This window comes from Mauremys mutica, chromosome 3 (assembly GCF_020497125.1).
Source record: "Mauremys mutica isolate MM-2020 ecotype Southern chromosome 3, ASM2049712v1, whole genome shotgun sequence".
Taxonomy (NCBI): Eukaryota; Metazoa; Chordata; order Testudines; family Geoemydidae; genus Mauremys; species Mauremys mutica.
Window position 1 is genome coordinate 188,000,408 of NC_059074.1, and position 288,358 is coordinate 188,288,765.

The 288,358-nt window shown below is 43.0% G+C and overlaps 2 protein-coding genes and 1 long non-coding RNA gene across 11 annotated transcripts; 2 read left to right on the forward strand and 1 right to left on the reverse strand.

Annotated features, from left to right (window-relative positions):
* Positions 1-46,066: 46,066 nt before the first annotated feature.
* VRK2 (VRK serine/threonine kinase 2) lies at positions 46,067-121,606 on the forward strand. Of its 4 annotated transcripts, none has more exons than XM_045009461.1 (14): positions 46,067-46,323; positions 47,332-47,472; positions 64,503-64,558; positions 65,084-65,153; positions 65,919-66,006; positions 66,161-66,269; positions 69,817-69,909; positions 81,853-81,985; positions 95,247-95,367; positions 99,319-99,377; positions 108,052-108,233; positions 115,608-115,781; positions 116,279-116,449; positions 120,900-121,606. In XM_045009461.1, the coding sequence occupies exons 2-14, from the start codon at positions 47,337-47,339 to the stop codon at positions 121,140-121,142; spliced, it is 1,635 nt and encodes a 544-aa protein (XP_044865396.1). In that variant the 5' UTR covers positions 46,067-46,323; positions 47,332-47,336; the 3' UTR covers positions 121,143-121,606. The 4 variants fall into 4 exon arrangements, with proteins under 4 accessions (XP_044865396.1, XP_044865397.1, XP_044865398.1 ...); XM_045009462.1 differs by having other exon boundaries at positions 46,073-46,218; XM_045009463.1 differs by lacking the exons at positions 46,067-46,323; positions 115,608-115,781.
* On the reverse strand, positions 120,961-194,135 carry FANCL (FA complementation group L). Its single transcript, XM_045009466.1, has 14 exons — positions 193,932-194,135; positions 189,803-189,861; positions 188,866-188,926; positions 187,245-187,301; positions 180,849-180,946; positions 168,836-168,932; positions 153,776-153,844; positions 142,374-142,524; positions 141,334-141,417; positions 140,316-140,361; positions 140,149-140,230; positions 122,366-122,482; positions 121,711-121,782; positions 120,961-121,246 (listed from the first exon to the last, which is right to left on the reverse strand). Exons 1-14 carry the CDS (start codon positions 194,127-194,129, stop codon positions 121,211-121,213), a joined length of 1,227 nt encoding a protein of 408 aa, XP_044865401.1. The 5' UTR covers positions 194,130-194,135; the 3' UTR covers positions 120,961-121,210.
* LOC123366222 lies at positions 129,382-137,926 on the forward strand. 6 transcript variants are annotated; one of them, XR_006577966.1, is made up of 5 exons: positions 129,382-130,422; positions 131,282-131,364; positions 135,585-136,422; positions 136,720-136,806; positions 137,632-137,926. It is a non-coding gene; the product is annotated as an uncharacterized LOC123366222 (long non-coding RNA). The 6 variants fall into 6 exon arrangements; XR_006577969.1 differs by lacking the exon at positions 129,382-130,422 and adding an exon at positions 137,451-137,523 and having other exon boundaries at positions 131,001-131,364; XR_006577970.1 differs by lacking the exon at positions 129,382-130,422 and having other exon boundaries at positions 131,001-131,364; positions 135,585-135,938; positions 136,239-136,422.
* Positions 194,136-288,358: the final 94,223 nt, after the last annotated feature.

Sequence of the window (288,358 nt, forward strand, 5' to 3'; positions counted from 1 at the left end):
TTTTGTTCCAGAACAGTGAAGAGTGCTGGGGTAAACAGGGTAGATACCACTTTCCTTCCATTGGTTCATTACCATTTGTGATCAGTTACAGGTTGTATGGATGAGTAGGCTGGAGTGGATTAACTCAAATTAAAGAGGGCTGGTGAGTGTGTGGGGAGGGGGGATGGGTGTACAGTGCCATACATATTCTACCATAAACTTAAACTTATAGGTGAAGACTCATGGCATTAACTAGGAAACTCTGAATCCATATTCTCACATCCAGAAACATACAAAACAGAATTTATCACATAGGACATACTGAACAGTGCACAGCCTAAGATTATAAAGAACAATGTCAAGTCAGGCAAAGTTCATGAGTCTTTTTTTAAACTCAGTGACAGAATTAGTGCACAAAAGTGGATTTATTTAATATAGCTGGACTTGTAAAGTTTCCATATAATCTTACTAGCAAAATGAATTCACATTTTCTGGGATATAAGGACTGTCAGAGGCAGTGACAGACACTGTCCGAAGGCCTACAGTCGAACAGTAATGATAGGTGGCAGCATATAGGCTGACGGGAGGTATCTTGTGGGGTGCCACAAGGTGCAGTGTAAGGTCTAGTCTCATGTGACATCCATATTAATGATCAGTGAGAGGGGATAAACAATGCTTTGATGATCTATATCAAGGGCCAGATTGTGCCTGACCTCACCCAGGTGTGCAAGTGGGGAGGGTGCCCTGAGCCTCCCTCTCTGTTGAAGAACTTGTGTGCAGGATTTGCACTGGGCTCCCAGGGATAATCCCTTCTCTCCCTAAGAGTGCAAGAGTGGGGCAGGGAATTGGCTAGCCAAAGAGTGTAGCATATGCTACACAATGCTTCCCAGAACTCCCAGTGAGCTAGTGGGCATGGTTCTGAATTGCCCCCATGGGCCTGTTCCTATCAGGCACAATAGATCCCTTAATTAAAATTAAGACATGATGCAAAGCCTGGTAGGGAGAGAGATAATAGGGTTAGAAAAACATGCAGGTAAGAAAAGAAAGTGATTTATCCTGGAAATACACCAGCAAAAATAATCTGAAATACTAATACCCATCCCACGGGAAATACCTAGAAAACAGCAATGTTCTATCTGACGCTGGCTGTCAATGGTGTCAGCAGTCTTTCTAGCAGCTGAGGAACAGCTGTGCAGAGGGGCACCCCGGCGTGTATCCTGAGCAGCCAGGAGCAAGGGGAGGTATAGGAACCACTAGGGCAGCCTTTGGCCACCACAGTTTCCCTTTTAGAGAAATCTTCCACTGCAAAAGTAGGAGCAAAACCAGAATGGGACTAGAGAATCAGGAAAAGTTTTCTAAGAGTAAGATCTGCTACACTGTAGAAAATATTCATAACAAGTTGAGTAATTCCCATTGCCCTGGGATATTTAAAGCCAGAATGAAGAAGACCCAGATCACAATGTAGGCAGTGTCAACTAGGTGATTCACATGTAGTGTCAGGATTTAGTTCAGTAACTTAAACGTTTTGTTTCCAAGTAAAGGACAACTGAACAGGGCTGCGGGAGATCTGATTCTATTCTATTCTGCCACTGACCTCTTATATGACCTCAGGCAAGTCATTTAACCTCTCCCTACCTCCGTTTCCCCTTTCACTAATGGTCTGTTTTGTCTATTTAGACTGTTAGGTCTTTGAGGCAGGAAACGTCTCTTACTATGTGTTTGTAAAGTGTCTCCCACAAATGGGTCCTGATCTCAGTTTGGACCTCTAGGCACTAATGTAATAATAATAAAAAAAATCAGCATTGGGATTAGCTAGAGTCCATGTGAGCTAGAAGTGCCTGGGAATAGTACAAAGTTTTGCAGTTAATTATGTAGCTTGTACAGTACTTGCGTTTAATTAATTAATATGGAGATGGACTGTGCTTGAGCGTTGGTTTCTGGTTGGTTACACTACTCTTTTCATCCATATCGCTCCTTGGAATCATTCTTTTTAAAGATCCAATGTAAGCATTTTGTTAAGGAATTCCAAGCAGAGCCATAGATACTCAACCAGAAGAATTCATAGATACTCAACCAGGAGCTGAGGATATGGCTTGGGTTAGTCAGGAGACTTCCAAAAGGAGTTTCACTCTGAATTGTTCCAAGAAGAATGATAGTTCATTACATCTGCAAAAATAAAATCTCTAAATAGCTTGTCTACATGGTGGCATAATGCCCAATATAGCAGTGTGATTTCCAAAGCGCACTAATGTTTCTAACAACACTATGTTAAAGCACACTAGGGCACTTTTAGTTAGCACCGGCAGGGTCTACATGGATCAGTTAATGAGCATCCCAGTAGCGCGCTTTAGAAATCACACCCCTGAAGTACACATCACTCCACTGTATAGACAAATCCTAATTCTTCTGAAGCACCATTAATTTGGCTGTGTAGTATAGCTTGCAAACTCCATTTTAATACTAGCAAAGAGCTAGAATGCTCCTATAAAATGGGCTGGAAAGTAGTTCCTTACAGTAATGATGTTGCATAGTAAAGACAAATCGAAGGCAGTGGTACAGATTCTCCAGTGTGGTGCAGTCACTTTGTACCACACTGCCTAGGCAATCTGGCTCTGAAGCTAGCATAGTCAGTCCCAGGAGACTCCCTGCAGTGCCAGGGGTGATCATGGGATTCCCTACAGCCTCTTTTGCCCCTGCTTGCTGATGGTTTGCAGGGAAATGGAGCAAGGCTGGGATGGTCCTAGGCTGTGCTGATGCCTGGCTGCATTTTAGACCTCTGGAGGTTATTAACATCTAGCATAAATAAGAGTAACCCATGAGACTGCATCAGCTCAGTGCAGAGGCACACAGTGACAATAGTGTTAGGAGAGTGCAAAGTTGAGCTTTAATGCACTTTTACACACACACACACACACACGCCTGATTTATGCTGTGGGAGTTTTGCCCACAGCAGAGAATGTGATCCATTATTTTTTTACTAGTGAGAGAACGTCAAGTATTGACAAACAGCTAATTTTCAATCTAATCCCAACAGGGGCTCCATTTTTGCATCTACAAAATTGCAGACACGTTTTTCCCATAATACTTTGTGCCTCAAAACTTGCATGACTTTTATATCTAAATCCCTGATTGCCTTAGTCCACAAAATTGTAGTCCAGCTCCTGAAAACTGAACCTTAATGCCACCGTGGAAACTGAATGGAGTTCTTCAGTTCTTGATACTGTGTTTCCAGAACAAACACTATTACAGAATGTTACATACTAAACTTATGAAACCAGCTCTTTATCCATCTACCACCATGGTGTATGAGCTGGACACAGAAACACCCAACAATTTTTTTTAATAAGTGGCAGAAACAGGTCATTTGGGAAAGTGCCTAGATGAAGCTCGGCGAGAGAGATTTGTTTCGGGTGAGTGGAACCTTGAACAATGGTATCGCTGCTGCAAACAGAACATACAAAACACTCAGTGTTAAGTCTTAGTCATAGAAATTGGTTAGATTTTCACAATAATATCACAAAGCGGGCAGCCGTTTGCATTTCATTCATTTAGATTTTAAATAATTCACTCATCTCTGTTCTATCTGCATGTATATGAAAATTGTACAAAATAAACTATTATCAAATCATAAACTCTTCTTATCTGAGCATTAATACCATCATCACAGTAATTGAGCTCACTCACACCTTCAAGCCTAATTACCATCCAATAACCCACTTACTCCCCGCCCTCCTTTCAAACCAATGCTTTTTTAAAGTCTGTGTTGTCAGCTAGGCCTGGTAGCATGCATCAAAAACACAGGTATAAAGTGCTCCCAGCATACGAATGTTGCACTCTCAGGGTGATGTTTAAACAGGAGCACTTTATTAAAACTTTTTCAACAGAATAAGCTCACACAGCCCATTACTGGAGTGTTTGCAAGGAACTCTGCTGAAACCACACTGTATGCCAGAGCTGTGACCTTTTCAGCAAAATCCAAGCTGTAAAGAGACAGTTGGGGAAATGCATTCTGGCCAGTTTTTCATAATAAATCAAATGCTTTTCTCCTCCCCGGACTGGTTTATATTTACATTAAAATGCACATTATTCCTTTTGAGCAGAACGGAAGGAAGTAAGCTGCTAAATTTCTAAATGATCTTCAGGTATAGCTCCATACAGACAACATTGCAGCAATTCAGTCTCAAAGGCATGGCTAGCTGTAGCTGTGTCCACTAAACTCTAAATAAGCATTTAAAAATTCTATGCCATAAAAGAACAGTGCAGCAGTTTGGGGCAACTAGGGCAAACAGTGTCCAAGATGCCTGTCTTGGGAGCATCAGAGTGAATCATTCCTCTGAAGCAGTAGACTCGTGGGATTGTGGCTGTCTGAGACATGCAGTGAGAGCTTGCTAGGGAACCCAGTGTTCACACTGGACACCTCCAAAGGAATTAAAATAAAATAAAATAAAATAAAAGGTGAAACAAAGTGCAAACCCTGCCAAATCCAAGGATGTGGGAAAGATAGCGTTGTAGTTACCATTCACGGGTCAGCAGCATATACTTCAACACAGGAAAATCATTTGTGTCTCTTATATAAACATATTAAATGACTGCGAGTCTACACTGGAGACTAACAGTGAAGGCTGCAATTTCTCTGATTGCATAGAGGCTGTATTAGAAACAGATTCAGCAAAGATTGGAGGAAAATCCCATTAAAATAGAATACAGAGGTAAAGGCTTCATTTAGACCTTGCTATGATAAAAGGGTGAGTCAGGTCTATCATCATTGGACCATAACCTGCTAAAGCACTTAAGTCTAAATAGATCATGGGTAGATAAAGTATCCAGTGTCCTGGAAAACTTATATGAAAAATATGCTGACAATGTTTGCCCCTGGACTGAGTTTGATAAAAAGTTTTCAGGCTGGAATACATGTGACCGCATACATTGTGAAACAATACAAGGGCCTTCCAGAGCCAAAAGAATGTACCATCTCTTCGGGAATCAGAAAGAGAAAACTGTAGGAGAACATTATAGGAGTTGAGTTAGAAAAGCTGGAAAAGACAGCAAGCCATAGCCCTTTGCAAAATGACCACTTTAGGGACATAAGTGTGTGGCTCTGATAAATGTAAAGGACTAGAAAGAAATTCTTGGAAACAACTTCATATCAGATGGCTACCCTGCAGTGGGGAGATAGCAAGGACTAGGTAGTCAAAAGGAAGAGAAGGGGCTGTGTCTGTGTGTTGTTTGTCACAAGAGCTGTGTATTACAGCACAAAAGACGCTATGGAAAACCAATAGAGAACATGGTTAGCTAAAGTGCCTTATTAGCTATGACCTCAAGAAGAGCTGTGTGGAGCTCGAAAGTTTGTCTCGTTTATCAACAAAAGTTGGTCTAAAAGATATAACTTCACCCACCGTGTCTTTCTTATTAGCTATATAATTTTCAACACATGTTGCTTGTCCTCCCAAACTGAAAGATCTTGTCATAGGCTGGCTGTCTCTTTAAGACAAGCAGGGTTCAGCCTTCTCTGCGCCCTAGTAGTCATCATAGAATCATAGAATCTCAGGGTTGGAAGGGACCTCAGGAGGTCATCTAGTCCAACCCCCCTGCTCAAAGCAGGACCAACCTCAACTAAATCATCCCAGCTAGGGCTTTGTCAAGCTGGGCCCTAAAAACCTCTAAGGATGGAAATTCCACCACCTCTCTAGTAACCCATTCCAGTGCCTCAGCCTTACTCATGATCTAGCCACTTAGTGGTAATTAGTGATCCCAGCTGACTCCAGCTGTGGGGACCACTCAGGATATGTCTACTCGGCAAAGAAAAAAACCAGGCTGCCCCATGTTAATTGACTCAAGTTTGTGGAGCTTGGGCTATTTCATTGTTGTGTAGATTTCTGGGCTCAAGCTGGATCCCAGGCTCTGGGACCCTGCGGGTTGGTATACTCCCTGGCATGGGCCAGCTGTGGGTTTTTCTTTGCAGTGTAGACATACCCTTAGAGCTGAACTCAGTCAGAAGGGGAGATTTAGGAGAGAGGAACTAGGAGGGGGTCCATCTCTGGGAAAGGCCCATAGGGAGCAGGTTGGGCTCATTGTGGAGGAAATCCTGAGATAACACTTGAAAGTGGAAGAATATCCCAGATAGACTGCTGGAGTCTCTGGGAAAGGGAGGCAGTGTGGAGAATCCTGCTGAGGAAGAAGCAAACTAGGAGGAACTCTGCAGGACCAGGAGTAGGGACAAAGCAGAGGGTTTTAGCGTGGTCTGAGACGTGAAGAAGAAGTCATGGGTTTAGGGATTTATTGAACCTACAGTTGAACCTTTTGTTACCCTACCAAGTGACTGGACTGATATGGCTTGATGACCAGGCCATGGAAAACCTGGATAGAGATAGGCCATTACAGAGCTAAGGAAGTAGCCACCAGCAAGGTTAGAGATGAAGACTCCCTGCAACATTATGGGTAGGCATGATGCTGTGCCCATAAGGAGAGGTGCACTATGATAGGCCCTTTCTGCAGTTATGGGGACTATAACACAGACAGCTCTCAGCAACTGTTCAACTATGAACCAATATTAAATCCAGAAAGCCTAGGGTCTTTTTCACAGTTAGCAGTGGGGCAAAAGATTATTTAGAAAATTTTCCTGGAGTGTCTGGCACTGCAGCTGTATTTCCTCACATAATGGAATAAACATGACCTGGTTCAAATACAGGAACATATTATATGGAGGATGTGCTCACTATAGGTACAAATTAGGAAGCTCCTTTAGGAAAACAGCAGTCTATTTCAAAGGGTCATTCTCTGGTCAGATTTGCTCCAAAACAGCCTACTTTTACAAAACCCAGAGGCAATATATTTCTGCTGGGTTTTCTTCCTTTTTTTTTTTTTTTAAATTCCAGAGAAACAAGCAACTTCTACATGTTTATTTATGTGCGCGTGTGTGTCTGTGTGTAGCCCCTATGCTGTTTACATGTGGCATCCAACCAGACAAGCGCCACTCATTGGAGTGGTGGTCACACATTAGCCCCTCCTGTCACTTCCCTCATTCCTGCCTAAAGATGTGTCACTGCTAAGCCAGGGCTGTATGCAGCAAGCAAAGTTTCCCCTTCCAGTCTTTTGCTAGCTATTTGAATGTGATCTCAGAAGGCAGCCAAGCTTTCTTCCCATCTCCGTTGCTCCATCTGGCTTCTGAGTGTGATATAGTATGGCTGGAAATGGGAAAAAATAGGGCCTCAGCAGCAGCTGCATTCCCTTTGTAAGTAAGGTAGCCTTGATGTGAAGAAGGCAGGACCCCAGAGAGATTAGAGAGGCAGGACTGAGGTTTATTGCAGGCAAAGGGGGCAAGGGAAAAAAGTGTGGAGAGGAAGGGCCAGGTGGCTGGCAAAGTCACAGCGGTGAGGGGAAAACAGAGATGGCAGAAAGAGTAGGGGAGCTGGGACCACTGCAGGGACATAGATAAAGGAAGGAAGGATGGCTGGTTGCTAATGCAAAGGTCTGGGGATTCCCTTCCTATCATTGCTGCTGACTTGCTCTGTGACATCACTCCTCAGTTCCCCATCTGCAATATGGGATAACGATACTGACCTACCTCACAGGATGGTGAGAGCACCTTAAGCTCCTTGGCTGGAAATAGAACTATTGCAATCAAGTGTCAGAGGGGTAGCCATGTTAGTCTGGATCTGTAAAAAGCGACAAAGAGTCCTGTGGCACCTTATAGACTAACAGATGTATTAGCACATAAGCTTAGGTGAGGTATAGCTCAGTGGTTTGAACTATTGGCCTGCTAAATCCAGGGTTATGAGTTCAATACTTGAGGGGGCCATTTAGGGATCTGAGGCAAAAATCTGTCTGGGGATTAGTCCTGCTTTGAGCAGGGGGTTGGACTAGATGGTCTCCTGAGGTCCCTTCCAACCCTGATATTCTATGATTTCATGGGTGAATACCCATGCCACTGACAAAGTGGGTGTTCACCCACAAAAGCTTATACTCCAATACATCTGTTAGTCTATAAGGTGCCACAGGACTCTTTGTAGCAATCAAGTTACTGTGCTGGCAGTATCTATGCGTGGCCACACAGCCCCTTGAGAATGACAATTGACCTAGGAAGTAAGTAACCCTGAGAGGAAAGTTCAAGAAGGAGAAGCTTTCTGCCCAGGGGTCAGTGAGGAGTTTTTAGAGTCAGCAGCAGGAGGGGAGCTGCCCCCACTTCCAGTCATAAACACAAAAAATTCCAAAGAAGGAGACAATGAGGTCCTGCAACACTATTAATGTATTATCGTTAGATGGCAGAGAAAAGCTGAACAAGACAAAAGCTCACTCACTTCACACCCACATATTCACAAACATGTCACTAGCACAGCTATCTAAAACTTGGCTGCATTGTGCCTGTGTGTCATAACCAGAAAGTGAAACCATCTATAAAATAAAGAAAACATGAAACTGACCCCTCTATTCTCAGGAGTGAAACTGAGAAAATGGCAACAAAGTAAATTAATAAAGAAAGATACCTTCGATTTTGTTGTTAGCACAGCTGAGATTTTTCATTTAACAATGTTGCCAATTCTCACAATTTTATCATGAATCTCTCCATATTTGCTGATTTTCTTAAAATTCTAACTCTTGGGGTCATGTAATTACTTGAGAATCTCAGCTTTCATTTAAAAAACAGTTCCTATCATTCATGGTTGTGAAGAAAAACTGGAAAATGTGAGTCCTAAAAGTTTAAAAACCAGAAGACAAACAAAAAGTTGTAAAATATTTTTATAATCTCCATCTCATGATTTCTGGGGATCTGGATACATGATTCTTGAGCTCTTGCATATATATAATTTTTAACCTGACCATTTCAAAGCTGAATTTTCCTGTTACAAGGAACATACTGAGTTCACAGGATTGGTGGAAGTCTTAAAGCCTCTCCCAGAGGAAAGTGAAGCAGTATCCAAAGTAAACATTCTAAGAACGTCACAAAACTGAGGTGATTTTTAGCTGTAGCTATGTAAAATGGAAGTTTCCAGCTAGCTTGCCAGCAGTCCGACATATATGTAATAAATCCAGTGACAGAGTCCTTAAAGAGGATAGTCTTTGGCTTTGGACTAGCAAATGCAATAAGGTATTTAAATATATCAAGATGCTGCAGATATTTCTGCTATGTACATTTTTATTTAAATCACAGTTGTTAGCCTGTGACAATTCACCTATATGTCAGAGGTGATTTTATATTACATAAAATGTCAATAGGACTGAAAGGCAAATTGTTTTCAGAACTGTAATTTAAAACAATAAATTGGCTCGACTTAAAAAAAGACAAAGAGAGAGACTCCAAACTATCTTATTTGGAATTAGGAAATTCCACGCGTTTCTAAATTGTAGAAATTTTAATGATTACAGATCATAAACCTCTTGTTAATTTTTTTGGACCAAAAATGAGTATAACAGTTGCAGAAGCTGCTAAATTACAAAGACAGGCTCTGATGATAGTATCTTATCACTATGGGTGAGATTCTGCCAGCTTTACCTATGTTGAATAATACCTTACTCTGCAAGTAGTCCTGCAGAAATCAATCAAGTCATTGGGGCTCCATGCAGGTGCAGGGGTTTGCCTGAATGCTTCTCAATGCAGGCTGAAGGCTTACAGTGTTACTCAACATGAGTAAGGCTTGAATATATACGAGAACAGGCTCAAGCCATCTGAAACATACAAAAATGCTGATGCATTCTCCCAGCTGCCATTGCATGTGAAGAATCCACCCTCACCAAATCCAGTTTTCAGAATCTCTTTTTGGGAAGAATTTATCCAATCTTGCCAGAAAAATTACAGCAGAGACTGAAAATAATGCTATTCCCAAAATGATAATCCTTTGTATAGAGGAAAGTTTAGATATGAGCAACTTTAAGCCATAGATATCTGAAGAGGTGAACTCATAACTAGAGAGAGAGACTGAATTTTGGAATGTCTGTGTGTAGTACCAAAAGCCTTGAGGCCCAGACACACTTCGTGGAACCACTTGAAAGCCACACTGGAAGGGTTAAAATGAAAGCTGTCAGCAGAAACTAACTTTGGTGGCCAAATTTATACTAGGTTGTGAATGCACAGAATGATGTGTAGCAACAGGCCTGTAATGTGCCTGTCAGTGCATCCTGCCATCTTTTGAAATGTGTTAAGAACCCAGGCCAGAGAATGACAAGCAAATGTTCCTCATAACTGTATTTAATACAAAAGGTGGCCAAAGATGATGCCTGAAGTCATACCAGCAAAACCACTTGAAGTTCTGAGAAATGGGCTTGTTACATACAGATTTACAGAAGTCTTTTCCGACATTGACCCTCATTTCACTTTACTGAGCAATAGAAAACGGTATATCATTCAGTTGGTAGCAAATGTTATCTTTTCTTACTGTGCTGAACCACAGACAAAAATGCAGAAAAGACCAGCTGAGTAATTTTAGAAACATCATTTTAGAACCAGACTTTCAGTCTCAGGACCTCATATGGCAAAACAATTATAAGAGGAACAAGTAGAAAAATGTGGAAGCAAAAGAGTGACAAACAATCAGGTATTCTCTTCTAAACAATAGAATCCTGGTTCTGTTGACGTCAATGCTAGTTATGCCCTTGACTTCAGTGTGACCACAGTTGCACGCCAGGCATTTCCAGGTAGGAGGAAAAAGGAAGAGGAATGAAATGTAAAGGTACTGTGTCCTGTAACATAAATGGTGAAATGATTGAAAGATATTGAGATAATTTATCTTTTAAATATAAAATATTTTGGAGAACTTGAGAAGCATAGGTTTATTTTATCCTGATTTGATAGACCGATTTGCATCATTGGGCAATGCAGAGGTTCTAGATATTATGCAGTCTATTTTAATGATCAAGTAAATACATTATCTTGTGATCAAGGAAACCAATGTATCTGTGTATAACTGGGAAACTTATTTTTATATGGGTTTGGGTATTAAATACACTTTTTGCATATTCATATATCTTAGTTCAGTAACTAAATGGGTTAATTTTCGAAGGTTATAGACATGCATGAAACTGGAATTCTTCTGGTATGTTTCAGAGTAGCAGCCATGTTAGTTTGTATCCACAAAAAGAACAGGAGTAATTGTGGCACCTAAGAGACTAACAAATTTATTTGAGCATAAGCTTTCGTGGGCTACAGCCCACTTCTTCGGATGCATAGAATGGAACATACAGAGAGCATGAAAAGGTGGGAGTTGCCTTACCAACTCTGAGAGGCCAATTAAGTAAGAGAAAAAACTTTTGAAATGATAATTAAGATAGCCCAGTACAGACAGTTTGATAAGAAGTGTGAGAATACTTACATGGGGAGATAGATTCAATGTTTGTAATGGCTCAGCTATTCCCAGTCTCTATTCAAACCTAAATTGATTGTATCTAGTTTGCATATCAATTCGAGTTCAGCAGTTTCTCATTGGAATCTGTTTTTGAAGCTTTTCTGTTGCAAAATTGCCACCCTCAGGTCTGTTATTAACCAGACAGGTTAAAGTGTTCTCCTACTGGTTTTTTAATGTTATGATTCCTGATGTCAAATTTGTGTCCATTTATTCTTTTGCGTAGAGACTGTCCGGTTTGGCCAATATACATGGCAGAGGGGCATTGCTGGCACCAGTAGGAGAACATTTTAACCTGTCTGGTCACTCAACCTGTTTTTTCTCTTACTTAATTGGCCTCTCAGAATTGGTAAGACAACTTCCACCTTTTCATGCTCTCTGTATGTGTATATATATCTCCTCAGTATATGTTCCATTCTATGAATCTTAAGAAGTGGGCTGTAGCCCACAAAAGCTTATGCTCAAATACATTTGTTAGTCTCTAAGGTGCCACAAGTACTCCTGTTCTTTTTCTGGTATGTTGTGACTGCCTGGAAAAGCTTAGAACAGTATAGATGATATGCTGTTGCAACTAATGTTCTAGTCTACACCCACCTTTACTTAGTTTAGAGACAGCTGTGCTTGAAAACTACTAGAAAAATGTGCTCAATTATAAGTTAGATAGTCTGTTCCTTTGATCTCTAACTCATTGCTTTAATAAAAAATGTGGAGATCATCATGTATCAACAGGTTAATAGACTACACCATAGTTCCATGAGAAGCAAAATATTGATAAATATGGCTTTGTTTTGTTTTCCTTTAGCATCTCAGAATGCTATGTATCCATTAACTGTGCCATTGTACATCCTTTATCCTACCGTCACTGAAGCAATGACTAAGTTATGTTCCAACTTTAACTAAATCCTAGAAACAACTAAAGGGTCTCAGTGCTGTGACCACACTAATAAAGTCCTCCTTTATTGCATGTGCCTGTATTCCACTTTTAACTCCTTCCTACTTCACAACAATAAAAGGTTTTAAACATTTTTACTACATATTCTCAAGCTTATTTTAAACGAAATAGATGTTCTTGTTAAAAGCAGTAGTTTGATGCATAAACTACAAATTATTTGCTATTCCCCCCAAACTTTCTAAAAAAATCCTTGAATGATCTCACATGAGAGCATCATAATATATGTCACATGGGACAATTCATCACATACTAGCTCATATGCACACCGTAAGATATGTTTTATATATAGTTTTTTGTCAAATAACATGAAAGCATGTTGCATGAGTTAATGGAGGCTAGTAAAACAGAACAATAATGCACTGGCTGAAGTTTTGGACTTTTCAACACTTTGTCTACACTTCTGTTTCATATGCTGTGTTTCATGGCTTATTCAAATGTCAGCATGAAAATCACTCTTGTAAACAATGCCCTTTAAGCATTTATATTATTACTGTGCATTTTGAACATGATTGTTGATATTTTCTTTTTACAATCAATAATGAAAAAACACTCTGAACTATAAAAAGGAGATAATGTCAGGATCTGACAGATGCTTTGCATGTGCAGTGCATTTATTGCAATATTTTCACTTGAAAGAGAAGCAGCAAACACATTTTTTTGTCCATCGCTCTCAGTAAATATATTTCCCAAGGTCCTGGGGAAATCAATGAGAAAGCACTCAAAATATTCAAACTAGAATACAATGATTAATCAATTTTTTTAAAAATTGAAAGTCTTTAGCACTGATGCCAAAAGAAGAAAACTAGGTTATTTTTAGTTTTTTGTAAATAAAATTATCTTGAAATCTAGAATGGAGCATGTCTCTTGTGCTTATTCCAATAGTTAGACCTGAATTTCCTCCCTCTCCTCTCTTCTATGGTCCTCGGTGAAAGTATCAGCCCAGCTCTGGGAGTAGCATTTACTTGTTTATAGTCCAAAATTCCAGGCCAACCCAGGATCCTGGAGGACCCCAAAGAGAGAAAAGGTCATTTAAGTGCTGCATCTTAGTAGATGAAGTTGGACTCATTTACACACGTAAGTCAATCCCATGTAGGATCTTAAAAATTCCTATGTTGCCGTGTGATTGAAAAAATGGTGGGAGCAATCCAGCCATGCTTCCCCCTCTGAAACACTTGTAGCTGTGAGGAGGGTAATAAAAATTATAGGGACTTTAAGAATGTCCTCCTAATTCACTTCCCCTTTTCCTTATTCTTGTCTCTGTCTTACTCAACTTCCATAGCAGTTTTCCTCTCCACTTGCTTCTTCCTTCCCCCATATCCTGTTTCTCATGGCCTATTGTTCTACGTCCTCTTCGCTCATTCTCTGGCCTTTACCCTTTACTGATCCTATTAGAGAGTTGAAGGATAGGGCCTCCTGCTTTTGGAAATTAACCTTCTCTTCCCTAACTGGTCTGGTTTGTTCTCTCTGTCTCCCCTCACTCCAGAGTTCATTCTACTACTGCTCCCTATTGATTGCTATAGAGACAGACAGCAGCGCTAGAAGAAGACAGAGGGAGTAATGATCAGGCCATCAGGTTAGAGTGTTACAAGAGAACTGAACTTGACATAACTACAGCCATTTTGTGCACTCAGCCACCACTGACTAGAAGCGAGAAAACCATGTAGTCAGGAATAATTTGGCCTGTGCCTAAGCAGAGAAAATAGCTGCAGTGTTCCTAGTACGGATAGATACAGTGACAGATTCCTGAGAATGGGAGGGAGTGTGAATAGCTGACCTTGGACATGGCTGTCTATGACCAGGAGTTTTTGCTGGGAGTTGCTTTGCTGATAAGTAGAATTATGACATTTTTTTTGCTGATGCTAAGAAAATTGTTAGCTCGCTGAGGGTTATTACGAGTTATGTACTTTGTTTTGAGCAACCTATAAAGAGATTAGTTTGAGTGTGCAATTTGGAGAAGTTCAGAGAGGTTTTCATCAAGCGAGGAGACTGATGTCCAACTCCCCAGTGGTTAGGAGGAAGGCTGGCCACCAGAAACCTGATGTTGACCACTCAACACCATCTCAGATTTTGGGTAACTATATCTGGGATGCTCTAGACTATTGTTATTTTAGCTGTGTGCTTTAGACTCACTAAAAACAGGATTTTTGTGTGGAAGCACTCTTGTGTGTACCAATCATTTATCTGATAGAGAAACTGTGTCCCCATTGATTTATGTCCTGAAACAACCTGGAAAACAAAGACTAGTTACCATAGTTTGGGTTCGGAAAACCCGGGTAATAGGAAAGGCTACTGTGCAAGGTCTAGGGAATCCCAAACAAGCAGAGCGATGGTGTAAGTTTGATTGGGCGACTGAGTGGGAGAGATGCATGGGAAGAGGAAAGCTAAACTTACCTTCCAGCTCCCCTCAACCTTCCTTCCATCTGTCATCTCACATGGAGCTAATAAGAATGACTAGTTCTAAACTTCAGGAAGAAACAGCTGGGTCTGAAGCAATTCCCTAACCTGAGAAGTCTAGTAGGCTAGGCATTGGCTGAGGAGAGGAGCAGGGACAGATCAATTCATCACATATTCCACTCAAAACTGAGCCAAGTGGGCATTCTCCCATGAGAGGAAATATGGGGGAGGGTGCAGGGGGTTATAGCATGTCAGCCTAGTAATGCAAATGTAAATGTGAATATAAAGCCCTGTAAAGGAGATGCATGAACCAGGTCTTCATCTGGTATAAATCAGCATCTCTCCATTGATGTCAATGGAGCTACAGTGATTCATACCAGCTGAGGACTGGTCCATAGTGTGCTGACCAGGACAGCTACATATCTGCCATCAGAAAGATGTAACCTCAACAAGATGTTTCAAGGAAGGTCTTTCAAGGATTACTGCAGTGGTTAAATCTAAGATCATGCCAAAATGTAGGTATGAAAGGAATACATATATTGTGCACTGAGTGATCAATGAGAGGAAAGCAGCATGAGACAACAGTTAGAGGTGATAGATAGTGGTGTTAAAGATACTATGGTAGGTTGTCAGATGCATATTCCTGGGACAGGTGCCTTGTGACAATACATAGTAGCACAGGCCTAATGTTCCCACTGGATATAACAGGACCAAAGAAGTATGTAGAAATTAGACAATAGGAGAAACTGTCATTGCTTCAAAATAAAATATAAAACATTATGAAGAATGCATATGTTCACACTCATCCAAACAAATGTTTCTGAGGAAAAGCAACTTTGAGATTTCCATGTCCATAGTGAATAATTCAAAACTAAATTCAGTTCAGAATAATCTGTTTTCTCTGATGGCCCATCCAAATCTGACAATGAACTTTAACAGCTAGGCTTTTACAGACATGTTTTGTTTTCTTTTGCCTGGTTCCCCTTAGACTGCAAAAGAGATCAGTGAACCAGAGTCAGTGCAACTGATAAACATGACCTGTCTTTTGTTAGGCAACAGCATGTCATGTATAGCTGTAAGAAAAGAATTATACAGGGTAAACATACTTCCCTATGTCAGGTGATTCTCCAGAGGGCTAGACCATTGGCAGAAGCAAAATAAGTAGCACCAATTGCAAGTCTGCAGCAGCATAGTCTGTATTCATCATCAGGCCCATAGACAGAATTTGCAATACTCTCCCATAAACATATATACTCAAAACCACCAGAGATCAACAGGAAGGTGTTGAGAGGAGGTGATTTTGTATTTGCCTTAGTTCAAAAATAACACTTTGTTTAAGTCCCTGTCCCCGTTATAATTTTTTTCACAAGAACAATCCTACCGTTGCCCATCAACTGATCAGAATATACATGCTCTCTTTTCTGTACAAGCAAATATTTCAAACCCAGAGTATTTTTGCACTTTACCTAATGGCTTTGGGCAACATGCCTCAGTCTGGCAGTTGAGAAGAACATCCATCCTTTAACATTTAGACACTTATCTAAATTCTGCTTTGTCTTACTGAGACTTATAATGACTATTTTTTGTCAATCTCTCTCTGACTGCTACATTATAACAACATCGAGCATTGACAACACAGTGTCATCTAGGGCAGCATGGTGCTCAAAATGATAGAGCTCCAAGGAAGAATCTAATTCCTTGGAGGGCTGCAGTTTAGTCCCTAGTGAAACTGATCTGGAATCACAAGTACCGTTGCATTAGGACTGTATGCATAAACAATGGCTGCTCCTGAGAGCAATTGCTCTCTAAAGGAGGTGAGAGAAAACAAGAGAGGAGGAGCGTTTGAGAGGAGCCAGGCTACTTTTCAAGTATGGAATGATACCCGAGATATGGGCAGCACCATTAGGATTTTGTATACATGCCTTTCTCAGAGGGATTGAAAGGCCAGACAGTGCATTAATAGGGAGCCTCCCCTCTTCTTTGTTTGATCAAGATGGCCTGAGATTGCTGGAAGCTACAGCCCAAGCGGTGAAAGACTTGCTCAGTGGGCATTCGTATTTTGTGAAAGGGTGAAAGAAAAGAGTCTTACAGAAAGCATTACAGGGTGGAAGAGAGAGTCAGTGTTCTGAAGCATATCCTTAAAGTTGTGAGGTTCTTGAAGTAAAGCCTCATATTAGCCAAAGAAAGAAACAGAGTACTGAGGAGTCAAGAAATATAGCAGGAATCTCAGGGGGGTGATTCTAGATTGGCTCATGCTTTCTTTGCCAGAATGAAACTTAATTCTCAGAATACTATTTAGGAACTGGAGAAAAGAAATATCCCCAAAGGACTATAATTAGTATCTTCCCTTATGCGTTTAAGTGGTAAGAAAGAGACTTCTAAAGGCACTGTGAAACTGTGCTGCACAACCAAAGGAACATAGCACCATAAGAACTGGAGTATGAGAAGATTCCAGATATCTTTTGGGGAACTCTGAGAACTTAGAAACAGAAAAATGTCAGCATGAAAAGTAAGCATTTCTATTACAACTACTTCTGGTCAATGAGTGCCTTATGCAGGACAGCAGAGGTTTAGAGTCTAAATGTGAGTTATCTGGGTTGCAAAGGTGTGTTGGATTACTGGGCACGATCACTTTTAAACTTGACATATTGTATACATTTGGATAACTATGCTGTATCTGAACTATTAAAATCAGCAGATAATGTACCTGTTTCAAAGTTTAGGAGTAGGAAAAAATAAGCACATGTTTTGAGGCAGGGACTTGTGTTAATTTTAAATAGAACTGTTGTGGTAACCAGGACCAGCTCTAGGCACCAGCAAAGCAAGCACGTGCTTGGGGCGGCACAATTCCAGGGGCGGCATTTTTTTTTTTTTGTCGTAGTTGGTTTTTTTTGCTTGGGCATTTGTGCTCTTGGAGCTTTTTTTTGCTTGGGCAGTTGCACTCTCAGAGCTTGGGGTGGCAAATTTTTTGCTTGGGGTGGCAAAAAACCTAGAGCCGGCCCTGGTGGTAACCTGGGATCCAGACACATCTAGAGAACACACAAAGAGATGACAGATAATATAGCAGAAAGGTCAGCAAGTTTCATGGATTCAGAGAGTTTAAGGCCAGGAAGGCATCCTGAATCTAGTCTGACCTCTTGAATAACAGGATTTGGCACCCAAGAATTTCCAGTTGTCCTTATCTTGAGCCAAAGCTGACAGCAGAGATCCTGTAAATGCTATCATTTTGCCACTGACTTGCTGTGCCTATCATCCATTGGTCTATGTTATAATGTCCTGTAAGTGTACTCCTTCCTGAAATACGGCTAGCCCATTGCAGATTTAACTTCTTTACCAGAATAGTTCACCTTGGCTGGCTTATTGCATTTTTACATAAGTCTTGTTAACAAATTTACAAGGAGCTTCTGTTTGGATTTTCTGCCATCTATGAGAATATGGAGTGTAACTCCATCTTCTTTACGTGTATTGTGTCTCTCATTTGGATTCAGATATCCTTCATTCTTGAACTGGAAGGTCAGCTCTACCTTAACACAGGGGGAGTGCCAGATGGTCCCCCTCCATTGACATAGGATGCTATATCTATATGGTGAAGTCATTGCTTCTACCGCATAGTGTACACCAGGGGTCGGCAACCTTTCAGAAGTGGTGTGCCGAGTCTTCATTTATTCACTCTAATTTAAGGTTTTGCGTGCCAATAATACATGTTAACATTTTTAGAAGGTCTCTTTCTATAAGTCTATAATATAGAACTAAACTATTGTTGTCTATAAAGTAAATAAGGTTTTCAAAATGTTTAAGAAGCTTCATTTAAAATTAAATTAAAATGCAGAGCCCCCCAGACTGGTGGCCAGGACCCAAGCAGTGTGAGTGCCAGTGAAAATCAGCTCACGTGCCACCTTCGGCACGTGTGCCGTAGGTTGCCTACCCCTAGTGTACACACGGATATTATGTGGTCCTCACATTGCTTATGATGGTTTGATGTATTAAATCTAAGTCAAGTCAATGTGATAATGTTATGCTATATAAATAAAGCTACTGTTTTTTTCTGCCAATAACAGGGAATTGTGCCTACCCCCACTGAACTGCAAGTCTACTCCCCACACAGATCTCCCCACCAGAAGGGATAAGATCTCAGCTACTTCCCTGGCACCATTTCCCAAAACTTAAAGAGAGGTTCTACAGGGAGGGGTGGGAAAGGCAGGCTGGGGTGAGTGTGGAGTGTGTGAGGAGGGCTGTACTTCATCCCTCCACTAGCCTCATGGAGCTTAAACAACCACACAAAAATATAATAGAGCCCTGGGTAGTGTGAATTAGGGCAAGGACCAAGAGTGACTGTTGGAACCGACTGACCAACTGATTCATTTGCTGTTGGCATTTAGTGAGGAGAGGTGATAGGGTAAAGAAGAGAGCAAACAGAGACAAGAGCAAGGAGAGGAGGCATCTCCAGGGATAGTCTGGGGTTGGTGTTTGTATAAATAAAGCTGCTGCAGGTCACCAACATTTGTGCAGAACAGTTGTCCCATTATCTGTTAAAAGCAGTAGTATGTGAAGACTGAGTTCCTTAAGTAACAGAAGATAGGCAAAAAGGAAGACATGTCTCTGGATTCCTGCAAGTGATATTTGTATCCTTAAGGAATTTTATGAAATACCCTCCTGTGCCAACCTTTTCCCCACAAAGGCTCAATTTGATGAACTATTCAACTATACTGTGTCAGTGTAGTGATATAATGACAGTGTCAGGGACATACGCACTTACATAAGGCAACAAGATTGTTCTGTCATCTGATGCAAACAGAAAAATTCTAATGAGCTCAGTGGAATTTCCAGTTACTTTCATTACAATGTTTTAATTTTAGACTGATTTTATCACTCTTCTGCAATTTACCAACCGATGTCCCAGCCACTTGCGTATGGGACACTAATTGAGACTGATTCTGGGCAGCTCAGGAAGAGAGGGGCATACGTGGTTTCTACCATGGCCAGAGCAGCCCTCAGCTTAAGTCAAAGGACTCAAAGAGGCTGATCTAACTTACAGAAGACTTCCAGGCTATATAGGAGCTGCAGAAGAGCCCAAAATCTGTAAATTGCACTTCCCTGCATCCTGTCCCAGGCATAACCCCTTTTCACCCTCATCTCCCACCCTTAGGAGCCCCAAACACTGGGGGCTGAAAGGGCGAATTATGTAGGGACATTTACATCAGCTCTCTGCAGCTCCTGTGACAGGGGAAGTCTCCCTCTGCCACTTGTGGTTCTTTATAGGCCCTGTCTGTTGTCAGAGCAGTATCTAGGTGCCCTAGTGGGGGCAGAATTGGCTCAGAGCTCTATATATGCATATTTAAATTTGAGATGCACTGGATCATTTAATACATTGTTTCCATCTCTAAATACTGTGACAGCTTTATAAAATATGGCCCTGATCCTGCAGCACCCGCTCACTCAGAATGTTCAAAATGAAGTCCTGCTTTCCTATTGATTACTACTGTACTGTTCCTTTAAGTAAAACAAGACTAGCGTTGTAAATAGATTATTGTTTCTAGGACAACGTGCAGTTCAACTTTTTACTCTTCAACACAACACATGAAAAGATGTTATTCCATTTTGCTAAGTTTACCAACATTTATAAGAGCAAACATGACCTTCAGCTTGAACACATCTTGCATTTCAGCCATGTCTACACTAGGAGTGCTTTACCAGTATCGCTATGCCAGTATACTGGTGAATCAGTCCTTGTGTGGACACAGCTTATACTGACAAAATTGCACGTTGGCCAGGATAGCATATTCCAGGGCCCCTGGGCAAAAGCACCATTTGCCCATAGAAATGTGTCTGCCCAGCTATGTCGGTCAGGGATCACACCCCTTCACTCTCTTGACCAACAAAGCTACACTGGAAGAAGTTTGTAGTCAACACACAGTTTGTGCCTCTGGCATTAAATTCCACAATCCAGTTGTTAGCTGCATATTGGTCATTATTCCTTAAACAAAATCATACATATAATATCCTGATGATATCCAAAATGCAATAGATTGCATGTGGATGATTCCATAACCTAATGCGGAATATGTTACTTCATATCTGTAGTTAAAATGGCAAAATAATGTCACATGGATTTGAGGGTTTAGATGTGGATATTTATTTTTAGGTACCTGGGACCTCTGTAAGGAGCTCTGGATAGGCTAACTCTTCTGGCGCTCTTTTCAGGATTGCAGCTGAAGTATAGGAATCTTGAGTGTGTTATGGAAAGTGTTCAAATGCCATGCCAATAGGCAGCTAGACCTGAATTAGAATTAGGAGCCCCAGTCTTAAAGCAGGACCCTATTGTGCTACAGGCTGTACAAACAAAACAAAAAGACTATCCCTGCGTCAAAAGAGTTTTGTTTCTTGTGATTATAGATTCTATATGGGATAAGTAACTGGGTACCGAGCAGGTCCCAGCCCTGGTTGGGCCTCTGGCTGCTACCATTATACAGACAATATTTATGTGGAAGGTCAGAATAAGTAGAAATAAATGTAAACTCTAGTACAATCCATCTAGTAGCACCACTCACTTTTGAAAGGCTTTTAAATGGCAGGAAATCATAGTTATCAAAATTAAATACGCTGTTGGGATATTTTATAGCGTGTTAATTAATAGATGCCTAGATGCATATCTAGAGCTTATGTGTCATATGAGCATTTTACAAAAATTCTTGGATCTGAATAATACAATTATTATGTACATACTGGGCTGGTGCCAGCCAACCCCCATAGGTCAGAAATATATTGTAAGATATCTATTCACAATCAGCAAAGACATATTATATCATGATGATTGAGTCATAATTTGCAGATTTTCATGTTCAAAGTGGAGAGATGAGTGTGGTCCAGTGAGCTGTGCACAGGAGGAGACCAAGTTTCTATTCTGGGAGGAGACCAAGTTTCTATTCCTGCCCTCTGCATGCCTCTTATGCTCCCCACTACACTTTTTACTCCCCCTTGTTTCTCCCTGCTGCTGACTCCATAGTCTGTCTCCCTTTTTTGCTTTAAGATGGCTTTGGGGCGGGCCATTGAGATCATTCTTTGCTCTCTCCCTCCTCCCCCCATGCATAATGCACTCACTTTAAATTAAGGAAAAGGGAGAGAGAGACACATTTGGGCCTCTGCTGTGGGAGAAATGGAGCTCAGCTTCTTACGTTGGGAGTCTGTGCCGCAGAAACATTTCCAAGGGACCATTCTGTATGCTAGGGATAAAATCTTGGCTACACTGAAGCAAAGCTCCCACTGACTTCAATGGGACATGATTTCAACCCATAAGTCTAGGGACTCTTAGGCTCCCATCTCTCAGGGGACCTTCAGTGCACTCTGGTGAATTCTAAGTTAATAATGCTTTTACTCTGAAACCTTGCTGTGCTTTACAACCTGGGATCTCAGACATTATTAGAACAAACCTCACAACACACCTGTCAGGTGGGTAAGCATGATCCCATTTTACTGATGATGAAACTGAGGCACAGTGTGTCATAATGACTTGCCCCGGATTACACAGCATGTCCGCGACAGAACTAGGAATAGAATCTTATATTTCGAACTCCTAGTCCCTGCTGTAGCAGCTAGAGCATGATCTCAAAGGTATGTTTACACAGCAATTAAACACCCATGGCTGGGCCGGGTCAGCTGACTCAGGCTTGTGGGGCTCAGGCTGCTGGGCTATAAAATTGCAGTGTAGATGCCTGGGCTCAGGCTAGAGCCAGAGCTCTGGGACCCCAGGAGGGGGAGGGTTCTAGAGCCTAGGCTCCAGCCCGAGCATGAATGTGCTGAGCCTGAGTTAGCTGACCCGGGCCAGCTGTGGCCGTGCCATGGATCTTTTATTCCAGTGTAGACATACCCTCATTTTCTTGCATCAAGTAAGTGAACTGGAAGGTCAGCAGATGACCCAACTCTTCAGCAGGCAACAGGTCAGTGGGCTGGAATGAGCTTAAAATAGCTTTCTCACTTTAGCATAGCAGGATAGTTTTCATACAGCCCGCTGATGCCCTCATTTACAATACTGGGAGGTGGCTGCTGCAAGTCCTCCCAGTTCCCTTCCCCTGGCACCTGCATCCATGATTATACTATTGTGTATACATCATACCTTAAATCCCAGCAATATACTCTCCATTCAGTAGTTAAAGCGTCTATGTAGCGTACTGTAGTAAAACAAACAGCTGTACCCTACCCAGAATAATTCAAACCTCAGAATGAAATACTAAAATGAATCTCTATAGTGAGTCTAGCTTTATTGCACAGAGAGATGACTCCAGGAAGACTGTACAAACAAAAGCATTATTTTTTGATGGAAGCATAATACTTAGATTTCAGGAAGCAGTAGTGGTTGGTTTTCTGTGCTCTACTTATAGGCTACAATAACGTGTACCCAGCTGTCCCTTTTACACAGCTTTATGTATCACCATATGTATTATTTATACCTGGAAAGGAGAGAGCAGCACAAAAGTCAGAACTCAGTTACATATTGTTTATGAAGTGAGTTATCAGTGCTACTGTGTCAAAAAAATTAGTTTCGTTAGTGGGCTTCTCTGTAATCCAAGGATAACAAAATCAGACCTTCAATTAATAGTGTTGAGATATCTCCCTTCCCAAACATATTAGAATTTTTATTGATTTAATGGGCTGTTACTTTTAAAGTGACTGTTTTTAAAGAGTTGTACATAGTTGTCTTTATTACTACAAAAGAACTGCCAAGTGTGGAAGTATGGAATTATTGTACTTACATTAAAGAAAATTAAGGCAGAATGCCCATCTTTTTAACTTTATGTTCCTTTAATAGGCATTCATTCTTCATATTTTCCTTTCAAATATAAGAATGTTTGAAAGGCATAAAACAGGTTCATTTTAATAAGAGAAAATAAGACTGCCATATAGAAAATGACTAAATTATGCTCAGTTTAGGGGTTTCACTTCTCTTTTTTGCCTCAGGCTTTTTGGGACATTAAGGCCATGTTATAAATCCTGGTCAGTGCTTTTTCTAAAGAGCAGAAATGAGAGTTTATTAGCATCACAGTGGTTGCCTCAATAATGACAAAACAGTTGCTCATTACTGCTCATTAGATTCATATTAGATTCATTTGCAATAGCAATACATCTTCCATTCATAGTCGATTGCAAAACAAGAGATATGATTTGACACCTGCTGTAGTACAGAATTCATTACAAAGTAATAATACAAATAGGAATTCAAGGATGGACTTACACTTGCCTCTCTGATGGTTCTAAAATGTATGTCATTTAATGTAGAATTTGTATAGGATAAATAAACACAGCAGGCAATCAATTTTTTCAAGCACTATATACATTCTCATAAAATATTACACAGCTATACATATTTGTGTATGTAGGTAAGTGTGAAAGGCAGATGAACAGATGAAAATTATTAGTACTACATGCAGCATATTGTGTATACGCACGCGTGCACACACACAGACACTTCAGTGATTGAAGTAATGTTCCACGCTGGTAGTATTTCCAATATACAAATTAAAATATCTATTAATTTAGAGATTCACAATGAAAAACAAAAATTAAAAAGCATGTTTTCTTTAAAATATCAGGTTAAATAAACAAAGGCTAAACTTTCCCCCGGTTATCTTAAGCAACCCCCACCCCCGCCCAAGGTAGAATCTAACCCCAGGAATTTACTTAAACTGTTCTTCTTAAATGCGATTACATTCATTTACTTGAACACTATATTGCTGCTACTGTATGTTCATACTTTAATTGCATCAAAATTGACTTACTGATTGTGATGTTATTGGGCTGAACTATCCCCTTCCTGTGTAAAAGACCCACAGGAAAGGGGGAAAAGTGATCCAGAGCATCGTGCGTTCTTGCCTATTTCACCCCTCAGCGAGGAGGGGGTTTATGGCTCCTGTGAGATAGCTGGAGGTCTTGACACCCTGCAGAGCCTAGGAATTCAGGAGCAGGTGGCTTCCAAGTCTCATCCTTGCATATCCTCAGACAGTGCATATGAAGTTGCCCTGGATCCTGCTGCTCCCAGCAGCATAATTTATTCAGGTGCTGTCACAAATGCATTTTCCCTCCTTGCCCCCAAGAAGCAGAAAGACGAGAGCAACATTAATTTCCATCATTTTTTCTTACTCCATTTGTCCATGCATACAAAGGAGCAGGCCATGTAGAGCAGTTCTGTCTTCCCAGCCACCCTCACACACACTAAAACCATAAACCCCTCAAATGTTCACACTTCCTATGAAGGGGCTTCCAGAATGTCAAGGGACACCCTACAAAGTTAAAGTAGCTCCATTACTCCACCTCTAGGAATAAGAATTCTCCTCCACATCTTCTTTTAAGCCAATATCTTACATGTGTCAGTTCCCAGTTATTGATTTGTAGAAGGGCTATACAGGATACTTTTTTTCTGGTTGTTGTTTGAGATCTGTTACCAGATTTTCCTGTTACTTTGGGGTATACTCATTTATTCAGGTTACTCTTCTGGGGGCAGGGGGTTCTGTAATTCTACCAGTGTACTGCTTGTGTTACGTGTGTTTTCATGTGGAGCTCTACTTCTCCCGTCTGCAAGTCTCCTCCCAATGGAGTTATCCTGCAGGACCTAGGTTCCCTAGGGCTCGGTTTCTCCAGCCCCAGAACCGGATGAACACACCCACACCCACACATACATTAACAGAGCAAGTCTGAGTGGCCCGAGTCAATCAGCACTTTCAAGGTGACCCCTTCTATGTCTCTGGACTCACTGGGCTGGATGAAGCAGCACTTTTAAGCTGCCTCCCCTTATATGCCCCTGGGCTCCATGGACTGGGTCAAGCAGCACTTTCAAGCTGTCACCCTTATGCGTCCCAGATTCAGCATGTCCCTATCCCCACTCTCACATCACAATTGTACCAGCAGTAACCTACTTGATGAGCAAACCCCACAGTATTTTGGGCATTGCAGGGATCTTTAGCTTAGGTAAAAGAAGTGTTGCTCTAGAATAAATGGGGGAAGCTAAGAACAAAAAAGAGTAAAGTTCACCAAGAGAGAGAAGCAACCAGCTTAACCATACAAGTTATTTATTGAATAAATAATAGTGATCACTACACAAGGAGGGCTAAACCGACATAACATAAATAATTAAAGATTAATACCTAAGGCAGAGAGGAAAACAGAGAGAGAGAAAGAAGGGGATCTCACCGCTCCCTGAAGCTTGAACTGGTCGGGATTCCCCGGTGATGGTGGTAGCTCAGGGTCCTGAGGGCAGGAGACAGGCAGAGCCCCCAGCAGATCAGTCAGGAGATAGAGTCCCAGTGGAACTGATGCAGAGCTTGGGTCTATGAATCAGAACCCTTACTGGAGGGTGAGTAGGGATTTTTGTAGAGAAAATACAATGGTTCAAGGGAGAACACTAGATTTGTTTATAAGTAAACTGATGACTCAAGGGTTTTCTTTAGGCTAGACGATAGGAGCTGATCACTCTTGGCTATGGGTGGTCTTTTCTTCCAGGGAGCTCACAATGCAACTAGGCTGCTTCAGTATTTTGGATATCAGTCAAGGATTCCTTAATAGAATTGGTCTGATAACTGCTGAACTGGGTGTAGGCAGGCATAGGTTCATTAACATCTGGGGCAGAGATTCCCATGATGCAATGCTTCCCTGCTTTTTCTGGTCCCAGAGTTCAGTGCAGTTCTCTGTTCTCCATTCTGTATGCAAATTAAGATCTCTCTCTGTCCCATCTTTCATGCAGATGAGGCGAGGGGAGTTGTCTCTGTTCTTCATTCTGTATGCTAATGCAGATGTCTTAATTTTGCCATCCTTGTCAGGAGAGGTCTAGGTGTGTCTCTCATCCGCCCTTCATTGCTCTCTGCAAGTCTTTTCTTTGATGGGTTTCGGTTTAAGCAGAGGCTGGTTGGGGGGTATCTTTCATGAGTCAGACAGGCTGGATACTGTGCCCTGGTTCCCCAAGAACACAGAGCTCACTGGTAACAGAACCACTTTGATTTTGTCCCCTACTTTGTTCAGTTTTAGGGGCCTTTTCTATCCCTTGACCACTGTGCAGCAGAGGGGTACAATTATTTAGACTCACTCCATTTTGATAAGCTAACTGAGCTTGCCACAGCAGAATTGGATAAAAGCATCCAACGCTACCTAAATTGTTTTAGATGTGAAATCAATTGTCAAGTCCATCATCACATACTTATGAATTCCTACTGGAAGATTACCAAAAACTTAATTCCAGGATTCCATAATAAAGGTAGAATTTAAATAAAATAGTGACTGAGATAAAGACATAAATTGGGTCAGTCTTTATAGAGTGTTCTCAGATTCTGGTCTGTAAATTTTTACAAATGTTTTGGTTTAATTTGCATCTCCATTACTGGTGTACATAGGCAACACTGGGGGTTTGGCAATTTCTTCATTCTTAAACGTTTGGTAAGAATGGGGCAACTAGGCCAATGTTTTCAAACCTGGGTGCCTTGTTAAGAACCTAAAACCATATTCAGGCACCTGCTCAAAAGTGGTCTTTATTTTCAGAGGTGCTGAGCAATCTCTATTATCAATGGGAGCTGCACTTTACAGGGCTGCCAAGTGGCAGACATCTTGCAGCCCCGTCATGTATCCCCACAGACTGGCTTTGGGCTGCTGGAATGGCCTAGAGGTGCTGCTTCTGGCTACTGATGGACGCTGTTAGAGACTTGTCTACAGCCAGCCAGGCTGCCTCCTGTCTCGCTGCTCCCCTGCTGGATTTGAATGGGGATTTGGGGAATGACCAGCCAGCAGTGGTAGGGGCAGAAAGTGAGGAGTATCTGGTACTAGCCACAGGCTCTCCGAGCCATCCTGCCCCAGTTATCCCCAAGTTCTCCACCTCCCAACAGCACCATCCAGCTTCTCCTTCAACTACCCCAGATACCTCCTAAAGAGACCATTCCATAGACCCTTACCAGCGCCCTTCCAATCAATGCCCTATACCCTCCAGCACCAACAAACACATTCCCACCCCCCACCGAGCCCAGCTACTGCTATCAAGTTTTGTACAGCTCCATATCCTACCTCCTCCCACTGCTGGGGTCAGGGTGTGCAGTTTATAGCTATGTGCTACTTACTTGAAAAATACGCAAATTAACTCATTAAATAATTTGCATGAAATTTCATACATAGAGCTGCTCAAAACCTGGTGACTATCTGGAAATTCTGTAGTAAACTCAGCTAACCCTGTGTGCTAACTTTTGCCAAATGCCACTTTTTTTTTATGGTGATCATGAGTGTATTATGACAGAGACCTTTACTTGAGAAGTGGTAAGCAGATGAGGTAATTTCTTCTTCATTTAACCAAGTTTACTCCATCACTTTCTTGCTGTTTGCAGTTTTTCTTCTGTCAGTGGGAGTCCTTTTGCACTAACAGCACCATCTACTGAATGACCCCCAGGAGCACTCTAATTAATTGTGTTCTTGAAAAGGAGGCTGCTTTCTTCACTCTCACCTCCTGACACAATGCACTAACAATATATGTAAAAAAAAATGTGCCATATGTAAAACTACATTTCTAAAAGGCAAACAAGCATTCATTCTCTTTTAAAGTGGGCACTTTATTATCTCAGGACCTTTGGTTACTGTACAGTATTATTTAAATACTGCCTCAGATTTGTGACTCCTATGTCCCTGCCTGTCATAGGGACATGGTATTCAGCTACTGCTGGAGGGACATTTAAAAACAGACCGATCTTGGTGTCATCAGTCACTGGAACTGCAGCTTTAAAACTTGGTTTCCAAGATTCCCTATATTAGAAAAATCACATGATGTCCTAGCAGAGAGTGGTGTGACAGTCAATTGAGTAAATTAGTGTTTTTAAAATAAATTATTAAGGATACTATCAATAATGAATTACTAAAGAAAGCAAAGTATCAGCTACTATTAGCCTTAATACACACCAAAACTCTTCATTATCCTTCTTTACATAACTGTGGCTGCTCTTCTACTGACTCCATGTGGGTGCACTGCCCTACACAGTCAGTTGCAGGATTGGGGCCTAAATTATCAACTTGTGCACTGCATTCATGTGCACTCTGGAAACCAGAACACTGCATACTGGACATATTATACAGGCTATTTACCACTGTATGGCTAATTTTTAAATGTTCACCAAAATGAAAGTGGCCTGAATTTTCATTAACATGCAGGAGTTTCCTAATTTCTCCTGGGAGAAGAGGAGATGGAGTCCACCTTCTTTCCTTCTGGACGAGATCTGAGAAATAACAATGCAAATATATTAATATTGCATGATCAGGGCTACTTTTTATTAATATGCTATTAATATAATGACCTTTGCACTACATTTAATGATCATGAAGATCAATATTTATTCTGAGGTCAGGGGAAAAAAATCAATCCTGCAATAAAATGAGTCATATTTAATAGATCCCATCACAATAATTAAGTTTATGTATAAAAAGTAGCATTGATATGCGAACAATGAATGCTATGACAGATGGGTTTTGTCTCTCAAATAGATGGATAATATGGGAAATGAAAAGACCTCAGTGAATGCACATTCCTTTCTTTCTGAGCACTTTGACAAATTCTTCCTCGTGACCCTAAAACTCTTTGCTAGCAATAGTACTATATAGGAAAATTGGAAGCCATTGCTTCTTGTAGACTCAGAACAGCAGTGTGCTATCACTGCTACTCTTGCTGTTTCTTCCTTTCCTTTCTTGGCTGCCCTTTGAAATGACTGTTATGGCAGATATTGCTTGGACATCGTGGAAGCTTAGCAATGTGACTCTTGCTTTCCAGTAATTTATATTTTATTTAGTTTTACTCCTAGTTTATAATGTGCAATGGATGCCAATGAGGAACATACTTTTTAACTGCTTACATGGGAAACTAGTTCTAATTCATCAAACATTTCATTATAAAGTAACGGATAATACCAGCCAATCAGATCATAGCAGTAGTAATAAGCCTTACATACTACCTCTCATCTGAGGATCTCTAAGTGCTTTAAAACAAGTCTTGTCATTCCCCATGAGATGGATAAAATGAGATAGCTAAGAAGTGACTTGTATAAAGTCACAGTTAGTCAGTGGAAAAACCTGAATTAGGATTCCCAGAATTATTCCCACAGGGAAAATAACTCCCAATCCCAAGGCTGTTGCTCTAACCACTAGACAACGTCCCCTCCCTGCAGATGCAATAAAAGATGCCCTGCCCAATGGCAACAATAGCTCTGTGTTATAATTTTGAACATTTTTGAAAGTAGATGAATGAGAAAAAAAATGTTTTTCCATGCCGATATGTAATTATTATATACATGTATGTACACTGGAAAACTACATGTGCAAATACACACAAAATAGAGTGTACACTAAATGCCTGATTCTCCTCTGTTACAATAATGTAAATCAGGAGTAATGTAATGCAAATGAAGTTACACAGATTGTGATGGGTTGGATCACAGAAACCCTCTTGGGAGCTGCCACCTGATGTGCCAAGGCTACTTCTACCCCTGCTTTCCCTGCCAACTCGGGACCCCAGCACCCTGTCTTGCTGAGCCAGACATGCCCATCTGCTCCAACACAGACCCAGGGTCTGAATTACTTGCCCCAAAGCTGCAGACTTAACTGAAAGAAGCTTACAGAAGTGTTCCTGCCTTTAACACTCAGGCCTGGTCTACACTAGGACTTTAATTCGAATTTAGCAGCGTTAATTCGAACTAACCGCTCAACCGTCCACACCAGGAAGCCATTTAATTCGAACTAGAGGGCTCTTTAGTTCGAATTCGGTACTCCACCCCGACAGGTGGAGTAACGCTAAATTCTACATGGCTAGCTCGAATTAGGCTAGGTGTGGATGCAAATCGAACTTAGTAGCTCCGGGAGCTATCCCACAGTGCACCACTCTGTTGACGCTCTGGGCAGCAGTCGGAGCTTGGATTCTCTGACCAGCCACACAGGAAATGACCCGGGAAAATTTGAATTCATTTTCCTGTCTGGGCACTTTGAATCTGACGTCCTGGCTGGACATCGGGGCGAGCTCCGCAGCACCTGCAACGATGCAGAGCTCTCCAGCAGAGGAGTTCATGTTATCTGTGAATAGAAAGAGGGACCCAGCATAGACTGACTGGTAACTCTTCGATCTGATCGGTGTGTGGGGCGAGGAGTCTGTGCTTTCGGAGCTGCGCTCCAAAACACGGAATGCGAAGACCTACGAGAAGGTCTCCAAAGCCATGAGAGACAGAGGATACAGGCGGGATGCAACGCAGCGCCGCGTGAAAATCAAGGACCCCAGACAAGGCTACCAAAAAATCAAAGCGGCAAATGGACGCTACGGAGCCTGCCACCACTGCCCCACCAGTGACCGTGGACTCTGACGATGGGACAGTGTCGACGGCCAGTTCCTCGGTGATGTTCGCGGACGGGGAAGATGAGGAAGGGTTTGAGGAGGACGAGGCAGGCGAGAGCGCTTACAACGCTGGTTTCCCCGACAGCCAGGATCTATTCATCACCGTCACGGAGATCCCCCAACAACCCTCCCCGGCCATTAACCCGGACCCTGAATCAGGGGAAGGAGCAGTCGGTAAGTGCTTTAACCATGTTAACTTTTATTCTTAATATAACAGGAATCTTAACTGTGTGAAAAGGAGGTCTGTCTAGATATGGGGATAGAACAGAAATCATCCTTGGAGATCTCCACGAAGCTCTCCTTGCGTTAATCGAAAAGCATCAGCAGGAGGTTCCTGGGGAGAGCTGCCTTATTGGGTGCTCCGTGGTAGCACAGTTTTCCACACAAGGCTTTCATGAGGTACTCAGGGAGCACTGCCTCCCCGAGCACGGCTGCATCGGGCCCTGGTTCGTGCTAGCTTTCACGCAGCATGCGCTCTCTATCTCCTTCAGTGACCCTCCTCAGGGTGATCTCGCTCGGAGACTCCTGCATCTAATTAGGGTAATTACTGTAATTTTACGCCTGGTCCAAAGTATTTTTAAAAAATCTACGGACAGACGGCATAGCACAGACTCAGCACGCAGCTGCGTGACGAGCGTAACGGAAAGCCAAAGAATATAATGGACGCTCATGGAGAGAGGGGGGAATGAGGACGCAAGGTATCCCACAGTTCCTGCTGTCTCCGAAAAGTATTTGCATTCTTGGATGAGCTCCAAATGCTTCTAGGGTCAAACACAGTGTCTGCGGTGGGTCAGGGCATAGTTCGGCAATTTGCGCACACACCCCACCCACCACCAGAAGTGAAAACAATCCTCTGTTGACTCTTTTACATGTCACCCTATCTTTACTGAATGCTGCAGATAGACGCGATGGTGCAGCACTCAACACCAACATCCTTGCTCCCCCCACGCTATGGATGGCTGATGGTACAAAAAGATGGGTATCCGTCCTCAACATCAGCCTATTGGCACATGGGGCAGTGCAAAAGGACTGGTAACCATGCGTACTAGCATCTGTGAGGTTGATCAAGGGCGCCTGGCCCTAATTTTTCATGGTAGATGGTGCAGTATGGCTGTTAACCGTCCTCATCATTGCAACAGGGGGCTGAGCTCCATCAGCCCCCACCCTTCCTGTGTAAAGAAAAGATTGAATTGCCCCTGGACTAGCAGAGGGATGATGGGCTCCTTCATCCACAGTAATTAATGTCCTGCCTGGACTATCATTGCAGCTGGAGGCTTCCTTCCACTCATTTCTCACAAACAAGTCACTGTGTCTTATTCCTGCATTCTTTATTACTTCATCACACAAGTGGTGGGACAATGGTATGGTAGCCCAGGAAGGCTGTGGGAAGGCCGAAATGAACAGGTGGTGTTGTTGCAGGAGCACCTCTTTGTGAATAGCATACAGCTCCAAATTTATGCAGGATCGGACACAGAGCAGCTGTGCTCTCTGGTTCTATGATACAGTGGTTCTCTAGTACACTTGCCCATAATCTAGGCAGGACTGATTCTATTTTTAGATACCAAAAAGGAGGGATTGACTCAGGGAGTCATTCCCAATTTTTGCTTTTGCGCCCCTGGCTGCTCGGCCAGGGGCACTTATGACAGCACCAAATGGTGCAGTGCAAAAGGACAGGTAACCATGCCCATCTTATTACCATCTTATTACCAATTTATGGTATGGTAGATGGTACAATATGGCTGGTAACCATCTCAGCTGTCATGCAAAAGCAAAAGCATGCTGCTGTGTAGCGCTGCTGGCCCGCCTCTGTCAGCGGCATCTAGTACACATACGGTGACATACACAAAAGGCAAAACAGTGTCCATGGTTGCCACGCTATGGCGTATGCCAGGGCAATTCTGGGAAAACGGGCTTGAAATGATTGTCTGCCGTTGCTTTCCCGGAGGAAGTAATGACTGGCAACATTTACCCAGAATCCACCGCGAAAATGATTTGTGCCCCAGCAGGCACAGGGGTCTCAACCCAGAATTCACAGAGACAGCCTAGACTCAGTTAATTGTTCACAAAAATGTATCTTTGCAAGGAATTCACTCCCTGTTTCCCATCTCACAGCTTCCACTGTCTCCAGACCTGCCACAGCATCCCCCTCGCAGAGGCTGGCAAAGATTAGGCGGCGAAAGAAAAAGACAAGGGACAAGATGTTCGAGGAACGTATGGGCTGCTACCTAGCAGAGGCGGACCAGCAGAGCCAGTGGAGGGAGACCGTCTCTCTGTGCCAGCGCTCACACAGCGAACGGGAGGAGAGGTGGCGTGAGGAAGACAAGCAGGCGACTGAAACGCTGCTTGGACTAGTGAGGGAGCAAACGGACACGCTCAGGCGCCTTGTGGATGTTCTGCAGGACCGCAGGCAGGAGGTGAGAGCCCCCCTGCACTGTATCTGCAACCGCACTCCCCCGCCACAAAGTCCCATACCCCCCTCACCGAAAATAATCAGGAGGAGGGGCGGCCGGGGACGTGAATACTGTCACTGCACCACAGCACAGTGCTCAAGTACCCAAAAGCTCTCATACCCTACATTTGCCGAAGTCCTTCACTTCCAGACTCACAGTAGTCCCAATCCCAGTCCCATCCCCTAACTGTCTACTTAATTAATAAAAATGCTTTGCTGTTAATTACTGTTTCCGTTATGTTTTTTCAAAGAAGACTGTGTTTGAATGGGGGGCGTGGGGTAGGGGGTGGTTAATTGCATAGGACAGTCACCTTTCCCAGGGTACAGACACGGGGGCAGGATCAGCAGCGGGTCACACACATGGTGCAGTCAGTAGGCACCCTGGTCGGTATGGGAGGTGTTTTCCAGGATCTGTGTGGGCGGGGGAGATGTGACTTTGCAGCGGGGGAGGGCGGTTACAGATCTTATACAGCGGTCCTTGTCCTGGACCGCTGAGTCACGCAGCTGAGGAATCTGTATCCGTCCTCCTCCACCACAAGGTCACATATCCGCCCGCACACAGAATTCCATAAAGAGGGATGGCAGGCTCCGTTGAAAGAAGCATTCCGGCATTGTGGACCGCTCTAGGAGCAGGAGCCTGTCATTCCTTGAGTTTAGAGGCGGTCTTTACATCACCGCACACCCTACCCAGCACAGTCTGCGTCCCAGTTTCAACCCTTTCACGAAAAGTCATGAATAAAGAAACCTTTGTTAAGTAATAATGGGACATGTATTTTATTTTTACACGTGTGCTGGAAGTGGGGGTAACGGGGTGAACGGGATATGTAACCGAAGAGGAGAGTCAACAGTAACTGGGTAAAGAAACAGGGGCAGGTTCAGCTTCTCTGTAAAGAAACTGAACAGTCACAGGTCACGCTGCTCGCTGCTCGCTGGTATTTGAAGAGTTCCTTGTCGCTGTCCCAGGCGCCTGTATAGGGCTTCATGAGCAAGTGCATTAGCGGGCAGGCTGGGTCCCCGAGGATGACTATAGGCATCTGCACATCCACAACAGTTATTTCGTGGTCCGGGAAGAAACTACCTTCCTGCAGGCGTCTGAGCAGCCCACAGTTCCTGAAAACACACGCATCATGAACCTTGCCCGGCCACCCGACGTTGATGTTTGTAAAACGTCCCCTATGGTCCCCCAGTGCTTGCAGCACCATTGAAAAGTAGCCCAATTTCTCATCAGCTGACTGTGGAAGAGGTGGACGATAAAGTGCGAGGAGGAGAAAACGGCGATGATCGCAGCGGGCTCCATGCTTGCAGTGCTGTGGCGTCCGCGCTGTCACTGACCAGAAAAGTGCACGAACAGATTGCCCGCAGGCGCTTTCAAGGAGGGAGGGAGGGAGGTTGTGATTGACGGTTCAATGACGACACTTACCCAAAACCACCCTCGACACATTTCTCCCCCCAGCAGGCATTGGGGGCTCTACCCAGCATTCCAATGGGCAGCGGGGACTGCGGGAACTGTGGGATAGCTTCCCACAGTGCACCGCTTCCAAAGTCGACGCTGGCCCCGTGAATGTGGACTCAGAAATTCGAATTAGTGTATTTAGTATGGATACACAAATTCGACTTCATAAGGTCGAATCCACAAATTCGAACTAAGTTGATTCGAAATAGTCTTGTAGTGTAGACAAGGCCTCAGATGCCCAACTCCCAATGGGGTCTAAACCCAAATGAATCCGTTTTACCCTGTATAATCCTTATACAGGGTAAACTCATAAATTGTTCACCCTCTATAACACTGATAGAGAGAGATGCACAGCTGTTTGACTCCCCCCAGTTATGAATACATACTCAGGGTTAATTAATAAGTAAAAAGTTATTTTATTAAATACAGAAAGTAGGATTTAAGTGGTTCCAAGTAGTAACAGACAGGACAAAGTAAGTCACCAAGCAAAATAAAATAAAATACGCAAATCTATGTCTAATCAAACTGAATACAGATAATCTCATCCTTAGCGATGTTTCAGTACGTTTTTTCCTCACACTGGACACCTTCCAGGCCTGGGCACAATTCTTTCCCTGGTACAGCTCTTGTTCCAGCTCAGGTGGTAGCTAGGCGATTCCTCATGATGGCTTTCTCCCCTTTGTTCTGTTCCACCCATTTATATAGCTGTTGCATAAGGCGGGAATCATTTGTCCCTCTCTGGGTTCCCACCCCGACTTCTCAATGGAAAGACACCAGGTTAAAGATGGATTCCAGTTCAGGTGACATGATCACATGTCACTGCAAGACTTCATTGCCCATTTGCCAGCACACACAACTACAGGAAGACTTACAGGTAAAACAGAGCCATCTGCAGTCAGTTGTCCTGTTTAATGGGAATCATCAAGATTCCAAACCACCATTAATGTCCCACACTTTGCATAATTACAATAGGCCCTCAGAGTTATATATCTTATATCTAGTTTCAGATACAAGAGTGGTACATTTATACAAATAGGATGATCACACTCAGTAGATTATAAGCTTTCTAATGATACCTTACATGGAAATTGGGAAGTACACACTTCTCAGAAGATACTTTTAAAACAGTTCCATAGGTGAGCTAGCTGGCACTACACCCTTCTTGATAGGGCTCTGTAGAGGGGCTGGCTGGGGTTCGTCCCTCTCCAGGATGGCGGGGGACCACACCGCCTCACTGCTTCCTTCCAGTTGTTGACGGGGAATTAGCCTGGCAGCAGGAATCTCTCGCCGCAGCAGCAGTAGAGGCAAACACAGACAGTTATTCACGCCAGCCTTTGGTCGGCGGGCAATAGTGAGTCAAAGGATCAGGTCCTCAGGCAGGGGCTGAGCAAAGGCAGGTAAACATCAAGCCCAGGCCCTCGGCTCAGAGGGGCTTGGGAGAGGGGAAGACTGCCACAGGGCTACTTCCGAACTGCCCGTCTGGAGGTAGCTAGGTCCAGACGGTGTCCTCGGGGGGGGAGGGGTCATGCACCATGGGGTCCTCTGGGTAACTGGTGAGGGGCAGGCTGGGCAGCTCCTCTGGGCTCTGGTCGGTGTTGGGCACTGACAGGTCAGGCCAGTCCTCTGTCTGCCGTAGGTCGCCGGGGTGTCCCAACTGGGAGCTGGGTCGGAGATAACTGCCGCCTAAGTAAGCTCTGGGGTTGGGCTTTTATACTTCCTGTCCTGTGCCTTGACCTCTGGGGGGCAGGCACCCACTCTGGTGTTGGGAGGGACTCATCCCTCTCTGGGGCAGCAGGGGACCACACCGCCTCGCTACAGGCTCCTTTGCTGCTCTGGCAAATGGCAGTCCAATAGTCATTCAGTCAGTCAGGCTGCTCACAGCTAATGAGAAGTACATATGCTGCTGTTGCCAACTCTTGCATTTTAATAGAGCTTTAAAACCAATTCATTTGCAGTTATCGTTAAGAAGATGAAAGCCCTGAGATACCCAATTTTTATATTTTGTTTAAAGAGAGGCCTGCTTTCTTGTCTGTCTTTTAGCAATCTCAGCTGCCTTCTTCTGCTTTGTTTAACATATAAAAGCCTTTAATACTTTGAACACATTGCGAGTTGCAAAATGCTAAAATTGTCTACTTGAAAAACCTTAATCAGTCAGAAAGTTGGTCAATTATACCTTCATGCCATCCTTATTGAGTATCCATTACTCCTGGACATAGCACATTAACTGACTCATTAGCTATTTCAAACCATATGGACTTTGGTTTGGGTGGGTCAGTTTGATAATATCCTGAGGTGAGCTTCCTAATTATTGTAATTATGTGATCTCAATCAAGGGGCCAGTCACACAGAGTAATGTCAGAACCTTTAAAATGGGTGTCAATGCACCCAGACAATGACTGAGATGAGTGACATGCCCCTGAATGTTGCATGTCCCTTGATACCCCAAAAAGTAATTACCTGAGAAGTTCTGAGAACCTGGCAAGAGAGCGCAGTGACAACTGAGTAAGCTCACAGCAGTGCATGAAATGCTATCGCTGTGCACGAACAAGAATAAATTTCTCAGCAGAAACTGAGAAACTTGATACCTTGTTGCTGATATTCTTTATACAGAGATGGCTCTAGTGTAAATCTAGCCATGATATTTTAAGCAGGAGGAGCAGTGGGGAGAAGGGGGAGGAAGGCAGAATTAAAAGAGGAAGTGCTAAAATGTCAGTGTTAAATACCACAAAGGTGTCACAATGCAACAGTGTGAGAAGTTATAAATTGTTCACAGACTGCAGTAAATTTAAGGGGCTTTGTGTGTGAAACTGAAAGATTTCAGATAATTGACTGAAATCTTTTATTCTCAGCTTAGGTTTGAGCAAGTATTTTAAGAAAGAAAGGATTAAAATAAATGGAAAATTGATCTAAGTTGTAATGTACAGTACTTTAAAACAAAGTGAGAAACAAATATAGAAGCAGGGCAGGGGTGTTACATTTATATATAGCACTTGCTCCCTGAGAATGTCAAAGCACTTTATAAATGTAACCCATGCAAACATAAATGTGGCTCTTTGTCACCTGTGAGTAGGTACACCATGAATGGAGGTTTCTGGGGATACTACTGCCGCTAAACTAAAGGATCAGGCATAAAATTTCGAAAGTTTGTAAGTGACTTATGAGCCTAAGTCACATTTTCAAAAGTGCCTAGCCACCTAACTCCCATGGGAGTTTGAAAGTCAATGGGATTAGGCTCATAAGTTACTTAGGTGACTTTCAGAAAGTTTACCCGGGTCCTTTCGTTCATTTGGAAAAGGTTCATACCAGCAGTCCAGTTCTGTGTTTTCACTTTGCAGACAAGGGAGTTGTTACATAAACATTAATAAACATTAATTACTGAATGTTCTGTGAGGTGGATATTAGCATTCTTGTTTTACAGAAGGGAAAATGAGCCACAGAAAAATTAAGTGACTTGCCCAAGGTCAACTGTGACAGAGTAACAAATAGAAAATATTTTTTTGACTCACGGTCCTGTCCTTTTTACAAGACTCTAGGGTTTATTCGCCTTCCTCTACAGCATGGGGTATGGGCCGCTTGCAGGTTAAAACTAGTATAAATGGTGGATTCTTTGTAACTTGGATTATTTAAATCATGTTTTGAAGACTTCAGTAACACGGCCAGAGATTATGGAACTATTTCAGGAGTGGGTGGGTGGGGTTCTGTGGCCTGCAAGGTGCAGGAGGTCAGACTAGATGATCATGATTGTCCCTTCTCGCCTCAAAGTCTATGAGTCTAAGATCATCATTTCCTTTCTCTGGTGATACAAAAGAGATTATCCCAGCTGTGGCCCTACAGAGGAGCTGGTGAGAGCCACTCACCCTTGCAGCAGATGGGCAGATAGGCCTAAAGAGGGCAAAGTGGGGTGGGGATTGTTGAATGATACCCATATTTGGGGTTTGAATATACTAGGACTCCCAAAAGCAAATATCCAAACGTTGGTCTGATTAATCATCCCTAACATGCCACACAGATGGAAAATGCCACAATGGACAATTTAAGACACATAATAAAACCTTTTGTCAGGAGTTTTGATCTGTGCAAAGGTCTACTAGGGCATCACCAACATTTCTATGCCCATGGTCTAACAATACTTTCTAATTCAGGTCTCAATTCTGACATCCTTTCTCAGAGAATCATACAAATATAGGGCTGGAAGGGACCTCAGAAGGTCATCTAGTCAATGCTCCTGCATCAAGACACCTAGATAGTATACCTAGATCATCCCTGATGTTAATCTCTTCTTAAAAACCAATGACATGGATTACCACATGTTCAGCAGTAATTTACTCTGTAAGTAGTCTCACTGGAATCAATTGCAGAGATATACCAAGCCCAGGACCCATCTCACTGGGACTCTTTGAAATGAATGGGTATTATTTGAAGAATAGGGAAACTACAGAATCGGGTCTTCAGTGGGACGTCCTAAGTACTTAACCTGTAAATATTTAGCCAAAAGTGGTGCACTCTAGATAAGTAAACTAAAAAGCACCACATGATGCTTCCTGCCTCTACATGTGTGGGGCAGAAGAGAGCGACATTTCTAAAAAGTGCAGATTTACAAAAACTCTAGGTAATCAATAACCTCAGCAACAATACGTAGAAAATAGGTGAAGGTATACAGCAAATAGACAATAGCCTATCCTTCTCCCCACCTCTATCCACCCCACCCCATATTCAGTTAGAGCCTCAGTATCTCACTCCAGCTGGATGTTAAATGTATGTGTAGCAGGGTGGACCCCTGCTCCTGCCCTGAAGGGGTTAAAAACAGCCCTGAGAAGGGGCTGTGGCTGGAGAAATCAGCCTTTAGGCTGGGGCAAGAAGCCTGGGCTGATTGGGGAAAGTAGGCTCAGCTGTGGCCATGCTCCAATCAGGCCCAGCTGGCCCCTATAAGAGGCTGTGAGCCAGAAGCCAAGACAGCCTCTCTTGTTAGCTATAGAGGGAGATGGGCCTGGCTGCAGGGAGCTGGATGTAAGGTACCTGAGGGGAGCAGGGCTGGGAAAAGGCAGAGTAGCTGGGGAGCTCTAGCCTGGAAAGCCCCAGGCTGCGGCCTAGCATTGGGCTAACAGGTACTGGGGTTTGCAGAGGGCAGCCCTGGGTAGCCCAAGGCAGCAGGTCCAAAACCTCCTTGACAGTGATGAGTAGGCTGATACTACAGTCTGCCCCAGGGTGTGGGGCTAGACAATGACTGGCAGTAGCCATATACTGAGGCAAGGTGGGGATAGAGGGTGGGGGTTCCCTGGGGAGGGGAGACCCTGAGAGAAAGGGGTTACTGCCAGGGGGCAGCACCCCATGTAAAAGGGCACTGGGTCCAGGGAGGGACACAGGGGCCAAGAGGACAGGCAGATCACTGGCCTGCAGAGGGTGCTCTAGAGCTGAATTGAGCTAATTCCCAGAAGTCACCAGCAGGAGGCGCCGCAGGGGTGAGTCCGCTCCTCTACAGTATGCAACTAAAGCAAAGGGGAAAGTCACACCACAACAGATAGCACTGTTGGTACATTGCATGACTGACAGGTCTAGCATAAGGAACTTCCAGTTATAGTGCAGCTGCTGCTGTAAATTGAATCCTAAAATGGATGGTTGCTCCCCTACCTCCAACTAATACCGGTAAAACATGAAAAGCAAATATTTGTGATAGACTCATAAACTCATAGAACCATAGAAGGGACCACAAGAGTCATCTAGTCTAACTCCATGACAAGATGCAGGATTTGTTGTGTCTAAAACATCCAAGACTGATGGCTATCCAGTCTCTTTTTGAAAATCTCCAGGGAAGGAACGTCCACAACTTCCCTAAGCAGTTTTGTTCCATTGTCCTACTGTTTTTCGTTAGGAAGCTTTTTCTGAGATTTAGTCTAAATCTGCTATGCTGTAGTTTGAACCCATTGCCGCTTGTCCTGCCCTCCATGGCAAGACAAAATATTTTTTTCTCCATCTTTTTATGGCAGCCTTTCAAGTATTTGAAAATGGCTATCATGTCCCCTCTTAAATCTCTTCTTTTCCAAACTAAACATACCCAGTTCCTTCAGCCTTTGCTCACATGACTTGCATTCCATCCCTTTGATCATCTTTGTCACTTGCCTCTAGAGCCTTTCCAGTTTCTCTATATCCTTTCTATACAGCAGTGACCAAAACAGGACACAGCTGATACTCTAAGTAGAGCAGCAATATTGCCTCATGTCACTTGCATGTTATGCCTCTGTTAATGCATCCCAAAATTCCATTTATTATTTTTTTGCAACAACATTGCATTGTTGACTCATGTTGAGGTTGTGCACCCCCAGATCTTTCTCAGCAGTGGTGCTGCCAAACCAATAATCCTCCATTCTGTATTTGTACATTTGGTTTTTCTTCCCTAAGTGTTGCACCTGACATTTATCTTTCTTGAATTTCATTTTCTTGTCTATAGCCCAGTTCCCCAATTTATCAAGATCCCTTTGAATTTTAGCTTTATCCTCAAAAGTATTTGCAACTCCCCCTAGCTTTGTGTCATCTGCAAAGTTGATCAGTATGCTCTCTAGTCCTACATCCAAGCAGGGCTGGCGCAAGGATATTTTGCGCCCTAGGCGAAACTTCCACCTTGTGCCCTCCCCTTTCTCTCCCCTCATCCTGGAGCATTGCTTATTATAAACTTTCAAAGATGAATGCTGCATAATGTGGCATTGTTCATTAGAATTAATGCAAGGGGGTCAGAGGAGATTATCACAACAGTCCCTTCTGGCCCAGAGGAACCTATGAGCAAGGAGGAGGCTGAGAATACCCCCAGCTTGCAGGGTCTCTAAATTTTCCCAGGCTCTGAGTACTTCACCCTCTGGTGGGGGGTACCCAGGGACAAGGAGGGCAGAGCCAGGCTCTCCCAGGGAGCAGGTGAGGATCTCCCTGGGGATCAGGGCCGGCTCCCTGCATTGGCACAGTGCCACTGGGGGGGTCAGTGTTTGGAAGCGGCACCTGCACCAGCCCTTTCCCCTCCGTCATGCTGCTGGGTTTAGTTTCACTTGCCCTCGCCCCGGGGAGGCAGCTGTGCCTGGCCCCAGGTGCGGCGCGCTGGAGGGCAAACCTCACCTGAGCTCAGGACCACATCCTGCTTCTCCCAACAGCTCTGTCCCTTAGCCGCACTGGTCACCGCACCTGGCCAGCTGTCTCCTCCTTGCTCCACCACTGACCGTCCTGCGTGGCGCCCCTCACTGTGGGGACAAGTTTGTTATGGAGGCCTTGCTCCCTGCCCTGCCCCACTCAGCTGACTCCTGTAAAGCTGGACACCACTTTTTGGCACCCCCAAATCTTGGCGCCCCTAGTCGGCCGCCTAGTTCACCTAGTGGTTACAACGGTCCTGTATCCAAGTCATTAATAAATATGTTAAATAACACTGGACCCAAAACAGATCCAACCCCACTTGCGACCTTCTTTCAATCTGACATTCCATTAATAATTACGCTTTTTGGTTGTTTAACCAATTATGTATCCACTTAATCGTAATTCTACTAAGCCCACATTTCTCCAGCTGACGTATGAGAATGTCATGTGGGACTATGTCAAAAGCCTTGCTTAAGTCCAGGTATATTATGTCCACCGCATTTCCCCCATCCACCAAACCAGTTACCTGTCAAAGAAGCTGGCTTGGGATAATTTGTTCTTAGTAAATTCTGATTATAAGAGAAAATCCAAGCAGCATATATTTTCACTCTCTCACCGGTGCACACCTCTTCTCCTGCAGGGACACTCTTTCATGGTAGCCTCTCTGCCTCAGCTCTCTTGAGAGGGAAGCAGATTCCTTCATAATTAGCTTTCCCTGAAGAAACATGTCTAGGATAACATCAGACCTCTACTTTGAACAGCTGGCCACTGTCTCTCTGCGGCAGCAGCTTAGAGGAAAAGGGGTAGATACCCTTGACTTGACTGTTGGGGGATCAAGTTTCTTAGGAGACAGGATAATACCAGGGTGGGAGCTTGCTAATAGGATCATGAGCTGTCTCCAGTCTAGTGTAGCCAGGGAAGAACTTTTTCTTTGCGTCCTCTTTCCACATAGTAGAGCAAAGAACCACTTACTGGGTGTGTAGCCTTACATTAGCTTCCCATTTGAGCAGAGCTACCACTAGATAAAATCCTATTTTTATTTCTTCAGTTGTCTGTTTATAAACAGACATATGCTTATTTTTAGTCTTTCCACCTTTTCTCCCTATCAAGCAAACATGTTTGTGAAATCCCTCATTCTTTGGAGGAGCACCACGGAATGCACTTCTTTAAGACCCCAATATTATGGTGCAATATGGCAATAGCTATTCAATCATGGGTGAATCTGAAATGAACATAGTAAGGTTAACCCCTTTGAGGAATAAGCTCGTATGTCCAGGAACTAGGGTGACCAAGTGTCCGGTTTTCAACCGGAATACCCTGTTGAAAAGGGACACTGGCAGCTGTGTTGAGCACCGCTGACTGGGCCATTAAAGGTCCTGTCAGAGGTGCTGCAGTGCTAAGGTGGGCTAGTCCCTACCTGTCCTGGCACTGTGCTGTGCCCTGGAAATGGTGGGGAGCCACTGGGCTCTGTGCACTGCCACCTGCTTGGTCGGGGGGGCGGTGCCTGTGGTCAAGAGCAGCATGAGGAGCCTCCTGCCCTGCCCTGCCCCGCCCCATTGCCTACTAGCACCGGACCTCATAGACTTTAAGGTCAGAAGGGACCATTATGATCATCTAGTCTGACATCCTGCTGGCCACTTCCAGGGCACGCGCAACGTGGTGTCAGGACAGGCAGGAAGCCTGCCTTAGCCCTGCTGCGCCACTGACCGGGAGCCGCCCGAGGTAAGCCCACACCCCAACCCCGAGCCCCAACCCCCTGCCCCAGCCCTGAGCTCCCCCCAAACCTGGAACACCCTCCTGCACCCCAAAGCCCTCATCCCCAGCTGCTGCCCCAGCCCAGAGCCCATCCCCCCACCAGAGACCTCACCCCTCCACACCCCAACCCTCTGCCCCAGCCCTGAGCCCCCTCCCACATTCTGAACCCCTAGCCCCACCCCCCAGTGTGGAGCCCCCTCCTGCATCCCAAAGCCCTACCCCAGAGCCTGCATCCCCAGCTGGAGCCCTTACCCCCTCCCGCACCCTAACCCCCTGCCCCAGCCCTGGGAAAGTGAGTGAGGACTGGGGAGAGGATTCAGGGGTCTCGGGCATAGCAATTTTGGGGGCCCCTTCCATAAAAAAAAAGTTGCAATACTATAGAATACTATAGTCTTGTGGGGCCTGGGGCAAATTGCCCCACTTGCCTCCCCCCCCCCCCCCCGGGCTGCCCTGAAAAATTCAGTCTTGCTGTAGTGAATGGACTATTTTAGCAGTCAAAAGATAAACACATAAAAACTTGCTTAAAATTTGGTCCTGTTCCCTATTTAAAATCAACTTCAGCCATATGTCTCATTTAAAACCAAATTCAGCCCTATTCCCTGTTTAAAAAGAGATATTCTATCCTTTTTTATACTTCACTGTAATCTTAAATTGTACAAGTCAAATGTTTACATGATACCAAAACTGGGAGTGATTTCAATGATCTTGGCTTTGGACGGAGTTGTATCCATAAATCTGCAGTTTCTTTTAGTTATATAAGAAAATTATATGGCAAGCTTTTCATTTGAAACCAGTGAAGACCCTAAACCTCAGCTATATATGCAGCTATGCAAGCCTCTACGTGGCTAAATGAGTCACTTCAAGAGTCTATGCAGTCTGACTTGAATACAGTATACAAAAATAGGTGAAGGCTGCATATGCAGTCTTCATTAGCAATGAGTAAGATCCTTGTGTCTTTACTTGTAGTTTCACTTTTGCTTTTGGTTTCCAACAACTATTTTAAATATAGCTCTTCTTTTGCAGAACCTGTTTTCATTTTGTGACATTATCCTTGTTCATCATGAGTCAAAAGCTCAAGAGAGTTTACAGATAGTTTTGGAGTTCAGAGTTTTACATTAAACCCCAACTTTCCACGAATTCGCTGATTTCACAATGCTCATAAAACTGTCCTTATTTCCAAGGAAGTGAATTAAAATCACCCCCAATTCTCATTTTTTTCATAAGAGGAAAAAATCAGCAACACAATCAGAAGTTTTGTTTTTTGGGAAAACATATCATTTCTCCGTATTAAGATTTAACAAGATTTTTTTCATGTAGTTTCTTGCTAATTTTACTCTTTGGTTTCTATAAGGATCCTTCTCCTGCTCCCTTCAAAAAATACTTGTAGTATGTGCCACACCTTACACCTCCTTATACAGTCACCACTGAGGTAAGAATTCGTTACAATGGAGTCCTAGTTACCAACTACGACACTTCTAGAAAGTGTGTGCATTGATGACAGAAGCATCACTCAAAGCTTCTTCCTCTCACCCTGGCTTCCATGGGCTGGGAACATGTGGCCCCAAAACACTTTATTTCATTCTTTAATATTGGTTTAATACTTGGACTATCAAGCTGAAGCGGGGCATGTTCAGAGTGCGTCCGTCAGGGGCGGCTCTAGCAATTTCGCCGCCCCAATCACGGCGGCACGCCGCAGGGGGGCGCTCTGGTGGTCACCGGTCCTGCAGCTCCGGTGGACCTCCTGCAGACGTGCCTGCGGAGGGTCCGCTGGTCGGGGGACGCCTGCGGGAGGTCCACCGGAGCCGCCTGGCTACAGGCAGAGCGCCCCCCCCGCGGCAAGCCGCCCCAAGCACGCGCTTGGCGTGCTGGGGCCGGGAGCCAGCCCTGGTGTCTGTCCAATCTGAGGTATGACACCCATAGGGTGACCAGCCAGCAAGTGTGAAAAATCGGGGCAGGGGTGGGGGGGTGGGGGTAAGAGGAGCCTATATAAGAAAAAGACCCAAACATCGGGACTGTCCTTATAAAATCGGGACATCTGGTCACCCTAGACACCCATTATTTGGCAATCAAGCCCCTTGAACGCCCCTCTCGGGCGGGCGGGCACCTCGCAGTCTCCTGGGCGGAGCTGAGCCTGAGTCTCTCCCGCTGAAACGCGGCTTCTCGCTCACATGCACTTCCCCTGCCTGCCGTCGCCGGGCACCGGGGCGATCCCACAGGAAGCCGAGCCCGCTCCTCCGAGCCACACCCAGCGCGGCCCGCCCGCCCGCCGGCTGCTGCCATTCACCGCCCTGTGACTGCCGGGCCGCGGGCTGCCACGCGCGCCAGCTCCTGGGCGCCTCCGGCCGCTGCTCCTTGGCGCCGCGGCCCCGGGGAGGGCGAGAGGCGCCGGGCTCGGGGCGGGAGCCTGGGCCGGTTAGTCTCTCGGGGAGCTGGTGGGGCTGCGCGGATCGGACCGGCCTGGGAAGAGTCCGCGGCTGCTGCGGCGCCCCGGAGAAGAAGCCCGCGAGGGCTCCCCCAGTAGGTGCAGGGATCGGGAGGGGGGAGAACAGGAGCAACCCTCCGAAACGAGGTGGGGGAGCCGGGGTGGGGGGGCAGGTTGTCGGGGGGCGCCTGGGGCGGCCTGAGCAAGGCTGCAGGGGGAGGGAAGCTGGGGGAGTTGTCGGGAAATCGCCTGGAGTAGGAGCTCCTGGGCAGCCGTTCCCAGTCTGCTGCCATCTCCTTTAGCCGATCTGTTCTGCCTCGGCAGCTGTTAGTCTCCCCGGCTGCGCTCGCCATCCCGTGCGGCTGTGGGGGTGGGCTAAGTGAACCACTCAGGCCAAAGGGGCAAGAGACCTAGCACCAGCCACCTGCGTAAAGTGCTTTGAGAGTGATGTCTGAAAAATCCCCCTTCCAGCAGGAACTAGGTACTGTAAACACTCGGGGCTTGTGTGAAAGTCCCACTTTGCTGTAAATTGCACCGATCCCAATTTATCTAGCTCAAAAGGATAAAGGGCTCCCGCTCAGTCAGGCCTGCCAGTCTTTGAACACCTGGTTCCAGAGTGGGGTCTTGGTATTTCAAACCAGATGTTTAGACCCCCCAAAGCCACCCCTGCTGTTGTATCTCAACTCACTGAGCTTAATAAAGAATGGAGTGCAGAGTCAGGTGGTTGTTCTGGAGTCCATTGATTATTTTTATAATGGTGCATATTCCTAAACTACCAATGCATTGTTTAAAGATTGTACTGTGGACTCATGCCAGGTTGCATGGTTGTAGATTCTTTCAGTGCAACTTTTCTTCCGTCCCTCTGCCTTAGCCGCTCACCGAGTAATAATGTTGCTTGAATGGGACTGTCCCCCTCGTTGTCTAGGCCTTGACTCCACTTGAAGTGGAATAAAACACTACCATTCTCATTTGGTAGCATTTTAATCCTTCTTTGCACAGGGAGAAGGTATTACCCAGGTGCCAGGCTGTGGCGGACTTAACTATGATATTCGTTTTGGAACAAGGGAATTGTAAGATTTCATTTTCTTTTCTTTTCTTTCAAGGTGTGATGCCACCTAAAGGGCGTGGAAAAAGCAAGCTCCCTGTTCCCCTTCCCAAAGGAATGATAATGAAAGACACTGAAGGAAAAGAGTGGAGGTTGGGCAATATAATTGGCCAGGGAGGATTTGGATTGATCTATTTAGGTAAAGCATGAGTGTTAATTACTAGAGTATTTCTGTGAGTGTCTGAACTACTTTATCCTTTAAAACAAAATGGTTAAAAGAAAAAGAAACAAGAGGTGCCAGAATGTGTTTCACTGTCTTAAACAGCACTCAGCTGAATGCTCAGGTTATTGGGAAGTTTTGCTGAAGGAACTGCATGATTCTTTCCTAGATTGTATACTGTTTGTATAACCTGCAGAGTGAAGCATATACCTTGGGCACATGCGAGGCAATACTTGAGTAGAAGATTGCCAGAAAGCACCAATAGTAAGTGCTGTAGGACATGGTGATTCAGTATGTGGCAGTAACTTGAGTCAAAGCAGCAAAGAGTCCTGTGGCACCTTATAGACTCTTTGCTGCTTTTACAGATCCAGACTAACACAGCTACCCCTCTGTCTGTTGAGTCAGTACTGATCAGTGCTCCAAAGTGCTGTTGGGGGCATTGGCTGTTGAAGGTGCCATCTTTCAGCTGAGACATACAATCAAGATGCAGAGCTTTTGGTCATTATATAACTAAGACATTTTATAGCAGCTGAAAATGGTATTCTTCACTTGTCCAAAATTGCATAATATAGCTGCATGCTCTTCAACAGATTTTATCCAGAGGTAGCTGCTTTTCAGTGGGGAATAAGTGAGTCTGATAAATAGTTTGTAAAACACTTTGGGATCATTTTATATATACACGTGTAAATTGCTAACGTTGGTCTCTATAAAAAGAGAAAAATCTGTTTACAAGGCAGCATGATGGACTTTTCCTGTACCCCACACATGCAGAATAAATATGGGAACTAGTCTACAATGAAAATCTGTCAGGAACTACATTGAGCTTGTACCGAGACAGCAGTGAAGAATTAGTCCTGAATAGCAACACTAGTACAACCCATCATCCCAAAAGGCAAACCTGCTCTTCTTAAGTTAGATAGTGGTATGTTAACTAGTGTTTCCAGACTTGGGGTATTAATATTCAGAACCTGCTTATCAAGCCACTTCAATACACGGATTGAATGTGCATTGCACATAAAAAGATCTGTTGTATCTTTTTAATTTTCTCCATTTATTTTGTCATGGAAAGTGTAATTGTTTTTTTTTGTTTGTTTTGTTGGGTTTTTTTTGGCATCCATACTTTGTGCCACTTTATTTTCTTTTTTCCACTCTTTCTGTTTATGTGCTATGATGTTTAGCTAATACAAATTGCTTTGTCAGAAGACGATATGCTAATACGTTTGGGGACAGCACAAGCTTTCCTTGTTGCATGGTTTCTAGACCACTGGAACAAGTCAGTTTTTCATGAGAACAAGCACCATATACAAAATGACTTATTTCTCAGTTCTTTTGTCTTTTTAACTGCAATTTCTTCTGCATGGGTGGATCCTCTCTGCCCATGCAGAGCTGCACTGGAAGCAGAAGCACAGAAGTTTACCCACATGGAGAAAATTGCAGGCTTGGAGCCTTGATGAATGTGGAACAAGTTTTTACTTTCTGTAGGACTTATGGGTGTTTGTTACATCCTATTCAGTCATAAATATAGGCATTTGTATGTGCCACTGTTTTCTTGATAGATGCAGTAGTGTCTCTTGCATTTTTCCTGTTCTATCTGACAGGCAATGTCCTTGTTCCAGATATTTCTTTTGCTGCTCAGGAACAGCAGGGACTGAGCTGAATTCCTCCATATTTTGTCCTTGTGTTTGGTGTGGCGAAGCACAGAGCTGAATAGTGACTGTGCACAGTCGTGAAAACCCATATTTTACTTCTTGGAGACTGGTTCTACCGATGACTGGTATGTTAGTGCTCTAAATAAAATGGATGCCTTAAAACCTTACTGTACCATCAGCAATGGTGGTTGTAAATTATAGCAAAAATCATCCATCTGATCTGCACACTCTGATATCTACAATTTCAGTCACAAGAAACTGAAAAGAAAAACTATGAACAAGACTGCCATTAACCAAGATGTCCTGCTTTCTAGAATGGAAAAGAGGATGGCATCCATTCCACTGTATGGCTGCACAGGGGAGAGGAGGAGAGAGAGAGAGGATTTCATTAGCAACCTAAAAACCACTGCTTCTAATTGCTCTCCATACATTCAGTCCTGTACTACTTGCCAATTCTTTAAGCATACAGAGACAAACTAATATGTGCTTGACACTTCTCCAAAAGATGCCCAGTTTAATCCACATTAAGACATATTTCACCCCAGTCCTTTGCTTCCCTGTATATTCCATTAGTAAAAGAAGAAGCAGACAAACTCTGCTTTAATCCACCACTGTCCAATAATATTCTCTCTTAATATTAATCTTTCTTAATACACTCTTTTGGGAGGTGCTTGATCAGCATCTGTTGCTCAAGGCCAAGAAAAGAAAAAAAAATCCTAGTTGTCATCTCTCTGTCTCTTTCCATTCTATAGAATTCTATTCATAGCCTTCCTAGGGTGAGATCAATAACCAAGGCCCCTCAGAAATGTGCAGTCACAGAAGAGGTGAGGGACAGAGCAGTTTTGATATTTACATTTTTCTTTTGATGTACGTGATATCTTTTATGACCTTCTCTTAAACATCAATCAGTTGCCTTGGAGAGATCCTATGTCTTGAGCAGGGGTAGGCAACCTATGGCACCTGTGCCAAAGGCGGCACACAAGTCGATTTTCAGTGGCATTCACACTGCCCGAGTCCTGGCCACCGGTCCGGGGGGCTCTGCATTTTAATTTAATTTTAAATGAAGCTTCTTAAACATTTAAAAAACCTTATTTACTTTACAATAGTTTAGTTATATATTATAGGCTCATAGAAAGAGACCTTCTAAAAACGTTAAAATGTATTACTGGCACGCAAAACCTTAAATTAGAGTGAATAAATGAAGACTCAGCACACCACTTCTGAAAGGTTGCCGACCCCTGGTCTAGAGCATATACAGGAAGCATTACCATAAGAAAATATACCCCAGCATGAGCAATTGGAATGAAGTCAAGGTGCCTCCTGAAATTGCTAGTCAAGAATTATTTGTTGGGAGGGGGAAAAAGAAAGTAATGGAAGGGGAGGGAAATGGAAACTTACAAAGGTTCCCACAGAGAAGTGAGACTGATTCCTGGTACTCTGATGTAGTGATGAGGGGAAACTGAAGTGAGAATGTGGTTTTGTTTGTTTTACAACACTTTTCTCTGGTGGAACCCAGATTATTCTCGGAGGGCACATGTTTAGAACATCTGGTGCAACAGTGAACAAGGAATAATTCAGTGTAAGTAATTCTCAGTCTAAAGCAAAAAAACATTAATTGTGTACCAAATCTACTAGGGTATTTCCTATTACAGGAAAACCATAAAAGACCTTGTAAATGGTATAGTGTATGCAGATTGGTACATGTTTCATGCAGATTTTACTGGATTTCTTTCTGACCACACGGACCACAGATGACTTCAACTATTGTGGTGTATTGTTGTTTGAATCCCACCATGCTGAGGCAGAGAGCAGCCAGAAGAGTGATATGGAATGATACTAGGGCCCTTGTATATTTTGGTTTTGTGTTCCTAATGAGTATAGCAGAAATAGCCGGAAAAAATACAGCTGTTTGTTAGAATCTTTGCAAAAGTCGTTGTTTGCCTCTGCTTTCTCTCAGAACGGAGACCTGGTACTGGATATGGCACTAAGTTAGAGGCTTGGTTCCCCTTGGAACACAGAAATTAGAAAGAGGAACATAGCAGATTGATTCAGCAGTGCATAAGTCAGCTGAAATAGGAACTGGATCAGATTGACTCTGTGCTGTAAAGAAAGGTCCAAAACAAGGAAGCTTATTTCTCATATTCATTATAACTAGGCCCCTATCAAATTCACGGCCATGAAAAACGTGCTGTGGACTGTGAAATCTGTCTTTTGTGTGCTTTTACCCTATACCGGGGTCCCCAACGCGGTGCCTGTGAGCACCATGGCGCCCGCCAGGGCGTCTAAGTGTGCCCACGTACTGGCCGGCAGACGAGCATCCGCCGAAATGCCGCCGACAAGCAGCGTCATCCATTGATGTCGCTGCCGAAATGCGCCATTTTCGGCGGCATTTTGGTGGCAACATCTCTGGATGACGCTGCTTGTCGGCGGTATTTCGGCGGCGACGTCATTGACATTGCCGCTTCTCAGCAGCATTTCAGCAGATGCTTTTCCGCTGCCACGGTCCTCCATGGCTCATCGTCTGGCACCCGCCGGATGAAAAAGGTTGGGGACCACTGTCCTATACTATACAGATTTCACGGGGGAGACCAGTGTTACTCAAATTGGGGGTCCTGACCCAAAAGGGAGTTGCGGGGGGGGCTAGGGGGCATAAGGTTATTTTAGGGGCTTGCAGTATTGCCACCCTTACTTCTGCGCTGCCTTCAGAGCTGGGTAGTTGGAGAGCGGCCGCTGTTGGCTGGGCACCCAGCTCTGAAGGCAGCGCCTTGCCAGCAGCAGCACAGAATTAAGAGTGGCAATACTATACTATGCCACCCTTCTGTGTTGCTGCCTTCAGAGCTGGGCAGCCAGAGTGTGGTGACTGCTGACTGAGGGCCAAGCTCTGCAGGCAGCAGCGCAGCAGTAAGGGGGGGCAATATCATACCATGCCATCCTGACTTCTGCGCTGCTGCTGGTGGTGGTGGGGGCTCTGCCTTGAGAGCTGGGCTCCTGGCCAGCAGCCGCCGCTCTCTGGCTGCCCAGCTCTGAAGGCAGCGCCGCTGCCAGAAGCAGCACAGAAGTAAGGGTAGCCGTACTACAACCCCCCTTACAATAACCTTGCAAACCCCCCCCCCCCCACACAACTCCTTTTTGGATCAGGACCCTACAATTACAACACTGTGAAATTTCAGATTTAAATAGTTGAAATCATGAAATTTGTGATTTTTAAAATCCTATGACTGGATGACCAAAATGAAGTGTGGCTTTGGTAGGGCCCTAGCTATGACAGGCATTCTGTCTGAAAGAACACCAGCCAGCTGCTCAGTTTGGGCCTGATTCTGCAAAGATTTGAGCACTCTTTAATCCCATTGTCTTTAGTGGTGTTCAAGAGTTCTGAGCACTTCACATGGCCAGTTCCTTAGAAGGACATACTAATGAATAAGTACTAGGTCTCGTTTAGGTAGTCCTGTGTCTGAGAGATGTCTTTTTCACCCCTTTCTTGAGAGGAGTAGAGTTCTGTATGTTGCGGAGTGACTATTAAACTTGAAATGAGGAGCTAATCCAGAGGAAATTCTAGAGAACTGAACAAAATGGGCCACTCAGTGGGATATGCTAGGTTTGAATGTCTGCGAAATGTGAACAGCACAGCTATTTTATAAAAATGAAGGTTAATTTTGCTGGCTGTATCTTTTAATAAGTAGTTTTACAGCAGTAGTATAAAGTTTTTGATGTGCATTGTTACAGCTTAATTCCCCATTAAGTGTACGCCATACTCCATTAAGCTTTAACAATGTACTTGAAAAATTTTATACTACTTCTGCAACATATATTTACCAAAGATGCATTTCCTGGAAGGCTTTGTTCACTAAATCAAAGCTGTGGAAAGCTATTTACTGTCCCTGAGCTCTTGGATTCGATGATGCACTTGGATTCAGCCGTTTAGGAATATGACACCTAATCTTTTCTAAGTAGAAAAGTGCCAGTGTTTGCCCTTTATGCTCTCCTTTTCAGATATTTCTGCCTTCACTTTTAAGTGTCCTGTTTGCTCTGCAACTTCTTTTCCTTCATTGTCTTGCTTCTTCCTCTTAATTTTCACATCTCTCTAGAAGCCCCCTTAACAGCAGAAGTCTTACCAGCAATGTGGTTCCTCCCTATGCTTCTGGAGAGCAGAGCTTCCCTCCATTGCTGGAAGCAATTTGAAACTGTCTAGAAGTGTTCTTCTGAATCAGTTTTAAGCTACTGCTTATGCCAAGGGAGAGTGCTATGGTTCACGAGCCTGTCCTACCTAGGCTGCTCCATATTAGAGTTTTCCTTCTGTTACCTACACTCTACCAATGGCTTACTATGATAGAGCTCAGACAGAATATTCCTGTTCATTTGACGGGAGGGAGAAAAGCAAAGCAAACAGGGAACAATACAGCATTTCCGTGATACAATGCCCAGTTTAAAGTCCTTTAGGGAATAGTGGCAGTACGTGGGAGAATTAAACGAGTTTAGAAGGGTGCAAGTGAGAGAGAATACCAGATACTCATTTATCTTCCTTATCATGGCTAGTGATTGATGCTGGTCTTTACATAAATCATTCTTGATTTCCAATGGCAATGAGTCCTTTATTACACAGTTAGGGCTGAAAATTTAAATGCAGAAACATCACACAATACTCAGTTAAGGTTCCAATATCATTGTTAAGTATGCTTTGCATTTCACCATCCATGTACAAGCTGGAAATTTCCTTCCTCACCTCTGCCAATGCTCATACTTCCTTTGCACATATTCATTAGATGGTTACATCATAAAATAAGTCTTCACTCCCAAGATGAGAGGTGAAGGCATAGCGATTTCTGGTCCATTTCTAGATGGTAGTTAGGAGTAGGGAGGTCGGATGTTACTGTAAGTATAGCTTTTTTTGTATGTGTTAAGATATGGGTAGAAAAGAGGTCCAGCTATAGGCTACTTCCCACATGATTTCCTAAAGGTATAATACTCTACTATTGAGATTCTTATGATAGAGATTGCCAAGGATATGTTGAGTTTGTAGCAAATCATGAGAAAGATATATACAAAGTAAGGAGAAGGAGGAGAATCAGCAGAAATGCGTTCTTTGATGGCCATGAGCATTTACAGATGCAATGTGATATCATGCCATGAAACATGTGTCCCTAATTTGGCATTACATGATAACAGGAGGAAGTTCTGCCCTAAGATATGGCATTTGCTGCAATATGCAGGCTGCCCCTCTAAAACCATTTTTGATTGGCACCTATGCCCTATTGAAACTGGCATAGTACCTTCTGAGTGGTCACAGTGTCAGGCTTGCAGATGAGCAGGAGTGCAGTCATTCTGTAAACCAATGCGTGCATCAAGTTTAAGAGTTAAGGGCCTGGATTCCCATTCAAGAATGCTGAAATGGCTTTTGTTCCTGAGGTTAAAGGATATGTCGTATCTACTCCAGCTCAGAGCTAGATTATCTTTGAAAGTCAGACAGTGTCTTCCATAGCTCTGGAAGGCAAAATTTTGGCTCTGGTGAATTAGGATTAAAGTTTCATGAAAAAATGACAGAAATTATAATAAAATTTTCACCAGAACTGTGTTGTACTGGAAGCATTTGCAGATGCCCCACTAAATAATTTTGCAGTGGAGCTCAGTTTTCTGCTGAATAGCTTAGCCAGGTGCCATGGAATCCAAATCCACAAGATTCTACTTTAAATGCCTGTGTATCTGCTTAATAGAACCCCAAATTCAGAAAGGAAGACTTGAGAGAGACCATTTCCAAAGGCTTCTCAGAAATTAGTCTATCCAGAAAATGGTAGAGCATGGGATAAAATCATGATCACCGAACAGAGAAGTCCTTCCTCAGGAAACTTAGACTGTAAGGACTTGAAGAACTGAAATGATCAATTCCATGAGATATTGAAAGAAAACAAAAGGGGAAAAATACAAAGGGCTCTATTAAAACTAGATGTTTCTGCATGGCATTCTGATATGTAATAACACAATAATTTAACAACTGTAGATGGTAAATATTTAATCTTTTTAATGATTGCCACCATTGATTGCTTTTATTTATTATCAAGCCAGTGTTCTGAAAATGATTCTTTAGGATGTTTATATAAATTAAAACTTTCTTTACATTAAATACAGTGAGTGAAATCCTGGCCCTGTTGAAGTAAATGGCTAAATTCTCATTTACTTCAATGGGGCCAGGATTTCACTAGTCTTTTCATTACTTTAACATAAACTAATTTGCAGTTCTTAGCCCTAGCTTTTGAGTACCATGTTAATTTTTGAATAATAGGTTTTGTTTTATTCCTGCATAAACAGAGCTGAGAGGACAATACCACTACACATTTTCATATCCTCTGGAAAACTAGGCAAAAGATAATAAAAAGGTTTCTTGAGCTAATTCATGCTTCCAAAATGAGCTTTTATCTCCCAAATATCCAGCAGCAGCATAGAGACCAGCTGTGGACAGGAACAGGGATATTTTTTCTAACTGCCAAATACACTGCTTTTCTTTTCCACTGTGTAAACTTTATCTACAAACTGATTTTATGAGAACCATTGTGAATACTTCACAATATTCTGAACATGACTACCACAAATTAAACTGCTAAAACTAAAGCTGGCACATTTGAACTGGCAAATGAAACTGGCATGTTTCTTTGTCACACTGAATTCAGTTGTGCTATGCAGTCCTAGGGAATTGCAGTTCATCCAGAAATTCTGTTGTTACCTTGTCATATTTAAACACAGAAAGACTGATTAATTAAGATTGTGGTGCAAGCCAACAAACTTTATGAATTCATAGTTAAGGCTGATGTTGAGATCTTAGCCCAGCCTGCTGTCGCTGGGCAAAGCTAGGAAATTCTGGACATGAGTTAATTCTGCATTGCCTAAACACAGTAATTGGAAATTGTGGTGAAGAATGTAGACTTTATTTCAACTTGTATAATATATATATTTTTAAATTTAGCTTCTCTTTCCCTCATAGACTTTAAGGCCAGAAGGGACCATCATGATCATCTATTCTGACCACCTGCAAGTTGCAGGCCACAGAACTTCGCTCACCCATTCCTGTAATAGGCCCATAAACTTTGGCTGAGTTACTGAAGTCCTCAAATCTTGATTTAAAGACTTCAAGTTACAGAGATAGGGCCGCCCAGAGGATTCCGGGGGCCTGGGGTCTTTGGCTGTGGGGGGCCCTTCCGTTCCGGGACCCGCCGCCGAAGTGCCCCGAAGACCCGTGGCGGGGGCCCCCCCGCCACCGAATTACCGCTGAAGCGGGACCCGCTGCCGAAGTGCAGCCCGGTCTTCGGCGGTAATTCGGCGGCGGGGGGGCCCCCACCGCGGGTCTTCGGGGCACTTCGGTGGCGGGTCCCGGAACGGAAGGGCCCCCCGCCGCCGAATTACTGCCGAAGACCGAGCTGAACCGGAGCGGAAGGACCCCCCGCCGGCGAAGACCGGGAGCGGAAGAAGCTCCTGGGCCCGGCCCCGCAGGAGTTTTCCGGGCCCCCCGGAGCGAGTGAAGGACCCCGCTCCAGGGCCCCTGAAAAACTCTCGTGGGGGCCCCTGTGGGGCCCGGGGCAAATTGCCCCTCTTGCCCCTCCCCTCCCCCCGGGCGGCCCTGTACAGAGAATCCACCGTTTACCCTAGTTCAAGCGAGCAAGTGACTTGTGCACCATGCTGCAGAGGAAAGTGAAAAAACCCTGGGGTCTCTGACAGTCTGACCTGGGGAAAAATTCCTTCCTGCCCCCAGGTATAGTGAGCATAAGAAAAAAAGAATAGCCATACTGGGTCAGACCAAAGGTCCATCTAGCCAGTATCCTATCTTCCAATAGGGACTGGCGCCAGGTGCTTCAGAGAGAGTGAAGATAAGAGGGCAATTTATTGAGTGATCTATCCCCTGTCATCCAGTCCCAGCATCTAGCAGTCAGATGTTTAGGGACACCCAGAGCATGGATTGTATCCCTGACCATCTTGGCTAATAGCAATTGATGGAACGATGTGTCAATGTGGATAAATCTTGCATTTGGGGGAGATCTTCCCTGGGACACCTGGGAAAGAATTCGCTTCAGTAACTCAGAGTCCTCCCCCTTTGGTTTACCATCTCCGGCCACTGGAGATATCTGCTAATAGCAGTTGTGGATAGGCCATATGCCATTTTAGGCAATCTCAACATACTATCTCCTCCATAAATTTATGAAGATCAATTTTAAAACAAAATAGGTTTTTTACCCTCTCCTCCTGATGTGGCCCTGTATGCTTCAGTGACATCCAAGGGAACAGAGTTCTCTCGGAGTCAGAAAAAAATAGACTCCTATTGTGCAAAGGGATTCTGTTTTGTAGCCTGTGATTGGCAAATGTGTTCAGTTAGTGTTTTGAATTTTCTTGCACTAAGAGGCACAATCACTGGTCTCCCCTTTGTATGAGTTATAACTGCACTCTCCACAACTCAGATCAGTGACTAAATAAATAATTCCAGGGTGGCAATGAAGGCTCATGGGCCAGATTAAATTGAAATAGGGAAAGCAGACAACCCCTTCTGGCAGCATGACATAGGGCATAACTACTAGAGTCTCTTTATCATGACAGCAGATTGACAGGAAGCATACATAGAGACCCAACTGACTTGAATGATTTAGGAAAGAGAAAACAGATTAGTCTATTTTAATGTAACATAGTTTCACCAAAGTTTGGTGTGTGTGTGTTAGAGGTGCTCTAGTGGCTCTGTAGTTAAAATTGGGTTGACACATTCCACTGAAAGTACAGTAGAACCTCAGAGTTACAGACACAGGAATGAAGGTTCTTCTTCGAGTGATTGCTCCTATGCATTCCAGTTAGGTGTGTGCGCGCCGCGTGCACGTTCGTCGGAAGATTTTTATCCTAGCAACACTCGGTGGGTCGGCTGGGCGCCCCCTGGAGTGGCGCCGCTATGGCGCAGGATATATACCCCTGCCGACCCATCCGCCCCTCAGTTCCTTCTTACCGCCCGTGTCAGTCGTTGGAACAGTGGAGCGCGGCTTAGCTGACCTCCACTTCCCTAGCTACTCGTAGTTTCTCTCGTTAAGTATATAGTTCAGATGTTTATAGTTGTAGTTAACTTTATTTGTTTGTAGTATAGTATAGTGTATTTATTTCACAGGGGTTCGGGGTTTATCCCCTTCCCCTCACCCGGTGCCGGGTCCGATGCCCGGTCCACAGGGTTTTATAATGCTCGGCCGGCCACAAGCCGATGCCGACGAGATCCTCTCCTAAGTGCCTCGAGGGATCTCACCTCACAGATAAGTGCCGCATTTGTGAGGCCTTTAATCCGAGAACAAAGGGGAGCGGGACTTTCGTCTCAAACAGCTCCTGAGGGAGGCAGCTCTTGCTCCTCTGCTCTCGGCGCCGAGCGCTGGTTAGTCTTCAAGGAGCGCTCCCTCGGCACCGGATCGCTGGTACCGCCAAGGCCTCTCGGCACCGGCCGTCGCTGGCTTCCACTCGGCATGGATCCCTCTCCTGGAGGATGAAGAGGCACAATATCCTTGCTGCGTCCGAGCCGCCTGCTCCGCAGCCGAGCGCTATGCTCAGTCGGATCGCCCGGCACCGATGTCCGCCATGGCACCGACAATATCCGCACCATTAACTCCGGCCAGGCAAGAGCCGTCGAGTCCGGTGCTGGAAAGCTCCCCGTAAGGACCGTGGTCGAGCTCGCTATGAAGCTGCGTCCGAGCCGCCTGCTCCGCAGCCGAGCGCTATGCTCAGTCGGATCGCCCGGCACCGATGTCTGCCGCGGCACCGACAATATCCGCACCATTAACTCCGGCCAGGCAAGAGCCGTCGAGTCCGGTGCTGGAAAGCTCCCCGTAAGGACCGTGGTCGAGCTCGCTATGAAGCTGCGTCCGAGCCGCCTGCTCCGCAGCCGAGCGCTATGCTCAGTCGGATCGCCCGGCACTGATGTCTGCCGCGGCACCGACAATATCCGCACCATTAACTCCGGCCAGGCAAGAGCCGTCGAGTCCGGTGCTGGAAAGCTCCCGGGTACGGACCGTGGTCGAGCTCGCTATTAAGCTGCGTCAGAGCTGCCTGCTCCGCAGCCCGAGCGCTCTACTACGTCGCACTGCCCGGCACCGGTACCTGCTGCGGCACCGACATTATCAGCACCGTAGACTCCGGCCACGCAAGAGCCGTCGAGTCCAGCACCTGAACGCTCCCCGGTACGAGCTGTGGTCGAGCTCCCTATTCCCTCCACGCCGGAAACATTTCCACAGCGAGGGAGTTGATGGCAAGGGCAGAGCCTGCGCAGCTTTAACCCCCGGCACCGCCGGTGTGGGTTATATTGTCTATCGGCAAGCCTGTCTTGCTCACGCCACCCGGCGTCGGCACCGCATAGCGGCACCGTTCACGATCGCGGTCCCGCAGACGTTCTCGGTCCCGTCACCGATCGAGGTCCCGACGCCGCTCGCAGTCTCGGCACCGTTCTCCATTTCGGTACCAGTAGTACTCGCAGCACCGGTCAGCGTCCCGTTCGCCGGCCCGGTACACTCAGCACCGATCCAGCTCCCGGCACCGCCCCAGGCACCGGGACACCCGTAGCCACTCCTGATCATCGAGCCTCGCGTTCTCGGTCGACCGCCCGGCACAGCTCCGGTGGCAGGTCCCGTTCTCAGTACCGGTATGTCTCCCGGTACCGATCCCCGGTGCCGCGTCGAGCGACGTCAGTTAGAGAGGGAGACTCTACCAAGGGCTTTTCAGCTCCTCCAGGGCCATCCAGCCACGCATCAGTGTTGCCCCGTGCGGACACTTCATATGCGCAGTACTCGGTTTTCTGATGTGCCCTCCAGAGTCTTCCAGGAGACCTATCAGTGGTCATTCTAGTCACCTTGGGCGTACTACCACGCCAGAGGCATACCGGTGGTCCCATCTCGCTCCGTTCCGTCGGAGCTCTGGGTGCCAGAGGCAACAATTAGCCGTTCCCCTCCGACCGGTACAGAGCTAGCCCCGGTTCAGCCACCGGGCTCCCAGATCCCAACGGATCAGGTGGTCGTCCAGGAGCGCGAGCTCACACAGGACCCGCTTGTACCTGGCCTTTCTTCTTCCTCCTCCCCAGATGAGGCGGGGGCAGGAACATACCGGTACTCCTCGGGCCCTCCTCTGATCGAAATGCAAGTACATGGTATCCTCCAGGGGGTACGAGTACCTATATGTACATCTCCCCCCCCGCTCCCTTGTCGTCCAGTCCCTCAATGGGACGGAACGCCATGGCCAGCAGGCACCAGCCCCTAAATACAAGGAGGCTAGGCGAATGGTCTTACTGGGCCGTAAGATGTACTCGGCGGGAGCCCTGCAACTTTGTGTAGCAAACTACCAAGCCCTGCTTAGCCGCTACTATGGGTGGCGGTGGGCAAATTTACAGTGTCGGTTCTTCAGAACTCCCGTCAAAAGTTCGATGCCCTGGAACAAAGGAAGAAGTTGGCGAGGGCTTCCCTCCAGGCCTCGTTGGATGCAGCTGACTCCGCTGCCACGACTCTGGCCTCGGGTGTTGCCACGAGGCGCATTTCATGACTCCAGTTATCGAGCCTTCCCTCGCAGCTGCTGCACACTATACAGGACTTGCCCTTCAATGGCAAAGGCCTGTTCTCTGAAAAAACTGGCCCTAGGCTGCAAAGCCTAAAGGGCAGCAGGGTCACTTTGCGCTCTCTCTCGGCATGCACACGCCGGTGCTTCAGCGCCGACCTTTCCGTCCCCAGCCTCACCGCTCTTACCCTGCGACTAGACAAAGACAGGACTTTGCCAGCAGGCGTCGCTTATGCGGTCGTAGGCGTCAATCAGGACCTCAAAGGAGCCAAAATTGCGCTCCTTCTAACCACCAATGGGACAAAAGCCTACCCATCCTCATCCCTCTTAGGGACCCCTCTCACGAGCGATTCCTCTTGCAAGAGGTGCGGACGCTCCTCTTCATCGGAGCTATACAGGAGGTATCTAAGGACGAAACCTAATCCCCTAGGCGAAGGGAGGTCTCAGACCTATCCTAGACCTGCGGGACCCCAATAAGTTCACGATGCAGATAATTTCCGCATGGTACCCAATGGGGACCGTCATCCCATCCTTGGGTCCCGAAGACTGGTATGCCGCCCTCGATATGAAGGGCGCGTATTTTCATGTCGCCATTTCTCTTCCACACAGAAGGTACCCCTGGTTTGGGGCCTACTGTCGTTTCCAGTATACGGCCCTCCCGGTTGGCCTCTATACAGCCCAAGTGTATTCAAAGTGCAGGGCTGTAGTCGCCGCCTCTCTTCGCCACCATCGGATACACGTTCTCCGTATCTAGACGATCGGCTCATTCGAGGGACCACCGGGCCCAAGTTACCAGTCATGTGGGCATCGACACGGACCTATTCCTGTGTCTAGGCCTGATGATCAATAGAATAATCCACTCTGATTCCCACACAGGGAATAGAATTCATTGGGGCCATCCTGGACTCCAGTCTCGCCAGAGCCCTCTTACCTCAGCCTCGGTTTCAGGCGATGGTAACAATTGTACAAGGTCTACGGACCTTCCCGACAACTTTGGCTCGCACTTGCCTAGTTTCCTGAGTCACATGGCTGTCTGCACGTTTGTTTCCAAACATGCCAGGCTTCGCTTCCGTCCACTTCAATCGTGGCTCACCTTGGTGTACCACCCGGGCAGAGATACCATACTCATGGTCGTCTCGTTCCCCCTGAGCATCCTAGGCTCCCTCGACCGGGAGTCAGCGCCCTCCCTGGTGTATCCAGGGATGCTGTTCCATTCACCCCTCGTTTTCCCTCGTGACAGACACCCCATCTCTCGGCTGGGTGCTCACCTGGGTCAGTTTCGCACTCATGGCCTTCGGTCGGCTCAAGAGCTGGCCTTGCACATCAATGTCCGAGAGCTGAGAGCAGTCTGCCTTGTATACCAGGCGTTTCAGCTGGCGGATCGCCTCAGCAGATCCTTCCTGTCTCACAAGTGGTCGTTTCCTCCGGACATTATCCATTCCGTTTTTCGGAAGTGGGACTTTCCCCGCATAGCCCTCTTCGCTCTTGCGAGAACGAAAAGAGAGAGAAGTTCTCTTCATTCCAAGGCCTCTCCCCAGGCTCGATCTTGGAGGTGTTTTCTGATGCCGTGGATGAGCCATCGGCTGTACGTTTTTCCACTGTTCCAGCTGGTTCACAGGGTCCTGCTGAAACTCCGCAGGGACAGAGCGCACCTGCTCATGATCGCTCCAGCGTGGCCCAGGCAGCACTGGTACACCAGGTTGCTACCCCTTTCGGTAGCCAACCCTATTTCCCTGCCTCTTTGCCCAGACCCCATAGCGCGGGATCACAGCAAGCTTCACCACCCAGACTTGTAATCCCTGCACCTCACAGCATGGCTGCTGCGTGGCTGAACCGATCCGAGTTACATTGTTCTGCCTCGGTTCTACAGGATTCTCCTGGGTGGTAGGAAATCTTCCACTCGGTTAACGTATCTGGCAGAGTGGAAGCGTTTCTCCTGCTGCTATGTAACGCACAATGTTTCTCCCGCCGAGGTCCCGATCCATTCCATCTTGGTCTACCTCTGGTCTCTCAAACAGCAGCACCAGGCGCGGTCCTCCTTAAGGGTACACTTGGCAGCCATCTCTCCCTTCCACCCAGCGGAGAGTGGCCACTCCGTATTCTTACACCTTGTGGTTTATAGGTTCCTCAAGGGCTTGGAGCGTTATACCCCCCCCCCCCCAGTTGGCCCCCGCCAAAACCTGGGTCTTCAACCTGGTTCTAACCAGTTTTATGACTGCCCCATTCGAGCCACTGACAACATGCTCGCTGACACCTGTCCTGGAAGACAGTTTTCCTTGTAGCCTTTCTATCGGCCAGAGGAGTCTCCGAGCTTCAGGCTCTCACGATGGACCCACGGTATACTGTGTTCCTCAAGGACAAGGGCAGTTGTTACCACATCCAACCTTCCTCCCTAAGGTGGTGTCGGCCTCTCATATCAACCAGGACATCTTCCTTCCGGTCTTCTTTCCGAAGCCACACTCATCGCAAGGAGAGCAACAATTGCCCTCCCTAGACGTCCATAGGGCGTCCGCAATCTATATCGAGCGGACAAAGCCCTTTTGTAACGCCCCCAAACCTTCATCGTACCGGCATACCGGACGAAGGGCATACCTGTCTCCTCCTAGAGGATTTCATCTTCAATGACGTTGTGCATCCGCACCTCCTGTGTTTTGGCCCATGTTCCATAGAACCAGCTTACTGCACATTCCACCAGAGCTCAGGCTTCTCTGCTGCCTTCCTGGCTCACATACCCTTTCAGGGGATGTGTCGTGCAACTACCTGGTCCTCGGTCCACACCTTTGCCTCATTGGTCCAAGAGTCCAGAGCTGATGCAGCCTTTGGCTCAGCAGTTTTGCATTCTGCAACATCTAACTCCGACCCCACCGCCTACGTAAGGCTTGGGAATCACCTAACTGGAATGCATAGGAGCAATCACTCGAAGAAGAAAAGACGGTTACTCACCGTTGTAACTGTTGTTCTTCGAGATGTGTTGCTCCTATCCATTCCAGACCCGCCCTCCTTCCCCACTGTCGGAGTAGCCGGCAAGAAGGAACTGAGGGGCGGATGGGTCGGCAGGGGTATATATCCTGCGCCATAGCGGCGCCACTCCAGGGGGCGCCCAGCCGACCCACCGAGTGTTGCTAGGATAAAAATCTTCCGACGAACGTGCACGCGGCGCGCACACACCTAACTGGAATGGATAGGAGCAACACATCTCGAAGAACAACAGTTACAACGGTGAGTAACCGTCTTTTATTTGTCACTCTGAAATGTTTGTAACTCTGAACAAAACTTTATGGTTCTTTCCAAAGTTTACAACTGAACATTGACTTAATACAGCTTTGAAACTTTACTATGCTGAAGAAAAATGCTGCTTTTAACTATCTTAATTTAAACGAAATAAGCACAGAAACAGTTTCCTTGTCAATCTTTTATTCAAACTTTCCCTTTCTTTTGGTCATGTACGTTTAACACAGTACTATGCTATATTTGTCCTTTTTTTGGTCTCTGCTGCTGCCTGATTGCATACGTCTGGTTCCAAATGAGGTGTGTGGTTGACTGGTCAGTTTGTAACTCTGGTGTTCGTAACTCTGAGGTTCTCCTGTAGGATTAATACATACAAGTATTATTAAAATAGGTTGAAGTTTTTTTAATTTTGAAATTTGGACAAAATTTCAAAAAGAAAACATTTCTAACAGTTTTGAGAAAATGTCCCCTTCCCCTCTCCTCTCACTCCCTCCCCCCCCTTTTTTTTGTTTTGACTAAGGCTACATGTTTTGCTCTTTAGTTGCAATTATATTTACTGTAGGGGGAAGTTTCATCACCATCTCTCTGATTTTACAGCTTCCTCTCATGTTCATATTCCTGTAGAAGATGATGCTGTGCATGTAATTAAAGTGGTAATGTTCATATCTCACTTCTAAATTATTTAAAGTACTAGCATTTTCTCTTGCATTTTCTATTTATTCTTATTTTGAGCATTGAGTTGCATTGCATGTTTTTTGTGTGCCATTCTTCCATCATCGCAAAATTTGTTTGCTGGAGGAATGTTCTGTGCTTCCATTACTAACCATGGACATTAGAAAGAGGGGGGAAAAATCAGACTACATATTTAAGAATATACAGTGATTGAAGTTAAAATGTATTAATTAAATTTCCTGAATAGTACTTGCGTTAGTCTGTATTACATGTTTTCTTTTGGGTATTTGCAGTGAACAGCTTGTTTTGCCAACAAAAGTTATTGGTTTTTAAAACAATATACTGGCTATATTTTATGTAAAATAACTTTTGTCAAATGTCATACTGTATTTTTTTTTTTTAAAGTAGATTTTAACCCAATTGGAACTTCCAATCTGTTATTTAGGAACTTTTTTTTTCCTCCTCCAACTCACTTTATCACACCAAATTTATTTGTTCCTTTATAGGAATATCTTGAGAATGGGCCTTTGTTTTCTGAATTAAAGTTTTACCAGAGAGCTGCAAAACAGGAGCACAGTAAGTAATATCAGCAAAACGTAATAAAATGAAAAGGTAATTTTTTCCAATTAGATCAATTGATATCTTGAAGCTTTTATATCAAGCATAATTCAGACAGTGGAACTGATTCTGATCTGGTTTACACTAGTTTTATTCGCACGGGTGTAAGTGAAAATAGAATCAGGACTAGTAGGGTGACAAACCTGAGGGAGAACTAGCCTCTCTCCATAGTCCATATTTTAGGATATGGACAGCAACATTGCAAGGACTACTTAGTAAGGCTAGTACTGCCAATAACTGTTCCAGGAATGAAGTTACTCACATGCTTAAGTGTTTGCAAGATTTAGTAGTAATTTAGGAACTGAACCTGCAAGCTCTTTACTCATAATAGCAGTCCCAATGATTTCAAATGAGCAAAAATTACACATGTACTTAAGTATTCTGCTTGATTGAGGCCTAATTACATATTTTGTTGATCCACTGTTTATTCAAGAAGGTAAATTCAAAAAGTAAAGTTTTTAAAGGATCTAGTTTTTCTCAGCTACTGATTGGATTCCTATTGTGTTGTTATGACGCAGAGAAGCATATATTAAAGGAACATGGAGCTTTACTTTTGCAGAAAGTTACTTGCTGAACTTTTTAATTGGGCTGTTAGGTAAAATAGTTACCTGTATGTGTTTTCATTTTAACAACAAAGATTCTAATGATAGTTTAATTACAAAAGTTAAACTGTAGATTTTCAAACTACCTTAAATTCTGGCTTATCTATTATTATTTTGACAGTCAAAAAGTGGATGACGCTCAGACAAATAGGATTTTTAGGAATTCCGATGTTCTGGGGAACAGGCTTGGCTGAATACAATGGAAAAAGGTAATAACAAGGTGAATTGGAGTCAACACTGCTGGGTTCATAGTTGCCCGAAGATCTATTTTCAATTAAATGAAGGATGTTTTGAGCTTGTTGATATAAAGCTGTCTGTGTCCCTGCTCTTACTAAGTTTCCTCACTTGTGCATTTTCTAATAGGTATAGATTCATGGTCATGGAAAGATTAGGGGTAGACCTGCAAAGAATCTTAGACAATGATGGACACCGGTTTAAAAAAGAAACAGTTCTGCAACTTGGGGCCCGAATGGTAAGTGCAGAGGGGAAGGAAATGGGCCTATTTTTAATGTATCGAACTCTCCTAATGTATCTGCTCTTTGTGAAATGCTGAGATCTATTTTGGTCGCAAGTCAGCATGAAGTTGCATAGATACTTAAGTATCATCCTGAATCAGGGTCCTAATTTTCCTCTTCAAATTATATTTTTATGAAACAGAGTGTTAATGATTAGGAATGGAAACTAGATCCTCTTTACGCTAGATCTCTGTGGGCCTGAGCCAGAGCTCATTGAAGTGAATAGAAAAACTTCTATTGACTTCAGTGGGCTTTGGATCAGGCTCAGTAACAGGACATAAGACAAAATGTTCAAATATGGATGCCTAAAGTTAGGCACCTACACCCGTATTTGGACATGCCAGCTAAGTGGTCTTATTTTCAGAGATTTTGAAGGTGCGTAATGTTCATAGAATCATAGAATATCAGGGTTGGAAGGAGCCTCAGGAGGTCATCTTAGTCAAACCCCTGCTCAAAGCAGGACCAATCCTCAATTAAAACATCCCAGCCAGGGCTTTGTCAAGCCTGACCTTAAAAACCTCTAAGGAAAGAGATTCCACCACCTCCCTAGGTAACCCATTCCAGTGGTTCACCACCCTCCTAGTGAAATTTTTTTTCCTAATATCCAACTTAATCCTCTCCCACTGCAACTTGAGACCATTACTCTTTGTTCTGTTATCTGGTACCACTGAGAACAGTCTAGATCCATCCTCTTTGGAACCCCCTTTCAGGTAGTTGAAAGCAGCTATCAAATCCCCCCTCATTCTTCTCTTCTGCTGACTAAATAATTCCAGTTCCCTCAGCCTCTCCTCATAAGTCATGTGCTGCAGCCTCCTAATCATTTTTGTTGCCGTCTGCTGGACTCTTTCCAATTTTTCCACATCCTTCTTGTAGTGTGGGGCCCATAACTGGACACAGCACTCCAGATGAGGCCTCACCAATGCCACATAGAGGGGAATGATCACATCCCTTGTTCTGCTGGCAGTGTTCCTACTTATACAGCCCAAAATGCTGTTAGCCTTCTTGGCAACAAGGGCACACTGTTGACTCATATCCAGCTTCTTGTCCACTGTAACCCCTAGGTCCTTTTCTGCAGAACTGCTGCCTAGCCACTGGATCCCTAGTTTGTAACAGTGCATGGGATTCTTTTGTCCTAAGTGCAGCACTCTGCACTTGTCCTTGTTGAACCTCATCAGATTTCTTTTGGCCCAATCCTCTAATTTGTCTAGGTATTCTATCCCTACCCTCCAGCGTATCAACCACTCCTCCCAGTTTTAGTATCATTTGCAAACTTGTTGAGGGTGCAATCCATGCCAGCATCCAGATTATTAATGAAGATATTGAACAAAACCGGCCCCAGGACTGACCCTTGGGGCACTCTGCTTGATACCGGCTGCCAACTAGACACGGGGCCATTGATCACTACCCTTTGAGCCTGACGATCTAGCCAGCTTTCTGTCCACCTTATAGTCCATTCATCCAGCCCATGGTTCTTTAACTTGCTGGCAAGAATACTGTGGGAGACCGTATCAAAAGATTTGCTAAAGTCAAGGACTAACACGTCCACTGCTTTCCCCTCATCCACAGAGCGAGCTATCTCGTCATAGAAGGCAATTAGGTTAGTCAGGCATTACTTGCCCTTAGTGAATCCATGCTGACTGTTCCTGATCCCTTCCTCTCCTCTAAGTGCTTCAAAATTGATTCCTTGAGGACCTGCTCCATGATTTTTCCAATTACTGAGATGAGGCTGACTGGCCTGTAGTTCCTGGCATCCTCCGCCTTCCGTTTTTTAAAGATGGGCACTCCATTAGCCTTTTTCTGGTCATCCGGGACCTCCCCCGATAGCCATGATTTTTTAAAGATAATGGCCAATGGCTCTGCAATCACATCTGCTAACTCCTTTAGCACCCTTAGATGGAGGGCATCCGGCCCCATGGACTTGTGCTCGTCCAGCTTTTCTAAATAGTCCTGAACCACTTCTTTCTCCACAGAGGGCTGGTCACCTCCTCCCCATGCTGAGCTGCCCAGTGAAGCAGTCTGGGAGCTGACCTTGTTCGTGAAGACAGGGGCAAAAAAAGCATTGAGTACAGTAGCGTTTTCCACATCCTCTGTCATTAGGTTGCCTCCCCCATTCAGTAAGGGGCCCACACTTTCCCTGACCACCTTCCTGTTGCTAACATACCTGACATAACCATTCTTGTTACTCTTAACATCCCTTGCTAGCTGCAACTCCAAGTGTGATTTGGCCTTCCTGATTTCACTCCTGCATGCCTGAGCAATATTTTTATACTCCTCCCTGGTCATTTGTCCAATCTTCCACTTCTTGTAAGCTTCCTTTTTGTGTTTAAGATCAGCAAGGATTTCACGGTTAAGCCAAGCTGGTTGCCTGCCATATTTACTATTCTTTCTACACACCGGGATGGTTTGTTCCTGCAACCTCAATAAGGATTCTTTAAAATACAGCCAGCTCTCATGGATTCCTTGTCCCCTCATGTTACTCTCCCAGGGGATCCTGCCCATCAGTTCCCTGATGGAGTCAAAGTCTGCTTTTCTGAAGTCCAGGGTCCGTATTCTGCTGCTCTCCTTTCTTCCCTGTGTCAGGATCCTGAACTCGACCATCTCATAGTCACTGCCTCCCAGGTTCCCATCCACTTTTGCTTCCCCTACTAATGCTTCCCTGTTTGTGAGCAGCAGGTCAAGAAGAGCTCTGCCCCTAGTTGATTCATCCAGCACTTGCACAAGGAAATTGTCCCCTACGCTTTCCAAAATTTCCTGGATTGTTACATTGCTATATTGCTCTCCTAGCAGTTATGGGGGTGATTGAACTTCTCCATGAGAACCAGGGCCTGTGATCTAGTAACTTCTGTTAGTTTCCTGATTAAAGCCCCGTCCACCTCATCCCCCCGGTCTGGTGCTCTATAGCAGACTCCCACCACGACATCTTGTTGTTCACACTTCTAAACTTAATCCAGAGACTCTCTCAGGTTTTTCTGAAGTTTCATACCAGAACTCTGAACAATCATACTGCTCTCTTACATACAATGCAACTCCCCCACCTTTTCTGCCCTGCCTGTCCTTCCTGAACAGTTTATAAAGTATTGGTTTCATTAATGGATCATGAGAGAAAAGACCTTAAAATCACATTTAAAGAGATTTTAGAAATTTCAAAGATGTATAGGGTTAAAATGTGGCCCAGTGGCACACCCTTACATCCCTGCATCAGCTACCTGCATTATAGCAGTGGAGGGAAGTGGATAGAATGAGGCAGGAAATGGCCAGAGTCTTGGCTTTGCTTTCCTTCCCTATGCATCTGGCAGCGTACACAGGGATGGGCATAGACCCAGAACAATATAATCTATCCCTTGTCCCAGGGGAACCAGGAGGGCTTCAGCTAATGTAGGGCAGATCATTACTTCACATTCTAGCCCATAATGTGGCAGTTGAGCTCATTGAATGAGTGAAGCACATTTAGGTGATAATGAGAATAATGATTAATAAACATTCCCTTTCGGACTTCTTTCCTAGTTGGATGCCTTGGAATATATGCATGAAAACGAGTATGTTCATGGTGACATTAAAGCAGCAAATCTACTTCTGGGCTACACAAATCCACATGAGGTAAACGCAGTATCTTTTACACTTACTGTGTACTGTTTCCGTAACACTTTCACTGTTGATGTTCATTCTGTCCTATGCAGTTTTTGCATTGAGTCCACGTATTAAAGGAAGAGAACTTATGGTATGGGTACCATCTTATCAAGTGTGAATCATTGAGCTCGATCCTCAGCTCTATTAAGCTTATGCTCAGTGTGGCTAAGGAGAGAAGCAAGGAAAGGCATTGGTAAACCACCTTTTAGGTCCCCTGATCCTGTGGCTGCCAGGGGTCAAAATGACCCATAGAGTAACTTAGAGAAGCCTAATGGTTCTTCTGTATTATGCCATCTGGACTGGTGCAAAGGGACTTCACAAGGGTTAAGGATCTGGCCCATTGTATTCAGTTTCTCAAGATATTCCTGGCTTTCTGGTTTTGTTATAAGCACTGTGGCTGTGTGGCTTTTACTTTACCTCTCTACAATGCAAGAACAGGATAGTGGGTAAGTAAGATGAAGACTACTGTATGCTTTTAGCATACAGCAGATTGTGAAGTGCTTTGAGATCTACTGATGAAAGAGCTAGGTGGTGCTATTACTAAGGCACAAGAGTGGCCATAAAGTGAAAACCCATTTTCAAGAAACATATTGAAATTTTTGAAGTTGTTTTAATTTCATAATGTTTGAAATTGATCCATTTTTGTTTTTCACACTTTTCATTTTTAAATAAAAACAATTTTGGTTATGTCTTATATAACAAAATTGAAAAACTTACCAAAAGAGCTTGGGGAAATTTTTTGACAATGTTGACTGTTTTGGACAAAATTTCATTTTTGAATGAAGGCCATTTTTATGTGAGTTTTTCCCTTGAAAAATTTCAGCCAGCTCTAATGGACAATTTGATTTTCTTCCAACTTCTATGACATTCTCTGTGACAGACAGATGTTGCCAAAGTGTTGTTTCACTTTGTTTGGAGATGTTTACCATTGAACGACTCAAGAACCACTCCAAAAGCTTACTTTATTTCCCAGTTTCCTTTCTGTATTTCAGCATTAAAAAATATTAGGCTCATATGACTGTTTAACATTATTTTTTTCTGCTTTCTTTAAACATATGTCTTAAAAGTTATCATGGTTGTTTGAAACAACTTCTTGTAGACTTCTGTAACAGTCCATTGTCAGTTTATAGTGTTTACCAGACAAATGAGTCTGGCAGACAATTTTGGAGAAACAAGTTAATTGCTACCTAAGCTTATTAACACAACACAGATTGTTTTCCATCTTAGCTTTCCATGTTTTATTACGATTATGCTAAAATGCAGTGATTTTTCATGTTGCAATCACTTTGTGCTGTTGAGTCAGTTTAGTGATTGCAAAAGGTTTTGAGTCGCTTAATAGACTTTGATTAGTTACTTATATGTTAGCCAGTTTGTGATTCGTGCCTCATGCTGCTTGGTATTAATTCTTCACTTTCACGAGTATTAAATTCACTCAAATTGAAAACAAGGTGACTGGGTCAGTGGACAGAGGTTGGCTATATAACTCAGGATGTATGATGTGTATGTTCATTGCTGACTGATCTAGTTGCATTGAATGACTTTTTTTTTTTCCTGTAGAAGCACTCAAATATTTTTCTATAGATAACTTAAAATGTAACTTTCATTTTAGAAAGGTGAGGGAGGGGAGCAACTTACAATACCTGCCTATACTAGATAGGGGTAGAATGGGGATTGAACTTTATTTGTGGATTCCCAGGCAAATGAAGAGGCATCGAGTGCTTGTGATAAAATAAGGAGTTCAAAAAGAATCAAATTTTATGAGTCATGGTGTCTGATCCTCAATTGGTGTACGTTGACTTCAGTGGAACTACTGCAGTAATTTGGTGTAATAATTTACACCAGCCAAGGATCTGACGCACAACATCCCAAAAATCTCTGGGTATGTGTGTAGTGATTGGATCTTATAAACACATTTTAAGATATTTACTATACCTAGCATATGGCAGATGGCCCAGTACCTGTGCTAACCATGGGACTATTGTTCACTAGAATGTAAAGGAAATCTTCCATAGGTAGTTTCCTGTATATCTTAAAAATATTTATACAGTGCTGTTTGCGGTGTGTGGGAAACGGAGAGTAACATCTAGACAGCGTTGTATCTAATATTTTCAAATGAGCAGCTGTACATACACTGCATAACTGAATAATTCTTCACCTGGAATCATCACCAGCGGTCTGATCCTGAAAGCTGTCTGCTTCCTCAACTTGAACTGATGTCAGTAAGAGTTCAGTGCTTGGGGACCTTACAGGATCAGGCCTTGTTTCACACAGTAGTTTATTGCTTCTTGCACTAACAATAGCATCAGTGAGTTCTGGGCCTAATTAAGTCAGCTTTCTAATATGCTGGTGATCCACATTTATTATCCAACTTAACAAAGCAATATATCATGAAATTTTATGTGGCAGCTCCATTGACAAACAAGGAAGACAGTGATATTTCACGTCGCATGTTTTGTAACACCGTTAGTTGTACTGTTTTATTCTTAATTTGATAATCCCACATGAATCTCCCAGCATTGTTCATGTGAAACTTGACTCTAGCTCTTTCGTGCTGAGGATGGAATTTCATCCAACTTTCGCAGTGTATTAAAAGGTAGGTGACGTCATCCCTGTTTTTAAATTGACGGAACTGAAACACAGGGTTAAGTGCTTGACTAATGGCAAGTCAGGAGTAGGCAGTCAGGAATAGAACTCGTATTGACTGACTTCTAGCTCCATGCTCGAAGCATGTGGGAGGCTTTGCTGCCAAATAATTACTGTGTGGGATTTGTTTTTGTTATGGAAGGGGGGGTTAATGTGTCATAATTTTAAGGTTAAAGTATTTTTTAAAAGTCCAGATTAATCTAGTTTTATCAATATCAGTCAAGATGCATTGTCACTTACATGTAAAACAAATTTGTTTAAAAATCACAGGCAGGCCAATAAATACAGTAATGTTAGGAGACATATCAGTTTTAAAAAAGTTTTTCTTATTCCATGTTACATTTCAGAGACATAGACAAATCTAGACTTTCAGAACTATGTATGTACATTTACACCCATTATTTACATTTGTCGTTGAACATGCAATTATTAGGATTTGTGCATGCATATTTGGCATGCATATCTGCTTACACAGTTCCAAAAATGTATCATTTATCTTATGACCGTATTATAGAACCTTTTAAATGTATAACTTTGTACTTAGAAAACCTAGTCTGATTCTTTCTCATTCCCCAAATTCCATTTTGGAAAGTTCTGCTGTTCTGCATTATAGTACTTTTAGTGGGAATCTTTCCTGTTTTTATTTTACAGGGGTCATTACAGTAGATCTTGCATTTCTGAAATGCTTTTCTTCTAAAGCACCCTTGTAAAATACAAACTAGCACTCTGACCAACAGAATTCATAATCCCCTTTTTAAAATGAACAATAAGACAAATAACTTTTAAAATTCATATTCATGTCTCTTAGCTGTTCTAGCAAGGCAGAGAAACAAATAAAGCACAGGTTCTATCACTCTGTGACCTCCAAATGATGTTTAGAGATGGCCAGAAAATCAGAATCCACTGACCCAAGAGCAACTTGCTGCAGACCCATTCAATAGGAGGGAGCAAGGCCATACAATGAGTTAGAGGTCAAAAGAGCAATTCTGTAGTCTGTTTTTCTTAACATGGAGCCCGCATAATGATTGACAGAGCGGGAGTGATGTGCTGGGAGAAGAACTTAGCCCATAGAACCAGGAGAGGCATGCAAGCAGATTTGCAGTTATCAGTCCTATAAATTCAAAGAGAGAACAACCCACTATTTCAGTATTGTGCAGGGTCTAAAGACAATTCACTACATGGCAATAGCTTTTTAGATGGTAATGCAGAGTGAGTATTATTAATATAGACCCCGAATGACAAAACTGAATCAATTAACCTCCTCAAATCCTGGTGCTATTAAAAGAGACAGCTGATTGACTGCCATTAAACAAACGCTTTAAAATCAGAGAGAGATTGATTTAAGTAAAACAAGCCTTGGGAGGGTGTCTGTTTAAAACACTTTACTTTTATCTTTATTTTTATGGATTACGGGGGCAGGCATCCATACATTTCACATCTGCAGCTTTGCCAACTCTCAAGATTGTACTGCAAGTCTCGCAATATTTGTTTTTTTCTTAAAGCCCCATCTGCTGGAATGAGGTTTTTACTTGAAGCAGCAAAGAGTCTTGTGGCACCTTATAGACTAACAGACGTTTGGGAGCATGAGCTTTCGTGGGTGAATACCCACTTCGTCGGATGCATGACTAACACGGCTACCCCTCTGATACGTTTTTACTTGAGAATCTTTGCTTTCATTTAAAAAAAGTTTAGCCTAGGTGGCTGCTGAAGAAACCTTGCAAACATGATCCTTACATATTCTAACACAAGATGGCAAATAAAGAGAACCCCAAACATGCTTTTTAAAATCTCATTATTTTTAAGCCAATCAGGACTTCTGGTTCCTGACTTATGGTTTTTGAATGCTTAGAGTTGGCAATACTCTTCAGAGCCCTCCCTAATAAACTTTTTCTCCAAAATACTTCCCCTCTCTGGTAATGATAGTTTGTGGCTTAAAAGTATTACTAGAACCCTCACGTTACTGTTACAATATTGAAAAGTTAACTGTAGATTGTGTTACAGCCAGTGGTGAGCTGGAGCCAGTTCGTACTGGTTCACAGGAACCGGTGGTTAAATTTAGCAGGCCTTTTAGAACCGGTTGTTCCGGGACAACCGGTTCTATAAGGGCTTTATTTAACAAAAGCTCCAGCAGCTGTCCACTCCGCCCCGGCCCCAGCTCACTTCCCCCTCCTCCCCTGAATGCTCTGCCCCCCTTCTCCTCCCCCTCCTCTGCTTCCCGCAAATCGGATGTTCGCGGGAAGCCTGAAACAAGCAGCAGGCACGCAGGTAAGCTGGGGCGCGGGGGAAGGGGAGGCCCGGCCGAGTGGCTCCCTCCAGCCCAGCTCCTGGTCCTGGCCGAGCGGCTCCCTCTGGCCTGGCACCCCTGGCCGAGTACCCCCAGCTCCGGCCCCGCCTCTCCGGCTCAGCCCCTGTGGCGCCGGTGCTGGTGCTGGTCCCGGCCCCGCGGCTGCAGCTCCGGCCTGGCTCGGGCCCCGCAGCGCCAGTACTGGTGCTGGTCCTGTCCGAGTGGCTCCAGGCAGTGCAGTAAGGGAGCAAGGAGGGGGTGTTGGAAGAGGGCAGGGGAGTTTGGGCGGTTGTGGGGGGGTGGATAGGAGTGGGGCGGGCAGAGGCCAGGGAACGGGGATTGAATGGGGGCAAGGGTCCTGGGGGGGCAGTCAGGAAGGAGCAGGGGTTGGATGGGGTGGTGAGGGGCAGTCAGGGGCAGGGATTCCAGGGACGGTCAGGGGACAGAGAGAAGAGGTGGTTGGATGGGGCAGGGTCCCGGGGGGCCATCAGGAATGAAAGGAGGGGTTGGATGGGGCGGCAGGAGGCAGTCAGGGGACAGGGAAGGGGGGTGGATGGGGCAGGGGTCCCGGCGGGGCATCAAGGAACATGGGAGGTTGGATGGGGCAGGAGTCCCGGGGTGGGGGGCGGCCACGACCCCCTTGTGGGGTGAGGAGGAGGGAACCCCTGTTGTTACTGGTTACGGCCTGCGTTCCCTCGGCAGCCACGGTACAGAAATCTTCTCACATGCTGATTAAGTGCACAGCAATTAACAGAAAAGTTAAAATATTTGGATTTCCAAAGTTAAGTGGTGGTTGATTCTGGGAAAGTTCCCTTTCCTTTCATTTACAGTGAATAAAATCTTTCAGATTTTTGGTATTGGCACGCTATGGTGCAATCTCTGTAGGAGGGGAAGAAAAATCAATCCACTGCTGGATTTTGACTTGGCAGTTAAGATTACTCCTGCTCTTTAGGCAAACACAACAAACTCACACAACAGATGACAGAATAAGGAAATCTCTGTGTCTGCTTCCTTCATCCCATGTGTTACAGGCAAGATACAGTGCACAGACAGGTTAGCTGCAAAAATTTGAGCTTTAACCTTTGAACTTTCACTTGCTTCCCTGATCTGGGGTGACCTGAAGTTGGCATGATTCCTTTCACCAGTCTTCTCAGCACACTGGGGCAAGGCTCTGTGCACTGTCTTGGTCTGTCTTGCTGATTATAGTTTTGATGTCATGGAGTTCAGTTAATTTCAAATGTTAATTGGAATTGATTATGCAGAAGCCAAGAGGAAAGAGATAGGAAATAGAATGGGGATGAAGTGACACACAAGGAAGGGGAGCAGGGAATTTAAACCTCATATCCCAAAAATTGCTTCAGACTCAGCTGATCTTATAGCAATGGCTTGACATTTTTACTGGTCTATCTGTGTCCTGGATGTATCAAAGATTTCCCCCTTGATGAGACCAGGTCATCTCTTAGTGCAGGGACTTCCAGAACATCTAGGATAATGAAGATGCTAATGGTTCTACTGTGCTCCTCTCTGAATGGCCAGAGGAATGGTCAGCCAACACGGCCCTTATCAGTTTGTTCAAGCTAAAGCAGTGTCTGATGCCCAGATAGAGCCATTTCTCTCTGTTTCTTTGTATTCCTAGTTCACTGTTAAGTACACCAGTGACCTCATGAGTACTTGGGGGTCATTACACTCTAATGAAACTCAGTCCAGCTGACACTTGGCTGTTTATATAAAGATTTATACAAGTTGAGATGATGTTTTTGTCTTTTTACCCACTACAGTTCAGAAAGACTCAAAGTTTAGCAAACCATGTATCTTCCCCTCCCCCGTCAAAATTATATGCTGCAACACAACACTTCCCCTGTACTCTTACCACTTCTCAGCCTCGTCCTTTCTGATCTCTTCCAGCTCTCCTTACTCAAGCCTCTTGCTGCCAAGATTACCTTCCTGACCTACTGTTCTGACCGTTTCCCTCCTTCCCATTCTTTGATCTCTCTCTAATGGTTTCTCTTTTCTTAATATTCATCATCCCCTCTGCCCCACTGTTCAAGGCTCTCTGCAGCTCTGTCCCAACCTACATCTCTACCCTTGTGCCTTGTTATACTCCTTTTCCCCCAGCTCCGTTCTGAATTTTCATCTGGGCTTTCTTTTTGACTTCTAACCCACGCCCCCTTAGTATATAATCCCACACCATTCCAGCTACACAAAGCATCCTCACAGGCACTGTACCCAGGTGTTGAAGTAAGGGGCAGAAGTGGGGAGCACAGCTCCTACTGCTAAAAGCAGAGGAAGAGCATCCCCTCTTTTCTTTGGCTTGAGTAGGCCCTTCTGGCCAGCTGCTCCACCCTTCACCTTGGCTGCTGTGAGAGCTCCATCTCCAGTCTCCATGGTTTAACCAGTGACTGTACACCAAGCCTCTTCTATAAAGTAAATAAACTCATGCCCTCATATTGATCGCCTTTCACCTTTGGGACAGCTCCCTTACTAATACAGTACCATGTACGTGTATGGTGCTAATAAATAGTAATTATTCACAGGGCCAAATGGAAAACAAACCAGAAAATCTGGGCACCATCATCAGCTCAATAACCATCACCAGATGTGTGCATCTAAAAATATAATAATACCATGTAGTATTGTAAGCATGTGACTTACTAGCAGGTGTACACTCTGGTGGCTGGGTGTGGTTTGGCAGGCTCTCCTATAGCACCTCCTACTGACAGCCACCCAGGCCCAGTGGCAGTCTGCTTCTTCTTGCAACTCAGCCCTTTGGCCAGGACACACACAGTTCCACTCCTTCAAGGGTAAACCAATAGTCCAACAACTACCAGCCCTTCAACTTAGTCCAAGTCCAGGCTTACTAGTCCATATCCCAGCTATCGGGGGTTTCAGTAGTCCTTACGTCTTGTCAGGAAGTGTTTCCACTCCACCTTCCTTGATGGGTGGTAGGGAAATCCTGGTCCTCCCTCTCCACTGGGTTCTAGTCCAGGGATCCTTTAATAAGCAGTCAAGTGCTGGCTGTGCCAACCCTTTACTGCCTTCCTGGCCCACTTCCTACCTTACACTGTCTTGGGCCTTTCCTACAGCCTCTTCCTGGGCTCAGAAGGTTTCAGCTCCTCCCTCTCCAAGCCTCTGCCCCAGGCTCACTGCAGAGCTTCTTAGCACTTTCTGCCACCCAGGTGGTTACAGGAGTCTGGTTGCTCCTTGCAAGCCCACCTTCCTTCGGGTAGACTCTGTCCGATCAGCAGTTCTACTCTGCTCCCTGGCTCCAGCCAGAGTTCTCTCACTGAGTGAAAGCCAGTGAGCTGCTCTCCTTCCTGGTCAGCTCCCAGCTGGCCCAGGTTTAGCCCTTTTAACTCTTCCCTCCAGGCTTGACCCCTTTATTAGGTGTAGCAGGGCAAGGCCATTCTAGCCCAGAGTGGGGTTGGTACACCCCATCACAAGTCTAAAAGAGAGCGCTGTGGAATATCCTGAATAAGTGGTCTAGGGTAGCATACGTCTCCTGTTTAGTTTGTTGTTTAACATCTGTTTAAAGGACTTATATTTAAGCACTATGATCAAGTGTTCATGGATACAAATGAGCACCTATGTCTGTTGGGTACATAACTGGCCTTATCTGTGCATGCATATCTGGTATTTGCGTGTGTGATAGGCACACTTATGCATGAAATTAAGTGTGCCAGACTTGGAAAATCTGGCCCATAATCCATAACAGGCATTGCTAAGAACTGCTGGGTCCAGTGCATAATTACATGAAAAACAAAACAAAAACTAAACCAAACCAACCAAGTTCAACCCCTTGCCAAGCAAGCAGATTGGCTGTCTAGGGACAACTTCTGAGCTTTCCATGGTATTTCTTCAGTCTGACATACTGTCCTACATATTCTCTTGTTCTCGTTTCCTATGGCTTGTTCCTGGTTTTCTTTGTTTCTTGCAATGTAAAGCAGTGAACAGATGTAAATTGTTATTTTATGACATGGTGAGTATGGGCTAATGTTGTACTTAACTTTTGTATTTATTTTACTTTCTTTGTTACAGTCAGTGGCTTTTTCTCCCCTTCCTATAATGAAAAGCATTTAATTAAAAACCCCAATAATGTAGTGAGTTAAAAGGACACCCTGATCTGCAATATCAAAAGCTGAAAACCAGGTTGGAAGAGGAGTTATTTAGCATGGGGAAAGGGGTGTAATTGCAACTAATGAGATGAAATTAAGAAAAGGATCATTTAGACTCGTTGAAGTTGGTGATGAAGCTTCCAGGGTGGAATCCTGTCTCCATTGCAATCAAAGGGAGTTTTGCTGTTTGAGTTCACTGGTATGGGCTCAATCCAATCTTTATGGAGAAACCTGCTGGAAATGGCGCTTCCTGATTATCACTACAAAAGTGTTTTTTCTCCTGCTGATAATAGCCCACCTTAATTGATTAATCTCATTATAGTTAGTATGGCAACACCCATTTTTTCATGTCCTCTGTGTATATATCTCTTCCTACTGTATTTTCCACTGCATACATCTGATGAATTGGGTTTTAGCCTATGAAAGCTTATGCTCAAATAAATTTGGAGGGTTCCAGAGCCTTGGCTGCAGCCTAAGCCTGATCCTGTGCACCACAGTTTTACAGCCCTGCATCCTGAGCCCTGAAGCCAGAGTCAGCGGACACCAGCCATCCATGTGTTTAATTGCAATGTACACGTATCCTGTGGTTCCAGCAGGGCAGGAAGTGTGGAGATGTCTTGATGTCCTTCACTCACACTGCTCTATTGTTTCTCTAACATGCCAAAAACCAGTTAAATTTAATATAAAAGTTGGCCATGCTTTTTAGGGTCTGGTTCAGTTTGGTGTCATTTTATCTATCCCTGCCAAAGACTTACAGTCAGGCAAAATCCAAATGCTGCTACTTAACCAAGGAAGAACAGACCTTACAGCATCTTTCCACCACAGCCCACACCATATGTGGAAGGCTCCCCTCCACATCACTAAGCTTGACGATATGGTAGTTTAAATCAGTTCTCTGCCACTCTGACTCAGTGCATTATTGACTTCAGGTTCAATTAGGGCGGGTACCAGAGCATCTAGAATACACTGGTGAACACGGGAGAAAATCATTGGGTCAACCCAGCAAAGCTTGTGCCTTGTCCCAGATTTCCTAATAGCGCCTACAGTCTTTAATCTTGTATCACAGTTTGTACAGTCCGTCAGGTGAAAAACATAATCAGTCATCTTAAACACCTCACCCTGCAGGAAGAGAGTGCTGCATCCCAGCTTACACGCTCCAAATAAGCACAGATCCTGCAGTAGAAACCGTAAAACCATGATGCCAACAACCCAAAATGTGAAGCTGCCTGGAGCACAAACAGGAATCAGTCATTTAACAGTATGTGTTACAAAACAGTGGTGGTGTTTTTTTCCTGGGAAGGAGTGAAACCCACCAACAGCGATATAATTAAATTAAAAGCACAGAAAACTCTTGTTATCAGATAAACTTTTTCCCATTAAAACTAAAGGGAAAACAAAAGTTATTAAAGATTATAGTAAGAAAACTAGTTTCTTATATTCTTACATTATAATACCTATTTAGAGAGTCTGTGCATTGACTTCAGTGGGTTTTGGATCTGGCCTGTACTACCTTTCTTCTGTGAACTTGCAGCATATTACATGGTAAGAAGCACTATGAATATTTACACAACATGATTTAGGTTGACCAGTTCTAGTAATAAGTGAAGGGCAAAGGTCAGGCAAGCATGCAAAAATGATGTACCACAAAACCAACCTTAGTCTAAGGTATATAAGTGATAGAATAGACATTTTCTGCAGTTTTACCTGCATTGAACAGATGGGGAAACTGAGGCACAGTGAGGTCAAATTACTTGCTGAGGGTGACACTGACTAGCAGAGTTGAGAACAGAACACAGTTCTCCTGACTTTCTGCTGATCTAACTATTAAACAATACTGCTTATAGAGAGTGCTTTAAAATGTGAGGCTTGCTGCAGTACTTCTGTCTTCAGTCTGCTCTATTATTAATATTCATTCACATGGATAAGCGTTCAGAACATTTTTTTAAAAGTACATGTCAGGTATAGTATTCAACCTCTTGGGGGTATGTGCTCTCTTTGGGTACTTGGGTGCATATGGCCACAAATCTTAAAGAATGTGCTAGCCTTGTATTTGAAGATAAATGTATCATGATAAATGAACTCTTCCTGGAATTCACAGTGGGGGCCAAAATCTGTCCTTTGGTATAACCAATGCAACTCTGTTGAACCCCATTGAGTCTGCCCCAGTGTAACTCTGAATACAGTTTGATTCTCTGCTTGAAAAACTTTTTAAAAAATTTTCAACATAAATGTTTCAACATAACGGAGGAACATTTTTTTCTGATTGCTTTCTGTCTTTTTCTTAAATTTTCTATGTTCTGTTAACAAAAACTGTTTCCAGTACTGAGTTACCAGCTGTGATGATGATAATGATGTAGCTACTACCGGTCTAATGACTGGCAATACCATGGGTAAGTTCTATATGCAAACTGGGATTTTGTGTTTTAGAGAAACTAGGTGACTTTCACTCTTTTTCTACACTTTTATAGTCCTCGCCATTATGAACTTGTATAATAAATCTTAATTGTTGAAAGATTTGATCCAGTGTGTGTGTTTTTAGGAAGGAGAGGAAGGGGTCCCATAAGCTGCATGAGGACATGGTTTATGATGTTTAGATCCCCACCTGGAGAGAAGAGCGCTTAAGAACAAAATAAAAAGATGGAAATTCTATTCGACTCTGAAATAAGAGAAGAGCATGGTAGAAGGAGGATTTAAATGGGGGAGGGCAGCTGTTACAGCACCCAGTTGTACATATTTTATCCTGAGACACCATTTGGTTTAATAAAATGTAGATCTAAGACTGTCCTTAACCTATCAGTTTCTTAAGACTTAATTATAAAGGTTATACTTTCAAAGGACAAAAGCATTATTCATTTGTCTGTTCATGTCTTCCAGGTTTATCTTGCAGATTATGGACTTTCCTACAGATATTGTCCCAATGGGAACCACAAACAGTATAAGGAAAATCCTAAAAAGGGCCATAATGGGACAATAGAGTTTACCAGCGTAGATGCCCACAAGGGAGTAGGTAGGTTTCTTCTTTTATTTCAGAAGTGTGATTACAGAATAAGTAATCAGGCTATGTGAACTGGTGTACGTTACGGAGCAGTGGTGGGTATTGGTGATGGTTGATCAGAAGAAGTTCTTATGTGGTGACCTGTCACACCAGGAAATGTTGCTTCAGGTGCAAGGGAAAGGGGAATGTGTTGACGCTTAAAGAATAATGGGTGCGGTGGGCTGGAAGATGGAGGAAGACGTTACAAAAGAAACTTGCCTTTAAACTTGGTCGTTGGTTTATATTGATAATACTATCGTGCAGTGGTTTGTTTTGTTAATGCTCTAGAACAGCGGTTCTAAAACTGGGGTCTCAATCCCATTTTAAGGGTTGGCGTTAAACTTGCTGGGGCCTGGGGCTGAAGCCGTAGTCTGAGCCCCACTGCCCAGGGCCAAGGGCCAAAGTCCAAGGACTTCAGGTTACAGGCCCCCCACCTGGGGCTGAATCCCTTGGGCTTCAGCTTTGATGCTCCCCTCCCCCCGCCTGGTGTGGCAGGGCTCGGGCTTCGGCTTTGTAGTAGTAATTTTTGTTGTCAGAACTGGGTCGCAGTGCAATGAAGTTTGAGAATCCCTGCACTAGAACATAGAGGTGGGGGAGATGTTTGGCAGTTTCACATTACCTAAGAAGAATTTTGGTGGCCTGATAAATATGCCTTTATGCAGATCTACACCTGTTTTTCAGTCTGTGTGTCAGACCATTTCAAGACATCCTCCTACAGAGAGAGAATCCTTTTTTAAAGCTACAAAGTGTTAACTTTTTGAAATCTTTTCCAGTAGCCTTTCATATATCTTACTTATTTAAACTCAATTTGATGGTATTGGAAACACATTTGCAGGTAAATTACATACATAGTCCTTTTATTGGATATTGATTGTACTGCCTTGCATTCCAAGGCAGACTTAATTCAACAATTCCCTAATTAGTTAAAGTCATAACCTATGTCTTGTATTCATTTACCATTAATTAAACTGTAGCTGTTTATTACACTGCAGTCCAAATTCAATAGCAGACCCACAGAGCCATGGAAAAAGGGAGTGGGAGGTCAATATTGAAAATATATGTTGCAAAGTCCCACTGATGGCTGCATTGTTCACAATCAATATGGTCAATGCAACACAACTTTCTTAGTTGCTATGTCAGCAAGACAAAAAGTCAATTCTAATGTTATGCTAGTGAAAAATAGTGATTATTGAAAAACTTTGACTCTTGCTGCAAAACAATATTTTTGTGAAGTATTTCCACCCCCTCAAATGTTCTAAACCTGAAAGAATGGACTGGCTTTCTGTTGCTAGCTATGCTAGGACCACAGTGTCACAAATGATAACTGTAGAAATTTGTGCTTGTTAATAGCTGCTGAACTGTTACCTTAAACTAATACTTTCTAATGAGTTTTAGTTGGCACAAACAACTGTATATTATTGCTTTTTCTATTAAAAGGACCATTGACCATGTAATGTAGAGGGTCTTGATAATTTGCCAGCGCTGTTAAAACCTGCAGTCGTTTAACGCTGGTCATTAGGAAAAATGAAATAAGACTGTCAAGTATATGCTGCTCAGACAATTGCACAGCTTCACCTGCTGATAACATTCTGTGGTGAAGAGGGCATCTGCTCCAGTCCCTTCCCGACCCACCCAGCACAGAAAGATCTTACTCTGTTACTTCCATAGACAGTGTGAGCTGTGTGACTAGAGGCATGAGCACCACTCTGAAAACTGTCCCTTGGAGATCTGTCTGAATGTTGTTGAAGGGAGAAACTGGAGGTTGGGGCAGTTGGGCAAGGGCAGTTGGGACTGAGCACCTGGGCAGACATAGCAGTTGGTTTAGTTTTCTGGCGAACAGGAGGCAGTTGAGAGTCTTGGTACTAGGGAGGGGATGCATCTTTTATTTCCCTCCACCTTTTGAACAGGGCGGTCATAGTTGGGTGTAGGTGAGTGAATTCTTCGTTCCTCACCCCAGCAAAATCAGTGGTCAGATCATCCCTTTCTGTGGTAAAATCAAAAGCCACGGTGGTGATAGGGAGGGCTGTGGAAAAGGAACTCTCCACAAAGATCCCTTTGCTGCTGTTTCGTCTCATTGTCGTTTGTGAGGGGCAGGGTTTGCCCCGAGAGAAAAGTCTACAGGGCCTGACACCAGACAGTATAAGGATAGGGAGCCAGACCCTGAGCTGCTATTAAAAAATGAAGATTTACACCAGTTGAGAATTCACTTGCGGCAGCTAGTTGTGAAGGATTTGGACTTTTCCACTTCCAACTGCATGTTCTAAGAAAAGACCCTTATGGCAACTTCCATCTCTTGTAGAACCCGCAGAGCACATGCTGCAGGTCTGGGTTCCACGTGGGGAAGGGAGCAGAGTCCAGGCAACATGAGAGAGCAATCTCCTCTCCAACCCTATGCATTTCCCATGGGACTGTGTTATCGTTTCCAAGGGGGTTGTGAAGGCACCCGCTGCTAAGGGGAGTCTCTAATGTGATTGCATCAATGGATCTGGGCAGCCATTGAGCTGGGGGAGGGGGAGTGTGCCAGGTCAGTGTGAACAATCCTGGCCTCCCCTGAGGAGCTGGCCTATTGTCATTATAGCTGACGGTGAGATAAGGCTCTCTCTCTATATATACACACACGTATTACATTAAAAATAAAACAACAACCAAAAAGCCCACGTTAAAAACATTAAGGTTTCAAAATCAAACACTTGAAAGATAGGAACTGCCAGCTTTATGGTGGTCTGTGCAACCTTAATTCGGCTCTCTTGTGCATTTGTGTCATGACAGTCTTTAATTACATGATCAAATACTATTTTTTTTCCACACAACCCCAAGCCTCATTCAGTGCATAGGATGGATGGTGCTCACTGAATGGGCAGCTGTGTAATATTTCTTTTTATCTTCATTGTTCAGTGTGTGCTTCCATGCCATATATACTGCACACTTTTCAAACCCTGCTCTGAATACAGAAGTATTACACTCCTTAGAATGAGTGATTCACAAACATTAAAGAAATGAAAGTATTATCCTGTTTTAAAATCAGAAGCTGAAGCAGAGAGAGATTAAGGCCAGAATTTGCAGATGTCCATGGATTTTGGGTGCCCAACTTGAGACAACGGGAGCTTGATTTTTTTCAGGGAGTTTAGCATTCCGTAACATTTTATAACACATTCTGTGCACAGCTTTCATTGACTTGAGCTGCAGTTGTCAGCATGTCTGCAAATCTGATCCCCAGTGTCTCAAATAGGGCACCTGGAAAATGAGTAACACAAAATTAGTGGCCCCTGTGAAAAGCTTAGTTTAAGTGGCTTGCCCAGAATCATAAGAAGTACATGGCAAAGGCAGAGATGGAATCCTGTTATCTATGCTGGCATTCAACTATCTTAAGCATGACACCATCCTTACTCTTCCTGCAGTCCTCTATCCCATTTGCAACAAAACTTCCAGCTTCAGAAACAAATGGGGCATAGGGCCTACAGACAACATCCTCATTCATTCATTCCTGGAGCACACACTGTCCAGTGCAGGGAATGAGGCAGGGCTCTTGTGGAAAAAGCAATATGGTGAGTATCATAGAATATCAAGGTTGGAAGGGACCTCAGGAGGTCATCTAGTCTAACCCCCTGCACAAAGCAGGACTAATCCCCAGACAGATTTTTACCCCAGTTCTCTAAATGGCCCCCCTCAAGGATTGAACTTGCAACCCTAGGTTTACCAAGCTAATACTCAAACCACTGAGCTATCCCTCCCCCCAGACTATCACAATGGGTATGCACAGGCAACCACGATTCTGGCTTTTCTTAACTTTTGAGTGCTTGATGTGCAGCCTTAATGATGTTCTTTGAACATAGTTGATTTAAAAAAAAATTATTTATATGTATATATGATTTTTTCCAAAGGGCTTTTCTGACTATATGTACCATACTGAAGTATTTTAAATGCCAAATATTTCAACAACAAAAATATTTATCAAGGGTTTTTTATGTGCTTGTTTTCAAAAGGCCTGAGGGGTAGAACTTGTTATATTGAGTTAGACAGATGGAAACCTTCAAACTTCCACTTATTCTTATTTATGAATTAGCTATACAAAAGTGTGCAGTGGTTTGATTGAGATGTCTGGCGTAGACTTCCAAAAAATATGAATTTGTGGCTTTTGAAAGTGCCTCTTGACAGTCCTTGAAACTGATTGCCCCTTTCCACAAAGCAAGTACCACACAGTTTCATTGCAAGCTTCCCAGTAACTTAAATGAACATTGCTATCACAGGTCGGATAGAGAGAGCAATCCAGCCTCATGCACATTCATTCCCTGTACTCTTTGCTAAGCTTCCTAGTTATGGTGGCTGTTGTGGTGATATTCACTGGGAATCACACTGAGATCCTGGACATTATTTAGCTTTGGACACCAAACAACCATTCCATGGTATCAGTTTCCATTACTAGTCTGCATTTTTGTGACGGTCTTTTTGCCCTCCCCACCAATCTCATTCAGTATGGAACATGAATTGCTCTGTGCTTAATTTTCATTTGAGCTTCTGGGCTAGTTTCTAAACTAACTTGACAAACTTTGGTCCTCTTGGCTACTTGTTTGCTCTGGTGTTGTAAGAAAGAGAGGTTATAGGATAGCTTTTTTTAATTGGAGATTATTCCCCAAATTAAATCCCCTATCGTTTTTCAAAGGCACGGTCTACAAGACTGCAGTATTTCTTAGTTCTTGCATAGAATTTTAGTGAACCATATTGAACATAGTCGTGCATTCATTTTGAAAGTCCGTGCTGTATAAATAGTATTACATTTTTGTTACTTGATAATTAAAGTGAATTATATTTGCATCAAATGTATGTTTTAAAAATTTGTTACATAGTTAGAATTGTTAAAAAGTAACATTTGGATCAATGCATCATATGGATTTTTGTAGATTTTCTACTCACTGAGGCATGCAGTCAATACCTAATTTCTCTGGAGATATACTGCGCTTAACATATCGAGCTTTTTTTAAATACTCCAGACCCGTGCATTGAGTGTGTAAGACCAGTTTTAATTTGCTATCATAGATGAACAGAAGAGTATGAACTGTCTAAGTTAAATTCCCTCCAATGTATATTTGTGTGTGCAGTGAATTTCAGGATCATTCTCCTGTTTGTTTTCCTTTTCCAAGCCAACACTTTACATAATTAATATTAATTACTTTCCCTTTTTGTTTCAGTGGCAGAGTGACACCTCTAAATATATTATTAGTTTAACAAAGCTTTTCTTTAACGTATCTTCACTCAAGCACCTAGATTGATTAAAAACATATGAAATAGGAAGGATGTTGCAGACAGAGATGATGTTGTGCTAGGTTCAGGGTACCCAGAGCCTACAGCAAAAGGTGGTGCCTGTCCCCAATTATACCCAGTTGTCAAATTTTTGCAGTTTCTCAGTGCTTTTTACTTCTGGATTCTTATATGGCATCACTGCCAAGTGTCTTGTGTAGTCTGTCTCTGGTATGGCAGCTGCAACTATCTCTAATGTGGGCCTTGCCAGAGTTACCCATGCCATTGTATCCTCCAGATTGGGTTAATGCAATTCATCCTGCTTCAAGTCAGTTAGCATGTGTGCTCCCTAAGTTAGCATATTAGGGAGCTGGCACTGTGTTGTTCTTAGTGAATGGCCCTTGGGGCTACTTGCTTTCTCCACTGGTCTGACAGAGACCGTGTCTTTGAACCTGTAGGGAGTAGTGCAATAGTCATCTCAGGCTTTTTGCTTGAGGAAGTTGACTCTGTATAGGAATTTAGTTTATTTGAGGTCTGTGCATGGCTGGTTAGTGGTGAGCATTATTTTTATTAATGCTGGTCAATGAATTGTAGTAATTTGTGTGTGTTCCTAGGGATTACATAATGGGTGCATTCTAAACCTAAAAATACAGTAAATAAAAACATACTCTTCAGGGGTTTTGTCAAGTTTATAGAAGAATTAGATCCTCTACTAGTTTGGAGAATCAAAAGATAAAACCTGTTTCATTGAAAGTGTTAAGGTAACAATACATGGCAACAAGTTATCAGCATGCAGTGTTTACCCTGCCACAAGCCAAATAACATGCTGTTAATTATTTCTACTTTTAGACATACCGGATTGTACAGCACTCCATACGCAACACATGTGGGGTCAAGTTCCCGCCCACGGCCCCCTGCGCAAAATTCTGCTTGGCCTGCTGGGCTGGGGGAGGAGAGGGGGAGGCTCCCTTCTCCCCCTGCACTTGCCCCCCGGCATGCTCAGTCTCTGTCCCCGGCAGCCGGGCCCAGGCAGGGAGTGGAAGGGGCAGGGCCACCCCGGGTCTCTGCTCTGTGCAGTGTGGCAGCTGCCTGTGAGAGCCCAGCTGGGGAGATGCCAGCGGCTCGCCCCCTCTGCTCCCCACCTGGGCCCGGCTGCTGCGGATAGGGGCCAAGCGAGCCAGAGGCCCCTCTACCCCCCCAGCATGTTTCCAGTTTACTCAGCCCCTGTCCCTGGCAGTTGGGCCCAGAAGGGGAGCGGAGGGGTGAGTTGCTGCCATCTCCCCAGCCGAGCTCTCAGGCAGCCGCTGCGCTGCACAGAACAGTGACCCGGAGCAGCCTGCTTCAGCCAGCATGAGAAGCGGCTCCCTCTCGCTCCCCAGCTGCCAGGGTGAGTGGCCGAACGTGCGGGGGGAAGGGGCCCAGTGGAGAAGAACAGGAGGCCCCCGCCCCCAGGCAACTGTGGTGAGGCAGGGAAAGCACAGGCGGGGTGCAGGGTGGGGGGTGCTGGGGAAGGTGCTGAGAGCAGGTTCCCTGGCATCTGCTTAGCCGAAGATAGGGGCATTGCCTGTGCCTCCTCTACTGAGGTGTCCGCAAACTCCAGGGAGACACTGGTGCTGTGAGTCTCCCTAGGCTAGGGCTGGCCTCAGCTGGGCCCAGAGACACGTGCTCCCCACTCCTCTGGCCCAGGAGCTGGCAGGATTAGTTGCGATCACGTGTCCTCCTCTTTACATAGTGTGTGTCCCCCTCCCCCCACACCCCAGTACCAGGAGGCATGAGTCGTTTATGCTGCACTCCATCATAAGTGAGATGATATTCATGTCATCAGACTATTGATGGGCAGTGGGGAAATTTACATGCTATCCACAAAACCTGGGGCCAACACTGTAGGTTTCACTACTGCTTTCACTAAAAATTCTGGCACTTCTGACCACCTTCCTTGTTGTGTACTTTTTCTAGCAGTTTTTGTGTTTGTTGTTGTGGTGTTTTGTTTTTATTAATAAACCTGCATAAGTGCTATCAAAGTTACAGTGCCTTATGTGTATACATACATATATAATTCTATATGCTGTGTGCATGTGTTTGGCACTATAACTTTGGATAGTGCTTATGTAGTTTAACAAAAACACATGTGGTGTGTATATAATATAAATAATCACTATAGTTTTGGATAGCACTTAAGAGATTAAAAGACATAAACATATGGCCCCTGCCTCAAAGGGTTTTCATTTTCAATAAGACAAATATAAGAATGTGAAACAGGGTGTTGGGGGAAGGGGGAGTAAGGTTAAAATAAAAAATGTGGGGCATTGTATAGCAAGTGAATCAAGTAAAGTCTAATATTCGTAAGGAGAGATTGAGCAATAGCAGGCAGCCCAGGAGTGAATGTCCGGGGTAGATTTCAAGGAGGGACTTGCAGTGTAAAAGTGAATGTGCTAGGCACAGAAGAATGTCATAATAGGTATAGAGAATACTAGGAAAAGAGATGTGCAGCCAAGTGTGGGAGGAGGAGTCAAAGGGAGAAACAAGGTGAAATGACTGGGCAGTGTAAGGGGGTGAGATGAGGGGTAAACAAGACAGAGCTTTACGGGAGAGTACAAGTAATTCTGAGCTACCGAACATTGGATAGATGGGAGAGGAACATCAGGGAGGCCGGGGAGCAGGAAGTCAGAGTAGTGTAAGTGAGAGAGAACTGGAATTAACTGTGGCTATGGCAGGCAGGAGGAAAAGGAAAGGGCGGAAGAGGAGGAGGCCTGAAGTTGGCATTTCTAATTAGACTAACACCTTCCTTTGAAGGACCAATAGGCCCACAAAGGCAAAGGCACTACAACTCCCTTAAGCTTCATGCCTAGGGGAAATCATTCATTACCAAAACCCCAAGCCAAATTCTCTGGATTCTCTTCTCTTTTCTTGTTACACTCTCATCCTCCTGTTCTGGTCTATTAACATTGGATTTGCCATACTCAACCTGATGATCCTGCAATTATTGGCTCCGTTAATGGGGGAATATTGAATAGGAGTAGAGAGGTTATTTTACTTCTGTATTTGGCACTGGTGTAACCGATGCTGAAATACTGTGTCCAGTTCTTGTGCCCACGATCTTGTTCATGAACGATCTAGATAAATTGGAGAGGGTGCAGAGCCATGAGATCAGAAAGGATTAGAAAACATGTCTTATAGTGATAGATGCAGGGAGCTCAGTCTTTTTAGTTGAACAAAAAGAAGGTTAAGGAGCGACTTGAACAAAGTACCTACATGGGGAACAAGGTCGAATGGCTGGAAGCGGAGGTTAGGCAAATTTAGACTGGAAATAAGGCCTAATTTTCTTAATAGTGAAAGTGGTTAACCAATGGAACAATTTACCAAGGGTTGCGGTAGATTCTCCATCACTGGCAATTTTGAAATGAAGATGGGGTGTTCTTTTGAAAGATGTTGTCTAGTTCAAAAGGAAGTATTTTGGAATCTATGAACTGTTGCTCTGTCAGTTCAAGTACCACCCCTTTCCTTACACCCATGTCTATTGGTTAGGGCACTTGGTTGGGATGTGGGTGCCTAAGGTTCAAATCCCTGTGCTGGATCAGGGACTTGAACTTAGGTTCTCCCCTGCCTGGTTAGTGCCCTGAACACCAGGCTGTAGGATACACTGGCTGGGGTGGGGTCTCTCTCTGTCTCTTATTTGGCAGCTGTTCCACTTTGTATAAATAATTATTCATTGGAACATGGGCTGCAGCCGGTGCTCTAACCTCTGGGCTGTTGGTACAAGGGGGATCTCCACCACCCTGATTTTGCAAATCTAGCCATTTGTTTTCAAATGTCCTCTGCTTTTATTTTAAAAAAAAAAGGGTTAAAATGCCCTAAATTGAAACTGTTTTATTTTTGTTCTATCCAAATCAATTACTACTTGATTTGCTGATAATTTTGAAAATTTTCAGTGTCAGCTTGACCGGGAATGCTTCTCCTTCCCTCTCCCCTCCAGAACTGCTAGCAAGCTGAAAAATCTGATCTTCACACAGTTCTGTGTATAACCCTCGGCTAAATTTGCGTACGCTGCCTACAAGTGTTGCTTAAAACTATCCAGCCTTCTTTTTAAAAACAATGCCCCATATTTGACTCTGCCCTCCTGCTGCAGTAAATTCCTCAGGCTGACCAGACCCTCAGTGAGGCAGTACTTCATTATGTTTCTTGGAAATATGTCAGCCATTAATTTTATCGAGTCTCATATTTCAGTCCCGTTTATCTTCTTTGTCTTATTCTCAACCCCAAGCTGAACTGTTCTGTTACTTTATAGTGCCCTACAGATGACAACACTCATCTCATAAGATATAACTCCATAGGGTAATATATTTTTAAAATTATATTTCTAACTCCACAGTCAGTTTGACACACTTTTTTTCTTTATAGGCTTTATGTGTTATGAAAAAACACTATTATTATTTATATTATGGTAGCCCCTAGAAGCCCGAGCTAGGGTTGGTAGTCCCATGTGTAAGACACTACAAACTTATAAAACAATCCTTGCCTTGAAGAGCTTACAATCCAAATAAAGACTAATGATGAAATTATAACGCGATAGTAGTAGTGAAAATGTCATAGAAAAACACATTATCTCTGTCATTGATCAGCCTTCTAGCTCACTCTGAGTGGCAGGAGAAATAGTTAGCAAAATAAGGGCCCTAGTGGAAAACTCCCATTTTATATTGCTGGAGAGTTCCACACATGAATTCTGGTTAGCAGATGTCTTTAACATGAATTCTTGGGAACACTGGAAGTTCAAGACCATAAAAGTGGCTGGTATGATATAATTTACTTTCTGTTCTGAAATAGTAATCTGAATTCATATTAGATCTCAACTAACTTCAAAATGTGGTACATACACAGAAGCATAATACATTCTTATCTCAGTGTGAGTTGCTTCAGTTATGCTACTCTGTGTTAGAGTGAATTTTCGAGCGCTATCCCTATATGTTGAGTTGAGAATATATTCTAAGGGCCTGACTCTGATTTCACTGCTGGGGGTATTACTCCAGTGACTTCAGTGGAGTATCTTCTGATTTATCTTGGTACAGGTGAGTACAGAATCAGGCCTTAAATATTCAAGTGAAAAAGTTAAACTCTGAAGTATTGTGGAATATAATATTACTACTGAAATGTTTTAATCAGATAGCATTTAATATTGGGCTAAAAACTGTAACACCATAGTATTGTAGTTGCTAATGGAAAATCAAATTTCAAATGTCTATTTAAAAAGAAGAATAGAAATTCTTAGTCTACAGAGAAATCAAATGTAATTTGTTTTAAAATAAGGATTCTTTTTAAAATATAATCTTGCAAAAATGACAAATTATCAAGCAGAATTGCTGTATTTTAAAAGTCAAAATTTTATGAATTTTCACTTGTTTTATTACATCTTAAAATAAAGCAGGCTTTGAAGTTCTTTAAACCCAGATTTATTTTTTAAATCATCAAGGACTCTAGTAATCTCATTTTAGATTTTATTAGCAGACTTATTTTTCTGGTTAAAAATATAGTTGAAATATAAATTGGGATTATTTAGAAAATAGAGTTTACATTTGTAATGAATTCAGCTGGTTACTACCATAAACCACACCATTGTTTCACTAAAGAGTAGAGTGATTATTAGCCAAATAAATGTATTAAAATATTAAAGATCATGGTGATATAAATATAATCATTTCAAGACGTTAAGATCTCTAATAATGAACTGATGAGAGAGTAGGGAGAGAGGATAGAACAATACACAATCAAGTAGATGATGAAATGTTGATACTTTTGAATTAATCTCGAAAAAGATATGTGTAAATCTACTTGTGTTTTAACACTGATTTGCAAACATGTAGATAAATAAACAGCTTTTGTAATTCATCATCTCTTTGTAATACTTTTCACTTTCTTTTTAATTGTTGCAGCATTTAGTTTAATTACATATATTTAGGGTTTATTCTGTGGGACAGCACAGCTTTCTTAACACATTGGTAGAACTCTTATACACACGCTGCCTACTCACAACATGACTTTGCTGTACAAATGAAGTACCAGATCAAGAAATGGGTGAAAGATCTAAAATGTGAATTCAAAGGTAATTAGACATGGCCAAACTACAACAATGGAATAAATTTTACTCTCTGAGGACTATTTAATCTGAAGAGCAGTTATGTTAGGTTAGCTTCTGAAATCTAAATGACTTGCCATTACTTACAGCTTCATATCAATTACTCCCTCAGTGAAAAAAGTACTCCATTGTAATTCTGACAATTTTTCTCAAAGGGCTGGTTGTATGTAGCCTGTGTCACACAAACAGGTGCCAGAATAGCGTTTTGTGAAAATTAGAGGCTCTGCCATCAAAAGTGCTGGTTTATATGGTTGTAATCTGGAATTGCCATAATGGAAAAAGGAGTTGTGAACACATGTGTATGAATGGAATCATTCCACAGTTAACAGGAGATTTATGACTGAAGAAATCGCTACAGAACAGCAAGTGGTATAGATTGTTTTTATTTTAATACGAGAGCCAAGTCTTGCATTAGGACATTGTTGAATCTAGTGTAGAAAATAAATGACACCCAAGGGATAGCGTAGCATTCTGTTAGATTGAAGGGCCTTTAATAATCTGATAGTCTAATAGTGGTAAAGATAGAGAATATGTAAGAACTAATCTTGTCTTCTGCTTTTAAAACAACTATGTATGGTAACAAGAAACAGTTATGAAGTGTAGGCACTGTAGCTTTTAGTAGATAACTTTTTAAATGAAAAAATAGTTTGCTGAGTAACTTTTTGGAATTTATTTAATGAAAGCTCACAAAATATATCTGTTTACAGATGGATTAACAGCCACATACTTGTGTCGGTCTCTCTACTTTAGATGTGGGATACTGGTCTCCCATAGTTTTTATGCAGGTTTCAAATAAATTTGGGAAAATGTGTAATTTATTTTCAAAAGGACTTGCTATTTTTCTACCCAATAATTGTAGTTGATTAACAGTTTGTTAGTGTACTTCAGCCTACCCTGTTACATTGTGAACTATAGGATATGCTTCAGCTTCATACAAAGAAATGAGGAATCTGCCCCTGCTTGTTTAACCTTTTTTAAAAAAAAATATGTTACTTAAAATAGCAATCAACAATGTTAGTTCTTAATCTATGTAATCACATTGCAGTGGGTTTCTTTCCTGGGAACAGTCAATCTTTGTATGAATTCAAGTACCGTCTGTCTCCCTGTGTATAAGATGTTTGTTTTTTGTCACCAGTAATGAAGAAACAAAATTAGTATGTGTTTTCATTTTAAAGTCAGCTTTTTCATTTGGGGTTGGGGGGTTTTGGTGTTTGTGAAATAACTCGGTGCTTTTCTTATTGGCAAGCAAAATTGTGATAAATGTATGAATGATTTACTAAAGAGCCAACGTATTTTAGCCTGTGCGACAACTCTCTCTTTAAACAGTTTGTGGAACTTATAAGCAGACCGATTTGGTGTGTAAATGTACACTAGATGGCAGTTTTGTCATATCTTCCAACTTCAAATAGTTCTGTGGTAGAACAGGAAAGGCCATCAGTATTTAGTCTGCACTGAAAGGGTCTCTGCATGACCAATGTGGACCCCATGGACTTCCTGGAACATGTGTTAGCAATTTAGCAGCAGACATTTATTTCTTTGTTTTACTGCTTGGCTCTTTGAGAAAGTGTTGGTACTGGGTTTGGGGCTGTCTGGATCATGTCAGAGGCCATGGGGATCAAGTTCATGTGACAGGCCAGACTAAGGAAGGATGAAGTTGGAGGAGGTGAGGAAACTGACCCTTACTTTCAGCAGCAACAAGTCACTGCCTGTCTGTGGACTGAGGCCAAAATCCTGGGCGTTTTAGTTCTAATACAGCTGAACAAACAAAACACTTTGCCCATTTGGCTTTTTCATATTTCATCAACAGTAGTTCAGTCAAAGCTTTTCTATTTCTTATGGGTCTTATTCTTCATCTCTCTCTCTCCCCTTTAGCCCCATCCAGAAGAGGTGACCTTGAAATCCTTGGCTACTGCATGCTACAGTGGTTATGTGGGAAACTACCCTGGGAACAGAACCTGAAGGACCCTGTATCTGTGCAGACTGCTAAAATAAAGTAAATAATAATAATAATTTCAAATACTCCACCATTTACCAAAACAGATCTGAAAGTGAACTTCAAAGGGAGCTCACATCCTGTAGAATATTGCCTTACCTGAAAGTTAAAAATTTTCCCCTTAATTAAAGGTGTGTTAGAAGCATTTAAAAGATGTGAACTCTGGGAGATGTATGCACACTCCTGCATACATTTATGTGCATGCAGCTGTGGAGATTTAATGTACACAAATGTGTGATGCAGAACGATTTCTCAGATTTTTGAATTCTGTTAATTTTTTAAGAAGTTGCATTTGCAAATCCTGTGTGCCAGTATGCTTGCTGCACATTCAGAATGATTATGGAGAATGAACTATGTTACTGCTTCACAGAGAGAGAGGAAAATTTAAGCAAGCTATCCTTATTTTTCATGTGTTGTTTCATTCTATTTCTTTTGTTTTCAGTTATGTAGATTTTTTTTTTAAAAGAATTAAATCTTTTGGTTGAGGGTTTCAATGTTATATAAACATTTAAAATACCAAGTAAAACACTTTATCTGTTAGAATCTCTCCTCCCCTCCTTCTCTTGCCCCCTCCACCCCCACCCCCACCCCCAGCCATGGCTCATTAGATAATATTAAAGCAACAGAGTTTATTACCATTTTTTCAGTGCTCTCACTGTTGGGACTTGAGAGAGTTAATTGCATGTGGTACAATATAGCCTGTTCTTCAGTACAAGGATATGCTGAACAGTAGTTTTCCATAGATGTAGCATCACAATTGGAGAAGGCCGCAAACTTTTAAGTAGGGCAAGTCACAACAGAGGTACACAATAGGGATAGCTGAGCCACAGAAATCAATCTGCAAATTCAGTGTGACATCGGCTCTCAGCAGAGAAAAAGGTTAGCCTGCAGACTGCGGATAATACGGATTGCATCTGTAAATGTTGACATCATATGTTATGTTTAATATTTCTGCTTTAGAAGTTCTGATCGGTACAGAAACCAAACTAACACTTACACAATTCTGCTAAATCAATTTAATCGATCAAGCTGCTTCACTAATTCTTCACTTACAGTTAACCCTTCAAGCACTGGTATTTTCCAGACTGGCAGCCAAAACATTTCTTAGGAGGAAATACATAAAATATGGTACAACTCCATTTAGCAAAAAATCCCTCTTATTTGAATGACTGTTTTGTCCCTTGGTATGAAACATTTATAGAGGTAGGTCCCTTAATTGTCTGAATGTTTTTGATGCCCCTGTAATGTTGTGGAAGACCAGAGGAGATGGGTGTATGTACATGTCGATATTCAGTTACATGGGTATGTAACAGTTGATGGGTATGTGATGGACAAATCCAGCCCCCTTCTCTGCTCAGAGCCCCTTTGCAGTGGAATCAATGTGGTTCTGCTGAGAGCAGAGCTTGGGGACCTGGACATGGGAGTGCAGTTGAAGTAGTACAAGACACAGAGGCAGGGCTTGGGACTCTGCTGCTGCACAGATAATCTCATTCTCTTCCCTTCGCCTCGTTTCTCTTGTCATTTAGGAAGAATCTAATGCTAGCCCTAGTGCAGGGAAGTAGGGGTGGCTGAGTTATGGTTGTGAAGGTGTGGGGGAGAAGTGCTTCATCTTGTATACTCCAGTCCAGTAACTGAGGTGACTTCTGCAGGGCTGCTCTGCAGCCTTGCTGTTTCCTGGGGGAAAGGATTTCTCCTCCCCAGCACCTGTCTCCACTGTTTAGGCCAGGTGCTGATTTGCTGCTGTGTGCCCACTTAAGTAGGTAAGGGAGATGATGCAGTGTGCTCTCTCACTTGTTGAGCTTCCCTTTTCCTCTACCGGTGTCACTCAGCCTCGGCATGGCTTGTGCTTTTCACCAAACTATGAACTTTTAAAAACTAAACTGGCCTTGAGTTATCAGATCACAAATAAAAGCATCTGAAAACTTCAAAAAGGAAAACTCCAGTGTAATATAAAAATCTTCTAATCATTACCTCTAATTACAAAAAAAGAGTGAAATACTAAGCGACTGAAATAAAAGAATAATTAACAATCAAATGTAAACTGGTGCCATGGCAGCCTCCTGGGGGAAATTATGCTGAGGGAATTCAGCTAGAAATCATAGAATTTCCAAGTGTACGTTTTGGGAAATTAATGACATTAAACATACACACACACACAGAATTTTCCTTAATTTAGTTCTGGAATTCTGATTTCTCATGCTTTCTAGTCAGACCTGAATTCTCCTCTTTTAATGAGCCATAGGGTAGGTGCCACCCATTGAAACTGCTCCTGCGTCCATTACATGGTGAGAGTGAAACAATGATGGATGCTGTTTGGAAAATTCATTTCTTTAAACATGTGCTGTTTTGTAAAGAGATGGCTAAGAAAATCCCACCTTCCATTGCCTCTAAATGTGATGGCAGCTACTGACAGCCTTAAAGTACAGGCCCCATGGGGACCTTCCCATCTGCATGCTGTGGAAGTGTCTGCAGTGTCTGTCTCTACTGGTGTGGAGGGAAGCTTGGGGCATGATGTAGCCAGTTCATCCACTGCTTCACAGATTCACATGCCTATCCCACGGTTGTACAGGGATCATAGCAGAACGCTAGCTTTGGTTATGGCTCATGTGAAGCCACGCCATACAAAACCACCCGGTTGGATGAGGACCTGATGGGTTTATCCTCTTTTAGATTCTCTGAGCAAAGCCCTTGTACTCTACCTTTATGAATTTAAGGGCAAATCCTGCACCTGAAGCTCTGGCAGGTCCCTTGTGGTTTCTCCGAACAAAGGAGATTCAGGATTTTGAGGTAGAAGGGCAATTTCAGGTGGGACATGCACCTGTTCCACAAGGCTCAACTCTGCGGTAACTCCCTGGACAATAGTCTGCTGCAGTGCAGATAATCCCGTCTTTTCCCCTGTGAGTGCACTATGACTGTAGATGCTGTAGTAATAGTGACTATGCAGCTACACTGATGAGATCCCCCTCCATCTATCACCACAAACCAGTTATTGGGGCTTGGTGCTATGGCCCCTAAGAATTAACTGAAAGTGTTTTGTTTTGTTTTTTAAAAAGAGAACTGGGCCCCCGCAGGAATATAGGGTTTTTTACCTGCGGCTAGACTGAGCTGTTGGCTCACCCAGAGCAAGGAGCAATGCATAGCAGCACCACCCCAGGAGGAGCAGTGGGGAGAAATTGACTCAGGCTTGGTCTACAGTAGAAAATTAGATTGGTTTAAACTATGTTGGTTGGGTGTGAAAAATTCACACCCCTCAATGGTGTAGTTAAGCCAACCTAAATTCCTTGTAGCAGGGCCAGCAGTAGGGGTTAGCAAGCAAGGCAGTTGCCAAGGGCCCCACAAAGCTAAATTACATCGTATCTAGAGTCACTGTGGAGAAATGTAATCTGAGTCTTACAGTAATTTAATCTCTAAAAGTGAAAATGAATCACTCTAAAGCGGAGGTTTTCAAACTGTGGGGTGCACCCCCCTGAGAGGGCACAGAGGGGCAAGCAGTGACACTAGGTGGCTCGGGCTTCGGCTTGGGCCCTGGGAAGCAGGGTGGAGGCCCACTTCTTAAACGGATCTGGTGCTAAATGATTAGAGAAAGCCAGACAAAACTGTTCCCAACTTTCAAAACACAAAAATTAATCTTTGGGGTGAGAGCAAAGTGAGAAATTTCATCCCAAGGTATATTTATTTACTCCCAGCACATGTATAAGCCCCTGCAAAGAGGCTTGACGTGAAGATGCTTCCCCGGTTATAACTGGTTTTGCTTAAATCTCCAGTCTTTAGGTGGTTAAAAATAGGTATCTGGTAGGTAGAGATTTTGTTTGAAGAGGAGTCTTTTTAAGTGTTAGTTATCCTTGAGATCTCCTCCTTTTGCAATTGAGTTTTACTGTATCCAGAATTTCAAGTGAAGGATCACTTCCTAAAAATTCACATTTCACCTGTTGCATTCTTGTTTTGTTTCAGACTGATGGACGAGCTCCCAGATTCAGTGATGAAGTGGGGTCCGGCTGGAAGCAGTTGCTGTAAGCATGATTAGAGCATATACTGTGTATTTTATCATTCCGCCTTAGTCTGTTTGTTAGAATAAAGCTTTTAAATATTTTTATAACTTTTGGGCAAAAAGACAATAAGAACAAAGTAAACAAAAGGAACCCTGAAATTTAATATTTTAAATTAAATTACCAATTCCACTCCCCCTAAGGCAAGCATGATTTAATGCAGCATTATCCCCTTATGGCCCTGATCCTGCAAATTGTAGTGTGTGGGCCCAGCAGTCCACCTGTGTGGTACCTCTTTGAAATTATACCCACATACTAAACTTTGCAGGACTGGGGCCTTCAGCATAAATATTTGACCAAAGATCAGAATGAGCTTGAGTTTGACCATCAAGATCAGACTGGTAAGTAAGAGCAGACCAGGCAGTATCTTCTGAGTAGCTCACAGCTGTCATACACCCCTCAATTTAGTGTGTGTGTGTACATCCATTCACCCGTGTTCTCCCCCACCAAGCCAGCCACTCAGAAGATACTTTTTTTTAAAGTTTTCCCATAGTTGCCATTAATGTTCCCAGTCTTTCATGACTTAGATTAAATTTCATGAAAAACTTCCTAACTGTAAAAACAGCAGGGCAATGGAACAGACTGCCTCAGGAGGTTGTGGAAGCTTCTTCAGTGGAGGTTTTCAAAAAGGAGGCTGGAACTGAGTTGGATGGTTTAGACCAGGGGTAGGCAACCCATGGCACGTGTGCCGAAGGTGGCACTCGAGCTGATTTTCAGTGGCACTCACGCTCCCGGGTCCAAGCCACCGGTCCTGGGGGCTCTGCATTTTAATTTAATTTTAAATGAAGCTTCTTAAACATTTTAAAAATGTTATTTACTTTACATATAACAATAGTTTAGTTATATATTATAGACTTATAGAAAGAAACCTTCTAAAAATGTTAAAATGTATTACCGGCACGCAAAACCTTACATTGGAGTGAATAAATGAAGACTCGGCACACCACTTCTGAAAGGTTGCCGACCCCTGGTTTAGACACAACAAATCCTGCATCTTGGCAGGGGGTTAGACTAGATGGACCCTTGTGATCCTACTTCCCCCTGCATTTCCTTGTCATGTTTCACATATACTTTTTTCCGTCGCACTCTACTCTTTCAATCTCTCCATTCTGCTCTTCCCCACCTCTCAATTTCTTGTTCATCCTCAATTTTTGTTTCCTCCTTTCCCTTATTAGTTCTCTCTCTACTCATCACTCTTTTCCCTTTTCCCCCCACCCGCTACCTCCATTGTCTCCCCTCCCCTTTCTTTCCCTCTCCCCACCTGAAATTCCCTATAATTCTCCCTTTCCTCTGCCCTACTGCAAATCTCCCTACCTCCAACCATATGAAACCAAAACAGACACGGGCTGGCCCCTTCCATGGAATGCAAGGCTGGCTGCCATTTCTTCACTCCTAGTGCATGCTAAGTTGTCCATACCTAGAGACCTAGGAGGTGAAGCAGCCAGGTAACAGGTGCTGTTCTGTTCCCTTTGCAAGAGGCCAAAGAAGGGATGCCTCCCATGATGCAGTGCTTGCCAGATGTGTGAAGAATTTCATCCCTTTTAAGATGGCAAGAGCAGGGTCCACTTCAAATTACATTTTATGCTAATGTTAACGCTGTATTTGACAGGTAGATGCTACAATGATTGACACCCTAATAATACTTTAGTTCGGCTGCCTAGAGATATGAAAATGCTATGGACAGCAGCTCCTACTGTCTTGTACTCCCCCCGAGCTCGAATGGAGGAGCTTCCATTCAGACACAGAGAGGGGATGATACAGTGGCATTGGTGCTAGACCCTTCCGCACCTCCCAGCTTAGGGTCCCCGTTGCTTACAGAGCAAAAATGTCCAGGGCCTTCATGCCAGTACTAAAAATGTTTTTTGGTAGCAGAAGGTAAAAAAAAAAAAAATCTCACCCTTGTATAGCCCCCATCACTGAGCAGCATGGAGCACCTCACAATCTTTAATGTATCCTCACAGCAGCCCTGTGAGGTAAGGATGTGCTATTATCCCCATTTTTACAAATGGGTGTGATCTGCAAAGGTACCTAGGCTTCTAAAAATGGGACTTAGATTCCATCTCAGATGAATGTCTTAACCACTAGGCTATGGAATATTCTGCTGTGGGGCTCTCTCAATTCTTCTAGTGAAGTTGTTCTACTTTAATTAAATAGTTGAATAAATATTTTTGGTCAGAGAATTAGAATAATTCTGTAGCCTAGTGGCCGGGGCACTCATTTGAATGGCGGCAGATCCCTGTTGAAATCCCTTCTTCATAAGAAGGGGGGACTTGAACTGGGAGTTTCCCACATTCTGGGTGAGTACCTAGCTGCTGGGTTATAAGGGAAGTCTGTCCCCAGCTGTGTGAGCTTGCCTGGGGGCCCTGAAACACACCTACTTGATTGGGACCCACATGTCACTTAGATGGAAGAACTTCTCTCTTCCATCAATTAGTGGATTGCTCAGAAGAGATAGGCACCTCCCTGCAGCCCAGACTTAAATGCTAAATTCTGTGAGGTGGCAGAGCTTAGCACATTCCTCTTTCGTCTACACCTCCCATTGGCTAGTTGAGCTGGCTCTCTGCCTAGTGTGCTGGCTTTGTGCATTGCATTCCAAGGCACCTGTCTGTCCCCATTTATTGTATAGTAGCCGAGGTGCCTGACTCAGGCTTTCTGGATCTCAATGATGCTCCTGTGATTTTCCAGGGATTTAGAAGTTAGATGCTGTGTCAGTCAGCACTGCAACATCTAAGTCCTTCTGTGGATCTGGGCCCAAGAGACAGAGGCCAAGATCCACAAAGGTATTTAGTGTAATGAGTTATCTATGGGTTTCTGATGAGTGCTCTTTGAGTCTGAGAAGTGCTGCTGAGCCATCCCTTAGCCTGATTACCTGAGGGCTCCATGTTAATCAACCAGGATTCAGCCAATCCACAGGCACATTTCTAACCAGATGACCCCAAGACTCGGGATATAAGCTCCCAGTGAGAGTAGCTACTACAGTCTGCTCAGCATTGCTACCTCACTGGGAGTATCCCCTGCCACTGCCACTTGGTAGTTCTGACAGACTGCACCAGCTCCTTGGAGTTGAGTTCTCCAACGAGGCCCCCTCTTCTGCCCACATGTAGCCTGGCAGCCTCAGACTGTTGTCTGCTACACCTAGAGCGTCCCAACTGTACATGAGGCGAACTACACCCAGCTTGTGTGAGTGGATTGTGTTGCCACTAGCAATTTAATGGATGCTGAATTTGCTAAAGTTCCAGTGCACAGGAAGCGCACCCCCGATCTAGTGTAAATGGTCAATGGTAGCATGCTGTCCTGTGAAATCATGCCCCTCCAGGTTGAAATCCAAGATTTTCTAGAGACTCTGCAGTCAGCAAACTTTCTGATCATGCTTGGTATTCCCTGGCTGTCAAGGCATGATCCACACATCTTATGGAAGATGCTTGAGGTACAATTTGAGTTGTTCTACTACCAACAGTTGTGTCTAGTTAAATCAGGGGCCAAGGAAACAAGGACCAGCACTGAGGAGTTCACTGCGTTTTGTGCCCAGCAGATTATTAATCTCTGCAAAATATCAAGAATTTGCTGATATTTTACACCTGCATAGACCCAACAATTGCTCCATTGGTCTCAAACTAAGAACTAAAATTCCATTTGGTTAGATTTACTCCTCATCAGACTCAGAACTCAGAGCCCTACAAGAATGCCTTGATGATAGTCTTGCAGAGATATCCATCCCCATCTCCCACTAGGACCCAATTTTGTTTGTGTGCCTTGAACAGAACCTTGTATGTTTTGCCTTTTGATCAATGAGCTGTTGGAAAGGATCAGTTCTGCCAAGGTATTTACCAGACTTGATCTTCACGGGGTTTACAGTTAGCCCATATTTGGGACAAAAACCGCATTTTGCAGTCCATATTGCCATTTTGAATATCTGGTTATGCCTGTTGTTCTCTCCACTACCCCAGTCACATTCCAGCACTTTGTCGATGACATTTTCAGGGATGTTTTAGACTAGTTCATGGCAATCCACCGAGATGTGTCCTCATCTCAAGCCAAAACCTTTCTGATTGTCTGATATTTGAGCGCCTCCAAGCAAGTGGCCTGTATGGAAAACCTGTGAAGTGTGAGTTTGATCACCCTTCTGATGAAATAGATATGGACCCCCAGAGATTGTCCATGATTGTAGACTGGACAGCCCCAAGGAATGACCACAATGTCCAGTGCTTCCTGGGGTTTGACAGTTTTTAACTGAAGATTAATTCAAGGACTTTTTGAAGGTGGTGAACCCAATTACCTAACTGCTCTGGAAGAACACCACGTTTACTTGGATGCAGGAAGCCTAACCTGCCTTTGATCTATTAAAGGAAGCATTTACATCGGCACTTCGGTGTTGGCCACTTCATTGTCAAAGTAGATGCCTCTGATTATGCGATCAGAGCAGTGTTGTCACAGCAGCATGGTCTCCAATACATGCTCCAACCTTGTGCATTTTATTCTCGGCAACCGATGCCCATAGAACAAAACTATGAAATCTGTGACAAAGAACTACTCTTCTAACCCTATGATTCCATGCAGATCCTGGATGCCAAAATTCTCCAAGGAAAGTTCATGTACCTTGTTGATTGGGAGGGTTATGGTCCAGCTGATCATTTGTGGGAGCCAGCTGAAAAAATACATGCACCCAGTCAGCTTAGAGAATTCCATCAGTTGCACACCGATAAGCCTGGTCAGATCATCTCTGGTAGGCATCTTTTTGGGTAGGGGGAGTAATGTAATCAATAATCTCTGGGCCTGATAAGTCATTCCTGAGCCTGATATTACTTGAGGGTTCCATGTCAATCAACCAGAGCTCAGCCAGTCCACAGGCACAGGTCTAATCACGTGACCTCAAAGCCAGGTATATAGGCTCCCACTGAGAGCAGCCACTACACTTGCTCAATGTCACTATTTCACCAGGAGTATCCCTTCATGCTTAGTAGTTCTGATAGACTGTTTCAGCCCCAGCCTGTGCCTGCTCCAGCCTCGTTCCAACCCCATTCTTCATTCCTGCCCTGACCTATTCCTGAAATAAATGGAAGTTAGGAGCTTAAACATCTTTGTGGATCTGGGCCTAAATGACTTGTCTGAAGTCGCACACAAGTCTCTGGCAGAACAGGGAATTAAACCCAGGTATTTGAAGTCCTAGGCTAGTGCTTTAACCACTAGAACATCCTGAACTATGCACTTAGCCAAAATTCAGGGTATGTATATTGTTTCCATTAGGGGGAGAAATTGATTAGAGACAATTATTTCTTTGATGTTATTCCTGTTTTACAAGAATCTACATAGTTTTGTTTCCTGGAACACAGGAGGACTCAAACAGGGTATATTTTCTGTGTTCACAGTTTCAAGCCTCTTTCACCAGCACTTAACCCCAAAGCTCTCTTCTTTTCTTAGCTTTTTCTGAGGGTAATGCTACCAGTGCTTCTGTTGCAATGTCTGGTACTTATTTGCTTTCTCACTCCACTTCTCTGGCCCTTTCTTTAAAGGTTTTGAAACCAAACATGTTTGAAGTTCAAAGTATATGCATTTATTCATGTTTCTTTTGCATCTACATTTCTTAATGTTTCGTTGTAAGTATAACATTTTGTCTAGAGAGAAATTTAGGATTTGTGCTCTTAGCAAACTTTCCCCTGCATGCTCTTTGCAGTTACTGCAGTAAAAGTACAGAAAACCCATATTACTCAGAGTGTAATGTGCTTTATTTAATATATAAATAATAGCAGGGCCGCCCAGAGGGGGGGGGCAAAGGGGGCAATTTGCCCCGGGCCCCGGGCTCCGCAGGGGCCCCCAAGAGAAGAGCGGAGGCTCCCGCCTCCGCCCCTCTCCTGGAGCCTCAGCGCATCAAGCGCCGAGTCTCCGGCCGAGCCCCTGAGCCCCGCCCCGCTCAGAGCCGCGTGGTGAGGGGCGGGGCTGCGAGCTCCAACGGGGCCTGAGCCCCGCCCTGCTCAGAGCGGCGTGGGGAGGGGGCGGGGCAGCTGCGTCCGCTCGGCGTGGAGCTCACAGCCCCGCCCCCTCACCACGCGGCTCTGAGCGGGACGGAGCTCAGGCCTCGCCGGAGACGCGCTCGGGTAAGAGGCTGGGGGGGGGGAGCGGGACCCGCCGCCGCCGCAGCGCAGCCCGGTCTTCGGCGGCGTGGGGCCCTTCCGTTCCGGGACCCGCCGCCAAAGTGCCCCGAAGGCCCGCGGCGGGGACCCCCCCCCGCCACCAAATTACCGCCGAAGACCGGGCTGCGCTTCGGCGGCGGGTCCCACTTCGGCGGTAATTCGGCGGCGGGGGGCTCCCGCCGCGGGGCTCCCGCCGCGGGTCTTCGGGGCACTTTGGCGGCGGGTCCCGGAACGGAAGGGCCCCCCGCCGCCGAAGACCCCGGGCCCCCGGAATCCTCTGGGCGGCCCTGAATAATAGTACAATTAGAGCTAAAAATGCACGTGCTTGGTAAATGTAGTGGAGTTGCGTGCATTGAGGCTGATTTTCCTCTCCCTGGTGTCAGTATAACTCTAATAGTTCAGCAGAATTACTCTTGCTGTACAGCGGTATGACTGAAAGAAGAATCAGACCCACTACATTTCAAGGTGCATCTATTCTAGGGTTTTGATTCTTTAGTTGGTAACAATTAGTATTAAACAATTGTCTTATTTCTTTGCAATTCTCTGTATTCTAGTGTATACTGTACTAATTTAGGATATTCTCCAACATCCATTGAATTCAACCTTAATGCGAGATCAGGTCCTTACTTTACAGATAATCCTGTAAAAATTGTAGCTTGCAGGTTTGCTTTTGCAAAAAGTGAGATAGTGAGGAGAAGTTGTACTGCATTTGTGCACTCCTACCGGACAATCCTAGAATTATGACCAAGTCAGCCTCTAGCGTTGTTGTAGATGTCCTGCTTCGACAGGAAGATTTTCTTGCTTTATGTTAACGTGATAGAAGTATAAGACTAAAACATAGCTTTATAAATGATGGAATGGTTTAAAATATGTTCCCGTTTCCTTCCCTCATTATCCATAAAACAAAAATCAAGGGCTGAAAATCAAGCCCTTATTATCTATGTCCTGCCATTTTTTGGGTGCACCTGGTAACACAGAGACCTAGATCTAACTCCTTTGCAATGCAAGCCAGGTAGGTATGCATCTGAGTGCTACCAATTCCACCTGGAACTTACTGATGCACAATCCATTGTAGTCGCAAAATTGTAGGCCACATTGAGTCCCAGCTACAAATCAGGCCATTAGACCTGTTGAGTTCAACATGAAATCTTTTGTTTAGGCTAAAAAGACAAATATCTCTGATTGTCAAAGCTATTCTAACCGCTACGAGAATTGTGCAAAAGCCAACTGCTAGCACTAGGTCCTCCTGGAACCAGTTTCTTCGTGTAAATGCGATGAACTTAATTTTTTGACTTTAATAAAGGAAATTACCAAATAGGAATTCTGTCCCTGCATGACAGACTTGTGCCTAGTAATTGCCTGTGACATTTTAGCCACAGGTTGTTAGGAAGCAGTGAATGTGTTAAGGAATATGGGTGCTGTTAGTATGGAAATGTAAGCAGCAGGTCTACAAAAGGTTTTATTGCTTAGCATTTTATGAGTTTGAAGCAGCTAATGAATGTGTGGCTTGGCTAGTTCTGTATTTTCTTCACAGAAACAGTGTAAAGGTAACCCAAACAGGAAGCTCTCGGTATAGGGCAAACAGTGGCCTATGTGGGGCATGGTAGGGTGGGGTGGTCATGAGGCATTTGCTCATACAGTTCTTTTTCCCACAGAATTCCCAAACTTAATGTGTATTATATGACATTGGAATTGTGGAGTATAAAATACTTCACTTTAAAACTTAGCTTCCCCTTTTCCTCCTCCTACAGTGTTGTACACACTCAGTGGATCTGTTTTAACATCTTTTACCTTGAGGATCAATGAATGTCAATACATACTGCAGTTTAGTTTTAGGATTATACTAAAATAATTGCAAGAAAAGTTTTTTATACATACCCAACTGTAGTATTCTGACACTCCTGAAGGCATCTTAACACCTCCAAAGATATTAGCTGGTGATGGTGGTAAAATGATGTTATTGCTGGGTTGCATTATTAAGACCTATTTCCAACAAAACCAACCACTGTCTAGTGACTTATAGGATATTTGCATAATGCAGGGATTGTCAAGACCCTGTAAATCAAAGCATTTTGCTTTCCCAGTAGGTGTTCAAATTATAAAATGTCTGCAAATTAGCATTCAGTATACATAGCAACAGCATTTTAAAGGTCCTGTTATGATCCAGATATCAAGAAAATCCTTCTAGTTGCCAAATTATCAGCATCTTTGGACTAAAAAGAGACACTTTAGGAGTAGTTTTTAATGCTAGTTAGTGTGGTTTTGTGCAACAGTCGTAACATAATGAACAGCATAGGGGATGGCAAATTTATCAAAGTCTATTCTTTCCTTTTCCCATCTCAAGAAGAAAAACTCTTTGTATTTCGATAGTTCTTTGTTGTGGCTATTGCCTTTTGGTTCTGTTGTATCTTGGTTGTCATTCCCATGATTTTTGTCATCTTGGATTTAAAACTTTTTCAAAGTTGTAGGTCCACATCAAATAAAATTCACTTTTAAAATATACTCCACAGGTGAAATAGCTAAGTTTTTGGCATGTGTTTATGGTTTAACTTATGAGGAAAAGCCAAAGTATCAAGTGCTAAAGAAAATCCTGGTGGATGGACTGAAATCAAGTGGAACTTTTTACGATGGCCCTCTGGAATTTTCCGCTGCTGGATGTGCACTAAATCTGTGTGCTTCTAAAGATCTGAAAGTAAGTAACACAATCCCTTGCAGTTCAGCGATTATTTTGTGAAACCTGTTTGATGATTGTTTTTTTTTTCTTTTGCACGAGATGAAGTAGTTTAAGCTCTAAAAATGAGACTGACACAGCAATTGTTTTGCTTTAAATACATCACATTTGTTAATTCCTGTTTCCCCTGGCTTTGCTAAAAAGTGGGATGTCAACCCTTAAGGAGGAAAAACTGTCATGAGTCCTTTTGACCTACAGCCTCTCACTTCAAAGTAGTATGTCTGTGGAGAATCATTTACTTTCAGGATAATGGGGAAGTCAAGGACTTTGTTCACTAACATCTTTAAGACAAGCTTGAATGCCAGGTTTTTCTTTCTGGCCAGATTAAAAGCAAAGTTGTCTTGATCAGTGAAAGCATTTAATTCATTTTCTGTCTTTCAATTTTTTTTTGTCCTTTGTCATTGCATTCCTACAGCTACCAAACTGAAGGGGATATTTCATCCTTGGATTTAAGTAGTTTATTTGTACGTGGTGCTGCATAGTGCTTTTTAGCACACAGATTTAAAGTTGACAGCTATCATGTTATATATTTCCCACCCTGTATTTTAAGTCTGAAACTATACAGTTAATAAAACCTTTAAGTTTTAATAAATTTAGATTGATGTAATTAGAAGCCTTACTGGACCTGATATGAAATGTCAGCCCCATGATATCTCTGCCTTGAAACTACCCATATGCAAAAGCCCTATTTCTTCTCTGATGTGTGTGCAAATAAGGCAGGGTCAGGGTATCATTCATTTTTAATATTTCTTGTGAACTTTGGACCATCAGAAGTGTACATGAGCCAAGAATGCAGGATGCAAACTAATGTGACTGATAGGCTGCTAGATGAATGGTGATTCAAGTATCAGTGCACAGATGGTTCTGATTTGCTGAGTTTTGTAGCTGCTGCAACTGAAGACATAAAATATCCTTCTAGTCATAAATTAGCTCTTTGGAAGCAAAACCTTGGCACCAGAGCTTTACAACCTTCAATTAGCAGGGAAAGAAGTATTTGAATGACTGTGGTATTGACATCTGTAGGCCTGCATAGTAATCATTCCTAATAGACGAGAATATCTGTTTGAGGGGGTTTTGCATGGCTAATTAACTACCAGTGAGAATATGTAATTTTTTCATGATCTCCTGATTGTCACCTTTCTCTCATGATACAATTACATTTTATTGTAGCAAGTGGCTCACAAACCAATTGTCAGCACTATTTACGTATTGCAGAAGGCAGAACAAAAGTTCATGTTTAATAAAAAGCCACTGTATTTTGATCTTGGTAATTACAGAGACTTATTTTAGCAGTTTTATTGACTTTTGTGTTTTTATCATTTTTACAACAAAACAAAGCTATTTCGGTGACAGTATTTCCTGTGCAATAATGGTCACCAATTAATCTACACTAATTTGAGTAGCTTATTTCATTTTTGTAGTTGGTGTAGTTTTCTAAACTTAATTGAAATATAAAACAATAGTTTTTTAAAAAAGGCATCTCCTTTCCTGATCTGTGTTTAGATCTCTGCTTCACCAGAATCTTACATTTTTACATATTAGACATTGACTAGTAAAGCCAAACTATGGTTCTTGATGCGTTCTTTTCATATGTGTACACAGCAAAATGCAGACCCCTTCTCTTCATAGAATGGAAGCTGGACCAATGATGTGAAGCTTACACTTTGTCCTGTCAGCTTTAAGCAGACATTCAGTAATTAATTGCAATAGGAAGAATAGTGGGTCAGAGGAAAATCAGATGTATAAAGATCAAAAAATATTATCTTAGTGAAAACTTGTATATGATGTGAAACCAAAGTAACATCAGATTCAAGACGGAAAGCATTCTGAGAAAGATACTTTAATGTGTTATTTCTCAAGTTTTTGTTCCCCGTGTTCCTAATTCAGTTTACGTTATAAATCAGCAGTTTTTCTGTAAATGTAAGTTTGTGTTACTGTAAAAAAAACTGAACAGCCAGATGCTAGATGCATGAAGATTTGCTTTGCAAATCAAAGCAACTGGCCTGCGTAAGGGGTTTTCAGGTTTTGTTTAACTTTTTCCTTCAGCTGAAAGTACAAAATCTATTATTCAGTTTTATACTTAGCCTAAAACTTTGATACTAAAGTAGAATGAAAGATGTTGCTGAACTTGTTCTGATTATGAGATTGAAGAGTTGCTACAGCATTTGCTATTTGCAAGTACACAACCCCATTACAAGTCCATAAGTGAGAAGTGTCAATTATCAGTGCTGCTGTTCCTTGGACACAGGCAGAATTCTTTGAATGGTCAATAACAAGGTCAGAGACAGGGTTGTGCTGTTTGCCGATGATTTGATCTTAGTACCTATCATCACTTAAATTTTCAGAGGGACATCACATTTCTCCTGCCTTGCCTCTTTGAAAAATATGCATGCTTGTGCCACCTCAAATTAGAGCTCTTCTTTCCTCAAGGGTATTTCTCTAGCAAGAAATACCCTTGAGGAAAGGGCAAATATATATATATAATGTAATCTAATTTACTGAAAAATGGACATAAAACAGATTTATTTTCTGAATGGTTAAAAGGAGGTTTATGGTATTCCCCATGAAGTTTAAGAAATGTGTTAGTTTACCAAATCTAAGTTACCATTTGTGTGAGAACAGAGAATACAAGCAGAGGACGTAAGATTTTCAGAAAACTAGGTTTTAACCTACAGTTGCTGGGGCTGACTGGTTGTATTGTATCTTGGGGGGGAGAGGAGGAGATAAGAGAGAGACATCCCATTTGGGGAAGATTAGGAGATTTTGGGGTGCGTGTTCCTGGAGGGGCCAGGGCTGATTCTGGCTACACTGCTGACAGTGGAATGCCTTAAAAAGCAATGTACTGCTCACTGCCCTCAGCCCATCTATCTCCTCCTTCCTTTCAACTCCTGCAATCTTACCTCCTCTGCATTTTCAGCTCTTTTACACTTCTACTCTTACTTGCCACACACCTCTCTCCTCCCATTAAAAACATAAAACGTACTACTAATTGGAGTAATTCAATAACTATAAAGCATATACAACCTCTCAGTGTAACAACCTTCTCTGAGGATTGTCAGTAACGCTTCATTCTTGAGAATTTTCCTGCATGCTCCACACCAAATCCAGAATTCTCTAGAAACCTGTTTTGGGGTCACACGGAACCTGCCTTGAGCCATGCAGTGTTCCACGTGAGCCTGTATAAGTAGAAGTGACCCTTCACTTCCTTCCAGCTGGTACTTCCTGAGGTCCGTTATGATAGCTCCATAGCCATTTTCTCTTACTCCCAATTCAAGATAGCTGTTGGAAGCAGCTGTTTTTTTTTTTTTAGCATTAGGTAATTTTTAGTCTTATTTGGAAATGTGAAGTGCCTAGTTGGTGCTTGGTGAAATGTATGTGACTGAATCAGTATTGCCTGGAGGCCCTGAGAACATCCTGGGTAGACCAAGAGCCAGAACCTGTTCCAGTTTCTTTACACCATACTGACTCTAGAGGTCTTGAAGTCTAAAGCCAAAGAACTTGTTACTTTTGTTCTATGCTATTCTTTTTCAATAGCCAGGGACAGAGAGGAAGCATGACCATGCCATAAATTATTATTCCTGCTTGCTCGTACTATATTCGGAGAAAAAAAAATCTAGAGGTAATGGTGCTGTTCCAGGGAGTCCTTGTCACTGACAAGAATCATATCCCTGGTGCCAAAGGTTAAATGGCTGACTTGGCTGCTGAGGTGTGCCATAGGGCTGCTGTAAAGTCAACTGGCTACAGCAGATCAGTAGTGACAAAATTTGGAGAAAGGAAAAATTGACTTGTAACTGGATTTCATAAGGGACGACTAAATACAGATCCACAACCTCCATCGCCCCTTCTTGGGAATGTATATTAGATTGTGATATGTGGAAGAAACTGAGGATGTAATGAGCCACAGCCCCAACTTTACTTGGAGAATTCTTTGACACAGTCCCCAGCAGTCAGAGCTTTCTAGACAGTTCCGGATAGGGTCCAGCCACATGGATCTATAGTGAAGCTACTCAAACTCCTGTTACAGTTGAATAGCTTGTCATTTTTCATTAAGATAGACACCTATCCAAGACTCTGCATGCCCTAACATTACAAGATTAATGCTAGTGAGATTTTATTTATCATTGAACAGAAACTCAGCCATCCAGGCACCTACAGAATCTCTTTCATTCATTATGGGAAGTTATACCCTCAGCCCTTCCTGGAAAAAAAACAAAACAAAACACTTTACAGATGGCTTTTGCAAAATGTCCACATGGTCACCAAATTCTGTTATTTCAGACAAGTTGGGGAGCAGTTCAAGAGTCTTGAGCATACAAAGAGAACATGCTGGCAGCTCTACTCTCTCAGGCAGGTGACCCAACTAAGGTGTCCTTTCTGATTGCAGCGGTGGCGATATGATACAGGGAGGGGATGCCATTGAGGGCTTTATAGGTGTGACATACCAGCGTATAGTCCAGACCAGTGGGGTCTGTGTCACCCATGCCTTACAATGCCTTGCTGAAGTAGCTCCCATCTGGGTTGGTCACAAACAGCTTTCCAGCATGCAAACCACACCCTGAGTGTCTCTGTGTAACTGCAGCCTGCCAGCCACATTTGTGTTACACTCCGGCTCTCACTAGCCTTGGTTATATTGCAGTCCCCAGTCCCAGATGTCCCCCAGAAATATATGTCCTGTTACTGCCCAGTCCTCTCCTAGACAGTTCAAATATTTTAAGTTTGTCATTCCTTTCAAGGAATAATATGCCAGTTTAAATTGAAGTGTCTGAATAACTATTTGAGATAAACACATTGGATTAGATAAAACAGTAAAACAAGTTGTTTAACTACAAAGATTTTAAGGGAGTACAAATAATGAGGCATTAAAGTCAGAAATGGTTACAAGAAAAATAACCACATGCTCCAGTAGATTACTGACCAAACTCTCAGGTCAGGACTCCTCCCTTAAGTCCAATGAATCCTTCCTTTGTCTCTTCAGATGCAGTGAATGTGATGGGCAGGGGGAGAAAGAGAAGGGTCCCGTGGGGTGTTCCTCCTTTTTATAGTTTCAGTACCCCTCTTGCAAAAACGTTTCCAGCTGTGCATTAGGAGACAAAAAGTCCATTTGGAAGGATGTTCCCTGCTGGCTTTTTCTTAGTTGTTTTAGCTTCCTTTGTCCTCCGGTTTGAGCATTGGCCTGCTAAACCTAGGGTTGTGAGTTCAATCCTTGAGGAGGCCACTTAGGGATCTGGGGCAAAAAATTGGTCCTGCTGGTGAAGGCAGGGGGCTGGACTCGATGACCTTTCGAGGTCCCTTCCAGTTCTAGGAGATTGGTATATCTCCCTTCCTGCTTGGTGACTCTGTTTACTGCTTAAATGCAAATTAAGCAAAGCACACACTCCTTTGTTTAGGGCAGACCTGTTTGCCAACTTCAGTTCAGGCAGGGCTGTGGGGTTTGGAACATGTTATAATAACATAGAGGGGAATCTTATAACTTCACATGCAGTGTTGCCACAAGTTTTACCAGGACAATACTGACCAGCAAATTATGAGTTTAAGTGATACCTTAATGAGGCATACTTTGTACAAAGATTATTGCAATAGACTATAGGGTTAATACAGGGGTGTATTCTGTCACAATAGGTCATAACCAACAACTTAAACTCTCCCTAGAGATCCATAGGCAGCCAGTGCAGAGACCAGAGCACTGGTGTCATGAGCTCCCAGCAACGTGTCCCATTCTCAATAAGTGAACAGCTGTATTCTGCACCCGCTGTAGTCTCTGAATACTTTTAAGGGAGAGCACATTTCAGTAGACTAATCTTGAGGTAACAAGCATGGATAACTGTGGCACTGTTTGCAACTAAACGATCACACTCTCTTACCCAGATGCAGCTGGTGGTAAGATGATTGGGTTACTGCTGTAAAGACTGTCAAAGGTAGGGAGGGATCTAAAGTCACCCCTGACTTGAAATCTCTAGTAACTAATGGTGGATGTACATGCTCAAAGGAACTGATATTGTATCTGCCATCTCCAGCTGCTTGCTCCACACCACCCTCACCTCAATCTTGTCTGGGCTGAGCTTCAGCCAGCTTGTTCTCATCTATACACTGGCTGAAGCACTGAACCACCTTGTCCAAGTCAGATGAGACCGACATACAGTGTCATCAGCTGACTGAGAATACTGCACTCCATGCCTCCTTACTCTTATTAATGTTAACCTTGTCCTCCCTTTTCCTTCCATCTCTATCATCTTAGAATGGATAATTGGGATAGAAGCCATGTCTATTTGCTTTCTATATTTCTGGGCATCAGATAAATATTTTTAGCTCTCCCAGATCTACCTGGGATGCTAGGGTTATGGCTGAATAGCCCAAGTATAATCAGAGGTCCTATCTGATAGATTTAAGGTAATATACTACTTTATTTATTTATTTAGACATGCACAAAACCATGATACACTTCGTTTAGGTGGGGAGAGAAAACAGGTGTGGGGTAAAGTTTTTCAGAAATTAAGTCCCATTTGAAAAGTGGATTGGGCACTTGGGAGCTGAACTCCTAGTGAACTTCAGAGAGAGAATCTAAGCGTCAGATTTTAAAAAGTATTTAGATAATTATCTTTGAAAAAAATCACACTAGGTGCCTATCTGCATCTTTCGGTACCTAACCACCTTTCAAAAACTGGACTGTAGGCACTTTTGAAAATTATACTTTGTAAACTTCTTGGGATTAGACCTGCAATAGTTAGAGGTTTTGTGTTTCAGCTCTTGCTTGGTGGCTGATGGAGTAGCTCTCCTATAATCCACATTGGTACAATACTCTCCTTTATTATTTCTTTGTGTAATTCCCATTCTTGAACTACTTAATCAGATTTAATTTGTAACTGCTATATCCAGGAAGAACTGCTGTGGAGAGGGCCACATGTGACTATTACTACTGCAGAATTGTTTAGTGTGCCAGAAGTGCTGAAGGGCAGCACGTGGCCTACAGGCTGTGTTTTGGCTATATTTACCTTAAGAGTTACAAATGCCAAAACCAGACATCCTTTTGACATTTAGAGTGGATATAAGATGGAAAAAAATTGCATGAACTCCTGAGTATAGCTCCCTGCCTAAGTTCCCTCTAAGCTGTGTGGCTGTGCAGCAGCCTATCAAGAGCTATGTTGGGGAGATAATCTCCCCTAGCTTGGGAGCTGCCATGGCAGGGAGAGATGCTCTCCCCCAGCCCTGGAGCTTCTGCAGCCGGGGAGAGGGGCCACTCACCCCCAGCCCAGCACGCTTAGTACTGTATTTAAGCACTTTTCTTTCTGAATTGTTGAATGTTTTCATTCTATCATGTTATTAACTCTGTGTTAACAGGCTGATTTACCAAAGCCTACACCAAAACAGTGTAAACAAAAAGAAAGCAAGCTGGATGATAAAGAACATAACTATCTAAGAAAAGCTGGTATTCAGGTAACACACAGACAATTACAAGAACAGGAGAAACCAGCTGGATTGAACAAGATGCATCAGCATAATAAACCACTGCTGGTGAGATTTTTGACATTATGGTAGAACATACATAGTATATGTGAAACCCTGAAAAAAGTTCTGCTTGAATAGTTCTGGGTTTCTTTCTACTGAAAAATTGACACAATAGACTTGTGCAAACAGCAGGCTAGATATTAGTCACAGTAACACTAGAATTTGGTATATGCTTAGACACCATTGGATAACATTATTCCAAAAATATAAGTTTCCATTCCCAGTAAGGGTTAAGTGTATATAATAATAATAAAATAATAATAATATTCCATAAAAATGCCTTTCAGTAACGTAGCAGCTAATGACAGCATAACAGTAGCACTAGTCTTGTCCTGTTTGTAGGAAAGATTTTTTGACAACTATTTTTTATATACTTTTAGTATCCTCTGACTTTCTTTTTGAAGTTTGCCTTTGTTTGTATTCTTAGTACTGTATTTAAGCACTTTTCTTTCTGAATTGTTGAATGTTTTCATTCTATCATGTTATTAACTCTATGTTAACAGGCTGATTTACCAAACCCTACACCAAAACAGTTTAAACAAAAAGAAAGCAAGCTGGATGATAAAGAACATAATTGTCTGAGAAAAGCTAGTATTCAGGTAACACAGAGACAATTACAAGAACAAGAGAAACCAGTTGGATTGAATGTGTGTCAGCATAATGAACCACTGCTGGTGAGTTTTTTGATGTTACGGTAGAACATACATGGTATATGTGAAACCCTGAAATAAGTTCTGCTTTAATAGCTCTGTGTTTCTTTCTACTGAAAGATTGGCATAATAGATGTATGCAAACAGCAGGCTAGATATTAGTCATGGTAACACCAGAATTTGGTATATGCTTAGACGCCATTAGATAACATTATTCCAAAAATATTATGAAGTTCAAAAAATGTTCTGTCATCATTGTGCATTAGGTGCAAAAATAGTGCTGCACCTCCAGTAGTACCTTTAACATTAGCTCTACAGTCACAGGTATTAAGAATGGTATCCATGACAACATTTTTGTGTAGTGGTTGTCATTAAACATTTGCAAGTCAATAATCGTTTCCTCTTCTAATTTACAGCAGGGAAACTGCTCTGATAGCACTGTTTGGTAATAGCTGGGTCTTCAATAACTGCATTTAATATTAACCAATAATCTTGGTTTCAGGCCTTGAAGAGTCAGTATTTAACTGATCAAAGCTCAATAGCATTAGCTACTCTATTATATAAAAGGTTTGAATGCCCTCATTAACTTCAACTTGTATACTTTGTATGCCAAAGTGGATCTGTACTGCTCAGCGTCACACTTCTAGGGTGCAAAGAATCATTCTGTAAAGGCTTCAGTGCTATTTGTGAGTAAGAATATTTCAGAATAGAAGGCATCTTAGGGGGGAAAATAACCCTCTCTCCCCCCCTCCCCTTTGGTCAGGGGCAGCTCTAGTAATTTGGCCGCCCCAAGCAGGGCGGCATGCCACAGGCGGCGCACTGCCGGTCCCACGGCTCCGCGGGACCTCTTGCAGGCGCGCCTGCGGAGGGTGCGCTGGGAGGGCGGCAGGCGGCTCCGGTGGACCTTTCGCAGTCATGCCTGCGGGAGGTCCACCCGAGCCGCGGGAGCAGCGAACCCTCCGCAGTTATGCCTGCGGGAGGTCCGCTGGTCCCGCGCCTCCGGTGGACCTCCCGCAGGCATGACTGCGGAAGGTCCGCCGGAGCCGCCTGCCACCCTGCCGGCAAAATGCCGCCCCAAGCGCGCGCTGGGGTCTGGAGCCGGCCCTGCCTTTGGTTTTAAGTTAATTTAACAATAACTATTTACTCAGTTTGTGCCCTTCTTACTGGATAAGGAAATCACTCATTTATGAAGCACAAGAACAAGACTTTAAAAGCAGCTTTATTAAAAAATCTTTGCTTCAAGCAGTCTGCTGCATGGAGACTCCAGTACAAGGCATCAAAGTGAAGAAGAAACAGCAAAACTGCCCCAGGGCTTCAGTCATGCAAGTGGTGAGCAGAACAATTCGGATAGAGGGCCTTAGCTAACAGGAAAAGGGTTAGACTAAAAAAGGCTCCTGAGTCCTGCCGAAACAGCCCTGAATTTTTTACATCACCTTCCCTGTTAAGGAGGGAATGCAGAGAAGGAGTTGGAAGTAGCAATTAAGATGCTATTTTTATGCAGAAATTCTGTTTTGGATGCTAGAATATAAATAGCCAATTGGACCATCCCCAACCTGCTTCCCTCCAAATCCCTCTTCTCCCACAGATCCTCAACCCCCTGTGTACCTGCCTCTTACCTGAAAGCAGCAGCTTTTGGTTCTCCACCCAGGTAGTCTATCACCTGGGTTGTGAATGATAGAGACTGGTCCCTGACATTGATCATGTGTATTAGTGGAAACTGCCAATGACAGCGGTGCCATCTTCACTGTAAATCATGTTGTGAAGGAGTATGGGGATTTGTGCTCCTTTTTCCCCTGCTTTGTGGTGATATCAGAAGCTGCACTTAGCTGGAAGGCAAGGGTACATTTAGTACAGCTGGAGGGGAGGAGTTGTGGAATATGTGTTCCTGGGTGACTGAAAGAAGGAACAAGCAATAGAAGCAGCAACCCGTGAGAAGGATCTGGTATCAAGAACAATAATGGTCAAAACAAGCCTTTTGCATATTTGGTTGCCATTAGTATTTTTTGAGTTATTTTTCCCTAGGAGGAAAAAGTAATTGGGAAATATGTCTATTTATCTGGCTATTCCACTATAGTTGTTCCTTAGTACTCACGACACATTATCACTAACAAGAGAATCAAGTTAAATATGGATGTCAGCATGTTAAAACATTCAGATGAAGAATTAAGGGGAGGGAAGTTGGAGAAAGGATATACAAAATGAAGCCATGGGAATATGTTTGGATGGTATGCTTCCTACGAATTGCTTTTATTTAACTGATTTGGAAAGTTGGTGTAGGAGAGTAATATTGGGATTACAGAAGTGATTTTGGGTGTATTTGAGAGAGAGAGAGAGAGAGAGGTTGTGATGTACAAAATTAGGAAGGATATTTCAGGCATAGATAAAAAGAAACAAAGGCTGCATGGTCCAAGCAAAAGAATTTTGGAAAGGCAAGATTTTATATACCTTTATTCTAGTCTAGGCATAGCCATGATGATGAGGAAGCTGAATATGATGAAGAGTCAGAACAGACTTAGTATATGACATGGTTATAACAGCAGGAAAGGAAGATGAGTTTGATGTGGCATTTTGAATGGACTGGAAGATGGAAGCCGGGTTTGACAGATCAAAGGAGTTTGCAAGAGTCTAGTCATCAACTTATTAAGGCAAGAGAAGAGTTGTATTTATGGAGAGAAAGTGACATATACTGGAAAACATTGAAATTGTTACAGAATTCAGTAGCAGCCTAATTGTGAGAGGTGAAGTCATTTATGACACTGCAACCCCAAGGCTGAGATGTCGAATAAGTAGGGAGAGATCTGTTTTTTGCCATTTAGATTTTTGGAGGCAATACATCAGGAAATTGCCATGTCTCTATGCCACTGATCAGGGGTGGAAATAGAAGAATTGGGAGTGGTATGTGTAATTTGGTAGCCGTGAATGCAGATATGACCTTAACCTCAGGAAGAGGAGGAAGAAAAGGGGAACAAGAATCAGAGTGGAGGGAAGTAGAACAGTTGAAGGAGACTATAGTAGTAGAGGGTATAAAAGGATGGTGTGGTCAGCAGTGTAACAGACTGTTGAATGAGGATGGAGAAGAGATGCAAGAAAGGTGTCATTAGTCACTTGGAAAATAGTGAATAGATTGGAGAAGAGTCAAGGAGAGTGAACTGACAAGAAAACCAGAGTTCAGAGCTTGCTCAAGGACTTGGAAGTGAAATGGGTGATAGCTGGAGAGGCAGAAGGGCTTTTGGGGTACAGGAAATAGTGGTATGTGTGAAGGCAGAGAAAAAAAAAACACCAGCTGGGGAAGGAAGAGCATGAGAGAAGGCATGAAGGCAAATGACAGAGGATCAGAGTAGAACACCACCTGTATTGGAGACTATAGAGAAAAATAGTTCATGAGGTAGTTATCTTTTTGTGGCGAAAACTGGACTGAGATGAAGTGTCAAAGAACGACTTCTATATCTAATTAGGAAGGAGAATCAGTTGGCAAGCCTAATGGAAGATAATTCAGGGTCCATGTTGACTTTCTCCACTACACATTTTTCATCCAAAGGACTACAATGCCAGGATAGAGGATAAGTGGGATGGATTTAGCAAAAGAAACTAGTGTGGATGAGAGTGGGATGGAATATGAAAACTATAGTCCGAACAGGCATCAGGAAAGAGAGGAGGAAATTCGAAGTCAAAAGAGGATATTTACGGACAGGAGTCTGCAGAAGGAATGTGGGATGGGAAGGTAGCAACATTAAAGGAAGAAATGATTGTCAAAAGAAACTTCAGGACTAAAATACAAGAAACACAACTGTGCGTTGAAGAAAGTTTTGCGATAAGGGTTGTGGGTGCAGGAGTCAGTTCAGAGGTGAAGATCAAAGCAGCCATAAAGTTGATGCTTCTGGAAATTAAAAACCACCTACACCTTTGAGGAATCATGACAAGTTTTGCTGTACTGTGGAGATATAAAATGAAATCTAAATAAATAGGAACAGCACATTTGACAATCAGATGTTTAGAATGTGTATATAATAGCTTTATTAGCAAGAATATTGTAAATGTTACAGATTTTCACAATTTTGAGGACAAAGATAAAGGTATTAGAGCCCTTTAGATGTTGCTTTAAAAAATGGAATTCTAAATATTTTTTTGCAAAGCATTTAGTCTACATGTTATAAAACCAAACCCCACATTAATTTGTAGATATGAACACTGCTGTATTTGTGCATTTATAAAGCTTTAAATGCTAGCTGCATCTGACAGAATGTTCACAAAATCTAGAGGGGTTAAATCTCTACTCCTAGTAGCTCAGCAAACGTTACTAGCAAATCTTGCTAAAAGCTTGTCAGAATTTGTTCTTTCACTGTAGTTCTTTGATATTTGCATATAAGTTTCCCCCAGAAAGCAATGTAACAGAATATTTTAATCTTTGTTCTTCTGATTCAGATTTCCACTCTGTTTAATGCTGGAAACATTTAAATTTTTTTCTCTCTTGCAGGAAAACACCATAAGACAACTACACAGGCACTATCCCCAAACAGTTTTCTGGGAAGTTAAAAAGAAACCACACCAAAACAGCATTACATATTCTCCAGTATCTTTGCAAGAACCCAATAGAGATTTTACTTGTCCTTCTGTATCCAATATTTTTAAGCTTGCATTTACTGAAGAGAGGTACCAATACACCATGACCATACTTGTACTTCTGATATTAATATTCCTTGTGTTGTATTTTCTTTGATATCACCATTTAAAATGTCTTGAGTTTATGTGCAGTGTCATTCACCCAGAGCTGTACAAGTTATTTTTTCAAAGTTTCTTCATAGACATTTTCACCGAGATTGGCTTGAAAAAGATTTGTAAAGTAACATACTGTAAATAGATACCCTTTAACCTCTACGGTGTACAAGGCTACATGTGTGTTACACTATTTTTATTTGGTTGTTTCTATTCTGAACATTAGGCATGCTTCCCAGAACTAGCCCTTTCATAGGGTAATACTAAAAATTGTAGAAGAATTAAATCTCCTGTGTCTTTCATGATAAAGGACTCTGGTATATGTTTGATATATAGACATTGTTACATCTTACTTTTACTCTTGCTTCAACAAATAGTTTTAAATACTTGTGCATGTAATTAGTAACATCATGCTATAATTTTTACAGTGGAATAAAATATAAAATCCACAAGTGTTTATCAAATTAACATTAACTGTCTGCTGCTCTTATTTTTTCCACTTTTCCTAAGCTCTATTACTGTACTTTATTCAATTTTACATTCCCATTAGCCTTCCTAAAAGATTTCCTTACCTTGTTACAATATGGACATTCACCAAAGATGACATTAAAACTTTGTCTGCTAGAAGGAAGACCTTGTAACCACTGCAAGATAAGATAATGAAAACTTAATATTTATTTTATGCCTAATTTAGGAATGAGTCTAAAGTTCTTATAAACAGTGCTCTTCACCATAGTAGTTGATAAATCCCTGATTTGTAGTGTTTTCACAGTGGATTAGGAGCATGCAATTTCGCTGGATTAGTTTTCTGTACAATCTACCTATAATGATTAACTGGTTTCACTTACTGAAAGTACTCTAAAGTGATCCTCTCTGACTTCCCCCACACTCCCTTCTGAGGTTTTCAGAGCAGTATTATTAAATTGTTCTACTTTTGTAGCACCTAGAAGCGCCTGTCTGGATTAGACTTTTGCCTGTACACACACAGTAAGGCAGGTTCCTTGCCCCCCGAAGAGCTTATAAGACATAAGTGAGTGATGGGAGAGAACACTAGGGAAGCAGCAATAAGAACATGTAATTAAGAAAGCTTCTGCTTCATTGCTGATAAAGTTCTCTCTCACCAGTCCTTTACCCGTCACTTAACTAGCTATTTCTACTGCTTCCATAATATTCTCATACAGAAGGAATTGGAGCCAAGTGGATTTGTTACATTAATAAAAATTTTACCTCAAACAAGCAAGCCTGATGGAAAGGTTGTCCACATCGGGAATCACCACACACCTGGTCTGGAATAGCACCATCAAGTCGGTAAGCATAACAGATACCACAGTCCATAGTGAAATCCTTAAAAATACAAAACAAAGTATTTCAGACAAGTTAACTTTTTTGTACATTAACATATCTCAGGGTGGAAATTAGGAAGAAATAAAGTACACCGCTTTCTAATTATTGTGTATTTCTTCCTTTAAAGGTCCATTTCATCTGTTCCAAGATTGGAACTAGTTCTATTTACAGTCAATATATATGATCATCTTCTCCCCACCCTACACCCCGTCATGATGTTGTACAAGCATCCATCATCTTTGTCTGTCCAAAGCAAAATTAAGGTCCACCTGCATACCATCTTTGATGCAATCCATGTATTGCTTCCTCAGGATCTCTTTCCTACCATATTCTCCATGCTATCTTCACCAGGTCCTCTTTGTTCATCCTCTGTATGTGTCCAAACCAGCAAAGTTGCGCTTCCTGGATTTTGTCAGCCACATCACAAACTGACTTCCATCTTAATGCTTTCATTTCACTATCTGTCCCTTTGGGTAATCCTTTATTGTACAAAGACATCTTATTTCAAACACCTGTAGGCACTGACCTTGAGTCTCTACCACCCAGGCTTCTGCACTATATCACACTGTGGAGTGTGTCACGCTGTTTGGAGTGGCTAACAACAGAGTGCCTACTTCAGGGAGGACTATCAGAAAACAAGGGATGATACCCCAAACTGGTGCTATGTTCTATAATTAGATTTCACCATGCCAGCAACAAATGTGAACGCCTGGATCACTGTATCAGGCTTACCATGGAATCCCCTTAGAGTCTCCAGCCTGTCTTGCCACCCAGACAAACTGGATTTTGTGATAATGGTCATTTAAACCCAAAATCACAGCACATCAGGTTTCACTTACGCCAGATCAATTGGTATTCCAGATCTTATGCCAAAGACAACACTGGCAGCCATTTCTATAGTAAACTAACTAAAGGTTTATTAGCAAAGAAATAAGAGTTATTGAGAGGTTAAAGCAGGTAAAAAAATATTAACAGGTACGTCACAGTTTGTAGCAGTAATCTAATAAACTGCCAGCTTCACAGAAGTTTTTCAGGTATCCAGATTGTCTCTGAGGAACTCCGCTTTGCATCTGGTATACTTTCTTGCAAGAGTCATAGAAGATTAGGGTTGGACGAGACCTCAGGAGGTCATCTAGTCCAACCCCCTGCTCAAACCAGAACCAACCCCAACTAAATCATCCCAGCCAGGGCTTTGTCAAGCCAGGCCTTAATAATCTCTAAGGATGGAGGTTCTGCCACCGCACTAGGTTCTACTAGGTTCTACCACCGCACTAGCATTGCAGTGCTTCACCCTCCTAGTGAAATAGTTTTTCCTAATATCCAACCTAGACCTCCCCCACTGCAACTTGAGACCATTGCTCCTTGTTCTGTCATCTGCCACCACTGAGAACAGCCTAGCTCCATCCTCTTTGGAAACCCCTTTCAGAGTAGTTGAAGGCTGCTATCAAATCCCCCCTCACTCTTCTCCTCTGCAGACTAAATAAGCCAACTTTCCTCAGCGTCTCCTTAAGTCATGTGCTCTAGGCCCCTAATCATTTTCATTGCCCTCTGCTGGACTCTCTCCAATTTGTCCACATCCTTTCCGTAGTGGGGGGCCCAAAACTGGACACAATACTCCAGATGTGGCCTCACCAGTGCCGAATAGAGGGAAATAATCACTTCCCTCGATCTGCTGGCAATGCTCCTACTACTGCAGCCCAATAGGCTGTTAGCCTTCTTGGATACAAGGGCACACGGTTGACTCATATCCAGATTCTCATCCACTGTAATCCCCAGGTCCTTTTCTGCAGAACTGCCGCTTAGCCAGTCAGTCCTCAGCCTGTAGCAATGCATGGGATTCTTCCATCCTAAATGCAGTACTCCACACTTGTCCCTGTTGGACCTCAGATTTTTTTTGACCTAGACAAATCCTCCAATTTGTCTAGGTCACTCTGGACCTTATCCCTACCCTCCAGCATATCTACCTCTCCCCCCAGTTTAGTGTCATCCACCAACTTGCTGAGGGTGCAATCCATCCCATCATCCTGATCACCTTCCTCTCCTCCAAGTGCTTCAAAATGGAATCTTTGAAGACCTTCTTCATGATTTTTCTGGGGACTGAGGTGAGGCTAAACAGTTCAGAAATGAAGGATTTTTCTGAGAATCCATATTTATATTTTTCTTGTGACAGAAAGCAAGCTGACAGTCTTTCTACCCACATGGGCTTTTCCTTTGTCAGTGAGTGAGGAATGCACTTAGCCTTTTGATGTCTGACCATCATACATAATAGCCACTTGCTTTGAAATTAGCATTTTCTGTTAAAGTCCTTTATTAGCATTTCACAAGATTTCTTTGATGGGTTATTTAGTTACAGGGTTATGCACAATGTAAATGTTTGCTATTACATTATAACAGAAACTGATAAGTGAAAACAATACAAGTAACATTACACTAGTTATCATGAAGATTAAATTCCTGAATACACCCTTACATTTATACTAATTTTGATCTATACGAATACACAGGTGAATACATTCTAGCCCACTGGTCTGCCAGCGTTATAGTGTGTACCATTGTTCTATATAATTGGGCTTTCAGTCTCAGTGGCATACACTTCTGATGTGCAACACCTGGGATGTTATTCCTCACACTTCTAGCACTCAAATCTAGCTTTTGGCTCATGTTCAAACACAGCCTTCTGTAATCCAGCTATTCAGGTAATTGAACCAGTCAGTCTGGTTTAGTTGTACTCTATTCATCTCTATACCCAGTGTAGCCTGATTTAGGGTGTGTTAATAATATTAATTTGGATAGTATGGGTTTTAGGCTTGCCACTCTGTTTGATTAGAAGATAAAAGTTTTTGTCCCGAATTAGGATTCACAGAATTTACGAAGGACCCTCGGGGGTGTGACAGGAATCATAGAATATCAGGGTTGGAAGGGACCTCAGGAGGTCATCTAGTCCAACCCCCTGCTCAAAGCAGGACCAATTCCCAACTAAATCATCCCAGCCAGGGCTTTGTCAAGCCTGACCTTAAAAACCTCTAAGGAAGGAGATTCCACCACCTCCCTAGGTAACCCATTCCAGTGCTTCACCACTCTCTGAGTGAAAAAGTTTTTCCTAATATCCAACTTAAACCTCCCCCACTGCAACTTGAGACCATTACTCCTTGTTCTGTCATCTGCTACCACTGGGAACAGTTTAGATCCATCCTCTTTGGAACCCCCTTTCAGGTAGTTGAAAGCAGCTATCAAATCCCCCCTCATTCTTCTCTTCTGCAGACTAAATAATCCCAGTTCCCTTAGCCTCTCCTCATAAGTCATGTGCTCCAGCCCCCTAATCATTTTTGTTGCCCTCCGCTGGACTTTTTCCACATCCTTCTTGTAGTGTGGGGCCCAAAACTGGACACAGTACTCCAGATGAGGCCTTACCAATGTCAAATAGAGGGGAATGATCACATCCCTCGATCTGCTTGCAATGCCCCTACTTATACAGCCCAAAATGCTGTTAGCCTTCTTGGCAACAAGGGCACACTGTTGACTCATATCCAGCTTCTCGTCCACTGTAACCCCTAGGTCCTTTTCTGCAGAACTGCTGCCTAGCCACTCGGTCCCTAGTCTGTAACAGTGAATGGGATTCTTCCGTCCTAAGTGCAGGACTCTGCACTTGTCCTTGTTGAACCTCATCAGGTTTCTTTTGGCCCAGTCCTCTAATTATTTGTCTAGGTCTCTCTGTATCCTATCCCTACCCTCCAGCGTATCTACCACTCCTCCCAGTTTAGGAAGCTCACATTGAGACAGATACAGCCATAAAGACTTATTAAAATTAATAAAATAGTAATTAAATGGTAAAATAATTAGAGTTACAAAGTTACAATTGTATTACTGCTATTTAAGAGATACATATGGTAATACAGTATTATATGCTACAAAGCTTTGGTTAATATACTTACACCCTTTCTTGATAACCTGGTGGTAAAAGACCTCACCTCTGGCAGTTTTTCAATTCTTGAGTGAGAGGTGCAGAGCTTAGAGGAAGCTAATGCTAAGAACTATTGAAGCTAACTTAGAGTTTACTTAACTAAAGTTAAAATTAAAACCTAATAAAACTAAGAACAAAAGTTTAGGGAAACCAAACTTAGCCTAGTCCCATTAGAACTTAAAGTTTGAAAAGAAAATGAGTATGGCCTACTAATAGTTAGTAGTTGTCATAGATAGATAGCATATGCTAGTGAGGTGGGTCACCTCTTTTATAGGGCAAAAGTGCCAGAAAATCCTCTCTCCTATGCCAAATTTCATTTCTCACTCACAGTAATGTTAGGGTACACTTACCCCATAGACTAGTATGTTTGTGTGTATTGATGACATGAACATATACACATAAGTTTCCTTATGGTGTACCTGTTAAGTCTGTAGGTACAAAATTGAAAAAAAAACCAATTCCATTCTTCCATTGTCTGTTGCTTTAGATAAGAGGTCTTAGACATATGTGTGGGTGCTTATCTATTTAGGTAACAGGTCTTAATATGTAGGTTAACTTTGCTATCTGGGTAAAAGGTTGTAATATAGATATACTAACTTTGCCTTAGCTTAACATACAGGTTTTGGCCTGTAGGTCCCTTGCATTATAGCCTAACTCAGGGGTAGGCAACCTATGGCATGCGTGCCAAAGGCAGCACATGAGCTGATTTTCAGTGGCACTCACGGTGCCCGGGTCCTGGCCACCGGTCCAGGGGGCTCTGCATTTTAATTTAATTTTAAATGAAATTTCTTAAACATTTTAAAAACCTCATTTACTTTACATACAACAATAGTTTAGTTCTATATCACAGACTTATAGAAAGAGACCTTCTAAAAATGTTAAGATGTATTACTGGCACGCGAAACCTTAAATTAGAGTGAATAAATGAAGACTCAGCACATCACTTCTGAAAGGTTGCCGACCCCTGGCCTAACTTATTTTCAATATAAATCTATAAACCTATTACAATAAATCAAATACTTAAACTTATAAGAAAAGATATCTATGCAAGCAAGCAGATTAATCCTTTAGGCTACACCAGTTTCCCTGTGGCACCTCTACTGTGCCATGTGACCTCTGTCTTAGTCCTGTTCATTGTCATCCCATGGTTGCTTAGCTGGTCATACCATTGGTTTACTATTTTCTACAAGTCGTCTTCTGAGGATGCCCTTATTGCTATTTCATCTCTATATTGCAGGTTCTGACGTTTTCCCATTGTGATCGTCCAGCTGACGTAGTCTGTAAATATGATAAACAGCAATGGACTGAGGGCCAACCCCTGGTGCAATCTCATTTCTAATCCCAAGGGGCTTGCTGTTCCAAAACACATTCAGATCACTGTTTTAGATCTATATACTGCATTCTCCATAGTTATTAAATTCTCAGATAATATTTCAGTACTGGTGTGAGCATCCTTCTGTTCATTTTAAAATAGACTCTTTTTAGGGTCTATGACAGCCCAGAAGCTATCCTGTTGATATTCTAGCTGCTTCTGTCACTTGCCGAATTACAAACATAGAATCTGTGGTTGCTTGGCTTTTCCTAAAGCAGAACTGTTCTTGTTCACTTGCCTGTCCACCTTTCTCCCAATCCTAGCATCCAATATGTGTTCTGGTAACTTTATCCCTTGATAGTGTCTGCATTCATGGATGCTTCCCTGTATTGATGCCAAAATAGACTCTCATCAGTCTTCAGGAATTCTCTTGATTCACTCTATGGCTTTAACTACTCTGCTCATCCACTTTAAACCTCTCTTGCCCAGGATTTTCACCAGGTCTGCCGTCATTTGATCAGGTCCCACTGCCTTACCATTCTTCATTTTCTGGACTACATTTTCTCACCTTATCCTCCATTATGTCAGACCCAGATCTGACAGACTCACATGTTGGCAACTCTGCCAAAAAGGCCATTTTGCCCCTCAAACTACTGTTTCCGCCTCTCCTTTGCTTGTTCATGTATTACTAATAGCCTCCCCTGGTCATTCTTTACAAATGATGTTGCAATACCATCCTCCTTTCCTTTGAATCTCAATGTCCAGCTATATTGGAAGGACAGGAGAAACTGCATGTGGTTTAATTAAGCTACCATTTTATTAACTACCTGGGAGCTCCCCACAGATAAAAGTGTATAGTGCTGGTAATGGCATTATCATTTCAATATATACCGGGGGCTTCCATCAGCCAACCCTCTTTCCCATCCTAGTCCCCAGCCCACCTATTGCTGGGACCTTCCATCTTCCCCATGTGGGTTAAGGTGGGCTCTAAGAAGGGCAGTTGGCTCCCTGCCATGTCAGACATAGGAGTCCTGAACTTCCCAGTTTCCAGTCCTTTAATAAATACCTCCTTTGAATTCTTTACCAATCCATTTATCTGATCACTGTATCCCTTCCATACAGAAGCTTCTGAGCTATGCCTAAAATTTGCTCCCCTTCTGTTACTAAATGCCAGCTTTTCCCTCTGTGTGTGGGGGGGGAAGCATTCCTACCCCTTCCCCTGCTCTCACTATCATGCTACCACATGGCACCATGGAGACTGCAGAGCTTGAGTCCTTGCTGTTCTGCCTGGTCCACGTAAAAGAGGCCTTTTCCTGCTTGGCATAATCTCTCCTCTCTTCCAGTCACCTAGGGGGATGGGTCAGCATCCCCATGTTGACCTGCTCTGCCATTGCTGCAACCTCACTCCTTGCCTCTCTGTCCTTTAAAGAGGTACACACCTTCCTCCAGCCAGACAACAGTCCATTCCCCCCCCCCACACACACACGCTTAATGTGTGGTGTGGCCATTTTTGCCATGCTGTAGACTTTTTTTGCCAGTGGTTCCTCCAGCAAGCCACAAACAATCCCTCTCTCCCCCGACACTTAATGTGGAGTTGGTCATTTTTGCCAAGCTATAGATCTTTTTGCCAGCCTGTTGTGGATGGTTTACAAGCTTGTCATACAGGTCATGTATGGCATTCTTTTTGCCTTCTTCATTGCTTGCTTGGCAGCTCACTTTCCTTTGTTCTATTCACTTTCATTTATACTCAATGTATTTCTTTTTTTCATTAGGCTCCATTTTCTTGTTTTAGGTAACTACCTGCACTTCAGTCTATCACCACTCTTCTCTTTCCCTCTGTTTTCCCTATCTGCATCAGCCACAAATCTCTTCTGCTGCTGCAATCCATGTTTTTTTGAGGTAGTTCCATTCTTCAGCCAATATCAAATTTATTTCCACTACTGATGTACGTGTCCAAATCACTCACCATCTTTTGGAACCATGGACTGGCTATCATCCATTGATTGACATTACATATGGTTTAGTAATAGTTTCCCTTCCTCATTCCGTAGTGCCTAGACTGGAATTTCCTAAGCACGTTATATTACCCCTTCTGTTTTTGCCCGTCTCTTCCATATCTCAAGTCATCCAACATCTCCTCTGGCATGGCTCTGTCCGCTAGTGCTTTCAAATCTTGGAGGAAACTCTGCTTCATTGCATCTTTCGTGAGGTGCATATGCTGATATCACAAACAGAACATGCTCCTTAATTTGGCCCCATCCAGACATCAGTCAGTCACTTACTCTAATAATTTCAATTATTGTTCTTTCTCAGCTCTCCTCTCACTACCATCCTGACTCCATTACATCTGCTTTTGTTACCATAGAAGAGTTTACAATCTAAGCCCAGCTCCCTCACTGTGTTCCCCATTCACCGTGTTTTCTGCAGGTATAGAACACAAATACCTCTCCATACCTTCATATCAGCTACTTCCACACCTTTGTCAGTCAAATGGGGTACATTCAATATTACTATTTATATGGGAATTCTTTGGCTGTGCAGGTGGTTGCGATTCATCTGACTCTTCATTCTAACTGACTCTTCATTCTACCCTGAATCTCTACAGGACTGTTCAGACGCTGACTGCCAGAAATCCCCAGCTCAGATGCTGGGGCTGCCAGGCTTGAGGTGGGTGAACTTCTGGCGTAAAGCTAAGATGCCCTCTCACCATTAGCATTATCCATTGCTAATATCTACTACTGCCCTTTGGTAACTCACCAAAAAGAAAAACATTGCTTGCACCAACTAGTCACCTTGTGCCAGAAACTATAGTGTATTAATTGGTGTCCCTGACATACACTGCAGTGAGAGGGCCTTTCCCCAGTTGAACTAAGTACATGCCCAAACTCTCCCCATCTTGTTGCTATAGACTAGATGGACCAATAAGAGGCAGTACTGCTGTTGCTGCTGCCCAACACCATGCTTTATTTAACCCATAGATGAGGGTTTCAGATCAGAGTTTTCCTTCTCTTAAATAAGCTACCCCTCCAGACCGAGGAGCCCTATCTGTCCTGAAGAGATTTGATGATAATTCAGCAAAAAGGCTCATTTTTGTCCTAGTATGATTTCATGCACCTAAAAACAATGTCCAGTCTTGATTGACATGCAGTTTAACTTCATTATTTCATACAGTCTTCATGCTTTTAACTACAGTGAACTTTCACTGTATTAGACAGAAGGCCTCAGTCAGATTAGTTTTTAATTTAAGAACTTTAAAATTTCATATATGAGCCACACCCAATTCTGTGTTATAGTATTGTGAAAAAGTTAATTCCAATAAAGAAAGTACTCCCCTTGTGCAGTAATGTTGGTTCCTTGAGATGCGTACCCCTATGGATGCTCCACTGCAGGTTGTCTATGTCCCTGTGCTGCTGATCAGAGAGCTTTGGTAGCAGTCTATCCCACTTGCACATGCATTGCTCCCTGCCTGCCACTAAGCTAGCCAGCAGGCACGGGCAATCCCTCCTCAGTTACTTTTCTACCGCAGAGTCAACTACCAGGACTCCAAAGTAGAGAGGAGAAGGGTGGGTCATGGAGTTCCCATCGGGACACACATCATTATTGCTCAAGGTGAGTAACTTCTTCAAGTGGTGTCCATATGGGTGGCTCCACTGTAGATAACTCCTGAGCTGTGCCTAGGAGATTGTGACTTTGGAGTCAAGTCTGATATGGATGATAGTACTCTGGCATCAAATTTGGAGTCTGAAGCTAAATCCCCAGGGTGCCATAGTGTTCTGTAAAGATGTGTGCAGATGCCCAGGTAACTACTCTGCAGATTTCTGATATAGGGATACCCTAGGCGAAGGATGAGGAGACCAACCTCGTAGAACGTGTGCATATTGAAGATGGGTGGGGGTTACGTTACGCAATTGTTAACAGAATTTAATACGGCCCAACACCCAGTTAGAGAGACAGTGAGATGAAATCACTGTGCCTTTTGACCTATCTGCAATGGAGAGGAGGAGTTTTGAAGATTTTCTGAAGGCTTTTCTCACGCCGAGCAAATAGAGGATAGCTTCCCTATTTTCCTGATGAAGTTTGGGATAAAAGGCTGGAAACTGAATAAGCTAATTTATGTGAAAAGCAGAAGTCATGTTGGGAATGAATTTCAGATGTGATCTAAGAGTGACCTTGTCAGGGAAGAACCCAGTGAAAGGGGAATGCGCCATCGGAGCTCCTATTTCCCCAATCCTTCTTGCAGAGGTGATGACTATGAGAAACAGCAAAGAATCCTGTGGCACCTTATAGACTAACAGACGTTTTGCAGCATGAGCTTTCGTGGGTGAATACCCATTTCTTCGGATGCAAGTAGTGGAAATTTCCAGGGGCAGGTTTATATATGCAAGCAAGAAGCAAGCTAGAGATAACGAGGTTAGTTCAATCAGGGAGGATGGAAAACCAAGGGAGGAGAAACTGGTTCTGTAGTTGGCAAGCCATTCACAGTCTTTGTTTAATCCTGAGCTGATGGTGTCAAATTTGCAGATGAACTGGAGCTCAGCAGTTTCTCTTTGAAGTCTGGTCCTGAAGATTTTTTGCTGCAGGATGGCCACCTTAAGATCTGCTATTGTGTGGCCAGGGAGGTTGAAGTGTTCTCCTACAGGTTTTTGTATATTGCCATTCCTAATATCTGATTTGTGTCCATTTATCCTTTTCCTTAGAGACTGTCCAGTTTGGCCGATGTACATAGCAGAGGGGCATTGCTGGCATATGATGGCATATATTACATTGGTGGACGTGCAGGTGAATGAACCGGTGATGGTGTGGCTGATCTGGTTAGGTCCTGTGATGGTGTCGCTGGTGTAGATATGTGGGCAGAGTCGGCATCGAGGTTTGTTGCATGGATTGGTTCCTGAGTTAGAGTTACTATGGTGCGGTGTGCAGTTACTGGTGAGAATATGCTTCAGGTTGGCAGGTTGTCTGTGGGCGAGGACTGGCCTGCCACCCAAGGCCTGTGAAAGTGTGGGATCATTGTCCAGGATGGGTTGTAGATCCCTGATGATGCGCTGGAGGGGTTTTAGCTGGGGACTGTATGTGATGGCCAGTGGAGTCCTGTTGGTTTCTTTCTTGGGTTTGTCTTGCAGTAGGAGGCTTCTGGGTACACGTCTGGCTCTGTTGATCTGTTTCCTTATTTCCTCGTGCGGGTACTGTAGTTTTGAGAATGCTTGGTGGAGATTTTGTAGGTGTTGGTCTCTGTCTGTGGGGTTAGAGCAGATGCGGTTGTACCTCAGTGCTTGGCTGTAGACAATGGATCTTGTGGTGTGCCCAGGATGGAAGCTGGAGGCATGAAGGTAGGCATAGCGGTCGGTAGGTTTTCGGTATAGGGTGGTGTTAATGTGACCATCAATTATTTGCACCGTAGTGTCTAGGAAGTGGACCCCCGTGTAGATTGGTCCAGGCTGAGGTTGATGGTGGGGTGGAAGCTGTTGAAATCGTGGTGGAATTTTTCCAGAGTCTCCTTCCCATGGGTCCAGATGATGAAGATGTCATCAATGTAGCATAGGTAGAGAAGGGGCGTGAGTGGACGGGAGCTGAGGAAGCGTTGTTCCAGGTCAGCCATAAAAATATTGGCATACTGTGGGGCCATGCGGGTGCCCATAGCGGTGCCTCTGATCTGGAGATATATATTGTCATCAAATTTGAAATAGTTGTGTGTGAGGATAAAGGCACAGAGCTCAGCAACCAGTTGTGCTGTGGCATCATCAGGGATACTGTTCCTGACAGCTTGTATTCCATCAGCGTGTGGGATGTTTGTGTAGAGAGCCTCTACATCCATGGTAGCCAGGATGGTGTTTTCTGGAAGGTCACCAAGCTGTCAGGAACAGTATCCCTGATGATGCCACAGCACAACTGGTTGCTGAGCTCTGTGCCTTTATCCTCACACACAACTATTTCAAATTTGATGACAATATATATCTCCAGATCAGTGGCACCGCTATGGGCACCCGCATGGCCCCACAGTATGCCAATATTTTTATGGCTGACCTGGAACAACGCTTCCTCAGCTCCCGTCCACTCACGCCCCTTCTCTACCTATGCTACATTGATGACATCTTCATCATCTGGACCCATGGGAAGGAGACTCTGGAAAAATTCCACCACGATTTCAACAGCTTCCACCCCACCATCAACCTCAGCCTGGACCAATCTACACGGGAGGTCCACTTCCTAGACACTACGGTGCAAATAATTGATGGTCACATTAACACCACCCTATACCGAAAACCTACCGACCGCTATGCCTACCTTCATGCCTCCAGCTTCCATCCCGGGCACACCACAAGATCCATTGTCTACAGCCAAGCACTGAGGTACAACCGCATCTGCTCTAACCCCACAGACAGAGACCAACACCTACAAAATCTCCACCAAGCATTCTGAAAACTACAGTACCCGCACGAGGAAATAAGGAAACAGATCAACAGAGCCAGACGTGTACCCAGAAGCCTCCTACTGCAAGACAAACCCAAGAAAGAAACCAACAGGACTCCACTGGCCATCACATACAGTCCCCAGCTAAAACCCCTCCAGCGCATCATCAGGGATCTACAACCCATCCTGGACAATGATCCCACACTTTCACAGGCCTTGGATGGCAGGCCAGTCCTCGCCCACAGACAACCTGCCAACCTGAAGCATATTCTCACCAGTAACTGCACACCGCACCATAGTAACTCTAACTCAGGAACCAATCCATGCAACAAACCTTGATGCCGACTCTGCCCACATATCTACACCAGCGACACCATCACAGGACCTAACCAGATCAGCCACACCATCACCGGTTCATTCACCTGCACGTCCACCAATGTAATATATGCCATCATATGCCAGCAATGCCCCTCTGCTATGTACATCGGCCAAACTGGACAGTCTCTAAGGAAAAGGATAAATGGACACAAATCAGATATTAGGAATGGCAATATACAAAAACCTGTAGGAGAACACTTCAACCTCCCTGGCCACACAATAGCAGATCTTAAGGTGGCCATCCTGCAGCAAAAAATCTTCAGGACCAGACTTCAAAGAGAAACTGCTGAGCTCCAGTTCATCTGCAAATTTGACACCATCAGCTCAGGATTAAACAAAGACTGTGAATGGCTTGCCAACTACAGAACCAGTTTCTCCTCCCTTGGTTTTCACTCAACTGCTAGAACAGGGCCTCATCCTCCCTGATTGAACTAACCTCGTTATCTCTAGCTTGCTTCTTGCTTGCATATATAAACCTGCCCCTGGAAATTTCCACTACTTGCATCCGAAGAAGTGGGTATTCACCCACGAAAGCTCATGCTGCAAAACGTCTGTTAGTCTATAAGGTGCCACAGGATTCTTTGCTGCTTCTACAGAACCAGACTAACACAGCTACCCCTCTGATACTTGACTATGAGAAACACCATCTTTATGGTAATGTGAGTTAACGAACAAGTGGCCACAGGTTCAAATGGTGGCCTAGTCAGACCTTTTAATAGTAGGTTGCGATCCTGTTGAGGAATGGGAAGTCTGGGTTGTGGGAAAAAGTTTGCTATGCATTTTAAAAACTTCATAGTCGGATGGGAGAAGATTGAATATCCTTCTGTCTGCTGAGGGAAGGTTGCAATTGCTGCTAGGTGAAACAATAGAGAGTCCTGATTTCTTGAGAGTCAACAAGTAGTCTAGGATCACTGGTAGGGCAGATGTATTAGGGATGACACTTTTGGGATGGCACCAGATCTGGAATCTTTTTCATTTTTATAGATAGGTACGGCAAGTAGCTCCTTTCCTACTGTGCAATAACACGTCCCATACTTCCTCAGAGCAAGATGTCTCTATGTGCTGGAACCATGAAGGAGCCAGACTTTGAGACACAGAATCCACAGGTTGGGATGGAGAGTGCGTCTCTCTTTCAGCAACAGAAGATAAGAAGTGATTGGAAGAGTCATCGGTGGACACATTGCCAGCTGTGACAGGTAAGGGTACTATGTCTGTCTGGGCCAGGTGGGAGAAATCAGTATGTTTGCTCTCTTCACTTTCAACAGGCCTTTCAATATTAGAGGGAATGGGGGAAAAACATAAAGAAGGCCTTTGTCCCATGGAAGGAGGAGGGCATTTCCCATGGAATGTTGTCTGATCCCCAGTCTAGAGCTGTACTGTGGACACTGCTTGTTCTGGTAAGTAGTGAATAGGTCTATTACCGGTATCCCCCATTGTCAGAATATGTTGTGGAGTACCATCGAATCTATCTCCCATTCATGGTCATGTGGGAATTTGTGGATGAGACTGTCTGCTGTCATGTTGTGTATTCCTGGTAAGTATGCAGCTGATATTAAGATACTGTGGGAGATGCACCAGTTCCATAGTTTTAGAGCTTTTATGTACACAGAATGAGACCTGGTGCCTCCATGATGGTTTGTGTAATACATGCAGGCCATATTATCCGTCATGACCTTTTTGTGCATGTCTTTGATCAGCAGGAGGAAGCAAAGTGCACGTATTGATGTGGAGGCACCTCTCACCTGGAGACCATTTGTCCTGTATTGTGCGACCATTGAGATCCGTGCAGTTAGAAGTAGAGATGGGGAAGACTGAACAAACAGGATTCCCATATAGACATTTACTGGGTCCTTCCACCAATCAGAGGATCGCTTGACCCTGGTGGGCACGAATACTAGTTTGCTTATGTTGTCTTTGTTTGGCCTCTAAACTGAACCAAAAGCATGCTTGGAGACATCTCAAGCATAGTCTGGAATGAGCAATAATCGATGCACCCATCTCCATGTGGCCCAGGAGCTGGAGGCAATGTTTGGCCAAAATTTGGGGGCTGGATTGTACTGTCTCTATTAACAAAGAGACTGAGAAATCTGATGTGGGAAGAATGGAGTCGAGGTCAGCTCCTATGAATTCTAGTCTCTATACCGGTGTTAATGTCGATTTTTGTTTATCTATCTATAGGCCCAGATTCTGAAACAGGTCCAGCGTGGTCTGAGTGACTTGCTGGGACTCTGCAAAGGACCATACCCTGAGAAGGCAGTCGTCCAGGTGAGGATAAATCATGTTGCCTTAAGAGCGTAAGTGGGCCGCCACTATCAAAAGGACCTTGAAGAATACTCTGGGGGCCGATAGGGAGTACTCCATATTGGTAGTGGTCTTGACTTAGCACGAACCTGAAGTAATGTCTGTGGCTCGATATGATCAAGATCTGAAAATAAGTATCTTCGAGGTTAAGGACCAAGAACCAGTCTCCTTTTTCTAATGATAATAAATGATAATAGATAACATGACCATCTTGAACTTTTGAGCCTTGATAAACTTTTTGAGCGCTCTGAGGTCCAGTATGGGTCTCCAGGAAGTAAAAAATTAGAAGCCTCTGCCCCTTATGTGTGGATACTTGCAATATGGCTGCTACACTGGAGGTGATACTTTATCTCCTGACATAGCAAGCTCTCATGAGAAGAGTCCCTGAAGAGGGATGGGGAGGGGTGTTTGGGAGGTGGAGAGGGAGAAGAAATGGGTGGAGTAGCCATCTCGGATGATCTCCAACACCCATTTGTTGGAGGTTATCCGTTCCCAGGTTCTGTGGAACGGGGCGAGATGATCTCCGAAGGGATGGGTGTTTTCCATCATGAAATGAGGTCAGTGTTCTACAGGCACCTTGATCAACCCGTCAAAACTATTTCTTCAAGGTGGAGGCCTGAGAGGAAGTTTGCTGAGATCCCAACATCTTCCATCTGGAGAACCTGGGCTTCTTCCTCTGAGGTTCATACAATCTCTGTGTATATTGAGATGGATATTGTGACTATTGAGATGAGTATTGTGAGAAAAGCTTGAATGGTGGCTGAGGGCTGTACTTTCTTTTGTACCCAGGTGTATAGATCCCAAGGGATCGAAGAGTGACCCTCAAATCTTTTAACATATGGAGGGAGGCATCTGCATTTTCAGCAAATAATTTTGTCCCCCCAAAAGAGGTAGTCTTCCACCGTCATTTGGACCTCCTTGAGGAAGTCAGAGAGATGAAGCCACGAGGCCTGTCTCATCACAACGCTGTCAAAATAGAATGTGCCGCCATCAAATGCACACTGGAGCGACTTTTTGCCACCAACTGGCCCTCATTGGTCCTTGTGAGAATGGGGGAGCTGCTCAATAAAAGAACTAAATTTCACATAGTTCTGAGAGTCATATTTAGGCCACAAGGCTTGATAGTTCACCACTTTGAATTGAAGGGTGGCTTAGGAGTAGGCCTTACTGCCAAACAGGTCCAGGTGCTCCCAGTCCCAGTTATAAGGGGTGGACTTAAAGTGGTGTTGGCAGCCTTTAGAGTTAACTGCGTCCACAATGATCGAATTGGGAGGCAGGTGGGAGAACAGGAATTCTGTGTCCTTTGCTGGCACATGATATTTCTTGTCCGCCCTCTTGCAAGTTGGTGGGATGGATGCAGAGGCCTGCCATATCACCTTGGCAGAATTCATTAGCTTCATTAATAGGGAGGAGACACTCTGGAGGAGCTGGAGGAATGTAGAATGTCCACCACCTAGTGGTGCAACTCAGACACTGCTTGTAATGGCCTCTGCCACCTTCTGTGCCAAGTCCTGGAACAGCTTACAGTCATCTGCCATAGATGGTGGAGGGGGCATCACAGTCTCATCTGGTGATAATGATGAGAAGTGGGCTGGAGGAATAACTTCCTCTTGGACTTTGGCCTCTGGTTCCTCCCTAGCCTGCTTGGGGAGTTCAGAGGCCCTTGAGGCAGCAGCTGAAGGAGGGTACTTCCTCAGCTGTTGGTATGCTATACTAGCAGTGATGGAGGCCTGTTGCCTTTTGGCCTGCCAGGGTCCCAGTATGGCCACTGTGATGGGAAGGGGCACAGTGGTTGGTACCATGGTTGCCCATACCAGGGATGTTGTGGGTCAGAAGGGTGGTATGCCCAGTGTCCATAGTGAAACTGGGCTCTGTATGGTGGGTGAGAAGGTGTTGGGAAGCTAGGTCCTCTTGCTCACTTTTTGATTCAGACAATGAAAAGGGCGGTGTGTGTGGCCGGAGGTCATCTGTGAGCCCAGGACTCTGGGTGAACTCGGTATTGTGGCAGTACAGAGGTTGATGACTGTACTGACGGAGCCTTCCCTTCTATGTTTCTCATGCCCCCATGGTACCGATGCTTCTTTGCCTGCACCCACTGAGTCTCTAGGCATTCAAAGTTGCCCTGTCAGTTCAGTACCACGCATGCTGTGGGTACCAGATTTAGACAGGTTTGGTGCCATCGGTACTGATACTGACCGAGACAGGGATCATTTCTGGCTCGATCGATACTCGCTATGGGGAATCTCTGACCTTTTCTAAGAGGCCTTACATGAGTGGCTCACAGGCATCTCTCTGAGCTCACCCCCCTTCAAAGCAGAGGGTTGCAGTGAGGGTTCCCACCAAGACTCCAGAGGTTAAAGAACTAACTCCATGAATAGGAGTTTGAGCCTCAGTTCTCTGTCCTTCCTGGATCTGGGATTCAGTTGCTGCACACTTCTGTGGAATGTGTTTCTCTCCCAAGACAACAAACACACTGTGAGTGTCCATCGTTAACTGGGATCTATCCCTTGTAACTGAGGCACTTTTTGAAGCCCAGAGAACAAGGCTTGTCCAGCCCCGCCCCCCCCCCCCCCCCCCGACTAGGGGTCAACAGAAGACAATGTCCTTTTCTTTTCTTCTAGGCAATGGCCAAAATAAAATGTAATGAAGCAAAGAAAGAAAAAGGGCTTCAAAATAAGTTAAAATTAGCAATTCTAAGAGAGAGAACAATCCATGAACGGACAGCTCTAGTTCTGTCTTTAGCCAAGGACGACTGAGAAGGAACTGAGGAGGCATGCTGGCTAGCCGTGTGGCAGGTGGGGAGCAGCACATGCGCAAGTGAAACTGACTACTACCAAAGTTCTCTGATCAGCAGCACAGGGACACAAGCACACCAACAGAGAAGCACCCACAGGGACACTACTGGAAGTTGCAGCACCATTATTTGCATGGCCTCTTGTCCCCTTCTAAGCAGATCTACCTACATAATTAGAGTTCTAAATTATCAATATCCATAACAATGTTTGGATTTTCCACCTTATTAGTACTATGGAACTTCCTCTTCCCCTTTTAATGTTGATGCCTGTAATTAATCACCTTAATGCTGTGGAGACCATAGGAAAGTGTGCACTTATAACTATTTGTTAATAAGCTAACAATTGTTGCTTGATGTTCAGAAGCCTTTTTTTTTTTTTACGAATTATTAATCCAATTACATCCTTTCTGACTCTTATTTTTGCTGGCAGTTATAATGTGACAATTTCATTTTCATCAGTCTGTAGTATTCAGAAACAAAGACTGAGCATCAACAAAAAAAGCAACACTTACAGTCTTTTCCAGCACAGCACGAGAAGGAAAATCAGTTTCTAAAACTTCTTTCAAATTTTGTAGTAGGGTGATATCTGGATCCCTGCAAGTAGAAGAAAATAGACTTCAACACACGGAACTACAAAATGCAGATTTTAAATGAAAATTGTATTAGTGAAAACACTTACCACAAGTGCATGTTGTTGTTCAGCTTAGTTCTCAGAGGATTTATCACTACAAAGTTATACATAGATATTTATATTACTCACAGGAAGAGACTTCCCCCCACATTCCAGCATTTACAACTAGAGATTTTTTAAAGGTATTTAGACACCTAAATATGCATATAGGTGCCTATGCATTTGAAATCCCACTAGACATCTTAAGACATTTACAAATCTGGCCCCCAGTTATCATATTTGAAAAGCCATATAGAATGATAATTTCACTAAGTTTTGGGACATTGTACACCAAAGGTATGATCTCCCCTCAAGACATGGCAAGGAGCTATAGAAAATAGAGGGAAAGACATTACGAAATTTGCAGTGGATTATTTATGACAAACAAAAAAAAACAGGCAAAATAATCATAGATGTGGTCAGATAATTATCTTTAGGAATAATTTTCTACAGGACACAGGGCATCTACTGAATTGCGATTCTGCTGGAAAAGGACTAAACAAAATAGTGTAGAGTTCCATCTTTCTCTCAGTAATTTACAGAACAAATTTGCCCAATCAACACTTAAAAGAATTAGGTGTTTTGTGTTTTTGTTATCCCTGCAAACTCAGCCTGGCATCTGATAGTCAAGCTGTTTTTTTCCCCCAGCTTTCTAGCTACTCTCCTACAGCTGCATGATATCTACAGGGCCTACAGGAGTAAAATAAGTTGTCAATAGTTAGTCATTTTTCTCATAACTGTATTTTTAAAGTATTCTTCCATTTATGGTATCTTAATTTGCCAGACTTTAACACATTAACAGTGCGCAATAGCATGCTGTGAATTCACTCTTGTATTGTTTTGTGTAAGTCTATGCAAGAGATACTGCATTTTATACTTTGCTTAAATAGAAGGCGGAGCCTGAAACCACTAAATAAAGTTTACCTTAAAAGCTTATAAGCAGTTACTGTTGCAAGACACCACAGACCCAGCTTCTAAGACTGAGAAATGAGTTTGTATATGAAATTCTGTATATGAAAGACCTTACCATGGTCTGCTCCAAGAAAGTAACACTCAGGAAGCATAGCTGGATGCCTGGGATCTACCTCTAAGTTTATGGAAACATTGTTTCCTGAAATGAGAAAGAATGCATGTAAATGAATGGTATAAAGCTTTCCTTTATAATCGCAAATATAGAAAGTACTTATGTTTTTAAAATGAGTTGTTTTGAGCACACCTGTAGTTTTATGAACATTGTTACAGCTTTTAGATGGGTAAAGTAAGCTATTTGGCTTAGAATTCTGAACTGATGGTGTTCATGACTAGAAATTTCAGTTCAGTATGAACAAGTTTTATCTAGGCAGTGAGTTAAAGTCCTCTGATAAACTGCAAGTGGGGAGGGTGCCAGAGTCCCAGCTCCAGCCAGAGCCCAAACATTTACACTGCAGTTTTATAGCCCTGAAGCCCAAGTCAGTTGACACAGGACAGCTGCAGATGTTTTATTGCAGCATAGACGTACCCTCAGGAATCAAGAAAAGGCAGGGGAAAGGGCCCAACTGGACTGCATTTCCAGTTCTTTCATCCTTCCAAAAACAGTTTCATACTAAAAAAATATTTACAGTATAACTTAAAATGTATTACAAAAGTTAGTTTTCTGACAGAGGTTTCTCATTACAATTAGTAGTGAATAATTTTTGAAAATTAAACTTGTTTTTCTTCTATTCTATAATAGATATCCATTTCATACACAATCTATTTAAAAATCTTATACTGAAATACTTCTGATATAGGATTATCACAAATGTGTCCTCAGTTTTGAATTAATTAATGCTTGTGTTTGTAATTTATAAATATTTATATCAGAACTTTAAATGTAAAACTAAAAATACAAAATTATACTTTCTCTCAAATTCAATATTCTGCCTCAGGTTAGTTTTGTACAATAACGAACAAGTAATAGTTTGTGGGTTTTTTTTTTTAAAGTGTAACCTTTATTTTCCTATTCCTTGTTCTTTATTAAGTAAAGCAAAACAATCAACTTCACTTCTGTTTAAAAAAAATACTTTATTCCTTCTCCTGTTTTCCTACCTATTGCAATTCTTCTCATTGTGGCACTCCGTGTGGGGTTTTCTGGCTCAAGTACCCAAGTCTTCTCATCAATTTCATCCATAGCATTCCAGAATTCTTTCAGTGATTCTAATGCTGCCAAGAACTGGTTATAAATGTCTACTAAGGAGCTCTAAGAAACGAGGAAATTTTAAAAAGTTACATGGCACTCTACCAATAGCAATATAGAATGATTTAAAAACAAAAAAACAAAAAAAACTACAGCATTTCAAAGTTTTTTTAAATCTAGCACACATCCCGCTGTAAAATATACTGCAGTGTGCTAGGGTCAACATTTTTCCTGTTAGGACTCAAACCACTTCTTTTGATTTGTTAATGGACCACACAAATATTAACTACAAATAACTGTAATGTTCTCAAAAAGTACAGCTAAATTTTCTAACACATTTTTGTTATATTCTGATGTATCTAAAGTACAGTATTCTTGAAGTTGGTAGCCACTCTCAAACCTAATAATTTCAGAAATCAATGTTACGACCTGGAAGTATTTTTATTACATATTCATAACAAATGCATTCTAAGTAAGCAGTGAGTAAAATTCAGCATAATCTGCTGTTAGTTTATGAGTTTGCCTTCTTGACTCCTATGCAGCAATTCCCACTCCAAACTAAACTTTTCAAAAGATTTTATTCACAGTCAAATAGTAGTCAGAGTCTTTTGTAGATGGATTTAATATAAAAGGCATCCTCTGCATCTCAAAAACAATTGTGTGGCCAGAAAATTGCTTATTTTAATTCCAGAATGTGATTTCTAGAGGGAATTATTTACTTTTTAAAAAGTCTGACCTGCTAGTATGGTTTCAGGACTCAATTCTCCACTGTCTGTGTCTGTGAGAAAGGGAGTGATGCTTAGTTATCTAGTCCTGAGTAAATTAAAGTTGCAGAAGAGGTATAGCAGATTCAATTTCCACTCCTTAACAGACTAGAGAATTCAGCCCTCAACCCCTTCAATGAGAATGTAAATGTTTAAATATTTAATTTCAAGAGATTGGTAAATTAAATGTACAGATCTGAGTTTGTAATTCCACTTGATTTTAAGAGAATTACACCCTTAAACTCTATTATACAACTGCATTTCGAACATAGCATATGCATTTTAAACACACTTTTTTTTAATATTTCATTGTTTCAGTCAAATAGATATTGCTATACTAGTTTGGTCCTAGACAACTTTATAAAAATAAATTTGGCTCTGAAAAGAACTATTTCTTCATAAGGATTTTATAATGTTGATCAACAGTCCATTAGGGAAAAAAACCTTTGTAGATTATTTAGCAGATTTTAATTAAATAGTTTAAAAGAATGGCTCTTCTACTTCCAGTCTGGGTATGATTTCAGACACAAAATGCAGAATTTTTTTTTAAACATTTCGAAGTGCAATCATTCTAATGAAAGTATTTATCTTGCAAAATTATATACAACGCACACTAGATAAATGCAAAAGCTGGTCTTTGTATCTCCACTTTGGCTGACCCACTAAGATGACAGGGATGTAATACAAAGAGGGAAGAAGAGAAAGAGGGGGAAAGATAGGCAAGTCAGAGAGCAAAAGGTTACAAAAGTCCATATGAGAGAATCAAGGCATGGATAAAAATTTTGGAGTAGCGATCGAGAGTAAGAGATGTATTTTGCCTATATTAAAAGAGCAAGCAAAGAAACACAGATGGTGACTGGATATGGAAAAAGGGGGTGGGGAAGAGTCAAAGATGATAATGAGCATGCAAGCTTAGGAGACAGGAAAAATAGCAAAAGTTGCCAAAGAAATTAGAGAGAGACTATTGGAAATTAATCAGGTGGAAAGATATAGGGTATGTCTACACAGCAAAGAAAAACCTGTGATTGGCCCGTGCCAGCAGACTTGGGCTCATGGGCCTTGGGCTGTTAGCTACACATTGCTGTGTAGACTTCCAAGCTCGGGCTTGAGGCCAGGCTCTACGAACCTGCAGGGTGGGGTGATCCCAGAGCCCAGACTCCAGCCAAAGTCGGAAGTCTACACAGCAATGAAACAGCCGAGCCCCGTGAGCCCGAGTCAGCCGGCACAGGCCAGCCACAGGTTTTCTTTGCTGTGTAGAGATACCCATAGAGCTCAATTTTAGAGACTTGCTTCTCTGGGATACCCTGCTGCCATTTCAAATTTAGAGAGGCAGTGGCACTTTTGAGACTGAAGAGAGGGGAATAGTTTGGAGGTAGATTTGGGAATCATCTGGATGGGGTGATTATTGAAACAATAGAAGTGGATTGGGGAAACAAGAGAAGGAAGAGGAGTAAATGGAGAAAAGAACAGTGATGCTAAAGGTGTCCCTAGATGGAAGAAGAGGAGCCATTATGTGTTCTGGAAGACAATAATATGTTAAAAAAGGCCACATGATTTTAAATCTCACATATCATTTTGGCCTGGAAGTTCTTGGGTTCTCACAGAAAAAAATCAAATTAACAAATAAATAGTGATAACTATTTACAAAAGTATTCCTTTTAGGAATATATTATATAGAAAATCTGTTTATTGTAACTTTTATCTACCATTTTTTTCTCTGTGTCAACTGGACAAAATGAAGCAAAATGATAGGGGTTGCTGAACTTTTTCTTGGAGCATGATATTTCATTGTTTTTTGTATCTGAGAAAATATTGTAAAAAGAAAAGGTATAGGTTGGAAATAAAAAGTTGGAGTTTTTCCGCTGTTATTAAATTATACTAAAGTAGGAAAGCACTTAAGCAGAAAAGTATGAATACTGCCAATCTCAAAATGGAACGCTTATTATCTTTAAAAGCATTTTGTTACTTTTATAATACCTGAAGTGATATAATAATGTCAGTCACTTAACCAGATCTTAGAGTATAATATCTTCATCTTAAGTACTATTATTTCTAGTATTTTAATAATTTTCATACAGTCCTGGAATGTGATCTTTTGTGCCCTGATGACACTTAAATTAATAGCATAATTTTCTGGTACTTGCAACAGTTGCTTTCCTTTTTTTTTTTTTTTTTTTTTTTTTACATTTTCCTACATCATACACAGATAAATCCTCTAATAATCATTGCTATCTTTATCTTTGGGGAATTCAAACGATTTCAATAGAAAAAAGAAACATCAAGAGACTACAACCCACAGATAAATTTTAAAATCCAATTAATTTTAATACTAATTGTAATTTTTCAATGATGTTCCTTAAAATTCCTCCCCTTTGGTTTTTTTTTTAATGCTCTGTTCATTTGATCTTATTTGCATGCTTCATTGATGTTGCCAACTGTCTTTTTCTGTATGCCTATCTACATCTATATCTATTTAAATCCATCATACTACTTTATCATGCAACCATGAAAAATGTATCATTCCTTTATACTTCATTAACCAGTTAATTTTTGACCACTGCTGACCACTGTTCTTTTAAAACAGTGCTATTGATACTGTTTTGGGCTGTGCCAACAAGGTACTTGCTCATCTGGTCAAATAAAAGACGGTTACCTTCCATAACTACTGTTCTTCGAGATGTGTTGTTCATGTCCATTCCATTGTTGGTGTGCGTGCTCGTCAAATGCAGAAGTTTTTCCCTCAGTGGTATCTGTAGGGGACTGGCTCTGGCGCCCTCTGGAGTGGCGCACGTATGCACCAGTATAAGGGGCGCTGTCGGCTCCCCACTCCCTCTGTTCCTTCTTGCCGGATCTCCAACAGAAGGGAAGGAGGGCTGGTCATGGAATGGACATGAGCAACACATCTCGAAGAACAGTTATGGAAGGTAACCGACTTTTCTTCTTTGAGTGCTTGCTCATGTCCATTACATAGTAGGTGGCTCCCAAGCAGTACCACTGGAGACAAGTAGGAGTTCATGGAAGTGTTGATAGCAACACAACTCTGCCGAAGCCAGCGTCATCTCTGGCCTACTGACTGATGGCATAATGAGACGTGAACATGTGCACTGAGGACCATGTTGCAGCCCGGCATATGTCCTGGACTGGGACTTGCAGCAGGAAAGCAGCCCTTCTCAAATGAGCCTTCACTATCGGAGGAGGCACAGTCTGCGAGATCTCGTTACAGATGCACGTGGTGATCCAGATAGAAATCCTCTGTGAGGACACCAGGAGACCCTTCATCCTGTCAGCTATCACAATAAGGAGCTTAGTCGATCTGCGGAAAGGCTTGGTGCGCTTTAAGTAGAAAGCCACTGCAATGCCTGACATCTAGAGTATGCAGACACCTCTCCTCGCTGGTCGAGTGAGGCTTTGGACAGAATACCAGAAGAAAAATATCCTGGTTGACGTGGAAGTGAGATACCACATTTGGCAGAAAGGTAGGGTGGAGCTGTAGCTGAACCTTGTCCTCGTAGAACATGGTGTACAGGGTTCTGAAGTAAGAGCTCTAATCTCGGACATTCGTCTCATTGAGATAACAGCTACAAGGAATGCGACCTTCCACAACATGTGGTAAAGGTAACAAGAAGCCAAATGCTCAAAGGGCAGGCCCGTGAGCTGGAGAGGACCAGGTTGAGGTCCCATTGGGGGACTGGGTCCCCGACCACCTGAAAGAGTCTTTCAAGGCCTTTCAGGCACCTAATAGTCATGTCATGAGAGAATATTGATCTACCCTGGAGATGAAGGTGAAAGGCTGATTTAGCCGCCAGGTAAACCTTGATCGAAGAGAAGGCAAGGCCCTGGTGCTTTAAGTGAAGCAGGTAATCCAGAATAGACTGCAGAGACGACCGGTTTGCGGAGATACCCTGCTCCGTTGTCCAGCAGGAGAAATGCTTCCACTTTGCCAGGTAAGTTGCTCTGGTGGAGGGCTTCCTGCTCTCCAAGAGACCCTGCTATACCTGACTAGAGCAGGCTTGCTCCTCTGGATTCAACCATGCAGCATCCAAGCTGTAAGGTGGAGTGAGGTTTGGTTTGTGTGCAGCAGCTGACCATGATCCTGCGAGAGCAGCCCACGTCCATGAGCATGCCAAACCAATGCTAGCGAGGCCAAGCTGGGGCAAGTCAATGCCCCATGCCTTGTTCCTCTTGATTTTTAAGAGGACTTTGCTGATGAGTAGGATTGGCAGGAAGGCATACATCAGGTCTCCTGGCCGAGGCCTTGCAGGGAGCAGAACTGATGACACTTTCTATTATGTCTGGTGGTGAACAGGTCCACTCGGGGAGTTCTCCACTTCTGGAAGAGCATCCTGATAACCTCCGAGTGGAGGGACCACTCATGGTGAGAGAAGGACCTACTGAGGCGATCCGCTAGCGTGTTCTGGATGCCAGGGAGGTGCAAGGCTTCCAGATGGATCACATCAGATGCAGAAGTCCCACAAGCAAAGGGTTTCCTGGCACAGAGCTGACGAACGAGCCTCCCCTCCCCACCCCCCGACCTGTTGACATAGAACACGGAGGCCATGTTATCTGTCAATACCTGCACTACCCAATGGGGTAAGTGGGGAAAGAACACCACACAAGCTAGACAGAGGGGTCTGAGCTCCTTGACATTTAAATTGTGAGCTCCTCTCTTGACCATAGCCCCTGCATTCGCAGTGTACCGAGATGTGCTCTTCCTTCAGGGTCAGATGCATCTGATATCAGGGAGACCTGATGGTGAACGGGTTGGCAGTGATGCTGGCAATCAGATCTGACATTGCCCTGAACCTGACCTCTGGCAGGAAGGCTCTGGCTCAGGTAGTCGAATACCGCTCTAATAAACTCTATCCTTTCAACAGGAACTAGTGTTGATTTTTGTTCTTTTATCAACAGGCTCAGAGCTTGACAGGTCACTTACAATGTCTCGCTACACTGGACCTGGACCAGCCCTTTATGAGCCAGTTGTCGAGGTATGGGTAACACACAATCATATAACAAAACTCTCTACGTAGCAGTTAGGGGATCCACTATACAAAGATTTGGGAGTTTGAGGACATCCTCAACATCATCAAAAGATGGAGCAGATACCAGAGACAAATGCAACTGCCTGTCCTGTGCAGTTGGTACTGGAAAGTAAGGAGGTACTAGAGAAAGATATGGTCTCGATGACCCAGTAGCTGTTGGTACAGACAACTGCATGGTGCCCATTAACAAGGGGGATTCCAGCTTATCTGACACGATCAAGTCTCTAGAACATCTACATTCTTGCAGCAGGTGTAAATGAGCCAAATGTGTAAATACCGAGGGAATGGTCTACTTCAGTGGTCCTATCTGGAAAATGGGGCAGGTCAAAAGGCATTGGTAGTTGAGACACAGGTCTGTTAGATGACTCCGTTACTGAGGATGTGGATAGCCTCTGTTCTTGCAGATGTCTGGCTACTCACATACCAGCACCAAGGAGTCTGAAGATGGCAAAGGCTTCCATTAAATAATGTGTTTGGAGTCTCTGCTAAGTCTGTCATGCTTCAACAGTATTCGGGTTGGTTTCAGTACTGAGATATAAATGGTACCCATGGTGTTTTGAGGAACTTCAAAGAGCTCCTGGTACAGAAGCAGCTTGGAGCCTCCACAGAACTCTCTGTGGGACTTAAGGTGACCAGGCTCTTTATTTTTTTTTTTTTTTTGGATGAAGGCTCTCTACTACAACTAGAAATTTTCTTAGGAGGCTTGTTAATACCATGTATACTTTTCTCTGATGAGGATCTCTGGAGACCAAGAAGCAGAGGTCAAACAGGAAACAAAGAATGCTTGGAGACTGATGGTGGGGGAAGGGCCTGAGCTGAGGTTGGTCACAGAGCCTGCTGCATCATCAGAAGTCTAAACTTGATTTCTCTGTTCTTTCTCTATATAGTTTTTAAAAAGGCACAGATCGTGGGGTAACACCCCAGTTTGCTGGGTATTAACCGTTCATGTAGACAAGCCAGAGTATGTGTTAAAGAACTTCCTAGCAGTCTAAATTATATGAATGGTTCAAAACACAAGGAAAGAAGAACTACATAGGTGATATGATGAGGTAAAATAGGAATAGGGAAATCCAGGGTGACTTGCTTGGGCAGAACCTTATATTTGGGATAAAACATCTAAACACCACTGGCACTATCCTAACTCCAATGAAGTCAATGGAAAAACTCACATTGATTTCAGTGGGGCCAGGTTTTCATCCTATGAGTTCGGAGGCACCTGAAAAGCATAACTGTTTGTATCTTACACATTCAAACAGTAGTGCTAAAGTATTAAGCATTAGTCTACCTACATTCTCTGTTCCTTTACTACCTCTAGAATATTAATAGTATTAGTAGATCTGCAGAAATGCATGGCTGATCTTCCTTTCACAATGTTTCACTTAGATAAGTGGGTGGCTGCATCCACAGCCTGGTCTCTTATCTAAGGGAATTCCTGAATTCTATCTCAAACATCTCATCCCCAAAATCTCATAATTTACAAGTGTAGGCTAAACTGCATTAGTTAGGTTTTAAAAAGTAATGAGTTATTGCTTGGATAAAATCAAACCCCTTCAAAGGTTTCTAAGAATGTGACATTGAGGGACAAATCCAAGGGATTAATTAGTCTATTCACACTGTCAGAATAGATTACAATATTCACTCCTGGTATGATCAGATGAGTACTCCAGTACCAGATCCCACCAGGCCATTTGTCTAGGGCTGAGGCATGCTTGAGTAACTTCACCATCTCTGAAATATGTAGAGCTGCCACATAAAGCTCTATTGAAACCTGTACTTACTTCTCACCTCTCTTTCAACACAAGAGCCCAGTCAGATACTTGTTTTGAGAGCAGTTCTTTCGTATTAAAATATTCTACTCTCCACCAGAAAGCCAAGTCTCCCAAGAGTGAAATTCCACAAAAACAGTTCTGAGTTAAAAAAAGAATGTTACATTAACTCTGAAGGGATCCGTCTTCTTTAGGATCCACACTTGGTATTTCAAATGGCAGAATGAAATCAAAATGTTTGGGGACACAACTACTAATGTATGCTTGCACCAAACATTCACTGCTTTCTAGATGGCTCCAAGAGTTGCAGTACCCAGGTGCAAGTCTCAATTGTGAAACTAGAAGGTAGTATACTCAACACTCCACCAAAAGATTAATATCAAGAATATGTTTCAGATGAATACCAGAGAAAACACAATATCTGTGGAACAGTCTTCCCAGTGTTGTAGGTAGGACAAAACATGAGAAAATTTAATGAACAATTCTGGACTGGTAATAGAAGGGAATAGATGACCTTTTTAATCTGTAATTTGTTATTCCATGTTATTTACTGAAGATTAATACTTTCCTCCTGCTCTCACACACACATCCACCAAAACTAAATCTAAAACTGAGTGAACATGCTAATATCTTTAGAAAAATGTTGTCAACCATTCCATTTTGTATTGTGTTAGAGGGTCACTACCTCATGGATATGTAGAAAGTTGAGTACTGTAAAGTTCCTATACTAGAAATACCACAATTATGATCAATATTATTTTACTATGGGAACTATTCCTTCAAAATTCTAAAGAATAATGCCATCCACACCAATATACCTTCCCAGATCTTGTATTATGTTTCATTGTTAGCTGCATGACCTCATTAGTCATTAATTTCTGTTTTCATGACCTTCATGAATGAATCCAGATGGGCAGTGGTCAATATAGGGATAGTAATCTAATGTGAGGGCACAAGAATCCAGATACCTAATGACTGTAGAACCATTCTTATAGTGTATGCTAAAATGTGCAGACAGTAAATTTATCTGGTTAATTAGAAAAAGTATATAACTGAAATAAATAGATGTTCTTGCACTTGTCATTGAGAAGCACTTTGCATTTATTTGGCACATATAACGGTAGTAGCAGCAGCAGCTTGCCCTTGGTGCTGATTTCTGACTACTCTAAAATGTCTCCTCTGAGCTAGAATACACTGGCTGTTGCTGATCATGCTGTGAGACACCTGCACTGGCTACTAGGCTTGTCATGACGCACAAAACCCTACCATCTTCAGCTTGACATTGTGCAAGTTATAATTATTCATCCAAATGAATATGTCAAAGCAGCAGCAGCAGACCTCTCATCAGAGAGAAAGAAAAATACATCAAAACATTATCAACCCAGCAGGAAGACAGGGACCATAAGGAAAATTACCCATTTTTAATATGGATGCCATAAAGCCATGTCTATTATTATTCAAAAAAGGAAAATAAAGATCTTCCAAGTTTCAAGTCCATAAGCACTAAAACAGAACTTGAAACAGGCAAAAGCAGGCAGGAAAAAAAAATTACCTGAAATCTATTTATATTCCCTTTAACAGGAGTTTGTATTTGTATTATAACAGTGACATTTCCACTGCTTCAGTTAAGGGTCTTATCAGTGTTTCCATTAAAGGTGACCTACACATGTTAAAATTAAAAACCTATCAGGATTAGAACTGCATCTTGAATACCCAAAATATCGAACAGGGAAAGAGTCACATTCTGAATGTCTTCCTTTTTAGTCTTCTTAGGTACCAAAATATTCAATCATACCAGGAATTGCTGGATACTGCTCCAGGCAATATCCCAACAAGTCCTATGCTAAATTAACAACTTTCTGGAGCCTGAATTAGGCCTACAAGGGTTAATTCCATACATCCTGAAAAAAATGTGTGATTTTCTGTTTTTCTGAGAAGTGTTATATCCTGTTTCCAACCCCCAAACACATTTTTGCAAAAAATTGCCACTCTGATCGATATAAGCAGACTCCATTCTCCAGCAGGGCTCTACGATTGATGCGACTGTACCAGCATACTGCACAGTGTGTTGGGAGCTTCATTCAGAATTAGAGCAGACTATCTGCAGTTGGAATGAATTGTCACTGGTTGCAAAGACACAAAAAGGATAAGTCTCTAGATAATTACATTGTGAATAGTCTCTCTTATCCCAGTTGTTTGGAATATTCACTACCTAATTCTAATCTCAATAAATTTTTCCTCTTTAAGATTTTTGTAGGTCACATTGACAATGCCAGACTTTCACCTGCTTGCAACATGAATGGAAAAATTATCAATTTTAACTTGTCAAACAAGGTTGATTCTTGGGAGGTTTGTTTAAAACCACTTAAAAAAAAAGTTACTCCAGATGGTAGTTCTTAAGGTTATCAGTAGCAAACTATCAGAGCTGAAATTTAATGAGGATATCTGTGATGCTTTTAACTTAAGTCAGCTTGTATTTTTCAGTCTGTCAATCAAAAAAAAATCAACTCAAATATTTTCAAAAGTTAAACAAACATGAATTTACACAGCCTATAAGTGGCTTAAAAAAGGTATTGAAAGTGATATATGCATACACAATATAAAAGTCAGTATTTATAACAAGAGCAACAAAGCCACTAGAATTTACAGAATAAACAATACGCATGTAAGTTGTTCCAAAACATGTATGGAATCAACCAAAGCTCTGAAAGTGAAAATGAAACTCTGAAATGTCAAAATATATTGATTATTTCCTATATATAATCTTGCCCAGATCTGCAGTTGTTCCTTCATCAAATTTCCAATGCAATAAGTGTGTCATCCTGAAAGTGACAAGACTCAGAGTTTTGCCACTCAGAAGTTATGCAGCCATCTCGAACTGATACAATCTTTATGCCACACCACAAGAAATTAATGTTTTACATACACTTGCACCCTTTTTATTAATAGCTGGAAACCCTAACAATCTGACAAGGACAAGATTTTTTAAATATGTAATATTTACAAAAAACAATGTTTAGTTTTATTTAATTCAGGAACAAACAAATATTTTCTACGGTGTGTTTCAGTTAATTTGTCTGTAAATCCGTTACCAAAAACACTGAAGGGAGAGATGCAAGAAATAATGCATGAGAGACATCAAGCCTTCCACAAAAAAGGAAAGCAATGGCATTTGGTTCTGAATTAGAACAAATCATTAAACTTACGATACTGTATAACACTCAAGTGCTCTTATTAAGCTACACACATTATAAAGGATTGCTGTTTGTTGTTATTCAGTGTTTTAGAAAATATTCATCAAGGTTTAGAGGGAGCTTTTTCCCTTGTTATCAGTAATTACTCTCTCATGTATATATTTCCCAGTATCATTCATAAATATTTGGAGTCTCAGCAGTCCAGTGTGTAAGAGATGGGGTAGGGACTTAGCGCTGATACAGTAGTTCTAAAAGGTTGAGGAAACATTTTAAAAATTGAAAAAATGATGAAAGCAAATTAATTTAAAACTGTAAATGTTGGAGAATTAAATATGAATACACTAAATATAGCATTTTCCCAAGCTTGTGTGAAGGAAAAAATACCAAAGAAAACAAATGGGAAGAGGTTTCAAAACAGTCAGATCTGGTTTTCTTTTTAAATATACCATTACCACACACCTGTCATATCTGAAACACAGTGTAAATATATCTTCAAGCTAGTAAATAAATATAATCTTAGTTATTAGAAAAGGACACAGTATGGATTTTACCTGTGGAATCCAAGAGATAGCAAATTCAACAGGGAAGTCTACACAGCAATCTGGTGGTTCTGCAGGATACTGTGGAAAAAAAATACTTTAATCATTTTTTGCTCTTTTATGTGATTTGCCAGTCAAGCTGATGCATTGTTGGGGAAAACTTGATATCAGATGAGAGAATTTGATAATGAAATTTGAGAGCCTCAAATACCTTGAATACCAATGAAAATATGTAAACTATTTCCCCAGACAGTAATAAAATGTTAGCAGTTATCATTTAAACAAGAAACCTTCATTTACAGAAAATTTCAGTATAGCAGATTTTATTGAAGACAAAGAGCTATCAGTCTGTAAAGTGTACAATGTTTTCAAACATACTTTTTTTTTTTAAAAAGACAAATGGGGAGAATTCAAGACGGAGGAAGGATGTTTCTTCCCGTCTTTTCTTCATCCTGTTTAAAAAAAGGTTAATACTTTTCATATTAATATAGGCCCAATGAATGGAAGAACCTACATTTGCATTCTTAAGTTATTTTTCCAGGTTTAGAAATGTTTAATAACTCTTCCCAAGCCTAGGATTCAACTTCCAATTTGCTGTGATACCCACCAATATATGAAAAGCAATATTGTCAAATATTCAAAACCATCCAGTGGTGAAACTAAATTGCAACTGTGTATTGCTTCTTCAAAAACTGATAAACTTGGGCATCTGATTAACATATTCTGTTGTTTTTTTAAACAATCTAACATTAAAAGAAAGAATGCCAAGGGAAGGAAAAAATAGCCAGAACAAAAATCAACAGGCTATATACAAATATGAAAGCTGATTCAATTTCAAAGTTTAATTCTTTACTTAATCATTCTTTACACTAGTCCAATCTATTGCTTTTTGTAAGCATTACACTATGAAATCTGTGAAAGAGAAACTAGGCACCTCCATTTTCTACACAAATACAAGGAAAAAAATAATTAATTTCATAGAAATACACCCATTTCAAAGGCACCCACTATCAAAAACATCATGACCTTTGTGACCTAAAAAGTTACATGGCTCAATCCAATACATCTTATCCAGTTCCAACTACTAATTCTTCAGAGACTATACACATATATTACATATACAAAAAATATATATATCCCCATCATGATAAGCAAGTGTGTAGTGGGGCTTTTTCTTGAGAGGACAATACTGTGGCCCCTACTGCATCCAATGCAGCAATGACCCCAATCAGCATGTTTCTCCTCCTCCACCTTACCCCTACCCAAGTCCCATTATATGCTACAGGAGGAACAGGCAGTATTGGAAACTACTAGAGGTATGAGGATAGCTCCTCAGCACTTTAGGAGAAAGGACAATGATTAGTTGAAAAGGAAACAGAAGGTATGGATGAGGGAGGAACAGGGACGGCTCCAGGCACCAGCACGCCAAGCGCGTGCCTGGGGCAGCAAGCCACGGGGGGTGCTCTGCCGGTCGCCGCGAGGGCGGCAGGCAGGCTGCCTTCAGCGGCATGCCTGCGGAGGGTCCGCTGGTCCCGCGGCTTCGGCGGACCTCCCGCAGGCGTGCCGCCGAATCCGCGTGACCGGGGACCTCCTGCAGGCAAGCCGCCGAAGGTAGCCTGCCTGCCGTGCTTGGGGCAGCAAAATACCTAGAGCCGCCCCTGGGGAGGAATAGGAGCAGAGACCAAAAGAAGAGAAGGACAATGTTTTCCTCATTAATTAAATGGTGTATTAATTTTATAAGACTTTTCTTTAAAAAGTGAGACCCTAATTACCTGGTTAAAAAGTAGTTCAGCCTTATAAAGATGATATAAGTTTCCTCCCATCTTCCCCATAAATTCATCACTAGTCCTGGTGACTTACTGAAATTTTGATCATCAGTTTGTTAGAACCCCTTTTCTGACATCTGAAATTTAACAGAAAACCTCATCGTTATTATCTGCAAATTTTAGATCTGCTCCAGGTAGCTTCCTATTATCCTCTATGGTAAAGAATAGTGCATAGAAATTTTGTTTCTCTGCAATATCCATATCCTCTTTGATCATTCTCCTGACACCCTTTTAGTCTATTGGACTACTGACTGATGCATGCTATATTTTTTATTAAAAAAATAAACAAGTATATATCCATTTGCTGTTTAAATTTCCACTTAGCTCTTCTAACTGTTAAACTAAGTCAGACAAGGTAAGTTCCTTGCTGGATTTCCACTTTTTAAAGGAAACTTATCGCTTGAATAAGCTTTTGCCTTTTTCCATTTTAATCACACTAGTTTCAGTCACAGTCATGACTTGCAGACAAGTTAAAAAATGAACACAGGGAACTGAAACAACTGGGCAAGAAACATTTACAGAGTTCTTTCACCTGCAGAAGCAATATATTTTGCCATTTAACCTAGCAATTTGGCATTACATTTTTTCATTAAATATTTCATTGCATGCATAGAAGTATACTTGCTGTCCTACAAGTGTAAGAAATTTGATCACAATGCCTGAAATTATGAACAAGTTTTCCATGCTAAGGACCGGCATCAATCTTGGGAGCACAAGTTAAAATCCCAGCAGTGCTAGTCAACTGATCCCTTCATCTTTTATAGGTAGGTAAAATGAACTCTATGCATTTTTCGGGGGTCTTTCAGATGCAATGGTGAAAACTGGGTTCCTACTTGCTTTATGCGAACTAAAAAAATTCCTATGGCACTTTTTGCCCTAAATATCTTGGCCAAACTTTTCTCACCTCACAATATCGTGCTCTATTTTGTGCACCAGCTAATTAACAGCCTCTACCTTATACACTTCTACTAAACAGAACCATTTTTCCACTGTACATCATTTAGGAAAGCATGTTGGTATCTTTCAATATGAGGCTCTATATAAAAGTAAATTATAAGGATCCAGAGGCCACAGACCTTGTCAAAACGATAAAGAACACAAATTCAGTCACACTTTATGTTAAAGTTACATTTATAAATAGTAAATACAGGTTAGAGATCACCACACTGTAGGGCTGTCAATAGCAGTTAACTCAAGCAATTAACTCAAAACAAACTAACTGTGATTAATTGCAGTGTTAATAATAGAATACCAATTTAAAATTATTATAAATATTTTTGGAAATTTTTCTACATTTTCAAATCTATTGATTTCAATTACAACAGAATGCAGTGTACAGTGCTCACTTTATATTATTTTTATTGCAAATGTTTGCACTGTAATAAAGATAAAAGAAATAGTATTTTTCAATTCACCTCATACAAGTACTGTAGTGTAATCTCTATCGTGAAAGTGCAATTTACAAATGTAGATTGGTTTTTGTGACATACCTGCACTCAAAAATAAAACAAATGTAAAACTTTAGTGCCTACAAGCCCACTCCATCCTACTTCTTTTCAGCCAATTGCAAAGACAAACAAGTTTGTTTACATTTATGGGGTCCTACCTGTAGTTCCCTACCCTATAATGCAGCGGTCCCCAACCTTTTTGGCACCAGGGACTGGTTTCGTAGAAAAAAAAATTTCCGCGGACCTGTGGGATGGTTTTGGGACGATTCAAGCGCATTACATTTATTTTTGTACTTTTATTTCTATTATTATTGTAATATATAATGAAATAATTATACAACTGACCATAATGCAGAATTAGTGGGAGCCCTGCCCCCTATCTGACCCCCACCCACTTCCTGCCCCCCCCGACTGCCCGCCCCCCTCAGAATCCCCGACCCATCCTGCTCCTTGTCCCCTCACCATCCCCCAGAGACCCCCACCACCCTGGGACCCCACCCCTGCTCCCTGTCCCCTGACTGCCCCAACCCCGCTGAGTCCTGACAGACCCCCCCCCCGGAACACCCACAATCCAACCCCCACCATTCCCTGCCCCCCGACCGCCCCCCCAACCTCCGCCCCCTCTCTGTGCCCTGACTGTCCCCAGGACTCCCTGCCCCTTAGCCAACCCCCCTGGCCCCAGCCTCTTACCCCCGGCTCCCTCCTCACCCGGAGCCTCAGCGCCTCGCCCGACAGCTGCAGCGTGCCTCCGGCGGGGCCTGAGCTCCGTCCCGCTCAGAGCCGCGTGGTGAGGGGGCAGGGCTGGGAGCTCCACGCCGAGCGGAGGCAGCTGAGCTCAGCCCGGAGCTCGGAGCCCCGCCCCCTCACCACGCGGCTCTGAGGGGGCGGGGCTCAGGAGCCCCGCCGGAGACACGCCACTTGATGTGCTAGGGGTTGGTTCACGGCCCGGTTCCTAACAGGCCGCGGACCGGTACCGGTCCGCGGCCCGGGGGTTGGGGACCCCTGCTATAATGCACTTGAACAATAAAGAGATTGCACTACAATACTTGTATAAGGTGAATTGAAAAATATTATTTCTTTTGTTTATCTTTATTAAAATGCAAATATTTTTTATAAAAATATAAAGTGTTCACTGTACACTTTGTATTCTGTGTAGTAATTGAAATCAATAGATTTGAAAATGTAGAAAATATCCAAAAATATTTAAGTAACTGGTATTCTATTATTAACAGTGCCATTAAAACTGTGATTAATTGCAATTTATTTTAATCTCATGATTAATTTTTAATCGTTTGACAGCCCAGCACCTTGTATTTCAAGTCAAATTAAATTACCAATTTAGAAAAACTTTAATTGAATATTTGAGTATTTGCCTAACAATTTATACGTAAAAAATATATCTGGAGCCACAAACAACCTACCACATAAACTACTGCCGGAAGAATCTTCATTTTTATCCACAAGTGCCTACTGTAAGGATAGAATTTTTGCATATCACCTCAAAACTTCACAAGTAGCTGATCTACTTCCTGTTATCCAGACATCAGCCCATCACAGGATAGAAAATAAATACTGACAGAAATCAAACCAATTTTTAAAATGTTTTATTCATGACTAAGGTGTGTTTTGAACTCAGAAAAGCACCTTCTCCTCTGAAATACAAATTAAGTATGCAAATAAGTAAGTTTTGAGTAAGATAAACTAAAGCAAGTATTTTCAGAAGAAAAAGACTAGTCTGATTTCATTTTGTAGAATACAATCTAGAACCTCAAAAATGTACCCAAACTGTCTAAAAGCTAAATGAGAGACATAAGCCCTATCATTTCAACAGAAACAGATCAAGTTCCATAACACAAGATTTAGTATTTAGCTCTGCATTACTGAATATTTCTAATTTTGCTTCAGTTAAGTGATCTTCAACGTGTGCCAGAGGCGTGCAACGTAAAAAAAGATAGAGATAAGAGGTGGGGAAAGGGATATAGCATACACCAGGGTTTGGGCAAACGGCGGGCCGCATCTGGCCCGCCAGCCGTTTTAATCTGGCCCTTGAACTCCTGCTGGGGAGCAGGGTCTGGGGCTTGCCCCACTCTGGCGCTCCAGCTGGGGAGCAGGGTCCAGGGCTGCTCCACGCAGCTCCCGGAAGCGGTGGCATGGCCCCCTTCCAGCTCCTATGTGTACGGGAAGCCAGAGGGCTTCGCTCTGCATGCTGCCTCCACCCACGCATCTCCCATTGGCCAGGAACCATGACCAACAGGAGCTGCAGGGGCGGTGCCTGCATACGGGACAGCACACAGAGCTGCCTAGCCATGCCTCCACGTAAGAGCTGGAGAAGGCACATGCCGCTGCTTCCAGGAGTCGCTTGAGATAAGCACCACCTGGAACCTGCACCCCTGAGCCTCCCCCCGCGCCCCAACACCCTGATATGCCTCCCACCCTCCAAAGCCCTCGATCCCAGCCCAGAGCACCCCTCCATGCTTCAAACCCCTGGCCCAGCCCTGATCTCCCTCCCACCCTCCAAACCCGTTGGTCCCAGTGCAGAGCACCCTCCTGCACCCCCAGCCCCTCAGCCCCAGCCCCACCTCAGAGCCCACATCCCCAGTCAGAGCATGCACCCCTTCCTGCACCCCAACCCCCTGCCTCAGCCCTGATCCCACTTCCACCCTCCTACACCCCAAACTCCTCATCCCCAGCACCACCCCAGAGCCCGCACCCCCTGCTGGAGCCCTCATTCCCCTACCCAGCAACCCACCACCCCACCCCAGCCTAAGACCCCTCTCCTGCACCCTTAGCTCCACATTTCTGGCTCCACCTCAGATCCCGCCCCCCCAACCAGAGCCCTCACCCCCTCCCACACCCCAACCCCAATTTTGTGAGTGTTCATGGTCCACCATACAATTTCTATTACTAGATGTGGCCCTCAGGCCAACAAGTTTGCTCACTCCTGGCATACACCAAATATTTGTTACAAGTTTTGGTGCACAGTTCTTTGTTTTTGACTGAACTACACTCTTTCTTCCAAATAGCAACTTCAGGTTCAATTCTAGTGTCTTTATACACTACCTTCACAACATTCCACCTCTTTCAACATAAATGACTAGCTAGTTCATAGGATAAATACTTAAGTAAATATATGACTTAATCAGCTAGTTTATTGTAGATGTTAACTAAACAAATTCCTCAAGGCAAGGATATAGTAATTTAGAAATCATCAGTTTAATGAGATATTCTGAGTCCTGCATTCTGAGGACTCTTCCAAACTGTAAAACAAATGGATAAGAAAATATTTAGGGATTTCTTCTAAGGCACTTGGTGATCTTATGAAAAAACATTTAACACAACACAGTACTTCAATCATCTACAATAGAACTTGTCCCCTGAAAATTTTACTCTTCTAATCTTAAAGTGAACATCCAATCCAAGAATAATAGACACAAAATTGTATAATTTTAGTGGTCTTGAAGACTATTAAAAAGCAATCCAACTCACTCTTGTGTGACTTATATGCCAATCAAAACAAAAAAAACCCCCAAGTACTGAATATTATTGTAAATATGTACTCCGGGTCTTCTGAAATTTCTTTTCTCCTGCCTGTTTAAAATCTATTATTTAGATATCAACTTACAATTGATGAAGGAGAACAGTTCTCTAAATACCCTGGTCTATATCTGTTACTGACCCTCCCGAGCCCAAACATCCCCAGACAAGAAACCAACACATACTGACAACTACTTTCAGCCTTTAAAGCTGAATTAACCTGGGCCCTCAAACTCTTAATAAATCATTCTTCTTACCAGCAAAAGTCTGGTTTCATTTGCATGCTGCCTTTCTCCTTTCGCTCTACAGAAAGGAAAATAAATTGTTTCCTAATTTCCCTGCCTATCCCCCACCATTCCTCAAAACCAATTCTCTTTCTTTTGAGAACATCGGCAGTACCTGAAAAAATATAGGGCCTGGTCTAGAAAATTAGGTCAGTTTGACTAGGTCCGTCAGGGGTGTGAAAAATCCACCTCACTGACCGGAGTAGGTAAGGCGACCTAAGTCCTCTTGCACACAGCGCTACACTGACAAAAGAATTCTTCCATCAACCTAGCTACTCTTGGGGAGGTGGATTACCTACACTGACAGGAGAACCCCTCCTGTAAGCATAGGTAGTTTCTACACTTCTGCTGTGGTAGCATTTTATGTGTAGACAAGCCTAAAGAATGTTGACAATGTGGTCAATGCTAGAACTTCATAGAATCATAGAATATCGGGGTTGGAAGGGACCTCAGGAGGTTATCTAGTCCAACCCCCTGCTCAAGGCAGGACCAATCCCCAGACAGACTTTTGCCTCAGACCCCCTCAAGGATTGAACTCACAACCCTGGGTTTACCAGGCCAATGCTCAAACCACTGAGCTATCCCTCCCCCCAATCTTTATCATACTTACCAACATAAGCAGCAAAAGAAATCAGTAGCGGGAAATGGAGTATAAAGAGTGAGACTGCTACTTCAATTAAAGTTTGTGCAGATGAAGCATATCATGTGGAACAAATAGCAAGGAATCCAAGGGAAAAAAAGGCAATGACCAGACAAGTATTGGAAGATTTTCATCTTACACTTCATACAACTTCTTCTTCAACATAGTAAGTTAATTCAGCTTTTTACATAACCAATATTTGATGGGGGTGTGCACAAAAGGAGTACACAAACCCATTTCTCTATATGGCCTCTGAAGACAAGATTGGACATCTAAACACTCTGATAGATCATACGAGAGAACGGGCAGTATGTGCTCAGGGAACAAATACAAAGGTAAAAAGCTTTTAATCCAACTACTCATGTTATCAATAGAAATAACATAGCAGAAATTAAGCAGAAGATATTTCTCAAATAAGATGATATGAAAGACTATCACAAAGCTTTCCTTAAAACTTAATGAGCATTCTTTTTCAATGTGTTTAATATGTGTACTAGTGAAAAATCAAAATTCCTGTGTCACCAACCATGTTTTATATATTAATTTTCTTTTGTGGCAAGTTTAAATGTCAGACACATTTTTAAAAAGGACAAACACAATTGATCATTCACCACTATAATCTTCTGAAAAAGAGTTGATTGATGACTATGAATTACAATCTGGTGTGATAGCACTATGTTCTCAGTTGTTAGCATATGAAACTACTGAAATACTAAAACTTCCTTTTCCTACTAGAAGTCTCAGAGATTTTTAAACTACTATACTAAAAAGAGTATACAAAAGTAATCAGATACTCAGTAGTGCATTAACATGATGGCCTTGATCCTCAAAGTAATCATACAAGTACAGTTATAGGGTAGACCTGAGGACACATGGGCTAAAATGTGGTCTTCAGTATCCAAATGCGATACCTAGATAATACCAAATACCAAAGGGAGTGTGTGTACCTAATCTGCTCAACAGGAGCAACTGGGTAGATACTTAGCTATGCTCATTGATGCAGGATTGGATTCCCATGCATTCTCTGTTCTGATCATCAGATCCTCACCCTTGCTCCAGCCCTTTTACACCAGATAAAGGGACAGAGCAACATAAAAGCTATAAAATCCCCAGAATTCCCCAGGGCTGAGACTGCAGAGAACAGCCTGTAGCTGTCTTCCTAAGACCCCCTCACAAACCTTGGTGTAGGGTGCATACCAGGGGCAGAGAGGTGCATGTTGGGGGATGGGCCGAGATTCTGAGCAGCACTGCTGTCCAAAGGAAGCTGGGGAAAGACTGCTACAACTTAGATGGCCTCTTAGACAGCTGTAAAAGCAGATTATTTTTAAAACGGGATAGTTGTTAGAAATTGGCCTGTCAATCACAGAAGTACTGTTTACAGCAGTGGTAGGCAATTTTTTTGGCCCGAGGGCCACATCTGGGTATGGAAATTGTATGGCAGGCCATGAATGCTCAAAAAATTGGGGGTTGGAGTGCGAGGGGGGGTATGGGCTCTGGGCTGGGGTGCAAGTTCCAGGGTGAGGCCAGAAATGAGGGGTTCATCAGGGTGCGGGAGGGGGTTCCGAGCTGGGGCAGGAGGTCGAGGCACGGGAGGAGGTCAGGGGTACAGGCTCCAGGCGGCGCGTACCTCAACCAGCTCCTGGAAGCAGTGGCATGTCCCCCCTCCAGCTCCTACGCGGAAGGGCAGGCAGGGGGCTTCACACGCTTCCCACGTCTGCAGGCATTGCCTATGCAGCTCCCATTGGCCACAGTTCCCAGCCAGCACTTGGACAGCTTCCTGGCTGCCCCTACATGTAGGAGCTGGAGGGGGTACATGCTGCTGCTTCCGGGAGCCGCACCCCCAAACCTGCTCCCCAGCTGGAGTGCCGGAGTGGAGCAACTCCCTACCCCGCTGCCCAGTTGGAGCTGGAGGGCCTGATTAAAAGGGCTGTTTGGCAGGATGTGGCCAGCAGGTCGTAGATTGCCCACCCCTGGTTTACAGGTACGAAAAGCTGTCTCTTATCCAAATGCAAAATCTCTGTCTCTCACTTGATGAGATTCATGTAGCAATCCCTCTATGAACATTAAGGCAGGATTATTTCACAAGCACAGAAGATAGAACATTTGAGACAAGTTATGGTGACAAAAAGGTATCTGCCTAGAAAAGGTATGCGTGAAATATTGTTTATCATCAGCTTTAGAGAAGCACTGCTTCCTAGAAAGAAGGTGGCAACACTCTGGTGGAAAATGGGACGGGGTGAACCAGAGTACGATAGGAATTTGATCTAAATGGATAATTGAGTTTTCTAACGGCTATTCTGCCATGTCAGATTTGAAAATTCCTCTTCAAAATTCCCAGGTTGTTGTTTTGTTTTGTTTTTAAACAGAACAGTCTTTTCCCCAACCTCATTCCAAGAAATAGCTGTTTTGCAGAAACGTTCAAATAATGAAATTCAGTCAGAGTCAGAAATTTTCACCACTCAAGTACAAGTTACAAGTATAAATTACTGGAGGTAAAAACATGTAGAAGGGAATGCTGTCAAAACAGACCAATTATTTAGCCTAGAAAGGCTGAACATTTTCTTTTTACCCAAAGACCCCACTGTAGTCTCCCATAACTACTCTTCATCTCCACACATTACACAGTAAGTGGCTAAAGAAGCAACCTAACATTTTTAACAGATGTTAAAGGCTTAGTCTTCTGACTGAGTGATCATGAAAAACGGCTACTAAACTTTCCATAACTGTTGTTCTTCAAGATGCATTTCTCATGTCCATTCCAATGTAGGTATGTGCATGCCATGTGCACTGACGGCGGAAAGTTTTTCCCACAGTAGTATCCATCAGGTAAGATCTAGTGCCCCCTGGCATCGCACCTTCATGGCAGTGTATAGTGACCTGCCAACCCACCACCCCCTTAGTTCCTCCTTGCCAGCAACTTTGACAGAGGGGTAGGTGGGCAGGTTTTGGAATGGACATGAGCAACATCTCAAAGAAAAATTATAGAAAGGTTAGTAACCGCTTTTTCTTCAAGTGCTTGCTTATGTCCATTCCAACGTAGGTGACTCTCAAGGAGTTAAGCAGCTGGGAGTTTTGGAGTTCATGGATATGCTGATTGCAGCACCGCTCGACCAAAGCCTGCATCATCGCTGACTTGTTGGGTGATGGCGTAGTGTGACACAAACGTGTGGACTAAGGACCAGGTCGCCGCTCTGCAGATATCCTCAACTGGAACCTGCACCACAAACGCCATCGATGACGCCTTCAAACAAGGAGCTGGGACTTTTTCCAGGTCATAACAAGTGAGGATTCACAACATGATCCATGATGAGATTCCCTGGACTAAGACTGGACTGCTTTCATCCCATCCGCAATGACTATAAACAGTTTAGTGGTCTTTCTAAAGGGCTTGGTGCTCTCTATATAGAAAGCAAGTGCATGTCTCACATCCAGCGAGTGGAACTTCTGTTCCTCCCTGCTTGCATGCGGCTTAGGATAGAAAACTGGGAGGAAGATGTCCTGATTACTAAGAAATTGTGAGACCACCTTCGGAAGATAGGATCGGTGTGGCTGCAACTGCACCTTGTCCTTGAAGAAGACTGTGTATGGCAGCTCAGAGGTAAGGGTCTGGATCTCTGAAACCCATCTAGCCAAGGTGATGGCAATGAGGAAGGCCACCTTCCAGGACAGATAGACGAATGAGCATGTTGCCAGTGGCCTCCGTCAGCCTCGTCAGAACCAAGTTAAGACCCCAAGGAGACATACTGCAAATACAGTCGTTCCAATCCCTTCAGAAAGCAGCCAGAGATTGAGTTTCAGAATACTGACTGGCCACCCACCCAGGGGTGAAATGCAGAGATCGCAGCTAGATGGACTCTTATGGAGGACAGAATTGGGCCTTCCTGCTTTAAATGAAGCAGGTAATCCAAAATAAAGTGCAGTGAGGACTCAGTAGGTGAAACACCTTTACGCATCAACCAGATTGACAATCTCTTCCATTTTGCCAGGTAAGTGACTCTAGTCAACAGGTTTTCTGCTCCCCAAGAGCACCTCATGAACCTATGCTGAACAGAATCGTTCAGCTGGGTTCAGCCATGGAGCTTCCATGCCGTCAGGTAAAGCGATTTGAGGTTCAGGTAAAACAAGTGACCATGATCCCGAGAGATCAAGTCTGGGAACAGTGGCAGACTGACTGGTGTGTTTACCAAGAGGCCCAGCAGAATGGTGAGCCAGTGCTGACGTGGCTAGACCAGAGCTACAAGGATCAGTCGCATTCCGTCCCTTCTGGCTTTGAACGGGGCCTTGTGAATGAGAGGAGAGAAAGAGAACGCATAGAAGAGCCATCCCATCAGGGAAGGAGAAAAGCATCCATGAGTGAACCTGAACTGTGTCCCAGGAAGGAGCAAAATTGAGGGCACTTCCTGTTGTGCCTTCTTGCAAATAGATCCAGCTGGGGAAATCCCTACTTCTGGAAAACAGTGTTCAAGATGTCTGGGCGAATGTACCAGTTGTGATGGATGGAAAAGGATCTGCTAAGATATCCACTAACTCGTTCTGCAACCCTGGTAGGTATGAGGTGAATGGAATGGGCCATACAGAAGTCCTATCAGCGCAGTGCCTCCTAACATAATAGAGAGGAGTGAGTTCCCCCTTGCTTGTTTATGTAAAACCTTACTGTTGTGTTGTCTGTGAGGACCACTACACACTTGCCCTCCAGATGGGGTCAGAACATTTGGGAAGCTACATGCACAGCCCTTAACTCTCTCACGTTGATATGTAACTCTAGCTCCTCCTATAGTTGCTGGGTCCTGAGGGTCCCCAAGTGGGCTCCCCATCCCATCTTCGAAGTGTCCGTGACCAGGGACTTTGCAGGGTCGGGTCTTGAGAAGGGAATGCCTGCACACAGCCTGCACACAGCATTTTTGCATGTTTATCAATAGTCCCAGATCCTGGAAAGCTGACTGTATCAATCTGACATGCGCCTCCACCTGGTCTCTGGATCAACCTTTGATCAGCCAGTCGTTCAGATAGAGGTATACTTGCACCCCTCTCCTCCTCAGAAAGACTGCCATGCACTTCGTGAACACCCAAGGAGTTGCTGACAGACCAAAGGGTAGCACTATGAACTGATAATGCTTGTGGTCTATCATAAATTTTATGTATCTTCTGAGACCTTGAGAGATAGCAATGTGAAAATATGCATCCTTTAAGTCAAAGATGGCACACCAGTCCCCTGGATCCAGAGAGGGAATAATTGAAGCCAGAGAAACCATGCGGAACTTCAGCTTCTTCATTAATCTGTTGAGGTTTCGCAGATCCAAAATCAGTCTGTTGGCCTTTAGGATCAAAAAGTAACAGGAGCAGAACCACCATCCCCTTAGCTCCATTGGAACCTCTTTCACTGTTCCCACCCTTAGGAGCGACTGCACCTTCTAGGCTAAAAGTCTCTCATGAGAAGGGTCCCTGAAAAGGGTTACGGAGGGAGGGTGGGAAGGAGGAGAACAACTGAATTGCAGGGTATATCCCCCTTCCACCATGCACAATACCCAACAGTCCATGGTAATGCAGGTCCATGCCTGGTAGAAGTGTGACAACCAGTCCACAAACATAGGGGAAATAGGATCTAGAGGCTGTCCTGGTACACCATACTCATGTGTACCCTCAAAAGGTCTGTTTGGACCTTGCCAAGTGTCTCAAGGGGGCAGATATCTGGGCAAATGAGGGTTGAGATGTAGGCCTTCTCTTGTAGACCCTGTTCCTACTCTGGTTATACCCTGTCCCATGTCCAGTGCCGGGCTTCTCTGGTCGGAGCAATGTCTGCTCCTGGGCGAGGCATAGGATTTTGCCTCCAAAACCAAGCCGTAGGACTCACTCCTGGGTGACCATGGTGGTGCAGTGCTGACCAGCACTGGAGAGCAGTGCCAGCACTGGAGAGCGGTGCCATGCCATCATTGCAGGCTTGCCCTTCGAAGGCACCTGCCTTGGTGCCCTGGCATCCTGTGATGTCGGGCCTGCAACAGACAGTTCACAAACAGCCAGGGATGGTGGCATCAAGAGTGAAAGAAGATTCCTCACAGCCTCAAAGGTCTCTGGCATTGATGGTAAAGACAGGGCCAACGCACCACAGTGGCTCTCCCTAGGTGGGGAATCCATTGGCACTGGACTCAACGGCACCCTTCCCAGGGCCAAAAGTCGACAAAGCCGCACGCCCTGTCAGCGCCTCAGAGTGGCCCGACATGGGTCGCACTCTTTCTGAGTTCCTATTGCTCGCAGGTCTCGGGGTCAGGGAGCACCCCTGGTCTGTCTTCCTGTGTTTTTTCTTTGGCACCGGTGATGATGAGTAGTGCGAAGAGGCTGGTGCCAGTTTCCTGTGAACCAAGATTGTATGACAGTGCCAGGAGTCCTGGCCGCCGGCGCTCAATCCTTTCACAGTGCCAGTGAGGAGGAAGGGCACTATCTCTCTTTTCAAGGACTTCTGACCAACATAGAAGTGCTTGGTGCCGATTTCACTTGAAGCTCCGAGGTGGGACGAAGAGGCACCTCCATCAGGAGGAACTTAAGTCTGTTTTCCCTGTCCTTTTTAATCCTGGGTTTGAAACCCCTACAGATCTTGCACCATTCTCGAACGTGGACCTCTCCCAGACACTTAAGACAGTTATCATGCAGGTCACTCACCAGTATCAGTTTGTGGCACGCCACACGCTGTTTGAACTGGGACCGAAACATATCCCGGTACCCAGTACAGGCTACCCCACAAGGTGAGGAACACTGCTAACTATATTATACTTACTTAACTATTTACAATTTATTTACAGATAAAGTCCACTGAGAGCAACACTTGTGAGATGCAAGAGATAAGTATGTTCCAGCAACTGTCATGGGCGGTAAAAAGGAACTGAGGGAGCAGTGGGGCAGCAGACCATGAGGGCATGACTCCAGAGGGCACCAGAGCTGACCTGACGGATACCACTGAGGGAAAAACTTTCCAGTGGCAGTGCACGCGGCACATACACACCTACATTGGAATGAACATGAGCAAGCACTCGAAGAATGAAGGTTTCCAAAATGGCACTGGATGCTAACCTCTAACAGAAGGTTTTTGCAAGTGGTGTACAACTTGATAACAAAAGATACTTATAGATTACTATTATGCACTGAGAGTTTTAAACTGGTCTTTAAAAAGTCTTCAGAACAACATTCATTGGTTTAATCATTGTTCAAACCACCTGAAGATAAAGGACAAGCACGCAAGACCTTTTTGAAAGAAACCAGTTCACTAACTTCAGTATAAAAGACAAAAGAGAGGAATCCATTCTTTTTGGTCTTATTTTCTTAAAGTATTTTCCCACAAATAAATTCACCTTTGCATTTAACTTCAGTGTGATTAGATGCTGTCGACCACAAGAGTCTTCTCCTTTTAGCTTGATGGTATTAAGGCCAGTATCTACATACACGACTCTGAAAGGAAAAGAAAACTCTGGTAGTATAAGAGAGAATTATAACTCCTAATCTTTGCTATATTCCTAATTAGTCTGTTACAAATATTAATTAGTGGAAGTCCTGCATGCCAGCCATTTCTGTTGTAGTAGATTTACTGCTGTTAATACATCAGTCTACTGCTTAATGCAGTCATATATCTCTGGGTTATTTACAATGTGTGTCAAGGCTCATGCTGTGGTCAGTGAGCACTATGTTTCAGTTTTCCATCACTGGAACCTTTGACACACACAGCATGTTCCTGTCAGCTTCTACTTATGTACACATTAAACTTTCTGTCAAATTCCTTAATCCATTTCTGCAGTTTCTTACAGTATAAGACTTTTATGGTCTCTATTTGCTTTTCTCCTCAATGAACTTCTCTTTTATTATCATCAATACTGTTATTTTAGAAAATTCAGTTGGTATTGGTTTATATACTCAAATCAATTTTCTAAAGAAAATATAGTATTAGAACAGGTATAAAGTCATTTAAAATAATTTTCTTTCATGTTATGACAGTTTTATACAGTATACATGTACCCAAGCAAGTGTTAAGTGCATACTGAAGGTTGCTAAGATTTTAAACATGTAACAAATACAGGAGTTTTGTTTAAGATGCCACAGATTTAAGTTTCCTACTACAATGGAGACCAATACATTTTAAAAAACACCATTCTTTGGAAAGAAGGTCCCCTGAGTAGTTTAAACTATTGCCAAAGAGGTTCTAACTTAGCTGTATATTTACTAGTGAACTGGGCATGTGGATATTTTGACACTTTTACAATAACATTCTCCTGTAAATATAAAAAGCAGTCTAAGCGTATTGCACAATTTATCACCAATACTGATAACAAGGCCCATTAGAGTTCAAAACTAGCTTCTGCCTGCTGACCTGCCTAACAGTTTTTTAAATAAAAAAACATTACATACTAGTCCAGTCACTGGAGTCAGCACACTGGGAAAATGGCTCTCTTTCAGGAGAAGCTGGTCAGAGGAAGCCTTATTAAAGCAGAAAAAAATAGGTCTGAACTGAAGGATATGGATGCTCTTGGATTAGAAGCAGAAGAAAATAGTGAAAAGAAGAAAATTAGGAAAACATTTGTACTCCACAGCACACACAATCAAATACGCAGGAATTGGGAAAAAATAAATAGAAAAAGTGGTAGAAGTTGGGGATATGAAAAAGGATGCATTAATCATGAAATAATTACATCTGATTTTCATGTACAATATCAAATGACTCAAAGTTCTTTTGGGTAATTTGACACTAATATCATTTTCCCTAGAAAATTTAAGAGTTGAATTCAGGACTTACATGAGAAGGTGTAATTAAGCTTAAGTCAATCAATCTGCATTAATTTAAACCCAGTATAAATTTGGCTCTAGTCTGTGTCTCCATTTTAAATCAGAAAATCATTAATCCCATCTTTTTCAAAAACCTTGCACCAGATCACCATAGCAAGATTTTATAAAGTGAAGATTAAGAGATTCTAAATCCATCCTTCACTTACAGTTGCTGAGAAAAACAAAACATGATTTCATATAGTTAAACCAGGAAATGTATACTGTCATGCCCAATATGTAGTATAACTAGTGCCTGCCATAAAGCATCACCATACCAGATAGCAAAAAACTAGAGAAAAAAATTGAAGAGACGCTGTCAAGGTTGTTAGGATTTAAGATTAACCTACCTTGACAGTTGCCCTGTATATTTCAGAACAAGATCCAAAACTGGTTTACTGTTCACTGGAAACAGATGGACATATTTTATCTCAAACACACTTGTTTACAAGTAAATAAGTCTTTAGTGCTGTGACAAAGTTTTATTTAAAAATACTGGAATCCTTACGGTAAGTCTAATAAATGATCAACATCAAACTAGGGCAATTGTAAAGGCATAACAACTCTTAGTGTGCCTTTAAAATTTAAAAAAAATACATATAAAACTATTATAAATAAATAGTATCATGCCAGCAGTATGATCACATTCAAGACCTTAGCTTGGAAAGACCCTCCAGTCAATTTCATGAATGTTGGAAACTAGGCACACTGCAAAAACTACCAAGTTTTGAAATGTCTTCAGAAAGGGTGCTATGATACAGAAAATCACATGTAGTTGTGCAATAATATACCTTTATACACTTACCATATAAAAAAATCCAAGAGAAAGTAACTCCCATCTCCCACTTTTCCACACATATATTGTCAATAAATTCTAGAACAAAAAAGTATCTTTGCAAAAAGTTGTTTTTTAAAAAATTTAAATCATCATCAACAGTTTGAAATGCTGGAAAAGATCTTCAGGAAAACACACACGCTAATCCTCTATGAAGTACTATTGAACTTAAAGCCAATCTGAAAATCCTTACCCCTTAGAGCTTGGGAAGGGGGAAATAATGAACTTTGACCTCTAGAACTCTCTCCTGGTGGATGACAGACTGAAAGAGTACACAGATACACCTTGATTAGAGATAAAGAGAGGCTAAGACTTTAATATTAAATAATCCACAACAGAGAAGCAGAGTTTGGAGGCTAGTTGTTATACACTACCTACAGTGAAAACTAGGGTATCAAGCAATTAAAAAAAATGAATCACAATTAATCGTGCAATTAAAAGAATTAAACACGATTAATAGCATTGTTAAATAATAGAAGAATACCATTTATTTAAATATTTTTGGATGTTTTCTACATTGTCAAATATATTGATTTCAATCACAACACAGAACAGAGTACAGTGCTCACATTTATTTTTTACTATAAACATTTGTGCTATAAAAACAAAAGAAATAGTATTTTTAATTCACCTAATACAAGTACTGTAATACAATTTCTTTATCATGAAAGTTGAACTTACAAATGTAGAATTCTGTACAAAAAAAAACTGCATTCAAAAATAAAACAATGTAAAACTTTAGAGCCTACAAGTCCATTCAAGTCCTACTTTTTGTTCACTCGGACAAGCAAGTTTGTTTACATTCCCAGGAGATAATGCTGCCCGCTTCTTGTTTACAATGTCACGTGAAAATGAGAATAGGTGTTCACATGGCACTGAGGTAGCCAGTGCCACAAGATATTTACGTGCCAGAGCTGTTAAAGATTCATATGACCCTTCATGCTTCAACCACCATTCCAAAGGACGTGTGTCCAGGCTAATGAGGGGTTCTGCTAGATAACAATCCAAAGCAGTGCACACCGATGCACGTTCATTTTCATCATATGAGTCAGATGCCACCAGCAGAAGGTTGATTTTCTTTTTTTAGTTTGGGTTTGGGTTCTGTAGTTTCCGCATCGGAGTGACGCTCTTTTAAGACTTCTGAAAGCATGCTCCATACCTCGTCCCTTTCAGATTTTGGAAGGTACTTCAGATTCTTAAACCTTAGGATCAAGTGCTGTAGCTATCTTTAGAAATCTCACATTGGTACCGTCTTTGCGTTTTGTCAAATCTGCAGTGAAAGTGTTTTTAAAACAAACAACATGTGCTGGGTCATCATCCGAGACTGCTATTACATGAAATATGTGACAGAATATGGGTAAAACAGAGCAGGAGACATACTATTCTCCCCCAAGGAGTTCAATCACAAATTTAATTAAAGCATTATTTTTTTAACAAGTGTCATCAGCATGGAAGCATGTCCTCTGGAATGGTGGCCTAAGCATAAAGGGGCAAACGAATGTTTAGCATATACAGCATGTAAATACCTTGTAATGCCAGCTACAAAAGTGTCATACGAACGCCTGTTCTCACTTTCAGGTGACATTGTAAATAAGAAGCCGGCAGCATTATCTCCGGTAAATATAAACAAACTTTTTTGTCTTTGTGATTGGTTGAACAAGAAGTAGGACTGAGTGGACTCGTACGCTCTAAAGTTGTACATTGTTTTGTTTTTGAGTGCAGTTACATAACAACAAAAATCCACATTTGTAAGTTGCACTTTCACGAGAAAGAGACTGCATTATGGTCTTGTATTAGGTGAATTGAAAAATACTATTTCTTTTGTTCATCATTTTTACATTGCAAATATTTATAATAAAAATAATATAAAGTGAGCACTGTACACTTTGTATTCTGTGTTGTAATTGAAATCAATATATTTGAAAATGTAGAAAAACATCCAAAAATATTTAATAAATGTCAATTGGTATTCTATTGCATAACAATGCGATTAAAACTGCAATTAATTGTGATTAATTTTTTTGAGTTAATTGCGTGAGTTAACTGCGATTAATCAACTGCCCTAGTCAAAACCTTTTTCTATTTCTGAGTTTAGTACTTCACCATAAATGGCTTTTCGGACTCCAGCAGAATCTTTTGCACTTCAGAGCATGCCAAATCAGAAATAGTCAACCTCCCAGGATCCAGGCTGTGAAGTGGAGCAGTTACAGATTGAAAGTCAGCAGGTGCAATGACATCATTAGGAGATACTGAGGGTCCCACAAATTTCATATAGAAATACAGTCTAGACCAGTGATTTTCAACCTGTTTCCCATTGTGAGCTGCATATGCAGCATTCTGTGTGTTACTTGGGCCGCCTCCACACAATATATATACTACCTGTATGGCCCTGAGGATGTCACGATGGCCGCAGCTGTATGCTGATTGAGCCAGAAGAGGGCCGCGGGTTGAGAACCCTGGTCTAGATGCTGAAGCAATTACTATGACCCATGCGTTCTTCTGGCATATTTTTGCTCACCAGTGGGATCAGTGGAAAAGTGTAAAGGATTAGTGAGGAGATGGGGGGGGGTTGTGGTGCCTTTCGTTTAACTGTTTGTATCCAGCTCTGCTCTGGAGCAGAAATGAGGACACAGCACACTTGTCAAAGAGGTCTGATGACAAATGGCTCCTTTTCTTGAATAAGAGATCTATTGCAGTTGATCCCAGACCCAAACTATGGTCTAAACTCAAAAGTTTGGTTGATGTAGGCATAGAAACAGCTATGTTGATGGAAGAATGCTTCCACTGATGTAGCTAACTTCATTTAGGGAGCTAGTGTTCCTACACTGATGGAAAAAACCCTTCCATTAGCATAGGTTGCATCTACACTACAAAGTTAAGCCAGCATACTTACGCTGACATAACTATGCTGGTAAAGTCTCCATAGCGTAGACATATCACTAGTCATATTGTCTTTAAAGTCTGTGCCCACAGTGTTCTCTGTTAGTGCACTACCTGTGCTTGCCAAATACAGGCATAAGATGCACTTGATGAAATAGGCATCAGTTCCACAGTAATGCCCTCGCAAAGCTGTTGGGACTGAACACCTTGTTTGTTGATATAACACTTGACTGTCTTCTAGTCAGTTTCTTGGACAATACTGGCTTATCAGTTGTAGAAAAAAAATTTATAACCCACCTTGTAGCTCTCAGTTCCAGAAAATGGATTTTGATCTTAGGTACATTCCATCAACCATGAACTGTTAGCTTCTAGAGGTGTGGCTCTACCCAAACTAGATGCACTTGTGATGATCACAGTAGATGGGAAAAGAAGACTAAATGTATTGTCTGAGAGTTCACAGCATTGGAGAGTCCTAAGGTTGTTTTGTTGTTGTTATATATATTAAAAATACTCTAACTATGTCTTCTTTGCCTGCATTTCAGCCAGTGGTCTCACTTAGATACAGGGAAAACTTCATCCTGTGAATTACAAGCAGGAACCATGTTCTTTTTGGCTAGTAAAAGGCTTGTACAAAAGAACTGGGTCTTTTATCAATAGAATCTGTCCTTAAGGGAGGGCAGATTATGGCTTCTCATAAGAAAATATTAGTATGGCATCTGCTGAAGAAATCACCACTTGACAGTTTTACTTGGCCAGATTGTCAGTATCTCAGCTGTCTTTTCTGGTTAAGGTTATTGAAAAAGTGGGGGAAAAGCAATTCTGAATATCTGGTGGCCTCCGACCTCTTGCACTCTTTTCAATATGGGTGCCATCCAGTGTATGGAACAGACTGCTCCAGTTACATTGGTAGATGATCTCTTGGTAGTGCATAAAGATTTCATCACCATGCTATTATTAAATGCCAGATGGCAACACTTAATGCCAACAACATCAGTGCTAACGCCTTTGTGGACCCCAGCAGATTAGAATAGGCCGGAGCTGTTTTTTGGATGGTTCTGTTCTTTTCTATTAGATAGCTGCGTGCTCTCTCGCTCTCTCTCTCTCTCTCTGACGGAGCTCTCATGTGGGGTTCTGCAGGTTTCCATCTTGTCATTCTCCCATCCAATGTGAATTTAGGGAAGTTGGGATGATTAGTCAGGAGATGGGGGGTTGTGGTGCCTTCAGTATGCTAATGACTCCCACCTTGGTCTCTGTATCACTTCATCCACCCATAGCAGTCAATTGCCTCGCCCAGTGTTTGGAAGACATCAGGACATGGAGAAGAGTTAATTAGCTGGTTGAAACACAGTCTGGAGAAATCTGAGAGGATGTTGATAGATTCGTAGATTTCAAAGAGAGAAGGGACCATTGTGTTCATCTAGTCTGACCTTCTGAATGACACAGGCCATAGAGCTCCCCCAATACAATTCCTAGAGCGTATCTTTTAGAAAAACATCCAATCCTGATTTAAAAATTGTCCATAATGGAGGATCCACCATGACCCTTGGTAAATTGTTCCAATGGTTAATTAGTTTCAATGTTAAAAATTTAAGCCCTATTCCATGTCCAAATTTGTATAGTTTCAACTTCCAGCCACTGGGTCGTGATATCTCTTTCTCTGCTAGACTGAATAGCCCATTATTAATTATTTGTTCCCCATGTTGGTACTTATAGATTTGGTTGCAATCACCCCTTAACCTTCACTTTGTTAAACTAAAGAGATTGAGTTTCTTGATTCTATCACTATAAGGCATGTTTCCTAATCCTTTAGTAATTCTCGTGGCTCTTCTCTGAACCCTCTCCAATTTAGCAACACCCTTCTTGAATTCTGGACACCAGAAGTGGGCACAGTATTCCAGCAGCAGTCATACCAGTGCCAAATGGAGAGATAAAATAACCCCTCTACTCCTACTCAATATACCCGTTTATGCATTCAAGGACTACATTAGCCCTATTGGCTACAGCATTGCCCTGGGAACTCATGTTCAGCTGATTATCCACCATGATCCCTAAATCTTTTTCAGAGTCACTGCTTCCCAGGATAGAGTCCCCCACTGCGCAAGTATGGCCTCTTTGTCCCTCCCCCGCCCCCCCCCACATAGGTGGTGATGAAAACAAATGTAAGAGATATCACATCACTTCATCTACTTCAGGGGCTCAAGTAGCATCACAGGGCAAGGTGCAGAATTTAAGAGTCTGGTTGGTGCTACCAGAAGAGCACATAGCAGCCATAGCCAGAAGGTTGTGCCAGTTTTTTCTCAAAATCAAACCTTTCCTTGTTAATTCCAAACTAAATTACTGCAATGTGCCCTACATAGGGCTACATCTTATTTCTATCCGGAGGTTGAAGCTGATACAAAATTTGACCAATAGTTATTGGGTATATCTTTCTAGAAATATTTGACATCAGTGCTTTTAAATTTCCACAGACCACCTATTTAGGTACAACAACAGAAAGGGAAAATTCTGTTTTAAGTGAATATTCATTCTAGGACCCTCCATGTCAGACAGTTTCCACGGTGAGCATTACCCATCTCAGTGGCAACTGGGGCAGGCCCGATGTTTGCTCTGAGCCTGGATTTAGGAACTCCCCTCAGGAAGAACTCTCCAGAACAATAGCTTCCAAAGCTGAAAAAACACCATATTGAGTATTCAACTCAAACCATTTGCAGCAGATCCTTGACATAAAATTTAGAGATTTCCTGGAGGAACACCCTCTTCCCTTTCAAACTACACCTCTACCCCGATATAACGCGGCCCGATATAACATGAATTCGGTAAAGCAGCGCTCCGGGGGGGGCGGGGCTGTGCACTCCGGCGGATCAAAGCAAGTTCGATATAACGCAGTTTCACCTATAACACAGTAAGATTTTTTGGCTCTCGAGGACAGCGTTATATCAGGGTGGAGGTGTACTTAACAAGTGAACAGCAAGGGGAAAAAAATACCTTGGATGTAATGCAGGGAGGGAGGGTGAGTGTGTCTGACATGGAATGTCCTAGAATGAAAATCCATAGTAATAATCAAAGGCCACTCTGCTTATTGACTATGATCCACAGTAGCATCACCCAATGGTGAGAGACAAGGAGTGCTCTGCATAGCAGGTATAGTCCCAATGTGTGTGTGGGGGGAGGGGGGGGAAATGACACAGGCCCACCCTACTCCACTGAGTTCCAACACAGGACCCTGCAAAGCAGAAGACCATATAGGTGGCCTAGAGTCTGGTACCCTTACTCACGCCCGCAGGTCACTTCCTATCCCTGTACCTCCGTTGGCATCATGGATCAGTCTTGGGATCCCTCCTCCTGGTTTCCTCCCTGGTTTGTTTCCAGAGCCCCTTCCCTCTGGTGACAGCGAGTTGTCATCCTCAGTTCCTGTGGTTGATGGGATTCCAGTGGCTTGGCTAGGAGGCTCGGTCCCAACTGTCTGGAGTCTCAGCAGGATGCAGCTGCACCCAACTGCTCTCTTCCTTGGTCAGCCCAGACTGAGCGAAACTGCTCCCTTTTGAATGCTCCCACCACTGAAAGCATGCCCAGCAGAGGCAAGGGGGTATGGCTTCATGTATACAGAGCAGCTCCTTAACCCTTTCCTCACTGGTGTGGGGTTAATACACTCCATCACAGTGATGCTGGGGGATGGAAACCCTTTCATTATACAGAACCACCAGATTTGTTAGAATGTGTAACTGATGTTTCACTGAGAGCATACCAAGCTCTGAAACCCCTTTGCACCAAGAGATGGGGAATAGGAAAGATACTTTCAGTGAAAAGGTGAAGAGAGCTACCAAATGTGAAGCTGAGAGATGGTATTTGAACTCATAGCACACAGATCAAAAACATGAGAGGAATCTACATATTGCCAGAAGACCGATAAGATTGGTGGTCCTCAGGAGTCTTATATGATGGTGATGAGTTTCTCATGGGTTTTTCAAAGTGCAATACGCTTGCAGTTGCTGACTCATCTTTCCCAGAAACATTGGCCTTGAGCCTCATTGTCAAGACCTCTTGTAAAGACACTAGAATATTCTTTGCTTCAGCTGACTTTGGTATTACCAGGGACACACATCAGGGCAATCTCTAAACTTCAAGCAATACATAGACATCATTTGTAAACTTCCTCCAACATGGCAAGAAGATGTTTGTCACCTTAGAATAAGTAACTGTAGTTCCTTCCTCTCACCATCCCAGATGATAAGTCAGGCAGCGCTAGATATTGATTAGGATAGGCCTCTGATTACACTATGTGGGGAGGGGTTGTATGTGAGCAGGAGTTGGAGAGGAGGTTCCAGATGCATTTAAAAAGGTTTGAGAACAAAAGGCCTAAAGCTCAATGAGAAGATAATTATAATCACTGTGGCCTGTTCCTGTAATTGTTCTTTCCAGTTGTTCACTCAGAGCCATGCTTCTGAAGGTTTTTAAGATATACCTCCCAGGCTTGCATAACAAATTGAGAAGGTAACCAGACATGGATACACATCTCCTTTCCACTTGAAGGGAGGAATGTGGAGCCCTGCAACCTGACCCAAACCTGATGGGACCTGATTACAAATGTTGAGTGGGAAAACCACCAGACACTTTCAGGCTTGAGTTAACACAGCTCTCCTCCTGCCTATGACATTGGTACAGTGGCATGCTTTGCTCCTGCTGACCGCTGCCAGCTTGCTGGGCTGTGCACCATGCAGAGTGAGTATGCCACTGAGCTCCAGTGCCTCTGAGTCCACAGAAGGATGCAGTGGACAGCAACAGCAGGGAACAGCCACTGGCACGTGCAGCCGCCACCACATTGATCCCATGGGCAGGAGCTAGCAGCACTGACTCAAGTTCGGTGGGAAGGGTTGGGATCAAATTAGAAAACAACTCAATCCTCTTGGGTCTGGGTCTGCTTAGGGCCTAAAAATTAGGCCCAAGCAGACTGCTAGAGGGATGAATGGAATTTGCGAATACCCATGGGTACGTTACAAGCCCAAGAGGACAGTACTTTGTATAGAATATGCTTCTCGGTGTAGCAGAAACTAAAATCTCTGCACGACTCTCCCCAATCATATCATCCATAGATTTTCAGCAGATTTATTTTCATATTCTGAAATTTTGGGATGAGAATGCTGTAATGATGGATTTCAGTATTTCCACCTGGAATATTGATTTCTTTATAAACTTGAGAGCCCTGATATCTAAAGTGGTCTACATGCTATTAGATTCATAGACTTTAAGGCCAGAAAGGACCATCATGATCATATAGTCTGATCTTCTGCACACTGCAGGCCACAGAACCTCACCCACCCACTCCTGCATTAGACCCATAACCTCTGGCTGCATTACTGAAGTCCTCAAATTATGATTTAAGGACTTCTAGTTACAAAGAATCCATCATTTACTCTAGTTTAAACCTGAAACTGACCATGCCCCATGCTGCAGAGGAAGTTGAGAAAACCCCAGGGTTTCTGTCAATCTGACCTGGGAGGAAATTTCTTCCCAACTCCAAGTATGGCGGTCATTTGGACCCTGAACATGTCAGCAAGACCCACCAGACACACCTGGGAAAAAATTCTCATAGTAACTCAGAACCCTCCCCCATCTAGTGTCCCATCTCCAGCTGTTGCAGATATTTGTTACTAGCACAGATGGGCCACATGCCATTGTAGGGGGGTCTCATCAGACATTCCCTTCCATAAATTTACCAAGCTGTCTTGAAGCCAGTTAGGTTTTTAACCCCTCACGTTTTTGCTCCCCTTAGAAGGCTGTTCCAAGACTTTACTCTTCTGATGGTTAGAAACCTTTGTCTAATTTCAAGCCTAAACGTGTTGATTACCAGTTTATATCCATTTGTTCTTGTGTCATTTCATCTTTGTTCCTATATATGCAGTAAGCAGGAACATCTCATGGGTTAGAGCCCACTCCCCCACCTGGAGAGCTTTCTTCACACAGAAAGCATACCCAGCTGTCTCCCTGTCCGGAGACATAGTTACATTAAAAATGTTATATTAAATGGTGGCTTGATTGCCTGCTGAATGAAGATAGGATACAACTTGACCAACCTCATCTCCAGAGAACCGATATGCAATAGTTGTTCATGGAGAGACCAAATTCTCTGGTGTTGGTTCCCTTCTATGAATTCCCCATCATTCCTGCCAATGAGCTGCCATGTTGTCACAGCAATATGAACATATGCCACACACAGTGCTCAGAAAGACAGTTTTCATCCCCGAGCAGGCTCCCTAAATTCACACACTTCCTCTTTTACACAGTGGAGCCACAATGCCTTCCTGCACAGAAGCCCCTTATGGCTGCAAAAGAGGAGTTAGATTCACCCCTCAGATAGTGTAATGTATTTTTATGTGCTAGTTTCTTAGAACAACTGTGTGTCATCGAAAGGATAAACTCATTTGCTGGTGCAACAGTAGCTTTACCTACTACATGTAACTCAGATATGGTGACATCACTTATCTTTCACTATTTAATGAAAAGTGTCAGAATCAAATGATATACAACACAAGGAAAAAGCAGGAGAGAAAAGGAGAAAGAAGAAGTTGTATTAAAAATATTGTCTATGCTGACAGTTTATAGCACACATAAAAATTGATTTCTTTGTAGTAATATGTAGCATCTTACCCTTCAGGTCATTTTTTTTTAATAGTGTGATAGGCCTTTTGGTTCATATAACAGTTTCAGAAAAGCACAAGCAGTAGACTGATGTTCTCACTACCAAACTGTTTGACCTGTACAGACTAAATTAACTGACCAAAGATACTTTGCAGTACATATTCTAAAGATAACTTCTATTAAGTATTGAAAACCAAACATACTTATTCCAACCCAATGTTTCTATATCTCTGACAAGGTATGAGTAGTATTCTGGAGGTGGGGGTGCATGCAGCTCTTGTGCATTCTTTAAAGCAGCTTCCTGTTTAAAAGAATATTAAAACACCTCATTATAAATGGCACACAATTTCAGTATTTTCGCATCTGTTCAGTCATACAATTTTAAAATTCATTCAAAAATATTAAGTTTAAGTAAAATTAACTGTACATTACATTTGCTTTTGGCCTCCAGATGAAGCAGACAAAGAAGCAGTTTGGTAAAGTGCTTCAGATGATGATGATCAAACCATTTTTTTTAATAGATGCTGACACTGTAGTCTTCACATGTAAATATCAGGTGTGCTTTTTAAAAAAGTTAATAAATTTGAAGTCAGGCATCTTGATTGAAAGAACACTTCACTTAAAAGTAAAAGGTTCTGTTAAGCGCACAGCTGCCTCCTGGGCTCCAAAGCAAAGGCAAGTCCTTACTTCTCTATGAAATCCTTCCTGTCTTCTTTACAACTTAGTACATAAGGCTTTATATAGCAATCCAAACCTATTCCATTTCCTGATTTTAATACCATGTAGTCCTTGGGGATGAAGCTGAGGAAAAGCTGGTCAAGTGCTTGCCCTCAATGTCCTAGTAAGCGATATCCCCTGACAACGAAGTCTAGGGCCTTAGAAAAATCAGGCCATATGTTCCATATTGTGTTCATGCACATACTCATTTCCTAGAAGCATGTTTAAAATAATGTTAAATTATTTTAAAGAAAAATAAAATTGGAGGTATATTTCCAATCTAAAACCACTGATTGGAGGTGTTCATTGACTCTCCTCTCAGGAAGACTGGCAATCCCACTCACAAAGTATGAAAATAGTCAGGGGCTGAAATGAGAATCCAGGAAAGAGGGGTGAGGGGGAAAGAGGTGGGATTAGTGCAGATGTGAAAACATAACTGAGGGCTTTATCATGAATGGGAATTGGCTATAGGACAGGCAGAAAAAGCCCAGTTCAAAGGAAGACCAAGGCAATCAAGTTTTAGAATAGATTTGTACAGAAAGCAGCACCCTTCAGGAAAGTTATGAATGCACCAGGTGAAGTTTCTGTAAAAGAAACTGTTCATCTTCTCAATTGTTTGTTGCAATGCCTATATATTGTACCCAAACTCTCTTTAGTTCAGAGTGAAACAAAAAATTTTATTAAAGGCACCAGGCAATCCAAAGCCATATCACTAGTTAACTTTAACAGACCTCAGTTAGAAAGACACAAAGGATCCACTCAAATGAAGACTATTAAATGGTGGATTGGGGGAAATGAAAGAATGAATGCCCCTACCCCTATCAAATGGAAAAAACACTCCTACTGCAAGTGTGCAATGAGTCCCAGGTTTTGTTTTTTTGGCAGAGAGATACTATGCCAATTTGGAATAGATGTCTTAGTCATATGGAAAACTGTAATCAAAGACTTCAGTCAACAATGCCATATTTTCTCAGGAAAACTGCCCATTAGTTAGGAGATTGTCTTATAATTCTTTCACTCTGGCTCTAAGTTGGTTAATAAATGTCTTCTTCAAAATACTATCAAAGACTTCCCAAAAAGCCTTACAAGTAGTGTTTATTAGCATACCCCAGTGTACTCCATAGCAACCTAAAACGAAAGTGTGCAGCAAGATTCCTGGATTTGGCAGCAGTTTGCATCTATTTCTATTTTAGATGTCTCTTTGTAATAAGAACTAGAAACTTCAAAATTAAAACAGATACTGGAGCACAATTTTGCAAAAAGGGGTGGAGAATCATGTAACAAACAAGGTCCTCCTTATTAGTTTCCAGACAGAACATTAACTAGTAGATTATATTTAAAGTAAATATAGATTCTGCATAAAATTCATTATTAGCTAGAATAAATGAAATTTTGGCATCATGAAGAAAAATTCTGGGATGCTCAAGGACATATTTTCCATTAAAAATAGTAATTTACTAATAAAATAACAGAAATACAACATCGACAAAGAGATTTTTCCCAAAGAAGTTTAAAATAAAACCAGTGGTAGCCTTTAAAGAACAGGGTTCCACATCATAAATTCTGATTAGTATTTCCACATATTTTGTTGCAATATTCTCAATTTAAGTTATTACTTTGGATGAAGGAAGAGTCTGCTGAGCCAATCTACAGAATATTCATGAAACAGATTCGTTAGCATTTTGCTCTGTTTCACAGAAGAGCAACAGCCCTTTTATAGAGTAGAAAGAAATGGGCTACAGTTGCCCTGTTGTCCAGCCAGGCAAAGACTGAGAGAGTACAATTAAGTATTACTGCAATGTGCAAAAACAGTGCTCAAACTGTCAACTGCTCTTCAGAATTTCTTTGTGAACAATTTTTCCAGGTTACCACAACACTTGTTTTCTCACACAACACACTCACAGTCCTCCCTCATCATCGCCTTGGCTAATAACTCTGCTATGTCTTGGATAAGCAATAAATGCCACTGAACACATTGCTTCGGAAATTAGAGTTACTTTACTTTGATGAAAATGGAGCAGACTCATATAGGAAATCCTCAGACGCACAAAGAAGACCCCAAAAGTATTTTAGAATACTTGATTCAAGAAATCAAATCTTTACAAGATATCATTTAACCTCAATTTTTCAAGCATTGGTCTCTCCATCTTAATTTCATGTTAAGTGAATTAATCCAGCATAAATGAAAGAACATCTAAACATGGGCTGAAAAATATTCTATTCTGCCCATTTTATATATAAATACTTCCCATGTGATCAGTGCATGTTAAAACAAACTGTTATTAAATTTGTAACTATGTTTATATCAATAACAACAGCATTAAACAATCCATGACATCAGATTTTATTGTCGCTTTGTTTTCTGTTGTCTCCAGTAGTTATTTTCTCCATCAAAAACTGTGTATGACACAAAACTGAACCTTTCTAAATAAGCTAGAGGCCTGTTAGATTTCCATTTTGAATAATAAATGTTTTACTTGCAGACATAGTACAGTATCTATTTCTTGGAGTTAATTTATCTGATCTGCTAATTCCAGTATATTAATGCCTGGTGAGGGGCAGATACTTTTATTCAGAATTGTGAAATTATTTTGTATATTGTTCCAATTTGGGTAATATGGTGGCAGAATCTTCAGCATTTACTCTCATCAACTATATCTGCTTTATATACACACTATCCAGTAAAATCTGTTTACTATTGTTTCAGAAAAGTCAGATGAACCATTTGTTTGACATTCTGCTATATTTCTTCTCAGTCTTCTTCTGACAAAGATGTATAACTACTCTCCACTTACCTTCCAGTGTAGACAAAGAGTTGAGCCATTTGTCTATTGACTACATGGTGTTCTTTATTACCAGACTTAACAAGTTTGCAGAGTATTTGTTTTCATTCGAGAGATACAGACAACCCAATGTACACTCTAGAGTTTAATTTTGCATTTATCAAACAATTCTGATTATATGTGTGCTAAGGCTCTGTGTGCACTACAATTGTTACCTATGTTTAAGTAATATGCTTAAATGCAAGTGTGTCCTGCCTGTTATAAATCTATTTTGACCAAACAGGTTTATAACCATGATAAGGAATTGTGTTCTAGCCATGGCAAAGAACAAAACTTTCTCTACACTAGACTTATTTCCTTAATTTTCCATCCTTGCTACCACTAGTGCAGCATCACTGGTGGAAGTACTGGTGTAAACATGGTGCCAGCAGTCACCAGCATCTTTAAACCTCCATGTCATCTGATCAGCCACAACACTGTTGTAAAATTGCTTGACCCACATCTAAGGTAATATTTCTGCTGCTGCTACCATCAGTGGATTAGTAGCATTAGGCTTTGTCTACACTAAAAAGAGTTTTGCCAATGCAAGTTATGCCGGCATACAGCCACCTCTGTAATTAAACCGCTGTTGCATGTTCAACCTATGCTTCTTGTGTCGGGGGAGTGCATGCACAATAGCAGCTCTTGCACTCACAGAGAGAGCAGTGCACTGTGGGTAGCTATCCCACTGTGCAACTGGCTGCAGGGTCCTTTGGGAAGGGTTTGCAATGCCTCACAGGGGCAGGTACAGGGTCTCAATCCCGTCATTCCATAGGCATCCTACTACATTACCAGCTGCTTTTCAGCTGCCCTGGTAACCTGCAACCTAGCCATCTGTCAGAAAGCATGGATCCTGCACTGCTCTTCAGTATTGTGCTATGCGTTATAAACACAAGGCTATAAGAGGATCCCAATGAGGGGACTATTTGGCTGGGGGATGCCTTGAAGGAGCATATTAATACTGAGCCACAGAAATGTGTGTTGCTGTAGTATGCTGAACCTGGCATTGTTTGTTTGCACCGTGCTATGAACCTTGCAATGACTGCTCTGTATGCCTGAAAAGTAACACATTTTAAATCACTTTTTAAAGTAGCACTCGGTAATATGACCAAACTGACATTGCTGAACACTAACACAAGACACCTACAGAAGTGGGGGGGGAAGACAGAAGTGTGTGTGTGGCAGGGAGTGAGTTTGTGTGTGTAGGGCAGAGGTCCTCAAAGTGTGGGGCACAGAGGAACATTGGGAGACACGGCCAGGCCTGGGCCAGCCCCCCCCCCGGGGGGGGGGGTAGGGAAGGAAGCGCCATCCAGTCCCTCTCCGCTCCCAGCTCTGCACCAGCCGTGGCCCTGGCTCCCGGGCTTGTCCCCAGATTCAGCATCAGGTGTGGCCCCGCCCTCAGCCACAGCCCCACTTCTGGCCCAGACTCGCCCCAGCTGCAGCCCCTGTATTCCTGTCCATGTGTCCTCCTTCTCCTCCCCCACCCCGGGAGCTGCAGCCCCACTCCTAGCCCTGGCCAGGGGACACGGACAGGAGTAAAGGGAGGAATGATGCTGAAAAGTTTGGGGATCCCTGGTGTATGGGAAGTATGTGTGTTGGGGGGACAGTGAGTGGTTCAGCATGCTGCCTCTAAGTTCAGACAGCAGCCAGAAGCAACCAATCCTGAGGCAGAAGTTGGTGCACAGACAGCTGGTATCCCCTGGTCTCCCCACCCCAGCTCAGCAGAGACTAGTATACTGGCGGGGGGGAGGGGACACCTTGACATCAGCCTCCACCTCCCTCCCCAACCCTGCACAGCACAGCAGTCTCTCTCCTCCCCACTCCCGAGCAGCAGCCCGCCCTGCCTGTCTGCCACTGCAATCCTAATGCTGGGGAGAGCTGGATTCTGCGTTAATGTTCTGATACCGTGATTCCCATCCAAGTTCTCCCACCACAGCCTCCTCTTCCCACAGACCAAGGAGATCCACTCCCTCCCCTGTAGTCCAGTCAGGAGTGTGTTTGCTGTGGGAGCCAGCATGCTCATCTGGGCAGGAGTTTTGTGACCTCTCCATGCTGAGGAATTTCAAAACTTCCCGAGGCTTTGAAAGGGGAGGGGCGCATGCCTTTGTAGCTGAATGTAGGGAAGCAGAGTTCAAAACAGTGAGCAGAGCAGTCATGGTGGGCATTGTGTGATATCTCCCAGAGGCCAGTTATGACAACCTCACAAATGCAGTGTCCACACTGACGCTTTGTTGATCTAACTTTGCTGCAAAAAGCTCTACGCCTCTCATCAAGGTGGTTTTATTTTGTCAGCAAAGTAAGAGAGTCTTGCCAGCGGGACGCATATTGTAGTGTGTACACCTCCACTGTTTTGTCAACAAAAGCTGCCTTTTGCAGACAAAACTGCGTAGTGTAGACAAGGCCTTAGTAGCAGCAGCAATAGGAAGATTCTGGGGGGGGAGAAAAAATAGTGTAGCGTAGACAGCTGCCAACTCTCCCAAAGGGTGTATCTACACTGTAAAAAAACCCATAACACGGTCACCTTGTTTAAAATTTAGGTAAGCATGGTTCAGTCCTACCTCAGACAGGACAGAACTATACTTTGAATTGTGTTCCCAAATCACACTACACAGAACACATTACTCCAGTATGATGGGGTTTTTTTAGTTGTTTGTTTATAAATGTAGAAAAAACCCTGTGAAGACGATATCAAGAGAATGATCCCTTTACATGGTTATAAGATGGGTATCATCCACACAAACCAAAACCAGAGGTAAAAACACAATCAGGGAAGAACCTTCTATATGATGCTTAATATAACAGGGCCACTTGCTGGAGTGCTGGGTTATTACTTCTGGAACACTGCAAATAGTCCAATGAATAAGAACTAATGCCAAATATCATAATTACTAAATAAATAGCAACTAGCTATCTATAGTCCTAAAATTGCAATATTCTAATAAAGCTCATTTTAAACTTTAAAAAGCTAACAAATTCATTCATAGCTTTCTTAAAAAAGGCAAGTAATGAGAAAGTGAAAATTAAGACCACTTGAACGTCTCCTTGGGATATATTACTCACCAGAATAGTTTTAAGCTCCACCATAAAACTGACCAGATCCGAACAGTGTTGCAACCTCTGGGGAGAAAACGTCAATTAATTTCCTCCATTCAGTATGTTTCAGTAACAATTTTAGTTTCATTATCCATTTTCTGATATTGTAATAAATCAAAGATAATGCAAAATGGGAGGAAATGCAACAGATTTAAACTATATTTCAGTTAAAAAATAGAACAAACCGATTTCAATGTAAGAAATTTTGTTGAATAAATTACGTACTTTTTTTCATATAATTTAACTGAAGCTGACAGCCAATGAGAACGAGTAGTCTTCAGGCTTGTCTACACTGGCAACTAACAGCACTGCAACTTTCTCGCTCAGGGGTGTGAAAAAACACACCCCTGAGCACAGCAAGTTGCGGCGCTGTAAAGTGCCAGTGTAAACAGTGCCCCAGCACTGGGAGCTGCCCTCCCAGCGCTGGGAGCTACGCTCCTCGTTGAGGTGGTTTTTTTTAAGAGCGCTGGGAGAGCTGTGTCGCGACCACACAAGGCACATTAAAGCGCTGCCACGGCAGCATGTTAGCGTTGCCACTGTAGACTAGCCTTTCGTGATTCAGAGCCCATTTAAAAATCTTCCCTCGGTGACTAAAATTAAATTTAAACCCCACCCTCCCACATTTGGGTGTGTCAGTGCATTTCTACTTTTCAAGTCCCCAATTTCATTCTTCTGGGTGATAAGTCAAACTCTGCTCCTAAAGAGCAGGCTGTAATAGGTAGTTATGTTAGCTAGCTATACTATACTATATTAGCACATTTTTCAGCAAAACTTTTGTCTGCAAGAGGTGTGAAAAAACCCACCCCTTGATCGACAAAAGTTTCACTGTCAAAAGCGCTGTTGTGGACAGCACTATGTCAGTGGGAGAGCGTCTCCCACTGACATAGCTAATGCTTCTTGTCGAGGTTGGTTTAATTATGCTGGCAGGAGAGCTCTCTCCCATGGGAACAGAGCAGCTACACGGGAGACCTTACAGGGGTGCAGCTGTAGCGGTACAGCTATACCACTGTAAGGTCCATAGTTTAGACATTTACCAGAACTGAATGGGTAAATACCATCTTGGAAATGAAAGTAGCCATCACAATTTTGTAGCCACGATGGCCCCCACAGAGTTTCTGTGGACTGCCCGCTATTCTTCCAGATAGGGCCCATAAGGGTAAGTTCAGACTTCACAAGCAACTATATAACCAAATTAACACCCTCCTGTTACTGACAGATCTTCTAAACTCTCTTTTTATATTAAGTACAATTAGTAATAAAGAGCATGAGAAAAAACAAGAGGAAAAAGACAACAGCATAATTGTTTTCAGTTGTGGGCTTTTTAAAAATAGTATAAAGCACTCGTTCATCTTAATAGTCTTCAAAAACTGAAGTTTGCAGGAAAATTAAAAAGTTATTTACAAGACTTCACTTATCGTTCTTCGGGGTAAGTTATAATTCCCCAAGCACCGCAAAACAATACATCTTTACTGTACAGTTAATGGAATTTTTTCTTAAATACTTTTAAGATGGTGAGGATGAGTAAACGCTTTTCAAATTTAATATTAATATTTTTCAAGCTCACAATGATTTTATAAGAATAATATACCTGTTTCACAATCTGGTGATACCCATGTAATACCTTCTTTAGACGCCAGCTACAGTGTATCCTAGAAATACAGTTTTCATAGTTTTAACTTGATTCAAGTGATCTTTAAACAATGAAACAGCATATGAAACAAAAGTCCATCTTACAATTTACAAAGTTCTCTCTCGCCCACCTCCCAGAAAAAACAAGAAAAAAAATATTTTCCAACTTTTAATTTTTTATACTAAGATGAGTTACTTATATTTTTAAATGTCACTTTCTCTAGCCAAAGTTCTTTAAAAATTAATAAGTAGACATTTACCTATAAGCTAGTCTCTATTCTAGGTTGAAAAACAACAACATAATTCTTACAAGTTAATGTGTCTCTGTAACAGATACTAGAATTAACAAAAAAAAAAAATCCTGAAAATGTCAGAGTTAACTGCCACACAGTTTAGTGGGGATATTGAAGATGATGACAAAAGTATATATATAAAAAATAAACATTAATAGCTCACAAGAGCTAATTAGTTATTGCATTGTACTCTCATGAAAGTTAAATTATTTTCTTATTTTACTAATCTTCAGGGAAGAATATTAACTGCAATATTGATCAAAGCAACATGGTTGAAAAGACTTTTCACCTTACATTGTATGCTCTTTGGGTCTATATAACTCCTAAAACAAAGGGCATGCGACCTATTTGGGCTCCTGGACACAACAATAATATGAATATTAAATCACCACCATTCTTAAACACTTCTTTTCCAGGTACTTACAACTCAATGAAAACAGTATTATTTGGATAGAAATTTCACATAGCTATCAGACAATGAGCAAAAGAAGCCTGAGGCCAGCTACTCTGTGACACCAGTATTCATATATGTACACATACTCATACATCCCCACTGTAAGTCAGAACAAATGTAAGTGTATTTATCATGAAATATTACCTCACCTTGCATTTTTAAGCTGAAAATCTGATGGTAACAGTATCCTTATATGGAAGTCTCTATCCTAGAAAATAAGTGTTTAGTTAAAATGCAAGTTTGCAGATGTATCAAATAGAGAAAATACAGAAACAACTCAAAGGGAAGCTGCTATGAGAAAAATGGAGGAATAAACTTCTTATATGGAATTTTTTCTGCATCAGAGACTGCATTATTCCAAACATTGTTTCTTTAATCATACAGTACAGCATGTTATATTTCAGATGAACAAAAGTGATATAGGAAGAAAATCTCTAGGTAAGAGATCTCTGAAACTTTCTCAGTTCACCAGAGTGAAGACTTTTAGGGTAGGTCTTCACTGCAATTAAACACCTGTGGTTGGCTGAGGTTAGCTGACTCAGGATCCTGGAGTTCAGGCTGCAAGGCTGTAAAACTGCAGTATAGACACAGGCCATGGCTACACTTGCAAATTTGCAGCGCTGCAGCAGGGTGTGAAAATACACCCTCTCCAGCGCTGCAAATTGCGGCACTGCAAAGCGCCAGTGTGGTCAAAGCCCCAGCGCTGGGAGCGCGGCTCCCAGCACTGTACGTTATTCCCCACAGGGAGGTGGAGTAAGGACAGCGCTGGGAGAGCTCTCTCCCAGCGCTGGCGCTTTGACTACACTTAGCGCTTCAAAGCGCTGCCGCGGTAGCGCTTTGAAGTGCAAGTGTAGCCTCAGCCACAGAATCATAGAATATTAGGGTTGGAATTTACCTCAGGAGGTCATCTAGTCCAATCCCCTGCTCAAAGCAGGACTAAACACCAACTAAATCATCCCAGCCAGGCATCAGATCCTCTAAGGAAAGAAATTCCACCACTCCCCTAGGTAACCCATTCCGGTGCTTCATCACCCTCCTACTGAAATAGTGTTTCCTAACATCCAACCTCGACCTCCCCCACTGTAACTTGAGACCATTGGGTCTTGTTCTGTCATCTACCACCACTGAGAACAGCCTAGCTCCATCCTCTTTGGAAACCCCCTTCAGGTAGTTGAAGGCTGCTATCAAATCCCCCCTCATTCTTCTCTTCTACAGACTAAATAACCCCAGTTCCCTCAGCCTCTCCTCGTAAGTAATGTGCTCCAGCGCCCTTATTTTCGTTGCCCTCTGCTGGACTCTCTCCAATTTGTCCACATCCCTTCTGTAGTAGGGGGACCAAAACTGGACGCAATACTCCAGGTGTGGCCTCACCAGTGCCAAATAGAGGGGAATAATCACTTCCCTCAATCTGCTGGCAACACTTCTACTAATACATCCCAATATGTCGTTGGCTTTTTTGGCAACAAGGGCACAGTGCTGACTCATATCTAGTTTCTCATCCACTGCAATTCCCAGGTCCTTTTCTGCAGAACTGCTGCTTAGCCATTCGGTCCCCAGCCTGTAGCAATGCATAGAATTCTTCCTTCCTAAGTGCAGGACTCTCTGCACTTGTCCTTGTTGAACCTCATGAGATTTCTTTTGGCCCAATCCTCCAATTTGCCTAGATCACTCTGAACCCTATCTCTACCCTGCAGCGTATGTACCTTTCCCCCCAGCTTAGTGTCATCTGCGAACTTGCTGAGGATGCAATTAATCCCATCATCCAGATCATTAATAAAGATATTGAACAAAACAGGTACACTAAGAGAAATGCAAGCTCTTACAAAATTCTTACAGGATACCTTATTTTTGTTTTTAAAAGCAACCTACAACTCTTAAGTTAATTCTACAATTAGCTCCACACCAAAGAATCCAAACAGTAAAAAAATGAAAGGCATCTAGCATGCAAGCTATTTTAAAATTTTAGCTTTTATTTTTGTTTTAGATCCCCCACAGTTATGAACTAATAGCTGATGCACTCTGAGATATCCCAGCTAACACACAGCTTCAAGGGAAAATGGAACCAGTTTGTAGGGAATCATTTGTGTGTGTGCAAGAGTGTATGTACGTGTGTGTGTAAATACACAGTTTTGCAAACTGTAGAAGCCCAGCCTATAAACACTTATACTATCAGGTTTAGTTTTATGCATGTAAGTAGTAACTTCAGTGCAATTGAGGTTAAACACACAACACTGTCTTTGAAATATCGGGATTTATTTTACCTTAAACATAAAAAAAAAAAATCTACTTTATAAATAATAATATGCATTTGAAAGAAAGCAACTACCTAGAAAATTTGCATAGTAATGACATCGCTGAAGATCTGGAACAAAGCCAAGATTAAAACAAAACAAAAAAACCCACACACTTCCATGCTGAATTTCGCCTTTCCCCTTGCTACTGTAGAATTCACCGCAAAACACTAATGTAAGCTCATGTTTTATAAAAGGATAATTACAGGCCATCTTAAAATCTTAGTTTGTCATTAAGACTTAAGTCCAATCTACAAAGTCACATTGGTTGGAATAAAGGGTTGTGTCAGACCTACAGTTAAACGAGTGCAGTTTCTATGGTAGATAAGCAATTAGAGAAGCTTGTTTAAGACACCAGCAGGTCAGCCATAACATCAGCAAAGATATAAATAATGTTTGGGGAAAAAACATGCCCACATTTTTTTTTAAATTATATACACAAATTTTGCTCCAAGGAATGGACATCCCAAAGACACTGCCTTACAGTGGCAAGGAGTCCTGTGGCATCTTATAGACTAACAGACGTATTGGAGTATGAGCTTTCGTGGGTGAATACCCACTTCGTCGGATGCATGTAGTGGAAATTTCCAGAGGCAGGTATATATATGCAAGCAAGAATCAGGCTGGAGATAACGATGGTGTGGCTGATCTGGTTAGGTCCTGTTGCAAACCTCAATGCCAACTCTGCGCACATATCTACACCAGCGACATCATCACAGGACCTAACCAGCTCAGCCACACCATCACTGGTTCATTCACCTGCACGTCTACCAATGTAATATACGCCATCATATGCCAGCAATGTCCCTCTGCTATGTACATCGGCCAAACTGGACAGTTCCTACGTAAAAGGATAAATGGACACAAATCAGATATTAGGAATGGCAATATACAAAAACCTGTAGGAGAACACTTCAATCTCCCTGGACACACAATAGCAGATTTAAAGGTAGCCATCCTGCAGCAAAAAAACTTCAGGACCAGACTTCAAAGAGAAACTGCTGAGCTTCAGTTCATCTGCAAATTTGACACCACAGATCAGGATTAAACAAAGACTGTGAATGGGTAGCCAACTACAAAAGCAGTTTCTCCTCCCTTGGTGTTCACACCTCAACTGCTAGAAGAGGGCTTCATCCACCCTGATTGAACTAACCTCGTTATCTCCAGCCTGGGTTTATATATATATATATATATATATATGTATAACTTTATATACACACACACACACACACACACACACACACACACCTACCTGCCTCTGGAAATTTCCACTACATGCATCCGACAAAGTGGGCAGTCACCCACGAAAGCTCATGCTCCAATACGTCTGTTAGTCTATAAGGTGCCACAGGATCCTTTGCTGCTTTTACAGATCCAGACTAACACAGCTACCCCTGATACATGCCTTATAGTGGTTTCAAAATATAGAGAAACAAAAAAAATGTACCCCATAACCTTAACTTTCATCATATATTACAACTCTGAATTTTATTACACTTAAATGTCCTTCCCCCCCCCCCTCCCAGAAAGAAGCAAATGTAATTCTGACCTTTTCAAAGGTCAAATAACTATGATACACTGTTTCGTTAAAGTACAGAAAGGTAACAAGAAGTAACTAACTTTAAAAGGGACATGGTCAATTTGGAAGTCACATTTCTGGCTAAAGATTTCATCGATTCCAGAAATATAACCCCCTACTTAGGCTATTCAGATAGAAAAGATATTGGGGGCGGTGGGAGGAAGGGAAGGGACACGGTGTTCCTTTGCGCATTTACAGCATGTTGTATGTAGTCAGTGTCACCTGTCAGTGTTTACTCGTGTCAAGGAAGAGACCTGCAGAGGAAGAAAAAGTGACCAGATTGTCTAAGGATGTCTATCGTAGGGCACTGACCCCGCCCCGCTCCCTGGGGGAGGGGGAGTCTCCTTCACAAGCCCCCCCGCCCGCTCCCTGGGGGGACACACTCCCTTCGGGCGGCGCTGCCGGTACCTGCACGGTGACGAACCCCTCGTAGACGCTCCCCTCGCGGTTCTGAGGCAGGAGCAGCGGGCACTGGCGCAGCAGCGCCCCGGAACCCGCCATCTCCCGCCCCGCCCCGCCCCGCGCGCGGGCTGGCGGCGCAGGCTCCTGTTCGAATCGAATCCCACGCGCCACACCAAAACCCGCCTCGTCACGGGTTACGCGCATGCGCCCTGCCTCAGCCGCGGGGAGCCGGCGGGCTCTGGCTGGGCCCAGTGGCGCGTACGGCGCTTGAGGAAAGTAGGGGCGGGCGGGGGACGTGGCCGTGGCCGTGTTCGGGGGCGGGCGATAGATTTGCGCGAGGCCGAGGCCGCCGGGGACCGCGCGGTAGGGCTGAGCCGAGCCCTGATGCCCGGCAGCGGGAAGTGCCGCCGCCACCCGTGTTGGGCTTTAGGCCGGACCCTCGCCCCGCGGGTAAGACCCAGGCAAGGCGTTCAGAGCGCGTGCGTGCCCTGCGCTCCCCCCGGCGGAGCCAGTGTCCTCAGGTCCCTCCCGTGGGGGCCTTCAGCGCGCCTCGGCTGGAGCGGGCTCCGGGGAGCTGAGCAGGGCGGGCGAGAGGGAGAGCCCTGGCCCAGGCAGTGCATCTCAGCCACTGCCCCAGTTTGTCAGCGATTCAGCAGCAGTGCATGGCCGGGGGCGCACGCTGCCTGCAGTGCAGAGCCAGGGCTGCCCGCCCCTCAGTAGAGTGTAGCAAACTAGCAATGCATTTTCGTCCCCCCCCCCCCCCTCCCTCGGCGGTCCCGTCTTCAGGCTCTTGCTAAGACCTCGCTACCTCTTTGGCACCAGTAGCACGCATGGGTAGCTAGGAAGGAGACAGTAGGTGCACTTGGGATAGTAGAAATGCAGTTGTTCCTGGCGCCTGCGTAGGGGACCAAAGATTAGGAAAGGCTAGCTCCTGAAGTTTTTTTATTAGTTATATTACAGTAGCTCCTTGAGGCTCCATTGTGCTAGGGTCTGTGCCAACGAAGAGGAAGTCACTGTCTCCAAGAAATTACAATCTAAATGGACAAAGCAATCAAAGAGCTAGTGTGTGGGGGTGGGGAGTAATAGTATTCCCATTTTTCTGGTGGAGAATTGAGGCACAGTTTTAGGGTTGTGCCCTTGGGGGGGGCATTTAGGGTATTGGAGATTGGTCCTGCTTTGAGCAGGGGGTTGGACTAGATGATCTCTTGAGGTCCCTTCCAACCCTAATAATCTATAATTCTATGATTAGAACAGAGAGTGGATGATTTTTTTCAAGGTCACTCAGGAGGGCTGTTGCACAGCCAGGAATTGAACCTACATCACTCACAGTCTAGTGCTTTAACAACAAAACCAGCCATTCCTCCTGCACAACAAATATGGGGACACCTGCACTCTGGCCAATGCACAAAGCTAGTCTACTAGTTTGAGCTGGGGACTCCATGTCATGGTTCTGGTGTTTTGTTCCCATTCTGCCACTAACTCACTGAGAAAATATTGAAGCACCCCAGCAGCATATTAGGTGAATTTCAAATGAGAGGTAATACCTATGTCTTAAGACTTGTAAGATCCTATGGTAGCTTCTACAAGAATAGGTGGTCACAACAGTCTATGATTTCCTATATTCTTGGTGCTGGTTAATGTGTTTTGACATGCAAATAGGTAAGTCATTGGAACTCACCAGACCTTCAGTTTATCGGTGATACTGAGTATGAACAGTAGTAGTAGTTGAGTTCTCTACAGATGGTGCTTGTTTGCTTTAGACTACTCAGTTTCCTTGCCTCTGAGCAGGGGTTCCCAAACATGGTTCACGGCTTGTTCAGGGTAAGCCCCTCACGGACCGCAAGATTCTGTTTACCTGAGCGTCCGCAGGTACAGCCACTCACAGCTCCCAGTGGCTGCGGTTCGCTGTTCCCAGCCAATGGGAGCTGCGGGAAGTGGCCACTGCTTCCTACAGCTCCCATTGGCCGGGAACGGTGAACCGCTGCCACCGGGAGCTGCAAAGCGTCTCACAGCCCACCAGGGGCTTACCCTGAACAAGCCACGAACCAAGTTTGGGAACCCCTGCTCAGAGGATCCTTGAAAATGTTAGATTTTACTAACCATTTCAAGCAACATTTTGCCTTCTGATCCCCACAGATTGATGTAATATTGTCTTTAACTTATCTTTGTGCCAGATGCTTTCTATTTGCATTTGTTTATGAGCATCTCATTACGCAATGTTTCACCTCAAACAGTTAATCTGATGCTTTGCAGTAAATTGCATCCTTAATAAAGAAAATGTGCTTTGGATCAAAACATTTATTCTCTTGAACTATTTTCTCTCAAAGTGTACCTTACACCAATAATTACCTTATTTAATTACTTGGTTCCTGTGTACCTTATCAGAGTTGGTATTAGCTTTAATAGCATCTCATGCAAAACTAAAGAAGCACCATCCTTCCTTTTGGCCATGTTCTTTTAGTCTCCAGTATTACAGCAGATGTCAATTCATGTGTCTCTAATCATGTATAGTTACTGTGTAAAACTCACAAATAAAACAGTACTCTAATAGTAAGAAACTTAAATGAATAGCTTTCTAAAAAAAATTTTATACTCTACCCGGTGAACATTATTATAAACATAATTTGTTTATCTACTTCTTACAGGTTTAAGCATCAAGTTTCTTGATACAAAAATACAATTTATTTTTAGTGTGCTTGTTTGGAACATGCTGGGATATCTCACATCATATTAGGCAAAAATCTGACCTCACACCGGTGTAAAGCCAGATTATTTCAACGAATTTTAATGGAAATGTTTTGGATTTATAGCAGTGTAAACATCAAATTCTGAGACGTGTCATCGGTGGGTGTTTTGGATCTACTGAATTCACCATGGTTTTGTCCATATGTGTACCTAAATGAATATGATAATTCTATACCAGATACTTCAATCCTTTCCAATATATATAATCACATTGCACCAGTTACACATCTTTGTACTTGCCTGGAAATATTGCTACAGCTATTAGAGGAGGCTAGACCAAGGGTAGGCAACCTATGGCATGCGTGCTGAAGAGGGCACGCGAGCTGATTTTCAGCGGCACTCACACTGCCCGGGTCCTGGCCACTGGTCCGGGGGGCTCTGCATTTTAATTTAATTTTAAATGAAGCTTCTTAAACATTTTAAAAACCTTATTTACTTTATATACAACAATAGTTTAGTTATATATTATAGACTTATAGAGACCTTCTAAAAACGTTAAAATATATTACTGGCACGCAAAACCTTAAATTAGAGTGAATAAATGAAGACTTGGCACACCGTTTCTGAAAGGTTGCCAACCCCTAGACTAGACATACCTGAAGTCTGATGTCATTTAGGAAATGCTACAAAACCTTCCTCTTTGACAAAGCCTTTCCTCCATAACAGGAGTACACTCACAACAGTAAGACACACTTCTGCTGTATCCTTCACCCCTGAAAACACCAAACCCAAGCTCATAAATCAAGCAAACAAACCAAAATCCTCTGCAGAGTTTTTATAACCCAAGAAAGAGAAGAGCAAAAGACTCTGTGAAGTCAACTAGAGATTGATTTTATGTGGAAAGTAAAATCAGATGCTATGGTGATGGGTAGCAGTATACATAGATAGTTTTAAAGAATACCAATGCTACAATGACCTAAATTCTTATATTGCACATGGACTTTTGTACACATGAGTTATGCACACCAAACATTCAGTGCAAACATGTTGGAGTTGCCTTTATGCAAAAGTATATGCATATGCACATCTCCTATGTGTGCACAGGGATTGGGTATTTTACATTTGCACTTTTGCATACAATTTTTTAAAAATTGAAACATTTAATTTAAAACAATTGCCGTGTGGACTATATTGCTTATTAGTTTATCTACAATAACATTTTAACACCTTTTTATAATCATTGGAAGAAAAGAGCCATATATAAGAGGACAATAGATGGTTCCTAGGTTTTTACAGGTGAGGAGAAGTAATTGAGTCTGTGAAAGTTCAATAATCATGGTAGAGTACTTAGTGAGTTGCATTTGTCCAGGATATAATCAAAGCAACTGAATCAGTTGGAGACATCATTTGTATTGGCAGAAAGATATGGATCAAAGGACTTCTTTTTGGAAACGTAATAGTTTTACACTTTAAAGCTAAAGTGCGCAAATCATATTACACAATTCAGATTCAAGGTCAAACAGATTAATATGAAATTGAAGTAAGCTATTTTACTATATAGAAATTTTACTAATACTGTGCTAAAATATTATGCTGTGATAAGCCAGGTTATGATCTTGAAATTATTGTGCTAAATCAATGTTGTCAAAGTAATAAAAAATTACACGTAAAAATACTCTGTTTGGCGTGAGCAGAAGGAATAACCAGCATGTAGCAAGGACATAGAGCCATAGGAATGAGCAGCGCTTAGCTCACATTTTCAATGTTTTCTGCACACCAATGAGAGCTAGAAAATCATATACTAACCAATTAGATTCTGGAGCATCCATTTGGGACTGACTTTATTAATTTGTGAACTTCATGATGGAGTAAAAATAAGGGCAACTATATTTTTAAAATGTGAACACTGGCTGATATTTGAAAGATTTTTCTGAAAGAGCTCCAGGTTGTGGATGTGGGATTTTTAAGTCAAAGGAGTACAAAAAAGGTGAGAGACAGTATGTTAAAGGACCTTTTTTAATTAAACACATGAACTATTTAACAGATTTTCTTGAAAATACTCAGAAACTTCAGCCTTTTCTTTAAGTGGAAACATTCAATGTAAACTTCAGAGTTGAATGTGACCAGTGCTTTCGTAATATAGTATGTTTTTAATATCTTTATAATGGGGCTAGAGCATTTGTGGACACTACATTTTAAAGCCAATAGATGCAGCATTATGACTGTATATTAAATAAAAGGTTGAAACTAAAACACTTTATTATATATAACTTTATAATAGTTTCAAGAAAGTAAAAAGGAATAGGAGCTTAGACTGTAAGATTAGAGACAACATTGTGCAGAAATCAGACAAAATAGAAATATATAATATGATGTAAAAGGAAACAAATAAAAAAAATTAAGATGAGGATTTTACTAGAGAAAAACAATTTTATTGTAAAGCTCTAAATGAATAAAATAAAGTCTTTGAATGTGAAGATGATTAAAAAGACAAAATCATTAGCTAAAGATATTTACAAGTTTAGAGTCTTTCATTTTGATTATAATTTTAATTAGCTGGACACTGGGGGGGATGAAAATGAAAGCCTACATCATCTACTTAGTCTTTAAATTGCATTCCACCTTAATTTTCTGCTCTTCAGTTCTTAATTTTCTCTATTTTTTGTTCTAAGTAATCCGGTTATCAGACTAAAGTGATTTTCTCTCAGCCAGGTTTAACATTCAGTATTTGAGTCTGTGAACCAAAAGTTCATCCCACTGCTTCAATTTTTAGTCTTTCAATAGCAGAAACTCTCCAGGTAACTTTTTCAGTCTTTTGTCTATACAGCAGGGTGCTTTATGTTCACATGACAGTTATGCAACTAATAACAAAGGCTTCTATTTTAAAAATAACTATGCTCCATTTACACAGTTTCCCACAGAATTTACTCATAAAATGCAGGATGCACCAAAAAAAGATTAAATGTTGCCGTTTTCCTGTTCATTGAAGCCATTTTTCTAAATGCAGCTGAGTTACTTGCTTTTGCATCTCGGAGAAAAGGGATAGAGTCAGCCAAAATCAGTTGTTCTTAAATAAAAGAACAAGCTACACTTAGTGTTTGTTTCTTTTTAAATAACTTGCTTTAAGGAAGGTTCCCCTCCAAAGTGTATTTTGATTCTTTTGTATCAAAGCTAAGTATGGGTTGTTGTGTGGTGATGAACTTTATTTTGTGACCCTGAAGATTGTTAAGAATTATTTATGTTATGGGGTGGTGTTATCCACCATGAAAGCTCTGTGCAGTTCTTAAGGGAGCCACAATAGGGGCTAAAAGGGGCAGTGTGCCTGCAAAGGGCCCCCTGGCCACAGGCAGGTGATCAGTAAACAGCCACCCCACTGCAACCGCATTTATTATGTGCTTTCCTGAATCAGGGCTCATGACCTGACTCAAAGTCTTTGGGAGTCTCTATTAACTTCAGTTGACTTCAATGAGCTTTGGATCAGGCCTGTTGTTAGCAAAATTAACCATGTAGTTAACTGCTTTGCTGAATAGGTATGGACTTACATGATCAAAGTTAAGCATCTGCTTAAGTGAATCGATAAATCAAATGAATCAAACCTCAACAGCTACTGATGCTCAATAACTTTGAAAATCAAACCACTTATTCAGGAATCTAAATATGGCTATAGATTCCTAACTTAAGTTAGCCTGAGTTCGCAGGGAAAGTCAACAGCAGAGCCAGGAATAGAAACCAGGAGGCTTGACTGCTAGTTTTCTGGTCTAATCGGACATGCTGATTTCACACTGTGTATTAAAATGTATACATTAAATAAACCAATGTGTATCAAAGTCAGGGTCTATTTGATTTAAATCACTAGTCAGAAGACTCAATTTAATCATGGATTTCTACATAAAAGTGCGTTCTTGTTGGTTGTTATAACCTTAATACATATTTTTCACAACTCAGAGGTAGATGTAGGTTTCATTTTTAGAAAGTACACACTATACATTTTTAAGTGATTTATTTTGAAAACTTCAGATTGGTTTTACAGCTATATCAGAAAATGAACGATTGTTTGGTTATTTCATTTACCAAAGGTAACTGAAGCAGTTCACCTCCCAATGACTTCATATCTATCTATCTCCAGTTCAACAGGTTAATCATTAATATTTAGAGGAGTTTCTTGTCCTGCTGTATTAGGAGGAGAACATCACCAGACAGACATTTAGATTGTTTTATTTAACTAAAACAACAACGTTATGTATTCTGGATTTTTTTCTTCAAAAGCAAACATAATATTTTAACAAAACAAGCATATGAATTTTTGAATTTAGTTAAACATTCAAGTTTTTTAAAATCAGGTTTGTTTTTGTTAAAATTGTTTTAATAAAATAGTTAAATGAATTTTAAAAAACAGCAAAAATTAAATTGACTAAGTCAGCCAGGTCAACATGAGAAACTTAAAATATTGGCTTCTGCAGCTAACTCAGTCGTCTTCACCTTCATTTTCCTGTTTGTTCATAATCTGAAAAAGAAAAACAAGCTTTCTTGCTTTTTCAGGTCCCAAACAGTTTCTCAGTTTGGAATGAATTAGTCCAAAGGAAGAAAATATTCTTTCTGCACCGGCAGAAGAAGCTACTGCTTTTAAAAGTGAGATTATCACTTCAACCGTCTCTGAATCCAAGTGCTTAAGTGACCTCCACCAGTTCACTGGTGTGACTTTCTTTAAAACCTCATCAGCAAATATATATTTCTTGAATGGTTCACCCTTAGCTCTGAAGTTTATTATAGTTGGCATTATAGAGGGATGATTGCTGGATGTCTATGTCATAGCCAACTCCTCCTCTTCAGCAGTTAAGGTTTGACCATGATACTGAGTATTGAGAATATTTGCAAGAAAATGAGCTGGAGATAGTGCTTGTCCCATTTTTTTTTTTAATACTTGTAATTTAACTCTGTTGCATATTTCTCTTTTTAAGATCTCACTCAGTTCCTTCCAAATTTCAACAATGTCAGCAATAAAACAGCTATTTCCCTGCATTTTGTTCAAGGCTACAGAAATAGGCTTCAGGGTACTCATCATGTGTTCAACATTTCTCTTAAACCCAATGTTGAGAACTTTGGCTGTGACAGTACCATTTATTTTTTCACGATTTTGTTCACAAACTATCATCAGATTAGGCCAGTTCTTGATATAGTGCTCAAAACAGTCCACTACTGAGTTCCATCGCACATCTTGTGGGAGAGTTAGCTTCGTTCCTCCCACTTTTTTTCCGACCATCTGCTGCAAAGTGGTTGTTACAGAAGTATTTTGCAATTTCAACAACATTAGCCTTTATTTCTGGAACACTGAAGTCTTTGGCTAGGAGGTGCATCAAATGAGCACTGCAACCATATGTTATTAGCTTGGGACTCTTCACTCTCTTCTAAATTTCTTCTCATCTTGGATATATTTGGAGCATTGTTTGTGACCAAGGTGCGTACTAGACATTTTAATCTTTTTTCAGTTTGTTATAGCTTTTACTGCTGCTACTTGTAAGTATTGTGCTGTGTGTGCATTTCCTGATATATTAATTGTTTCTGTAAGAAAGACATTCCCTTCTTCTGTCGTCACACAAGCACATACAACAGGATCATTGTGGACATTGCTCCACCCATCAAGACTCAGGTTAACAATTTTACCCTCTAGACCTTTTGCACACTGCTCAATTTCTTTTTCATACCCTTTATCCAGCAATTTGCTTGCAACATCTGCTCTGTTGGGTGGACTGTATCCTGGTCTTAATGACTGAACTATGTTAATGAAGTGTGGATTCTCAATCGCATGGAAAGGAGAGTTTGTTGCATAAACAAACCGGGCAATTTTTTCATCAATTACCTCTTTTTGTAATCTGCTGGTTCATAGAATATCAGGGTTGGAAGGGACCTCAGGAGGTCATCTAGTCCAACCTCCTGCTCAAAGCAGGACCAATCCCCAAATTCTTATCACAAACTTATCTATGGCTGTTTCTGGATGAGGGAGATTTTTGTTTCTTTTTGCTACAGGTGATATACTGTGGCTATGTGACATACATGACTGAAACACTATCATTGGCATATAACTCTGAAACTATAGAAAATGAAGGTGGATCGTCTTCAGAATCCTGTATGTTGAGGATGGATTCTCCTAAACAAAATAAGTCAAGGCAGTTATTAAATTATTACCCTTCTGCCTATTTAGTATTACTCATTGCATTCACTGACACTTGGTGCTACGTTAAAGGTGAAACTGTAAAAGGAAGATCTGCCTATTTCAGCTATTTATTTTTTTTATCACAACTGCATCTACAATGATAGTACCATAGCATAGAGTAACAACTATATTTTTTGCTCAAACATGAGAATTCAAGTATAGTCCAGAAGGAAGACAGGCAGTCCTTAAGAAGTATGAAATAAAAAAGTTGACCAACCTGAAGATCCTGCATTTTCAGACATGTTCCTTTCATCATCTTCAACATCACTTCTCATGATATTGTTTCATTCGGGCTAACAGGCCTTGCATTTCTTTGTTGCACTGTTTGCATTTTGCACACACGCCTGTCTCATTCATAGGTAGAGGAACTTCATTAAAATATTCCCAAACTGGGTCTCTTTTACAGCCTGCTGCCATTAGAGGTTTTCCCTTCTAGTAAGAGAATGGTATTGTAGATCTCAAATCAACAAAGGCTACACTCAGAAAGACCTCAAGACTTCTGGAATATGCTGCTCAAACAGTTTCACTTTTGTTTCTACTGCCTGTCCCTCCCTTCTCACATTTATCACCAGACTTCTCCTTGTCCAGATCTATTCCACCCCCAACAATCTTCTATTCATTGAACTTTTTTGAAACTTCGTACTTTTAGAGAGAGGTAATGTATTGATTCTGTATACACAAATTTGCAGAGGGACAGTAAGGTTGAGGTCTGTTATTTCTCACCTTTATATATTTAAACAAATTTTTGCTGTTAACAAGCATGTTATCTCTGGAGAGACAAATCCACAGTTTGAGAAGTGCAAAACTAAGCATCTCTGGTATCTTCTAAACTGAGCACTGAGTCCCAGTGGGTAGATAGAAAGATTAAGTTAAATAATCTATACAGAAGCCCCTGGAACTCCATAAGATTGGGTCCCTAATCCATGAACTATTGAGACTCATTTACAAAACTTTTCTTAAACATTACATGAATATATTGTCTCATACAATAGAATTAGAATTTATAATCCCTATTTCATGATGAGATATCTTTGAGCTATAATATATCTTAATTAAAACTAACTTAAATAGATTTTTACCTCAAAAAGCATTTTATCAAAAATCAAATTTTTTGATTTAAAAAAATAAATCGTTGATTTTTATCCACTCTGATCAAAGTTTAAAAAAAAGTCCTGGTATCTAAAAATATTGTTCCACTTAGAAATAAGGCACCGGTTTTTATCAGTGAGCACAAGTAACCACTGGAACAAACTCCCAATGGAGTGATAGATTCTCCATCTCTTCATGGCTTCAAATCAAGACTGGAAGATGCTTTAGTAATGCAAAAGTTACTGGGCTCAGTTCAGGGGTAACTGGGTGCAATTTTATGCCCTGTGATATACTGGAAAATAGACTAAGTGATCTGATAGTCTCTGGGATCTTAAAAACCTATGAATGAAGTATTTTTTTTTAAATTCTGAGTCCAAGACTCGTCATATAAATTGTGACAGCTCCATTGATGTTGACCTTAAACCAGCTAAGGGTTTGGTTCTGTATATCTGAATGTAGAGAATTATTCAGGTCCAACAATAAGAGAATGAAAGACATGCAGAGAGAACTTTTTTAAGAAAGTGGGGTTTAGAGAACTACCCACTAAATCACATTTTTAAGAGTGGCTGTTAAAGTGTTGATGAACAAATATAAGCTGATGAGTCAGGGACACTAAAAGACCAAATGTATGGGTTTCACTAGATATTACAGTAAGTACTGAGAGTATCACTTTATAACCCAATGTGATTAAACAGCATACTGTTGAAAATGTAGATGTGATACTACTATAGTAAAATAAGCCTTTTAAAAAGATCTTTCTAACTAAATCATGAAAAAGACAAAGAAAAGGGGGAGACACTTTGCTAAAAATGCAACAACATGGGAAGACCTTTGTTTGGGACTGATCTCTGAAGTCTCACACTTCAAACCATAGGGCCCTAAAACTGTTGTATAAGTGGAAGCTCAAAAACCCCTGGGTGAAGTCTGGTCAACATTGCAATGGCTTTGCATTACTAGGTGGTATGTATGAGTGCAGCTATGAGAAGGATTGTAAATAAAAGAAGTTCTAGGATGACCTTGCACTTCTAGGGGTGGGATCCAAAAAGGGACTTGGGTGTTGTTACATTGAGTGTCATGGCACCTAGAAAATCACAGGAACAACACTGTGATCCATAAAATGAAATTAGCCCCCAAGGTCCGTACACAATGCATGGGGAGAGATAGGGGCCCAAGAATGCGAGGCACAAAAGCCAGCACACTAGGTGAGGAGCTGCTTAAGCAAGTCATTGGGAGATGCCACCAAGAAGGGGATGTGCTAAGCCCTGTCCCTCTCGGAGATAGGCACCTAAGTCTAGGCTGCACAGAAGTGCCTATATCAGTTTAGCAGTCCTTACAGGAGAGCCAGCCTTTAGAATCAGGTGGCTTAGGCACTTGAGCTGCTTTTTGAGAGAATGAGTTAGGCGCCTGCTTTGCTCCACCCAAAACAACCAGAGGAGGAGCCACCCACATTATAAATTTTTTAGCCCAGTAGTTAGAGCACTTGCCTGGGATGTGTGAGGCCCAGGTTCAATTCCTCACACTCTGCCTGATAGGCAGAAAGGATCTGAACTCTCAGAGTGCTCTAACCACTGAGCTATAAAATATTCTGAGGTGGGGCTCCCTCAATCTCTCAAGCTTAGTGTCCTCTGCAAACTTGCTGAGGGTGCAATCCATCCCATCATCTAGATCATTAATAAAGATGTTGAACAAAACCGGCCCCAGGACCGACCCCTGGGGCACTCTGCTTGATACTGGCTGCCAACTAGACATCGAGCCATTGATCACTATCCATTGAGCCCAACAATCTAGCCAGCTTTCTAGCCACCTTATAGTCCATTCATCCAATCCATACCTTTTTTAACTTGCTGGCAAGAATACTGTGGGAGATCGTATCAAAAGCTTTGCTAAAGTAAAGATATATCACGTCCACTACTTTCCCCATATCCACAGCACCAGTTATCTCATCATAGAAGGCAATCAAGTTGGTCAGGCATGACTTGCCGTTGGTGAATCCATGTTGACTGTTCCTCTCCTCCACGTGCTTCAAAATGGTTTCCTTGAGGACCTGCTCCATGATTTTTCCAGGGACTGAGGTGAGGCTGTAGTTCTCCGGTTCTCCTTCCCTTTTTTAAATATGGGCACTATATTTGCCTTTTTCCAATCGTCCGGGGCCTCCCCCAGTCGCAACAAGTTTTCAAAGATAATGGCCAATGCCTCTGCAATCACATTAGCCAATTCCCTGAGCAACCTCAGATGCATTAGATCTGGACCATGGACTTGTGCATGTCCTGCTTTTCTAAATAGTCCTTAACCTGTTCTTTCACCACTGAGGGCTGCTCACCTCCTCCCCATACTGCATTGTCCCGGACAGCAGTGTGGGAGCTGACTTTGTCTGTGAAGATCGAGGCAAAAAACAGCATTGAGTACTTCAACTTTTTCCACATCATCTTTCACTAGGTTGCTTCCCCCATTCATTAAGCGTCCCACACTTTCCCTGACCTTTTTCTTGTTGCTAACATATCTTTAGAAACCCTTCTTGTTACCCTTCGCATCCCTTGCTATCTGCAACTCCAGTTGTGTTTTGGCCTTCCTGATTTACACACCTGCACGCGCTAGCAATATTTTCATACTCCTCCCTAGTCATCTATTCAAAGTTCCACTTCTTGTAAGCTTCCTTTTTGTCTTTAAGCTCACTGACGATTTCACTATTTGGTATTCTTTCTGCACATTGGGATGGTTTGTTCCTGCACCCTCAATAAGGCTTCTTTAAAATACAGCCAGCTTTTCTGGACTCCTTTCCCCTTCCCAGGGGATCCTGCCCAACAGTTCCCTAAGGGAGTCAGAGTCTGCTTTTCTGAGGTCCAGTCCGTATTTTGCTACTCTCCTTTCTTCCTTTTGTGAGGATCCTGAACTCAAGCATCTCATGGTCACTGCTGCCCAGGTTGCCACCCACTTCTATTTCCCCTAACAATTCTTCCCTGTTTATAAGTAGCAAGTCAAGAGGAGAACGTCCCCTAGTTGGTTCCTCCATATGACGAGATAACCGGCTCTGTGGATGAGAGGAAAGCAGTGGATGTACTATTTCTGGACTTTAGCAAGGCTTTTGATACAGTCTCCCACAGTATTCTTGCCAGCAAGTTAAAGAAGTATGGGCTGGATGAACGGACGGTAAGGTGGATAGAAAACTGGCTAGATGGTCGGGCTCAACGGGTAGTGATCAATGGTTCCATGTCTAGTTGGCAGCCGGTATCAAGTGGAGTGCCCCAAGGGTCGGTGCTGGGGCCGGTTTTATTCAATATCTTCATTAACGATCTGGAGGATGGTGTGGACTGCACCCTTAGCAAGTTTGCAGATGACACTAAACTGGGAGGAGTGGATGATACGCTGGAGGGTAGGGCTAGGATACAGAGGGACCTAGACAAATTAGAGGCTTGGGCCAAAAGAAATATGATGAGGTTCAACAAGGACAAGTGCAGAGTCCTGCACTTAGGACGGAAGAATCCCATGCGCTGCTACAGACTAGGGACCGAATGGCTGGGCAGCAGTTCTGCAGAAAAGGACCTAGGGGTTACGGTGGACGAAAAGCTGAATATGAGTCAACAGTGTGCCCTTGTTGCCAAGAAGGCTAATGGCATTTTGGGTTGTATAAGTAGGGGCATTTCCAGCAGATCAAGGGATGTGATCATTCCCCTATACTCAGCACTGGTGAGGCCTCATTTGGAGTACTGTGTCCAGTTTTGGGCCCCACACTACAAGAAGGATGTGGATAAATTGGAGAGAGTCCAGCGGAGGGCAACAAAAATGATTAGGGGGCTGGAACACATGACTTATGAGGAGAGGCTGAGGGAACTGGGATTGTTTAGTCTGCAGAAGAGAAGAATGAGGGGGGATTTGATAGCTGCTTTCAACTACCTGAAAGGGGGTTCCAAAGAGGATGGATCTAGACTGTTCTCAGTGGTAGAAGATGACAGAACAAGGAGTAATGGTCTCAAGTTGCAGAGGGGGAGGTTTAGGCTGGATATTAGGAAAAACTTTTTCACTAGTAGGGTGGTGAAGAACTGGAATGGGTTACCTAGGGAGGTAGTGGAATCTCCTTCCTTAGAGGTTTTTAAGGTCAGGCTTGACAAAGCCCTGGCTGGGATGATTTAGTTGGGTTTGGTCCTGCTTTGAGCAGGGGATTGGACTAGATGACCTCCTGAGGTCCCTTTCAACCCTGAGATTCTATGATTCTCCAGTAGTTGCACCAGGAAGTTGTCCCCAACATTCTCCAAAAACTTCTTGGATTGTCTGTGCACTGCTGTATTGCTCTCCCAGCAGATATCGGGGCGATTGAAGTCCCCCATTAGAACCAGGGCCTGTGTTCTGGAAACTTCAGTTAATTGTCTGAAGAAAGCCTCATCTACTTCTTCCTCCTGGTCTGGTGGTCTATAGCACACACCCACCACAACATCACCCTTGTTGCTCTTGTTTCTAAACTTAACCCAAAGACTCTCATCAGGCTTTTCTTCAGTTTCATATTGGAGCTCTGAGCAATCATACTGCTCTCTTACATACAGTGCAACTCCTCCACCTTTCCTCCCCTTTCTGTCCTTCCTGAACAGTTTATACCCATCCATGACAGTGCTCCAGTCACGTGAACTACCCCACCAAGTCTGTTATTCCAGTCACATCATAGTTCTTTGACTGTGCCAGGATTTTCAATTCTTCCTGCTTGTTTCCCAGGCTTCTTGCATTCATGTACATGCACCTAAGATAACTAGCTGATTGCCATGCTTTCTCAGTATGAATCAGGAGGCCCCCTTGTTGCACCTTCCTCCTTGTGTTTCCTCCCGGTATCCCATTTCCCCACTTACTTCAGGGCTTAGGTCACCGTCCCCATGCGAAACTAGCTTAAAGCCCTCCTCACTATGTTAGCAATCCTGCCTGCGAAGACACTCTTCCCTCTCTTTGTTAGGTGGATGCCATCTGTTCCTAGCAATCCTTCTTCCCAGAACAACATCCTATGGTCGAAGAATCCAAAGCCCTCTCTCCAACACCACCTGCTTAACTACGCATTTACCTCCACAATTCAATGAATGAAAGCCTTGGTGAGCTTTCATTGACTGGGATCATCAGCTTTTGGTTAATCTCAACATATTTCAGTACAGATGCTTCTGTTACAACTTCTTTCATTTTCCAAAGGTTTTTCTCTTGCCAATCAAGCCAGTGCTGTTGTGCACTGTTCTCAAACTACATTCTCAGAGGAGCACTTAACCGTGACAAAATAAGGATGAATTTGTTTAGGTAAGTTAACTTGCCATGAATCTCTGAAAGGGCTCCTTGGTTCTGTGTCTTTCCATTGTTACAATTCTCATTTATTAGATTAAGTCAAACTCCTTTGTCACTGACTATGTGTCTAATATAATTAAACTAATTCAGCCTAATCTAGAATTTATTTCTGTTCAATTTAAAGTTCTTTTCGCTGGCATAGAGAACATTAGGTTTCTTCTAATTGTGGAGTTGATCATTATAACTTCAGATCAGCAGCAGTTACTTCTATCCCATCTAGATCCTCAAATATCTGAGAAATGATATGTTCTTAAAACTCAGATGCTGAGAGAATCCTGAAAAGATGCTCACTTTTACTCATATCTGCCAAAACAGTTGAAGGCGCAGCATTTTGCACATTCTGTGTAGAACTGGACCTGCCAAAACCCTTGGCTTGCATCCAAAACTGAAAACTCTCTCTTGCATTTTGAAGTCTAGACAAGATCACCTTAACTATTCTCCTGGGATAGTGCTTTCATTAATGGCTTATTCGTATCTTTCCAATCTCTACAATTTTTTAACTTGTTTGTAGTAACCATACCGTTACCCCATTCCGTTTTTATCTGAATTCACTCAAGTAACATCCAATTTTCTCATCTAGTGAAGTTCCGCTTTTACTCTCTCTCTCTCTTAGTATTAATGGTACTTTATGTGGTGCATATACTTTTGAGAGCACATTCCCTTCTACAGCAGTGTGATGTATAATATCCTTACTGCATCCCTATCTGTTTAAAAACATCATCAAATTCACTACTATCTTCTATATCTGTAAATGAAAAAGTTTGATCATCTGCATTTGTAGACTGCTCTTAGACCCAAGCACAAATGAAATTTCCTGTTCCATTGTTCAAAACTCTACCAAGTGGTGTCTATACAAACATGCTAGCCGGGCATTGCCTCCCAGGCTTATGTGCCCATTGTATGAAACAAGCTGAGTTTTCTATTTTAACACTGGGCAGTCACTAATATTTCTGTATATGTTTTCCATTATTACATTGTACTTGTCTCCAATATGTATTGTGAAACTGGTGTTTTGTTCATTTATTTCCATTGTCACCAACCATTCTGTTGCAGGGCCGTGCACTGTACACTTATTTAGAAACAGAACAACTACCTCTGTTTCTGCATGATGATCACTGCTTTGTCCTCTACTTGTATACAAAACAAAAAAACATTCATGAGTATGTCTGCAATTGTTACTCACAGCAACACAATTGTGCAAAGATGTTGTTTTCATTGCATGCATGATATTAACAGCCAGTGTTGCCAACTATGACTGTTATGATCTTTGGTGTATTTTTAAAGGCCTAGCTCTTGGAATCAAGGTTCTTATCTGAGAATCATAGCATTCATTAAAAAGAGTAAGTTGCTAGCTTTTGTGGTTGTGGATAATAGCTTGAAAACATTAATTCTAAATCTCCAACGCTAGCAGATAAATAGCAAGAACTCCAAATGTATTAGTTTTAAAATCTGATTTTTGTGCCAGTTTCATGATTTTTTGTTGACTTATTCATGTTTTTTGAATGTTTGAGGTTGTCAATATTGTGCAGTCCTTGTGCTCAACACCTTTCTATCATGTTGTGATTGCCTCCACATTGGTTACAAACAAAACTGGCCTCTATTTAACCATGAATTTTGTTTCTATGCAGTAGTATGCATTTTTATTTAGTTGCAATTCAGTTCTTTCACCCTTTCATTTGCAAATAATTTTTCATTAGTCTTACAAATATTCACTGTTCTTTGCCGCATCAAATCCACTTCATCCAGCAACGTTACTTTGTGGTTTTTACTTACACCACATATAATTTAGTCTCTAATTAGTGTAGCAGGTTAAAAAATATTTGAAATTTCTAATTTGTTTTTAAGTCATAGGGGTCAACACACCCATTTTTCATTTTCAATTTTTTCACATTTTATCCCATTTTAATTGAAAGTTATTGAAATTACTATCTTTGTTTACCATTTATTTTTGTTTTGTAAAAGAGAAATTTAACCATTGCATAATATTTTCTATACACTGATAAAATAAATTTTAAAAAAATTGTAGAAAAGGTGTAAATTTTTCACAAAAATAATCAGTTTAAAAGAAAAAAGAAAGAAAAAAAGAAAAAGCCATTTTGTGATGAAAATCCTTTTGATTTGAAAATTTTGGCCAGCTCTACTAATTGGTCTGTATGTTAACTATTCAGATCCAAAGGATTTAGTTTTGTTACACATCTATGTAACACCATGGTCAATGGTCTCACCTTGCTTGTTTCCTCTGCCTTTCCCAAGTGACTTTTTGTGCATGTCAGAGTATTTGTGAAATTTTAAATGATTATCTTGCCATTTGCAAACCTCTTCAGGGTCCTACTGGAAAACCTGGTACAGCAGATATCTGAAGCCTCTGGGCCTGCGACTGTACAGAATATATGCACCTCTTGGATTTCTCTGAAATACTTCCAGGAAAACTTGGGAATGTTGCTGCCTCCTCTAGTTCTCTGACATTTTCCTTTCCACTATGAGTAATTCTGGTGCCTTCATTTGCTTTCTTTTCTTTTGGCTTCTGATACTATGAAATAAAAGTTAGACCTGCCAGAGTGATGGTAAAAAGACAGATTTTTATTTTCTGGCTCCATTCATATGACATAGGCCATTGTTACATAGTACATACACATGTTAAATTTTAGGGGTTAGTATGCACTGACTCCAGTAGCCTCTCTACAGTAATCTAGAAATTCTCATATTGCAAAAACTTAAATATAGCTAAAAAAGACCTTTCTTAAAAATAAAAAGAGCCATCACCTAAACAGAAATTGGGGGGAAAATATTAAGTATGTTCAATATATGGCATCCTAGAACAATTGCTATTTTAAACGTATAGTAAATGTCAGGAACATTTTTACTGCCCTCCCTACATTACAGCATTTGGATCATTTGTCTTTCAAAGGACTAGTAAACCTTAATTTGCTTTAGCAGCTTTGAATGGTTTTTTATTATTTCTTATGACTTTCGACTCAAGTAATTTGAAAACTAAATATGAACTGCAAAACTCAATCAAGTAATATTATTTTAATATCAATTTTATATTATTAGCCCCCAAACTGTGACAATCTCATGCACTTTGAGGGATAACACTAATTTCCCACTTAGCATCATTTAAAAGTGAAGTGACTCCAAATACCATAGGAAAAAGCCCCTCCCTCATGATCTGTGTGCATCATTACTGCAGACTTGTAGGGTTCTATTGCAATACATTACCAGAACCCAATTTTTACAAAAACACAAGCAGATGCTGTTGGACTGGTGTCCCATGTTAGTGTTTTGGAACATTATGGGCCTGATTTGGCTATTTTTATAGGAGTGTAAATTAGAAGAAAATTCACAAAAGTGAATGGCCCAGCTTCAACAACTATGTGTAAGATTGGGCTCTTTTGCACCCAACTCCCTTAAATTTAGTAAAACTCCCTGATTCCTCCTTACAAGCATTTCACTGATGGGATGGGAGTCTATGCTAGTGTGGCTTACACTTTCTTCTGGCTCCTCAGTATGTAAGTTAAAGTTTTAGATATTGTAAAATTCAATTTTGCATTAAAATAGCACACCTAACACATTATCTGGCACTGACCCTTTCCCTCTATCAGAAGGTATCTTTCTCTCTCAGACAGCCTATCTAGCACTGATCTGCTGCCAAGGAGAAACTTGGGTGAGTGCCTAAAGACTAGAGCTGGGGGAGAAATTGTTTTCCCATTCTGCAAGAGTCTGAGAATTCAAGATTTTTCCCCATATCAAAACAGGACAAAAAGTTAAAATCTCATTGTCATGAACTGATTTAAAAAAACACAAAAATTCAGGTCAATTGAAACATTTTATTTTGAAATGTTTCACTTCAACTTTTTTTTTTAATTTGTAAGCTTTTGGTATACATTAACTGAAATTTCTAAACAAATCATTCTGAAAAGACAAATGAAACTTTTTTTATTTCAAAAATGTAAAAATGGAAAGTTTGACAATTGTGAAACTTTAATTTTTCAAATCAGGAGATGCATTAGAACAGACCCTGGCTCTCAAACAGCTTCAGCTTTGATGAATAAACATTTTCTGACAAAAAACTTAGAAAATTCCTGTCCAGCTCTGACAATTTAGGTGTGTGTTGGAAGGACTTATCTTTTCAGTGCCTAATTTTAGTTATGGTGTTTCTTCTTATAAACTCCCTATTGGGCACCTAAACTCTTGGTCATGCCACAGTGTTCAAACATTAAGCATATCCAAGTGCACACAGCAGCCTCGTTCGTGCTTGAATTACCCTTTTAAGAATTTATGTGTGCCTGTGCTCCATTTGTTGATATGTGCCTAATTCTCTATCTAGGTGGTAAAATGGCCTATTTCAGGTCTTACATGACTATGGCCATATAATAATTGTACATGGAAGTAAGCGCAGAAAGTTTATCAGTGCATCCCAGCTGAAGAAGCAGGGAGCCACAAAAGGCCACAGAAAGTAGAACAAGAGTATGTGGTATTTCCAGGCAACCCCCAAAGGTGTGATGCAAATCTCTGAGAATGTAGTCAATCTGCTTTTGAATGTCAATACTGACTGACATTTTGAACAGTAATAGATGGAAAAATCTATAGTCCAAGGGCATAGTCCAAATGCTGTAGCACCCATTTCCCCAAGTTTGTAACTGGGATACACTAAATATGTGTTCTGATTTTAACATGAACCTGGAAACATCTAATGAAAGAAGGCAACTAGTTAGGTGTGCCACTCTTATAAGTCTTTAATATCTCTACACAACTCTGCTTATCTTAGGCTTGGTCTACACTATGGGGGTGAGGTGGGGGAATCGATCCAAGTTACGCGACTTACTCAACTGTGGCTCCCCCATCGACTCTGCCTGTGCTTCTCACAGCAGTGGAGTACAGGAGTCGATGAGAGAGCACTCGGGGGTCAATTTATCGCGTCTAATTGACCCCCGCTGGATTGATCGCTGCCCACTGATCCGATGGGTAGTGTAGACATACCCCTACAGGAAGCCACTTCTGAGTTTTAAAGTAGAGGTGGTCAACATTTTACATTCAAAAACAATTTTTTAATAAAAATGGTCTCTCTCCAGTTTTAACTTTTTATTTCAAAACTTTCCATTTTTTTCATAAACCACATATTTTTCAGTTTTTGAAAATGAAACTAAAGTTTTGGTTTTCAAAAGCAATTTTTGTTCTGAAGTAAAACACAACCAAAAAAGAGTCATGAAAAAGTTAGAGATGACCTCCTTTTTTTTTGTTTTTGTTTTTTTGTTTCTTTAGAAATTTTTCACAGAAAATACTATTTTCCAACCAGCTCTAGTTTTAAAATAGGACTGAGCTGATGAGATAGCTATGTTTATAGAGGATGTAATCTCTTATGTAGTGACTGAGCTTTATCCTAGAGTTAATATAAACAGGAACCATAGAAAATAAGGGATTACAATAATCCAGTAACTATTCAGGAAAGCAAAGGTGTTTCCTTGTAATTCTACATCCTTAAAAGAGTAATGATGTCTAGATGTTATACATACTGAGCTAGGGGTAGAGAAGAGAAAGGGAGCAGCTTGCTTGGCCCTGAGAGCCTCCTTGACATAAAATTCTTCCTCTGACAATCCGAGACTTGCCATATTAATAGAATGAAGGACACAGTTCTGGATGTCCACCAGGATTTTCCAACCCAGCTGCTGTCCAGCTATTCACTGGGAGGAAGGAATTAGATAAACCAAAATATCCCGATACCACTACTATCAGATGGTCCCCAGTATCCTTCATCTTCAGATGCCTCCAGTCTTTTTTATATTTAAATCCTTATAGCCCTGGACCCTTAGAAAGTGCTTTCCTCCTGGTCCATAAGAGCCTAAATTTTTTAGCCTTCAAGATATATTACAAAGTCCTTTCCTATAAGAAGATGGGCAATTGATAGGGCAGGTAGAGTGGGACTTGGGTGGTGATTTGAGGGTTGAACCTGCTCCCATTGAAGTCAATAGGAAATGTTGCCATTTACTTCAGGGGAGCAGGCTAAAACACTGTGTGGCAGTAACTATTTTCTGTTATATTCATGTTGTTGGATTATTTCATTTGATCCTGGGGTATGTGGAAGATCTGTTTTATATTTTTACTGCTATAAAAAAAAGGTGGTCATTTTAGCTCAGTGCACTGAATTGGTACTCTTTTCTTACAATGTAGTAAAAATTCAAATAAATAAATAATACCTTACCCAAACTGGAGTTATCAAATTCAGCTAACAGATACTGGTAAGTAGCACTGTTAGAAAGATCATTTAAATCAGCCATCATGTCCTATGAGTGAGCATAGAAGACAAGTAAGCAGGACAGTTATTGTCAAAACAGCACGTAGGCCATTGACAACAAATGTAACAAATCTTGTTGGCAAATGACAGCCAATCTCAGCTCTTGTATGTATCACAATGATAAGAAGGAAAGTAACATGATAAATAAAATAACACAATGCAGTGGCCTAAACACTGTCTGAATAGCTGAATAGTAAACAATATCCCCCAGATTCTTGTGGGGGCTGCATTGTGGCTTCTTTCCATTTTAGAACATGTCACTGCTCTCCAATGCCACAATGTAGACAGGTAGGAACCATAAAAAGCACTAATAGTTGCCCACAGAATATGCCAGTAAATAGTGACCTTACATGAATGACAATATGAGACTGTAATAAGAATTAGCATCAGGAAACATCAGGGAAAAGCACAGCAAGCAGCACTGGCGAGATGAGCACCATATTTGAGAAAACAATATGGCCAAAATGAGAGATGGAAAGATGTTTGAGGATCTGAATAAATGACTGTGGCATTGGCAAAGTAAGACCTATTTCTGGGGAAAAAGGGGAGAGAAATAAAAACACCTCTTTGAAAAACATGGTTTTCAGACTATCAGAAGTGATTAGGATTGTATAGTCCGTAATACTTTTTATTTTTTAAAGCTTAGCTTTTTATGAGTTACACAAACAAAAAAATCTTAAATGGTATTTTTACATTTCTGAATTTGTATACATTTGAAACAGCTGATCTGACCTTTTTTGGAAAAATCTGAAAACAAATTTGCTTTTAGGCTTTGACTTGCTATTCAAGCTTGAGTCTGAAGCAAAGCTTAGTGCAGGGGAGTTATCACAGAAAACCTTAAAATGGGTTTTTAAGATAGAACCTGGTAACCCTAACAAATGCAATTACCAGAATATAATGGTATCCAGACCACTCAAGTTGTGTGGATTTTTTTGTGAAGTCATAAATTTTAGCTGCTTTCTAGGCAGCTCCTGGATTCCTGAAGGGCAGCTCCTTGCACACATGTCCCCTGCTGTGTCTGCACAGAACCAACAGGAGGATCCAGGACAGCTAGGGAACTGTGCTGTTTCCTTTTCCTCTCTCCCTAGGCACAGTATGGGCCGAAATCACTATTTTGGCTACCTGGAGCCTAATCCAAAGCCCACTTAAGTTAATTGGAATCTTTCCATTGACTTCAGTAAGCTTTGGATCATTTCCCTGGAGATTGCAGAAGCAGCAGAAACTAGAACAGGCTGGGGAAAAATATGCTGATTATTATATCCCATACTCTGTATTGATACACTGTTGTCCACAGGCTCTATATTGTGATTAAATCATAACAATCCACCACTCCACAACAGTGCTTATCCTCTACCATGTTAATGTGTATAAAAATAGAGAAAATACATATTTATAACACAGACCATAACTTTGACAGAGTTTAACACTTAGGCAAATAATGTGCATTTTACAATTTGCAGTACCTATTTGCCTGATAGACCAATGCAGTTTATTATGAATAACACACATTTTACAAACTCTCCAAGAATTGTGTGTATTTATACAAGAGATCACTGAAGGCATTTCAATACCAATTCATATATTCTCAGTGAACATTTATAACAACATTTTTTAAGAGTGGAAAGAGTAAAATCACAAATGATCTAATTCAGGGTATGTCTACACTACGGGATTATTCCGATTTTACATAAACCGATTTTGTAAAACAGATTGTATAAAGTCGAGTGCACGCGGCCACACTAAGCACTTTAATTCGGCAGTGTGCATCCATGTACCGAGGCTAGTGTCGATTTCTGGAGCATTGCACTGTGGGTAGCTATCCCATAGCTATCCCATAGTTCCCGCAGTCTCCCCCGCCCCTTGGAATTCTGGGTTGAGATCCCAGTGCCTGATGGGGCAAAAAACATTGTCGCGGGTGGTTCTGGGTACAGCCTCACCCCTCCCGCCGTGAAAGCAGCAGACAACCGTTTCGCGCCTTTTTTCCTGGGTGAACTGTGCAAACGCCATAGCACACCAAGCATGGACCCTGCTCAGCTCAAGACAGCAATCATGGACGTTGTAAACACCTCGCGCATTCTCGTGCAGTCTATGCTGAACCAGGACCTGCAAAACCAGTTGAGGAGGAGGCGGCTACGGCAGCGTGGCGACGAGAGTGATGAGGACATGGACACAGAATTCTCTCAAACCACAGGCCCCTGCACTTTGGAGATCCTGATGGTAATGGGGCAGGTTCTAGCCATTGAACGCCGATTTTGGGCCCGGGAAACAAGCACAGACTGGTGGGACCGCATAGTTTTGCAGGTTTGGGACGATTCCCAGTGGCTGCGAAACTTTCGCATGCGTAAGGGCACTTCCATGGAACTTTGTGACTTGCTTTCCCCTGCCCTGAAACGCCAGAATACCAAGACGAGAGCAGCCCTCATAGTTGAGAAGCGAGTGGCAATAGCCCTCTGGAAGCTTGCAACGCCAGACAGCTACCGGTCAGTCGGGAATCAATTTGGAGTGGGCAAATCTACTGTGGGGTCTGCTGTGATGCAAGTAGCCAAAGCAATCACTAAGCTGCTGCTACGAAAGGTTGTGACTGTGGGAAATGTGCAGGTCATAGTGGATGGCTTTGCTGCAATGGGATTCCCTAACTGTGGTGAGGCGATAGATGGAACCCATATCCCTATCTTGGCACCGGAGCACCAGGCCACCCAGTACGTAAACCGCAAGGGGTACTTTTCAATGGTGCTGCAAGCACTGGTGGATCACAAGGGACGTTTCACCAACATCCACGTGGGATGGCCGGGAAGGGTTCATGACGCTCGCATCTTCAGGAACACTACTCTGTTTAAACGGCTGCAGCAAGGGAATTACTTCCCAGACCAGAAAATAACAGTTGGGGATGTTGAAATGCCTGTCGTTATCCTGGGGGACCCAGCCTACCCCTTGATGCCATGGGTCATGAAGCCATACACAGGCAGCCTGGACAGTAGTCAGGAGCTGTTCAACTACAGGCTGAGCAAGTGCAGAATGGTGGTAGAATGTGCATTTGGCCGTTTAAAGGCGCACTGGCGCACATTACTGACTCGCTCAGACCTCAGCCAAACCAATGTCCCCGTTGTTACTGCTGCTTGCTGTGTGCTCCACAATCTCTGTGAGAGTAAGGGGGAGACCTTTATGGCGGGGTGGGAGGCTGAGGCAAATCACCTGGCCGCTGATTACGCGCAGCCAGACACCAGGGCGATTAGAAGAGCACACCAGGAAGCAGTGCGCATCAGAGAAGCTTTGAAAACGAGTTTCATCACTGGCCAGGGTAGGGTGTGACTGCTGTGTTTGTTTCCCCTTGATGAACGCCCCCCTCCTTGATTGACTCATTCCCTGTAAGCAACCCACCCTCCCCCTTCGATTACAGCTTGCTTAAGGAAATAAAGTCACTCTCGTTTAAAAATCATGTATTCTTTATTAATTCATTATAAAAAGAGGGAGAGAACTGACAAGGTAGCCCGGGTGTGGTTTGGGAGGAGGATAGGAGGGAAGGAAAAGGCCACTAAAAAAATTTCACAATAATGACAGCCTTTTGGTTGGGCTGTCCACGGGGGTGGAGTGGGCGGGTGCACGGAGCCTCCCCCCACGCGTTCTTACACGTCTGGGTGAGGAGGATGTGGAACATGGTGAGGGGTGAGGGCGGTTATACAGGGGCTGCAGCGGCACTCTGTGATCCTGCTGCCGTTCCTGAAGCTCCACCAGACGCCGGAGCATGTCAGTTTGATCACACAGCAGCCCCAGAGTTGCATCCCGCCACCACTGATCTTCCTGCCTACACCTCTGATCTTCCTGCCGCCACCTCTCATCTCGAGCGTCCCTCCTGTCCTCACGTTCACTGGCATCTTTCCTGTAATTTGATACCACATCCTTCCACTCATTCAGATGAGCTCTTTCATTGTGGGTCACTTCCATGATTTCCGAGAACATTTCGTCTCGTGTCTTTTTTTTCCACCGCCTTATCTGAGATAGCCTTCGGGATGGAGTAGGGAGGCTTGAAAAATTTGCAGTGGCATGAGGGAGGGAAAAAAGGGAGAGAAGTATTTTAAAAGATACATTTTACAGAACAATGCTTACACTCTTTCACGGTGAACAACACTATTCACCTTATATAGCACATGTGATTTCACTACAAGGTCGCATTTTACATCTTAATATTGAGTGCCTGCGGCTCTGGTGTTAGAGATCTCACAGACGCAGGTCCGGGCAGCAGAATTCGGCTTGCATGCGGTCATGGTAAGCCATTGTCTTTCAGCTTCTGCAGCCTTCATATATCCAGCACCCTCCTTTACCAAATAGCAAGCAAAGCCCATTCAGTGCTGCTGCTTTCCTGTTAACATGCAGCAGCAGAAACTATCCCCCCATCCAATTCTCTGGGATGATCGCTTTACCCCTCCCCCCACCGCATGGCTGGTATCATGGAAGATCACTGCTAAACACCCCCCTCCCCCCACCGCATGGCTGGTAGCAGGGAAGATCCCTACTAGCCAAATGCGAAAAAGCTCAGCGCCAATCACCCCCCCCATCCCCCTGCTTGGCTACCTGCAAGGAAGGATTTCTTCTAAGCAACAGGCAAACAGCCCAGTAGGAATGCCCATCTCTGTCCCCTTAATTAAATTCCTGGATTTCAACCAGGTTACCATGAACGATATCACTCTCCTGAGGATAACACAGTGAGATAAAGAGCGGATGTTGCTTGAATGCCAGCAAACACCGGGACCATACGCAGCTAGGCTTTGTCATGCAATGATACCAGATTACTTGCTACATGCATGGCGTGGTCAAGTGTCCTACCATGGAGGATGGATTAAGGCTGCCCTGCCCAGAAACCTTCTGCAAAGGCTTTTGGAGTATCTCCAGGAGAGCTTCATGGAGATGTCCCTGGAGGATTTCCGCTCCATCCCCAGACATGTTAACAGACTTTTCCAATAACTGTACTGGCCGCGAATGCATCCCAAGTCCTCAGGGCAAATTAATCATTAAAAAACGCTTGCTTTCAAACCATGTCTTATATTTACAAGGTACACTCACCAGAGGTCCCTTCCCTGGCTTCATTGTCTGGGATAGTTGCTTGGGAGGGCTAGGAGGGTAATTCCGTCAGGGTGAGAAAAATCTCCTGGCTGTTGGGGAGAACGGAGTGCTGTGTGCTCTCTGCAAGCTCGTCCTCCTCTTCCTCCTCCTCATCTTCCCCGTCCACAGAATCCTCAGCCATGGCTGCGATTACCACCCCCACCTCGAAATCCACGGACAGGGGTGGAGTAGTGGTGGCAGACCCCCCTAAAATTGCATGCAGCTCAGCGTAGAAGCGGCATGTTTTCGGCCCTGCCTCGGACCTTCCGTTTGCTTCTTTGGTTTTCCGGTAGGCTTGTCTGAGCTCTTCAACTTTCACATGGCACTGAACTGAGTCCCTGGTGTGGCCTCTCTGCATCATGGCCTTGGAAATTTTTTCAAATGTTTTTTCATTTCGTCTTTTGGAACAGAGTTCTGTTAGCACAGAATCCTCTCCCCATACAGCGATCAGATCCAGTACCTCCCGTGCAGTCCATGCTGGAGCTCTTTTTCGATTCTCAGGAGACTGAATTGTTACCTGTGCTGATGAGCTCTGCGTGGTCACCTGTGCTGATGAGCTCTCCACGCTGGCCAAACAGGAAATGAAATTCAAAAGTTCGAGGGGCTTTTCCTGTCTACCTGGCCAGTGCATCCGAGTTCAGAATGCTTTCCAGAGCGGTCACAATGGTGCACTGTGGGATAGCTCCCAGAGGCCAATACCGTCAATTTGCGGCCACACTAACCCTAATCCAATATGGCAATACCGATTTCAGCGCTACTCCTCTCGTCGGGGAGGAGTACAGAAACCGGTTTAAAGAGGCCTTTATATCGATATAAAGGGCCTCATTGTGTGGACGGGTGCAGGGTTAAATCGGTTTAACGCTGCTAAATTTGGTTTTAATGCGTAGTGTAGACCAGGCCTCAGAGAACATAAAAGACATTCACAGTGAAGGCTGAAGCCTCCTGCTTTTGTTTACCTATTGCAGGATTCTTGGTATACATAATATAATGTGTACTGCAATATGTAGGCACAACTCAAGTGAGTTAATAATGGAGTATCATCCTTAACTGAATTTCCTTGCATCAGTAGGTATATTCACAGAATCATAGGACTGGCAGGGACCTCGAGAGATCATCTAGTCCAGTCCCCTGATCATGGCAGGACTAAGTATTATCTAGACCATCCCTGACAGGTGTTTATCTAGCCTGCTCTTAAAAATCTCCAATGATGGAGATTCCAGAATCTCCCTAGGCAATTTATTCCAGTGCTTAGCCACCCCAACAGGAGTTTTTTTGTAATGTCCAACCTAAACCTCCTTTGCTGCAGTGTAAGCCCATTGCTTCTTGTCCTGTCCTCAGAGGTTAAGAAGAACAATTCTTCTCCCTCCTCCCTGCAACAACCTTTTATGTACTTGAACACTGTTAGCCTGTCCCCTCTCAGCCTTCTTTTTTCCAGACTAAATAAACCCAGTTTTTTTCAATCTTCCCTCATAGGTCATGTTTTCTAGACCTTTAATCATTTTTGTTGCTCCTCTCTGGACTTTCTTCAATTTGTCCACATCTTTCCTGAAATGTGGCGCCCAGAACTGGACGCAATACTCCAGTTGAGGTCTAATCAGCGCAGAGTAGAGCAGAAGAATTACTTCTCGTGTCTTGCTTACAACACTCTGCTAATACATCCCAGAATGATTTTTCCTTTTTTTTGCAGCAGCGTTATACTGTTGACTCATATTTAGCTTGTAGTTCACAATGACTCAAATCCCTTTCTGCAATACTCCTTCCTAGGTAGTCATTTCCCATTTTGTATGTGTGCAACTGCTTGTTCCTTCCTAAATGGAGTACTTTGCATTTGTCGTTTTTGAATTTCATCCTAATTACCGTATTGTCCCGAGTATAGGCCGCACTTTTTTCCCCTAATTTAAGTCTTTAAATTAGGGGTGCGGCCTATAATCGGGATCTTGAAAAAAAAAAACCAATAAAAATACTTTAAATCCCAGCTGCAGCGGGGAATCAGAGGGCTCTGTGCTGCCCGCCGCGGCGGGGAGCCCAGAGCCCTTTAAATCCCAGCCGCGGCGGGGAATCAGAGGGCTCTGGGCTGCGCGCCGCGGCGGGGAGCTCAGAGCCCTTTAAATCCCAGCCGCGGCCAGGACTCAGAGGGCTCTGGGCTGCCCCAGCCGTGTCCCCGCCACCCCCACCGCCGGCCCCGCGTACCCGCCTCCACCGGCCCTGGCCTCGCACCGCCCGGCTCCAGCCCCGGCCACATCCCCACCCCGGCCCCAGGCCCGCCTCCTCCGGCCACGTCCCCGCCTCCCCTGCCACCCGGCTCCAACCCGGCCACATCCCCGCCTCCCCCGCCGCCTGGCTCCAGCCCCGTGTACCCGCCTCCGCCGGCCCCGGCCTCAGGGCCGCCCGGGGGGGGGGAAGGGGGCAATTTGCCCCCGGGCCCAGCAGGGGCCCCCACGAGAGTTTTTTGGGGCCCCCGGAGCGGTGTCCTTCACTCGCTCCGGGGGGCCCGGAAAACTCTTGCGGGGCCAGGCGCAGGAGCTTCCTCTGCTCCTGGTCTTCGCCTGTGGGGAGGGGGGGTAACCTGGTGAGTTACCGCCCAAGCGGGACCCGTCGCTGAAGTGCAGCCCGGTCTTCGGCGGTAATTCGGCGGCGGGGGGCCCTTCCGTTCCAGGACCCGCCGCCGACGTGCCCCGAAGACCCGCGGCGGGGCCTCCCGCCGCCGAATTACCGCCGAAGACCGGGCTGCACTTCAGCGGCGGGTCCCGCTTCGGCGGTAATTCGGCGGCGGGGGCGCCCCGCGGTGGGTCTTCGGGACACTTCAGTGGCAGGTCCCAGAATGGAAGGGGGCCCCCCCCCGCCGAAGACCCTGGGCCCCCGGAATTCTCTGGGCGGCCCTGCCCGGCCGCACATCCCCTGCCGCCCGGCGCCAGCCCCGGCCGCGCATCCTCCGCTGCCTGGCGCCGTCCCCGGCCGCGCGTCCCCCGCCGCCCGGCGCCACATCGCCCGTCCCCGTCCCTGCGTCCCCTGCCGCCCGGCTCCGGACCCAGCACCGCATCCCTTCCCGGCCGCCCTACTCTGGCCGGCCAGCTACCTGGCTCTGGCCGTCCGGCTCCCGCCACATCCTCCAGCTCCAGGCTCCGGCCGCGTGACTCCTGCCCCGGCCCAGCATCCCGGGGCTCCTAGCTCCAGCCGCGGCCGGACTGTAGTGCCGCCAGCCACATCCAGGCAGCGCAGTAAGGGGGCAGGGAGGGGGTGTTGGAGAGAGGGCAGGGGACTTCGGGGTGGGGGGTGGATAGGGGTTGGGGGGGTCAGAGGGCAGGGAACAGGGGGATTGAATAGGGGCAAGGGTCCTGGTGGGGCAGTTAGAAAGGATCAGGGGATGGAGGCAGTCAGGGGCAAGGGTTCCAGGGGCTGTCAGGGGACAAAGAGAAGGGGTGGTTGGATGGGGCAGGGGTCCCTGGGGTGGGGGGAGGTGTCAAGGAACGCGGGGGGTTGGATGGGTCAGGAGTTCGGGGGGGGGGCATGATTCCTAACCCTAAGAACATTTGCTAATGTTGTTGATTGTTGTACAGGGGAGAGGGTGAGAACTGTTCCCATCAGTCTCCTTGTTATCCATTCCTTTTCCCTTCTTTATTTACAGTATAACTACAAAATAGTTTTCAATATTTCTGAGTATGTAACATATGCCCTCAAAAGCAGGACTACCAAAAGTGTTAAAAGTGTTAAAAATACTGGTACATGTCTTCCTATTCATTACATAAAATACTGTTTTACTGTTCTACTAATGTGTATATTTTCTTTGTTAAAAAAAGTTAAAAATTTAATTTTTTTAAAATAGCACCAAACTTTAAGGGTGCGGCTTATAATCAGGAGCGGCCTATACTCGGAACAATACGGTACTTGTGTTATTTGTTTATATTCATCCTTTGTAATTTGACCTAGTTTTCACTTTTTGTATGACTCTTTTTTGATTTTTAGATCACTGAAGATCTCCTGGATAATCCAGAGTGGTCTCTTGCCATACTTCCTATCTTTCCTATGCAGTGGGATAGCTTGCTCTTGTTGGGATCTTACCTACCAACTCCCTGAGTTTGCTGAAGTCTGCCTTCTTGAAATCCATTGTCTTTATTTTGCTGTTCTCCCTCCTACCATTCCTTATAATCATGAACTCTACCATTTCATGATCACTTTCACCCAAGCTGCCTTCCACTTTCAAATTCTCAACCAGTTCCTCCCTATTTGTCAAAATCAAATCTAGAACAGCCTCTCCCCTAGTAGCTTTCTCCACCTTCTGAAATAAAAAATTATCTCCAATACCTTCCAAGAATTTGTTGGATAATCTGCGTCCTGGTGTGTTATTTTCCCAACAGATGGCTGGGTAGTTGAAGTCCCCCATCACCATCAAGTACTGTGCTTTGGGTGAGTTTGTTAGTTGTTTAAAAAAAGCCTCATCAACCTCTTCTTCCTGTTTAGTCTGTAGTAGACCCCTACCATGACATCACCCTTGTTTTTTACCCCTTTTATCCTTACCCAGAGACTTGCAACAAGTCTGCCTCCTATTTCCATCTCTACCTCACTCCAAGAGTATAGTTTTTTTAATATATAAGGCAACACCTCCTCCCTTTTTTCCCTGCCTGTCCTTCCTGAATAAGCTGAACCCTTCTATGCCAATATTCCAGTCATGCGTGTTATCCCACCAAGTCTCTGTGATGCCAACGATGTCATAGTTGTGTTTATTTACTAGCATTTTGAGTTCTTCCTACTTATTCCCTATACAGACATCCAAGATACTGATTTAATTTCCTCCCCTTCCATTTCTGTCTTTTCTCTCCTTTATCCCTTCTATAACAGCCCATGTTCCACCCAAAGTCTGACCCTTTTCCCACATCTCCATGTTTTTGACTTACCTGTGGGCTTTGGTTACCTGCCCCCTTCAAACTTATTTTAAACCCCTCATCACTAGGTTAGCCAGTCTGTATCCAAATCTGCTCTTCCCCTTCCTCGATAGGTGGACCCTATCTCTGCTTAGCAGTCCTTCTTCCTGGAACAGCATCCCACGGTCAAGGAAGCAAAGCCTCCAGTAATACCATCTTAGCAGCCAGGCATTCACCTCCAGGATGCATCTGTCTCTGCCTCAGCCCCTACCCTGGACTGGAAGGATTGAAGAGAACACCACCTGCACTCCCAGTCCTTCACCCCTACTTCCAGATATAGGGGTGGGGGATTGTGGTTTAACACATAGTAGTACATTGACTGTCAGTTGGAAAGCCATTTAACAGTTGTGGAACAATATACAGAATACAATACACCCAAAGTACACCTTCCCAGCCCTCCTTACTGTATGAAGCCAACATTTAGAAACCTATAACAGACCAACACCTGCTAAGTATAAATAATGAGCATGAACATACAAGTGGACAAGTTCAGAGTGATGGAGCAAACCCATGAAGAACCTTAAAATTCATTTAAAAAACTTAACATTTATTCCAAACTCTGACAGGGGACTAGTGACTTGACTTGTAAAGAGCCATAAAGTAAGCACTGATAGTTATGCCAGTAAAACATTAACAGCAGTGCTTTTTAATAAGCTGCAGTCTGTTATGAATACACTGAGGGAGCCCACGCAGGAAAATGCGATAATCATATCTACCAATCACAAGAAGATCAATTTGTCCCTAGGGAAGGGCGACAAAGGGGTGATAGGATTGTGATGATAAATAGTTGGCTCAGGGAGTGGTGCTATAAGGAGGGCTTTGGGATGTATGGGCACTGGGAGGCTTTCGGGGACAGAGAACTGTTCTCACGGGATGGGCTCCACCTGAGTAGGGAAGGAAATAGACTTCTAGGAGGGAGGCTGGCTCAACTGATCAAAAGAGCTTTAAACTAGGAATTGAGGGGAGATGGTTGGGAGATGTCCAGTCACTCTCCACGCCAAATTTAAACATTGAGAGGGAGGACAACAGGATAAGAATGGATATATCCAGAGGGAGGGGTTTGGAGGTAATGAAGAGTGGGGGGATGGATACTAGACCAATAGGTCATACTGGTGGTACTGAGTCCCTACCAAATTGGGTAACAAAGGTGAGAGAAGCCAAACAGCAAAAATTAGGATGTTTGTTCACCAATGCGAGAAGCCTAGGTAACAAAATGGAGGAATTGGAGCTCCTGGTCCGAGAATTGAAACCGGATATCGTAGGAATAACCGAAACATGGTGGAACGGTAGTCACGACTGGAGTACAGGTATGGAAGGGTATGTGCTGTTTAGGAAAGACCAAAACAAAGGTAAAGGTGGGGGAGTAGCATTGTATGTCAATAATGAGGTAAACTGTAATGAAATAACTAGTAATGGAATGGATAATACAGCGTCTGTTTGGGCAATGGTCACATTAGGGAAGAAAACTACTAGAGCCTCCCCTGGGATAGTGATTGGGGTGTGCTATAGACCGCCGGGATCTAGCCTGGATATGGATAGAGAACTCTTTAATGTTTTTAAGGAGGTAAATACTAATAGGAACTGTATGATCATGGGAGACTTTAACTTCCCGGATATAGATTGGGGAACAAATGCTAGTAATAATAATAGGGCTCAGCTTTTCCTAGACGTGATAGCTGATGAATTCCTTCATCAAGTAGTTACTGAACCGACGAGGGGGGATGCCATTTTAGATTTGGTTTTGGTGAGTAGTGAGGACCTTGTTGAGGAAATGGTTGTAGGGGACAACCTTGGCTCGAGTGATCATGAGCTAATTCGGTTCAAAATAAATGGAAGGATAAACACAATTGCATCTGAGACTAAGGTTTACGATTTCAAAAGGGCTAACTTTACGAAATTAAGGCGACTAGTTAGGGAAGTGGATTGGACTAACATATTTAGGGATCTAAAGGCGGAAGACGCCTGGGATTATTTCAGGTTGAAGTTGCAGGAGCTGTCAGAGGCCTGTATCCCAAGAAAGGGAAAATGGTTCGTAGGTAGCAGTTTTAGACCGAGCTGGATGAGCAAGCGTCTCAGAGGGGTGATTAAGAAAAAACAGAAAGCGTACAGGGAGTGGAAGATGGGAGGGATCAGCAAAGAAACCTACCTTATTGAGGTCAGGGGGTGTAGGGATGCAGTGAGAAAAGCCAAAAGCCGGGTAGAGATGGACCTTGCGAAGGGAATTAATACCAATAGTAAAAGGTTTTTTAGCCATATAAATAGGAAGAAAACTAAGAAAGAAGAAGTGGGACCGCTTAAAACTGTAAACGGAGTGGAGATCAAGGATAAGCTAGTCATGGCACAATATCTAAACTAATATTTTGCCTCGGTCTTTAATAAGGATAATGAAGGGCTTAGGAATAGTGGCAGAGTGACTGATGGGAATGAAGGTACGGGGTTGGAAATTACGGTATCCGAGGTAGAAGCCAAACTTGAACAGCTTAACGGGAGTAAATCAGGCAGCCCGGATAATCTTCATCCTAGAATATTAAAGGAATTGGCGAGTGAAATTGCAAGCCCGTTAGCGATAATTTTTAATGAATCTCTGAACTTGGGGGTTGTACCGTTTGACTGGAGATTAGCTAATATAGTTCCTATTTTCAAGAAGGGGAAAAAAAGTGACCCGGGTAACTACAGGCCTGTTAGTTTAACATCTGTAGTATTCAAAGTCATGGAAAAAATATTAAAGGAGAGAGTAGTTACGGACCTTGAGGTCAATGGCAATTGGGACAAATTACAACATGGTTTTACGAAAGGTAGATCGTGCCAAACCAACGTGATCTCCTTCTTTGAGAAAGTAACAGACTTTTTAGACAAGGGAAATGCGGTGGATCTAATATATCTTGATTTCAGTAAGGCGTTTGATATGGTACCGCATGAAGAATTACTGGTTAAATTGGAAAAGATGGGGATTGAAATGAAAATCCAGAGGTGGATAAGGAACTGGTTAAAGGGGAGACTGCAGCGGGTCGTATTGAAAGGTGATCTGTCGGGTTGGAGGGAGGTTACCAGTGGAGTTCCTCAAGGTTCAGTTTTGGGTCCGATCTTATTCAATCTATTTATCACTGACCTCGGAACCAAAAGTAGGAATGGGCTGATAAAGTTTGCGGATGACACGAAGTTGGGAGGTATTGCCAATTCGGAGAAGGATCGGGATATCCTCCAGGGAGATTTGGATGACCTTGTAAACTGGAGTATTAGTAATAGGATGAAATTCAATAGTGAGAAGTGTAAGGTTATGCATTTAGGGATGACTAACAGGAATTTTAGTTATAAGCTGGGGACGCACCAGTTGGAAGTAACGGAAGAGGAGAAGGACCTCGGAGTCCTGGTTGATCGCAGGATGACTATGAATCGGCAATGTGATGTGGCCGTTAAAAAAGCTAATGCGGTCTTGGGATGCATTAGGCGAGGTATTTCTAGTAGAGATAAGGAGGTGCTAGTCCCGTTATACAAGGCGTTGGTGAGACCTCATTTGGAGTACTGTGTGCAGTTTTGGTCTCCCATGTTTAAGAAGGATGAATTCAAACTGGAACGGGTACAAAGAAGGGCCACTAGAATGATCCGAGGAATGGAAAGCCTGTCGTATGAAAAGAGACTTGAGGAGCTCAGTTTGTTTTCCTTAACCAAAAGAAGGTTGAGAGGAGATATGATTGCTCTCTTTAAATATATCAGAGTGTAGCAGGGTGCTGCTGCAGAAGCACCTAACCAGCCCCTGCTCAGCCAGCCTCAATCAGAGGAAATGGATTGGGGCTGGGGAGAAGGCTGGTGCCTGGCCCCAGAAACTGGCTGCACCTGTGGGCCTGCTCAGGAAGGAGCTATAAAGCCTGGCTGGCAGCCAGTGCAGACGGGGAATGGCCAGGGAAGGGTTAGTATCCAGACAGAAGGGAGAAACCCTGTAAAGAGGAGAAAAGCCTGTAAAGTTTGTATATAGTATTGCTGGTGGTGGGAACTATTCTGTGAATAAACCACGGGTGCTGCAAAGGAGAAGCCTGACGGAGCTTTATTAAAGGAGCCCAGAGCACCAGGGGGGCAGGCCAGGCAAGGACCCGGTTACACGTGGGGGCTTGTCCGGGATCCTTTGTTATCCAAGCCATAGACACAGTGTGGCAGCCTGAGTATGGAAGGCACCCTGCAATGGCTCGCAGAGCAGCAGTCCGAACTGGGGAAGACACTGTAGTCTTTCAAGGAGTCCCACCAGGTGGAGCGGCAGGCCCTCCTCGCCTGGCAAGCTGAGCAACAAAAAGCCCTCCAGGACTTCATCAAGAAGCAGTCGGCGGTGAAGCAGCAGCTCCTGCAGCGTCTGGTGAGTCCTGCTGTGGTGGGGGATGGGGCCCGGACTCCAGGCCTTGGCCTGTGTAAGATGGCCCCTGCCGATGACCCCGATGCCTTTTTGGGCACCTTTGAGCGGGTGGCCCTGGGAGCCGGTTGGGAATGGACCACCTGGGCCCTCCGGCTCGGCCCTTATCTCACCGGGGAGGCGCAGGCTGTGTATATGGCCCTGCCTGAGACCCAAGCCCGGGATTATGAAGCGGTGAAGGCGGCAATCTTAGACCGCCTCGGGTTGTCTGCAGAGAAGTACCGGCAGAAGCTTCGGGCAGCCCGATGGACAGGGCGTGTGCGACCCCAGGCCTATGCCCAAAAGCTAATGGACTGGGCAACCCGGTGGTTGAGGCCTGATGCCCACACCGTGGGCCAGATAGTGGACCAGGTGGTCCTGGAACAGTTCCTGCAGGGCCTTCCTGACAGCGTGCGGGTGTGGGTGCGGCGACATCAGCCAGCCACTCTGGAAGCGGCGGTACAAAGAACCGAGGAGTACGCTGAGGCTGATTTCCCCGTAAGGGAGCACCGAGTCTTGAAAGGCCCAGAGGGGAGCAGAGGACCCCGGGAGCACAGCGGGGCGAAGCCACCGGACCGGCGACGGGAGGAGCCCAAGGGGACCCCTAGCCGCCCGGGGCAGTTCGTATGCTGGCGATGTGGTCAGCCAGGACACAAAAGTCGGGACTGCCCGGTGATGGAGTGCGGAGCAGCAGACTTTTGCGGATGGACTAGTACTGGGGCAGGGGAAAAGAGGCATGGGTTGGCCACCATCCCGGTGCGGGTAGGAAAAAGGACCCAGAGGGGTCTGGTTGACACGGCCTCCGCCCGCTCCTTTGTACAGCGGCGCGTAGTGAAGCCGCACTGGCTTATCCCTGGGGGACGGATGTGGGTGGACTGCATCCATGGGGATAGGAAGTGTTGTCCCGTGGCCCAGGTACCCCTGGAGGTCAATGGGTGGTTTACCTGGAAGCGGGTGGGGGTAATCGAAGGCTTAGCGTACCCCGTGGTCCTAGGACAGGACTGGCGCTTTCCCCTGAAGGGAAAGGCGGCCGGGGGGAAGCAACGAAGAAACAGGAGGAGAAAAGGGACCCTGGAAAGGGAGAGCAAGGCCCCGGTGGAGGTGAAAAGGGAGCAAGAAAAGGCCCCACAACCTCCCGGGGTAAACCTAGAGCAGCCTAGACAACCAAGCCAGGAGGATAAACAAGAGGGTATGTATGAGGAGCCCAGGGCAAGACCACCTGGGGGAGGAAGCCCTCGGGGGGATAGAAGGCGCCCAGCAGGGAGAGGCCCAACACTACAGGGGCAGAGAACCTGAACCAGAGGCAGGGGGCCGACTCGGGGCAGTAGGCTCTGAGCTAGCAACCCCGCTGGAAAAGAAAGGGGAGCCGCTGGCGCGGCCAGCCCAGCCATGCGACTGGTGTGAGGACCTCTGGGTCAGCGTGGACCGGTGGGGTGCCTCACCCCCGACCGAATGTGCCTTTTGTGGCTGGGGAGTACAAACAACCCAAGGGGTTGGTACAGGGAACCCCCCGACTGGGCAGGGGGTGCAACAGCCAGATAAGGTCCCGGGCCGTGGAAGGCGAGGCCGAGGGAGGCCAGGCCTGGCACCAGCTTAAGGGGGGAGGTATGTAGCAGGGTGCTGCTGCAGAAGCACCTAACCAGCCCCTGCTCAGCCAGCCTCAATCAGAGGAAATGGATTGGGGCTGGGGAGAAGGCTGGTGCCTGGCCCCAGAAACTGGCTGCACCTGTGGGCCTGCTCAGGAAGGAGCTATAAAGCCTGGCTGGCAGCCAGTGCAGACGGGGAATGGCCAGGGAAGGGTTAGTATCCAGACAGAAGGGAGAAACCCTGTAAAGAGGAGAAAAGCCTGTAAAGTTTGTATATAGTATTGCTGGTGGTGGGAACTATTCTGTGAATAAACCACGGGTGCTGCAAAGGAGAAGCCTGACGGAGCTTTATTAAAGGAGCCCAGAGCACCAGGGGGGCAGGCCAGGCAAGGACCCGGTTACACAGAGGGATAAATACCAGGGAGGGAGAGGAATTATTTCAGCTCAGTACTAATGTGGACACGAGAACAAATGGATATAAATTGGCAGTCGGGAAGTTTAGGCTTGAAATTAGACGAAGGTTTCTAACCATCAGGGGAGTGAAATTCTGGAACAGCCTACCGAGAGAAACAGTGGGGGCGAAGGACCTCTCTGGCTTTAAGTTTAAGCTTGATAAGTTTATGGAGGGAATGGTTTGATAGGATAACACTATTTAGTAAATAGGTCAATAACGTGCCGCCACTGGTAATTAGTACCGAGGGTCAATGTTGGGATATTGAAAGTTTTTTTCCCGAGTGTCTGGCTGGAGAGTCTTGCCCGCATGCTCGGGGTTCAGCTGATCGCCATATTTGGGGTCGGGAAGGAATTTTCCTCCAGGGTAGATTGGCAGTGGCCCTGGAGGTTTTTCGCCTTCCTCCGCAGCATGGGGCAGGGGTCGCTTGCTGGACGATTACCTGCTACTTGAAGTCTTTAAACCAGGATTTGGGGACTGCAACAGCTGAGTCAAGGGAGAGAATTATTTCAAGAGTGGGTGGGTCAGCTTTTGTGGCCTGCATTTTGCGGGAGGTCAGACTAGATGATCATAATGGTCCCTTCTGATCTTAAGTTCTATGATTCTATGAATTTATATAAATTAAATAAATTTGTTAGTCTTTAAGGTGCCACAAGTACTCCTGTTCTTTTTAAGAAGATCACTAATATCTATAATAATTTCTCTCTATTTTACTTCTACTGACATCCCGTAGAAGTGTATATTGCAGTGGAATCCCAAACATCAGCTACTAGCCAAAACAGGTGCAGAAACAAAAGCATCTTCCACTTGGAGAGTCAGCATTTTTCTTTTAAAGAACCCCATTGTGCAATGCAGGTTGGAGTCTAGGTTGTGCATTGTGTGATGTATGTATTATTTTATCTCTTCCTGTAGTGTTTTGTTGTGACATACATAAAACATGTTCACAAAGTTACGCAAAAGTAAACTGAAAAGATTCAATATACACCATGGCCAGCAAATTATTCTTTTCTAATTCCATAAATACAGTCTTGAGAAGCCAAGATTTCTACAAATTTGTGTCCATGGTGGGTGGAAAACTGCACATTACATGTTATCACTGTCACATAATTACAGTGTACTGTGCAATACTATTAATCTTGCCAGAGAACTACAGTGGAATGGCACTGCCCTGTTACTAATGCTTAATGTATGACCAATCAAAAACAGAAAAATCATATGACCAGTGGCAGCTTGTGTCATACCATCAGTTAGTAAATTGGATGCAGTTTGTCAGATGGACACAATATCCCTCCACTGTAGGTGGTCTCAGTTTCATTAGGTTTCAGATTAATGGTGCTGAACAGTAATCCAAAAATGTGTGGTGGGTACATCAACCTCATTTCTCATTAACAGTGCTTCCCAAACATACTGGAAGCAGGTACAAAACATAGATTTTGTTTGGCTTATTTTGATCCTTGCAGAGTCTATTGCCTATCCAACATCACTGCTGGGTGCTTATGATTTCAGTTAGTAGTGTCTGGTATGGTAACTGGATGAGATGTTTCTGAAATAATCTAGCAATTATGCATGTTGCAGAAATAGTTGGTGGCATACTGCTAAAACTTTTACCCCAAAGTTTAACAAGCATTCAACACTCAATTTACATACAAGAATGGACACTGGAGTTATTTTAGCATCACTTGAAATTAGATGGTCAATACAAGAGTGTTAGTGATTTTCTCTGTTTCCCATGAGATCAACAAGGCAGGAATATGGTGGCTTTACCACAGTTTCTTTAAAGTTTCTCTCAAGTTCACTGAAACAACAAAACAAAACAAAGTATAAAACTAAAATACTGTTCTCCTTTGGATCTATTTGAGTGGCTTACACATACTTGGCTTGTGGAAGTACATTTTAACTACTTTTCAAGTAAAAAATAAGCAAGTTACTTACATTACTCAAGTATTGGCTAATTAAATCAAGGCACTTTTAAAAAGCAGATTTTTAATGTAATCCAATGTACCAATGTAGATCTAACAAAGATGACAGATAATTGATTATAAAGGCTGTAGTAGCTTCATGTGAGCTGCTGTAGTCTATAGAGTTAATATGATACCACACACTATCTGAGTAATAAAAGTTCTTGTGTGTTTTTTGTTGTTGAAAAACAGTGCATAAACATCAGCCAATAAGCTGTAAATACTTTTTTAAAAAAATAAAACTTTAAATACAATAGTATGGATCAAGTATTTCTCATTTTTTAAAAAAATTAAACCTTATTTATGTTGAGCACACAAAAGTATCTTAAACCCAATAAGCATTTTTTTTAAATTGTGTATTATAAAAACTTCTAAGCTAATTTAATATTTGTTCTTGTACTAGGTCAAATTTCAATCCAGGATTTTATATGAAGTCTCAGTCTAAAAATGTTTATGGCTAATCAAACTCCTGAAGATTTAAAGAAACCTTAATTTGAAAAGCAAGAATACCACTGCTACAATGTAGTTTATGTACGGTATGTCTTAATATGATATAAGCTGGTTGATATCTCACATCTCTATATTTTTAATCGGTATGTCTTGCTACTGTTTGAGAATCATAGAATGTATTCTTACATTATTTCTGTGAAATAATTATTTTAAAATTCTGCAATTTTCTAGCATAACTAGACAACTTTTCTTCTGACGTTCTAATGTATATGCCCATTATGCCAGTTTTTCCACTCTCAATCTCTCTCTTTAATGGATCTCTTTCAACATGATGATACATTGACATGCCACTTTAATTAGTGTCATGAAAGGGGAGGAAAACACTCAAATGCTTTGCAAAAGTTGTTGGAGCATCTTCTTAAAGCAAATATGAAGGACTAGCCTGAACATTTTTTCTCCTTTCACATGATATTATTACAGGAGTTTTTGTAAACTGGTGTTATAAACAATTATTTTTAGTTGAGAAAGGCACAAAGAAAGATTAAGAATTGATATAAAGACATTTTGGTTCTTGATCTTCTTTTCTTCTCATCTCAACCTTTAGAAAGTATTGCTGGAAGAACACAAGGAACAGCAGGTAGGTTTCTTACAGATCTTTGAGACCTCCTTCCACTTAGATCCCAGGGGAGCTAGAACAGTATATCTCTGTGGTTCAAAAAGTCTTTGGACCAGAAAAAGGGGCCTTTATCTGCCAACATTTCAAACATATTCAATCAAATATTGATCTAGAAAATCAGTCACTTTTTCTCTAGCAAAGAAGTTAAATTAGTACTACTTACTGAAGATCTACAAATGGTTCTCCTGAAGATAATGATAGTACCCTAGGCTGTTTCTAGGATCAAAAGTTTGTATGGACACCAAACTGATTTAATATTTTCTGTAATGCCTGGAGGAAAAAAGGGTGAAAGATCTGCTTGCCAACAGTAATATGCTGGAGATTATCTCATGTGGAGAGTCCTTGCATCAAGGAGCCAGGTAGGTTTTGCAATTCCATCTTATCTTTGAAATAAAAGGAATGGAATATGGCCCATTTCACCTTACAAAAAGGTTTTCATCACCAGAAACATCTGATACATCTTATTAATGTTGGCTCTGGTAGCACATGCCTCTCTGACTCATAAACATTACCTCTCTCGATTGTGTTCTATTTTCAAGATGTCCCTCATGTTGCTTAAATAGAAGCTAGAGGTCTTGTCTTCCTATTCTTAATACTGGTAATTCAGAAGATGGGGGGGGGGGAAACATATCTAATGATAAATAATGAGCTGAGAATTCCTTCCAAAATTATTTTTAAATACCACTACTGCAACATATTCATCTGGCTGTTCTTAGAAATGACATATTTGTGTTACAGACAAAGGCAGTTTTTACAAGAGAACATAAGGTTTTAATAACTTATTTTAATGAATTTACTAGAAAAATAAATCAGACATTACCAATTATCTTTAATAATAGTCATTATTAAACAATTTGTCATGTTCTCACCAACAAAATTGGATTCTTGGGAATTTAACTACATAGAGACAAGAAAATGAAATCTTACTTCAGCTGTATCAGCAAAATGACCGAATTTTCTTTTCTTTCTCCTTCATAAGATACATAGATCACCAAAATTCCCAAACTTCATCACATCTAAACTTTGTAGTTGTCCTGTTCCTCTGTGATAGGCTGAGCCAAAACCCTGGGTCTAAATATATACAGAAGGAAGAGGACCAAGCTGTTAATATTGGATCTGAATCCAAACTTTCCAAACATATAAGTAAATTTGGACTAACGACTTTGTTTTGACCTGTTACTGAGGAAGTAGATAGTCAAAGTTCAGATCACCAAGCTTCCAAATGTTTATCAAAGTCTTAAATATTCAGATCTGTTTTTCTTCTCCTCCTTAACATACATATTATACATGCATTCACTCACATTTACTCGTTCTCTGTTTTAATAACTAACATAAAATCATAAGGCTTAAGAATAGTTAAGATGTGTAGATATGTACACACACATGTTTTCTCTAAAAGTGAAACTAGCTAAGGTAAAATCACAAGGGCTAGTGATCCTCATGATTCAGTGCTTAAGCAAATCATCAAGAAGAAATTTTCCCCAAGTTTAGAAGCATTCTAGAGGTTTTTAATTTTCTCCTGCTGCAGACAGAATATTAAGTTGGATGGACCATCGGTTGCATCAATGAGGATATTCCTATGTTGTACACATAGAGTCACAGAGTCATAGACTTTAAGATCAGATGGGACCATTATTATCGTCTAGTCTGACCTGCACAACGCAGGCCGCAGAATCTCACCCACCCACTCCCACAACAAACCCCTAACCTATGTCTTAGCCATTGAAGTACTCAAATCATGGTTTAAAGACTTCAAGGTGCAGAGAATCCTCCAGCAAGTGACCCGTGCCCCACGCTACAGAGGAAGGCGAAAAACCCCCAGGGCCTCTGCCAATCTACCCTGGAGGAAAATTCCTTCCCGACCGCAAATATGGCGATCAGTTAAACCCTGAGCATGTGGGCAAGACTCACCAGCCAGGCACCCAGGAAAGAATTCTCTGTAGTAACTCAGATCCCACTCCCTCTAACATCCCATCACAGGCCATTGGGCATATTTTCTGCTAATAGTCAAAAATCAATTAATTGCCAAAATTAGGCTATCCCATCATACCACCCCCTCCATAAACTTATCAAGCTTAGTCTTGAAGCCAGATATGTCTTTTCCCCCCACTGCTCCCCTTGGAAGGTTGTTCCAGAACTTCACTTCTCTAATGGTTAGAAACCTTCATCTAATTTCAAGTCTAAACTTCCTGATGTCCAGTTTATATCCATTTGTTCTTGTGTCCACATTGGTACTGAGCTTAAATAATTCCTCTCCCTCCCTGGTATTTATCCCTCTAATATATTTATATTTAAATATCCTTGCACGAGTGTTGCTGAATCGCCTGATTGACCACCTGGAACAGGGTTTACTACCCGAGACACAGTGCGGCTTCCGCAAAGAGCGTGGCACTGTGGACATGATCTTCGCAGTTCGTCAGCTCCAAGAGAAGTGTCAAGAGCAGAATCGTGAACTGTATACCATCTTCGTGGATCTTACCAAGGCTTTTGACACTGTCAGTCGCGAAGGTCTTTGGCGCATCATGTCGAAGTTTGGGTGCCCTGACAGATTCATCCTGATGGTACATCAGTTCCACGACGGCATGACGGCTCGTGTTCTGGACGACGGAGAAGCTTCAGAGGTCTTTCCCGTCACAAACGGCGTCAAGCAAGGGTGTGTGTTGGCACCGACCCTATTCAGCATAATGTTTTCAGCTATGCTGTCAGACGCCTTTCAGAACTGTTCCTTGGGAATCAGCCTGAGATACAGGACTGATGGGAAACTGTTCAACCTGCGAAGACTCCAGGCTGTCACCAAAGTAAAGGAGACTGTGCTAAGAGATCTTCTTTTTGCTGACGACTGTGCCCTGAATGCTGGATCAGAGCAGGAAATGCAAGCTAGCATGGATAAATTCGCAGCAGCATGCGATAACTTCGGCCTCCTCATCAACATAAAGAAAACCGAAGTGATGCACCAGCCAGCTCCGAAAGCCCAACACCAAGAGCCCACCATCATAGTGAAGGGACAAAAGCTGCAAGCAGTGGACCAATTTACATACCTTGGCAGCACCCTTTCTCGCGCAGTGACAATTGACATCGAGGTCAACTGCAGAATCGCTAAGGCAAGTTCTGCATTTGGCAGACTGTTGACCAATGTGTGGGACCGCCGTGGAATAAGCCTTGCTACAAAGCTTAAAGTCTACCGAGCAGTAGTGCTAACTACCCTGATGTATGCCAGTGAGACTTGGACTGTATACAGGAGGCACGCTAGGCAACTGAACCACTTCCACATGACTTGCCTCCGCAGACTTCTGAGGATCCGGTGGCAGGATAAGGTGCCAGATACAGAAGTCCTCTCCAGAGCAGGCCTGCCATCAATTTATACTCTGCTTATGAAAGCCCAGACACGCTGGGCAGGCCATGTTGTAAGGATGCCAGACCACCGCATCCCCAAACAGCTCTTTTATGGTGAGCTGTCTCAAGGAAAGCGATCGCACGGGGGACAAAAGAAGCGATATAAAGACACGCTGAAAGCCTCTATTAAGTCCCTGGATATTGACATCACCTCCTGGGAAACTCTGGCACAAGACCGATCGACATGGCGTACGCTGATCCATCAAGGCTGCCAGACAGCTGAAGCCAGAAGGATAACTATTGCTCAAGAGAAGCGAGCACTCCGTAAAGCCAGAGCTGTAAATGTAGTAACAGTGGTGCCCACACATGTCTGCCCGACATGTGACAGAACATTTCGTGCCCGTATTGGCCTTATCAGCCACCTGCGGACGCACTGTGGACAGCTCACAACCTGCTAGATGTCAAGGTCTTCTTCGAAAACGATGGACGAACATCATCATCATATTTATAAAGAGCAATCATATCTCCCCTCAGCCTTCTTTTGGTTAGGCTAAACAAGCCGAGCTCTTTGAGTCTCCTTTCATAAGACAGGTTTTCCATTCCTCGGATCATCCTCGTAGCCCTTCTCTGTACCTGTTCCAGTTTGAATTCATCCTTCTTAAACATGGGAGACCAGAACTGCACACAGTATTCCAGATGTGGTTTCACCAGTGCCTTGTATAACGGTACTAACACCTCCTTATCTCTACTGGAAATACCTCGCCTAACGTATCCCAAGACTGCATTAGCTTTTTTAACGGCCATATCACATTGGTGGCTCATAGTCATCCTGTGATCAATCAATACTCCGAGGTCTTTCTCCTCCTCTGTTACTTCCAACTGATGAGTCCCCATCTTATAACCAGGGGCGGCTCCAGGCCCCAGCACGCCAAGCACGTGCTTGGGGCGGCAAGCCGTGGGGGGCGCTCTGCCGGTGCCACAAGGGCGGGAGGCAGGCTGCCTCCGGCGGTTTGCCTGCAGAGGGTCCGCTGTCCCGCGGCTTCGGTGGACCTCCCGCAGGTGTGCCTGCGGAGGGTCCGCTGGTCCCGCGGCTTTGGAGGACCTCCCGCAGACACGCCTGCGGGAGGTCCGCCAAAGCCGCGGGACCAGCCCACCCTCCACAGGCAAACCACTGGAGGCAGCCTGCCTGCCGTGCTTGGGGCGGCAAAATCCCTGGAGCCGCCCCTGCTTATAACAAAATGTTTTGTTATTAATCCCTAAATGCATGACCTTGCACTTTTCACTATTAAATTTCATCCTATTACTATTACTCCAGTTTACAAGGTCATCCAGATCTTCCTGTAGGATATCCCGGTCCTTCTTTGTCTTGGCAATACCTCTCAGCTTTGTGTCATCTGCAAACTTTATTAGCACACTCCTACTTTTTGTGCCAAGGTCAGTAATCAAAAGATTAAATAAGATTGGTCCCAAAACCTATCCCTGAGGAACTCCGCTAATAACCTCCCTCCAGCCTGACAGTTCACCTTTCAGTATAACCTGTTGTAGTCTCTCCTTTATCCAGTTCCTTATCCACCTTTCAATTTTCATATTGATCCCCATCTTTTCCAATTTAACTAATAATTCCCCATGTGGAACCGTATCAAATGCCTTACTGAAATCAAGGTAATTATATCCACTGTGTTTCCTCTATGTAAAAAATCTGTTACCTTCTCAAAGAAGGAGACCAGGTTGGTTTGGCATGATCGACCTTTTGTAAAGCCATGTTGTATTTTGTCCCAATTACCACTGACCTCTGTGTCCTTAACAACTTTCTCCTTCAAAATTTTTTCCAAGACCTTGCATACTACAGATGTCAAAATAACATGCCTGTAGTTACCCAGATCACTTTTTTTACTTTCTTAAAAATAGGAACTATGTTAGCAACTCCCAGTCATATGGTACAACCCCTGAGTTTACAGATTCATTAAAATTTTTTGCTAATGGGCTTGCAATCTCATGTGCCATTTAATATTCTTGGATGAAGATTATCTGGGCCCCCTGATTTAGTCCCATTAAGCTATTCGAGTTTGGCTTCTACCTCGGATGTGGTAATATGTACCTCCATATCCTCATTCCCATTTGTCATCCTGTCATTATCCCTAAGCTCCTCATTAGCCTCATTAAAGACTGAGGCAAAGTATTTGTTTAGGTATTGGGCCATGCCTAGATTATCCTTAACCTCCACTCCATCCTCAGTGTTTAGCCATCCCACTTCTTCTTTCTTTGTTTTCTTCTTATTTATATGGCTATAGAACCTTTTACTATTGGTTTTAATTCCCTTTGCAAGGTCCAACTCTACATGGCTTTTGGCCTTCCTCACTTTATCCCTACATGTTCTGACCTCAATAAGGTAGTTTTCCTTGCTGATCCCTCCCATCTTTCACTCCTTGTAGGCTTTCTTTTTCTTAAACACCTATCACATGCTTGCTCATCCAGCTTGGTCTACAACTCCTACCTATGAATTTTTTCCCCTTTCTTGGGATGCAGGCTTCTGATAGTTTCTGCAACTTTGACTTGAAGTAATTCCAGGCCTCCTCCGCATTTAGAGCCACATGTTCTTCAGTCCAATCCACTTCCCTAACTAATTTCCTTATTTTTTTAAAGTTAGCCCTTTTGAAATAAAAAACCCTAGTCACAGATCTATTTTTGTTTATCCTTCCATTTAGTTTGAACTGAATTAGCTCATGATTGCTCTAACCAAGGTTGTCCCCTACAACTATTTCTTCTATGAGGTCTTCACTACTCACCAAAACCAAATCTAAAATGGCATCCCCTCTTGTTGGTTCAGCAACTACTTGGTGAAGGAATCCATCAGCTATAGAATCTGAGCCCTATTATTATTATTACTAGTTCTTGTCCTCCATCTATATCTGGGAAGTTAAAATCTCCCATGATCACACAATTCCCGTTAGTATTTACTTCATTAAAACATTAAAGAGGTCTCTATCCATATCCAAATCATATCCCAGTGGTCTATAGCACACCCCAAGCACTATCCCAGGGGAGGCTCTAATACCTTTCTTCCCCAACGTGATTTTTGCCCAGATAGGCTCTGTCTTATCCATTCCATCCCTTCTTATTTCTTTACAGTCTATCTCATCAGTGATATACAATGCTACTCCACCACCTTTGTCTTTATTTCTGTCTTTCCTAAACAGCACATACCCTTCAATACCTGTACTCCAGTCATGACTACTATTCCACCATGTTTCTTTTATCCCTATAATATCTGGTTTCACTTCCTGCACCAGTAGCTCTAGTTCCTCCATTTTGTTACCTAGGTTCCCCGCATTAGTGTACAAACATCTTAATTTTTGCTGTTTGGCTTCGCTCACATTCTTTACCCGATTAGGCACAGACTTTCTCCCACCAGTATCACCTATTAGACTGGTGTCTACACTACCCTTCCTTCTTATGTCCATTCTCCTACCCATGGCTGTATCCTTTCTTACTTCGTTTTCTTCCCTCTCAATGTTAAAATCTGGCGTGGAGATTACCTGGACGTCTCCCAACCATCTCCCCCAAATTCCTAGTTTAAAACTCTCTTAATCAGTTGTGCCAGTCTCCATCCCAGAAGTCTATTTCCCTCTGTACTCAGGTGAAATCCATCCTGAGAGAACAGTCCTCTGTCCATGAATGCCTCCCAGTGGCCATACATCCCAAAGCCCTCTTTATAGCACCACTGCCTGAGCCATCTGTTGATCATCATAATCTTGTCACACCTTTATTGCCCTTCTCTAGGAACAGGCAGAATCCCACTGAAGATCATCTGAGCCTCAATTTCCTTGAGAGTCTTCCCCAGCCTGGCATAGTCTCCCTTTATACATTCCAGTGATAATCAGTGGATTCTGTCTCACTCCTGTTAGGATTCTCTTCAGCCTCAGGTCCACATCCCGTATCTTGGCACCCGACAGACAGCACATTCTTCTGTTCTCGGGATCAGCTCTGGTTATAGGCCTGTCTATTCTTCTCAGTAAGGAGTCCCCAATCATATAGACCTGCCTTTTCTTGGTGATGGTGCAATTCTCCGGTCTATCCCCTGTTCCCTCTTGCTGCAAGTCCTCTCGATTCCTATTGTCCCTTGCAATCCTCCGCAACACATACCATATCCTCCTGGGGCTCATATTTGGTGGTGTTATCTCCATTGAATCTTCCCCTCTTCCTATAGGACTAGCTGGTTTTCTCTTCTTCCTTGCCCTCCCACCTTCAGTGACCACCTGCTATGCCTCTTCTTCATTTCCCAACTCCGCAAACCTGTTCCTGAGTTCTATTTCTCCTTCATTAGCCCATCTTTTCCTCTTAGTCACAGGCTTCTGCTGTCTACTTTCCTCACCCAGCAGTCTCCCCTCAGAGTTCATCTGGAAGTCTGAGCTTTTCCCTTCAGCTTCCTCATGACTTTGCTCCATCATCTGCTCAAACTCCCCTTCTAAACTCAACCAGAGTTTCCACCTGCATCTTGGATCTTTTCTTCCATCAGCTCTATAAGGTGACACTTCATGCAGATGAAACTCTTTTCAGGTACCCCCTCCAGGATCATGTACATACCACAGTTTCCACATCCAGTCATCTTCATTGTGTCTTCCACTGCTTGAGTCACTACCACTGCTGCCTCTGTATCTGTCATAGCCTTCCCATCTAAGTCCTGTTAGTCAGGGAAACACAAATCAAACCAAAACACCACTATCCACAGCAAAACAACCCTCCAGTGAGCACTACAACACTGCCAGTACACCACACACTCCCTTCACTAGTCTGTCTGTTCCTCTGCCTAGTTCTCCTAGTCTTCCCCACAAACTCCCCTTGCAAACTCCTACTCAAACTCCTCTGGAAAATTTCTCTCTGCACTTGAGAGAATTGTTCTTGTTTCTGCATTGTGAAACATATTTCATGGCAATCCTTAAAATGTTATTTTCCTCTCTGTGACCATAGCAGACTAATATTTAAACACATAAATATGCTAAGCTGATTTTGTGGAGTAGGTAATTGACTGCAGACATAATTTAGATTGTTACTGTTGCTTCTCTGAACTTCAGTCTACATTAAATGCACCTACTGATAGTAGAACAATAAAGAGAGAGATTATGAGCACATTGTTCTAAATCCTGCTCACTTTACTTACATGTATAAAAATTGTGCTCTAAGTTACACTAATGTAACTCCAGAGTAATTCAACTGAATTCAGTGAAGATACTCTGATACATCAGTGTAAATAAGAGAACCATCTAGCCTATGAACAGTCCAATTGGAATTTACCAAAGCTAGTCTCATATGAATAAAATGAGTAGGATTTAGCCCAAAATATTTTTTCAAGTTTATCTCAACTTAAGTGTGTTGAGACTGTTGACTAGATTTTTAATATTGGCTTAATAGGGAATTTTATAGATTCCAAGGCCATAGAACTTCCCCAAAATAATTCCTTTTGAACTAGAGCAGGGGGGTTGACTAGATGACCTCCTGAGGTTCCTTCCAACCCTGATATTCTATGATTATAAATCCAAAATGTGAATATCTTTAAGCATTATTAAACCTTAGTGTTATCATTGAGCTATATAATTATGAACTTTTCTTTGTTATAACTGGTTCACATGTAATAAATAAGGGTCCATAAAAGAAAAGTAACAGTGTTAACACTTAATAGACTATGAAAGTGTTGACATCACACTCCAAGTGGGTAACCATGAGGAAGGGGATTATTTTCCGAATAATCGGTGTCGGGTTATAACATCTGTAAACGGGTTGACTCACCCCTGCGGCGCCTCCTGATGGTTGCTCTGCGAATTTGCTCAGTCCAGCCCTGGAGCACCCTCTGCAGGCTGGTGATCCACCTGTTCGTAGGCCCCCGTGTCCCTCCCTGGACCCGGTGCCCTTCTACATGGGGCGCTGCCCCCTAGCAGCAACCCCTTTCTCTCTGGGTCTCCCTTTCTCTCTCAGGGAACCCCCACCCTCTATCCCTACCTTGCCTCAGTATTTGGCTACTGCCAGTCATTGTCTAGCCCCACACTCTGGGGCAGACTGCAGTCTCAGCCAACTCATCACAGGCAAAGTTGGGTTTGGACCTGCTGCCTTGGCCTACCCCTAGGTTGCCCTCTGCAACCCACAGTACCTATTGGCCCACTGCTAGGCCACAGCCTGGGGCTTTCTAGGCTGGAGCTCCCCGGCTCCTCAGCCTTCCCCAGCCCTGCTGCACTCAGGTATCTAGTCTCAAGCTCCTAAGCAGCCAGGCCCATCTCCCTCTAGCAACAGAGAGAGACTGTCTGGCTTCTGGCTTCCCTGCCTTCTTATAAGGCCCTGTTTCTCTGTTTGGGATGTGGCCCCAGCTGCAGCCACTTCCCCAATCAGCCTAGCCTGAAGGCTGTCTTCTCAAGCCCTGCCAGGCCACTTTTTAAACCCCTTCTCAGCAGGAGCAGGTTCCACCCTGCTACACATCGAAAAAGGTCATTTTGTTTCCGTGTATACTTTGTAACTAACTGTTTTAATAGGTAAGTGAGTGTATGTTACTAATCATTGAACCTTTAAGCAGTGAAAAGATGTGTTGGGATGGCTGCAATGTGGTTTAAATTGCCAACCATGTGTTGGGTGTGTCAGCCATCCTTAACGCTATAATGTTTGCAGTCGGGAGCACAGTATGTAACAATATTCAAATGCCCCATGGCAGAAAGAGGCAAAAGAAAACCTCAGGAGCTGAGTATCATAAATGAAAGGCTGAGAAGGAGAAGGACCAAGATGAGGGTAGTTCACATCCACAAAAAAGCAGTTTGGAAACTCAAGATGATGGAAACTTACTTCTAGATGAAGGCAGCTCACAGCATCAGACCAGGGCCACGGGGGGTGGGGGGGCAAGTGGGGCAATTTGATCCAGCCCCCCCCCCCGCAGGGGCATCCACGAGAGTTTTTCGGGGCCCCTGGAGTGGGGTCCTTCACTAGCTCTGGGGGCCCCAGAAAACTCTCGTGGGGCCCGGGCTCCCAGAGCTTCTTCCGCTCCGGGTCTTCAGTGGCAATTCGGTGGCAGGGGGTCCTTCCGCTCCTGGACCCGCCGCCGAAGTGCCCGGAAGACCCACGGCGGGGGGTCCTTCCGCCCTGGGACCCACCACCGAAGTGCTGGGTCTTTGGCAGCAATTCAGCGGCAGGGGGTCCTTCCGCTCCGGGACCCACCGCCGAAGTCCCCAGGCCCCCTGAATCCTCTGGGCGGCCCTGCGTCAGACTGATATGGAAGTGGAGAAAATATATTCACCTTCAGAGAGACATGCAGAAATTGAAGTAAATGAAGTAGAAGGAAGAAAGGATGAGGAAGTTACAGACAAGTTACAGTATCGGGACCCAGCTTCATGGCCCAGATGTGATGACCGTGTGCTGCAAATTCTCATGGAACATGGACCCGAACAAGTTCATGAATTTCCCTTCCTTAATGATGGAAATAAAAGAAAATTCTCTGCTCAGCATTACAAGAGGAAACTCATTAATGGGGAAGAAATTCATCAAAACTGGTTACAATATTCAGTGTCGAAGGACTCTGTGTTTTGCTTTTGCTGCAAGTTGTTTAGAAATCAAGCAATTGGTACATCACTTACTGAAAATGGTTCGACAGACTGGAAAAACATATCTTCAATTCTCTCTTCATATGAAAGAAGTACAGAACATTTGGAATGTTTTCAAAATTGGAAAGAACTTGAATTACAATTGAAAAAAGGAAAAACTATCGATGAAGAACAAATATTAGAGCACCTGATTGCTTTAGTGAGAGTTCTCGGTGGGCAAAATTTAGCATTCCATGGCTGCAGTAGATATGAAAAATTATACACTCCAGGTACTGGAAACTTTTTAAAATTTGTTGAATACCTAGCTTTGTTTGATCCAGTCATGAAGGAGCATCTACATAAAATAATTGATCATGAAACACAGGTTCATTACTTTGGAAAAAATATGCAGAATGAACTGATTCAAATCCTAGCAAATGCCATTAAAAAGAAAATTGTAGAAGCTGCCCATTCTGCAAAATACTTTTCAATAATACTGGACTGTACACCAGATGTGAGTCATCTTGAACAAATGATGACGATCATTCATTTTGTGGATACAGAAAAGTCTGCAGATGAAGATAATGTTGAAATGCTCATAAAGGAACATTTTTTGGGTTTCTTACCATTGAAGGAGATGACTGGAGCATTTATGACTGAAACTATTCTACAAGAGCTTGAAACAATGTCATTATCTGTTGAAAACTTACGTGGTCAAGGTTATGATAATGGGAGTAATATGAAGGGTAAAGAGAATGGTGTGCAAAGGAGAATGATGGAAATCAATCCTAGGGCCTTGTTCGTCCTTGCAGTGTACATTCTCTGAATTTGGTTGTCAATAATGCTGCTAGATGCTGTTTGGAAGCAAGCAGTTCCTTTGACCTGGTGCAATGAATATATGTGTTTTTTCTCAGGCTCAACATGCTGTTGGGAGATTCTGACTTGCCATGTGAATTCTCAAATTGTGAAACCACTTAGTCAGACAAGATGGGAGAGTCACATTTTGATGCTTTGAAGCTTCTTCGCTATGAACTTGGAAACATTTATGATGCCCTAATTGAAATTTCTGATGATACTACCTTTACTGGATCATCTGGAAATACAGCATGTTCAGATGCAGAAGTTATTGCAAATGGCCTTTCCAAGTTCAAATTTGTGATTTCACTCATTTTGTGGCATAATATCCTTTTCGAGATTAACCTCACTAGTAAGTTGCTTCAGGAAAAGAACTTGAACATACATTCTGCTACTCAAAAACTGCAGCAAATACTAAAAATATTCTGGAGGAATTAAGAAGTGATGAAGGGTTCGAAAGAACACTGATAGATTCTCTTGAGCTTGCTGAAGAAATAGACTTTCCAACAGAATTTGAACCAGAGCCAGTTCACATTCAGCAAAAGAAACAGCAGTTTTCGTATGAAGGATGAGACACACCCATTCAAAACCCAAAACAAAGCTCCAAAGTGAATTTCTGCTTTGCAGTCCTTGATACTGCTGTTTATTCGGTTGCTGAAAGATTTTAACAGATGCAGCAGCTAGAGTCAGTATTTGGCTTTCTATATGATATCCACAGCTTGCAAAAGAAAACAGCACAACAGATAAGAGAATTTTGTATAAAACTGGAGTCAGCATTGACTCATGAAAATTCAAAAGACATTGATGCTACAGATTTGTGTAGTGAGCTTCAGGCTTTTTCAAGATGACTTAAGAAACATTCCATTCCTGAAGAAGTACTGAAGTTTGTTTGTGAAAATGAACTCTCAGACAGTTTTCCAAACATTTTTATAGCTTTATGCATTCTTTTAACGTTGCTAGTTTCCGTAGCTAGTGGGGAATGTAGCTTCCCAAAGTTAAAATTGATAAAAACATGTCTGTGTTCAACAATGGTGCAAGAGAGACTTGTTGGACTTGCCAAAATGTCAATAGAGCATGAAATAGCTGGAAAACTAGATCTAAAAGAACTAGTGACTGAATTTTCAAAACTTAAAGCAAGAAAAGTCATGTTTTAAAAGCACAGAGTTTTTTTTATTCAGAGTGTTTTGTAAATACAGGTTAAAGTTCATTGAAGAGTTTTCTTATTTCTTTCTATATTGGATGTGGTGGTAATGGCAATTAAAGCAGGATAGTATAATGGATAATTTTGGATTTGTAATAATAAAAATTATAACTAATATTTTAATGCATTTTTATTTGAAATCGGACTGAAATATCACCTGCATACAAATCTATTCTGAAAATTTCGTGTCTCTATTTTATCTGATCTCAGAAACATTGGTTGGACAGATGGATGGACAGACAAACCGAATAATTAAGCCTCTGCTTTAAAAAAAAAAACTTAAAAAACATTAAAAGGAAAAAAGGGGCAAAATGTTTCCCAGTTTACCAAAAAAACTCAGCCTAGATCTGCCTTTGAGGTTTGGGGGAGAGAGGACCGATTGCATGGTTCGCCTAGGGCACCAGTTGCTGGCAGCTAGTCTAGGGCTGCCCCTGCTGTGGAGCAATCAGATGTCACCGAGGGAAACAGGTTGCTTGATTACCCCTAAAAATGAGGAAGTAATGCTACAAAGAGGTTCCAAGCTGCTGAGTTTCCTCTCAGATACAAACAACAGATAGGGGAAGTCATGGCCCATACGGTCACCGGTTCTAGTGGAGTCCTTAAAGGTTCAGTTAAGCTTCAGATTAGCATTCAAAGTGAATATGAATTCTGAACTATTTGAGGTTCTTACATCACTGCTTTTGGGGGAGAATGACAATCACTGGGACTGACAAGGCACTAGTTAGTTAACTGACCCCTGAAGCTAAACAAACAATAAATATATTTTGGCATAGTCCAAGATTTGAGTATGGTTTCCAACAGTTCAAAAAAATGCAGTGTTTACAGAAAATAATTATAGTGAGTGGGGTTAGTCTGATAAAATGTTGGAGGGCTCTTTACATTTTGGAGGTAACAAAGGAGGAATGACCTTTTGAATCTAAATAAAGTATTTTATCTAATTAAGGTAACCAAAACTTGTTTTAAAATAACACAAACATGCAAAATTTCAATTCACTAGTTAATTTTGCATAATTTTCAAGACATCAACTTTTCTTTGTTACAAAATGTCAAGTGCGCAAAAATTCCCTCAAAGGCTTTGCATATCAGCTTTCAAAATTTACATCTAGATCAAGTATCAGAGGGGTAGCTGTGTTAGTCCGTATCCATAAAAACAATGAGGAGTCCGGTGGCACCTTGCTTAAAGACTAACAGATTTATTTGGGCATAGGCTTTCTTGGTTAAAACCCACTTCTTCAGATACATCTAGATCAGAAGTCCAGCTTTCCTATTTACTGAGAAAATCCCCTAATAGATATCGCTGGCATTTTGGCTTGTAAAGAGAAGATAAGGAGTGATGGATCAGTATACAGAAACTCACATGTGTTTATAATGTACACAGCTGCATACACATAAAAACACACCAGGTCAGATGGACATAGAAGTTTGCAGGGATATATGCGGAAGTACCATGGTTTTTTAGTATGTCTTGCACATGCTAGTTGGAATCATAATGACCTGATTTTCATTTATACTAAGGCCAGTTTAGTGCTTAAAGGAATTTAGACTCAAATTTACGTACTTTGGTCACATTAGATGTAGAGACAGATATAACACAAGAAAGTTGTTATGGAAAGAATGGCAGGGGGTCATTGTAGCCAGGGGCGGCTCTAGCCATTTAGCCGCCCCAAGCACGGCGGCACACCGCGGGGGGCACTCTGCCGGTCGCCGGTCCCGCGGCTCCGGTGGACCTCCCGCAGGTGTGCCTGCGGATGCTCCACCGGAGCCGCGGGACCAGCGGACCCTCCGCAGGCATGCCTGCGGGAGGTCCACCGGAGCCGCCTGCCGCCCTCCCGGCGACCAGCAGAGCGCCTCCCGCGGCATGCCGCCCCAAGCCCGCGCTTGGTGTGCTGGAGCCTGGAGCCGCCCCTGATTGTAGCAGGGATGACCAGCAAGAAGATGGATAGCTGGTGTGCTACATATCACTGGGAGATTAGCTGCTGCATGCTTGAAGCTAGCAGTGGATTGAGAAGGCTTCTAAAAATTCTGCTATGATATTTACATGAAAAAATGGATTTAAGGATCTAAATCTGAATAAGAATGAAGCCCATATGACTTCAAATTTAGGGCATCCAGAGCTGAAGAAGAGATTTGGAAGTATAATTGTTGTTGGTATTGTTGCCATGATTAACCAATGGCTAATCTGTGTAGCAGATTAACCGGCTTTTTTCCCATCAGAACACTAAAGTGTACTTAAAGCAGAACTGATTCTCCTGATTTATATACTATGACCAATGAAGAAGCAAAATTTAAAAACATATACCCCCTCCTCTGTGAAATAGCCAAACTACATGTAAATGCACACAGCAAATCAGCCAAACTACATGCAGATCTATTAGCAGGGAAACTTTTAAAAGGTCAAGCGTTTGGATGCTTATAATAAAAATAAATAACTTTCAGGATCTAAATTAGTAAAGACAATAAAAGAAGCATAAACTGCAGATGCACTATGTAAGAAGAAAATTAGAAGGATTATGATGGATTCCAAAGAGCAAATAGCTAAAGGTATGAAAACAAACAAGAAATGCTTTAAGTACTGTATATCAGAAACAAGAAGCCTGCAAAAGAATTGGCAAGTCTGCGATCAACAGGAGTTAAAGGAAGCAATTAAGGAAGATAAGGACACGGCTGAGAAGCTAAATGATTTTTTGGTATCAGTCTTGATACAGAAGATGTTGTGGAGATTTCTACCCCTGAATTGCTCTTTTCTGGAAAAAAGATGAAGAGCTTTCAAAGATTGAGGTGTCAAAAAAAGTGCTGGAGCAAATTTTTATGTTAAAAGCAACTATTTTGTCAGAGGATCAGAGAGCGGCAAAAGTTGTATCTGTATTTAAGAAAAGACTCTAAAGGTGATTCGGGAATTACCAGACCAGTAAGCTTTACCTATATACTGGGTAAGCAGGTCAAAACAATTTAAAATAAAATACAATACATATGGTACATCAGTGTAGCTTCTCAAAAGAAAAATCATGCCTCTCTATCTACTAGACTTCATTAAACACATGAATAAAGTGGGTGATAAAGGAGAATCACTCGACAAAAGTTGATACCTCCATATTGTCTTTGACAAGGATTCCCACAAGAGGATACTAAAGAAACTAAGTAGCCAAGAGGTGAGAGATGTAGGCCCCTGGCAAAACTCCCAAATGAGGCAGAATTTCATCCATGTATTGTTACAGATTACTTTGGCTAAAAGACAGAAAACAAATACTAAGAATAAATAATCAATTTTCAGCCTGGCAAAAAGTTCAACTCTGATGTGCCACATGTTCTGTAGTAAGACTGGCATTATTTATTTATTTATGATCTGGAAAACGGGATGAACACTGATATAGTAAAATATGCAGGTGACACAAAATTATTCAGGTTAATCAAGTCCAGAGAGGGTTATATGGAACATCAGAAGGAAATAAACAAGCTAGGTGAATGAGCAACTTCATGGCAGATGAAATTCAATGCTGATATATGCAAATTAATGCACTTTGGAGAGAAATTTTTTATCTAAATTAATTATATCAACTTAGGAGAAGGCCATGGACACCATTGTTGACAGCTCAATGAAGACCTCTGCTCAATGTGCACCTGAGGTCAATTTTTTTTATGATGTATGAGGAATGGGATGGAGAATAATACAGAAAACATTATAATGCCTTTATAAAACAACAACAACAACAATTGTTCACCGTCATCTGGTGTAGTATTGGTCACTCCATCCCAAAAGGATATTGCAAAATTAGAGGAAGTTCAGGGATGAGTGACAAGAAGGATTAAGGGTATGGAAAGGAGATTGAAAATGCAAAATATTAATACAAATGTCATGTAGCAGTACCTGTATGTATTTGCTTTTAGTGTGGGCCAACAGGTGTTTAAAAAACTAATGTTTACATTGTATTGGAGTTCAGTTTAATTGGTAATAAGCAAATATGTAAGGCACACAACTGCAGAGCTGCCCCTGGTAAGCTTGGTTTTACATACTGAAATTTTAAAAAATCCTCATTAGTGTTTCCTCAAGTGAAGTTTTTTATTAGCTTGTTTAAGGCAGACTGCTGTTGCATGAAGCCACGGTAGCAATTTATAGCACATAGCATCTTGTTGTGGGCTTCTTCATTGGCTACTGTGGTGAACATGGGGTTTAACAAATAAGAATTCCAAGGGATTTTCACAGGTTTAGTACAGTGGTGACACGTTATCATCTTGGTCAACACAACCTGTTGATTTTACACTGCCATGTCACATCAGCCCAGAATAACTAGAAGTCGTTTATTACCTAAGAAATAATAGTAACCAGAAATGACAACTTGAGTTGGCTCTCTGTGATGCAATGGTGTTATTTTCTGATAACACGGAGTACAGCTTGTGTCATCTCTGTAAATCACATTTTTTCAGTGTAAATTCTGTATGTTTTTAAGGGTACAAGATAAATCCAGACTTTTCTGCTTTTAAAATGTTTGGTTACAAATGTAGCAAGAAATGCTGCCCTTTGCACTAAACTGACATTCAAAATATGATGTTAATTCTCAATCTGAGACTCTCTACATGTCTTCAGTGTACAATGATTAATTAGGCTGATTTCTGATGGTAAAATTATCTACCACTTGGCTCTGTTTTCTGGCATAGGTCTGCATTAAAAGAAAGGGTGTTTCCTGGCTCTCTTCAGCTTTTATTTTTCTAGCTGGTCTGTATTAGTCTATATTAGAATCTGAAATGCTACCTCTGTTAAACTGACAATGCATGTCTTTCACCCTTTTTTCTGAAAAACAAGTTATTGTTTGATTTTAAAATAAAAAGATGAATTTATATTTTCTACTGTACTGCAATTTTTTCTCCTTTATGCTTTGTCAAGCAGAATGATAATGCTATGCTCTTGTTTAGATAGGATGCTAGAAATTATTGCATAAGAGTTGCCTACATTTTAGTCTTTTTGCAAGAAATATACAGCAGTGGATGTACAACACAATTTAAAAGGCATTTCATGAGGCTTCATTTTCAAATTCTGCTGTAAATTCTACAAGCTATAGTAGTTTAATGCAGAAGCCTAGATGTCCATAAAAATCTGGAAAGAACGGTGTATGTTATAATGTTATTATAAAACTGCCAATGATATTAACACTCACTGTATATTAAATACACAAAACTGTTACAATGACTTGAAGGTTGAAATGAACCCACAAAAAAAAAGAAATTCTTCAGGACACTAGACAAAAGATTGTTCTTTACAAAAAAGAAGAAAGTACAGTAGTACAAGCAGTGAACATTTTAAAAAAATAATTCTGTATAGATACATAGAGGACGTCCATGTGTCTAAATATTTACCCAGTAGCAAATTATGAATGGATAAAATCCTGAAAATCCCATGTAAAAATGGTATAAGTAAAGACACTGCTGTAATTCTCCTCTCAGTTACACTCTTGTAAATCCATGGATTTTAGACTGCAGAATTTAGTTAGTGTAAACTTGACTCCCTAAATTATATAAATTGGAAGAGGGATCCTACAATAAAGTAAAAATAAACTGCCCTGAGTGTAGTGATGGCTCAAATTAAATAGAGGGGCTAACTAAGACTGATCACATACTTGCAGGATGATGTCAAAGGCCAAACAAATTATTATATATCTGTTCTCTATCATGTTTTTATACAACATAAAGAAAGCAAAGAAGGGCAGTATAAATCAAGAGTAACTCCATCCACTGGATTATGTATTTAGGCTCAAATTTTAAAAAGTGTCCATCAGTTTAGGGTTTCTCAGTTTTTGGATGCCCAGTTTGAGAAACTGAGATATAGTTTTCAGATATGCTGAACAATAACAATTCCATCTGAAGTCAATGGGAGCTGTGGGTGCTCAGCATCACCCATAAAAACCAGGCCCTAACTGTCTCAAACTGGGAGTCCAAAACTATGAATGAAATGTTTGAAATGTTGACTAGCCTGTCTTTGATAGTGTTGGTCTCCAATGTCTTGATGGAGTTACTGCAGGTTTACACTGCTACAACAGACAGCAGAATGTAACCAAGAGACGGCAAAGGCAACTGTCACGAGGATAGCACTGAAATCTAATGTCATGCTCTAGATGTGATGGTGGGGCAATGGTGTTACACTTGTTTGATTTCCACAGGGCCAAATATGATTTTCTACTGCCTTGCCATCCTGTCATTGCCATCTTCTCCCTGCAGAGGCAGATGTCCTCTGTGTTGTGGCTTTGTTTGGATTCCCAGTCTTCAATTTTTGACCTTGTTCCCTGGTGACCTGCTTGGCTAGGGGTGAATAGTTGACCCTTCAGTGTTATATTTTGCCCTTGACCATTTCAATGTTACCTCCATACTTTATCAGGCACATGTTTTATGTAAAACAGAACAGTTTTCTGGTAATGGTACACGACTCAGAGCCAGGAAGTCTGAGTTATAGGGTATGTCTACACAGCTGATGTTAAAGCACAGCTGCGGCAGCTCCAGCACTGGGACAGAGCTCTCCCAGTGCTGTAATAAAACCACCTCCGCAAGGGGAATAGCTACCAGCACTGGGAGCGTGGCTCCCAGCGCTATAGCACTATCTACACTGCCACTTTACAGCACTGAAACTTGCATCACTCAGGGGAGTGTAGCCTCACTTTTGCAGCTGATTAGCTGTGTGAATTTGGGCAAGTCACTTAACCTCTTTCTACCTGTTTCCCCATTTGTATATTGGGAATTATAATTATATTTCACAAGGATGTTATAAAGCTTAATTAATTAGTAATGTTTGTAAAGTGCTTTGAATACTTAAGTGGGAAGGTGCTCTCTAAGTGCAAAGTATCAGTTATTATTATTAGCTTCATCATCACAGAGGGCCTGTGCTAGTAGGTGACCTCATTGACCATAGTTAGGAATACAGTTACTGAGATATTCATGGACTTTGCCAGTCCTCACTGTTTTAATGGAGATTTTGCTATTAGGCTGGGTTGGTAGGCTGCATTGCTCTTCTGTGTGCATGTGAAGCAAGTTTATTTTAGGAAGGGGCAGAGATACTCAAATTTACGTCTCTGATTTAGATGCCCTTTTCCCCACTTATATGACTGCAGGATGTAAATAAGTCTATTTTGCATGGTGAATTTCCCTTGTCTGTACTGGCATACCACTTTTTGGTCTTAAGAGGCCTGATTCTCCTCTCACTTACACTAGTGTATCTCCATTAACTAGTTTATTCCTGTGTGAGTTAGAGGAAAATCAGGCCCATGCTTCCTACTTCTCATACACATGTGCAATGAGGCTAATTCCACTCCATTTATTGTACCATAAGATGCCTTACCATCTTAGCTATTACATCTTGCTCTGTTCTGCCTAGAAGTGCCAGTGTTACATTGCCTAGCTTCCTAAAATACTTTCTAAACCAGCCCTGGATTTAGCCCATAGTACCAGGGCCGGCTCCAGACCCCAGCGCGCCAAACGCGTGCTTGGGGCGGCATTTTGACGGGAGGGCGGCAGGCGGCTCCGGCGGACCTCCCGCAGGCATGACTGCGGAGGGTCCGCTGGTCCCGCAGCTCCGGTGGACCTCCTGCAGAAATGCCTGCGGAGGGTCCGCTGGTCCCGCGGCTCCGGTGGAGCATCCGCAGGCATGCCTGCGGATGCTCCACCGGAGCCGCGGGACCAGCGGACCCTCCGCAGGCACGTCTGCAAGAGGTCCCCCGGAGCTGCGGGACCGGCAACCGCCAGAGCACGCCCCGCGGCACGCCGCCCTGCTTGGGGCAGCGGAATTCCTAGAGCCGCCCCTGCATAGTACCTATTGTCTATGGAAACATCAGTGGAGCACAAGTGCTGCTGTGCTTAAGCACAACTGGATTGAATTAAAGGCAGCTGCCATTTTATGTAGTCCCAAGGTCATTAATAGTAAAATATGAAAATCTGAGCTCTTTACTGCTGGTCAAAAACCTTAATATGGTACATGACCTTACATGGGATTCAGCCCATAAAATGAGAAAAGTTTAATCTCCCTGTAATAAGTATTCTACATTGTGACAAGTAAAACTCAGATCAAGCTTATCCTTTGAAGTTTTAATGGACACTTCAATATGATTGCAACTCACCTATGATTGAAATAAGTTTGCAAAGCCTGGAGCAGCTCCAGTCATCTTGAACTAGAGCCTTGGACGACAATGAACTCAGGCAATTGCAGGCTTCAAAGGGCTCATTCAAATATTCTAGCTCTCCTCTTACCCTGTATTGCAGGCAAACTTTTAAATATATTTCTTCATATCAAAGAGTATTTTTAACATGAGCTATTCATAATAGTGTCATCCTGTAATAAACTTGCACAGCTTTCAAGTGTGAAAAGGATTAATCAGATATGCCCCTTTACTCCACCCTCTGTGCTATGGAGAGGAGAGAAAATCTCATGGAAAAGCAGCTATGTAGAAAGTTTTGCCAAATCACGAATGGTTTCAAGTCCCACTGCAAAAAACCTGTGCAGCCCAATTGGCCACACTGGGGAGGGAGGCAACGTGAACAGGGAACATGGCAGGAAGGAGCAACGGAAGAGTTACTCTAAGCAATATGTTCTCTGTACAAGTCCTAAGTCTGTTTAAAAATACCATAGTAGCTGATACTGTTTCTTTCAGAGCTGGGTAGGAAATAGATTCCTGTCCCACAAAGTTTCCCTGTTCCACAGAAGAACAAAACCAAAGACTTTTTGAATTTTTTTCACAAAAAGAGGCCCACTCCAGAATAGCTATTAGCCTGGTGGTTAGAGCACTACCTTGGACCAAGGGAGACCCTGCATCTCCCACATCCCAAGTGAGTGCCCTAGGCTATACAGACAGTCTCTTTCTCTCTCTGAATATTTAATTATTTATACAAAGTGGAACAGTTCCAACAGGAGAAATTCAGAACAGGCACTTGAACCTGTGTCTCCCAAATCCCAGCCCTAAGCCCTAAGCACCAAGCTACTGCACAGGCTCAGACACACCTGCACACGTGCATGCACACACACTTTGGAAGTAAGGCTGAGAGTGAGTGTGCTTTGCAGTTCTCTGCATTTCCTTCTGTTGGGAAAATGGGGTTTTCCTTCTTGTGTATTTAGATTTGTGGTTGTTGTGGGTTTAATTTCAGGATGTCTTTGCAGGCTTTTGTCTGCTTTCTGGACAGCCCAGGGGGACAGAGACCACAGTTTGTTGTGGATTCTGAGGGTTTAACCCATGACCATGGGTTGTGGATTTTTCCTCCACACTCTGCCTCTGTGGAGGGTGGATTCTAGCTGTGAGGAAGGTGACAGGTTTAAAAATGTGAGGTTTGCCTCCCATATCAGCAAAGTTGTTGTTGCCTTGTTGCCACACTTAGCTTTGTTGAGCAGATAGTTGCGGAGGGGATTGTTGTGTGGGGTGCTTTTGTCACTGTAGTGCCCCTGTCATCTGCTATTAAAGTCACTATCTTTAATGTTCCTCCTTTTTTAAGATGTGAGCAGCTGGCTAGAGACCTGACGAGTTATGCTGAGATCACTAGCTCCATTAGGAGGATTCCTTTGGGTTGTAATGGACCAGAAGTTTGGCATGTCTTTCCCTTTCATAGGTAGATTTATATAATATTAAACAATGTTTCCAAAGTGTTAAAAGTTTCCCTGAAGTACAGGATTGGGAGGTGTGACGACATTGTGTTTGTTGCCATGGAGGACATGACCTGTTTTTATTGCAGGAATCTGATACATTTGGTCAATCAGTTCCCTAAGAGGAGGTAGGCTGCCCGGGGGATGGTGACCCTGTGCCTGGGTATATGGGGGTTTCTGAGAGTAAAGCCCAGGCTGAGGTGGCTGTGACAGAGACTGGGTCCCAATAGGTGTAGATGACTCATGCCTTGTGATACTGTGGGGAGAGGCACAACGTAAAGGGGACCACCCCATGTGTCTCCTCTGGGAGGAACTTCCAGCCCACCTCCCTGGGCCAGAGCAGCCAATCACACCAGCTCCTGGGGGGCTGTGGCCAGAGGAGTGGTGAGCATGTCCCTTGATCAAAAGAATGCTTTTGATGGTGTAGATCATGGATATTCATTTTGTACTCTTTGTGCTTTTGGTTTTGGGCCGAGGTTTGTCTCCTGCATTCAGGTATTGTATAATGAGATATATAGTCTACCTAAGGTGAATGGTATTTTGAGACCTCCCTTTTCATTCCATAGGAGAATCAGACAAGGTTGTTCCCTGGCTGGGTTTTGTATGCTCTTTCTATCAAGCTTCTGTTATACATGTTGTTTCTGGCCTTTCTGCCCCTGTTCCAGTTTGTATTTTGGTGAAAGTTTCTGCATATGCTGATGATGTGACTGTGTTTATTACTTGAGATTGTGATGTTCAGGTTCTGACTGAATGTCAGCACTCTTTTGAGCAGGCTTCCTCAGCTCGCATAAATTGGGGGAAGAGTGACTCCTGCTGGGGCCTTGGGTGGTCTCCCATCCTTCCTCCCTCACCCTTTGCCAGGGTGGGTGGCAGGGGTCACTACTGTCAAGTTGAATTGGCTTTATGGAACTGGGAATTATGTTGGGACCAGTGTGACATTCTGTATCTTGGGGGAACACCCTACACCCCCATGTTCATCTTTATAAAATGATTGTGTGGTATCCCATGCAAAGTTTGTCATGTTGGGTGTCTTTGCAAGGCTTATGATGCATTGAGCATGATTGTTATAGTGATGTTATAGTAATTGTTACTGTAATGTTATAGGTTATAATTTCAGGTATGAAATGAGGCTGAAAGTGTATCCTCATGGCTTAAAGCAAGCCCAGGCAAAAACTTTCCAAGAACAGAAAGGCAGTTCACACCTCATCAGGGCATGTATGGGACAAACCCAGCCCAGCCTCAGAGGAACAAAGGACACTGGTTTAGGAAGCAACAAAATAATCTGTTAGACTCTCGAGGGAATCACCCCCTTCATTTGGTCAGTTTGGAACTGTGATGAGATAATGTTCACCTGACTCTGAAGGGGGTGGGGCAAAGCCAAGAGGGAAGAAAGGACATGATAAAAGGGAGAGACATGTATCATTCTCTCTCTCTCTCTTTCTCTCTCTCTTCCATCTACATCTACAGACACCACACCAAGCGACTGATCAAAGGGGAGAACCTGGCTGAAGAGCAACCAGCCAGCCTGTGATGAGAGGCATCTAAGTTTGTAAGGGCATTGAAAGTGTTAAGATCAGCTTAGAATGTGTTTGCTTTTATTTTATTTGACAAAATCTGACTTGTTGTGTTTTAACTTATAATCACTTAAAATCTATCTTTATAGTTAGTAAATCTGTTTGTTTATTCTACCGGAAGCAGTGTGTTTGGTTTGAAGCATGTCGGAGATTCCCCTTGGGATAACAAAACCTGGCGCACATCAATTTCTTTGTTAAATTGACAAACTCATATAAGCTTGCAGTGTCCAGTGGGCATAACTGGACACTGCAAGACAGAGGTTCCTAGTGTTTTGTCTGGGGCTGGAGATATTGGCTAGTGTCATTCAGTTGCACAATCCAAGGAGCAGCTTATGTGTCAGAGGCTGTGTTTGAACAGCCCAGAAGTGGGGGGTTCTCACAGCAGAGCAGGGTAAGGCTGGCTCCCAGAGTCAAGGACTGGAGTGACCTAGCAGATCACCGGTCCAGATAACACCAGAGGTGAATGTCTCAGTGGCGCAATGGGCAGAGGGTATGTACTGCTGGTTACTCCAAGTGAAGTTCACACTTTAAGCACTGATATTTGTGATTTTAAGTGAGTCTTAAGTGCAGTGGCTAAGAACAGTCAGGAGGAGGTCACAGTTTTGTTATTTTCTGTTTGCTTATTTCAGGAAAGGGAAGTAGGAGCAGAAAAGCAGGAAAATGAGTGAAAGCAGTGAAGCAATTGCAAAGTTGGAGCTTTTTAGGCTGCAGATTGCAGTAAAGGAGAGGGAGCACCAGAGATTATTGCGACTGAAAGAACTGGAGATAAAAGAAAAAGAGTCAGACAGAGAGGAGGCTGCATACAGAAGGGCCATGGAAGGAAAAAAGAGGGGAGAAAGAGAAAGAGAGCAGGAAGAAAGAGAAAGTGAGCAAAAACACCAACTGTACTTGCTAGAGAAGCAGAACCAGAACACTCCCCCAACCAGGGCCAGTGCAACCACTAGGTGAATTAGGCAGCCGCCTAGGGCGCCAAGTGGTTGGGGGTGCCAAAAAGTGCGCTTAGGGGAGCCGGTGGAGTGGAGGTGAGCCGGGGCAGGGAGGGCTGTCCCCAGCAAGTAATGGGGGGGGGCATCCATGGGAACCGTTCCCTGCCCCAGCTCACCTCCGCTCCGCCTTCTCCCCTGAGCACGCCACCCCCGCTCTAATTCTCCTCCCCTCCCAGGCTTGCCAAGCCAAACAGCTGATTGGCGCCGCAAGCCTGAGAGGCAGGAGAAGTGGGGCAGCACTGGCGTGCTCAGGGGAGAAGGCAGAGTGGAGGTGAGCTGGGGCGGGGAGCTGCCGCAGGGGGGGGCCCCTCGGGTGGAGGAGGGGTGGGGAGCTGCCGCGGGGGGGGCGCTGCAGGATGGGAGTTGCCGCGGGAGGGGGCTCCCCAGCTCTTCCCCATGGCTCCCACCCCTGCTTCGCCCCAACCCCGCCTCTTCCCACCCCTTCGCCACCCCAGCCCCGCCCCCACTCCCCTGAAGACTGCAGCCAGGCCCAACCCTCCACTCACCGCATGGTAAGTGGAGCAACCTGGCCCCAGCCTGCTCTGCTCCCCTGGCTCCCAGCCACTCCGCCAGTTCCCCCCTCCGCACAAGCCTGGGTTCCAGGGGAGCAGAGCAGGCTGGGGCCCCAGGCCTCTGCAGGGGTGAGCGGGGGAGGGGGCTGGCCAGCCCCAGCCTCCGTGGGGGACAGGGAGCTGGCTACTTCCTGCGGGAAGTGGAGTGACCCAGCCCCAGCCTGCTCTGCTCCCCTGGCTCCCAGGCTTGGGGGGAGGGGGGAATCACTCCCTCCACACTCGCTGGCCGCATGGCTGGGAGCCAGGGGAGCAGAGCAGGCTGGGGCCGGGTCACTCCACTTCCCGGAGGAAGTGGTCAGTCCCCCTCCCTCTGTCCCCCACAGAGGTCTTGGGTCACCCCACCCCCCCACAGAGGCCTGGGGCAGGGCCCCACACAGCCCCCCTGCGGAGGCCTCGGGCCAGCCTCCCTTTCCCCTGTGGAGGCCTGGGGCCCCCCACAGCCCCTCCATGGGGGGGGCTGTGTAGGACACCAAAATAGCTAGGGACGGCCCTGGATCCCCGGGCCGGGGATGGGGGCAAGGTGGAAGTTTTGCCTAAGGTGCGAAATATCCTTGCACTGGCCCTGCCCCCAACCCCAATGACTCCCATCACTCCAAAAATCCACAAGTGGGAACACTTATGTCCTGCAGACAGTGAAGAGGATGATATTGCTGAATATCTGACTACCTTTGAAATACACGAAATCCCTGATGATAAGGGAGTTCCTACCCTGATTGCAAAATTAACCAGTAAAGCTTGAAATGTATTCAATGGAATGCTTATTGAAGATGCTTTAGACTATTGTAAATTTAAAGATACTGTTTTACGAAGTGTTTAAACATATAGAGTTAAATTTAGGAATCTTAAGAGGGATATTGGGATGAGTAATGGGGAACATGTAAACAAAATGAAAGATTTGTTGGGAAAATGGGTGAGGGGTAAAAAGGTGGCAAGTTTTGAGGGAATGTTGGATCTTGTTGCTCAAGAGCATTTCCTAAGCATCTGTAAGGCAGATGTAAAGCAGTGTCTATGGGACAAAGATGTAAAGTCTGTGGATGAGATTGCTTTTTTAGCTGATGCCTTTGAACAGAATCAGGTGTCTATTGAGGGCAGGCCACAGAAAGAGGGGTTTAAAACTGCTGGGAAGGGAGGATCCCATTTTGCCCCTGGGAAGAGAGAAGGGGATTGGGAGCCTAAACATTCTCTTACCCAAAAACATTCCTCTAACCCTCATCCCAAATCTCCTGTAAAAGCAGAAGAGCCCAAAAGGTGCTCTCAGTGTAATTCCACTGATTACCTGAGGAATAAATACGCCATGCTGGAAGGAAGCAGGCAAACAATAGCTCATGTTACTTCTGCTGTTCTCAGGGCCTGGGCTTACTAATATATACTATTATATACTGTTGTTGCTCAGCCTCTGCCTGAGGGCCTGAGCACCTGACTCACCATTGCCCCGCTCTGACCTAGGGCCTGGCTTACTGTGTTTATTTTTGCCCTCACAGAGGCTGCAGAGGAGGACTCCCGTGGCCGAAATAATTCCCCACAAGACATCTTCCTGAATTTAGTGAGGTGGTATGGTTCCTCACCGCCCCGGTCAGAGACAAGCCTGGCTAACCTCTCTACACTCCCTAATTCTATCCCTCAAGAAATGAGGCCTCCCTCCATGTGTTAATTACTTATGGCAGGCCAGGCCTGAGTTACAAGATTTAACACTGCCTTAAAATTAGAGTGAAGATATACTTAGGTAAGACCGGTGCAAGAGGAGAGTCAGGCCAAATGTTTGTTTAATGTAATTTAATAAAATGTAATAAAAATTAATTTACAAAAAGGAATCATGAAACTAACGTTTAGGAAAGATATGCTTTGTATTAAAAAAGTAGGAGTCTCATACTATATGTTTCAATGTCCTCCAAATTCATGTCTTTCACTTTCCAGGAACAGTTAGCCTTCTTATCCAGCATGTGCAAGAGAAAGACAAAAGTTTGATTTCCACAATGAGTTTTAGGTGAATGTATCACATTATCTTGGCTTATATTTTTCATTCCCAGTTTAACAGTTATAAACACCTTTCAACATCATATAAGAACAGCAGGGTAATCCACATAAAAGAAAATTCTTCAACCCTAACAACTTGACTCAGATTTATGTGCCAGTTTCAATTGTTTTCTCCTCATTCGAAGAGTTGCAACATTGCACAAGTACCCTATAATGTGTTACTTGATTGGCCTTTCCAAGGATATAATGTGCTACAACACATTGATGGGGAAGTTTATAGGCATCTCCCCACCACCACCACTTTTGCTATTCATTGAAAATATATATCATGGTCTCTTCTTTCTGTGCTCCACAAACCTGACATTTCTTAATCTAAGGTTGTCTTGCAAGATGTCAAACTGTTTTTGACTTATTTTATAGAACTTTCTGTTAAAACAGTGTCATATAAATCAATCAAGTCTTCAGTTTTCTGTCAGACACCTGCAGTCTTAAACTACAGCTTTCAAACTGATACAGAGGAATTAGTAGATTTTATTGTACATCCTGTAGGTAAGCAAAATTCAGTCTAGGATTTACCTGTACCTATCCTAGGTGAAGTGTTTGCTAATAAATTATTACCAAGGTAATGAGCAAAGTAAGAGAATTTTCACGTGATTAACCCTTGTTAGTCTGGATCTGTAAAAAGTGACGAATAGTCCTGTGGCACCTTATAGACAACAGACGTATTGGAACATAAGAACATAAGAAAGGCCGTACCGGGTCAGACCAAAGGTCCATCTAGCCCAGTATCTGTCTACCGTCAGTGGCCAATGCCAGGTGCCCCTGAGGGAGTGAACCTAACAGGCAATGATCAAGTGATCTCTCTCCTGCCATCCATCTCCATCCTCTGATGAACAGAGGCTAGGGACACCATTCTTACCCATCCTGGCTAATAGCCATTTATGGACTTAGCCACCATGAATTTATCCAGTCCCCTTTTAAACATTGTTATAGTCCTAGCCTTCACAACCTCCTCAGGTAAGGAGTTCCACAAGTTGACTGTGCGCTGCGTGAAGAAGAACTTCCTTTTATTTGTTTTAAACCTGCTGCCTATTAATTTCATTTGGTGACCCCTAGTTCTTGTATTATGGGAATAAGTAAATAACTTTTCCTTATCCACTTTCTCAACATCACTCATGATTTTATATACCTCTATCATGTCCCCCCTTAGTCTTCTCTTTTCCAAACTGAAGAGTCCTAGCCTCTTTAATCTTTCCTCATATGGGACCCTCTCTAAACCCCTAATCATTTTAGTTGCTCTTTTCTGAACCTTTTCTAGTGCTAGAATATCTTTTTTGAGGTGAGGAGACCACATCTGTACACAGTATTCGAGATGTGGGCGTACCATGGATTTATATAAGGGCAATAATATATTCTCAGTCTTATTCTCTATCCCCTTTTTAATGATTCCTAACATCCTGTTTGCTTTTTTGACCGCCTCTGCACACTGCGTGGACATCTTCAGAGAACTATCCACGATAACTCCAAGATCTTTTTCCTGACTCGTTGTAGCTAAATTAGCCCCCATCATGTTGTATGTATAGTTGGGGTTATTTTTTCCAATGTGCATTACTTTACATTTATCCACATTAAATTTCATTTGCCATTTTGTTGCCCAATCGCTTAGTTTTGTGAGATCTTTTTGAAGTTCTTCACAATCTGCTTTGGTCTTAACTATCTTGAGTAGTTTAGTATCATCTGCAAACTTTGCCACCTCACTGTTTACCCCTTTCTCCAGATCATTTATGAATAAATTGAATAGGATTGGTCCTAGGACTGACCCTTGGGGAACACCACTAGTTACCCCTCTCCATTCTGAGAATTTACCATTAATTCCTACCCTTTGTTCCCTATCCTTTAACCAGGTCTCAGTCCATGAAAGGACCTTTCCTTTTATCCCATGCAGGGCCGCCCAGAGAATTCCGGGGGCCCGGGGTCTTCGGCGGCGGGGGGCCCCCGCTCAGGGGCGGCTCTAGACCCCAGCGCGCCAAGCAGGCGCGTGGGGCGGCCCTTTCCCTGGGGGGGGGCAGCATTTAGCTCCGGTTGAGCTCCCGCAGGCATGCCTGCGGCAGGTCGACCGGAGCCCGGGACGAGCGGACCTGCCGCAGGCATGACTGCGGCGGGTGCCGTGGTCCCGCGGCTCCGGTTGACCTGCCGCAGTCATGCCTGCGGCAGGTCCGCTCGTCCCGGGCTCCGGTCGACCTGCCGCAGGCATGCCTGCGGGAGCTCAACCGGAGCCGCGGGAAAAGGGGAAACACTCCAGGGGCCCCGGAAAACACTCGTGGGGGCCCCTGCGGGACGCGGGGCCTGGGGCAAATTGCCCCTTTTGCCCCCCCCTCTGGGCGGCCCTGATCCCATGACAGCTTAATTTACGTAATAGCCTTTGGTGAGGGACCTTGTCAAAGGCTTTCTGGAAATCTAAGTACACTATGTCCACCGGATCCCCCTTGTCCACATGTTTGCTGACCCCTTCAAAGAACTCTAATAGATTAGTAAGACATGATTTCCCTTTACAGAAACCATGTTGACTATTGCTCAAGAGTTTATGTTTTTCTATGTGTCTGACAATTTTATTCTTTATTATTGTTTCAACTAATTTGCCCGGTACTGACGTTAGACTTACCGGTCTGTAATTGCCAGGATCACCCCTAGAGCCCTTTTTAAATATTGGCGTTACATTAGCTAACTTCCAGTCATTGGGTACCGAAGCCGATTTAAAGGACAGGTTACAAACCTTAGTTAATAGTTCCGCAACTTCACATTTGAGTTCTTTCAGAACTCTTGGGTGAATGCCATCTGGTCCCGGTGACTTGTTAATGTTGAGTTTATCAATTAATTCCAAAACCTCCTCTAGTGACACTTCAATCTGTGACAGTTCCTCAGATTTGTCACCTACAAAAGCCAGCTCAGGTTTGGGAATCTCCCTAACATCCTCAGCCGTGAAGACTGAAGCAAAGAATCCATTTAGTTTCTCCGCAATGACTTTATCATCTTTAAGCGCTCCTTTTGAATTTTGATCATCAAGGGGCCCCACTGGTTGTTTAGCAGGCTTCCTGCTTCTGATGTACTTAAAAAACATTTTGTTATTACCTTTGGAGTTTTTGGCTAGCCGTTCTTCAAACTCCTCTTTGGCTTTTCTTATTACACTCTTGCACTTAAGTTGGCAGTGTTTGTGCTCCTTTCTATTTGCCTCACTAGGATTTGACTTCCACTTTTTAAAGGAAGTCTTTTTATCTCTCACTGCTTCTTTTACATGGTTGTTAAGCCACGGTGGCTCTTTTTTAGTTCTTTTACTGTTTTTCTTAATTTGGGGTATACATTGAAGTTGGGCCTCTATTATGGTGTCTTTAAAAAGGGCCCACGCAACTTGCAGGGATTTCACTTTAGTCACTGTACCTTTTAACTTTTGTCTAACTAACCCCCTCATTTTTGTATAGTTCCCCCTTTTGAAATTAAAGGCCACGGCGTTGGGCTGTGAGATGTTCTTCCCACCACAGGGATGTTGAATGCTATTGTATTATGGTCACTATTTCCAAGCGGTCCCGCTATAGTTACCTCTTGGACCAGCTCCTGCGCTCCACTCAGGATTAAATCTAGAGTCGCCTCTCCCCTTGTGGGTTCCCGTACCAGCTGTTCCATGAAGCAGTCATTTAAAGTATCGAGAAATTTTATCTCTGCATTTCGTCCTGAAGTGAAATGTTCCCAGTCAATATGGGGATAATTGAAATCCCCCACTATTATTGGGTTCTTAATTTTGATAGCCTCTCTAATTTCCCTTAGCATTTCATCATCACTATTACTGTCCTGGTCAGGTGGTCGATAATAGATCCCTACTGTTATATTTTTACTAGAGCATGAAATTTCTATCCATAGAGACTCTATGGAACCTGTGGAGTCGCTTAAGATTTTTACTTCATTTGAATCTACACTTTCTTTAACATATAGTGCCACTCCTCCCCCTGCACGGCCTGTTCTGTCCTTCCGATATATTTTGTACCCCGGAATGATTGTGTCCCATTGATTGCTCTCAGTCCACCAGGTTTCTGTGATGCCTATTATATCTATATCCTCCTTTATCACAAGGCACTCTAGTTCACCCATCTTATTATTTAGACTTCTGGCATTTGTGTACAAGCACTTTAAAAACTTGTCCCTGTTTATTAGCCTGCCTTTTTCTGATGTGCCAGATTCTTTTTTATGTGACTGTTTATCATCTGATCCGGCCCTTACATTATACTTCTCATTCCTCTGCTCCTGACTATAACCTGGAGATTCTCTATCATCAGACTCTCCCCTAAGAGAAGTCTGTGTCCGATCCACACGCTCCTCTGCAGCAGTCGGCTTTCCCCCATCTCCTAGTTTAAAAACTGCTCTACAACCTTTTTAATGTTTAGCGCCAGCAGTCTGGTTCCACTTTGGTTTAGGTGGAGCCCATCTCTCCTGTATAGGCTCCTCCCATCCCAGAAGTTTCCCCAGTTCCTAATGAACGTGAACCCCTCCTCTCTACACCATCGTCTCATCCACGCATTGAGACTCTGGAGCTCTGCCTGCCTACCTGGCCCTGCGCGTGGAACTGGGAGCATTTCTGAAAATGCCACCATAGAGGTCCTGGATTTCACTTTCTTCCCTAGCAGCCTAAATTTGGCTTCCAACCCTTCCCTATGTCATTGGTACCTACATGTACCACGACCACCGGCTCCTCCCCAGCACTACACATAAGTCTATCTAGTTGCCTCGAGAGATCCGCAACCTTCGCACCAGGCAGGCAAGTCACCATACGGTTCTCCCGGTCATCACAGACCCAGCTATCTACATTTCTAATAATCGAATCTCCCATTACTAACACCTGCCTTTTCCTAGAAACTGGAGTTCCCTCCCCCGGAGAGGCAACCTCAGTGCGAGAGGCAACCCCAGCACCATCTGGAAGGAGGGTCCCAACTACGGGAAGGTTTCCCTCTGCTCCCATCGACTGCTCTACTTCCCTGGGCCCTTCTTCCTCCTCAACAGCACAGGAGCTGTCTAAGCGGAGGTGGGACAAATCTACAGTGTCCCGGAAAGCCTCATCAACATACCTCTCTGCCTCTCTCAGCTCCTCCAGTTCCGCCACCCTGGCCTCCAAAGTCCGTACATGGTCTCTGAGGGCCAGGAGCTCCTTGCACCGAGTGCACACATACGCCACCCGCCCACAGGGCAGGTAATCATACATGCGACAGTCAGTGCAATAAACTGGATAGCCCCCACTCTGCTGCTGGGCTTCTGCCTGCATTGTCTCCTAGTTAGTGAAAGGGTGGTTTACGGAAGTAGTTTTGGAATGTGATTCGGTTTATAGGTTTTAGGTGGGGGCCACGGGGAAGGGGTTAGGGCTGGCGAGGGGCTCCCACTCCCTTCCCACTCCCCTTCTAAACTCCCTTGCGAAACTCCCTGTTAGCAGCCCCTGGTCACAAAGCTCCCTGGAGATGGGAGGGAGGGATAGCTCAGTGGTTTGAGCATTGGCCTGCTAAACCCAGGGTTGTGAGTTCAATCCTTGAGGAGGCCACTTAAGGATCTGGGGCAAAAATTGGCCCTGCTAGTGAAGGCAGGGGGCTGGACTCAATGACCTTTCAAGGTCCCTTCCAGTTCTAGGAGATTGGTATATCTCCAATTATTACCTTTGTGCGCGACTTTATAAAGCCCTGGCCTGAGTGAATGCCCTGCCCACTGATTAAGGCTCAGCCAATTACCAGAGGCTTCAAGCTTTCAAACCTGCCTCCAACTGGACCCAACTGCCAGCCAGAGCACACGGTCCCTCAAACAACCAAACAGACTGACAAACACAAGCTCAGCACACAGCAAGTAATCCCCAAACACAAACAAACACACACTACAGACAGTCACTTACCCCACAGATGCTGTATTAGCTCCTCCTTCACCTGGAGAACTCCCTTGGGAAACTCCCTGTTAGCAGCCCCTGTTCGCAAAGCTCCCTGGTCGCTTGTGCGCGGCTTTATAAGCATAAGCTTTCGTGGGTGAATACCCGCTTCGTCAGATGCAACAAATGTAGCCATTGGTGCCTTTCACCTGTGACAGCCGAGGAAGTTCCAGACATGAGTTTTTCTATTATTTTTACTATTTACTTTTTGTATTATTGTAAGAGAGAGTACAGTTCCACAGTACTTGGGACTGCACATATTTGTAGTAAGAAACTCTCCCTGCTCTGAAAATTTACAATCTGAAGAGATGAACAGAGAAAGGAAGTACTATTATCCCCTTTTAACAGATAGAATAAGAGAGAATAAGACCCTGATTTAGGAAAACCTCTATCCAGGACAACATGTTAGCATGTGCTTAAGTCTCACTAAAGTCAATGCATCCTAAACAGGGATGGATTCAAGCACTTTCCTGAATCATGGCATAAGAGACTTGCCCAAAGTCATGGGGAAATCTGTGGTAGAGCCAACAGTTGAACGTGGATCTCCAAGTCTCAGCTCACAGTCTTAGTCAAAGGATCATCGAACTTTTTTTCTCACCTATGTTAAATGGATTCTGGTTACTTCCTTGATCATTTTATTCATTACAATCCCAGCAACCTGAATTTCATCCAACACTATGCTAGTAACCAGTCTATTTATATTAAGATCCTGATCCTGCAAGGTCTGAGCATTCCCACTAAATTGAAAGGTATCTAAATTGAAAGGGCCTGCTTCACCCCTTTTATGTACCTTCAATTATCCTTTCACCTGGGTGAAGTTGGCATAAAGTCCCACCATTGCTTTTTTTCCCTTATTGCTATACTATCTCCTCTAAGATTTGGTGGGGTGTGATGGTATCTAAATAATATTATATGTTCCAGCTTATTAATGCTTTGTAACTTTGTAGAACATCCTTTTTCAATGTATTTTGAAAAATCATCCATGTGTTCCCACCACGTTAGAGTGCCTCTGCAATAATTTATATTTTAATTGCTATTAATCATGTATTATTAGTAAAATGTTTACAAATGTACCTTAAGTATCACTGTGTTCTTCTTAGAAATTGATGATCTGTAGAAGTTTACCAGTGAAGAATGATGTTGCATTAGAATAATTCAGTTTCTCTAAAACTCAAAGCTTCAGTTACCAGTTATTTTTCCTTATATCACCAATATGTACAATTTCTCTTCCTTCATTTTAATAATGTATTTTCTGTTGTCTTTTTCCATGCCTTTAGATCCTGTGGGGGGCAATCTTGTGATTACAAACATTAACTCCATTATATTGTGGACTTACTTAAGATTCTGCACCCACAGAATGAGTAGCTACTGCATTAATGCCAGATACTCTAAGTGTAAAAGCACCTACTTTTTATTGAAACTATTCTTGCTTTATTACTGTAAACAACTTTCATCATAATGATGCCATTTGAAAGAGCTGATCAAGCTGAGAAAAAATGACACGACAGTCATAAAGTAACACTGAATTTTGCTATTAACATTTTATAGTTCATAAGGAAAGTGTTCCAAGATGCAACTACAGACAAAAGAGAAAATTAATTTTAAATAGAACTGTAGATTTGAGTATTTGCAATATACTAATAAAATCATTTGTACCATATTCTTAAACACAACAGACAGAAAGCATATTGGATACCAGAGGATAGATAAAACTGTGCCTTCACTCAGACAATTGCATTCATATGTTAAGTCGCTGATCCCGGAGACAAAGAAAAGAGTTTTGTGGCATTAAGAAAACATAGAAATATATGAAGCAAAACTAAACGGTATACCAAACAAACAAAAAAAACCCACAACCAACCAAAAACACACATAGTTCAAACATTGGTCCTAAGTTCTAGCAGGAAAAAAAAAAGGTTTAACTGGAGGCTAGATCACTATACCCAACAAAACTGATAATCTGACATATGGAACAACAATCTGCTTTTTTGGGGTGTAGACAAAGCAAGGAGTTTGCTGCAACAACTGCTGAAGTGGCAACTCCTTTGGACCAAATTAAAAAGTAGAGGACAACTGAGACTTGTATTCTATAAATCTTCAAAGAGAAATGATTTGTTCCAGCTATCTGGTAACACAAAGTTATTTTAATACAGCATATGTTACAGTCCTCAAATACACCAAGGAATACCAGCTCTAAGTGACAGATCCAAACAGATAAATAGCCACAAGCTATGCTGGGTACAGAAAGAATAGTTTATAACTCGAGTGAAATAAAAAAATTCAGATGTATTACAGAGGTATGCAACTGCTTGATGGGATTAATTACCAGACAGACACTTTGGCCAAGAGCCTGCCTTGCATTAGGGTATCTTTCCACTGCTCTGGTGGCACAAAGGTGCCCCATAATCAGATTTAGGCAGCTTCTGAAGGATTCCGCCAAAGTAGGGGGCATCTTAGTTGGCATATAGCCACCATGACAGAGCTGGCAGTGTGGAGAAAGAGGCATGGCTGGGACATCCCTATACCCTGGTGGTTTGCAACTACGGGAAGTGTCCCTTTTGAGCTATTCTATGATATATTGGTGACCAGAACTCTCAAGTGTATGACAGTATTCAGTGGAGTGAACTGCATTAGAACTCCTTCAACTTCCATGTCTTCCTGCAGCCCATTCTGAGCAGTCCTGCCTGGGGCAGGGAACAGCTGGCAGTAGTGAAGGAAGGAGAAGACTCAATTCAGGCAGCTGTTGGCCCCTTACCCCTGTCTCTATGTCTGTGAGGGAATGGAGAGCTTCCCAGAATTCTACTGGAAATTTTTGGATGAGGGTGAAGGAGGACACAGGCTAGATTCACAAGAGGAGAGGAGAGGAAGGAGCAGAGCTGGCTCTGAGCTGCCTAGCTGTTTCTGCTCCCTCCTCTCGCAATACACTCTTCTGAACATGGTAAGGGCTACTTGTTTCCTCCTGCCCTATCCAAACACTGCCAGTGCTTGTGGCCAGCGCTGTCCCTTGGACAGGCCCAGAGCTGCCAGTTAAGAAGGAACAGAGGGGAGACTTCTGGGACCAGGACACAGTGGCAGTAACAAGTACGGAAAACCTGCACTTATTGCAGGTGAGTGTGGGAGAGGAGCATTAAAATGATTTGGGGGCAGGGACCTCACTTGTGCTGGGGTTTAAGGGATGCATTACTTGTACTGAAGTACTGGGAGCCTTCTTAATTGAACTGGTGCAATAAGGGGCTTCATTCACTCTGTAAAGGACAGGGGGCAGCATTACCTGAAGAATCAGTGGTAGGACTCCATTATTTGCATTGGGAGCAGACTGGGTAGGAAACTACTCTTCCCTCCCCAAGTTTACCTCCTCATAGGGGTCTACACAAAGCTTGCGCTGAGATCCTATCCCCAACCCCCAAGTACCTGAGTAGCCTGGCAGGGACCCCTCGGTCCCTTCTCATCTTCAACAGAGGGCAGAGCTGGGGTAACTGTATCAAAAAAGTGAGAAAATATCCTTAAAGTCAGGTTTTATTGTTTAAACCCAACAAGTAACTCCTGGATCCAAAGACAATCACAGATGCCATTAAAACCAATTGAGGGTGGCAAGCATGCTCTTTCAGGCTCCAGAGATGAAGCAATCAAGTGCCTTAGGAAAATCAGCTAAAGACAATGGGGGTGACTACGCAAGGCAATGGGGTCACAGGCCAGAGCTATTAGCAGGGCTCTCCCTGCTGACAAACAAAAGAGCTAGGACATTTATTCACAGGCTGTGTGTGCTGGAGGCAGAAAGCCAAAGAAGCAGGTGTGAGCATGACCCTGAGAAGAAGAGAGGGGATAGAGTACTTGGGTTACAGAGCTTGTTGAAGAAGCAGACTGGGGGATTTCTGTTGGTTTCTATAGTGGCAAGGAAATGAATGTAGTGTACTTTTTTGGGGTGGGGGTAAATAAGGTAGATTACACAAAGAATATACATGACTCATATTACAGATTTCTCATCCTACCAGAAACAACCCTGCAAGGACCTGAATTCTGGCTAACCAGCCAGGCCAAAGGGGCAACTATATTGTTTGTTCCCTATGGTGTGACATGCAACAAGACACAGATGTTCCACTTTTGGCCATTTGCCACACAAGTTAAAGGGAGTGCAAAGGTGATTAAAGGTTACCTTTGCATCCCCTCCTCCCCCTACCAAGCACTCTTCACCTACAGCTTAAGATCTGAACTCACTCACTTGTGACTCTGTGGTTAGGGGAGAGCCCAGCCAGCCCTCCTAGTTCCCCTAGGGGTCACTTACTTTGCTGGGAGTGAGGGGAAAGATAGCCAACTGAATTGCTTTGTGTCAGGTATCCTGTGCACATTCTCATTCTATAGAAGTATGGTTCCCAAATAAACTAGAATTGGATTTATGAAAAGGCATTTGCTAAGGAAGCTGATGAATGGGTTTGGGGCTACTAATGTCTGGAATATGGAGGAGACAACTCCCCTTTCCCTTGCCCCTTAACTCTCAGACAAAGGGAGGGCAATAAGCTGAGACCAGCTGTGGATGGGTGGGATGCTGATGTCAGCCCTCCACCAGGTGTCACAGATTAAGTCAAGACTCATGACCTGCCCTGTACAAGGTATTGCTGGATAGTTCCCAGATGAGTCAAATTAGTAAAGTTTCAGCCTAATTAAACAACCTCACTTGCATCTTGTCTTTTTTCCTGCATGTCTGGGACAATGAAAAAAAGCCAGAGACAAGGACTGGTATGTCAACAGTGGCAGCTTTTCAACTACCAGGCAACTGTCTCATTCCATGAAGAAAGCAGGCCTTTTTTGCTCTGTTAGTGAATCTTGTATCTTTCTTTAATTGGTGGGACTTTATAAGCTAATTGGTGATCTGCAACAGTGATACAGATGCTTGTGAATATAAGGCTCTGTTATTCTAATTCCCTCTTCAGAGAGCTTTCTGGTTACTTGATCTCCTGCAGCTTGTTCTGAAAAGAGCCACAGGATTGCTCATTGGTTTGAGTTACTGAGATTATGTCATGCCCATCTTACATTCTTTATGTTGGCTGTTTATAGTGGTGCTGCTGGATTTTAGAAGTCCTAACAGTGTTACACCTAGCTACAGTCAAAACTTGTTCCTTGAGCCTTTGTGCTGACAATTATCTTCATCCCCGTCATTACATCTGCAGCTGGTAGGCAAGCATGCTTTTGCTGTAGTATATCCTACATACTCCCCGGAAGCCCATTTCATTTCTTCTTACCTTCACAGTAATAATTACTGGCCCAACTCCTGAGTGGTACCCAAGAAAGAGGAGGTAGGTGGTGCAAAGGCGATTATAAGCCAACTTTGCACTCCATGGTTCTAGGTTGAATTCCCCCCAGTCTGTACTACTCAGTGCATCGTAGAGCAGCCAGAACTCTGACTTCTCCTAAGGGACTGTTCCACGAGAGCCACCTACCTTGCCAAGTGAAAGAGATTTTCAGTCTGGTTGGTGCAGCATCATGCGTCCCTGACGCTCGCCTCTGTGCCGCTTATATTAGACTATCTTCTCCATCTCAAGCAGCAGGGGCTGTCCAGGTGATCAATAAGGATTCACTTGACCACCATCTCTGCCTTTCATTCAGGTGCAGAAGGCCGCTTGGTCTTTGCCAACCCTATGGTCAGCCATTTCCTTACAGGTCTCAACAGGCTATACCCTCATGTCTGGCAGCCTGTCCCAGCTTGGGACCTCAATCTGGTCTTTTCCAGACTCATGGGACTGCCCTTTGAATCTTTGGCGACGTGCTTCCTGCTCTATTTCTCATACAAGGTAGCGTTTCTGGTAGTGATAACCTCAGCCAGGAGGGTTTCTGAGCTCAAGGCACTGACGTCAGAGCCCCCTTACATGGTGTTCTATAAGAACAAGGTTCAGCTCAGACCCCGCCCGGCTTTCCTCCCAAAGGTTGTCTCCCAGTTTCACATCAACCAAGACATCTTCCTCTCAGTATTCTACCCTAAGCCGCACTTGAGTGGCAGGGAACAAAGGTTTCACTCACTGGATCTCCGCAGAGTGCTAGCCTTCTACATTGAGAGAACGAAGCCATTCCAAAAGTCTGTCCAGTTATTTGTGGCAGTTTCAGATACAATGAAAGTCAACCTATGTCGTCACAATGCATCTCATCATGGATCACGTCCTGCATACGTGAGTGCTACAACCTGACAGGGGTGCCTGCACCTCCACTCACTGTGCACTCCACGAGGGTCCAGGCCTCTTCAGTGGTGTTCCTGGCACAGGTTCCCACCCTGAAAATCTGCAGAGCAGTGACGTGATCCTCCATACACACTTTCACCATGCACCATGCAATCACCTAGCAGGCCAGAAATGATGAGGCCTTCGGAAGAGTGGTGCTCCAATCAGTGGACGACTCCGACCCCACCTCCTGAACTCGGGCTTGGGAGTCACCTGATTGGAATTGAAATGAACAAGCACTTGAAGAAGAAAAAATGGTTACTCACCTTCTCATAACTGTTCTTTCAGATGTGTTGTTCATGTCCATTCCAATACCCTCCTTCCTACCCTTCTGTCAGAATAGCCGGCAAGAAGGAACTGAGGGGATGGCGGGTCAGCAGGGCTCTATATTGAGCGCCATGAAAGTGCGACTCCAGGGGGTGTGCCCAGGCTGACTTGACGGAAGCTGCTATGGGAAAAATCTTCCAGCTACTGTGCACGCAGTGTGCACACACCTGATTGAAATGGACATGAACAACACATCTCAAAGAACAACACTTACAAGAAGGTGAGTAACTGTTTTTTGCCCAAGCACAGTTGTGATCTGGACAATAATGTCTTATTGATTTCTAGGTGCATATTTGACTTCTTTGATGCATCAAACCAGAGAGCCAGGTCATATAAATCAGTATAGCTATATGGAAGTCATTGATATTACTCTGATTTACTCCATACCAGGATCTGGTAGACAGTGCTTACATTTGGGATATAACAAGGTCCTTGCTTCTGCAGGTGATGGGGAATAGAACATTAGAAATGGTCCCATAGGAATGTAATAAAAAGCACTCACATTTTGTTTCATGTTTCTCTACAAAGCTGCTGTAGAGGTGTTAGACCAGTGGTGGGCAACCCGCGGCCCACAGGCCGCACATGGCCCGTCAGGGTAATTTGCTGGCGGGCCGCAAGACAGTTTGCTTACATTGACCATCCACAGCCACGGTTCACCATTTCTGGCCAATGGGAGCTATGGGAAGTGGCGTGGGCCGCAGGGACGTGCTGGCCGCCACTTCCTGCACTTCCGGGAATGGCAACTCGCAGCCACTGGGAGCTGCGGATGCCGTGCCTGTGGATGGTCAATGTAAACAAACAGTCTCACAGCCCGCCAGCGGATTACCCTGACAGGCCATGTGCGGCCCGTGGGCCACAGGTTGCCCACCGCTGTGTTAGACCCTGCTTTGAAGGCACAGTCCTGCACTGAGCATGTTCTGTCACAGGAAGTGTACTGGAAGTATTGTGTTTGGGGACTAGTGGGAGTGCAAACTGCTAGCACTTTTTTAAGGACTACAGCATGTTCATCCCAATCCCTCACAGCCAAGCAGGTGTGCTAGCCAACATGTAGGGGCAGAGCCTTTGTTCTGCATAACCTTTCCCTTCCCAGAACCCTTTAGGGTGCTATATTTCCCTAGAAGACATCTCAGTATCTACCTCTGCACTCCCTGAGTGTAAAGGGCTGAGCAATGTGATGGAAGTGCCTAACATCCTACGTGCATTCTGAGTGGCTGCATAAGGGCCAGGTAGAATCTAGCTCCAAATGATTAAGCAGGCAGATTTCAACATGACTGCCCACTGTGCCTTGCCCTCTTAAGAGGCTGGCATTTACCTACTTCTCTAATTGTGGCATCCTGCTGCACTAAACAATGAATGGTAATATATGGTCTCCTAGTCCTCTCTGCTTTTTTTCAATTTCGCACGCATATTCTTCCCCCACCCAAATATTTTGCTTCATTATGCATTAATTTTCTTGTGTGTATTTTTTTTTAAATATTTTTGGTCTAGTTTCATGGACTTTCACAACTGAATCATAATAAGGGAATTCATGTGGCATTCCACTATTTTGACAAGACACTACTGTTCTACTGCAAATGCCTGGTGAAGGGAAAAGTTGCATTTTAAACAAATGCCTGCTAAATTAATAAACTTTGTAAATTACAAAATCCCTGAGCACCAACTGCTGAAATACAATAACTCTCTGACCTGAACCTATTAAACGAATAAGTCTGCTGTACATAATTTACACTAGTACTATGCATGAAAAATAGCTCCTGTAAAAAGAAAAAGCAAGATAACAAAATAATCTTTGTGTGGAAACAGAATTACTGTCTACTAGGGTTCACTTGAGCAGCATTAGCTTTTGGACTATCTCATCATTTTACCTTTGTTAGCATACCACTTGTAGGAATCGTTCAATTTTCAGTAACTTAACAATGATTTTTTTTCTTGATTATGATAAAGGATGTTTAATGTACCAAAGTCTTTGGTGTTCCTGATCATATTGGGTACACACAATGTGTGTAATAACACCGAAAATGTACCTGTGTCATTCCCCTGGTGTTATCTGGACCTGTGATCTGCTAGATCACTCTAGTCCTTGACTCTGGGAGCCAGCCTTACCCTGCTCTGCTGTGAAAACCCCCCACTCCTGGGCTGTTCACGCACAGCCTCTGGCATGTAAGTGGCTCCTCAGATTGTGCAACCGAATGGCACCAGCCAATATCTCTGGTCCCAGACACAACTCTTGGAACCTCCATCTTGCAGTGTCCAGTTATGCCTGCTGGATGCTGCGAGCTTATATGAGTTCGTCAATTTCACAAACAAATTGATATGTACCAGGCTTGTTTCCCAAGGAGAGTCTCTGACATGCTTCAAACCAAACACACTGCTTCAGGTAGAATAAACAAACAAATTTATTAACTACAAAGATAGATGTTAAGTGATTAAAAGTCAAAACACAAGTCAGATTTGGTCAAATGAAATAAAAGCAAAATGCATTCTAAGCCGATTTTAACACTTTCAGTGCCCATACAAACTTAGACGCTTCTCATTACAGGCTGGCTGGTTGCTCTTCAGCCAGGCTCTCCCCTTTGATCAGTGCTTCCGTCACTTTGTAGTGGTGTAGGGGGAGGGATAGCTTAGTGAATTGAGCATTGGCCTGCTAAACCCAGGGTTGTGAATTCAATCCTTGAGGGAGCTATTTAGGGATCTGGGGCAAAAATCAGTACTTGGTCCTGCTAGTGAAGGCAGGGGGCTAGACTCAATGACCTTGCAATGTCCCTTCCAGTTCTAGGAGATAGGTATATCTCCAATTATTATTTATTTATTTTGTTTGTAGATGGAGGTGGAAGAGAGGAGAGGAAGAGCATGGCAAACGTCTCTCCCTTTTATCATGTTATTTTTTCCCTCTTGGCTTTGCCCCCCCTCCTTTCAAGATCAGGTGAGCATTACCTCATTGTAGTCCCTGACTGACCAAGGGAAGGGGGGTGACTCACTCGAGAGTCCAACAGATCTTTCGTTGTTGCCTAGGCCAGTGTCCTTTGTTCCTGTGAGGCTGGGCTGGGTATGTCCCATACATGCCCTGATGAGGTGTGACCTGCCCCTCTGTTCCTGGAGAGTTTTTCCTGGGCTTGTTTTAAGCCATGAGGACACATTTTCAGCCTCATAACTATATACATGAAATTACAACCCATAACATTACTATAACAACAATGCTGAGTGCATCATGAGACACCGAAGATACCCAACATGACAAACTTTACATTGGATACCACACAAACATATTATAAGGATGAACATGGAGGTGCAGAGTGTTCCCCTGAGCTACAGAGTGTCAAAGTACCATATTAAGATATTGTGGTCCAAGTTCTGCTCACATGACTCATATGAATGGTCCCACTGCCTTCATATATAAGTGCATATGTGTATATGTAGGGAATATATAATGTAACATGGGAAGAATGCTTTTTATCAGTATAGGTCTGGGGCTGCTACTGTACTCATGAGTTGCCAGTCCATGAGTGAGTTATGCAGGCCATCCCCAAATAAGTGCTGATAATATCTTTAGGCCAAATGAAAACATAGTGGCTTCTGTGTAATCAACATAAGTTACAGGGCAAACTATTTTACAATTTTAATGGGGTCGTTTTTCTATCCCTCTTGCAACGCAGAATACATCCGATACCATGAATCCAGTAACCTTTAAACATGACACAATAGATTTTTTGTACATAAAACTGTCATGAATGTAAGGTCTGATATCTTGGGGTATTCCAGCGCAAATGTTGGTCCCATTGGAAGGTGGGAATATTCCTTTCTCATTGGTATAAATCTTCCATTTCTAACCCTGCAAGGATATATAATAATCTTCTTATGTTTAACTCCTACTTGATGCTGAAACTATTGTTGGGGAAGACTTAAAAACTGTCCCATGAGATAATGGTCCAGATTCTGAGTTGTGGCCAGAGAGCACTCCACACAGGGTGGAATACAGGGGTGAGGCATGTTACAAAAGAAGCCTTGACTGACCCCATTTCCTAGGTCATGCCCCTAAAAGCTGGCCTGAGGGCAACTCTGAAGTTAAAGAAGCTGGGAAGCTTGGCCAATATAAGAGCTACTTTGGAGAATAAAATGAGAAATTAGTATGATCATTTGAGGGCTATTGAGCAATATTCTTTAATACTCCTTTGAAATAATGTTCCTTTAGCACACCATTGCTGTAAGGGCAATCTGATTCCAGCCTCCTCCATCCTTCCAATGGAAGTTACGTACAGGTAACTTTTGAGGACCCTGTTGAATAATGCTGAACAAACTGCACCATAGGAGAATCAACAATAATCATACAGTGGGAGACCATGTGGACTGCAGATAGACTGGAGTATGTTGCTAGAGCTTTGTGTGAAGCTGCCTACAGTAGTCTACATTCAAGACAGTATTGTTAGTTTCTCACTTTGATGAGTGCTAAATTCACCACTAAATCTTAAAATGTCTCTGTCTATGTTTGGCTGTGCTGAGATTTGGTTTGGGGCAGATAGGCTAATTAAGCAGAAGGGTGGGCACACTGCTTTATTCTCTTTTGGCTGATCTCCTTTCCTACATTTATTCAAGCATATAATTACCAATTGAATTTTAAGATCTCCTACTCCTTTATTCTAGGAAACTACATATTTTTACTTCCTCTGAGTGCCACCTTTTGCCATTCTCAGTTCTGACTCAGGAGTAGGCAACCTATGCCACGTGTGCTGAAGGTGGCATGTTAGCTGATTTTCAGTGGCACTCACACTGCCCGGGTCCTGGCCGCCAGCCTTGGGGCTCTGCTGCTGGCCTGGGGTACCGGCCGCCAGCCCTGCTCAGCCCGCTACCAGCCCTGGGTCCCGGCCACCGGTCCCAAGGGATCCGCTGCTGGCCTGGGGTCTGTCCGTCAGCCCCCTCCCACCCGGGGTCCCATTCACCAGCCCCGGGTCTCGGCCACCGGTCTGGGGGGCTCCACTGCCGGCCTGGGGCTCTGCTCCTGGCCTTGGCACTGGGCTCTGCAGCTGCCCCCAGCTGCGGCCAACTGGCCCCAGCCTGGGGCAGTGAGGGGTGCAGACAGGGGCAGCTCAGCACCCCCACCTTAAAATTGTTCCAGAATCACTGTACTGGGATATTTTTAAGTCCTGATTTGCTGCTTACATCACTATCACACCATGTGGAACAGCACACTGCATTTGACATTGTGCGTGCCATCTGTTGCAATTTTTTTCCCCACTGCAAGTTGAGAGGTACATTTGACAAAATGTCAGCTCCTAAGAAAGCAAAGTTAGATGTCCATTCATTTCAGCGTTTTTGGACAGACGCATCTGTATTTATTCAAAAGAAGGACCGTGCTGTTTGTGCTTTCTGTTGTAAAAGTGTTGTTTGTCGCACATCGTGTTCAACAACATTTTCAAACAAAGCATGAGAAAACCTTTCTTGACAAAGCAGACAAGACTGAATCAATCAAAAAGGCAGTAGCAGGATATGAGAATCAAAGCAGTGTTTTTAAATGCTTAAGTGTAAGTAAAAATCAAGCCACAGAAGGAAGTTACCTGATTGCACAGTGCGTTGCAAAAAATGGAAAGCCGTTTACAGATGGGGAATATATACAAAGTTTTTCTCAGCAGTTCGGAAGTTTTGTTCAATGATTTGCCAAATAAAGATACGATCATATCTAGAATAAAATAACTGCCTGTCTGCCAGAACAGTTGAGAGACACGTAAGCAAAATGGCAGAAAACATTAACAAAAGCAGACAACTGCATTAAAGGACACAGCAGTGTTTAGAATTGCAGTTGATGAAAGCGTGGATATAAATGACATTCCACATTTGGCAGTTGTTGCAAGATATTGTGCTTCTGATGAAATCCAAGAGGAACTTTGTTGCCTAAAACCCCTGCATGGCACAACAAATGGGGTGGATATACTGGAAAGTTTTGTAAGTCATTTTGAAGAACGAGGAATTGACATCAGAAAAAAATTAGTGTAACAACAGATGGTGCTCCTGCCATGGTCGGAAAACAGAAGGGATTTGTAAAGTTACTTGAAGATCAAATTGGTCACCTGACAGTCAGGGGCGGCTATAGGAATTTTGCCGCCCCAAGCATGGCAGGCAGGCTGTCCTCAGTGGCTTGCCTGCGGGATGTCCCCGGTCCCGCGGATTCGGCGGCACGCCTGCGGGAGGTCCGCCAAAGCCGCAGGACCAGCAGACCCTCCGCAGGCATGCCGCCAAAGGCAACCTGCCTGCCACCCTTGTGGTGACTGGCAGAGCACCCCCCGTGGCTTGCTGCCCCAAGCACGCGCTTGGTGTGCTGGTGCCTGGAGCCGTCCCTGCTGACAGTCACTGTATCATCCATCAAGAAAACCTGTGTGCTAAAATTTCTCATTCAGAACGTAATAATGTGATGAATACAGTGGTGAGAACTGTGAATTTCCTTGTTACTCTATCTGCTTTGACTCACAGACAGTTTCAAGCACTGCTAGAAGAAATGGACAGTGCTTATAACAACATTCCACTTCACAGCAACATTTGGTGGCTAAGTTGTGGCAAAGTTTTGGTGTGCTTTGTAAACTGTTTTGATGCAATCAAGGCCTTTTTGTCAGAAAAAGAACAAAACTACCCCAAACTGGATGGTGACAAATGGCTGCGTAAGCTCATGTTTCTAACTGACATCACCACTCACCTAAATGAACTCAACCTCTGTCTCCAGGGTGCAGGGCAAACAGTTCTGGATCTTTATGAAACCTGGAAGGCATTTGTTGTAAAACTAGCAGTTTTTTCTTCAGATATTTGAGCTTCGACTTTCCGCTACTTCCAACACATAAAAGAGCTCTCGACACGTTGCGCTGTCAGTGTCGATGAGGCTGGAATGTACATGCAAGAACTGGAATCAGAATTTTCTGACAGATTTCAAGATTTCCAGCGATTTGGCCCAATGCTTTCTTTTCTAATTAACCCTGAAAAGTTCAATGAAAGCAACTTGGATTTGTCTGTATTTCAGTGGGATGGGTGTTGAAGATTTCAAAATGCAGCTCATTCAGTTAAAAAGCTCAGAATTGTGGGCATCAAAGTTTGGAGATCTGCGGAGCGCACTTGAAGCTATGGAGAGAGATCATGGGGCCTCTATTCTGACCTGCTGGACATCCCTGCCAGTGAAATGTAACTGTTTGAAGAAAATTGCGTTTGCAATGCCTTCAGCATTTGGATCCACATACTTGTGTGAACAGGTATTTTCACACATGAAATCTGTCCTCTGTCCCTCTCGGAGTTGGTTAACAACTGATCACTCAGAAGTCTGTGTGCAGCTTAAAGTATTCAAATACGTGCCAGACATTGGAAAACTCACCCAGGGCAAGGATCACATTAAACTGAAAAGATCTGCATTTTAATTTAATTTTAAATGAAGCTTCTTAAACATTTTAAAAACCTTATTTACTTTACATACAACAATAGTTTAGTTATATATTATAGACTTATAAAGAGAGACCTTCTAAAAATGTTAAAATGTATTACTGGCACGCAAAACCTTAAATTAGCATGAATAAATGAAGACTTGGCACACCACTTCTGAAAGGTTGCCGACTCCTGCTCTGACCCATATAGTTAGCTAAGAATGCTTCAGGCAGAGAGCAGGTGAACAGACTTTTTTTGAGGATGATGCCAATGCAGCTGTATGTATCAGCCAGCAGAACGAAGATGTGCAATAAGAGCCTGATCGAAAGCCTACTGAAGTCAATGGAAAGCTTTCTACTGATTTCAATGGGCTTTGGATGAGGGCCTAATAGAACATCCCTCTCCCTCTTACTGGAACACATCACCTCTGCAGCACACCTGAACTACACTGACCCGGGGCTGAGCAGCTCTCAGATATTGGCCTTCTGTTCTGTTGTCAAGCTAATGGACTGTCTGCAGATTGCTTCTGACATTCATAACCATATTAGACAAAAATAATCCTAAATAAAAGACACACAGATAAAGGGGGGAAGCATAACTTGCCCAAACAGAAATGGGATCCCACAGATCCTACACATAAACCAGAGAAAGGTCTGACTAAAAAAGCTCTGGTGATTAATTTGAATAATTTTAATTAATTATATAGATATTTATAAATAAAATTACAGTAAATATAATTACTTTAACATACCACAGCAGGATACAACAAATCCTATATTGAATTAGATCTGTATCCTACACAGAACCATTGTTTAGGGTTCAGAGGCCGGCAAAGAAGCCCATTTGCTCCCCCATATTAAAATATAATGTGCTGATATACCTTCTAGCTCTAAATTGCAACTTTCATAAGCACTAAAAACTGGCTGACCTACTTCTCGATAGTAATTGAAAGTGATTATTACTAACAATTAGCAAGCAAGCAATAAACTACAAAGGCTTCAATGGATAATTTATTCCCAAATATTTTGCTAGCAAATGCAGATTTTTTTAAAGTTAACATTGGATATTTCTCATAATTACAATATACCCTTTGTTTTGTGACAAATATTAAACAAAAACTTTGTTTCCCTTAAATTAGTGGGAGATCCTTGATTTAATCCATGTCTAGAGAAGTTTCTTATGGGTAAATATTCAACGTGATGCCAGAGGACTTAGGCATATAATGATTATAATTAATAGTACAAGACTAGATTTCTGTGCATTTCATTGAAAAGTAAATTCACAGATTCAGGATTTGGACTTAACAAGTACATTTTCAATTCAGCATTGGGAATCTTCCAGTTTAAGTGCTTATCCTGGAACTCTTACTCGTGTGCTTAACTGTCTTCATGGAAATAACTATCACTGAAGTCAGTGGTTGTAGGACTGGGCCATAATATGGTCAAATAACAGCCTATGCAAAATAATTAGAAAGTATTTAACTTCTGGAGGCTAAAAGTAGGGAAAAGTACTTTACCATTATCACACTGAGGTCAACAAGGACTATGGGCTTGAGACTACACATGTTGAAATCAATGGTAACCCTCTATGTATGATCATCTGAAGTGATGATCTTAGTAAGTAGTACCTTATCCTCAGCAATAAGGGTAGCCTTAGAATAATCAGGGCTAAAACCAGAAATGATTTAATGGGGGGTAACTTTGAAGTAATTGTGTTTACAACCATTTATACCAGGTCAGATTTTCCTACCACAAAAGATAAGTGAACTGTGCTGTGGAATAATTGAAATATTAAAATAATGTATTTGCTACCTTTTAAAAGATTAGTCTTCATTTCTCTAATGGCACATAGTTAGGTTGAAACTTCACTGAGATCACATTCTGACTACAAATGAGTAATTTTGTTGCACCTTTGTTATTGTGTGCTTGTTCCTATAACTGATGATACAAGATATGAATAAAATGCAGCAGCTATGTCACACACACTAGATTCTACAATACCCCTGTAAGACATAGGAATGTTACATTTATCAAGTTCTAGAGACCATTAGTAGTGACAAGTTTTCTTCCTCTTTCTCCCAAACTTAATACGATAATATCACTGACAACATCAATAACAAAATACACCACTGTTCAAAAGAAAGAGGTCATAGCCTTATTTCTAGAACACACTAGTATATATACAAAACTCGCATTGATCATGAATACTGTAGTAATTCCTAAATAAAGATAAAGTTGACTTTATCGATGGTAGACCTTTCCAACAAGAATATGGCACTTTCCCATTTTACCAGAAAGATCCAAATATGCTGTCTTGAGTTTGATATACTGGTTGTCTTTGCCTCTGGAAAAAACCTCATGCTAAGTGAAAGGACCTCAAACACTCTTGCATGTAGAAGGCAACAACCAGTCCATCTCCAAACCATGCTTCAGGGCAAGATTCCTCTGTACATCCCTCACATACTGTCTTTAGCCCAAAAGAACTGTTAACCTGCATATAAAGTTACTTAATTACCACAATTTCCTCTTCACAATGTATTCTAGGCACACAGTGACTGATTCTCTTCTCTCTTACCCCACTGTAACTATACTACTTCAGAACAGTGACGCCTGTTTAGACTGGTGTAAAATCAAGTCAAAAGTTCTGATAAAACTGCAGATTTTATGCAAATAAGAGATATTCATTAATAGGCTGTATATAGGCACATTTTATTGTCACATAGTAACCTAGGTCCTTTACTACAAAACAGTTTAAAAAGACTACAAACATACAAGGTTACAACATTAAAAATTAGTAATAAAGCCATAAATAAAAGCAACATGACATGCTAAGGCTTTTTTTAAAATATAGTGCTTATGAAAGAGACAGGATTGGCATCCTGGAGAATTAATTCTCTATTTATCCACCGAAAAGCTACAGTGCCAAAGGCTCCTTATTTCAGCCTTTTCAAGGAAAGATGTATTTTGTGGGAAAATTCACCTCCTGGATATCTCCCTAACCAGCTTCCTTCTACCCCAGACTAACAGCTACCAGGACAATTAAAACTTTTCAAGACCCACTTTTACTAGATGGCCGCTACTCATTTAAATGAAGAAGAGGGATAGGCACCATATTTTTAAAAAAATAGTCCTTCTTGGAGAAAGGCCCTTCACATTCTCAGTTCCCTTAGTTCTTTTTTACCTCGAATTAAATTATGTCAAGAAGTTTAAGTTAAAAAATTGTCATACCTTAAAAATATAATCTGGTCAGAAAGATCATCTGGCTCCTAAACTGTAAAACAAAGAAAGAAATTTCTAGGAAATTAAATTAGATAGGACTTCCAGGGTCTATACCTGCAGTTCTTACTCAAGGAAACCTCCTAGCATGATCAATGGAAGTTTTGGCTGACGAAGGATTCTGGGATTGGGCCAACAGCATCTATGCTGCACTGCTAACACAACCAGAAGAAGGTGCACACATCAACTAAGAATCTCTCAAAACATTTATCAAGATCCAAGATGCCAAGATCATTGTAAAGAGGGTGCCAAGAGCAACAATAAATGCCAAAACAAAAAAAAACCAGTTCATAGAGACCCTTTCTTCTCCTGTTAGTCAGTGGCAAAAATCGCATTGATTTTCAACTGGAGTTGGATCAGACTCCCAAAAGAATCATATTTAATTTCAGTTCAGTTGGAGTAACAATAACTATTTACCACGTGGAAAACAATAAAATATTTTTTTAAATGTGTATTGCAATTTAAAGAAATAGTGTGCGTGTGTGAGTTTGTGTTTGCTTGATACACTTTTAATAAACCAGTATAACAGTGTTGTTGAAAATAGCATGCCCTGCAATTTTATTGATAAAAACACAGTGGTATAATGTTAAATCTACATTAATTAGTATGATTGCAGCAAAACACTGAAAAATGATACTCTGTCAAGAGACCAACTTCTCTCACCAGGCCTAGGTCAGACTGTGTGACCCCTCAGGTGATCTGGAATGGGTACTGAGAGAATATTGTGCAGTTGTAGTCTTATGAAAGAGTTATGCCTGAATCTACCAGAATCCCTTCTGGATGCTCTTGTGCTGTGGGGGAGCTACACCATGTTAGAAGAGGGTGCAGTGTGCTCACATCTCCATGCCCAGCCAGCTCTGCTGCTCAGGGCTGACCTTACCATGAGGCAAACTGAGGTGGCCGCCTCAGATGCCAGACTGGTGGTGGTGGGGGGGGCACTACTACGACCCAGAGTGTAGAAAATTGTGTCTGTTGCTGGTGCATATGTATTCTCTCTGCTCTAGATGCACAGAGATGGTGGAGTGCTGTGCTGGAGGAAGGCAGGCACAAGAGACATGACAGACAGGAAGGAGAAAAGGTCAGAGGGAATAACAGAAAGCAGCAGGAGCTGCAGGGAAAGAGAGGAGGAGGAGCCTCTTACGTACCTCTCTAGCACTCCATAGGACCCTGGACTAATTAATACCAGCTTCTCAGGGAGCTTCCTGTTTGCTGCTGCTTCCCTGAACCCACTTGAGGAGAATAGGCAGTCAACTGAAGTAGAAGGAGCCAGATAGGCTTTTCTATCTAAGCAGGAAGGAGCTCTCCTGAGATACATAGACACAAATGTTCATGGTGAGCCTTCCATCCCCAGTGAGGATGTGAGTGGTGAGGAGATGCCTGATCTTCCAGTTAGTCAGAGTGCAGGTGACCTGGCAGCTACTACAGCATCCATATCTCCATCTCAAATGGATGTAACCATGCACATTCCTGAAGAAAAGTGTAGATCAGAGAAGAGTGTGATGGAGGCGCAAGAAACAGCTGCTGATGAGTTTAGTTCCTTAAGTCTAGATGATCCAGGACTGTGGACCCACTTGAGCAGTAGCCTGAGGGACTTCCTTGTACTGCATGGGCCACAGCAAGTGAAAAACTTCATGTTTTCCAAAGACAATGAAAATAGAAGTTTCCATCCAACATATTAGTGGTGTGACAAAGTGGGGAGGCCATGTTTATGTACTCAAAAACCCAGAATGCTGCATACTGTTTTTGTTGCAAACTCTTCCAGGCTGATGTTGCAGCCTGTCATAATTATAAAGGGAAGGAAACAGCCCTCCTGTGTACAATACTATGAAATCCCTCCTGGCCAGAAACACCAAAATCCTTGTACCTGTAAAGCGTTAAGAAGCTCAGGTAACCTGGCTGACACCTGACCCAAAGGACCAATAAGGGGACAAGATACTTTCAAATCTTGATGGGGGGAAGGCTTTTGTTTGTGTGCTCTTTGTTTTGGGGGTTGTTCGCTCTTGGGACTAAGAGGGACCAGACATCAATCCATGCTCTCCAAATCTTCTGAACCCAGTCTCTCATATTTCAAACTTGTAAGTAACAGCCAGGCAAGGTGTGTTAGGTTTATCTTTGTTTTCTCAACTTGTAAATGTTCCTTTTTGCTGAGAGGATTTTACCTCTGTTTGCTGTAACTTTGAACCTAAGGCTAGAGGGGGTTCCTCTGGGCTCTTTGAATCTGATTACCCTGTAAAGTTATTTTCCATCCTGATTTTACAGAGATGATTTTTACCTTTCTTTCTTTAATTAAAAGCCTTCTTTTTAAGAACCTGATTGATTTTTCCTTGTTTTAAGATCCAAGGGTTTGGATCGGTGTTCACCAGGGAATTTGTGGAGGAGTCTCTCAAGGCTACCCAGGGAAGGGTTATAGTACTTGGGAGGGAGATATTCTTGGGGGGAGGTAGACAGAGTTTCCCAAATAACTCTTAAATTATTTGGGTGGTAGCAGCAAAACCAGACCTAAGCTGGTAATTAAGCGTAGAGGTTCTCATGCAGGTC

What these genes read in the sequence shown, in the direction of transcription:
- VRK2 (XM_045009461.1), top strand. Translation starts at nt 47,337, where the DNA reads ATGCCACCTAAAGGGCGTGGAAAAAGCAAGCTCCCTGTTCCCCTTCCC. An exon ending in GTGCAGACTGCTAAAATAAA is followed by an intron (nt 95,368 to 99,318) that starts GTAAATAATAAT and finishes GTTTTGTTTCAG; the next exon opens with ACTGATGGACGAGCTCCCAG. An exon ending in GTGCTTCTAAAGATCTGAAA is followed by an intron (nt 108,234 to 115,607) that starts GTAAGTAACACA and finishes CTGTGTTAACAG; the next exon opens with GCTGATTTACCAAAGCCTAC.
- FANCL (XM_045009466.1), bottom strand. Translation starts at nt 194,129, where the DNA reads ATGCGCGTAACCCGTGACGAGGCGGGTTTTGGTGTGGCGCGTGGGATT. An exon ending in TTTCAGCTTAAAAATGCAAG is followed by an intron (nt 188,927 to 189,802) that starts GTGAGGTAATAT and finishes CTGTATTTCTAG; the next exon opens with GATACACTGTAGCTGGCGTC. An exon ending in GTGCTGTGCTGGAAAAGACT is followed by an intron (nt 122,483 to 140,148) that starts GTAAGTGTTGCT and finishes TGTATTTTTAAG; the next exon opens with GATTTCACTATGGACTGTGG.